Consider the following 288,358-nt stretch of genomic DNA (forward strand, 5'->3'; position numbering starts at 1 on the left):
TGCAGAACAAAGAAGAGGAATCTCCCCCAGAGAGGATTTTACTGGAACCAACTTCCAGTTGTAGGACTGATTAACTGTACACACCCCTGAGGTAGAGAGGGCAGCAACAGTGTGACCCCCAAGCAGGGAGCTGGGGCAAAAAGGATTTTTGTATATTAAAAGGAAGGGTCAGCTCATGGGGACAGAGACTCCGTTATGAGAAATAAGGAGAGACTGGTATAGTCTATGTCCTATTAAACTTGGAAGCCACTAGTTCCACTGCTCCATACAGATTTTTGGAAGCGTGTTTGCTGACTGCGTACTGTGCAGTGCGGTTGTACATACATTTAGTTGAGAACCACCATCAGAGGTTAGCGTTAAACAAATTTCATGAATGTTCATAAAGCTAAGGATTCACTATATCCCCATACCCCCCCATAAAAAAAAAAATCAAAACTCCACTTTGGGGACTGGAGTTCTCTGGTATATTTCAAATGAAGTTAAAATGAAGCAGTTTTTGCAAGCCTACTGGTCACGCCCACAAAAGCTACTACACATGACAGCCATTAGAATAGTCAGGGTCTGACAATTTGCTCTCAAGGACATGGCAGTAGATTCTACACAATTGGCATGCAAACGGAGAGGCACAAAAGGGTCTGCCCTATAAACGGTGACTAATGGGTTTCTTTTGAAACAGACTTCCAGCTACCTATTGTGCGCACAACTGAGTGGTGGATGCCTGCTGTTTGATTAGGTTCTTTGCCGTGTGTAATTCCTTTTATTGGATCAACTCGGGAATAACCAAAAGAAGTTGTAGTACATGAGGTTTTTTTTGAGGTCGCACACAGGTCCCTTCTTTAGTGCTGACAAGTGCATTTCATCTGTCTTGGAGCAGGATTACAGAACGTAGAGGGAGGTTTAATTAAAGATTGTGACTGCAGCTGCCCAGTGAGGCTTCACTGGAGCAGAAGAGATATACTGGGAGGACGCGAGGCCTCAGCCAAAGCTTGCCACCTTGCAAAATGCATCGCAATGCGATCCTTCCTAGACAGAGCAGAACTCCGGTCACTCTGACGGTCCTGGAGAAGGCCAGCTGCTTGGTAGGTTGTGACGGTGCCTTTTATTGCATCAGTATGAACTTTCAGCATCTTCTTTGGACAGGGCTCACCTGAAGACGGGACCTGGGAAAGCTCACGGACTGGCACGAAATTTAGAGCTGATTTTCAGAAAGAGAGCCCAGAAAGCACAGCAAGCAGCTTTCTGTCTCCCAGTCTTCTTGAAAACAATAAGCGCCACACTGGGGTCAAAATATTTTCCAAAAATGCTTAGCATTTCATTTAGGCTCCTAAGCCTTATACTTTTTAGATTGCCCACATTTAGATATAGAGATACTGTATGCTTTGATCACTTCGAGACTGGACTATTGCAACTCATTGTATAACAGAGTTGCCATTAAACATAGCAAGAAAACTGCAGCTAGTGAGAAAATGCAGCATCTAGGATTGTACAAGCACAAGGTACTGCCAACATTATCAGCCCAGTGTTAGAAGAAAGAACTGCACTGGCCCCTGGAATGGTACCATGCGCAGTTTCAAATCCTTAAGGGTCCAAGGAATTAATTCTAATTATTTGAAAGAGCGGTTGAAACCATAGGTTAAGAACATAAGAACATAAGAGCATAAGATATGCCATACTGGGTCAGACCAAGGGTCCATCAAGCCCAGTATCCTGTTTCCAACAGTGGCCAATCCAAATCATAGGTACCTGGCAAGAACCCGAACATTAGATAAATCTCAAGCTACTAGTGCTTATTAATTAATAGCAGTTTATGGATTTTCCCTCTAGGAACTTATCCAAATCTTTTTAAACCCAGTAACACTAATTGCGGAAACCACATCCTCTGGCAATGAATTCCAGAGCTTAACTATGCGCTGAGTGAAAAAGAATTTTCTTCAATTTGTTTTAAATGTGCTACTTGCTAACTTCATGGAATGTCTCCTAGTCCTTCTATTATCTGAGAGAGTAAATAACCGATTTTCATTAACTTGTTCAATTCTTTTCCTGATTTTGTAGATTTCTATCATATCCCCCCTCAGTTGTCTCTTCTCCAAACTGAACAGCCCTAACTTCCTTAGCCTTACCTCATAGGGGAGCCTTTCCATGCCTCTTATCATTTTGCTCGCCCTTCTCTGCACTTTCTCCAGTGTAATTATATCTTTTTTGAGATGCGGTGACCAATATTGCACATAGTATTCAAGATGTGCTCTCACCATGGAGCGATTCAGAGGCATAATGACATCCATCATCTAATGGTTCAACCGACTCCCTCGCAGGCTTTCTGCTTCAGATATATTTTAAAACCTTTTTATTGTGAGTTTTTGCCTCTATGGCCAACTTCTTTTCAAATTCTCTCTTAGCCTGTCTTATCAATGTTTTACATTTAACTTGCCAATGCTTATGCTTTATCCTATTTTCTTCCAATTTTTGAATGAAGATCTTTTTGCTAAACTAGCTCTTTCACTTCACTTTTTATCCATGCTGGCAATTGTTTGACCTTCCTTCCACATTTCTTAATGTGAGGAATACATCTGGCCTGTGCTTCTAGGATGGTATATTTTAACAATGTCCATGCCTGTTGCATACTCTTTACCTTTGTAGCTGTACCATTCAGTTATTTTTAACTATTTTTTCTCATTTTATCAAAGTTTCCCTTTTGAAAGTTTAGCACAAGAGCCTTGGATTTACTTACTCTCTCCCTTCCAATCATTAATTCAAATTTGATCACATTAAGATCACTTTTGCCAAGGGGCCCCACCACCGTTAACTTTCTCACCAATTCCTGCGCTCCACTAAGAATTAGATCTAAAATTGCTCCCTCTCTCATTGGTTCATGAACCAACTACTCCATAAAACTTTCCATCCAGGGTCTTTATCTCTCTAGCATGTCTTGATGTTTCACTTATCCAGTAAATATTGGTGTAATTCAAATGCAAATATAAAAAGTATCTCTTTGTGTGCGAACCCACGATTTGTATGAACATAAATCAGAAACGTGGTATCATGCTCTTTTTGTTTGTGAATGCTATACTTCTTTTTAAACTTTCTTCAATGCCGAGATAGAAAAATGGCGTCGGGTCTGAAATCATGAGGGACCCAAAATTCACTAATTTAGTCGCTCACAGCAGCATCCGATGAAGTGATACGAGGAACACCGGACTAAGAAAGTCAGTTAAGTCCCGTTCCTGAGTGATGCGAGGAGGACTGGGCTAAGAGATTCAGCCAAAACACATCCCTGAAGCAGCGGATCGTGAAACGCGCGCATCGGACCATTGACTCTGACATCAATTAAGGGAAGTAGTATCTTCTATATTTTAAGCAAAAATCAAAAAGTATATAAAAAAAAGTCTCGCTTTGAATATTGGACTTTCTGGACCTATGATTAAAGAGGACCCATCAAAGTGCAAAATACAAGTACTAACTTGAAAGCACAGTGGGTGGTATGACGGTCCCTAATTCATTACTAATTTATTTACATTAAGGTAATTGAAATCTCCCATTACTACATTACCAATCTGGTTAGCTTCCCTAATTTCTCTTAGCATTTCACTGTCCGTCTTACCATTTTGGCCAGGTGGACGGTAGTATACTCCTATCACTATACTCTTCCCCAACACACAAGGGATTTCTACCCATAAGAATTCAATTGTGCATTTAGTGTCATGCAGAATCTTTATCCTGTTGGACTTTATGCCATCCCGGACATAAAGCATCACCCACCCACCAAAATGCTCTTCTCTGTCACTGCGATATAATTTGTACCCTGGCATAGCACTGTCCCATTGGTTATCCTCTTTCCACCATGTCTCTGAGATGCTGATTAAGTCTTTGTCATCATTTACTGCTATACATTCTAATTCTCCCATCTTATGTTTTAGACTTCTGGCATTAGCATTCAAACATTTCAAAGTGTGTTTTTTGTTTGTCAGCTTTCCCCTTTGATTTAGTTTAAAAGCTGCTTTATCTCCTTTTTAAAGATTAGTACATCAACCTGGTTCCACCCTAGTTAAGGTGGAATCTATCCCTTCGGAAGAGACTCCCCCTTCCCCAAAAGGTTCCTCAGTTCCTTATAAAACTGAATCTGTCTTTTTTGCACCATCGTCTCATCCACGCATTGAGACTCTGGAGTTCTGCCTGCCTCTGGGGACCTGTGCATGCAACAGGGAACATTTCAGGGAATGTCACCCTGGAGGTTCTGATTTCAGATTTCTACCTAAGAGCCTAAATTTGGCTTCCAGAACCTCTCTCCCACATTTTCCTATATCATTGGTGCCCACATGTACCACGACAGCTGGCTCCTCCCCAGCACTGTCTAAAATCCTATCTAGATGAAGCGTAAGTTCCACGACCTTCGCACCAGGCAATCCTCATGCCCACCCAGCTGTCCACATTCCTAATAATCAAGTCACCAACTATGACGGCAGACCTAACCCTTCCCTCTTGCCAGTAGGCCTGGGCGATCCATCCTTGGTATGAGAGGACAATGTATCACCGAGAAAGCTCAGGATCATTTCCTGCTGCACCAGGTTGATGCTTTCCAATCATGAGAACTTCTTCCTCTAAGGAAGCACCAGGACTGCCAGTCTGAAGTTGGGACTTGGCTGCTATGTCCCTGAAGGTCTCATCTATATATCTCCCTGTCTGCCTCAGCTTCTCCAAGTCTGCCACTCTAGGCTCCAGAGATCAGACATGTGCTCTGAAGGACAGGAGCTCTTTGCATCAGATGCACACATACAACCTATTGCCGGCGGGTAAAAGATCATACATGTGACACTCGATGCAAAAGACTGGGAGGCCCCCATCTTGCTGCTGGACTGCTGCCTTCATCTTAAATTTGTTCAGTTCCTAGTTAAGTTTTATGTTGCTATGGGAGTAGAAATGTGTTTAATTAGGAACCTTTAAATGTATTTGTGTATTCACTATATATCTGGTAGTGACCTTCAAGGGAATGATTAAACTCTTGATAAGATGTGGGGAATTTCTAAATTTAAGTTAGAAGGCTGATTAATTAATTAATTCATTCATTTTTTGGGTGTGCAAGTTTCACCTGCCTATAAATTAAAGGATGATTAGGAGTGGGTGGGAAAGGGGTGCTCCTACTGGATTGTTCCAGCAAGACATCAATGATCCTGTGCAGATCCTTGCACACCTTTTCCTCGGGCAATTAAGTTTGCATGTATCCAGGCCAAAGCTTTCTCCTAGATTTTGCTGCTCAGCTCTAGCCTAACTCCTAGCTGTTTAATCTTTAGCATATAGATTTGAAGGAAACCTAACTTTTCCTGACATATTGAGCTTTTTTCATGAAAATTGCAATTGTAAATAATTATAAAAAGACTCCACCCCATCTTCTGCTTAGAGTTTAGTTTAGTTTAGTTTAAGCAGTTCTCTTGATGTACATCAAATCAAAGCACTTAGATGATATATCCAGTGAAAAGTTGCCGCTATTAGCAAGCCCTCACCAGGGCATCCTACCTTCAAAGAGTATCTAGTCTATCTCCAGACTTCTTGTCTCCAAGCTTTTATTTTAATGAAGACAAATCCTCAGAAACTGTTTTCACTGCAGCTGTTAACCGAGTCCTTGATGTGCTGTAGGGGCTGTGTGGACTTGACTGAGGGCATCCCAGCTGATCAACGTGAACACTCAGTCCATTCCACACAATCTGCCGCATCTCTGGCTTCCCGCCGTGAGACAGCGAGAGGAAGGAGAATATGAATTATTTTATGATAGGCCTGGAGGAACTGATCTGTACTTGCTTGGACTGCCGGCTGGCTCCATGGTTTTCAGGATCTTGCTAATCCAGTTCAGGTTTACCCCATTGCATGCCTGGACTTGCAGTGTTGCTTTTTTTTTTTTTTTTTTATAGGGACTGGAATAGATAACCCAGAAACATGAGTCCCTGTTGGGTCAACCTGTCCTGAAAATGCGGAACCAGTTAGCAACCCTAATACCTGCTAGAGAGTCCCCTGAAAAATCCTCTGATCTTCCTCCGGAGGATTTGCCCTGCGTCTCTTTAATGTAGCCCCCATATTTTTTTCTATGAAACCATGTCATGTAGTATAAAGTAAGATACGCTTACAATTTTTTTTTTACCTTTCCAAGTCACTAGAATACAGATTCTCTCTTGATCCTATCAGGGTTGAAGCCTTGACGACTGGCATTATGACTCATAAGTTTCAAATCTGTGCTCGTTCATAAAGATTACGCATGGGAAAAGTTCATTTGTTTAATTTTGTTTACCTTGTTTACTTTTATTTCTTGATTTTTGCTGTTGAGTTTTAAATTTTTTTTTGTTTTGTTACTCATGCACGTAAAGTGTGTTTTTACACAGATATGCGTTTACATACGGGCATAAAAAAGATTCTATGAGGCTAATATTATTATTATTTAACTTGAGTGACTGCTAATCAATACAATATTGTCCTAGCGGTTTACAATATCAAAAAAATTACATAGGGCAAAATCAAAATGGAAATCAACATACAGCAAACAGTATTAAATTCAGTATTCAGTAAGCTGATGAGCAGATTAGTTATCTGGCTAAAGTTAGCTGGATAACTCCTAGCGGATATTCAGCGGAATAAACATCTCACTGAATATACTCGCCTAAATTTATCTGGCTACATGCAGCCGAATAACTTTAAAGTCTAACTGTCTATGCTTAAATATAACTGATTAGGTTTTAAAGTTATCTGGGTATGAATACCTGGATAACTTGCCACGTCACTGGATATATTCAAAATACAGGGTGTTTCAAAATGATGGACCCAATTTCAAAGCAGTATATTTCAAAATTGGGTCTTTCTTTTTGAAACACCCTGTATATCCAGTTACGTGGCATGAACTCTAACAAAAAAAAACAAAAAATCACTGTAACACAGTGGGGTAGATTTTCAAAAGGTTACACGCGTAATATACACGCGTAACCCTTTAAACTCCTCCCCCCCCCCGCAGGCGCCGAGCCTATTTTGCATAGGCTCGGCAGCGCGCGCAAACCCAGGGACGCGCGTATGTCCCGGGGCTTTGAAAAAAGGGCGGGGTCGCGGGCAGGTCGCTGGTCCAGGGGCGGGACCGAGGCCTCCGGCACGGCGGCATAACTCCTTGAAATAAAGTGTGTGTGGGGGATTTAGGTAGGGCTGGGGGATGGATTAGATAGGGGAAGGGAGGGGAAGGTTGGGGGAGCGGAAGGAAAGCCATCGGGGGGGGGGGGGGGGGTCCGCTAGGGTTCGGCACGTGCAAGGTGCACAAGGGTTAACCTGGCGTGCAGCAGCAATTTACTACCCTTAACCAATTAGCTTTCATGATTTTGACGCAATTGCAACACTGCTCTCCAGCTTTGTGCCTAACTAAACTTTAAACAACAGAACTAGTGTATTCCTAGTAACCCTGGCACCCACAGTCTCCCTCAAGCTGTGGTCTAGAAGTCTTAGTGAGCTCGGCTTAGCTGAGCGGAATAAAAAAACAATTGAACGTCCCTCTCTTCTACCTATGCACAGAGGAATCGCTTCAGCAGTCTCTTAGCGTGTTTTTACAGAAATTGCACACTCTCACTCTCTCTCTCTCTCTTTGGATTACGCACTTACTTCAGGTCGCTGTTTTCTCGACCAGGTATTTAAATAATCTAAGGCTGAGTCACTTCTTATAACCCTCCTAGGATTCGACTACAGCTTTACACTCTGCCCTGTAGTACAGATATGATTTCATTATTTCTGTTTTTTTCCTCAGTACACTCATGGTTCTGAGTGTTAAACCCAGCACTAGTCTGTTCCAGTGTTTGATTTGTTTCCCTAATATCAGAGTAATGTTCTCACACTGGGTGGGAGATGCTGTTTTGCAATACTACACTATATATATCTTTTTTTTTTATCAGTACAGCTCTTACAGTGGAGTTCTGCTACTCATTTGCCTTACCAGCCACTGGATCAACAGTTTGGGAAAATTGATCCTTAAACCCAATATTAGCTTGCCAGACACCTTTTTTCACAGATTGCTGAGGCTTAAACTCCTCTCGCGGACTTTAATTTCTCCCGTTCCACTTGAGACTGGAGGAAGCCACTGCAGAAACGTCACTCTGGCAGAGCAGCCAGAGCTAAACTCGGAGGCCAACATTCGGATGCTGTTAGAAAGCCAAACAAATTAGGGAGAAAAAAAAAAACAGGACTGCAAAAGATTAATTTTTTTGGAGGTTCAAAAGAAGAAAAGCGGTTATTCTTTTGGATATAAAAGAGTTTCAGATAGGATTATTACTTGCAGGCCGAGAAACCCGACAGTACTCAATGCTGCTAGCAGCGCCGTTTACAAAGAGAGACAACAGGGCGCTGCAATTATCGCTTAGCTTGCAGTCAAATGAAGTCTCACTCAGACCATCACCTTGGAAGGGACTGGCACGTAGCCGGTGACCACAATTTCTTTTCTGTTCTGTTTTTCTCGTATTCATTGTTATGGGGCATGTTTTTTTGTTGTTTTTTTCTCTTTTGAGAGAATGGGCTGCAGTGGGGGGAGGGCAAATTAATGATTAAATTCAAGATTATAACAGTGAGGCAGAAAGTTGTAAATACATTCATACTGAAAGTCTGGCTTCTCAGCTATTGGCCCTGGAGAAAATCGGATGCTTGGCCACTTGTAGTTTCTTTACTGGAGTAATGCAAGAAGAGTTGTCCGAACATGCTGCTGCCTATGAATTTTGAAGAAGGTTTAAAGTTATCCGGCCTAAGGTAGCTTATAATGCTACCAGCATTGCTCTTAAGGCGACGCAGGATTCTGCTGGAGCGCTACACTTTTACTGGGGATGCGCTGGTCACTGCCGTGTATAGGGTGGCAACAGGAACAGGAGGGCTGGGCTTGGCTTTGGGGAGCTGTGGTGGTGGGGGGGGGGGAGGGGAAGAAGGGGGCATTCTTTATTGGTCACATCTGGAATCGCTGAAAGGAGGTCGCACTGGACGATCTCCTCAGGCCTTTCGGTCCATCACTGTTTCTAAAGATTTTGGAGGGCCAGGAGAGGTGGGAGGCATGAGCTTGATGGCCCCCATAAACATACAACTTGGTGGGGAAGGGCCCCTGGCTGGTACTTGTTTTGTTTTGTGTTTTTTTTGCTTAGACTGATGCTTAGTCGGATATATATTCTAAAGTTAGCCGGATAACTTATTTGGCTAACTGCAAATACTGCCCAGCTAATACTCATCCCCTCCCCAGAAAACTCAGAAAATATACCCTAAGTTGTCCAGCCAAATTTTATCTGGAGAAAATGTTTAAAAGTCACCATTTTTCTTAATAACTTAAATGTTAGCCAGACAAATCCACCAAAACACGTGCCCTCTCCCTAGCCGGACCCACCCTCTGGAACAGAATGCCCCCAAACCTGCGCTTATAATCTTGTCAAAAAAGATTCAGACAGAACCTCAAGACCTGGCTCTTTAAACAGGCTTTCACCTAATCCCTTCTCACTATCCCCCAATTACCACCCTCTCTCTCCTTGAACATACTATCATCACTCTACCCAGTATGAGCCAGCTTGTTCCCCCCTCACCCGTTCACTCTCCTATTACACCTGACCCTGTCCATATCACCTGCCACCATTCACTCACTTCTTCCATTATCTCATCCAGGTATTTCTCATCTCAGCTAACTTCCACTCCCCTGGCTTAAGTCCGATTTCCTATTACATTTGTTACTATTATGCCTTGCTACCCTCTTTTAGCTTAACTGCCTCAACATAATCACTGTAAAAGTTCTCCCTGCCATCTATTCCAAATATTCATGCTTATTTTGAATTATCGTTCTCTTTATAACCAGTTAAGCTATATAGCATGTTGTGTTACTTGTTCAACTTATCACGGTTTACCTTATTTACTTTCACTTTGTTATTTGTTCTCTGTAAAGCCTGTTGCAGTTTTAGTTATCTGTGAACCGAGATGATGTTCCCACCGTATCCCGGCATATAAAAACACTTAAATAAATAAAATAAAATAAATAAATAAATAAATAAACTAATAAATGCCTTTGAATATTGATCTCAGAAATTTTTAAACTACAGAAGTGCACTTCAGTATGTGCGCGCATGCTGCGTACTGATTAGAAAACAGAGAAAAGGAGCCAGGCTTGAATGTTTGCTTCTCATCTTGGAGTGAGAACGTCTATAAACTCTGGTGGTAATATTCTGTCACGGGACGGATTGCAAAGTTAGCGAGATAAATTTACCTCGCTAACTTTAGAGGGATATTCATTCAGTGGTGTAGTTGCATCATTGAATATACCCGGCTATCTTACAGATAGTCAGATAGATTTATCTGGCTAACTTTAAGGGTACTCTACGTCAGGGGTGGATCATGGCAATCAGCTGCCTGAGGTAAGGGATAGAAACTTAGAAATGATGGCAGGAATGACCAAATGATCCATCCAGTCTGCCCAGCTATTATCTACCGTGCTGTGCGGGTTATGCCAATGCTTATCAGTTGCCCAGACCGTAAAAGTCAGGGCCCCTTGTTGGTTGCTGTTTGAATCCAATTTCCCTTTACCCCTTGCCATGGAAGTAGAGAGCAATGATGGAGCTGCATCAAAAATATCAGGCTTATCAGTTAAGGGTAGTAAAAAAAGCCGCATTAGCAAGTTACCCCCATGCTTATTTGTTTCCCAAAAGGTCGGGGGCCTGGCTGGTTGTTGTCTGAATCCAATCTCCATTTTCCCCTGCCGCTGAGGCAGAAAGCATTGCAATGCTGCAATTGCATCAAAAGCATCAAGGCTTTTTGGTTAAGGGGAGTAACCACGCACCAGCAAGTTATTCCCATGCACTCTTTTCTTTATTTCCATCCTCTAGCCTTTAGATTCACAGTGTTCATCCCATGCCCCTTTGAATTCTTTCACTGTTTTCATCTTCATCACCTCCTCTGGAAGGGCATTCCAGGTATTTATCACCCTCTCCGTGAAGAAATATTTCCTGACGTTGGTTCTGAGTTGTTCTCCCAGGAGCTTCATTTCATGACCCCTAGTTCTACTGATTTCTTTCCAATGGAAAAGGTTTGATGATTGTGCATCATTAAAATCTTTCAGGTATCTGAAGGTCTGTATCATATCTCCCCTGCACCTCCTCTCTTCCAGGGAATACATATTCAGATCCTTCAGCCTCCCCTCATAAGTCTTTTGATGCAGACCCCACACAATTTTGGTCGCTCTTCTTTGGACTGCCTCCAACCCTACAGACCCCACCTACAAAAGCTACACGCCTCATCTCAACTAAAGACCGATCCTTTTCAACAGCAGGCCCAACTATCTGGAACGACATCCCAGCTGTCCTCAGAATGGAGCCCTGCCTACCAACATTCAAGAAAAAACTTAAGACCTGGCTTTTCCGCCAAGCCTTCTCAGATACCCATGACACACAATAGTCGACAGAACTTCCTTTAGGAGCAATGGATTTCCATTTTACCCCTAAGACCAGAATAAGAGCCTCCTGACTGCTCTGTTTATACTAATAATGTCTCCGCTATCTCTAGCCTTTCCTTCCTTCCAGCAGTCTATGCCTCCAAGTTTAATTTCCCTGTTAAATGTAACTTTGCTTTTTCATGTTCAACCTTTTGTTTTTGGTTACTGCTCTTGGTTCAGTTCCCCTATTCGATGTGAACCGACCTGATATGGTCTCTACCATGAAGGTCGGTATAGAAAAGTGTTAAATAAAATAAATTTATCCTTTTTGAGATACAGACACCAGTACTAGACACAGTAGTCCAGGTGAGGCCTCACCAAGGAGCTGTACAAGGGCATCATCACCACCACATTTTTCTTCCTGGTTATTCCTCGCTCTATGCAGCCCAGCATTCTTCTGACTTTAACTATCAACTTGTCACATTGCCACATTCAGATCACCAAACATTATCATCCCAATGTTCCTCTCCCAATCCATGCACATTAGATTAAAATCTCCAACAATCACCACTTCTCCCTTCTTTCCCACCTTTTAGGTGTCTTCTACCAGCTCTCTGTCTAGTTCTCCCATTTGAGTTGGAGGCCTGTAGACCAATCCAGTAAAAATGGATGCACCATCATCTTTTTTTTAGGACAGCCCATAATGCTTCTTCTCTACCCTACATTCCTTGCAGTTCAGTTGCTTGGATATTGTTTTTCACATAAAGTGCTACTCCTCCCCCTTTCTGTCCTTCCTTAACAGGTTATAGCCCGGGATGGCTGTTTCCTGATCATGAGAGTCCATGAACCATATCTTTGTAACTGCAACAATGTCCAAATTCACCTCCACCATTAGGGCCTGCAGACCTGGGATTTTATTGCCCAAACTACAAGCAAATTTGTGGTCATTTCTTTCCAATTTTTCTCCCTTGATTTGTTGAACTTGCTAGTCACCTTGAATTGATTGATTTTGTTATTTTCTTCTCCCACTTCCTGTATTGCTTGAGGTGACATGCCCCTCCCCCCTCACCAAGGTGCGATGAGGCCAAGATAGCTGGGGAAAGGGGGTCTCCTTTGGGCGTCTGACTAGATTGTTCTAAATCTCTACACAGAAACTACACATTAGCACAATACCTGCCTCAGTCACTCATGCAGAACACAGACAGACACTTATCAAGTATAGAATAAAGAGAGCATAAAATAGAAATAGAAATATGAGGACAAAAATTGAACTGGAACTTGGACAAAGCCAGACTGTGTGCAATGCAAACATCAAATACAATCAAGAAATATAAAACATCAACTATACTAATAAAAACAACGGGGTAGATATTCACAGCTGGCCGTGTAAGTAACATAGCCGGTTAGAACTAATGAATATTCAATGGCACGGCAAAGCCGCTGAATACATGCGTATATGTCCACGCTTCACCAGATGTCTACCCAGCTAAGTTTGGACCTGTTCTATGGGGCGTATAAACATAGATTTAAACTAATCTGGCTAACTCCAAATATTGGTAGTTAGCCTTATAAGTTATACGGCTAACTCGCTTCACCCCTGATCTGCCCAGTACATGCACTCTTTTTGTGTGTGTAACCTTTAGTCGTATAAGGGACTTATTCAGCTAAGCGGCAGCCGCTGATCAGAGAAATATATTCAGCGGCTGCGATTTAGCCACATAGCCCCTACTTATCTGGGTAAATAGCGCTGAACACGCTTTGAAAATCGGGCCCTATAAGTCAAATCAGCTGAAGCAACACCTAATAATTAAAAACATATACAAAGATGTTTAAAAAATTACCAATCACCAATCAAATATTTCAAAACTTCAGACATATCGCATCTAATAATTAAAATAATAAGGATTAAAAAAATCCCCCGCTCTCCATACCTGGGAACTTTAGATTTGTAGTCACCCTGAGAAGATAAGGAACATAAGGCCAAAGTACTGCTTTCAAATAAGTAGAGCTCTTTTCTTGTAATGCTTTAAAATTTAGCATTAATAATTTAAACTGGGCTTGCAAATTAATGAGCAAACAATGTAGTTCAGTCACCTTAGAAGACAACTCTTCCTGTTTCCCATAGCCTGCAATTAAGCTTTCCGCTGCAATTCTACCTCAATTGTAGGGCAAATAAATGGGTTTTAGGGAGTCCCACATAAACAATATTGCAATAATCCAGCGTGGGTAAAAGGGGACTTAAATCACTGTTCTAAAATCCTCTGCAGATAAAATATACTTAAGCCTTCTGACCAAACATAACTTATAAAACCCGATTTGATCACTGCTTTTATCCGACATTTAAAAGAAGGATAGGAATCAAAAACTACATCTACATTTTTAACTTCAGTTAACAGTGGAAAGGAATGTCCCTTAAATAATACGGTGCCATTTTTCAAAGGGTTAGGGTCCTAACTTTGGGAGTTAGGCTGCTAAATTGGCTCTTTTGAAAATGTACTAGGCCTGAGTCCCTACATTTAGGCATCCTCATTAGGAGCCTTGTGGTGTTCAAGTAGTGACTTGAACACCACAAGGCCTAGTACATTTTCAAAAGAGCCACTTGAACACCACAATTTGCCCCTTGAAAGTTTCTAGAGTTCTTCCCACTTTCGCTGCTGCTTTGCTTCTCTCTCGGTGCCTTGGGGTGTGGCTACCTCTATTTGATGCCTTGGGCTCTTCATACCACTTTTGGTGCCATGTTGTTGACACATGCTCTTCCCACTTCTGATGATGTCTTTCTGCAACTTTTATTAGAATTCATTAGAAAACCCCAATTTTTGGAGCTCAAAATAGGATTCGTTGCTTTCCCCGTTGACTTTAATGGGAAATGAATAAACTAATGGCATGAATAAATTAAGGGATTTTTTTTTGTTTGAAATGAAGAAAACAAATTTTGGGGGTATACAAAACAAATGAATGAACAGAAACAAGAACTTTCTCTGCACACCTCCCTACGAGACACCTTGTTCAGAGGAGGGTGTATAACACTGCGGACATAAGCAAACAGCAAACTGAGTAATTTATTGCCAGCTAGAAAAACAGCTCTTTGGGATATCCCATTGTAACAACCAAATAAAACACGCACAAGATATGTTTTTGTTCATAAGGTTGATGTTACCTATTAAGTGAAATTTCCCATCACTTGTTTAGACGACTAAATGTTAAAAGGACAAGCTGATGAATACAATTTAATGCAAGCAGATTACAATTACTGAACTTGATGCTGCTGGCATAAACCAACCAGAAGAAATCAAATTATCTAACTAGCCCTTCACTGTAGTTTGATAAAGGGCAGATATTTACCAGACCAGTTGGATAGGCAGTGTGCAATCATCATGCTTTCATGTCTACTAAGTTCAGCTTAAATCAGACAAGCATAGCCCACAGGAGACAATGTCTGTCTATTTATTTATTTATTTATTTATTTATTTAGACATTTTATAGACTGTCATTCCATATCAAGATCACAACGGTTTACAAAAGTAACATTTTACTTTTACAAATCCATACACAACCAACTTCCTCTAGACCTTCAGTTCCCTCTCAAACCATACACATCTACAAGACCCATCAGAGCGGCACACAAAGGAACCCTTCAAGTTCCCCCAAATAAATCCACCCGCCTAACCGCCACAAGAGAAAGAGCATTCTCCACAGCTGGCCCCAGCATCTGGAACAACCTGCCAACCGACCTAAGACTGGAGCCCTGCCTGATTACATTCAGAAAGAAACTCAAGACTTGGCTTTTCGTCCAAGCCTTCCCCAAAGCCTAACAGTGCAACAGTTTTGCTTTCACATAGCCCACCAGACTAAATGTCAGACCTAACCATTGTTCATTCATTCTTGTTCATTCTCCAGTTCTTTCTGTCCTTAATTTCCTGGCTACTCTAGCCCCCAAGTTTAATATCCCTGTTATTTGTACCTGCGCCTCGGCCTTCTTGTTATATGGTTTTGTTAAGTTAACCCCAAGTTTGATGTAAACCGGCCTGATATGAAGCTTGTCATGAAGTTCGGTATAGAAAAATGTTAAATAAATAAAATAAATAAATAACATTCATAAACAGAAATCAAATTATTGACGGTTTACAGAGGTAGTATTCATTAGGGATGTGAATCGTTTTTGAACGATTAAAATTATCGTCAGATAATTTTAAAATCATCCAAAATCGTTAGAGTGCACGATACAATACAAATGCCCCCGATTTATTGTCAGGGGCATTTGTATTGTATCGTTAAATAGGGCGAGAGAAAACCGGCACACCAAAAAAACCCTAAAACCCACCCCGAACCTTTAAAACAAATCCCCCACCCTCCCGAACCCCCCCAAAATGTTTTAAATTACCTGGGGTCCAGTGGGGGGTCCCGATGCGATCTCCCTCTCTCTCTGGCCACGGCTGCGTTGAGAAATGGCGCCGGTGGCCCTTTGCCCTTATCATGTGACAGGGCAAAGGTAGCGCCGGTGCCATTTTGGTTCCTGGCTCCTGACGTCACACGTGCAGGAGATCGCCCCCGGACCCCCGCTGGACCCCCAGGGACTTTTGGCCAGCTTGGGGGGGCCTCCTGACCCCCATAAGACTTGCCAAAAGTCCAGCGGGGGTCCGGGAGCGACCTCCTGCACGCGGGCCGTATTGCCAATCTTCAAAATGGCGCCGGCGCTACCTTTGCCCTCACTATGTCATACGGGCGACCAGAGCAGAGCACCAAAATCAGTGCCTGAAGCAGCTCTAGAGCGAAACACTGGCCACATTGTGCAAGCAGCAACTTTTAAGATATGGTCTGAAAACTGAAAAGAAACAAGAAATTATAGTTTGTGAAGGAGGAAACATAAAAGCCCCTCAGAACTCTGTAAAGGTCTCAGCCGTCTGGTCCTGGTTCACTTTAAGACAAGGAAGTGGTGAAGACCAGAAGTGTGAAAGATTTCAAAGGGGCGTGGGATAAACACTGTGGACCTATAAAGTCTAGAGGACGTGAATGAATGTGGAAAAAAAGATTTGCATTCACAAAAAAGCGGGGAGTAGCTTGCTTTTTACAGCAGTTACTACCCCAAAACAAATAAGCCTGATACTTCACTTTCAATGCATATCCAGCATAGCTCTCTGCTTCAACGGCAGGGGAGAAGGACTGATACTTCTCGCATATCCAGCATAGCTGTCTGCTTCAACGGCAGGGGAGAAAGTCTGATACTTCACGCATATCCAGCATAGCTCTCTGCTTCAACGGCAGGGGAGAAAGTCTGATACTTCACGCATATCCAGCATAGCTCTCTGCTTCAACGGCAGGGGAGAAAGTCTGATACTTCACGCATATCCAGCATAGCTCTCTGCTTCAACGGCAGGGGAGAAAGTCTGATACTTCACGCATATCCAGCATAGCTCTCTGCTTCAACGGCAGGGGAGAAAGTCTGATACTTCACGCATATCCAGCATAGCTCTCTGCTTCAACGGCAGGGGAGAAAGTCTGATACTTCACGCATATCCAGCATAACTCTCTGCTTCAACGGCAAGGGGAATGAAGAAAAGTGGATCTATATACAGACAACCAACAAGGACTGAATTACTTAGTCTGGATAAACAAATAAGCATGGGTGTAGCTTGCTTATTTCGGCGGTTACTACCCATAACTAATTAAGCTACATATTTCACTTAGATGCAGCTCCAACATGGCTCTCTACATTAATGGTGGGGGTGGAAGGGAAATAGAACCAAAAGGTTACTAAGAGCCAAGAGTAACAGATAAGTATGAGAAAAAAAAGTGCAAAACTTGCTGGGCAGACTGGATGGGCCGTTTGGTCTTCTTCTGCCGTCATTTCTATGTTTCTATGTAAGGCATTCTGTGCAGGATGGCTCCTCGAGCAGGAACATAGCATAGAATCAGTGGAAAGCAAAGGAGGCCTGGGAACTCTAGGAGAAGGCAGCTGCTTCAAATATAACTGCTATTAGAGAGGGGAAGGAGTCCTTGAGAACAGGAATGCTTAACGTTCTGAGGTTATGAATGCTTCTGTGAATATTGAGAAAAGTCTTGACCGCTCACGTGTTGTACCACCTGTGGTGGCAGCAGTGAGGCTCTCTCTGTGCTAAACAAGGTACAGCCAGAGACCCCAGGCCTTGGAACAGAAAGTACGTTTGTTGGATGTTTGGTTGCTCTAAAATCGTCGTACATAGCAGAAAGTTGTGAGCTATAAAGTAGCAGAGCAGTGCTCAAGCCTCCCGGGAAGGAAAAGAGAAAGAAAGAAGAGGAAGAACAATTCTTTTCCACTATTTGGGAACTTATGTGACTAAAGGGCACAGGCCAAAAGAGGCATGAAAGAAAAACAAACAAACATGCAGACTTGTAGAAGGGAAGCACAGTGAGAGAGAGGAAAAGAAATTTCCCCGGGCTTGGCTGCAGAGGCAGTTTAAAGTTGAATGGCTACAGGAGCAGTCTAAAACGTTTAAAGTGGTAACAGGTAAAGAGAAAAGCTCTGCCTGCATAGAAAGGGATTTAGAACCTCAGTAAGCAGTGGACAAGCAAAGAAGAAAAAGAGAGAGAGAGAAGGTGGATTTGTTGTGTGCATGTCTGAACAGGATGGTGCCCTTAGGAAACAAATATGCATGGCCTGAGCGCTTCCTTGGGGGAAAATTGGTGCCTGTGAATAAAGACAAGGCTGCCAAGAAAGCCTTGGTTGGGATCCATGAAGGACATAGAAGTAAGGTGCCAAAACTTTGTGGAGAGGCACCAGCGGCAGCTGGTGCCTCTCCACAAAGCAGAGGCACAGCCTGAGCCAGCCAGACCCTGAGAGAATGGCAGCATCAGTCACGGCTACTGACGCAGAGCCGAAGGGGGTGCTGCAGCGAGCGCTGCCACGAGAACAGCAATTATCGCAGTTATAGAAGTAACTCAACACTTCTGGGAACCAGAAGAGCCAGTGATGACCGAGGCTGACCCGGACGGACCATGCCAGCGAGGAGCCCGAGGATGGTGCGGCCCTCATTCTTATTTCCTCATTGGCGCGTTCCTCAGGGGCGTCCCCCTGTGATGATGTCACGTTGCCCGGATATTTAAGCCTACTGTTTATTGCTAGCCGTTGAGTTAGCAAGGGAATTCTTACGGATGGGCTTCGCTCTCCATACCCAGCTACTCTGCCTTCCAAATCCCATCGGACTCTTTCTGCTAACGGGATACCCGCTCCTCGGGGGCCTCTTTGTTTCTTTCAGGTCGCTATCAGGTAACCGGTACTCGCTCCTCAAGGGCCCATGTTCCCTGACTCGCTGCCTGCATCTATCTCCTCTTCTACTTGGAAGAATTCGCTACAGACACCATCTGTGAGTACAACTACCATCTACTCCTACTCCTCAGAGCCATCTCTCTGGAACCAGGTACTTGCTCCTCGAGGGCCTGCCTCCGTTCCAGTGCCAGTGCCATCTCCTACGTGGAGCCGCTGTGTGAGTACTTTGCCAACGAGTCTCTCTACCTCCAGGGATCTGGTACTCGCTCCTCGAGGGCCTGCCTCCGTTCCAGTGCCAGTGCCATCTCCTACGTGGAACCGCTGTGTGAGTACTTTGCCAACGAGTCTCTCTACCTCCAGGGATCTGGTACTCGCTCCTCGAGGGCCAGCTCTCCCTATCTCGGGGCTTCTCCATATTTGGGACTCTGTGAATGTTCTATTGTACTCACTTTCTCAGTTCTCTCCACTACAGCACTGCTACCGGAGAAACCACTGTTCCAGCTCCCTGGGGAATACTAGCCCCAGCCGTGCTACATCTTCCACTCACTACCGCCACCTCTGGTGGCTTCTCAAACTGTCTAAATAAAGAACTATCTGTGTTTGTGTGTCCGGAGCTGAGCCTGACCTGTGGCCCCTCACAGGACTTCCCTCCGTGGGCGTGGTCAGCTGCCACAGTGTCCAAGAGTCCACCCAAAACCTCACTAACTATAACAATGAGAGGTTTAGGTTTGCCAACTGGCTCCATTTTTTTCAGACACGTTAGTCCAGTCCTGGTTTTACTGCATTGCATTTATGGATGGGTTTGTCTGATTTCCCTGTTGAATTCTCTAAACAAAGCAGGACAAGTCCGTGCATACAGTGGGGTAAAACCAGGACTGGATCAGGATATCTTCAACAACACGAACCATTTGGCAACTTGACATGTTGCAAAGAATATCTTTAGCGAATCATGGCCCAGTAGTTGCCGTTTGTGGCTATCTTACTTGTGAGCAGCGTTATAACCGTGAAACCTTTAACATCATGGGGCCTATGCTCCGAAGCTGTGATGGCAACTTTCAAACCAGCGCACAGGCGCACTTTTGCGGGCATACGTCGGCCCGCGGCCATTTTATAACACACGTGCGCACACGCGTGCGTGTTATAAAATAGTCTGGCCGCATGCACATGTGCGCCACATTTTAAGTGGGCGCGCACATGTGCGAGCACATCCCACATCGGCCGCGTAAATTGGGGGATTTTAAAAGGGGCGCGTGCCCACGCCATTGCCAGTTTACCAGTTCCTCCACCACTTCTCCCAGTTGACAGAAAGGCCCTCCAACCCTCCTTTGGTTATCCCAGGCCCTTTAGCCCCCCTCAGAAATGGCTCAGTCCCTTTTATTTTTAACATACACATCATCCATAGCAGGGGACCTCGGCGCGTGCTGGGGTGCGTAAGTGTTTACACGCGCAGCTCCGGCTCGCACCCTGGGACGTCCGTGCTCCACCCTGACCACACCCTCACCCCTCCCCTAGTTGAGAACTTTGGAGACGCGCGCTCTGCGGGAGATACGCCTGTATTTGGGTGGCTTTTAAAATCCACTCGGCACGCTTGAGCTTGACTTATTCACGCACCCCTTAATTAATGCGTGCGCTGGGCTTTTAAAATTCACCTTTTAGTGTGCATATTAAGGCCATGCAGCATGCGGCAGAAATTATGTGCTGTGCACGCTAAAGCAGTCTGAAAAAGCATTAGAATGTACATGCATGTAATATGCACCACATATGTACATGCGTCATATGTGGTCTTGGGCAAGTCACTTCGCCCTCTGTTGAACCAGGTACAGTACAAACTTAGGGAGTCATTACCTAAGCTGCACTAGGGCTTTAATTATTCAGCAAATGCCTTAACGCACACATAACGTGCGGTATTTCAAATATTGTGCATTATTTACCCGCTAAAAAAAAAATATGCCACAATGCGGATATTAAAATAAGTAGATTTACATATAAAGGTATACAAAGGCATGTAAATATATGCAAATCAGCTCATCACTGACCCGAGATGCATAGAATGCACTGCGGTTTTACCGCCAGACCTCAAGGGACGGCAGTAAGTAGATCGGGATATTGGGGGGGGGGGGGGGGGGAAGCTTGGGGAGTGCATACTTTTTCTTGAAGAAGGGGAGGGGCTTGTGGACAGGAGAGGGACTACAACCCACTGGCAGTGGCTTATACCTTTTTTTTTTTTAACACTCTTGCTGCATAATCCTGTAGCAGGGGTAGGGTGGATGAGGAGTTCTCAATCAACCCCGCCACACTGAGTTTGTCGCTGCACCAGGGGAGGGAGCTCCAGGACTGAGCAGTGCTTTTAAAAGACTGTAGCTCCAGGGCGTGGGGGCTGCCATCGTGTGCTGTTTTAGAAGATCAGCTATGCTGCGGTATTTTTCCATGCAGTATTTTTCCTGCCAGGGAAAATACCATGGGATTCACAAACCTGTGATACTTGGTAGCACAGGTTAGTGAATCTCACCGGGGAAAATGCTGCGGCTTAGTAAATCATAAGTATTTTACAGGGTGGAGCTAGAAAAGGATGGAGAGACGGGTAACAAGTTTGACAAATGGAAGGTGATATCAATCATTTTTCTTCCGTTGTGTTCTGAACTCTAGTCCCCACACCTCTTAGTGGATCTGTCCTCCAGAAACTTATCTAAACCTTTTTAAAACTCAACTATCCTAGTAACTTTGATCACATCTTCTGGCAATAAATTCCAATGCTTAATTGTACATTGACTGAAAAATATACTTTCTTCAATATAGAAGCAGGGCTTAAAAAGGAAATGGAACTGTGGAATGGGGGTGGGAGGGAGGGGTGAGAACGCTCTCTTTTCCCCAAACACACACACACTCTCACATAGATACACACACACGTACACTCTCTCACACACACACACACACACACACTCGTACACTCTCTCACACACACACACTCTCTCTCACACACACACACACACACGTACACTCTCTCACATACACTCTCTCATACATGCATACATACACACACACATACACTCTCTCACACACACTCTCTCTCTCACACACACACACACACACAAGTACACGCTCTCATACACACTCTTCACACACTTCCTCATCCTAGTGATTCTCCATTTCCGGCCCCCACCAATGCTCAATCCGTAGCCATCTTTACCCACCAGTGCTCACTCCAATCTTTCTTGCAGGCTGCCTGGAGAGGAGGAGCTGCTCTGCCTCTCAAGTCTGAAAAAGAAATGGTGTAACTCAGTGCCAGGCTATTCCCCCACCAGCCCTATGTAGAATATAAGAACATAAGAAGTACCATGATAGGTCAGACCAAAGGTCCATCGATGCCTACCTCCTGCATCCAACAATGGCCAGTTCAGGTCACTAGGATATACCTCTGATTCTGCAGTGCAGATGGGGTGGGGGAAAGAAACCACATTATGTTGCTGCATAATTTACAACCTGTATAATCAAAAGACCTGAAGCTCTGCCCCCTACCTCCTAATTCAATCATCTGAAGAAAGCTTCGGGGTGCCTGCCTTCAGTCTCCTTGTGCTACCTGGCTCTCTCTCTGTTTCCTTGCCCAGTCCCTCACAAGCAGCCCACAGAGAACAGGAAGGGAAAGAGGTAAGGCTGAGGCTAAAACGGAAAGAGCAAAGGAGAGAAGAGACACCCTACTCCCTAATCCAGCCCCTTCTTTCCTGTTGTTCCCTCCTTCTCATGTCCTGACGAGAACAGGAGGGGAGGGGTAAGGTTAGAGGGGACAGAGAAAGCAGTCAGAATGTTTGATCCACCAAAAATCTCTTAAACCAAGCTTCTAAAAAACATCCAGGTCTTTGTAGCTGGTACATGATTAGCCACATACGCAAGTGAGAGAACTTTTGAATAAAGATGCCCCTTTAGAAGAATTCCATCACTCCGGCCAGGAAATATATGAAGCCCTCGACTTGTGAATTTTTTTTTAAAGGTGTGCTACTTACCCAGATATCTCTGAAGATATCCTGGTAAGAAGCTAGTTACCTGGCCACACAATGCCGCATTATTAGGGTTTGTGGGTATGTGGGCCCTGGGCTGAGGTGAGAGATGGTACCACCCACAGGTAGGAGCCCAGTGAGCCTCACCGTTGGGAGGCGAGGTCTCAGCTGCTGGGTGCGTAGAACAGCAGGTACTGGAGAGGGAGCAGAGAGAGCGCGAGCTGAAAGGATAGTAGGAGCTAGAAAGGATGGCCCCAGGGGTTGAAGCCATGGAGCATCAGTGCCAGGCACTGATGTCAGATACAGCTCGGAAGTCCTTGAGTCTCAATAGAGAAGTAGAGTGACACGGCCCATGGAGCGGGGAGTGTATCAGGAAAGTCACACAGACAAAGGGGTGCCATGGGTCTGTGAATACAAAGGAGGATTCCTCTGTAGAAATGGTACGGCAATGGTCTGCAGAGCGAGGAACACTGGTGAGGGTTCCTCAGTAGAGATGATAAGACAATGGTCCGCAGAGCGGGGTACACCGATGAGGGTTCTTCAGTAGAGATGATACGGCACTGGTCCGCAGAGCAGGGTACACCGATGAGGGTTCCTCAGTAGAGATGATAGGGTAATGGTCTGCAAGCGGAGTATTCACTGTAGACATAGTGGTGGTTTCAGAGGAAGCCCCGGGGAATGGGGCAGGCAGTGGTTCTAGGCGCAAGGCCCTCCAAAGAGCGGATAGCCAGAGATGAGGAAAGGGCCCCCGAGGAGTGGGTACTCGGGACGTCTTGCGCCGAGGAAGTAGGAGCTGGAACGGAAGGTCCGTAGTGAGAGAAGCGGATTCAGCAATGAGGGAACTCGTTGTCAAGTCGTAGGCAGACAGGGCCAACCGGCTTAAGTCCATGATGAATGACGTCATCCGGGAGGGATGCCCCCGAGGTTTCCGCCATGACGTGCATAAGACTGGCCCGAGAGTGCGTGCGCGTGCCTAAGGAAGTCCGAGGGCAAGATGGCGGTCAGCAGCGTCCACACCATCCAGGGAGGCCTGGGAACAGAGGCAGGCAGGCCGATGATAGCGGGTGGAGGCCGCAAGTCTACCCAACGAAGTCAGTACAGTGAGGCAAGAGGTGAGCAACAGCAGTCGCAGCCGTCTGCAACGACGGGCGTAATACGCATAACTTTAGGCCTGCTCTAAAGCGGGCCTAACATTATCCAGCTAACCTACCCGATATTCGACTAAGTTAACTCAACTCCTTCCTGGAATGCCGCTTTTTTATGTTGTTTCAAATGACTGCACATACCTAGAGATTAAGTGGGCTTTGTGGTGTTGCATCAGGACTGGGAAGCCTCACTTGCTCAGTCGGATAGTAGTTGGATATTTTTCCTTAAGGTGCTGTGTTTGTCCAGCCATCTGTCTAGAGGCAAAATAACTCTTCAAAAAGGGGAGAGAAAATCACCAATTTCGTATGCTGGAAATGTGAATATCTCATATGAAACCTGAAGAACCTGAAATATTGAGTCCGTACCTGCAGAGAGCAGAGCCTGCAAAACAATTCCCATTGCTTAACTATGGGAGACAGAGGCTACAGGGTTTTGAGGAGTGTGCCATTCCCCTTCCAGCAGCTTGACTTCAAGCAATTTTCTAATTTTCTTAGTTACCATATAGCATTCTGGTGTATTATAATGCAAGCAGGGAAGGCTATACACATGATCACGTAGATAAACACAGACACAGATCCATACAGCCGCACATGGACGCACAAAACATACTTAGCATTCACACCTGCAGGCTGGAGATCCTAAAGATCAACAATGGATGGTTTCGCTCTTCTCATCTCTCCCTCTAACACAGTTGATGGCTTTAGCTTAGGCGTTAACAAAGGTTTTATTCCAAAGTAGCCCTATCTTCTCTTTTCCTGCAGATTTTTCTTGTCTTTGAGGACAGGAGGAAGGCTTGAACACGTTGCCAACAATTGGAAAAGCCATACTGATGCACAGCGTATACTCCGGTCATGTAAGAACCTTATCGCTCAATTCTGCAGATCTGGGTTAGAAAGCATTTCCCAGAGCTCTGCCTCTGCCTGCTTTCTCTGCTTGTATAGGCTATTTATTTATTAGGGTTGTCAGCTTTGAGAAATTCCCGAGCCGAGTCAAAGACCATTTGGAGATACCGTGTTCAGCCTGTGGCACTCTTTTCTCCTTCGGTATAAAGGTTTGCAGGTCAGTTGTGAGGGACCCCCTTTTGAATTTCACAGAGCTAGGCCCTTGAGGAATAATAATGCTTGCGAAAGCGCTGTAGAAAAACTCCAAAGGAAGACAGATGCTTCATGAAAGATTGAAACAAGGAGGAGCAATTCAGAAGATAAAGGGGGCATCGATCAGAACAGGCTCGTAAAGACTGGAGTGTGGTGGGGCAGATTTTAATTTGGGGGGCCTTAAGCAGTACAGACAGATGGAGAGCTCTGTTTGCAAAAGCCAGCCAAAGAAATCCTCAGGGAAGTGGCCGAGCCGAGCCTTCCTTCTGGCCCATTGCATGCTTACGTTTTTGCTAAGGGCATGATTTCAAAGTTCAGGCAGGTCCATGAAAGCAAAAAAAACCCAAAAAAAACAAAACAAGTGTGTGCACACAGGTCGAGTCACCAAACTTCAAGCTACAATGTTTCTAATGGGAGGCACTACATTTTTTTTTAGCATAAAGGCTAAAATGACATTAAATGTTTGATCCACTAATGTAATGGGCCTGATATTAAAGAGCATTTACACGTTAAAAAATGGGGTTTTAGCCCAGAAGGCTTGCAATCTAAATTGGTACGGCCTGCAATCAGTAAACAAATTTTAAAAATGTTTTCATGTGCACACTAAAATTTCGTTATTCATGCCAGTGAAAAATAAATGATTGAACGTTAATAGCACATAATTGTGTTGGTTTTTCAGCACTGTGATGCAATTTAGCACGTGTGCAGTGCCACTTATCTATCAGCTCTCCCTTTTCTGGCCAAAGCCATTAAAAATGGAGGCTAACAGTTGAACTAGAGGCTGTCAATGCTGTGTGGTCAGAAACAAGAGCAACTGGACCCAGGCATGGAGGATAAGAATTATGTTACAGAGAAGGAGAATGAAAAGAGTCCGCTATCGAGTGCTTCTTATTCCTTCTGTTGTTTGCCTTTCTATTGTTTGGACATTTTGAGGGTCAGTTTGTTTATCTGTTGATCTCTGGCCATCTTGAGTGTTACATAGAAACATAGAAACATAGAAATGACGGCAGAAGAAGACCAACCGGTCCATCCAGTCTGCCCAGCAAGCTTCACACATTTGTTCTCATACTTAACTGTTTCTCTTGGCTCTTAGTAACCTTATGTTCTAATTCCCTTTTCACCCCCACCATTAATGTAGAGAGCAGTGCTGGAGCTGCTTCCAAGTGAAATATTAAGTTTGATTAGTTGGGTAAGCGGCAGCATAGCTCTCTGCCATGAAGCAGAGGGCAATGCTGGAAATGTGTGAAGTATCAGTTTTTCTTTTCCCCTGTCATTGAAGCAAGGAGTCATGCCGGACATGCACCGAAAGTGAAGAATGCCTTGAAAGTCACATTAACTATCATCAAATATTGAAAAGCCTAATAATTGGTAATACCTATAAGCCCATGAACCCATCCCTGTTTTTTTTTCTTTTTTTCTTTTCTTTTTTTAATTGGGAGATGGATGCCCTTCATCCTTCTACTCTGTGAAGGTGGACACCTACCACCGGCCACTGGCATCCCGCTCCGTTAATGCCTCTGTGGCTACTGCCGCTCCATGCAGTGTTTTACTACCTGCTCTTTATATGCGTCCTCTAGAACTGATGGATCCCATCCCTGGGTTTTTTTATTATTTATTTAATTGGGAGATGACAGCCCTCCATCCTTCCGCTCCGTGAAGGTGGACACCTACCACTGGCCACTGGCATCCCGCTCCGTGAATGCCTCTGTGGCTACTGCCGCTCTGTGCAGTATTTTACTACCTGCTCTTTATATGGACACCTACCACTGGCCACTGGCATCCCGCTCCGTGAATGCCTCTGTGGCTACTGCCGCTCCGTGCAGTATTTTACTACCTGCTCTTTATATGTGTCCTCTAGACCTGATGGATCCCATCCCTGTTTTGTTTTTTGTTTTTGTTTTTTATTTAATTGGGAGATGACAGCCCTACATCCTTCCGCTCCATGAAGGTGGACACCTACCACTGGCCACTGGCATCCCGCTCCGTGAATGCCTCTGTGGCTACTGCCGCTCCGTGCAGTATTTTACTACCTGCTCTTTATATGCGTCCTCTGGACCTGATGACGCATGCGGGATGCCAGTGGCCAGTGGTAGGTGTCCATATAAAGAGCAGGTAGTAAAATACTGCACAGAGCGGCAGTAGCCACAGAGGCATTCACGGAGCGGGATGCCAGTGGCCAGTGGTAGGTGTCCACCTTCACGGAGCGGAAGGATGGAGGGCTGTCATCTCTGTATTGGGATTTGACAGAGCTGTATTGGGATTTGACAGAGCTGTATTGGGATTTGACAGAAAAGAGTGAGAGTGCGTGAGAGCGGAGAGAATAGGAGCATAGCTGAGGAGGTGGGGGTGTCTGACGGGCTGCATGGGCGTTCTAGGAATAGGATTAATCAGAGTATGGTTAGGAGGCTGAGAAGAGTGGTAATGGTGTTATTAATCTGTTGCAAGGAATTAGCAATCTGATGTTATTTAGGAGAGTAGTGGGTGGATCCTTGGGCCGGTGGCAGATGACCACGCCCCTGGGGGGAAGATCCCGAGAGGACCACCGTCAGGCTCAGAGTATGGAGACAGACACACACTAGTTCTTTTATTAGACAGTATACTGAACCACCAGAGGTGGCAGTAGTGAGCTGGAACGCCCGGCTGGGCTGTAGTCCCTCAGAAGCTGGAACAGCGATCCCTGGAGGCTGAGCTGAAGAGAGACTGAGATATAGTGAGTAGGCAGGGTAAGCAGAGTTCATGTACCGAATCTGATGGTAACACTCACACAATGTCTCATAGAAGCCCAGGAGCTGGAAAGTATAGGCCCTCGAGGAGCGAGTCACTGATGTAGTTGGCAGCGAAGACTTCCAGGCAGAAGAGAGTACCGAGTAAGTCTGGGAATGAGGGCCCTCAAGGAGCGAGTACCGGTTCCAGACTGTCACCTGAAAAACAAGAGGAGAGAGCGATGCCCCTGAGGAGAGGGTACCCCTAGTAAGTCCGAGGAGGCAGAGTAGCTTAGGTAGAGTAACTCTTGCTAACTTGATGTGTTAGCAAATTCCAAGACCTTATATATCCGTCGTGGGTGACGTCATCTTTGGGGGACGCCCCCGAGATTCGCGCCATCGCCGGTACTTCAGTCGGGGCTGCGCCTCGCACGCCCCTAGGCCTCCAGAAACAATGGCGGTTTGTAGCGTCTAGCCAGTCCGGGGACGCCGGAGGACTTCGGCAGAACAACACCGCGGCAGCCAATATTCCCGCAGACGAAGAGGGAGGCGCCAAAGAGGTAAGGAGGGTGGAGAGAGATCATCGGGAACCGATGGACACAACAAAGGGAGATGAGTTGGGATGAGCATGACCGCACAAGTCATGATAACAAGGGAAGTGGAGTGGATTTTGTGCCAAAAAGGGAGGAGGCGGCAAGAGAGAGATGGAGGAAAAGAGCAACCAGGTCACTGAGGTAGAAGGCAGCGGGGGAAAGCAACGTTAAGGCCCAGTAGGCATAGGGAAGAGGAAAGTAGGAAGGGGGATAAGTGGATGAAATGAGCGCACTGGAAGAGGCAGCAGGGAAGTAGGGAAACTCAGCAGCACCAAACAGTAATGCAAGAGCAAAGGAAGGAGCTGGAAGAGGCAGGGCCCAAGTACCAGTGCAGATAAGACAAGGACACAATTGTGATTGCTCAAATACAGCAGAGAAGATAAAAAAATTGAACCTAGAATGTGTTCTGGACAATTACAGTATCCAGTTTAGTAAAGATTCAACCCAGGCTTTTCTGCGGAGAAGGACTACCTCTGGACAGCATAGCAGCAGACATCAGCAGCTTAGGAGGGGCACTCGAGACCGTTAGTAACAGAGTAACGTAGTAAATGATGGCAGAAAAAGACCCAAGTGGTCCATCCAATCTACCCAGCAAGCTTTATTTATTTATTCTTTTAGTTTATTTTTATTCTGTTAATGTAGTAACTGCCACTCCGTGCAGGCTATCCCCATGTCTTCTGACAAGAGTAGTTAGGCAAATTGAACACCAATACTAGGCCTGCAACTGCATGACCCACGAGAAGGCAACCAGGATACGATGCCACACCAGAGTAAGATGAGAGGAGGGCGGGCCTTGCCTTTACTGGCTGTCCAGGCAGAGGGAAGATTATATGTGCCGTCATGGGACTGGAAGCCATCATGCGGGTCCCTGGTTGTCTAAATGGTGCAGCAGAACTGCATAAGTACCTTCCAGTCCCAAAACCAAGGTCCAATGTGCAAGGCTGCTTCCCTCTCTGAATGAGGTGGTTAGCTATAGATGGACATTATGCTTACTGAAAAGTGTGGGGTGGACACATTACGTATGAGGGAGACAGATGGGATGAAGACCCTATCCCTGGGGGAAGGTTACCTTGGAAGGGGAGTGTGGCAAGTTTCATCTGAACAAGTGTCATAACACCTATGTGTACCTTCTACTTGTTTTAACAGGTGTCATAGGAGCCCATGGCACATAAGAACATAAGAAAATAAGAAGTTGCCATACTGGCTCAGAGCAAGGGTCCATCAAGCCCAGCATCCTGTTTCCAACAGTGGCCAATCCAGATTACAAGTACCTAGCAAGTACCCAAATACTAAGTAGATCCCATGCTACTGATGCCAGTAAGAGCAGTGGCCATTCCCTAAGTCAACTTGATTAATAGCAGTTAATGGACTTCTCCAAGAACTTATCCAATCCTTTTTTAAACCCAGCTACACTAACTGCACTAACCACAGCCTCTGGCAACAAATTCCATTGCTTAATTGTGTGTTGAGGGAAAAATAATTTTCTCCGATTAGTTTTAAATGTGCTACTTGCTAACTTCATGGAATGCCCCCTAGTCCTTCTTTTATCCAAAAGAGTAAATAACCGATTCACTTTTACCCGTTCTAGACCTCTCATGATTTTATAGACCTCTATCATATCCCCCCTCAGCCGTCTCTTCTCCAAGCTGAAAAGTCCTAACCTCTTTAGTCTTTCTTCATAGAGGAGCTGTTCCATCCCCTTTATCATTTTGGTTGCCTTCTCTGTACCTTCTCCATCGCAACTATATCTTTTTTGAGATGCGGAAACCAGAATTGTACACAATATTCAAGGTGCAATACAGAGGACCATGGAGTGATGCAGAGGCATTTTGACATTTTCCGTTTTATTCACTGTTCCCTTCCTAATAATTTCTAACATTCTGTTTGCTTTTTTGACTACCACAGCACACTGGGCCGACAATTTCAATATATTATCCACTATGATGCCAAGATCTTTTTCCTGGGTGGTAGCTCCTAATATGGAACCTAACATCGTGTAACTACAGCAAGGGTTATTTTTCCCTATATGCAACACCTTGCACTTGTCCACATTAAATTTCATCAGCCATTTGGATGCCCAATCTTCCAGTATTGCAAGGTCCTCCTGTAATGTATCACAATCCGCTTGTGATTTAACCACTCTGAATAATTTTGTGTCATCTGCAAATTTGTTTACCTCACTCTTCCTATTCCTTTCCAGATCAATTATAAATATATTGAGAAGCACCGGTCCAAGAACAGATCCCTGAGGCACTACACTGTACAGTTTCTTTCCTTTGACCCTGCCCTGAAACACCCAGGCCCACACCACGCCCCTTTTGGGTTCGAAGTGAGATATGCATGCATCGGGATTTTTTGCACGCATGTGGATGGCTTTTAAAATCAGGTGGACACGCACCTGTCACACATGCGGGCACATCTCCTGATTTTGCACACACATTTCTTTTAAAAATTCTCCTTTAAATCTCCAAGCAGCTGAAGAAACTTTTTAACACTCCAAGTAGGCACTCTCTGAAAGAGTGAATAGATGAACAGGCCTAGTTGTGCATCATTTTTGCTGGACATTTTGGGAAAGCTACCAGAATGAGGAGCCAGAGTTGACTTCTGTATCCTGCATCACCTAGAGCAAAGAAATAGCATAATCAAATCCTAGTGATCAGCCTTAGATAATGTGAGCTGGCATGCAGCTGATTTGACTGTTTACACTGCAGGCGTTGCAATTCTTCCTGTCCCCCTCAGCATGTTCAGTGGGTATCAGTGATATACTGTATAAGCCTCCTTGCCATGGCATGGCTGCTGCTAAGAAAATTCCCTTTGTTGTATTTTCTTGGTTGGCACATACGGGAGATGGTTCCACACTGGGAGGAAAGGATCTAGGCATTATCGTGGATAATACGTTGAAATTTTCTACTCAGTGTGCAGCTGTAGCCAAGAAAGCAAATAGAATGCTTGGGATTATTAGGAAAGGAATGGAGAACAAAAAGAGAATATCATAACGCCTCTGTATCGCTCCATGGCATGCCCGCATCATGGGTATTGTATGCAGTTCTGGTCACTGCATCTCAAAAAAGGCATAGCAGAATTATAAAAAGGTACAGAGAAGGGCGACTGAAATGATAAAAAGGATGGAACAATTCCCCTATGAGGAAAGGCTAAAGAGGTTAGGACTGTTCGGTTTGAAGAAGAGACGGCTGAAGGGGAAATATGAAGAAGTCTATAAAATAATGATTGGAGTGGAACGAGTAAACATGAACGAGTTGTCTATTTATTTATTTATTTATCATTTCTTATAACCCACTAAGTCAGACACAGTTTGGCCAAAGTGGCAAGGCAAAAATGCTTCAAAAACCACGAAGACTAGGGGGATATTCAATGAAGTTATTAGGAGAAAATATTTTTTACTCAACGCATAATTAAACTCTTCAATTTGTAGCCAGAGGATGTGGTGAAAGCTGTTAGTGTGGCTGGGTTGAAAAAAGATTTTGGCAAGTTCCTGGAGGAAAAGTCCATAAACCATTATTGAGATGGACTTGGGAAAATCCACTCCTTATCTCTGGGATAAGCAGCGTGGATTCTTTCTAGCCCTTGGGATCCTGCCAGGTACTTGTGACTTGGATTGGCCACAGTTGGAAACAGGCTGGACCTTTGGGCTGACCCAGTATGGCACATCTTATGTGCTTATGCAACATACGTGGGTTAAAGGAGTACTTACTCAGCAGCCAGACTCTGCGGTAGTGGCCTTCCTTTAACTGTTAGAAGAGGGTGGAGTGGTGCAAGAAAAAAAAGACTCATGCACCTAAATGCCACAATTTTCCGTCTGGTTGCTAAATCATTAGCCATCGCCTTAGCATGCACATGAAGGTTTCAGTGGGTATGAAGCTAGTTATGCATACATAGTAAAGCCAGTTTAGCATGCATGCCGTTAGCAGGCTTTTGTGAATTGTCCCCATTGTCAAGATTAATGCTCAGCTCTTAATCTTTCCTGTGGGGTAGGTGGGCTGGTTATGCAAATAAATGACTTTATTGTCCTCGTTTTAATTTTTGTTTTTGCTGAAAAGTATGTTTACCATGGATGCAATTCTATTCACTGCCTTGGCAGTTTTTTTTTTAAACCAGGAAAGTAATCAACAAATATAAATAAATAAAATGTATTAATTTAACAAATGGCCTGGGCATCAGTTAGATGCAAGTTTTACATTTTTGTACCAGTATGTTTTTCAGGCTTTTAAGCCGCATAATATAACTAATGTATGCACAGTACCCTGATGATATTTTCATACAATGGTTAATCAGTTGCAGCAGGTGAGTTATCTATAGCTCAATGTGTAGTTAGCTATTTTTATGGTGGTTACAGTATAATTAGAGACACAAAGTAACGGCTGCCTTGGGGTCTTTAAATTTGCATATTGGATAAAAGAGAAGCCAAGTCTCTGGCTTTTCCTTATCCTCCTCCTAATTATTGAACAAGGTTTTGTGAGAGCAGGATCCCATGTGAAAGAGGCAGTAATACTCTGTATCAATTAAGAATGTTGACATCATTAGTTTTTAAGTTTTACTCCACTGAACAGCTAAGAGTAGCCATCTTTGCCAGGGAGTTAAAAGTTAGCCCACCTTCACTGGATCCATTTTGGGTCTGCTGTTTTTGGAATGACATCACATAATGCCGTGTGCATCAACTGAATCCTGTTACTTATGTGATTTGCCCTTCTTTGTGATACTCTTCCAACCATGGCTGATACCCAGGGGGGTTAAAGGTAATTGCAGGAAAGTATCTCAGTGGCTTACCAATATAATGACTTTTAAGCAGGAAAATTTGTATCTGGTGTAAAGAGGTCACAAAATCTGCCACTTTATTTATTTGCAAAGCTTTATAGTCTGATTTATCACCGTAAAACTGTTATATGTGGCGTCACTGTCTCCACAGACACTGCGTTTCAGAACAGAGTACGAATGGTAGAGGAGAGTGCCCACTCCACAATGGGAGGTGTTGGGAGTTTGACAGAACTCCTGAGGCCTTGTGGTGCAAGGTTCTTTGGTGAGTCTTTGTGGTTAAGAGAGAGATGCTGGAGGGTGGTCTCTCCAAGGGGATAGGACTGCCAGTTTGTTTTCCTGTCCTAGGAGGGTGACTGAGGTCCAAGGTCGGGATTCTCAGGCCTCTAAGAGTAGGGAGGTTTCTGTTTAGGGGTCTAAGGGAGGAATCAGGATGAGACGGTAGAGAGGTTTAAAAGAGGGGTCAGAGGGATTTCTTCAGAGAGAAGAAAGGATTTCTGAATCTGTGCTGAGGAACCAGAGTCCTGAAAGAAAGAGAGAAGTTACTTTCATTGTCTATCTACTGAGGAGTGTCCAGAATCTTACTGGAAAGGAGAAATATGCATCCAAAGCAGCAGGTACCAGAGGAAACGCCCAGGGAAGGTGTGGCTAACCCAAAGTGCCTACCTGCCAGGGTGTGCAGCAGTACTATTGACTGAGACTGGTCTAATAGGCTTTTGGTTTTCTTTATTGAAGGTACACTAAGCCTTAGTGTGCATTTTTTATTTCCTGCCTCCAAGTTATACAGTAAAAGATTTTATTTTGAACCACAGCTTCAGTGTGGTGTGTTTTTCCTTTACTGGATGGTGTTGCAGAGTTGCTCCCAGAAGAAAAATTTAAAAGGCCTTGAAAGACTGTTTCATTTCCCACCTGTGAGGGAAGAACCTGGGAGCATGGGTACAGGAGTGGTCCATGACCTCCTGAATACAAGGAGAAGTCAGGTCAGGGACTATACAAAAAAAATGGTGGTGAATGCGGGGACTATGAGAGCTTTGGAACTTGTTGGAGTGTGATGTAGGATGTTTCAAACCTGGGGATGGTACTCTGAAGAAATCAGAGCTTTTCGTTGGAGATTTTAAGAGTTCAGGAGACTCAAGATGGCTTCTATTCTTTCCACACCAAACTGGAAGACTGCAAAATATTATTTCTGAAGAAATGCCCCTTAAGAAGGATGGTGATTGTGCTCAGGGTTCAGAGTATGCAGAACCGGAGATGAGAAGGGAGAGCGTGGGGACAGAGAATTCTGAGATCTAGACCGAATTCCATCATCCACCTTTCCATGTTTTCCACTGATACTTCCATTTGAGAAAAGCCTGATGATGCATTATAATCCTGGACGCCCATGCCCATATTGTTCTCAGTTCCAGAAAACCTGGACAGAACTGGAAGGTATGGAAACCATTGGCTGAGATGAGTGCTCCCATTGCCATTCCCTACAAGTGCCTGTTTCAGTGCCAATGAAGTGTGTCCATTGTCGAGAGCATCTGTACAAAGAGATACCACCCATTCAGAGATGGCTCCTCCTGTGTTGGTTACGTTGAGTGAAGATCTCTGAAACGTTGGAGGGGGTCTCGTCCAGAAAATACTCAGATGTGGAGGAATTTGAGATGGCTGTAAATCGAGATAGCTACTTTAGTGAAAGAGGTTTGGGGTTTGAGAGTAATATGAGGAAACTGAGGAGAGAAATTAGGAGAGGGGAGTTCTGCCTCAAAGCCAGCTTCTTTTTTTTTTTAATTTATATTTTATTAAGTTTCTTAAACATTTTACAATGAATAAAGAAAAGGAAAATTTTTGATTACAATCAAAGTGATACAACCATTCAGGCATATAACTCAAAAGAAAATAATCATGTGTAATCTTAAATATAGTCCACATTAATGGGAGGCCATAGCAAAACTAAAAATATGATGGCCAGGAATCGTAAATTCCAGGCAGCAGCAGGGGTGGTAGTTGAAAACTCCACTGGAAATACTGAGCGTATGAAAGATGTAAAGGAAGAAAGTGTGGTTAACCATTGTGCTGGGTTTTCAGAAAGTTTACAATTCAGTTAGATAAAACTGAATTTATGACCGGATGGGAGACAGGTATGCTCCAGTCCCCATTTGAATGGAAATGAAGGGGTATTGACTGAGACTCCACTTTTCTCCTCCTTTGCAAAGAAAGGAAGTTTTCCTCCCCTGGGTCTCATCCACCTATTAGATTTCTGAGGCATTGCCTGCTATGAATGCTATGGCCAATTACGTGCATCTGCTCAGATGGAACTCATGTTGGATCCTTTTAATATGGAGGTTCTCTACACTTTACTACTTCTCAACTTGATCCCAAGCCTTCTGAATTCATGAAAAGTCCAACTCTGGGATTAGCCAAACCCATCTCAGCTCCTGTGAACTTTTCTTTAATGGCTGGTTACTTCCTAAACAACTCAAAGTAGCTAGGGTTCATCTCCTACTAAAGAAGCAATCTTTAGACCCTCACTGTTTTAGCTAATTTTTGGCTGCTTTCTAACCTTGCTATGCTATCCAAAATTATTGAAAAAGTTGTTTTTGACCAATTCAATGATTTTGCCTCAAAAACTGATATTTTATATCCCTCCCAATCTGAATTTTGGGAGGGGTACAGCATTGAATCTGCTCTGCTGACCCTAATTAATGAGATTAGGGTTCAGGCAAGGATGTTCTCCTTGTCCTCTGAAACGAACTGGTACAAGGTGGCCATTTCTATTGCCAAACAGTTGCACATTTGAACCATTGTACAATGTGCACCGAATAGCGCTTTGCTTTGGAAAAAAAAAAAAAAGAGGTTCACTGTCTTTTTTTGTTGCTTTTATAATGCAGCTGGGTCCAGCACAGCGATGCGCTGGAGTAAATTGTTTCATTTAGAGATTTAGAGATTCTTATGTTCTTCATGACAACAAGGAGCATCTCACCACACGCAGCAGGGCTGGGCAAGGCCCCCTTGATAAGAAATTGGCAGTACATCGCCAGCTAGTCCAGCAGGACATAGAGTAATTTCTCTTTTTTATTCTAATTTTTTTTTTTAACCCTTCATCGAGGGCATGTTGCACGGGCAGTGCTCCTGGGTTCCTACAGAGTGAAAGTGAGCGATGTTCCAATGCCTTGCATATTTCTTCCTCAAGAATATATACGGTCACCTAAATAAGATACTTCTGGTTTCATCCAGCACTGTGAAGAGATACAGAATCCATGAGAATTGGATTACACAGAAATGCACTCCGATGAGAAACGGTGAACTTTTATTGGGTGTCTGGTAGTTATCGTTTCTATAAAGATGCTATTTAACCCCATCTACTTTTGAGAGTGGCTCAAAAACATTTCTTTATGTGTGTGTGTGTGTGTGTGTGTGTGTATGTATATCTATATGTAAATACATATTTAAATTTAAACTTACATTTTTGGGGGTGTATAGCTCTGAGGTCAGAGAGAAACAGGGACCCTCCCCCTCCGTCTGCCCCATTCTGTGCTTTGCTCCCTCTGTGTTTGGGGCTGTGGAGCATAGCCAGACCTGCATGCTACAGAAGCTCGAAACAGAATCGCTCTGACGGGCCAGAGCTCATTGTCAGTGAGATGACGTCAGCTTTAGAGAAAACAAGCCTTTAAATGTGAGCTGGAGAACTTATTCAAAATGTAGTTACATGTTTAGAATATCTGCTAGCCAATGAATCGACTCTGAACAAGCTTAGATCCGGCAGGGAGTGTGCAGCTCCCAGAGGTTTCTCTTTTTTTGGCTGAGAGATTCAAAGCCTGCCGCATGCTGGGAGATAGGCAGACCATCCCTAGACATTTTAAGTTGCTGTAAAAAGAGTGTTCTGGGAGCCTCGTGACGGGCTCCTTAAAGCACTGGCCGTGTCCAGCTGAGTGAAGGGGGAAGGTTCTGGAAATCTTGGAAAGTCGGACATGAGATGTGAAGAGAATTCATGTGCTCAGCAGAGAAAGGAGGCTGCGCGTTTTGATAAAAGCAGTAATAGGCTTCTAATTTCATAGACATGTCTATTTCGATATTAGTGTCTTCTTTATAGCAATAAGAAGTTCTAGAGATAAAGTGAATTTGCTTACCATAAATGCGTTTCTCCATACACAGCACTATGAATTAGCCATGACATGTGGGTGATGTTTTCTGACAGCTCCATACGGGCACATCTCTCTAACTCATTAAAAGCTTTTTACTGAGCGTGCGTGGGATTTCCCACATACGAGATGCCTCCTGAGACCCTCAAGTTCTTTGCAGAGCTTAGCTTTAGCTAAATAAGTCAACTCTCCAAGGTAATAAGCAATTGGCTAATTCATCCTTCAGTCTATGGAGATCCTTGCTCACAGGAACCAAACTCGCTTTCTCCATCAACAAGTGGGGCTGAATTAGCTATGACACAGGGGAAGTTGCAAGCTGAGGGTTACATAGCAGAGCCCTACCTTATAAAGCAACCCAGCTCTCCCTTGGAGTGAATAGGCTGCACAAAACTACTTGCCCAAAGCTACTGTTACTCATTGATAAATTGACCAGAGTAGTAGGACATGAAGGTGTGTACAGATGACCAAGTTGCAACTTTGCAGATGTTTTCAGTGGAAATGGCTCTTACGTGAACAACCATTGTAGCCATAGCTCTTACCTGATGATCCTTGACATAGAGGTAGATTCTCAAAGGGTTACGCGCATAACCCCAAAAAACCTGCTCCTGCGTGCGCCGAACCTATTTTGCATAGGTTTGGCGGCGTGCGCAAGCCCTGGGATGCGCGTATGTCTCGGGGCTTTGAAAAAGGGGCGGGGGCGTGGCGCCGGTCCAGGAGCGGGACCGAGGCCTCCGGCACAGCGGCTGTGCCGGGGGATGGCACGCCGACAGTCGGCCGGCACGTGCAAGATACGCCTGCCAGAGGCAGGAGTAAAAAGTCAGTCAAGGTAGGGGGGGATTTAGGTAGGGCTGGGGGGTGGGTTAGATAGGGGAAGGGAGGAGAAGGTGGGGGGAGCGGAAGAAAAGTTCCCTCCGAGGCCACTTCGATTTCTGAGTGGCCTCGGAGGGAACGGGGAAAGCCATTGGGGCTCCCCTAGGGCTAGGCGTGTGCAAGGTGCACAAGTGTGCCCCCTCTTGTGCATGCTGACCCAGGATTTTATAACATGCGTGCAGCAGCGCGCACATGTTATAAAATCGGATGTACATTTGTGCGCGCCAGGTAGCGCGCACAAATGTACCCCGCGCACGCTTCTTTAAAAATCTACCCCAAAGTCTATAATCTGAAGGCCAGCCAACACATAACAATGTGCAGTATAGTTTGCTATCCAGTTAGACAATGTACGTTTGGCAACTGCCACTCCCATTCTGTTGGGATCACAGGATAAAACAGATGTGGTTACGTTTTCCTCAGGTAATAGGCCAAGGCTCTCTTAAAGTCCAGTGAATGTTGGAGGGTGTTTTCTCCTTTGTGTGCTTTTAGCCTTATGAAAATTGTAGGCAAAACAATTGCCAGATTTAAGCAAAAAGCAGAAACTCAATTAGGCAGAAATCTAGGGTTAGTGTGGAGTACAATCCTTAAAGATGCACTTAAATAGTTATGTAACTTAGTGTAAAACACGTCCGCCGCTACAAGACGCCTACAAGGCGAGTAACTCTTCCACCATGAACGGTTATTGGCTCTTTCTCAGAAGAAATTTTCTAAAATGCTTTGAAAGCACTTCAACAAAAAGGCCTCTTAAAACAAGACACTTCCAACGTGAATCATGCAGTGAAAAAGAAAACTTCTCCAGCAATCCAAGCCCTAGAGCAGGGGTCTTCACTCATTTTTAAGCCAGGGTCGCTTTGGGTCCAGCAGAGGGGCTGGGGATGTGCCGATTAATTTTTCCACTCAGGATCACAGGCCACCAATTCTTGCGACTGGTGGGTGCCAATGAGATCATGCCCCGACAATTCTTTCTCAACGCCCTCTGCCTGGTGCCACCACTCTCTTTCTCTCTACCCTGTCTCCAATCTCTCTCAAACACCCCCACCCATCCTCAGCAGCCTCCCTTTCTCATCTCCCAGTCCACATGCCCCTGTCCTCCTAGATCCCATTTCCATCTTCACCTCTCCCCTCCCCATCCCTACTCTCCAGGTTTCCATTCACCCACTCAATCTCCCACTCTTCTCTACCCACCCATGGCCTCTCGCACCCCCCTCGTCATTTATTCCCTGGGCTTCTTTTATTTCCCCCCTCTCATCCCCAGGTTTCAGTTCTCCTCCACGCAATCCCTGAATCCACTCTGTCCCCTCTCCTAGACTTTTTCTCTCCACACCCCCCACCCCGACCTCCAAAGCTAGTCCACGCTATTCCCTCCCCTACTCAATCTCTCGGTTTATGTTTTATCCCCCTACTCAATTTCACAGTTCATACTGTACTCCAGGACCTTCACTCCCATGAGTACACCCAGAAAAACAGCAGCTTAGAAATCAGCTGAACTGCAGAGGAAGGACTGGTAACAGCAGCTTAAAAATGAGGCTGTGGTTGCAGACTGGAACTGAGGCTAGAGGGAGGGAATCAGCAGCAGAGTTTTAGGACTTCCCCGGGGTCGGTTCTGGATTAGCTTCTGACTCTGCAGCGGGCAGAGAAGGAAGAACTGGGACTGCTTGAATCAGAGGTGGTGGTGGTGGTGCTGCTGCTGCTGCTGCTTCTGCTCTACAGCCAAGACTCTGGAGTTGATGATGGTGGCCTTCAATTGGCAGCAGCCTACCATGTGACTGGCTTGACTGGCCTATCGAGGCATGCTTGAAGGCCCGACAGGCCAATCCACCTTTGCACCTGCTACTCTCAGGGTGTTTTTTTCTGGACCAATCTCCTACTGCCTCTTCCCCTCTTTACCACTACTACTAAATATATAATGCTACAGGATGTAGGGATACATAGAAGAGATCATCCCTGCTCCATGGAGCTTACAATTTCTCTTTTGTTTTGCCCCTGCTTCAAAACCCCCCCCCCCCCCACTCTGCCCTAAAGCTATCTCTGTGAACCAGCCAGCAATCTCCGTCTTCCCTCCCACCAGGCTGAATCTCAGTAGCCCTCTCCCCCTCCTCTCCCCAGCCGGGACCCTAGCATACTCCCCTTCCCCAAGGCTGGACTACAGCAACAGATGTGCACTGATTTTATTCATGTCATTTTCCTTTTGGGTTATTATCTGTTAAATTTTGTTTTTACAATGGTTCGGGAGGTATTTATTTCCGGTTTCCCTAATTTCGGAGTTAGTGTGCACTAACTGGACTTAGTGTGCACTAACTACATTTAGTGCACACTAACTGGATGTGAGCGCACATTAAATCCCGTTAGTGCGCATTAACTCCGAAATTAGGAAAACTAGTTAGTGCGCAATAAATGCCTATCTATTTGTTCAACAATTTTATTCTTTATGATAGTTTCTACCATTTTGCCTGGCAAAGATGTCAGACTCACTAGTTTCCTGAATCACCGCTTGATCTCTTTTTAAAAATTGGTGTTACAATGGCAACCCTCCAGTCTTCAGGTACCATAAAGTATTTTAATGATAGTTTACAAATTAGTAATAGCAAGTCTGCAAGTTCATTTTTTGGTTCTTTCAGCACTCTGGGAATTATAACATCTGGTCCAGGTGATTTGCTACTCTTTACGTCAATTCGGCCTATTACATCTTCCAGTTACACTGAGATTTGTTTCAGTTCTGTTGAATCATCACCGTTAAATATCACTTCTGTCATGGGTGTACAAAAAAATTACTATTTTTTTTTTTTTAATTAAATAGCAGAGGTTGTCTGCAAATGCTAATGTTAACAATGTTTATGTGGTTACATACCTGAAATTCTTTTGGATTGGAAATGGGGAGCATTCCTGGAAAGATACATTTTCATGCTAATTTTTGTAACAGATCTCCAGTTACTCTTTTATTGGAAATAGGTGTTAAATGTACTGTATGTAAACAACATTCCATGCAAAAGCACATTTTACTTATCTGTATCTCACGCCAGTTTCTCTTTCCTACCTGTGGGAAAATCTTTGGCTGTGTTTTCCATTTAATAAATCAGTTGAGTGGTGGGTTAATTTTTGTGACCCGGCATATTATGCAGTATGGTTATTGGTCATTGTTATTGTCTGACCCTTGTGGTGGTGCAAGTATAGGAGTGGTGACCAGCCATGGGCAGGCAGAGATGGGCTTGTCTGTCTGTCTGTCATAGAGTCTGCTCCTGCTTCCTATAAAGAAAGACAGTACAAAGCTTCCTTTTGTTGACAGGGTGGGACCTTGAATCTTTTTACTGAGTGGCTGGTGTGTGGAGAGAGAAAAATCTCTCCGGGCAGGGGTGTCAAGCTGATAGATAATAACTAATGACTAATTCTGGTTCTCAGGCGATAATGAATACCAATAGGTGATCAATTCCTAGTAGCCTGATAATAGCTACTGGCTCTAGCTGGAATCCACTAATGAGACGACGATATTGAAAGAACATGCCCTTTATCTCTTCTGAGTAAGGAGTGCATCTTTCTGCTGTGTTTTTGCTGTGGAACTGAGGGCTATCTGTAAATGAGTCATCTAAGTGGCAGGATGAGTGCAGGCTGCCAGCTGCATTCTCCTCCGTGGTAGGCTCGCAGCCGAGGAGAAAGCAGCCACTCACGGTGGGGTCTAATAGGAGAATATGTGATGAAAAAAAATCTCAGTGCCAGGTAGCGGAGAGCCTCAGACACAGGGCTTGAAACAGTCTGCAATGTATTTTATTTTATTTTATTTTTTACCTGGTAGCTGTTACTGTGGACTAGGGAACAGGGGGAAACAGAGAGAAAGAGAGAGAGAAAGAGAGAGATGAAGTGAGCAGGCAGGGTGGAGAGAGTGATGAAGAAAGAGAGAGGATCTGATGCCGATCGCAGACAGTCCGTCCCCGAACACAGATCATGTCACCACAAATTAGAAAAGAGAAATGCACAGACAAAGCCTGAAATGGAAACCCCCCCCCAAGCAGCCGGACTCTGCATGCGGTGAGAGAAAATCAGAAAGGCATTTCCTTCTGTGCTGGGTGACATGCAAAGAGATCAGAGATGCGACATTTCTCAAAAGTGACAGAAAATCAAGGCCTCTCCCCCCGAAGAAGGAGCAGGACAAAGTCTGCAAGATGCAGCCAGAGCAGCAAAATATAGGGGACCCTGGAAACGTCCTCTGACCGGAGACAAGACGGCCCAGCCCCATGAGTTGTCCTCTCTCCACTTTGTGATTTTCTGTTGCTGATAATATTATTCTCATTATACTTTCTTTAACCACTTTGGAGGTGATTTTATAAAACCGCCCGCACTGGTGCTAAACCAGAGGGGAATTATGATCCCCGGGCTCATAGGGAAAACCCGCATGGGGTTCTGCCAGGGAAACGATCCCACGCCCAGTTCATCCTAATTTCTGCGAGTAGGTTTTACGTGAAAAATGTACCTGCAAGTGCAAGCCCCTCTCCCAGGGATGCTTCTTCTCGCTGCGGGGACATTTGGGTGCGCCAGGGCATAACTTTTACGCTTGCCTAGAGAGGGACATTTTTAAATGGGCTATTTCTGCGGGCAAAGCACCCGTTTTACCCGTGGGTGTGGTTACCCTCCCTACGCATTGCCTCAGCAGCAGCCACGCCAATAAAATGTCCTGAATCTGATAGAAGGCAGGAGAACATGGGAGCAGGAGGGAGAGAAGCCCCACATAAGTTATTTCTCTGCAGCCACTAGCAAACGGAGCAAGGAGCAGCCCTACTGGTTAGAGCAGGGGGCTGAGAACCAGGGTTCAAATCCCACTTCCTCCCCTGACCGTTCCTTGTGACCTTGCACAATTGCCTTAGGTGCACACTCACGAGTTGATTTTAAAAGGAATTACACAACATAAAATTAGCTTATACACGTGTAAGTAACTTGTACTGGCGTAAATACTATTCAATAAACATGAAAAAGCAGGCAGGTATTTTCCGTCTCACATGCACGTTTACCTGTGTAAATAAGGGGGGTCTAGCGGCATTCTGGGGCTTAGCCACGAGGAACACGCGCAAGTTGCTGTTTTATAAGAGGTCCATATTCAGTCACTGTCCGGATTGCAGTTAGCGGATAAACTTATCCGGTTAACTTCGGAGGGACATTCAGTGGTGCAGCCACACTACTGAATATAAATGGCTATCTTAAAGTTAGCCGGATAAGTTTATCTGGCTTAGAGCTGCTGTGCTGCATGACCAGACTTAACCGGATATGTTATCCGGCTAAGCTAACTCCTTGTCAGGGTCTAAAAGACAGCGCAATAGCTGTGCTTTAAAGTGGTGTTTTAATGCAAAAAGACAAGAAGAGTAAGCAAAGCCTGGTGCTCCCTGACTGAGAGCTTGCAGGGGAAAGCAACCAAAAGTGAAGAAAAGGTGCAGTGTCCCTGACCCAGAAAGCTGATAGAAGAGACCCAATCCTGTTTGTTCTGCTTCAGTGCAGCCTGTTCAGAGCCAGCAAAGAAATCTTCAGGAGACGCAGCCCCAGCAGAGAACTCTTTCTGCTGGCTAACTCTTAAGACCAGCTGGATGAAAAGGGTATATATCTACCAGTAGCCAATGGAAGCCTGGCTGGGCATAGCCCAGCCCACAATAACTGGAAAGATATCAGCCCCTCAGCTTCCCCACAACCTCACAAGTAGGCTAGTTCTGTCCAGAAAACACCTCAAAGGTCAGCGGTTCAACCAACCTTACACTCCTCCCTGGAATGCCCCTAGGTTATCCCCCTATCTATTAACTGGATAATGAGATATCCATATAACGTTTAACTGGATAAGCGCCTCTGAATATGGACCTTTAAAGGACTTACGCAAATACATTAAGCAACTTATCTGTGCAACTTTTTAAACTCTTTATTTAGAAACCCAAAAACATCACAGCACTCTAACAAACAGATCAAGTAGTTCCATAGTTTACGTCACGTAGGCACATTTATGCACATGACGCTGCCTGATCATGTACGTGTAGAATTATAAAATTCCCAGTACCTCTTCCAGATTCTGTCACACAGAGTAATATCATCCTTCAACAGATAAGTCAGTTTTTCAATTAGTGTAATGTTATGGACCTGTCCACACCAGTGCTCAAGGGTGGGCGCTGATATCCATTTTGTTGCAATGGAAAACCTACCATGCCACGTGTATTACATGCTTAGCAAGTATCTTCTTACATTTACCCAAGACTTAGTCTCTCCCCACAAACCCAGCAGACACAGTTCCATTGTCATTTCCGCCATGCTGCCCAGTATCTGAGGCATAAATCTGCCCACTCTCATCCAGAAAGCTTGCGCATAAGGACATTCCCACTCTGCGTGTAAATATGTACCCGCCTGACCAACACCCCTTCCAGCACCGCGGAGACAAATTAGGAGAAAATCTGTGAAAGCAAAGAAGGTATCTATAGCATTGCAACAGGTTCCTCCTGCATAAATACCATCTCTACTGGTAGTGGGCCCACCCATCTCCATCCGCGCGCCCCCCCCCCCATGCGATATTATTATTTATTGAGCACTCTGAGCAACTTCTCATAATAAGAAACAGAGGGATCAGGGATTCTGTAATCATCTGGAAGATCAGCAAAAGACTTAATCTCTCCCTTATCATAAATTTGCCCTAAACGTCTCAGCCCTTCTTCCCACCAGTTCTTGGCCTCTGCGCCAAAAGAGGGTCAGGGTCAGATTTCGTCATAAGGAAAAAAGAGGAGCAGGCGACCCCTTCCTGAGAACCAAACCTCGACACATAGACCTCCATGTTCTGAGAGGACAGAAGATAAAGGGACACTCACGGTACGCCGTTGGCCCCCCCCCCCCCCCCCCCCCAAGGTCAGAAGATGCTGTAAGATGAGGGTGGCAAGATCCAGCCCCTCCCTCCACCAATTCCCTCTCCAGCGAGTATCAAGGAGTTGTGCTTATCCCTATGTATCCATTTAAATACTCCCGCCACACGCACAGCTCACAAATAAACCTGCAGATAACAACAAACAACGACAAACCTGCAGATAACGACAGACAACGACAAACCTTTTCCGTAGGAAAAAAATCAGCAGAACCAGGGGTCACGATTTGAAGCTCCAGGGAGGAAGATTCAGAACCAATGTTAGGAAGTATTTCTTCACGGAGAGGGTGGTGGATGCCTGGAATGCCCTTCCGGAGGATGTGGTGAAGACCAGAACTGTGAAGGACTTCAAAGGGGCGTGGGATAAACACTGTGGATCCATAAAGTCAAGAGGCCGCCAATGAAGAGTGGGTGACTCGCCAGAATGATGGCTACTGCCAGGAGACAATACCCTTATTCAATAAACGTACACATGCTTACTGTGACTCCAACATCGTTCTAGCTTCAACAGCAAGAGGAAATGTGGAATAAAGGATCTGCACTCACAAAGGGGGGAGTAGCTGGCTTGTTACGGCGGTTACTACCCCAAACCAAATAAGCCTGTTACTTCAATTTCTATGCATATACAGCATAGTTCTCTGCTTCAACGGCAGGGGAGAAGAAAAAACTGATACTTCACACATCCAGAAGAGCTCTCTGCTTCAACGGCAGGGGAGAATAAAAAAGGGTTCGCACTCACAAAGCGGGGAGTAGCTGGCTTGTTACGGCGGTTACTACCCCAAACCAAATGTGCCTGATACTTCACTTTCGATGCATATCCAGCATGGCTCTCTGCTTCAACAGCATGGGAGAAGAATAAACTGATACTTCAAGCATATCCAGCATAGCTCCCTGCTTCAACGGCAGGGGAGAAGAAAAACAACCAATAAGGGCTGTATTACATAGTCTGAGTAAAACAAATAAGCATGGGTGTAGCTTGCTTATTGCGGCGGTTACTACCCCTACTACCCCTAACTTATCAGCTAGATATTCACTTGGATGCAGCTCCATCACTGCTTTCTACATTAATGGTGGGGGTGGGAAATAGAACCAAGAGCTAAGAGAAACAGATAAGTATGAGAGAAAAAAGTGTGTGAAGCTTGCTGGGCAGACTGGATGGGCCATTTGGTCTTCTTCTGCCGTCATTTCTATGTTTCTATGCAGATCCGGGAAAGCCACATCTCCCACCTCCTTAGGTCTGTTTAAAGTCTGACTCTGTAGCCTCACCCTGGAATGTCAGTGGCACCATAAACATTTTAATAGCATGCTGTTGATATTCTCGAAGAAACTTCCCGGGAGGAAGCACGGTATGTGCTGGGACAAGTAGAACAGGCCAGCTAATACACTCATTTCAATAACATTAATTCTTCCTGCCCATGAAAGAAAAAGCCCAGTCCATTCCCTCAGCTCTTTTTGCAAGATATTGAAAATACAAGACACACAAATCCCCAAGTATGTGATATAACTATTAGCTCTCCTGAAGGATGAAAAGCATCACGGTATTCAGTGAGCATGCACGTATAGGGAGAAATTCAGACTTATGATAATCCAATACAGTCAGTAAGTAATTTTGGATCCAATGCTCTGGGGTTAGAGAGAAAAACAATATGTCATCAGCATATAGAGATCTTCCCTCTGTGCTAAACCCGCGTATATCGGGGTCCATTTGAACCTTTTGTGCCAAGACCTCTAACACCAGATCATAGAGAAGCAGTGAGAGTGGGCAGCCCTGCCTTGAGCCTTTCTGGCTAAGAAAAAAAAATCAGACATTTGTTAGAATTCTTGCTCTCGGATGACCATAGAGAGCCTTTAACCAGCTACAATACTGAGAGGGCAGACCGAAGTTATGAAAAACAGCAAACATGAGATCCAAGATGGTGCCTTAAGGAGAGGTTGCAGTAAAGTTGGCTCTGCTTCTTTTGAAAAATTTACCATGATTTATCATGCCTCATACTAAGAGGAAGGGGCGAATTCGACAGGAATCCTCCGTACCTGATGTGATGACTCCTTCTCAGCCTATGATAGTGGGCTTCTTTACTCCGATTTCAGCTTCAACTCCGGGAGAGAGATCCGCAGGGGTGCAGGGCGGGGGACATGCCGACTCACCCTAGGATATACAAACATCGTTGAGCCCCGGAGCGCCCGAGAAGCCTTCGCCTCTGACCCGCAGCAAAAACCTTGACCCGGGCCAGACTATCTCTCAGCAAGACGTGGACAGAGAAACGGCTACAGAGGCGGGAATGGGTTTGTTAGCAGCGTGTGCATTGGGGGACAGCACTGAGGTAGTGAGAAGATGGCAAGATCAGAAGGCCAGAATGGAGATACGGGCCGATTTGGAACCGAGTGCTGTCCTGTTAGACTTAACGGAGGATGAGGACTCGACCAACGAAATCGTTAAGGTTTCAGAGGTTTGTCGAGGGGATAAGGTAGGCACAAACCCCGTTCAAAGATTGGTTAAATTGAGTGAAATAACTTTGGAGACAGTATGGAGTGCCTTGATAATTTTAGAAAAATCAATTGCATTGTTAACACAGGCATTAGTTAATAATCAAGAGTCTATTAAAAAGATTGAACCTTGTGTAACTCAGCATGAAGCCAAAATTAAAGATCTGGACATTAAAATGACTGCATTTCAAGAAATCAAACAAATCTTGTGAAATCCAATATAATAATGTCCAGGAAGATAGAAAATATGGAGAACTTTCAAAGATATCTAAACCTAAGGGTTTTGAATTTTCCTCAAGTGAGATTGATCCCCTTGAGGGATCAATTTAAAAAGTATCTAATAGAGATCTTGCATGTACCTGCTGAAGCTATTTCCCCCAATTGCAAATATATTCTACATTTCAAATGTGAACCAGGCTAACCCACCCTTGAATGTTGGTGATAACCTAACAGCTTTTCTTGAAACATCATTGGAGGAACAAGTTGAGTCTCGTGGAACAGTCTCAGTTTCATTTGTTTTTTTCCACTGACAGAGATATGGTTTTAAAATTATTTCTGCGAAACAGGGAGAAAGTGTTCTATGGACAAAAGATTTGGATCTTTCCAGACATTACTAAAACAACACAAATTCGAAGGAAAAAGCTGCTGGAGACTAATGTGCACGGACTGGGAGAGGGACCTTGGGGTGATAGTGTCTGGTGATCTGAAGGTGTCGAAGCAATGTGACAAGGCGATAGCTTAAGCCAGAAGAATGCTGGGCTGCATAGAGAGAGGAATAAACAGTAAGAAAAAGGAGGTCCCTTGTACAGCTCCTTGGTGAGGCCTCATCTTGAGTACTGTGTTTAGTACTGGAGCCCATATCTCAAAAAGGATAAAGACAGGATGGAGGCGGTCCAATGAAGAGCAACCAAAATGGTGAGGGGTCAGCATCGGAAGACTTAGGAGGAGAAACTAAAGGATCTGAATATGCCTTCCCTGGAAGAAAGGAGGAGCAGGAGAAATACGATACAGCCTTTCAGGTACCTGAAAGTTTTTAATGATGAACAATTGTTAAACCTTTTCCATTGGAGAGAAATCAATAGAACTAGGAATCATTAAATGAAACTCCAGGGAGGACAACTGAGAACCAATGTCAGGAAATATTTCTTCACAGAGAGGGTGGTGGAGGCCTGGAATGCCCTTCAGAAGGAGGTGGTGAAGACGAATATAGTGAAAGAATTCAAAGGGGCATGGGATAAACCCTGTGGATCCCTAAAAGCTAGAGGATGGAAATGAAGAAAAGAGTGCATGGGGGTAACTTGCTGGTGCAGCGATTACTATCATAAACCAATAAACCTTGATACTGTTGATGCAACTCCAACATTGCTCTTTGCTTCAATGACAGGGGGAAAAGGGACATTGGATTCCTACAGCAACCAATGAGGACCCCAACTTTTATGGTCTGGAGAACAAATAAGCATGCGGTATTTTGCTGAGGTGGCTGTTACTACTCTTATCCAATAAGCTGGATATTTTTGATTCCACTCCAACATTGCTCTCTGCTTCAACAGCAAGAGGTACAGGAGAATTAGATTCAGACAGCAACCAATGTGGGCCTTGACTTTTACAGTCTATGAAAATGATAAGCATGGGGGTATTGTGCACGGCGTAGCAGATACTACCATAAGCTTGCAGGGCAGACTGCATGGAACATTTGGTCCTTTTCTGCCGTCATTTCTATGTTTCTATGAAGGGCCCCGCGCTGATTTTTCTTCCTCTTTCTTCCAGTAACCAGACAGACGATTTGGATTTAGGCTTAGGTAACGGCGGCGACTCTCTAGTGCCCTATAAGAGTTTTGGTGCTGGATTCAGTTGCCCACATTGCCAGGCCTGCACAGCGCTGTACAGGGCCACTGATAAGAGAGTCATTTCCAAAGGCACTTCCACAGATAAAGCAGGGTTTCACCCGCAGAGATGGCTCGCCTGCCCGATACGTGAGTACGTTCTGTATGTGTGTACATTTACCCTGACCGAGTGGAGACATTGTCGGAGGGCGGAGTTTGGGGAGACGTTTCAACTTGCATGCACACCTTTGCATTTTCTAAACTCTGCAAGCCCCATTTCCTCAGAAAAACTCGGTGTGCAAAGCTAGCAGGTGGAAATGTGTGTGAGGAGTTTTGATGGAGGGGATTGTCAGAATGAAAACTGGTGTGGTTTATGCGTATATTTGATAGAAACTTAATACGGGCTATTAGAAAATGATCCCCTTAATAGACAGTCCCTTCTCCTTGGAATTTAAAATCTAGTCAAGACAAACAGAGAAGACAAAAAAAAAAATCAGATAAGAAGCTGAATACAGCTGTAATGAATAAGTTATCTTAAGAATTAATTTATGAAAACAGCCTGCAGAGTGGTTGAGGTTTTTTTTAATTTTTAAACTTGAGACAGGTCTGCACCTGAAAAGCAGTTTCCAGTCTCCATCTATCGTCCACAGAAGAAGGGGTTAGGGATTATGAGAAAGGAAGCAGCAATACCATAAGCAACGTGCTGGGTAGACTGGACACACTGTTTGTTTTTTTTATCTGCCATCATTTACTAGTAGTTACTATAATTAGCGATTATAAAGCAAGACAGGATAATTGGAGAGTTCAGGGATTACATTAATTTGGTGAATCCTAAAAAAAAATTAAATGTGGTCAAAAAACAGTCTGTATAGGAAAAGCAGAGGCTGGGGTGGGTGGGTGGATGAGTGAGGGATAGGGTAGGATGGCAGCACCGCCTAATTTATATTAAGTTTTTAAAAGCTGCATCAAATGCTCTGCTCGCTGGGGAGGGCTCCGTATGAAAAGACCTGAAAACGAAATCTTAGGTCAAGAAGATATCAACAGCGGCAGTTTGAGAAATATTTTCCTTTCGTATTTGAAACCAGGAAGGTCAGTCCAGGTTGAGGCTCTGCAGCTTTCCGAGTCCTGGCATTCCTGCTCCTTGCAGCACACTTTGAGGCCCAAATCCTCCCAAAGCAGAGAGGATTAATTTTACATCATAGGCATCAGAGCGTTGCAAAGCATTAAATAAGCAGACAGAACACCTTCAGGCCAGCTCAGAGGTACCTCTCTGAGGCATGTTTCTGACCACCAGAGACACAAGTCAGGCAGCTTCTAGTAGGAGTTTGGAGATATTTTTTTCCCCCAGGTAAAGAATAACCTAATGTAGTGCTACTTGTGGCACTAGAAAATCCTAATCACAACTGTTAGTTTTAAACAAAACTCAGCTAATACGAACTGTGACAGACTTACAGGGCCATTCATCAAATCGCATTAGTTCCTTACTGCGGGCGTTATGTCCCTATTGCCCGTGATAGCATCATAATGCATGTGATAAATAGCGCATTGCGAGATGCGTATGCAAATTTTGAAAATTTAGTCAAAAGGCAGGAGTTTTGGGTGGAGTTTATGAAAATGAGGGGAATTTAATATTAATGTGTGCAATAGTATAATGCATGTCATTGCTGGAAATAACTACATCTTTTTGCCTGGTGTTATGCTGTGCCACATGCCTAAACCGGGATTTGTGATATTTATCGTAAATCCCATTTTGGGCAGGAGGGGGAAGAGAGAGTAGAGAAAGAGAGTCTCTGATGTGGCATGCATATTAGTCAACTATTTATACCGCTGTAGGAGGGTCAACTAGTAACTCAAGGTGAGGTTTTGGTGGTGATCTAAGGTTTGGAGGGCAGTTTTACATGCAGAGTACACATCAGTGAACATATAATATGATTTTCAGTGAGGAAAGGGACACAAAGATGAGATTTTTACAATGTACTCTCGTGCTAGCTTGATTGCGACTAGATAGAGTTAAACTGCCTCTCAAGAGGGCTTACAATCTAAGGCCTGGATTTATCAAAATGCACTAAATATTGCATGCAATAGGAAAAGGGGTGTGTTTCATGGTAATAGCCTGTCTATCACAAACTGTGCTATCTTAGCACTTCAAATAGGTATTACTGCAGACTGTGATAACTTTTTCACACTTTGCAGTAAGTACCACAATTATTCCATGTCATTCCATGCCACTTATCATTTTGGTTGCCCTTCTCTGTACCTTCTCCATCGCAATTATATCTTTTTTGAGATGTAGCGACCAGAATTGTACAGAGGCATTATGACATTTTCTGTTTTATTCACCATTCCCTTTCTAATAATTTCCAACATTCTGTTTGCTTTTTTGACTGCCGCAGCACACTGCACCGATGATTTCAATGTGTTATCCACTATGACGCCTAGATCTCTTTCTTGGGTGGTAGCTCCTAATATGGAACCTAACATTGTGTAATTATAGCATGGGTTATTTTTCCCTATATGCATCACATCGCACTTATCCACATTACATTTCATCTGCCATTTCGAAGCCCAATTTTCCAATCTCACAAGGTCTTCCTGCAATTTATCACAATCTGCTTGTGATTTAACTACTCTGAACAATTTTGTATCATCTGCAAATTTGATAACCTCACTCGTATTTCTTTCCAGATCATTTATAAATATATTGTAAAGTAAGGGTCCCAATACAGATCCCTGAGGCAATGGAGGGTAAAGTGACTTGCCCAAGGTCACAAGGTGTGACAAAGGGACTTGAACGCTGGTCTCTGGGTTCATAGCCCACTGCTCTAACCACTAGGCTGCTTCTAGTCCCTCCTCTGTCTCTTCTCTGTGTAGCTCTGCCAGCTGTTGGTGTACGGGGCCTTCCCTGTAGGTTGAGCCAATCTCACCATAGTAGCAAGGGTCTACCAATCTTATAGAAATGCATTTTTTATTTTTGATGCAAAAGACCATTTTAAAATGTGTACCATTATGATTATAGTATTTATCAGCAAATATAAGCCACTTCTCTACAGCGAATGTACCACTATCAGCTCCTGTTCCTTTTCTAGGCTACTGTTTACGGCAAGAGAACAGAATTCTTAAGTCAGAGTTTGGACTTCATATCATTTTGAAGCTAAAAACCCTGGCACCTTTGCAGAGTAGGAGCCAGGATTTAATTACCATGTAAAAATTATATGCATTAAGTCACCATTACGGTTTTGTGTTGCTGACATTGTGACCGCTTTATTTTTTACGAGCCTTCCCCCAAGTCTAAATCTGTTATTTGGACACATCGTAAAAGGTTTGCTGTGACAGGGGTATGCACTAATGGTGATCGTCTGGCTAATAGCTTGCATTAACGTAGAGCTACTTTGCCTACAAACAAACCAGCTAAATTGGCCAATTTATTTAGCAGTAGAGAAATACAGTTGGTGCAAATGACTCAGTAGAATATAAATGATGATATAGTAGTGTAGATACTTCCCAGGACTGAGCAATGACTGGAATCCACTGTCTGAACAAACACGGCATCACATTTCATCCAAATGGAACTACTGTTTCACAGACACAGAAAATCTGAAAGCAGATAAGGACGGTAAAGCCTATCCAGTTTTATTACTGGTGCAGTGCCATAGACTCCAGATGATCTCTGGCTTTCCCATATCTTCTTTGCAGCCAGGGATCTTCTGTGTTTATCTCAGTCTGTCTAGAAGCTGTTGAGATGCATTCAGGAGTGTCGCACATAAAGACATACAAAATGTTTCCAGGACGCATCTTGGCAAATTTGCTCATGTGTAACTATTTAACATGGACGTCAATGAGCTGATTTCCACATGAGAAGTGGAAAACGGCCAGCTTTGCAAGTTTCTCTGTGCTCCGATAGCTAATTTCTTTTTAAGAAAGCAAGAAAGGACGGTCTGCATGTGCAATTATGGTAGAATCTTGTTGCTTTTTTTTTGTATTTCCCATGTCATGCTGCTGAGGAGTGAGCTCTTGGACTGCTGTTAATTTGGTACAGCCTATTTTGTGCATGCATAAAACAGATCTTAACAGACGGCAGCTGAATCACCATGGCCAACGTCTTCCACTTAGCCAACCACTTTACCTTGGGTTGAGCCCGCAGGTTCTGGCAGCTGACAGGACTTACAGGCCGAGAGCTGAGGACAAGGCAGAGTTGAAGTCCGCTCCGTTGTCAGGGCAGACAGAGTAGATGCAAAGGGGGACAACACAGGGCAGACAAGAAAGAGAGGAACAAGGACCAAACAAACGGACGCAGAGGCAAAATCAGGAGAGAAGCAGAAATAACTGGAAACAGGCTGGAATAGGCAGGGAGACACAAAAATGCTGGCAACTATCCCTGCTGAAAATGAGTAGAAGACCTGTTGCAAAGGCATTGAGTGATAGTTCTGAACTTTCTTAATAAAAGGGAGAAAGTGATGTCATCAGTGCGTGTTCCAAACAACAAAGCCTATAAGAGGGGCTCAGGAACTGCAGGAATTTCTGGAGGCTATGCTGGAGGTGCTTCAGACTAGAGCTGAGGTGCATAACATCCTGTTTCACCACAAACCTTCCTGGTTCAGATCTGTGCAAAAAACATTGGTGGAAGTAGAGGTTTTTGATCAATTTCCTTGCAAAAGGAAAAATGTCTGGTGTTTGCAATGTTTCAGTTTTGCTGAAGCTGCATGACATCTTTAATTAGAGATGGTTCTAGGATTGCCACTTGACCACAGGCTGATCCAATCCTGAGTTTTATCCTAGTGCATGCTGGGAGTTATAGTTCTGTTTGTGCCCATTGATTTATTCCATAAGAAAATCAAAACTACAACTCCCTGCATGCAATGGGGCAAAACCCAGGACTGATTTTGCCCTATGGCATCTAGGGACATCTAGTCATGCATTTCCTATAGGACCAGAACTGGATCAGCTTGTTCAGTTGCCCTGAAGTGAAGTGGCAACCTTATGTTAGTCTGAATTGTCCATGGCTGCAGACTGTGTGAGGAAGTTGCTAAAATATTTACATTTGGTACCACAGGGCAGGCAGATGGGAAGCTTTACTGCTTCTTTCCTGAGAATATGATGGCACATGAAGACTACTAGGTCTGCCTAGTCTTCCCACTCTCCTTTGCTACTGCTAGGGTTGCCAGCTGGCTCCATTTTTTCCTCAACAGGCCTGATCCAGTCCTGGTGCTATCAAATTGCATCTATGCCCTTGTTTTTTTTATTTATATATATATATATATATGCAGCCTAGCCCAAAGGTCCTGGGAAGCACAGAGAAGAAACATTCAAAACCAATATTAAGACAAAGATTAAAAAAAAGAATAAAAGCAAGCCTGCCCCGTCTGTTAGGTAACAATAGATACAAATTCGAAGGCGTACGCTTTCACATACAAATAGCCCAAAACATAAATCAATTCACAAAGGCCAGCCTCCAGAAATAATACCAGTCTGAAGAAGAAGGTTTTAGCCATGCTTTCAATGGTCCTGTGTCAGTTAGTCAGCCGGAACTCTTGCGGTAACGAGTTCCCGAGAGTTGGGGCGGTGATAGAAAAAGCTTGCTCCCTTGTGTCAGCCATTCTGGCGTGGTGCCCTGATGGAAAGTCCAATAGACCTTTCTGAGAGGAATGTAGGACCTCCCAGGATTATGTATCCAGAGCAAGGCGTTAGTCCATGGCAGCGAATTTAGTGCCAGAAGTTCCTGTGTCAGCGCAACTATTTTGTATTTGATTCTCCACTGAACTAGTAGCCAGTGAAGGTAAGAGACGTAAGATCTAATTTGACAGCCGGATATTAATCAAGCAGCTGCAGTCTACAATAGTTGGAGTGTCTTGATGCTAGTAAGAAGCAAACCATGAAACACTGCATTGCAGTAATCTATGATCAGGAAAATCATGGCTTGTACAACTGTTTAAAAATCAGTAGGGTCCAGTATTAACTTAATGCAGCGTAATAGGCACAGTTTATAGAAGCCCACTTTAAGTAATGACTTAATCTGGTGGGTCAATGTTAATTTGGTGTCAATTTTTACCTCCAGTCTTCTAGAATGAGGGAGAATTTTAATCTCAGCATCTCCAATTTTTACAGTAGGTGATATCGCAATTGTCTCCCTAATGCGGATAGCAACAATTTCGGTTTTGGCCACATTTAAAGCTAGCTTGTTGTGAGTCAGCCAGCTTTTTTATAGAGGATATACACAAACACAACATTGCAGTGGTTTCATGCCATGACTTAGCGATAGGGATGTAGAACTGTAAATCATCATCTTACAGACAGAAGCCTTCACAGAGGCCACCTAATAGATTGCAAATGGAGGCCAGACAGATGTTAAATAGGAACGCTGATAGAACAGTCCCCTGTAGGATTGCCCCCCCTGTCTCAGGTCATCCCTGACAGGCTGCTCTAGTCCTGATGTTACCCCATCGCTTTTCTACAGAACCAGAACCAAGAACTGGATCAGCCCATCAGAGGCAAACTGGGTCAGATGGCAATCTTAGGTAAAACCAGGATTGGTTCAGTCTACTTGGCAAATAATGGTGCCAACTGGAAACTTTACCTATTGCTGGACTGCAGAACCTACAGGATCTACAGTTTTCCCATTGGTTTGTCAAATATTTTCTCTGTGGGGATGACGAATGGTCTTTGGGGCTGGAATTAACTTTCACACATATGAGTTCTGCGTATGCATCAGTGCAGATCACACATAATGCCTTCTTTTCATAAGTATACACCAATGCATTCTGTAGCTATGAGAAATATCTAAATGCATCTTTATATATATTTTAATGGAAAAGCACAATGCTATACTATCTGGAATCTTTCACAATCTAAAGGATGGTATAAACATGCTAAGTGGATGGTTTTTGCAGTTAAGGAATAGCAGAAAACACATAAAGGTACATCAAGATGTTATAATAGAACTTAAAGATGGTGCATAATGGATTTTTGCAAAACATTTTTGAAAACATTTTGTTAAACAGATGACTTTCGAGTCCTTGGCTCAGTGTGCAAAAAAGCAAACAGAATGTTAGGAATTATTAAGAAAGGGAATGGAGAATAAAACAACGAATGTCATAATGCCTCTGTATCGCTCCATGGTGAGACCACACCTTGAATACTGTGTACAATTCTGGTTGCCTCTTCTCAGACAGATAGAGCTGAACTGGAAAAGGTACAGAGAAATGTAACCAAAATGATAAAGGGGATGGAACAGCTCACCTATGAGGAAAGGCTGAAGAGGTTAGGGCTGTCCGGCTTGGAGAAGAGACAGCTGAGGGGGGATATGATAGAGACCTATAAAATCTTGAGGGGTGTAGAAAAGGTAAATGTGAATCGGTTGTTTATTTATTTATTTATTTATTTATTTAACAGCTTTTTTATACCGACATTAAAATACACATCATATCGGTTTACATATTAACAAAAAGGAGGAAATTACATTAAACCGGGGGGGGGGGGGGGGGGGGGGGAAACAGGATAACTGATAGAATAATAAGTAGAAAAAAGGGAGGAAGCGAACTTAATAGAAAGGAACCAGTAACTAGTGAAAAATTAAATATGGGAGGCAAGATTGCAAGTCTCCAGGAATGTTACAAAATTAGGTGACTGAGAGGGTAAACTCAGGTTGTTTACTCTTTCAAAAAATATAAGAAGAACTCAGGGACACTCCATGAAATTAGTGAGGGAACATTTAAAACAAATATGTATGCGGATCTTGTAAACTGTTGTGATCCATGTTTGGAATGACCGTATATAAAAGACCTAAATGAATAAATGAAATTGAAGAAAATACTTGTTCACGCAACACACAATTAAACTCTGGAATTTATTGCAGAAGATGTGGTAAAGGCCATTAGTGAGCTGAGTTTAAGAAAGATTTGAACAACTTCTTAGAGGAAAAGTCCATAAACCGCTATTAAACCAGATAGACTCGGGAAAGCCACTACTTATCACTTCGTGTAGCAGCAGGGGATCTAATTACTGTTTGAGATTGTCAGGTGCTTGTGACGTGGATTGGAAACAGGACACTGGGCTTGATGGACCCTCGGTCAGACCCAGTATGGCATGTTCTTATGTTCTTATGATTTTGTTTTGAGGTTTGATCTGACTGGTGGATACCTTCTTGACTAGTGTGTGTTTAATTTATTAAATGTCTTTTCTGGTTTCAAGTGCTGTGGTAGAGCATAAATTATTCTTACTAAAACAGTTTACAACAGCTACAACTAGGATATACACGGTATTGGGTATTACACGCATTGGCATTTTGCCAGTGCATACATTTGTAAACCCTCCCCTTTCTGGGCACTTCTCATTAGTGGAAGTCATCACTCATTACCAGACTGAGTCCTGATTTACACTTTTCAATCTCCGATGTCGGTAAGGTTTCTACTTTCAGGGCTCATGGCATTAAACTTGTAACTGCATCACAAAGGCTCTTCACACATTACTAGCGTTTCAAAAACAAGTCTTTACGCTAAAGTGTCGCTGATATGAACAATTTGGCATTTGCTATGCACAGGGCCAGATATTCGTACCTACAGGCGGGTGTACATTTGTGCATGCAACCCGGCGCGCACAAATCTACGCCCAATTTTATAACATGTGCGCACAGCTGCACGCATGTTATAAAATCCAGGGTCAGCACGTGCAAGGGGGTGCACACTTATGTGCACCTTGTGCGTGCTGAGACCAAGGGGAGCCCTGATGGCTTTTCCCGTTCCCTCCGAGGCCGCTCCAAAATCGGAGCGGCCTCGGAGGGAACTTTCCTTCCGCCCCCTTCACCTTTCCCTCCCTTCCCCTATCTAACCCGCCCCCCCCCCCCAGCCCTACCTAAATCTCCCCCACCTTTATTTTTTTTATTTACGCCTGCCTCTGGGCAGGCGTTGGTTGCGCACACCGGCCGAGTGCCGGCGTGTGATGCCCGGGTCCAGCGGCAGTGGAGAAGCCTCTGGCCTTGCCCATGTCCCGCTCCAGACCGCCCCACCCACGTCCTGCCCATTGTTTCAAGCCCCGGGACTTACACACGTCCCAGGGCTTGCGCGCGTCGCCGGGCCTATGCAAAATAGGCTCGGCGCGTTGGAGCGGGTTTTCGGGGTTACGTGCGTAATATGCGCGCGTAACCCCTTTAAAATCCGCCCCACAGGCGGCAAGTTCCATACCACCGTCATGACTGCAAAATTGGCGGGTCTTTGCATCAATTTCCAAAGTAGCACATGTGCTTTTACTTTGAACAATGCCCAAAGAAAAAGTGCTCCAAGAGATCTGCACCTGCTTTTTTCTACAAATACTTCTGACCACATCTACGGGTATCATTTTGAAAATTCCAAACGATGCACATGGTTTTCTCCTCTCCAACCTAACTCCTTCCCAGGAATGTCTCCACTTAAATGCAGGTAAAGGTCCATGCCCTATGGAGCTACGCACCTGCTTTTACCTGCATACTGAGGGGCAGATTTTCAAAGGGGTACACGCGTAAGATACGTGTGTACCCCCCGAAAACCTGCCCCAAGCTCCCCCTGCGCATGCCGAGCCTATGTTGCATAGGCTGCCGGCGCGCGCAAAGCCCCGGGATGCGCGTAAGTCCCAGGGATTTCCTGGGGTGTGTGTCGGGGGGCGTGTTGTGGCCGGCGCGTCATCCGGTGCGTGTCGGGGGCGTGCCGGTGGGGCGTGTCACAGCCGGCGCTCATTGGGGGGCGATCCGGGGGCATGGACGTGGCCTCCGGACCAGCCCCTGGACCGGACCATGGCGCGCCGGCAGCTGGCCCGGCGCGCACAAGTTACGCCTGCCTTGGGCAGGCATAACTTTCACGATAAAGGTAGTGGGGGGGAATTAGTTAGGGCCAGGTTAGGGGAAGGGAGGGGAAGGTGCGGGGGGGGGGGGGGGGGGGGTGGAAAGAAAGTTCCCTCCGAGGCCACTCTGATTTCGGAGCGGCCTCGGAGGGAGCTGGCAGCACGCGCAGGGCTCGGTGCACCCCCTTGTGTGCGCCGACCCTGGACTTTATAAGATACGCGCGGCTACGCGCGTATCTTATAAAATCCAGCGTACTTTTATTCGCGCGTGGTGCGTGAACAAAAGTACGTGCGCGCGCTGTTTTTGAAAATGTACCCCATTAGGTCTGACTAACAGGGTTTGTGAACTAAATAGCAAAGCAACAAAAGAGAAAAACCGTAAGAGGAAAACAAATACACACAGAAAAAAAGAATACATATCTTAAGGAATTCTAAATCAGAAGAGCCTAAAAAGATATTTAACACAAAGATTCAATTTCTTAAAAATATAAACTGCGAATAATACACAGTTAGATTAAAGTAAAGAAAAATACAAAGACAATATTTATCTGACAGCGGGGTAGATTTTAAAAGCACTGCGCGCGTAAATCCTTCTGGATTTACGCGCGCAGGGCACTTGCGCACCAGCGGCCTATTTTGCATAGGCCGCCGGCGCGTGTAAAGCCCTGGGATGCGCATAAGTCCCGGGGCTTCGTAAAATGGGAGGGAGGGGGCATGTCCGGGGGCGTGTCAGAAGACCGGGGGCGTGTCTGGGGGGCGTGCCCGGGGTCAGGGGCGGTCCGAGGTGGGTCTGGGGGCGTGGCAATGCTTCGTGGGTGGGCCAGGAGGGCGGTCCCGAGTCCCACGGCACTGCGGCCTGTGCCGGGGGATGACGAGGCGGCGCGCACAAGTTACGCCTGCTTCAAGCAGGCATAACTTGTACAGCAAAGGTAGGGGGGGATTTAGGTAGGGCTGGGGGGTGGGTTAGGGAGGGGAAGGGAGGGGAAGGTGGGGGGAAGCGGAAGGAAAGTTCCCTCCGAGGCCGCTTTGATTTCGGAGCGGCCTGGGAGGGAACGGAGGCAGGCTGCGTGGCTCGGCGTGCGCAGGCTGCCGATTTTGCACAGCCTTGCACGCGCCGACCCTGGATTTTAAAAGATACGTGCGGCTACGCACGTATCTTTTAAAATCCGGCGTACTTTTGTTCGCGCCGGTTGCATGAACAAAAGTACGCGCACGTATTTTTTAAAGATCTACCCCATAGCGTTTTTGGCTTAAAGTCCTATGTGAAAAAGAATATATTTCTTTGCTAAAAAAAAAAAGGTTTGAATGTTTTGAAGTTTCAAATTGTTGTCTAAGTATATAAAACACCTTTTTTGAGGGACTATTTAGAAAATATTTGTTGAAAGATCTTAAAAAACATGATAATCAAAATAAAAGAAAACCTAAATAATAACATGACACACAACATAAAGCTAACCAACAAGGACATATCATCATGGTCCACATTCGAACCAATCTCATCCAAAGAAACAGAGAACCTTCTAAAAACATTAAACCCAGCCCGCCATGAACTAGACAAAATCTCTACTCAAACACAAACCATCACAGCAATCATCAATAAATCCCTGGAAGAAGGAGAAATCCCAGACACACTAAAAATGGCCACCATCAAACCCATTATAAAAGAACCTGGACCCAACTGACCTAAACAACTACAGACCCATCTCTAACTTACCCCTCCTTGCAAAACTAACTGAAAAGATAGTGCTCAAACAACTAAACCTTGAACAAAACAACATCCTACAACAAACGCAACATGGTTTCCAAAAATGCCACAGCAAGGAAACCTTACTTATTATAACGCTATCAGATACAATTCTAAGAGGTTTTGATAACGGACAGCGTTTCATACTAATCCTACTAGACCTATCCGCAGCCTTTGACACAGTCAAACATAATAGCCTAATCAACCGACTAAAAGAAATAGGACTGACAGACATAACCCTAAAGTGGTTCACTTCATTCCTAAACAACGGATCATTCCAGGTAAACATCAATAATATCAAGTCAGAACCAATACCACTTGAAACAGGAGTACCTCAAGGTTCAGCATTATCTGTCACCCTGTTCAATATATACCTCCTCCCTTTATGCCAACTACTATCGAGTCTTGAAGTAACATACTTCATGTATGCCGACGACATACAGCTAATCATTCCTATATCAAACAACTTAGAAGAAACCCTTAAACTAGCAGCCACTTACCTCAAAAGCATAAAGACCCTCCTAAACCAAATGAGTCTATGCCTCAACATGGACAAGACCGAATATATTCTGCTTGAAAGAAAAAACTCCAAAGAAAACACCGACAACACCATGACGCTAGACGATATCATCATCAAACCAAGAGAAAACATCAAAGATTTAGGAATATGGATCGACCCTGAACTGAACTTCAAACATCAAATAGCTACAAAAATTAAAGAAGGCTTCTTCAAACTACTAATCCTTAAGCGCCTAAAACCACTGCTGAATCCACCAGATTTTAGAACCACTCTCCAATCACTGATCTTTTCAAGCCTCGACTACTGCAATGCCATTCTCCTTGGACTCCCTAAAACTACCACACATCCTCTCCAAATTCTTCAAAATGCCACCGCAAGAATTCTCACCAGACAAAAAAAATTCGATCACATCACACCAACTGTAAAAGAACTTCACTGGCTACCTATCGAAAAACGAATAGAATACAAAACACTAACGATACTACATAAATCAATGCACAACACTGAAATGACCACCCTAAAAAACATTCTTCAACAGCAAAAACCTCAACGAAACACTAGATCCACAAACAAAGCTCTATTTGCTATACTCCCAGTATCATCTGCCAAACTAACCACCACAAAACAAAGAGCTTTATCAATAGCTGGACCCTGCTATAGAACAAACTACCAAAAGACCTAAGGATGCAAATCAAGTAAAAATATTCAAAACAGCACTAAAAACATGGCTATTTTGACAAGCATACAAAGACGGCATAGGTTAAACAACACAGGCAAACAAATCTCAACAACACTTTCAAACTTACATAACCAAGCACTTCTCTCACATTATAACTCCTGCCCTTATCCAGATCTGAATATAATAAGTATAGAATATCACCCATTATACGCACTGTTATTAATATTATATTGAGATACAAAGTCAATTTATCACATATGGTTTACACTGTTATTTAATTATACACTATTATTTATTTATATTGTTCACATTGCTAATCACCCATTAATCACCCTACTCAGTTATATTGTTCACAATGTTATGATCATTATATTAGTATAAATGTTATCTTTATTTACTGTAAAAGTTGTTACAAATGTAAACCGGAGTGAAGGCTTGGACCAAACTTCAGTATAGAAAAACTCACAAATAAATAAATAAAAAATAAAAGTATATGCAGAGTCCTGCAGCAGATTTTTCAAAATTCTGTTGCAATTATGTGACATATTTGCATAATTTTGTATAATGATTCATAGTCTGACTATGCAAAAATTCAAGATTTTATTGAAAACATTCACATTTATAAACTATATATAAATACTAAACTCACCTGAGTAGATATACAAAGGTCAGCCAGTTATGTAACTTAGCCGGATAATGCGGATATAGCTTATCTGGCTAAGTTACAAAGATATTCAGCAGCACGGCTATGCCACTGAATATCCACGTGCAAGACTCTACTTAGCTGGATTAGTGTTATCCGTCTAAGCCCCAATATCGTTACTTAGCCGGATAAGTAATCTGGCTAAGTAGCACCACCTCAATCCTCCCATTGCCTGCCCCCAAGTTAGCCGGCTAGCCAGATAAGTGACTTATTCAGCTATCTAGCGGCCGCTGACCATAACCAGATATTCAGCTTTAGCTATCGCCTTGTCTCTGCATGTGGGAGTATGAGAGAATGAACTTTGCCGACAGAGCATATTAGCAAACATTACCCAGCATTACTTGGGTTATAGGGTCAAAAATAGCCTGTGTGTATATGCACCTGTGTCCATGTGCCTGTGAATGTGGGTACCTCTGCCTATATATATATGTGTGGGGGGGAGGGGACATGTGCCTGTGTGTGTGTGTGGGCATGTGCCTGTGTGTGTGTATTTGGGGAAGCCTATATGTGTGTCTCTTCCTGTATGTGTGTGTGTGTGTCGCATCCTGTATGTGTATGTGTGTGTGTGTGAGAATGTGTGTGTGTGTGTCTTTGCCTACGTCCATGTGTATGCACCTGTGTGTCTGTGTATATTTACAACAGTGCTTTGCAGATACAACATATTGCCTTTACACATTGCACCTTCTACTGTTCCAGGCACCCAGGTACTACCTGGTGTCCACAGACAGACATGACAGTGTGACTGACATGAACGACCTACACAAGATTTTTATATATAGAGACAAAAAATTTAAAAAAGGAACATGGGATAAAAATACTCTAAATAAAATTACATTTATTATGTAAATAAAAAAGAAGAAAGCAGGAAAAATAATTCTCAAAGTGTAATATATACCTCTCCGTTCAGCAGCAGGAAGTATAGAAGTAAAAGCAGGCAATTCTATATCTTCACCAGAAGATGGCAACAGCAATATGAATCCTGGGTCTGGACAGAGATCTGTTTCTCTGTTTAACCAGCTTGTGGCCTAGTGACAGTAAACATGTTGCTGGGTATACAAATTGGTTGTTAGCGACAGCCAATCAGAATGTAGCTCTGTCATGTGCGCTGAGACAGAATGGCCTTGAAGCAGCCCTGCAGACACTATCTAGCTTTGTTTAGGTAATTCAGTGACACATCAGAGATCTTAGAAGTTTGTTGAATATGCTGATGAGCTGTCAATTATGCGGCAACAACCTAATTATGCAGCTTTTCCCCATGGCTACAGGATTGCAGGAGCTCCAAGTATATGTTATATTGTTTACTGCCAACCAAATTCAATTTTTAAAAAATGTTTTTCTGATGCAATAAAATTGTTAAACCTATTATCCCAGAATCATTTATTGCAGAGGATTTCTGGACCAACATCCTCCCTACTAGAGATGTGAATCGTGTGATTGATCGTCTTAACGATCGATTTCGGCTGGGAGGGGGAGGGAATCGGATCGTCGCAGTTTGGGTTTTTTAAATATCGTGTAAATCGAAAACCGGCAACCTAAAACATCCCTAAAACCCACCCCGACCCATTAAAATAAATCCCCCACCCTCCCGAACCCCCCCCAAAATGCCTTAAATTACCTGGGGTCCAGTGGGGGGGGGGGGAGGGCGGGAAAACCGGCACACTAAAACAACCGTAAAACCCACCCCGACCCTTTAAAATAAATCCCCCACCCTCCCGAACCCCCCCAAAATGCCTTAAATTACCTGGGGTCCAGAGGAAGGGTCCCGGTGTGATCTTTTACTCTCGGACCTCCGTGCGTTGTAGAAATGGTGCCGGCGCTACCTTTGACCTGTCAACAGGTCAAAGGTAGCGCCGGCGCCATTTTGTTTTTTTGTCCCCCGACGGCAGGAGATTAGGAGATCGCTCCCGGACCCCCGCTGGACCCCCAGGGACTTTTGGCCAGCTTGGGGGGGCCTCCTGGCCCCCACAAGACTTGCCAAAAGTCCAGCGGGGGTCCGGAATGATCTCCTACCGCAAATCATTTTTCCGCACTTTTATTTTTATTCTTTTGCTAAATGCGCAGTTTATGAACTTAGGTATTTCACACTTGTCCACAAGTAAGTGTGCTTGCTCTTTAGCTTACTTTTAAAAGCAGAGTCCATGGCCTTTGCTCCCCCCCCCCCCCCATGGAAAGAAATCACGACCCCTTTTTTATAACCTGTAAGCCTGGTTTATAAAGAAGCAATACAGCCATCAATAAGGAAAAGCATTTCCATTAGGAACCCAGTGGACAGGAAAAAGACTGTGTGCTCAGCCTGCAGAAGGTCAAACGCCATACGACGTAATCCTATTATTTTAGCACAGAAAGTTCATTCCAGTCCAGCCTCCGGCTGAGTGCTTTCCAACAGAAATCTCTTTGTGATCTGACTGAGTGCTCGCGGGGGATAGGGAAAAACCGCACTGCCAAGCTGAACAAGCAAGCCGAGCGCCCGACCTCAGCCAGGGTTAGGCTCCTAAAGTCGGGAAGATTTTCAGCCAGACTTGGAGCCCCTAGGTTTTGGGCTGAAAACGTGTCTAACCCTAGGCACCTCAAATGCAGGCCTCGCTAATTTGTTGCCTCCCCCCTAGGCCTGCAAGTTAGGTGCCCTGGCGTTCAAGATCAGCCTTTCCGTGCCTCACTCACTTTTCCCTGACCTGACCCTGCGCGGTTTAGCCCTTAAGTTGGGCGCTAGATCTTTCGAATATATCTGCCCTTTTATGTTTAAGGTAGGAATTCCTTCCCAGGCAGTTGGTCAAGGATCCTGAACCGGCACGGCACAAATGACCCCTGTCAGAATTTCTACATTGTATAATTTTGGAAAATATTTGCATTTAAGTGCAGAAATTGAAGAAAAACAGATTTAAATTTGGGGGTAAACAAAATATAAAAGTCAAGAAAGACAAAAACAAGGAAGGAAGTGCAAACCGTGCTTTCTGCATTGGGTTTTCTCTAGCCCGTTTGAACTTTGACCCTCTCGAACATCACCTTGCCCTTATCAGATTAAGGTCAGGTTCAACAGGGCTGGCACCGGGTGCATGGCCCAGTTCCCTCCCTCAGGTCTGGAGCTGACCGAGTCAGCCCCCTGAAAACTCTTGTTCCTGTGAGTTGAAATGCTCAGGAAGTGCCATCAGCCTGCACGGCAGTTGGCCTGGCGCACTTTTGCAATGGTGCAGCTTTAGCACAAGGTGTTAATTTCCTGGCAACTTCAAGTAGAAAAAAAAAACTATCCATAGAAAAAAAAAAAAAGCACACGTTAAGTTAAAACTTGTGCAGGAAGTGCTGGGGAGATTTTTACCTGAAAGTGCTTAATGAAATTTTAAGAATTGGCCTTAAGAGTTTTTGTCCAAGCTTTTATTTGTGTTGGGTTTTTTTTCTATGTGTGCTTTTCCCTTTTAGAAGCTGCGGGAAATTCACACGCTGGAGCAGAGGACGCGCTGTCTCACGACCGTCCTCGAGTAATCCGAAACTTCAATTCAACTTTATAAACCATAGAGAGAGAATTTTTTTTTGTGTGCAAGCCAATTTGCATATTTACCTTAGCACAACTGTCCAGATTCCCTCTCACTAAAGATAACAAAAGTTCGCCTTATTAGCCAATTTGTATGCTTGTGGGCAACCCTCCAAACTCTCTGTAGAGCCATGCGCTAGTAAATGTAAGCTTGCAAGAGAGGAACTCAATTTGAAGGTGAGGATCTGTGATGACTGACTGATTGTCTTCATTATGGAAGAAAGATTTCTTTGTATGCTAGAAAGGCCGCATCCTAGGACTCTTTATCTTCCATTGGATCTGTGCAAGAGGGGAAAGGTTGGCTCAGTTACTGAGCTGGCTTTAGCACCGGGGGTACTCTGTATGGACACTCCCTGCCCTTGGTGGGTGAGGGTGGGTCCCTGGAGTGCCGCGGGTGGGGGGCGCGCTGCTCTCCACGTCCAGTCTCCGAGGGCGGGGGAAGAAGTGCGTTTCCCTGCAGGGTTGCGCACGATGGCCACCCTTTCCTCAAAGCCATCACCGGGCCCCTGAAGCGGCAGCCCTTCTGTGCAGTCACGCAGGTCGCACACCCCCTAAAGCTGGCCTTGCATAGTCAGATGGCGTTTGTGGCTTCCGCACAACTTGAACTAGAGTATTTGCCATTTAATTAAGGCCTGTCTGAAAACCGTACTCATTATCATACTTTCCATGCCACCTTAAAATTGTTGTGGCAACTAATGATTGGCCTGTATGTGCTTTCTCGCTGCTAAAATCCCTGTTTTCCCTTTCCTGTTTTGTTTTCCTCATGTACTTCGACTCAGTAATTGTTGTGCCTTTTGCTTTTTCATCTGTATAATTTGCTAGATTGCTTAATGGTGGCGGTGTCAGCTGTGCAGATTCTGCCTTTTGCAGCACGAGAAAGCGACATTGAATGCCTTAAGCTTCACTGTGCCTTCCGCTATCTCATTAAGCTTAGCAGCGCTTTTCTTTTTTTTTTATGTAACAAATGAGGCTAGAAACCCAGCAGGAAATGGTTTGGAGGGATCTTTGGCATCATTCTTTGTGCTGGGAGAAGACGACAACCCAAAGGACGTTTTTTTTAGCTTAGACATGCCAGCAGCAATCAGGAGCAATGATGAGCATGGCTTGGAGAAGAGGATATTTTCGTTCATTCACACCATATTTCCCTTTGTCTCTATGATTGCAATCTGCTGTACTGTGGCAGGAAATCAGTGGAGGGCTATTGTGGGGGCAGTGGTAGGTATCATCAGGGTCTGCACTGATGACATGAGACGATGAGTCACTCTTGGAATGAGCAGCCGCACAGGGGGCTCTGCTCGGTCCTAAGCATACACCAGGGGTCCGTCACACACTTGCACATGGTTACAAACAATGTGAATTATTCACGTTTCCGGTTGCTGGAGCAGCAAGACAGCTTAATTCACTGTGCTATAAGCTAAGCAGCAAGGCACAACAGGTTATGATGAAACCGTTTGTTTTAAGCACCGGGGCTGTGTTATCAGACTAGACACAAAGCTGAGCAGTGTCCTCCTGTGAAGAGGCCATGAACAAAAGGAGAACTGGGCTACTGAAGCAGCTGATTCTGCTTACATAGAGATGCTAGTGCAGCAATCCTCAACTTGGTCCTCAAGGGCCACTCTGACAGTTTGGTTAACAGAATATCCATGAGAAATGTTTGCTTACATTACCTCCATTGTACGCAAGTATATCTCATCTGCATTAAGCATTGTGGATAGTCAGGTAGTCCTCAAAGACCATGTTGAGATCCTCTGAGCTAGACTGATATAACTCCCAGACTGAGCTCCTGGATACGAGGCCATGGGGCACACTCACAGTTATGTCCTTCCCACATTACTCACTCTTTCCAGCCCCGATCCTGTGGGGGTGGGGTGGGGTGGGGTGAGGATAACCTCCTGGACCCTGGGCGTAATTGGCCTGTTGAATTGATGGGTGCCAATAACCAAACCGGAGGCAAATTGGTGATCTAACATAAGTTTACCTACCATGTGGCAGAAACATAAAATATGGCACTCTGTGCAAAACGTCTTCCAGTTGGTATCCACAGAAAACAGGTCAATCAATTAACCATGTAAATAAGTGAATCTATGGTTCTTAGGTTGCTCAAAGCAATTCTCTCTATCCCTTCCCTAGTCCAGGTTAGAATTGCGAAGCCCCCCTAGGTTTCTTTTACTAGTAAGAGTGTCCGTTTCAATTTACTCCCCATCAAGTACCTTTGATCTGTAGGTTGCTTGGTAAGTTCCCCACTTCTGTTCTATATTCCATGTTTTGTTGTACCACTGGGCGGGCGCAAGTTAAAAGCAACAACCAACTCTCCTTTCTTCCCTCAGGCACTTTCAGTGGATACTGGATAAGGATCCTCGCCTCCTTCTAATGATTCGGCCGGGTTGGCGCTAACCCTGGCTTTACTGAGAAAAAAAAAAGCAAAGCTCCCAAAGGAAGGGCTGGACAAATTTCCCTTCTAAAGAAAGTCCAAAATCGGGAACAATCTTCTTTCTTCCCCAAAAATGTCTTTCCTATTCTCCAAAGACTGGGGCCTAGGATTTTCTAGGGGAAACAGGACCCCCCCCCCCAAAAAAAAAGGTTCATCTCCCTCTGACTTTCAAAAATGAAATCCATAACTCCTCTTGGGGGTCTACGCGTGATTATAGAAACAAGAAGCAACCATTCAGCAGCCTCACATGGAGGTGCGGTGGGATAGATGGCCTATTCCTCTTTCATAGAAAGGGGATGACAGAAAAAGACTACACGGCCTATTCAGTCTTCCTGCCTACCCCTTAGTAGGAATCCCAGTGAAGACCTATATTGATATAAGGGAGGCAGATGGTTGGAGCATGCCACTAGGTGTGGGTGAATCGGTCACATCCTGTTGCAGCTGGACTCCCTATTCTCAGGGCTGTGCCCACTTTGGCAAACTGCCTTTAACCCAACCCACATTCAAATCTGAATTTCTGCACTGGCCTCGAGTTTGCTTGACTTGGAAATTGAAGGGAGCTGGCTTGGAGTTTCATTGTGAGTCAGCCTAAATTACTCCTAGACCCTCAGATGATTTAAATGATCCATAGACTCTCAGATTACTCTCAAATGGAACTCTCAGACTCTTATTGGTCCTTTTCTGCCTTCATTTCTATGTTTCTATATGTTTCTATGATATTCTACACAGACACTCATGTCAACAAGCGGATAGAGGGAATATTGATAGAAACTGCACCTGCTGGTGGGTGAACAGGAATTCTGAATATTGGTTTGCTTGGGAAAATGTGTATTTGAAGCTCATAAAAGAAATAGAGGGTTGAACTTATTCTGTGTGTCTATAAAATGTGTTAAGAAATATAGCTAGAGACCATAAGAGCATAAAAAATGCCTTCCTGGGTCAGACAAAGGTCCTCAAGCCCGGTATATCTTCAGGGTTGGGTGCCCATGAGGGAAGGATTAGTATTACTGTTGAAGATTATAATTTGAACATTAGGAATGTAGCCAGCTGGGTGGCTGATGGGTATGAGGATCACTTGGTCCCTGGCATGCCTGATGCGTAGGTAGCAGATCTCATACATCTCATAGATAGGATTTTAGAAAGGGCAGGGGAGGAGGTGTATTGTATATGGGGTAGCAACAACAAAGGAAGGTGCAGGAGGGAAGCTCCGGAAGTCAAATATAGGATTTTGGGTAGGACTTTAAAATCCAGAAACACTTGGGTTGCATTCTTAGAATTGCTCCCCATTTCAAGCAATAGACCCCCTAAAGCAGACCAAGCTCTGGAGTCTCAATGCATACATAAGACAATGCACAGAGAAGAGGACTTTACATTGGTTAGGACCTGGGAAATATTTTAGGAAATGGGGAGCCTATTCAGATGGTATGGGCTCTACATTGACCAGGGTGGAACCCAGTTGCTGGCGCTAACATTTAAAAATGAGATAGAGCAGCTTTTAAATTAATCCATGGGAGAAAGCTGACAGTCACGCAGAAGCACATGGTTCGGAGTAAGGTATCTTCTAAGGATACTGGCATAACAGGGAAGTTTGAATATCCTGATAGAGAGGTTATAGTAACGGTTAAAGTAGCCAAGGTGGAATTAAAGAACAGACAAACATGAAGGATTCCAAATTACCAGTATCAACTGCTAATATGCATGTTGTGAATGCAAATAAAAATGTAAAACATACGGTTTGGACAAGTTCCTGGAGGAAATGTCCACAAACAGTTATTAACCATTTAGACTTGGGGAAAGCCAATGCTTATCTCTGAGCATAAACAGCATGACATTTCTCTATTAATTGGGATCCTGCCAGGTACTTGTGACCTGGATTGGCCACTGTTGGAAACAGGATTATGGGCGTTGGTATAACCCAAAATGGCTGTTATTATGTTCTTATATTCTAAATTATCTGTATATGAATGACAGAAGTCTAAAAAATAAGATTGGAGAGTTAGAATGTATGGCGCTCGGTGAAGATATAGATATAATAGACATCCCAGAGACCTGGGGAAAGGAGGAATGGCACATTGTGACTCCAGGGTACAAATTATATTGAAATGACAAGGCGGATCAAATTGATGGAGCAGTGCCGTTATGGAGCTATTTACTAAACTGAGGCCCCAAGAATCACAGCTTAGTGAATCCTGCTGTGCGTTTCCTCATTTATTTATTTATTTATTTAACACTTTTTTTTTTTTTTTTATACCGACCTTCATAGTGATAACCATATTGGATCGGATCGCCATGGCCAACAGCTTTGTGTGCTCCTGGCTGTGGCACACACGATGTTGGCCCTCCCCATTCTTGGGCCAACATGTTTTAAAGAGGCTACATGAGAGATGGGCAAAGGAGCACCCGGGGGGGGCAGCTAGTGCCATTTTGAAAAAATGGCTCTAACAGGATAGGAGCAAGTAATAGCCATTCCTGCTTCCACTAGACCACCGCTTTGGGGGGAGGGGGAAAATCCAAAGGTTGGAAAGGGCAGGTTTGGCGGTGGGGGGACATTTGCTTTCAAGGGGGTGAGGCCTCCTAATTGGGGATGTAGCCTAAGGAGATGAGGAGGAGGGTTAGAAGGGAGTTTCCCCAATAATAATGGTAGTTTTTTAAACACAAAAGGGTAGATATTCTAAAGCCATTTAGATGGATAACTCACAAGCTATCCATCTAAAGGGGTTATACGGCATATTGAGCCTCTTATCCAGCTACATTTTTAGTCGGCTTTGTTGTTAGCTGGCTACAATTTAGCTGGATATAAAAGGGGCATTTTGGGGGTGATCCTGGGAAGAGTCTTGTTATCTGGCTAACTTAGCTGAATATCAGGTATATCCAGCTAAGTTAGCCACATAACTTGCAGTAGGTATGTCTTTCAATTTAAGGGATTTTAAATTATTTGGTGTCATTGAAAGTCTATGGTTTAAGGTTTTTAAATTGATAACTAGGTGACTTATCACGTCAAAAAAGCCAAAGATGTTTGTGCGCAATAAATCTAATGTCAGCTTCCAAATACAGTAACAGTTTATCAACGTAAAAAAAATATTGGCCAATTATTAATGATCTTGTCAAAGAAAAAGCTGCCAACTGCCAATGTCTGAGAGAAACATGGCTGCTTAATTCTGACTCCGTTTTGCTTAATCACATTGGTTCTCTTGATTGTGTTGTTTTGTTTCCCAGCCAAGGCCAAACAACTACAGTGATGGCCTGTTGATTGCTATGAAAAATAAATATCATCCTGCTTCATTTCTCTCCCTATGAAATCCTAGTAGAAACATCCATGCTGGCAAATTTCCATCTTGTTTACTGTTCGCCGGGTCTTCTTTTGCATAATATGTCTCAGCTCATTGAATGGTTATCTATTCTGAAAATAGTTTTAAAAACGTCCCACAGTTCTTGGAGGTTTCAATTTGCAAATTTGATCAAGAAACAATCCCGCACGCTGGAGATCTCTTACTCTCCACGATGAGTGGACTTGCTTGGGAAGACTATGTCCATGCTCCTATCCACAAACATGGACATAATTTAGACTTAATATTTCTCAACCCAAATTTCTTACCTTTGTCAGCTCCACTGTTAAATGTTAGGTAAGGATCAAACCATGGAATTTCACTAATTTCATGCATTTGCTATCTTGATTCACGAGCGATTTCTAATCCGCAACCCAGAGCAACCACTAAATGTGGAACAACAGACGCAGACAATTTCGAGGAAAAAAATTCTCTCCCATAGCTCAGAAATTTCTTTTCCTGACATGAATGCTGCTGTTAACTCCTGGAATTGAATTACCACAGATAGTAGCAGGAAATTACTTCAGAAAAAAACAATAGAACTACGACATAACAAAAATGCTTCCTGGTATACCAGCAATTTGGAAAAAAACAAAACAAAACAAAACCTGAGAAAAAGTGATTGCATGGCAAAAATATAAAGAGACAGCCTACAAAATTACTTGAGAATTTTAGAATTATACAAAAATCAGATAAGCAAAGAAAAAAAAAAAAAAAAGATGACTATATATCAAAAATACATGCTGCTTCTAATAATTCAATGGAATGATTTTTCACAGTTAAAAAATTGTCATCCACTTCCTTTACTATGTCAGATCGTAATGTTTTATCAAATGAACGATGTGACAAATTTGCTACAACACTCATTACTAAAATAGCAAACTTTCACTCAAATTTTACATCATTGAAATATGAGCCAGTAGTAGAAATTGTGTTGGCTCACCAGCCATGGAGCATTTTTTAAAACATTGATAAAACTACGATTATTCAAATAATTAAAAAAATGAATTCCTCTTCCTGTCCTTTTAATATGTGTCGCTCTTTATATCTTGTAGCTTTTGGGCCTTCTTGCTCCTTGTCTTGCTTTGTGGCCTCTGGGCTTTCTTGCTCCTAGTGCCTTGCCTTATGGCCATTTGCCTTCTTGCTCCTAGTCTTGTGGCTTATCTAGACCTTGCCTTGTGGCCTTTGGACCTGCTTTTTACCGTATCCTGCCTTACGGCCTATCCAGGTCTCTACCTTTTCCTAGGGACCTTTGGGCCTATTGCCTAATGGCCTACGGATCTCCAGCATTGTTGCCTTTAGGCTTTCATGTTCCCTGTACTGTGTTACCCTTATCTGCCTTGTTGGTCTTGTCTTTGGTCTTGTTGTTCCCTGCCAGTCTTGTCTGTTTCAGTATCCTGTCCACAGCTCCTGCCCTATTCTTGTCCAGTACCTTGCCTTACTTGTATCGTTCCCTGGCTGTGCTCACCTCCTTACCTTGTCTGTCTATTGCAGCCCCAGTCCTTGTTCTGCATCCATTCCAGTTTTCAGGTCAACCTTGCTCCAGTCTTGCCTTCCAGTCCAGCTGGTACCAGGCCTTACCTGCTCCATCCAGTACCAAGCCTTACCTTCTCCAGCCTATACCAAGCCTTACCTACCTCAGCCTGTACCAAGTCTTCTCTCCTCCAGCTCCTGTAAGAAGCCTTGCTTCATCCTATCTACCAAGTCTTGCCAGGTCTTGCCTGCATGTCATGCCCAAGCTTCCAGGCAGTGTTTTTGTCTAGCCTTGTTCTGTAGTATTGACTCACTATTATGTACTGCTGCTGCAGAGACCTACTGGCCCCCAATACTCAAGGGCTCAACCTGTGGTGGAGGGGGTTGGCTAGGCAGAAGACCAGCTGTAGTCCTGTTAGCATCCAACCTTGCAATTCTGCACTGCTCCTCTGGTGATGTACCTCCAATAGAGAGACCCTGACAGAATGATAAGGCCAGCTATCGCCCACTGGAGTGCATACAGGACCCTTAGCCCAGCTGGTGAGTCAGAATATAATCTTGATGCTCCTGTCTCTGATTTAATGCCTCATTTTGTCTGTATCGTCTGCCAAATTTTGAATCCCTCACACTACCTAGAGTGCAATGAATGCCATTTTCCCAATTTTAAAATTGGGGACTATTCAAGTATTGGGCTTTTAATCCTGCAGATACAACTGCCTGTAACAGGTATGCTATACCACAGTCCAATCCAGGTTGAGACTTCCACTTCCTGATAATACAATTTGACTGCAGATCCAAGCTTCTTGGAAGTGCAGTCAATGCCCAGCAAAAAATTCTCTAATATTTCCAGAATGTATGGGATGTGGCTCTCCTAACCCAACCTGGTAAAAATGTCAGAGGTTCCCTAGCTATATGCCTCCAGACAGAGCCTGTCTAATTTGTGGTGCAACTAATCCAGCTCCCATGAAGACCAGAGCACATTCAGGCAGCACAGTTAGGCAGAATCATTTAAATTGCACCACCAATATTATCAGTGCTTCCCCAGTTATTACAAGTTTGTTGCCTGTAGAAGCAAACTCTGTCCTGTTGCAACCATTTAAGGGAAAGCACAGCCCAGATTCTGAAAAAGCCATGACGTGCACTGGCTTCCTGAAAACCCCATCTTGCCTGCCTAAAAGGAGTTCTAAACCCTTATCTGCCATGGGAAACATTGCTCCCAGGAATTAAAGAGTGACATCATTTTGTTTTAAAATCATGGTCTCAGCCCACAGAGATTTTATCCTAGAAGCTGATGGTGTCTGCCTGCATGATGGCTGCTGAAGAATCTTCCAGCTCAGGAATGTTGAAAACCACAGACCTCCCGAAAATCACAGGTAACCCAGTTGAGTCTAATTAGTACACAGCAAAAACAAAAGCAATTTGTCAAGTCAAGTCTAATTCCTTACCCGAGAAAGTAAAACCTGTTTCTAAATCCAAACCAGAGAACCAAGGCCTAAATAATTCTGCTCTGTCTCTGTCAGCAGAAGTCCTAGCTCAAAAAAAGTTAATTAAGCCAGGAGGGGGTGGAGGGGAAACTGCTCTGTCATCAGCTGTAGCCACTTCACCTTTCATGAGGGCAGTTTTGAGACCTAGGAAACTGGGATGTACCTTTCTCAGGTCTGCCTTCTCTGGATTTTCTCTGTGTGACCCCAGTTCAGAGACCAGCAGTTACCTTGCCACACAGGCTCCAAATCAGATTTCTGCTTCCATTCCTACTGCAGTTCTCTCTCCTGAAAAGTTCAGTGTCCTTCGCCAATGAGTAAGCTGTGTAAAAACTGCACTAATGCCCTCTGCACAGCCTGCTTTGTCTCCCTAGCCTGAAAGAACAGCTCAGCCAGTTGAAGTCTTTTCGCTGTCAGCAGTGCCTCAAATCCAGGAGGAGTCCATTCCAGTTATTCCAGTCAGTTGCGGCCGGAGAAGCTTAAATCCAGTTACTCGGCCTCAAAGAAATCCTGTGTAAGTGGTTCAATATTCCAGTACAGCTGCACCTTTCAGGGACTTGAGTCCTGAGACCCTGCACCTAGAGGGAGTGACTGTACACCTGTTATGATTTCATCTGCTGCACAATCTCATTGTACCCTGATTTGGACTACTATGATGCCTTCCAATCTGTAGAGGCCTCCAGTGAGCTCTACCTAGAGCTATCCAAACCATCTCCTCAATGGCTTCCTGAATCAGCCTGTCTTGCAGCCTCCACTCCACCAGGAGTCCTCAGCGAGCTTAGCTTCCATTCTTGCCAAACTCCTCCTCACTGCATACACCATACCCAAACTCCAGCCCTATGTAACCCAGCCTTGCCACTTCACCCTTGCCTTATTATAGAGTCACCCTTGGCTTAATGCCTCTGTATCGCTCCATGGTGAGACCGCACCTTGAATACTGTGTACAATTCTGGTCGCCGCATCTCAAAAAAGATATAATTGCGATGGAGAAGGTACAGAGAAGGGCTACCAAAATGATAAGGGGAATGGAACAACTCCCCTATGAAGAAAGACTAAAGAGGTTAGGACTTTTCAGCTTGGAGAGGAGACGACTGAGGGGGGATATGATAGAGGTGTTTAAAATCATGAGAGGTCTAGAACGGGTAATTGTGAATCGGTTATTTACTCTTTCGGATAGTAGAAAGACTAGGGGGCACTCCATGAAGTTAGCATGGGGCACATTTAAAACTAATCGGAGAAAGTTCTTTTTTACTCAACGCACAATTAGACTCTGGAATTTGTTGCCAGAGGATGTGGTTAGTGCAGTTAGTGTAGCTGTGTTTAAAAAAGGATTGGATAAGTTCTTGGAGGAGAAGTCCATTACCTGTTATTAAGTTCACTTAGAGAATAGCCACTACTATCACCAGCAATGGTAACATGGAATAGACTTAGTTTTTGGGTACTTGCCAGGTTCTTATGGCCTGGATTGGCCACTGTTGGAGACAGGATGCTGGGCTTGATGGACCCTTGGTCTGACCCAGTATGGCATGTTCTTATGTTCTTATCATAGAGTCGCCCTGGCTGCTGTCTCTTTTACTCTATGCCTTATGGCCTTTGGGTCTTCTTGCTCCTTGCCTTGCCTTGTGGCCTCTGGCCCTTCTTGCTCCTAGTACCCTGTCTTGTGGCCTTTTGCTTTCTTGTTCCTAGTCTTGTGGTCTATTTAGGACTTGCCTTTGCAGTTTTGGCCAGGGTACCAACCGTGTGTTGGCACTCCTGGACATTGCTGTAGTGTTCAACAACTAGATCACAAATTGTTATTACTTTGTCTTATCCTGCCCCATGGCCTATCCAAGGCCTCTCCCTTTTCCTAGGAGCCTTCAGGCCTATTGCTTAGTGGCCAACAGGCCTCCAGCCTTGTTGTTTTCGGGCTTCTATGTTCTCTCTTCTGTATTACCCTTGACTGCCTTGTCTAAGTCCTGCCCTAGTCTGTCCTTGTCTGTTCTGCCTGTTCCCTGCCAGTCCTGTATGTTTCCACAGCTCCTGCCCTGTTCTTGTCTAGTACCCTGCATTGCTTGTATCGTTCCCTGGCTGCGCTCACCGCCTTTCCTTGTTTCTGTCTACTGCAGCCCCAGTCCTTGCTCTGTGCCCACTCCAGTATCCAGGTCAACCCTGCTCCTGCCTTGCCTTCCAGTACAGTCAATACCAGGCTTTACCTGCCTCAGCCTGTACCAAGTCTTGTCTCGTCCAGCTCCTGTAACAAGCCTTGCCAGGTCCTGCCTGCACATCACGTCCAAGCTTCCGGGCAGTGTTAGTGTCCAGCCTTGTTCTGTAGTACTGACTCACTATTACGTACTGCTGCCACAGGGACCTACTGGCCTCAGAACCGGCGGGGGAGGGGGCTGGCTAGGTAAAAGACAGGCCCTAATCCTGCCCAGGATCCAGCCTTGCAGTCCTGTATCGCTTCTCCGGCAACATACCTCCAGCAGAGAGACTCTGACACCACCACCCTATTAAAACTAGTCAGAGTAGATATTTCTACTCCACTTACAAACATAGTTAATCTGTCCCTATGAAGTGGGACCCTACCAGCTTTTTAAAAAAAAATCTGCTGTATGCCCAATCTTAAAGAAAAATACTGACCCAGCAATATTAACCAACTATCGACCCATATCTTCTTTTTTTTGTTCATTGCAAAATTAATTGAATCAGTTGCTCTTAAGCAACTGACTGAATTTCTAGATAACCGCTTCCTTATTAGCCAGTTTCAATTCGGTTTCCGAAACATCTTTAGCACTTAGACGTTATTTATATCTTCTTATGAGACTATTATTCGCGGTTTTGGCCCAGGGTACCAACTGTGTGTTGGCACTCCTGGACGTTGCTGCAGCGTTTAACACACTGGATCATAAATCGTTATTACTTCGTCTCCAATCCTTAGGAACAGAAAGCATTGTACTACAGTGGTTCACATCCGATTTATCCAAACGGTCATTTCAGGTTAAATTGGGTTAGTGCCACGCCCAGTCTGATTGGTATACACTGAGCTCTGGCACGCCGCAGGGATCTGCCCTCTCCGTGACACTGTTTAATATATACCTCACCCCCCCCCCCTCTGTAAATTACTATCTGGTCTCGCATTAATTTCAGAATTTATGCCAACGACATTTGATTCCCCCCCCCCCACATCAGTATTCCTGGTCCTTCACACTCAATTCTCTAAGCATATACTTAAATACAATACAGTCTTGACTCTCACATAATAAACTTCAGCTAAATATGGATAAAGCTAAAATCCTAATTCTCTCAACTAAAAAAAAAAATCCAGAAACTATTTTCCCTACAACATTTTCATTTAAAGGTCAAAACATGCCAATCAAGCAACAGACCCATAACCTAGGAGTCATCCTAGACAATACACTGTGCATGAAGTCACATATATCTAACAATGTGAAGAATTAATTCTACAAATTACATCTATTGCAGCAATTGCAGCTGTTACTATAACCCCAGGACTTCCGTACAGTACTTCAAGCACTGATACTAACAGGCATAGACTATTGCAATGCCCTACTAATGGGTCAGCCAGCAAACGCAATCAGAGTGATACAAATGGCCCAGAACTCGACAGTGCGCTTTTTAACAGGAACCAAAATGCATAAGCATATTATACCTGTACTGTCATCTCTACATTGGCTTCCCATACAATATAAAATAATTACAACTGAACATAAACTACTCCATAATGACCCAATTCCTTGGTTTAGTTCCATTCTACAGATTTATAGACCTAGCCGTGCACTAAGATTTGGAAGCACCTTCCCTTAAAGCAGTGCGCCTGGAAGTAACCAGAGAGAGAGCGCTTTTCCAATAGCAGCGCTCGAACTGTGGAATTCCCATCCTAAGCAGCTGTGATTAATCTCCTCTAAAAAGGCTCTAAAAAGGCATCTATTCAAGCAAACATTTGAGGGAGCATAAAAATATCAGAAGATGTCAACTGTAAATCAGACTACTGTATGAAAAGCGGGCACTATCAACTGCTGGTCCGCATCACTGGAACTCCCTCCCGCCAGATCTCCGCCAGGAACATTGCACTATCACGTTCAGAAAAAAATTAAAAACCTGGCTGTTCGCCCAAGCCTCAGGGTCACCCACACAGTCTTACCCCATGGATGCGTCCACTTCCGCAACGCAAAGGAACTGTTGTTGTTGTCCGAATAATTGCACTATTTTATAACTTGCTTAACTCATATACACTATGTAAATTTGTACATAATTCTTATACTGTAAGCACCCTCTCCTGCTTTTGCCCTTCTCTCCAGTTAGAATTTGTTTAAACTATCTTTCTCTAACAGCCTAGTTCTACATTCCCTGTTATAATGTAACTTTTGTTTTTGTTTGCTCTGTTAATTGGTTCCCCCTAGTTTTTTGTAAACCGGTACGATAGGACCTGATCTTGAGCATCGGTATATTAAAAGAATTTAAATAAATAAATACATATTTGCTTTGACGATGTTTGTTTTTTGGGTTTTTTTTTGTTATGGTGTTTTTAACTTCGCATCTTTGCTATGATCCGCCTTGAACTGAACAGATGTATGCAGGTAACAAGTCGCTTTTAAATAAAGAAATACTAAAGAAATCCCTTACTATCCCTAACCTGCTTTTTATTTTAACTCAAGACTCAAATAATAAGCTAAAGAAACCTCTTCCTATTCCTAGACTGCTTTCTGTTTTTAACTCAAAACCCAAACACGCACACTAAAAGAAATCACTTACCTGTCCCAGCTTCAAATCAAGGCACACAGTTTCACCTCAGCCCAAACTTTCATGTGCCTGTATTACTCAGCAAGTAGTACTCCCTGATCCTCTTAGCCACCAGCAAAATCTTCTGCTCTCAATAATCCCCCAGGATTGTCACATATATTTGACCCAGTCGAAAAATGGCATAAGTGGCCCCATGCAAATTTACAAATAGAAAAAGAAACAATAATACAAATATAAACAAAAGCTAATAAAGCTAGAGTACATGTGGCCTTCTTAAATTTGAGCTGTCTTGTAAAGATTAAGTCTGTGAGGTTTCCTGTGAAATTTTGCAGTCATTCAGAGAAAGTAATTGAAAGCTACCCCGCAGTGTCCTTAGTTACCAAGAAAGGGAAGCAATCCATTATCTCAGCGAGTACCTGACTTTGCCGACCAACTTTGTACTAATGCTGGAGCTGGATTAGTTTCAACAACACTGGAAATAAAAATTCCACATGAAGGGCTATAGGATGCAGCTTTCTGTGGAGCTGATTACGTCAGGAACACAATCCTCTGTAATTTCTCCAAAGCAGGCTGCCTGGAAATAGCAGGCAGCCTGCTGCAAGGAAGGCACTCAGAAACTATTAGTACCCGCAATAAAATAAACAAACAAGACAACATGCAGGACAATAAAGAAAGAAAGGATCCTTGATTCAGAAGTCTTCTCTTTTCTCCAAAGCAAAATCCAACTGAGTGTACTGGAAACCGTTCAGTAGTAATTAAAACTAGATACAGTCCAAAACTGATTACTCCGTACTAGTGGGGGTTGAGATTTTGTCACAGTCATACCATCCTGCAGAATCTGCACCATGTGATATTTCTTCACTGCTCCTTGTCTGGCAGTGATAAACCATTGCATATTTTCTCTCACACTGTTGCCCAGTATCAGGTCTCTAAATGTTTCATCAGGGTATCATGGATCAAGGGATGGTCCTGAGAATGTAGATAAGGTCTTGGTACATCCTTTTAAATACCTCCAGTCTAAGACATTCATCCCTGTTGGTCTCAGTGTATTTCATACAGCCCAGTGGGGCTTAAGGATACTTATACCCCCACTGCTGCTCAATGTAGTGGTGAAATTCTCATTACTCCTAAAACCAAGCAGGTAACTGGTATTGAATGTTTTCTCATCCAAGGTTCATACCAGAAATAAGTGCAGATTTCTGCAGGTAAATCCAGCAAAGTGAGATCATACCCTCCTGCCGCCAACCCTCTGGCTAAGTTGAAAGTATTTTCCTGCCTCCTAGATCCATGACTGGATGGGATTCCCTGACCCACCAGTGATCCTCCTATAGATGCGGAGCACCCTTGAGAGAAACCACTTAAGGATACATCTTCATCCTTGTCTACTTCTACCCAGAGATAATTGCCAATAGTCTTCCTCTGGGGCCATCCAGCAAAGGGGTTTATTTTTTGGGAAATAACTATCGGGCTATATGGCCTCACACTTCTGGTCATGAAGGTAGCATCTTTGGTGTCTTCTCCAACAGCTTCCCAGGCCTTCACTCTCTCAACCCAAAAGAGCTGAGTAGGGCTTTTCATCGTTAGCATAGAGTTGGTCCTTATGATGTCCTCATATGCCTCAACACCTTGCTTAGTATGATTGTTTGGAACCCAGCCTTTGTGGGATACTTAGAAATTTGATAAGATCTCCTGTATCCTAATTGGAAGCCCCTCCAGATATGGTCAGCTGTACCAGGGCAGGCTTGAACTAATCATCAGGAGCACTGACCAAGTACATGTCTTGGTCAGCTAGGCTTTGGGCCTATCTTAAGTGCTAGGTCTCTCAGATGTAGTGGCCTGCAACTTGCTGGGTCTGTCTTCTGGCTCACTTTACACTAGAGGAATCATGAGTTTCATCAACTCACTCTTGGCCACTTTTCCATCAGCAGTTGCCTCACAGATTCAACACCAGTTCAGGGTATCTGACTTCTTGGTAGGCAATCCAATGCCAGCATTGCTGGTAGGTGGCAACTGGGTAGGGGTTTCTGAAGTCCTTCAGATCACAATGAGGCTTTGACCAGTGTCTTAGAACTAACCGGTGGCCTACCACCAACTCTCACTGACAGGACACTTGCACTGGTCGAGTGGTGAAAGTGACTGGGTCATCAATACTTCTCAGACCTCAGGCTTGAAAATAGGTCCATGGTAGGAACAGCAGCACAGCTGCACTGGAGCAATTTCTTTACCTGGTAACAACGTAGACACTCATCCCATCCCATTGTTTCCAGCACAGCCTGGGTTTTGGTGGAACTTGGGTCAGTATGGCGGACCAGGGTGGTTTTGTTGCACCATCTCTTCATTTGATTTTTTGGGATAGATATGAAAGGCTATGACATTAAAAGGGTTGAGAGGTCAGGTAAACGACACAGAGGAAGGGGGGGGGGGGGGGTTGGCATATGGGAATTCATCACGTCTACCCAAAATGGATGTTTTAACCGGGCAGACCAGAAAGGTCACTTGGATCTTTATTTGCCATAATTTACTATGAGATTGATATTCAAAGGGTTTTGTCTGAGTAATTTTTAAGTTACATGGACAAGACAATTTGAATGTACTTATCCCCTCTAACCAGCTTAACTTTACCCGGCTAAGCCATTACCCAGGTAAAAGTTAGATGGATATAAAGTGGAAGGGTGAGGGGTGATCTGGGGATAGGGCTTAACCTTAGCCAAGTGGCTACCCAGCTACACGAACTCAGAAGTTCTGGATGGAAAATATTCTGGCCTACCCGTGTAACCTTTGGCTCCTGGCACTCCTAGTAATTGATATTCCAAAAAAAAAAAACCAGTTGTTGGATGTTCCCCTTCCTCCCCCTCCTTCCTGCCTGATCCCCATACAAAATGAAACAGTTGCACCCTGACCCCCAAAATCTATCCCCTCCACATCAATTGTTTAAAAAGAACCCAACCCCCACCACCTCCCCATTACCCTCCCTGCTTCACATGAATCTCCCAAGTGCCCCCACTTCCTTCCTGACCCTGAACTCCCACTCTCCAGACCTGTCCAGTACTTGCCACAGTCTTCTCAAAGCAGAGTGGGAGGAAAACGCAGGTTTAGCTCCTATCATTCATTGTCATGTGTTGCTCTAACAACTTGCTGTTGTAAATCTGTATTCGTTTCTGCAACATGAAAAATAACTCCTTCTGGATCCCAAACTTGGCGATCATCTTACATGCCTGGATTAGCTCTTTTTTGTGAGAGAGAGTTAACATTGGCTGATTAATAATGGGTGATGATACTGGGTGTGTGATAATGGGAGATGTTAATGAGATACAAATGATGTGATTGTTGTATGCACACTAACTTTTGCATGTTAATACAGACGTTCATGCAAAAAGCTAACATCTTCTTGAGGTGTAGTTAAGTTTCATTGCATTAACGGGTCTGCATTAAATTTTGTACATTTAACACATGGGATTCTTTTGCTGCACTAATAGGAAATTAAATATTTAGCATACGTTTTCATCTAATTAGCTTAAAAATGCAAGCTGGTGAACACATTAACAGTGCTGTAAACACCTGTGTTAGATAACGTAGGCGTCTAATGTGTGTTAATGCGTGCATCACCATTAATGCACTGTAGTTCCTTGCCTCCTAAATTGTCATACTTGTCCATTTTTCTTTTGAAAGTTTTTAATACAGTAGCCACGATTGCTTCCTCTGGCAAAATGTTCCATAATTTCACCGCTCTTTCTCTATATGCCACATTGCGCCGGATTATGCAACAATTTACCACAAACCCATTTGCATAAAACTCTCTCCAGTGGTACCATTGGATTCCAAACTCTTGCCCGCCAGAGAACAGTAATATTGAGTTAACACATTCTAAACTTTAGCTTACAAATTGGAATATTATATTAAAATGTTTCATTTCTTTCCATCTGGTGCTACTATAATGAGAACATGTCGTGCCTTGGAACATGAGTTGACATATTATTTTAGACAGGGGCTGAATACAGTGCTTAGTGAACATGAATAATCCAAAGCATTCCAAAGCCTCTTAAAACAGCCAAAGCTTCAGCCATGAATTTTAAACTATTTTACATTGAATGTAGCTGTGAAGAACAGAAAATACTCATCTTGTATAGGCCATGTTTCACATTCTATAATTCAGCTGGCGGTAGAAGGGATGCTGCATATTGGTTGAACCCCTTGGTACTGTAGCATAGTGGAGAATCCAATCCAGTGGCAATGATCTGGTCCAGAAACGTGTGTCAGTCTTTAGTAAACCCTAATGTGATTGGTGCTGCTGAGATAAGGAAGAAAGAAGGATAAAGCAGATCACTATTAGGTGCTAGCTATATGCCTGTTTAGTAAGTGATGTGCAACTGCTAAGTTATCTATTGACTGCTGGATCTCCGCTAAAATTTAATACAGATGACTCTTTACAGGGAGAGATACTGTAAGGGAAGGCACAGGAAGTAATACGATAGAGTGTGGGGGAGATGGAAGTGGAGGGAGGTCGCATAGTTAGTCAGTCTAGGGCCTACACCCCATGATCTCGGGGATTCCAGTGCAATGTTTTCCTAAGGGATGGATTCAGTAGAGCAAGAGGCATAGACAGAACTTTCAGTGCCTGATTTTGGAGGGTCCAAGAGGGGGATCCCCTCTTCCCCATGCTATGCCTAGGGAGGAGGGGATGCCCTTTGACAAAATCTTGCCTTGGGGTTGAACCTATGAAGTTGCCTCGCAGGCATTCCCTCTTCTGAATGTAGTCTCACTGAGAAGGAGGAGGGACCTGACTAAGGTTCCAAGCTCAGGCATCTGACCAAACCCCCCTCTAGCCCTCTAGATCTCCAGTTTTTCCTGCAGTGGACCTTATGTCAATGGCGTCTTGTACGGAAGCCTGGAACAGGCAAAGCCTGTGAGCACATGCTGTCATGGATCCCAGTCCATGCTGGCTAACTGTTGCTGAAATGCGGTCCATTGTGGGAGGGATTGTAGACTTGAAAGGGGAGGAGTTGGATTGGACGCAGGACGGTTGTGGGGAAGAAGGAAGATTTTGGTCTGCAGGTTGGAGAGAAGGAGGGGAGGCTCAGAGGTTCATGGGTTGGAAGAAGGCCTGCCAGCATGCTGCCAAAAATGCTCTTGCATGTCACGTGGTGGTATGTTGTGCACTGTGGATTACTGAGCCCTAAAATAAGCCATTAAAATTGACCGGGTTGGTTTAAAATAGAAATTGTTGGTTTAATGAAATCAATAGGTTAGGCAAAAACTATTTAAACATGAGCCCCCCCAATCTCCCTCCCATCCTGGTAACCCGATGGAGGAAAAAAAAAAAGAGCTCCATACACCCTCCCCCCACCCTGACCACCACTTGCCCCAGCAAAATCCAGAAGGCCCTCCTAGTTCAATCAGCAGGAGGAGACATGCACTTACCATCTCCCTGCTCCAAAACCAAATTTCTACTGCTGCCAGCAGGGGGTGATTGAGTACAGCTACTTGTTATGCATTTATTCACTTCACCTTCAAGAAAGGGACTAATCCTAGTCAGAATAGCAGCACACATTCACCTGCTGGCTAGGGGTGTGGGTATGTGTGTGTGGGAGGGAGGGAGGGAGGACTTCTGCACAGACTGGTGGTTAGGGTGGAGCTGGGGGCTATGGGCATCTTTTCTTCTATTGGGCTGCCAGGGTGGGAGGAAGACTGGGGTTCAAGGTGAGCACAAGACAGCCAGCTAAAACAACAAAACGAAAGTAAACGAAACCTCCTGAAACAAAACAACCTGTTTTTCCAGGTGTACCCTCAGCATCTTCATGTTGGTATAACTGAAGCAGAGACTTTGGAGTATATGGACGTCTTCTACCAAACCCAAACACTTAAGGATAATTTAAGAATTGCACACAAGCAGGGAAAAAGACTGCATAAGCTTTGCTAGTCAGTGTGTGTGTGTGCAAGGGTTGGAAAGTGCCTTTCCCAAGATGCTATATTTCTTGAACCTTTTAAGGCTAAGTTTAAGAATGGAGTGGAGGAGTAGCCTAGTGGTTGGAGCCGCAAGCTATAAACCAGCGTTCAAATCCCACTGCTGCTACCTGTGACCTTGGGCAAGTTTACCCTCTGTAGCCTCAGAGACCAAATTAGACTGTAAGCCCTGTGGGGATAGGAAAATGCCTAGGGTACCTGAATGAAATCCTCTTTGAAGGGCTGAAAAGTGGAATATTAAAAAGAAAAGTCTTGAAGCCCTTTTTTGCTAAAGGCTTTTTATATTGTGCCTTTTTTTTGGGCGAGGTACAGAAAAACCCCTATCTGTGTGTGCAGCACACCACTCTAATCCTTTCTCTTTGCAGCTTGAAGCTCTTTTTCATTTAGCTCTATTATTATTTCACTGTTTTTTTTTCCTTCCCATAGTCATGTTTTATCCTGTGCATTAGTCTCTGGCGCACTGCAAGAGAATGGAGAGTTTCCAGAATTTTTCTGGTTGACTCACGTTCACAGCTTAAAGATTTCTTTTCCCTTGGAAGAATTCACAAATAAAACACGGTATGCGTCAAAGCCTTTCCATGAGAAAGTCATCTTTGTTATCTTGTTTCCAATGGACGTGGAAGCAGGAGACAATGCTTCGGGGTCCTGTGCACTGGAGGGAAGGGGCGGTGGTCACTTTAAAGGAGCAGCATGCCTGGAATAAACTACGCTGCCTTGCTTACGTCTTTGGTAGAAAGGGCTTGTTCCTATATTGCACTGAGTTACGCGCACTAGGAGAATGCCCATGGTGGGGGGTGGGGGATGATGGCCCAGATTTCAGCTTAAGGCCGTGAGCTCAGATTCTGAGCCAGAGGACTGGGGCTCAAGCTGTTTCTAAGATCACACCAAGTGCAGATTTATATGAAACACGGCCATCTATCAGAAGCAGGCCATTTCTGTCACAGCATTTCTGTAATACTGCAAAAGTTAAGTTAGGCATGACAATCTTGTTTTCCTCTCATCCCTGATGTACGGTAATTGAGCTGTGGTTGAAAGTAAAGTGGTCTGATTACTGATGTATGCATTGACTCAATGGTGCTGAGTTCATCTCTGTTGTGCTCCTAGACTTTTGATTGGCAATAGGCATGAAGGGGACTACTGTGTGTATATGAACAATAGCAGTCATCACAAGCAGATCAGGACACGGGGCCCATAGATTGGGGGGGGGGGGGGGGAAGGACAGAGATAGCTAAAGGAGGTTCAGAAAAAGGCAAACACAATGGTCTGGAGTCTGCCCAAAAGACATATGAAATGAGTCTGAATGTCATAAGAACATAAGAAAATAAGAAGTTGCCATACTGGGTCAGTCCAAGGGTCCATCAAGCTCAACATCCTGTTTCCAACCGAGACCAATCCAGGCTACAAGTACCTGGCAAGTACCCAAACACTAAGAAGATCCCATGTTACTAATGTTGGTAATAAGCAGTGGCTATTCCCTAAGTCAACATAATATTAACATTTTAAGGACTTCTCCCCCAGAAACTTATCCAAACCTTTTTTAAACCCAGCTACACTGACTGCCTTAACCACATCCTCTGGCAATGAATTACAGAGCTTAATTATGCATTGAGTAAAAAATAATTTTCTCCAATTTATTTTAAATGTACTTCTTGCTAACTTCATGCAGGACTGGTCCTTGTATTATCCGAAAGGTAAATAACTGATTCACATTTACCCTTCCAAGTCCTTTCATGATTTTATAGACCTCGATCATATCCCCCCCCCAACCATCTCTTCTCCAAGCTGAATAACCCTAAGCTCTTCAGCCTTTCTTCCTAGGGAAGCTGTTCCATTCCCCTTATCATTTTGGTTGCCCTTCTCTGTACTTTCTCCATCGCAATTATATCTTTTTTGAGATGCAGCGACCAGAATTGCACACAATATTCAAGGTGCGGTCTCACCATGGAGCGATACAGAGGCATTATAACGTTCTCCATTTTATTTACTGTTACTTGTAAGGGCTCTGCCCAAAAGTTATTTGTTTTATGTAAACCGATACGATGTGCGAACGGCTATCGGTATAGAAGAGACTTTAAATAAATAAATAGTCTGTTACTTGTAAGGGCTCTGCCCAAAAGTTATTTGTTTTATGTAAACCGATACGATGTGCGAACGGCTATCGGTATAGAAGAGACTTTAAATAAATAAATAAATAACTAAATAAATTTGCCATTCCCTTCCTAATAATTCCTAACATTCCATTTCTTTTGACCTCCACAGGACACTGAGCTGACAATTTCAATGTATTATCCACTATGATGCCTAAATCTTTTTCCTGGATGGTAACTCCTAATATCAAACTTAGCATCATGTAACTACAGTATCGGTTATTTTTCCCTATGTGCATCATCTGCACTTGTCCACATGAAATTTCATCTGCCATTTGGATGTCCAATCTTCCAGTCTTGCAAGATCCTCCTGCAAATTATCACAATCCGCTTGTGATTTAACTACTCTGAATAATTTTGTCATCTAAAAATGTGATCTCCTCTCTCATCATATCCCTTTCCAGATCATTTATAAATATATTGAAAAACACCAGTCTAAGTATAGATCCCTGAGGCACTCCACTGTTTACCTTTTTCCAGTGTAAAAACAGATCATGTAATCCTACTCACTGTTTCTTGTCTTTTAACCAGTTTGTAATCCACAAAAGGATACCATCTCCTATCCCATGACTTTTTAGTTTCCTTAGAAGCCTCTCATGAGGGACTTTGTCGAACGCCTTCTGAAAATCCAAATACACCACATCTACCAGTTCACCTTTATCCACATGCTTATTCACCCCTTCAAAAAAATGAAGCAGATTTGTGAGGCAAGACTTCTCTTGGGTAAATCCATGCTGGAGCCGTGACCCATTAAGCCATGTCTATTTAAATGTTCTGTTATTGAGATCTTTAAAATAGTTTCCATGATTTTTCCTGGCACTGAAGTGAGGCTCATCGGTCTATAGTTCCCTGGATCTAAACATGTATACCCTAGATGAGAGAGGATTATGGTAAAGAGTCAGACTTTAAAATACCTGAAAGATATTAATAAGCACAGAAAGCTGTTGCGTTGGAGGTAGACCCTTGGCCCGAGGTGGTGTTGACACTACCTGCAGGGCAAGCCCTATGGGTCCCCACCGTCGGAAGGCAAAGCTGGTTGGGAGGCGGAGGCCGACTGGAGCTTCACCAATACCAGCCCTCATTCCCTGCAGGTTGAGCCCTTGGGTGCCGGGGCCGGCTGGTCTTAGGCGGGCCTCCGTCAGATGACTCCCAGTTGGAGAAGTGGTAGATAGCCAGGGACCTGAAGAGGTAACAGGAAGACCGCAGCAGGTCCGGACAAGATAGGGATCCAGAGATCCGAGCACCAAAGAGGGCCAGGAACAAGAACAGGTGACGCCCGGGTAGCAGTAGGCCGGAGCCTGAGGAGGCCAAGTCCAGGAAGATACCAGGAGACAAATGGAGGACAGGCTGGCATCAGAGCAGGCAGTGAGTAAGGCGAGGATCGGAGGTCAAGGAAGGGACCATGAACAAGTCAGGAACAGGAACCAGGAACAAAGTCAGGAACAGGAACGAGGAATGAAGTCAGGAACAAGCAATGAGCACACGACAAGCATGGAAACCTGTTGCCAAGGCAAGGAACTAGTGACGGGCCCTTCCTTAAATAGCAGGGCCCAGTGATGTCATCATCAGGGGCCGCAGGTTGGAGTCCCACCATGGCCCCTTGAAAAGATGGCAAGATGCGCACGCCTTGAGAGCAACAGGACACTGGATGGCAGCGTCTCCCTGCAGCACACATGGGAAGACCCGCCGGGAGCTGGGGAGGTCCACAGTGGAGCCAGAGATGGCCGAGGAGGCAATGGAGGCTCGAGAGCATAGGTAGCTGCCCACAGCCATGAGGGAAGATGGGCCAGGAGCGGGAGCTGGGTGCCGGAGGTGAGTAGGCCCGGTCGCTGGCCTGCTGCGGACGGGGCACGCAACAGAAGCAAGCCTTTCCCAGTGGAAAGGAGGCTGTAGAACTTGGGGTTATGGTATTGTGTTCCAAAGGGATAGGCTCTGGAACAATGTCAGGATATATTTTATGTGGTAGATGCCTGGAGTGCCTTCCAGGAGGAGGCGGCGGGGACAAAAACGGTAATGCAGATCAAAAAAGTATGGAATAAGTACAGAAGATCCCTAGCAGTAAGAGGATTGTAAAGAAATGCTGGGGTAATCTGCAGGGGATAACCTGCATCAAGTGGCAAAATATGTTGCTGGGCTGACTCAACTGGCCATTTTGGCCTTTATCTGTTGTCATTTACAATGCTACTAAGTATCTGAGATAGAAAGACCTCAGATATATTTCGTCAAACAGGAACATCACACTTATATTACCATGGTTAGTAATAAGATACAGATAGAGACAATAGTAAGTGAACCCTGCTGCAGTTTGTGTGCATACACTGATGAAATGCAGCCAGCAGGCCATTTTGATCTCATCACCCCCAGAACTATACAAGAACTGCGGTCACCTGCTGAGCAAATAATCTGCAAGCTGGACAATGGGAGAAAGCCCAATTCTTTAATGAGATCTGAGAAGTCAAGGTTTAAAAACCTGGAAAACGGATGCATTAGCTGGCTACAAATAGCTGGAAAAGTTATCAGGGATATCCGATGGGATAATCGTTCCAGTGAATATCCTTGAATAAAGATTTCCGGCTTTACCTCTGGATAAATCTGAAACCTAACTGACTATGTTTGAATATTGCTGGATAGCTTTCAAAGTTATCTGGTTGCATGTACCCAGATAATTTAATTGAACTGGTTGTATTCAAAGAATATAGCCAGTTTAGTGGTGAGCATGCTAAAAAAAAAAAAGGGTGAGTGGGCCCGCTGGCTTGATGCTTTATCTCCCAAGCTTCCCAAAGATTTAGCAAACGTTAATGGTGAATGAGGCTAATAAACCACCCCTCCCACCAACTCTCTTGGTTTGGTCAAAAAACGTACCTCTGTCCCCATCTCTTTTTCCTTACCCCCATCACCCCAACCCACTCGGCACCCTCTAAACCCTCGGTCCTGCTGGGATTGCGGTGCACTCATACGCCAAATGGGAGTTAGCTGGATAAATAGTTCAGCTACTTCAACTCTGCCTTAGATTACCTCTGAAATGCCTCCCAGTTGTCCACATACAGTTTATCTGGATGAATGGCGCCGATATTGAAACCTTGGGGGCAGATTTTAAAACTTATGTGCGGGCGTAGATTTGTTCGCGCAACCCGGTGCGAACAAATCTACGCCCGATTTTGTAACATGCGCGCGCTGCCGCACATGTGCACCCCCTTGCGCGCGCCGAGCCCGAGGGGAGCCCCGATGGCTTTCCCCGTTCCCTCCAAGGCCGCTCCGAAATCGGAGCGGCCTTGGAGGGAACTTTTTTTTTGGTCCCCCCCCACCTTCCCCTCCCTTCCCCTATCTAACCCACCCCCCAGCCCTACCTAAATCCCCCCTCCTACCTTATTTTATTTCTTATGCCTGCCCGAAGCAGGCGTATCTTGCACACGCTGGCCAGCTGCCAGCACGAAGCAGGCCTCGGGACCACCCCCGGACCCGCCCCCGGACTCGCCCCCGAACCGCCCCTTTTTCGAAGCCCCGGGACATAAGCGCGTCCCGGGGCTTGCGCACGCCGCCGAGCCTCTGCAAGATAGGCTCGGCATACGCAGGGGCAGCTTTTCGGGGGGTTACGCATGTAGCGTGTAACCCGTAACAAAGAGGCCTTTGAAAATTTGCCCCTTGGCATTTATATGGATACCTCAAAACGTATCCAGATAAATGCCTCTGATGAGATTAAACAGGAGCAACCTTGTCTGACGTGACACGAGGAAGAGTGATTGAAATGTGGGATCAAAGGAGAATCTGGATAGTTTGCCCTGTGACCTGAGGTGAAGGAGGAGAATCCATGGAACAGAAACAAGAACAGAAGGAAGACATTGGAAGGACTTAATTTAGCCAACTGACCCTGGTAATTGTATAAATGTCATACTTTGTTGCTGTTCCTTGCTTTCTAGATCTAGGTCTTGTGGGGTTTCCTAAGAAATATACACTGCAGTGGGTTTTATAATAAAGCTAATGGATTGGTAATGGTTCTGCTCTGTGGTCTTATATAGTGATATGTGTTGTAGTTACATTTGGTTACAATTCCTCAAAAAAACAAAGCAATCAAAATAAAAGTCATCAAAAAAATTAATAAAAACAGTTTTTAAAACATGAAACTCTATTAAAAAGAACAACAAAAACCTTCCATTCTCATCTACATCAAACTGCTCCTGAGATTCAAAGTCATTGTGGGCCACCGAGCTATATTAAGATCAAATTTTTTTTTCTCTGTTTGAAATGAAGAGGAATTAGTGCCAACCCCTTGGAATGTTTACTTTCCATAAAGAGACTGGAAGGAAAGTGCTTGTGATCTTGTAAGACTCCAAGAAGACATTGGAATTTCCATTAACGCAGCTCCTGTGGGAGAGAAACCGGATTGCTCGTGTCGGGAACGGGATTTATACGGATCTTATAGAGAAGGGTCTCTTATGGAGGTTTAATATTGGGCTTTGAGGACTTTTCAAACTCCAAAAGGACCTTGTTTTGGCAGCCAGTACAGCCACTGGGGCAGATTTTAAAAGGCTTACGTGTGTAAATCCAGGTGCATTTACATGCGTAGGGGGGGGGGGGTTACACACACCGGGCCTATTTTCAAAAGGCCCGGCGATGCGCGTAAAGCCCCTGGACGCGCGTAAGTCCCGGGGCTTGCAAAAAGGGGCGTGGAGTGGGCGGGGAAGTCCGGGCGGGACGGGGCGTGGCCAGAGGCCTCCACACGGCCGCTGTACCGGGGGATCGCGCTCCGGCAGTTGGCCGGTGTGCGCAAGTTATGCCTGCCTCTGGTGGGCGTAACTTGTGAGATAAAGGTACAGGGTTTTTTTTTTCGGACTGGGGAGCGGGACAGGTAGGGGAAGGGAGGGGAAAGTGTGTGTGTGTGGGGGGGGAACGGGGAAAGCCAGCTGGTCTCCCCGAGGGCTCGGCGCACGCAAGGTGCGCATGTTATAAAATCGGGTGTTATAAAATCGGGTAGCGCGCACAAATGTACGCCGCCCGCGTACCTTTTAAAATCTGCCCCATTGTTTTTAAGTTTTATATAGTATTTAATAACGTTATTGTACAGAATTTGATATTTAAAAAAGAACTGTTTTTATTTTTTTGGATGGCCATTATTTTGGCTTCGTTGGAAGTTTTGCATACATTTTCATCTCACACAGAGCAGTAGGAGCACGGACCAGAGAAAACGCCTGCTAGATCTCTTAAATGATGCAGATTTCTGTGGAAATCTGTAAGTCTGCATGGCGGTCCCGTTCGGGCCTAAGGGTTTTAGTCAGCCATAGCTTGTCCAGCTTGTTGGAATCTGCGGTATTTTGGTTGCCTCATCTGTGTCGTGAACCATAAAATCCTTGCGCCTGCAAAAAAACGGGTTTTCCCACTAATGCTATTGTGTATCAATTAAGCTGCTTAAAGTGATTTGCAATTTTTCTCAAGAAGGTGGCAAAACGTTTTGTAAAGAATTCTTTTTTTTTTTTGGCTTCCAGATATATTTTACTGTTCTAAAGTGATAAATTTGGGTTCCATATAAAAAAACGCTAAGATCTGGATAAAATACTGCCTGATATTTAAGGGCCGCTTACTGTTTAGGATCTAGTTTTCGGTCAACAGACATAAAAACATAGGAAGATGTTTGATATCTGTACCATTGTGGCTTTGGGTTTTCCTCTAGCACACTGAAATCCAGATTCTTTCCCTTTTCACGCAGGTTTCGGCGAATGGTCAACGCCTTAGCTACTATGGTGCTATGGAGAGGAGGCGGCTACTCTGACACCAGGTGCTTTCTTGGTCACTCCTGAAGGTTGGTCAGATGCCTGCTCCTTTCTCGGGGTCACTTTTGTGGCACTTCCATTGCAGACTTACCCATAGCTGCAAGATTCCAGACATCGCTTCCACAAGCTGGAGGTTGAGAGACCCTAATTCATCTTGTGGCAGCTCTCCAAGAGAACAGGAAGCCTTGCATTAAAGCAGTTTGGTGCCAGTTTTTATTATTATTTTTTTTTCCTATAAACAATCGCCTAAGGCATTTTTACTTATAAAGCAATCAACATGAAGTCGACACGAGTAGCTCCACGTTTTAATGGATTGACATCATTCGTAGCAGACTGCAGTATGTGTTTAAGCAGGTTTAGCTTCAGGGCTTCAGGCACTTAAACCGTGATCATTTTTACGTTAAGAGTCTAGGATGGATGAGAGGTTTTCCAAGTTCGCTTTGCTTCAGTCTGCTGAATCTTGCAGCACGGACCCCAGGGGTCTTAAAATCCTTCACTTTCCTGAAAGGGGGTTTTCCCCAGCTCTACGATTTCTCGAGTGACGAGGGAGGCAGTAAGATACAGGAAAAACCGCAAACCGCTGTTGATAATGGCCTTTGAGAGAGCACTCAGCATGAGCTCAGAAACAAGGGATATGCTTAGTCATTTGACGTTATCCATATCAAACCCCCTCCCCCATTGCTTAAAATATTATTTCTTTTGCAAGGAGCCAAGAAAACATGCCATTCATATTTACAGATGTAGCCAACCATACCCAGAATCTTAAGGCAGTTTGGAAGGATATTGTTAATGCTAAATATCAAAGAAAAAGACTTTTCAATGTTTCTATTTGATAGGGAGCAGGTACTAAGTAGATACAAGAGACAGCCTTCGGGATGCTGCCTGAATTCAGGCCTAATGGTGCCAAATTTGAATGACTCCGGCGACCCTGGTTGGGGGTGTTTTTTGTTTTTTTTAATTACAAATGCATATTTTTTGTAAACCGCTTCCATCTACCTTCCATCGTAGAGGCGGTAGGTAAAAGATTTTAAATAAATAAATCGAGGAGAGAGACCGCAATATTCTGCGGCGCTGCGGTTTTTGTTTTGCTCTGCGCCATTCATCATCAGTGTTACCAGTAAAGACTTTTTATTTCGGACACTTAACCAAGGGACTCCAGAGTGTTGTTGACTGCACCCACACGCGGGACCGCCGTCCTCCCCAGGGGAAACCGCACGCAGCGGGGAATGAGAAAGGAAGTCACCCCCCCCCCCCCGTCACGGCGGGGCCCTGGAAGTTTATCTCTCCCCCGTGTGAATGCAAAAGAGCTCGCCGGTGAGAGGTTCCAGCCCTGAAGAGCCATAAATAAGTTTGTGCACCCACCCGTGGACCTGCACACCAGGGTGCGGTTACATGCTATCGAAAATGTTTGTACACCGCTTTGGCCAGATTTGTCTACATTAGCAGCTTAAAAGAATCAGTAGTAAATAAATAAATAAATAAATAACTAGCAGCACCTGCAGCAGCAGCAGCAGATACCTGAAAGCACGGGAGCTGCCCCTGCTCTCTAACCTCCTCGTCCGCCCTCTACCCCAGGCCCAGCAGCAGCGCCTGAGGTGTGGAGGCGCTTCGGTGCCATGGAGGGACAGCATGTTGCCGAATGCCTTCACTGCCAGAAGGCCATCGGTAGGGGAATGATAGTGGGAGCCACCTTTCGAACAGTGCTAGGCAGTATATTTTGAAAAAAGCAACCCCATAATTGTTGGTTTCAGGGGAGGCTGGGGCTAGCCTGGGGACCTCATCCTCCATTCAAACCAGGAGCAGCAGCAGCAGCAGCAGGAAAGCTGCAGCAAAGGAGGGGGGGGGGAAAAGTCCGCCTCCTAAGCTGATCCCTAGGCTTCTTTCCCCCAATAAGATCAGAAACCAGCATCCCCCCCGTTCCCACGCAGCTGGAGGGGTGTTCCTGATAACCGTACCAGGGCAAACAGGAGGCAACGTCAACGTCAGTGTCACAGTGCGCCTGGGAAACGATTGCCCTGGATGACCAATCCCTGCAAGTAGTTGAAAACCTGCCATTTACGCGGGTGATCCACCTATTACCCCCAAATTACCAAGTGCCCTCTTGGAGAGCCTTTATTAAGTGCACGATCCCCCAACCTGTACACTCGGTGCCGTGCCCAGCTGCAGGCACTGCTGGCCAAGGAAGAGATAAGAGCATCCCTGGTTGCTGGGCACGAGCTGGCAAACACGTGCACATGTGTACCTGCATGCCTGTTTAAAAATTTTTGTCTATATGTATTTTAATTTTTGCATTATTATTTTTGCATATCACCCGCGTAAATGGCAGGTTTTCAACTACTTGCAGGCTGCCCCATGGGCCTCCTGTCATACCTTCAGCCCTGGCCCGGCCGCTGATGCTGCGATCTCCCACCGCTTCCCTGCATATCGGGATGCTGTCCTGAAACGCGGCAAGCAGCTGTCGGGATTTTTCGTGGCTGGACCCTGCTGACCCTTGCATGCTGTGCCATCTGCTAGGCATATGTGCATGCGCTTCGCTGCCAGACTTAAAGGGACCATAGCGGGAAAGCCTTCGCGGACTCTACAGATGAAGTCAGCAATGCTGCCTTATAAAAAGGCAAGTCTCCAGTAGCACGTCGCCTCGGCCACAGGTCTCCTTGTAGTGTGAGTTGTCACGATGTTCCTTGGTCTTCATTCCTGTCTTCATTTTCTGGTCCTCGTTCCCGTCTTCAGCTCTAGCACCTTTGTTCTTCAGTTCTTGTGGTCCTCATCTTGTCCATCAGTTCCCGTGGTCAGTCTTCAGTTCCTCATTTCTTCAGTGTGCCTTGCCTCTTGTTTTGTACCTCATCTTCCTGCCCTGCCTATCCATTCCGCTTTCCCTTAGATGGATACCCGGTATTGACCTCAGCTTGCCTCCTGGACCTCCTTTGACTATTGCCTGCCTCTGATCTCTGCTTGCCTCCTGAACTCTCCTGCTTGCCACCTGCCTCTGACCTCTACTTGCCTCCTAGACATCTCCGTATGCCGCCTGCCAGTGACCCGAGCCTGATTCTGACTTCGCTTGTTTGTCCCAGCCTCTTCTATGGATCTTCTGACCATCAGCAGAGGCCCCCACCTAAGACCTGCTGGTCCTGGCATCCAAAGGCTCAACCTGGAAGGGAACAAGGGCTGATATAGGCAAAGATCCAGCTAGGCCTCTGCCTCATCTGATTGTGCCAGCCGACGGTGGGGGACCTGCAGTGCTCCATCCTGCAGGTTGTGCCAACTCCACCTCAATCCAAGGGTCCATGCCTACAACAGCATTAAATCCACATCAAAACAAGTTTCCACTTTCTCTACTAACTGGGAGTATTTTTTGATAAATCGATTAATTGCGCTTTACATCCGTCTAGCCAAATTGTTATACAGGCATGGACCACGTTAGTTACAACATCCCTATCTAAAAAAGGACATTGTAGAATAAAGCAAATATGACAATATAATATTTTTATCAATTAAAAGCCCTGTTAATAGTCCCTGTTTTTGGACAGGGACTATTGGGCTGTTGGGGGGGGGGGGGGGGGGGGGAGGAAAATGTATCAGTCCTCTCCTCTCCAGGCCTACCTATCTAGGAACTTCAGTTTTAGCTATGTTTATTTTCTAAACGTTTATGTCTGCCAAGAGTCTTACAGCAGTAATGTAGGAGGGAAGAGATCCTTTCCTGAGGTGCCATAACTGGAAATCGTCAGCATAGGAGAAGCACTTAAATTGAAAGCTCTGTATTCATTTCCCTGCGGGCCAGACTAAATGTTGCATAAAACTGGGGAGACAGCAGAGCCTTGCAGTACGCCACAGATTATGGGCTGAGATCTGGCTACAAAATCCCCAATTTCACAGTTTGGAATCTTTCTACTGAAAATGAAGAAAACCATTTCAGTTCTGTGTCTGAGTTCTGCTCAATGGTAGTCTAGAACAGAAAGGTTTACAGTGTTAAACATGGATGGGAAATCATCAATAATATATTTATTTATTTATTTATTGGTTTTTATATACCGCCGCTCATCAAAGATATCACGTCGGTGCACATAGAACAAAAATACGCAGTTGCGTGTACATATAACAATATAATAATAGCTGAATTCCATAATACATTAAAACAGTAACATATGGTATCAAGAACAACTTATTTAGCTAATAATAGATGATAAAATAGAGTAAAAAATAACTGTGAATGCACAACTTTATCTAATATCAGAGCAAAACGGGGTGGGGAACAAAGTGGAACGGGAATGAAGGAGAAAGGGTTAGGAATGGAACAGTATATATACATAAATACAGTGGGCGAGATCAATGTTTATAAAAAGGTAACAAAAGTACTAGGAAAGAACAGAAGAGGGCTTAGCTAAATTAAAGTTGAGAGTAATAGTTTAGGGAAAAGATAGAAGGATTGATAGCTTAAGAAAGGGAGTAAAAAGAGTTAAGAAAGATCATGTGAGATAGTAGCATGTTAGGAACAAGAGAGTTAAGGGATGATGATCTGGGAGATGATATATCATCTCCCAGATCTGGATAGAGTGTCAGATAGAGTGTCAGATATCCGGGCAAATCTTCACAGACTGGAGACAGGTAACCTCGTTGATTCCAGCCTTTCTTCATGTAACTTAAACTCTATTGTTCCATTCAACCATAAACAACAGTAGCCTGCCTATCTTCTTCCAGCTGTGAACTCTTACATAAACATCAGTAGACTGCCTGCCTTCTCTAGCAGTGTACTTCTCCAATACCTTAATACAGAGATGGGTCCTGGAGACGCGGGGCCTCCTGATTCCAGCTGGGCTCAAACATTGATTCCGCTTCCAGCAAGGTCCCGCCCACAGAGCTCTTCCTGCAGGAATTAAGGTGGACCAGGGATCCAGCCTGGTCCCACACTGGTTAAGGATGGGCTTTAAGACCACGCCTTCACATAGAGCCACAAGGGACATTCCAATCACAGGCCCTGACCAGAAACCTGACTGATAAAGATCAACAAGGTCATAATGGGTTAGATTTCTAATAATTGATTCAGTACTGGCTTCACAATGATTTTACTACGAAAAGGAATATTTGAAACTGGTCTGTTGTTACTGAAGTCTAGAGAATCAAGGGGACATATAGTTGGCTTAAACAAAGCACTGCTTAAATCATCTACTAAACATATGCCAGCTCCTTCAATCAGCCAACTGGGACAGGAATCAGAAACGCATGTTGCTTTCTTAGTTCCTGCACACAACTGACTAGTCTAAAATCAGAAAACATATTCTCATCAGGAATCACGTTTTTAGACTGATTAGAGTAACAAAAGAAGTAATGACTTCTGATCCCTATTTTTCCAAAAGTTTCACACAAAGCTATTTTATCAGAAAAATACTTAGTTTCTCACAAAGATATTTTATCAGAAAAATACTTTGAAAGCACTCAACAGTGTTTTTGCAAAGCACTCATTCCAATAACTTGTTTGTTTAGATTTATAACACCTTTAGCAGTTTGGAAGAGCTGTCTTGGTCAATTTACAGCTATATTTACATCTTTTGATACATATTCTTTTATACCAGAGATACAGTAGAGACTGCTTTGTAGTACTCAACTCCTCTTGTTGGTGCCTTTCATTGATTCAAATGATAGAAATTCATCAGTCATATCTAATTTGCAGTTAATTCCTCTGTGTACGTAAAAAGCACCCCCCAAACCCACCCCAAGTTGACAGTGTCCCCTCTTACTGTGGTATATATATATATATATATATATATATATATAGCATATCACAATGGTTCTTGTGTTACAATGTTTATCTATGTGGTAACTATACAATTTGCTTAACCACACCCATTTTTTTAAAATTTCTGCTATATTTATAGCATTTTGATGAATCTAGGCCTCAATGCCTAGAGGTGTTGACAACTGTGCTTGTTGCCTTACTCCTTACTCTGAGAATGCCCACTATGTAATTATAAAGATGTGCAGCTGCTTTTTTGTCTTAAGAAATATGATAAAAACCCTCCAAAAAATAAACTATCATTAAACATTGCATCCTTGGACATGAGTCAGAAACGTAATCTCCCACAAAACTGAAGTATCGGTACCTAAATGATCTCATATAGAGAAAGGAATAAAAGATAACTGAGCAGATTATAGAGAATCGTGCTTCCTTTTCCGGTCATGAGCACCTGCTCATATGGCAACGAGTTATTTAATCTACACAGCTTGCTTGGAATACAGCAGATTTCTCCAGGTCCCTTCTCCAGATCATGAGCTCACAAATGTCAGCATCTTGTTTTTGTTGGTCTTTCAAACTGTCCGCATTGGGATGAAGACTGCGTGCACTTTTTACTAGTGGCTTTGCACCACTTCTCAAAGCGAAAGTTCATGCATTCGTTTGCTTTGAATCTTCCTGCAGGTACAAAGTACACCCAGACCCTCGCCCCTGCTGGAAAAGTCCATGCAAAGATTTGAAAATGCAGTCTGCAAGTGGACTTTTCCTCTCCCGACCTACATACGTGCACCGGAGCGTCTCCTCCCAATGACAGTAACTTTCAGACCAGCACGCGGGCGTACATGCGCGCACGTGCGGCGGTTCACACCCAGGTACGCGGTCAATTTATAACAAATGTGCATATGCGCGCATGTTATCAAATAGCCTGGCCGTGCGCACGTGTGCCAAATTTTAAGTTGGCACACGCATTTGTGCGCAAACCCCGCTTCTACCTCAAAAATCAGGGAATTTTAAAAGGGCCGCATGCCGACACCATTCCCATTTTGACCAGTCCGTCCCCAGTTCACCCAGTTAAGAGATAAGTCCTCCAACCCTGCCCCCCAATTTGATAGACTTCACTCCCCCCAGTTAGCTCCGACCTTTAAGATACCGCAGATCTGCCTTGTTATCTTTAAATTTTAACTCACACGGCTTCCATAGCAGAAGTAAAGTTACGTGGCGCTGGAGCTCGGCGTGCGCTGGGTTGCGTCATTTTTTACGCTCACATCTCAGGTTCATACCCCGAAATGCCCATACCCCACCCAGACCACTCCTATATCTTGCCCCTTTTTGAAAACTTTCAATATGTGCGCGCTGCGGGAGATATGCGCGGATCTCGGCGGCTTTTACAATCTGCTCGGCATACGTGAGCCTGACTTCTTCATGCATCCCCTAATGTTTTTAACGTATTTTGTTTATTGAATATCTTTAAGAATGTCGGGCTTTTAAAATTCAGCTCAGAGCTGTTAGAAGTAGAGCATGCAAACTTTCACCTTCATTTGGGGTGGGGGTAGGGAATCTTCAGACAGCTGATTAACGCCAGTAAAATGCTTTTTACCTGAGCAAATTGTTTTCAGACCTCACCTCCTTATCACAACCTACTAAAACTCCTAGTTTGAATTACAGAAACAAGCACGACTTTAGGACTGAGAGAGATATTCCTGAAGATACTGTCTAATCCAGGACTAAGAAGTAGATCACGGCGTGTGTACGAGAATTAGAAAGATTTTACAGAAGAAGATGTGAATGCTTTGCTGTTTGTTGCAAGGGATTTTGGATGGCAACAAGAGCAGGGAGCGTGGAGAAGCTCTCTGCAAACTGAAAAGGAGCTTGCAAAAGATAAAAAAAAAAAAAGGTCCAAATTAAACAACAGATCTTTTGCAAAGTGTGGAACCTTTGCAGACAACTGCTATGAACTCTCTCTATATTCTGTTCGCTCTTCCACCTGCTCTGTCACCTCCTGCAGGACCCAGCCAGAGACATGCCATGGAGAAGCTGACATCATTTTCTCCTTCCTGCCTTCCATCTGTTTTCCAGCTGATTCCTAGCAGGATCCAATCACACAGCAACATCTAGTCTGTGACTGGACTCTCTGTAAGCAAGGCTGAAGCAAGAAACTGTGTTGTAGAAGTTGAATACATTATCTGTTCCAACAAAGTATTTTAAAATGACAGGTATCATATTAGAAACACTCATAATGCATTAATGCTTTGTATTTTACTTTTTTTTGGAACACCTCCATTGCCTCTTTTGCTTTCAGAAAATAGGCAGCAGATAAAAGACTTCCCATGATTCAAAGATGCATGAATAAAGATGCGAAGTGTTCAGGGGCTACTCGTGCTTGTTCAGCCACCTTGAACTTTCGAACCATGAAACACATGAGGACAGCAAGTATATACAGAAAGACTGAAGTAGTTGACAAGATGTGCCCACAGACCGAAGCGAGGCTCTCACAATATAGAGGGATGTTTGTGCACTAGCTGAAGTATCATATAAATCAACAGATGAAGGCTCCTGAGAGGGAGATTCAGTTGGGCATAAATTAGAGATGCAATTTCCCTATTAAAATCCAGTGAAAGAATTTCTAGATGAGAGATGCTGGAAGGGTGTGAATGTTTTTGTCCACACACTAAAAAAAAAGTCTCACTCCTAATGATGATAGTTCTTGAAGTGGTACCCTCCTAATAAAAAGAGCTACCCGCCCAAAGAATAATGTGAGACCTTGATCATCAAGAGAAAATGTCACCTCCGGGGCCCTGGTAGTAAAAAGAGATGTCTTCTCGGAGACAGAGGTATAACTCACTCCTTTTTGTGGAATATTTCTCAACTGATTATGTTTTGTTCTTTCAAGCCTCTTTAGTGAAATGTGACATGTACATTCCTTTGTTGGCATTCATACTATATCTGTTGTGCCATCTGATGATGCCTACAAACTCCTCTCCCCAACTGGCCATAAAGTCTTCCTAGACTATATAAAGCAGGTGCCACATTTCAAAGTGCTCTCAGGTCTGCTATGCTGGTAGAAGGAGAAAAGAGTGACAGGGTTATTTATTTATAAAATGTATATTCTGCAGTCTCTCAACAATGCTATCCGATGAGGGTCATATAGCAACAAATTCATAACATTAAGAGAATGGGTTGAATAATTGTTATATTAGGGAAGGCCTTGTTTTCTATTGTAGAAGGGAACGCTAGGAGAGTGATCCCAACTTGAGGGGATAGTGTGCCCTTGGGCCTCGGCATGATTCCAGAAGAATCCAAGACAGCACTGAGGGTTGACGAGACGTGTCCAAGCATAGATGAAGACAAAGTCTGACCCTCTGCCGGACCTGCATGCTTCTGGAAAGCCAACAACATTATGTTGGTTAGTGAACAGTCCTCCGACCGTTCCCAGCCCTTTCGGACCTGGTGCTAGGTATCGGCAAGAAGCAGCAGGCCGGACTGAGGATGAGGGCAGATGGAGGCCTTGTGACACAGAAGACTCAAGACGTGGACAAGAAGACTCTGGATGTGGACGAGGAGCTTGGAAGACTCTAGACGAGATGAGGATCTTGGAAGATTCTCAACGAGACGAGGAGCTGGAAAGGTTCAGACATTGGTACTGACTCTTAGGGCACCCTACACAACCCACCGTCACAGGCGGACCCAATGGGCTGGTCACGGACCACCCTGTCCCATTGCATGCCCTACACAACTTGAAGAGGCTGGTCATGGACCACACGGAGAGCGGGACAAGCGCAGGAAGGAAATCCAGCTGAGACGAAACTCCAATGACAAAAACAGGAACCGATGAGACGGATTTACCCCAACAAGGTGTCATCTGGAGAACCAAAGGAGCTGGAGGGTCAAGAGGACTAGAAATGAATGAAGGAGGAGTGAAACCTCGTAACATCAGGAAGTGGAACATCAGGAAGCCTGGACTAGGAACCTCAGAACATGAAGACATGGAACATCAGGAAACCACAGGAAGCAACAAAGACTCAGGAAGCAAGATGAGACATGGAGCTCCAACGAAGAACGAAGACCTGATGGAGCGCTGGAAGACGAGACTTCCAGGAGCAGGAAACTCCAATGCAAGGCAACACAGGAGTGCAGGAGAAGCCCTCTTATAGGGCTGAACCAGGAAACCAGGTGGAGCTGACTTCCGATGGGGCCAGGTGGACCCCACCTACGCTGCCCCTTTACGAAGGGGAAGGAGACACGGGCCTGCCCCTTAGGAAGGCAGGAACAGGAAGTCCAGCACCGAGGACAGCGTCCATGCTTGCCGCTGTGTCGCTGGAGAGCAGAGGGGCCGCAGAGCAGGCCTCGACATCGGCAGTGTCTCCTGCCACTGCAAGAGGGATCGAAGGCAGCTCCGGCCGCCAGGAGAGACCGGGTACTGTGGCCTCCAGGCCGCGAAGATGAAGAGACGTTGGTGGCAGCCCCAGCCACGATGAAACACGGCGACAGGGCCCGCTGTGCAGGAGAGGCATCCTGAAATCCACGGCTCCTGCGCGGTGAAGAAGACAAGTTGACTGCAGCTCCTGCCGCGAAGAATGTTGGTGGCTCCATGCTGCGACGGGAAGGGCAGCACAGGCGGTGAGAGGCCTGCTCGTGGGGAATAGCTCCGTGGGCAGGAATCATAACATAATTTGTAGACCATTGGTTTCCAAATCATTCTTCAGGGACCCCCAACCAATTTTTGGATATTCACAATGATATACTTACATATACAATTGAGGCGATTCATGCAGCTATCTCATTCATATATCATTGTAGTTATCCTGAAACAATGATCAGTTAGGATACATTTTGAATAGGTTTGTTAACTTGAGGACAGGTTGGGGAACCACTGTTGTAGGACCACGATAAATGACCCAATGGGCTGTGTGATCTATCATTTGTTTTGCTGATCTTGACCAGATTATCTTGGTACCTTTCATTGGTCCAATGTGAAGATTATAAAAAAGATTGTAATACCCATGCCCATTCATTACTATCCTAGAATTATATACTGTAATTCAAGTCAATAATTGTGATCAGTGGAACCAGTCATGATCCAATGGATAACAACCCATGATCTACAAATCAATCAATCATTTATATAAAGTCTATAAATCTAATATCATGTTGACCAAGAATATTTACGAACATGAATAAGAATATATATCTGCTTTGGTTTTGACCTAGATTATGAATGCTGTCTCAGAATGTGATTGTTAAAAAAAATTATGAACGATGATTTTGTAAACTGTAGTGATCTTGTTCTGGAATGACAGTATATAAAAATGCCTAAATACATAAAAAAATAAATAAATAAAAGGGTTACAATCATTGTCCACATAAGAGTGAAAGTAAACTAGAACATTAAAAGATTTGTTTTTATACTGCTCGTTTTCATTAAAACTTGTGTTACCTCTAGAGATGCACAAATCATTTTGAAATTTTAAGTTAAATTTCAGTCTGGTTGAAGGTAGAAGGAATATTCAGATTTTTCCTAAATCTACTGGGGAAATTTATTAAGCAAATCCAGAAAAAATATCCAAGCAGATTTGATAAAATATGATGGAGATTCAACAGTATTCAGAAATCTCCATCAGATCTTCCCACCACAGATTTCTGGGAAATGGTGAATACACAAAATCTGATGTGGATTTACTAATTTATGGGAATCCACATATAACCCTACAAGCAAATTTATTGAAATAACTTAGCAAATTACAGAATTTGTGTGTTGAATTGTTTTAAAGGTTGCAGCTCTTTTCTTGCCTCCATACTGTATGTTATAAAGAAAGATGCTGTTCCATTATGATAGACTTTCGTTGGACTGCCTATATTTCTTTATATCCTTCAAGTTTAGTTTAATTTAATTTATTGATTTGATTAATCACTTTTCACTATACTATCAAAGTGGTGAACAACTAAAATAAAACAAACATAAACTCACTTCAATACATCTAGATGTATGGTCCCAAGAACTGGACCCAATTCTCCAGATCAGGTCTTACCAATGACTTTAAGAGAGGCATTATCACCTTTTTTTTTGTCATATTAGTTCAGAGGTGGCCAATTCCAGTCTTCAAGAGTCACACGCAGGTCTGGTTTTCAGGAAATCCACAATGAATATGCATGAGATAGATTTACATACAATGAAGGCAGTGCAGGCAAATCAATCTCATGCATATTCATTGTGGAGATTCTGAAAAACAGACCTGTTTGTGACCCTTGAAAACCAGAGTTGGCCACCCCTGTACTAGTTAGATCTCTTTCTGTATACTCTTGTAGCTTCCACCAGCTGAGATGATCATCATCTCACAGCGATCTGAGGCAAGAATGTTGACGAGCTATCGGCACCTGAGCTGGAGGGGGCCTGTGGAGGCTGGGGATCTGAGCAACCATTGCTTTCTTCACTGCTCGAGGGCTCCAGAGGAGACAGTTTACCTGCTTGTTTGGCTTCCTCTTCTCTGGCTGAGGATTGGGGAGAGTTGGTAGCAATGTCAATGGAGGTGGTACCAGTTGGTGTTTTAAGGTCTGGTAACCGAGAACTCCTGGTGAGTCTTTTTGCCTACCATCTAAGGCAGTGGTTGTCACGCTACATGCCATATGGGGCTTGTTAATGGGCTCTGGTAGTTCCCTGAAAGCTTGTAATATGAAGATAGACCTATTGATTTACAAATTGGAATGTAGGGGGACTAGTTATGATTCCTCGATTGCTGAAATTAAACCAAGATGTCAAACATGGAGTCTGCTATTAATGAAAGATTTGCAGACTTTCAATCTTCCTGTGGTTAAGAATCAGAATATTGTGTCTTGCAGATTTTAATATCTTGAAAATTACATAAGACATTTGAATCTTCGATTTCTAAACTTCCCCAAAGGGATGGGAGAGATGCCTTATTATACTTTGAGGAAATATTTTCCAGAGAGCCTTCATTTTGATTCTGAGAAGGTTTCCTCTATAAACAGAGTTCATTTTCCTCCAGTAATTAACAGATTGAATACTCAGCAATCTCAGCCAGTTCATTCACCAAATGTTATCCATAACCTGACAGATTTTCTTGAAAATTAAGGTGCTGAGATTATTGAGCATTCTACGTTGCTTGTCTCATTTGTTTCTGAGCAGGATGTAAGTGAAGTGATGAAAAGATACTGCAGGAATATTTCCTCTTTATTTCATGGGCAGATGATTCATATTTTTTGTGATTTTGCTCAGTCTACGCAAGACAGAAGAAAAGATTTTCTTGCTCTTGGGTCTGTACGGTCCCGCACAAGAGACTGCTGAATAAAATGAGAAGCTTAGGAGCGAGTGCCGAGGTGGTGGCCTGGATTGCAAACTGTTTGACGGACAGAAGACAATGTGTGATGGTAAATGGAACTCTCTCTGAAGAGAGAGTGGTTTTAAGCGGTGTACCGCAAGGATCGGTGTTGGGACTGGTCCTGTTCAATATCTTTGTGAGTGACATTGCGGATGGGATAGAAGGTAAGGTTTGTCTTTTTGCGGATGACACTAAGATCTGCAACAGAGTGAACACGCCAGAAGAAGTGGAGAGAATGAGACGGGATTTAAGGAAGCTGGAAGAATGGTCGAAGATATGGCAGTTGAGATTCAATGCCAAGAAGTGCAGAGTCATGCATATGGGGAGTGGAAATCCAAATGAACTGTATTCGATGGGGGGAGAAAGGCTGATGTGCACAGAGCAGGAGAGAGACCTTGGGGTGATAGTGTCTAATGATCTGAAGTCTGCGAAACAATGTGACAAGACGATAGCTAAAGCCAGAAGAATGCTGGGCTGCATAGAGAGAGGAATATCGAGTAAGAAAAGGGAAGTGATTATCCCCTTGTACAGGTCCTTGGTGAGGCCTCACCTGGAGTACTGTGTTCAGTTCTGGAGACCGTATCTCCAAAGAGACAGAGACAAGATGGAGGCAGTCCAGAGAAGGGTGACCAAAAAGGTGGAGGGTCTTCATCGAATGACTTATGAGGAGAGACTGAAGAATCTAAATATGTACACCCTGGAGGAAAGGAGGAGCAGAGGTGATATGATACAGACTTTCAGAGACTTGAAAGGTTTTAATGATCCAAAGACGACAAACCTTTTCCGTCGGAAAAAAATCAGCAGAATCAGGGGTCATGATTTGAAGCTCCAGGGAGGAAGACTCAGAACCAAAGTCAGGAAGTATTTCTTCATGGAGAGGGTGGTGGATTCCTGGAATGCCCTTCCAGAGGAAGTGGTGAAGACCAGAACTGTGAAGGACTTCATAGGGGCGTGGGATAAACACTGTGGATCCATAAAGTCTAGAGGACGTGAATGAAGAGTGCGTGGCTCGTGGGAAAGACGGCTACTACCTGGAGATAATACCCTTATTCAATAAACATACACATGGTTACTGCGACTCCAACATTGCTCTAAGCTTCAACGGCAAGAGGAAATGTGGAAAAAAGGATTTGCATTCACAAAAAAGCGGGGAATAGCTTGCTTGTTACGGCGGCTACTACCCCAAACCAAATAAGCCTGATACTTCACTTTCAATGCATATCCAGCATAGTTCTTTGCTTCAACGGCATGGGAGAAAGACTGATACCTCACTTTCAATGCATATCCAGCATAGCTCTCTGCTTCAACGGCAGGGGTGAAAGTCTGATACTTCACTTTCAATGCATATTGCGGCAGTTGCTACCCTAACTAATTGGGCTAGATATTTCACTTAGATGCAGTTCCAACACTGCTCTCTCATTAATGGTGGGGATGGAAGGGAAACAGAACCAAAAGGTTACCAAGAGCCAAGAGTAACATAAGTATGAGGAAAAAAAAAGTGCAAAACTTGCTGGGCAGACTGGATGGACCATTTGGTCTTCTTCTGCCGTCATTTCTATGTTTCTATAAACCTGTTTCTATAAGGTGCTCTTTGGTGCTTAAATACTCCTGCAAATGTGCCATCAGATACCATGATTGCTTTGTCTTCTCTTTCCCAGAGCAGCTTACGTTCTTCTTAAATTCCAGGAGTGCTTTAACATCTTCTTCTGGAACCCAGCAGGCCTAGTATATTGATCCATAGTGTAGTATCACTGCTTGAATCTCATGTTAAGCTGGTTTTCTTTCTATAGAGTTCCTTTTTGCAGCCTATCTTTTCTGCCCTTCCACCCCATGTTGTATCTGTTACTTTTGGGGATGAATGATTATGATATGCTTTTGTTTAAATTATGGAATTTTTTTCCTTTCTATGTGACATTGTATAGCCATCTATCTATTTTCCGTATGCAAGGCTTATTACTTTGTATATATTAAAATTTAATAAATCTAAAGTAAATAATAAAAAAAAAAGATCAAAGATTTTAACTCAGCCTTTAGCCCAAGCAGGGCCCTCTGTCATAAAGTCAAAGATATGAATCTATTTGAAATATATTTGCTACTAGCATATACAACTCAGAAAGATAAAAGTTGAAGCCAGCAGTTTGATCAAAACATTTGGCTTCCTTTCGGCACATCAACATGCTTTTTTGACAGCAGCAGCACACTATTCTGAGAAAAAGCAAGATCCACTGGGGGCAGCATTATTTGCAAAGAAAACAAGATCATTGGTTTGGGTATCCAGCAACTGCAAATCACTCCACTCATTATTTAGCAAGAGTAGAAGAGTTGGCTTAGATTGGGAACATCTCACAAGAGACAGGCAGAGAAGCGAGACAAGTTCAGTCTTTAACAGCTTGCTTGCGTAGAGCATGCATTGCAATCTTTTTTTTTTGTTTTCTTTGCTGCAGAGACTGGGGGCAGGGGGTTGGAAGGAAAGAAAGGAGAAGCGGCAGATGTGAGCAGCATTAGTAAGAGTAATTTGAAAGCAGAGTTAGTGGAAATGCCTTCCAATGAGACGATCCCAACAGATCAACAAACTATGTTGCTAGATTAAATGCCAAGATTGCAATATAGTAACTGAACTGGTATCTAGGGGGGAGATGGTTGCGGAAAGTGCATTATAATTCTATTGGGGTATTAAAGGCTTTATAGCTAAGGCCAACTTCAATTCTTATCGATCCCTGCCTCAATAAAGGCCAATAGATTGAACAAGAACACAGCAAAGTCAGCTGTTGGGTTTTTATCAGGAAAGGAGTGGAGGAAGGGGAAAGGAAAGGAGGAAGTATAGTTTTAAAACACACTCTCGCCAACTGTTTTATTCAGTAAAGTAACTGAAAAACACAACTGCTTGTGTTTAGTTAAAGAGTTGTGTGGACATTGTGCCTGCTCAGTGTTTTGTAGCATAAATAAGAGAGTTCTCTTCTTTTTGGAAATACTGCCCGTTCTTTAATAGGAGAGGGCAGCATTCAGAGAAGAGAGAAACTGGAAAAGCCTATTTATTGTCTTAATATCTGTACTGCTTAGAAATTAATGAGAAGAAAAGATGCTATTAGTCGAAGACCACACCGTGACTCATAAAAGAACATTTCGACAGGGTGTGATCCCTTTGTATATACAGAGGCGAGAACACAATGATAGCTCTGTAATTACCGTGATTTCTGAAGAGCGAAAAACAGTTAAGTGGGAGGCACAAGGCAATAAAAATATAGTAGTGCGACAATTCCAGAGCCTTTCCTAGATGATGCTTTTCTTACACTTTTCTCCGGTCCGGGCCCAGTATTAAAACACCTACAGCTGTGCCCAAGACCACTGGCATTCCTGGCATCAAATATTATCCATGGAAAATGTCCTCATTTATCTTGCTGCACCAGGACGTGACTCTCTTTATCAAAGCATCAGAAACCGACAGCTTTGCTGTGCTTGTACAAACAAGAAAATATGTCACTGTTTTGTAGTACGTGATGTGTGGTTGTCGAAGTAACATCTCGCATTACCCTATGCAACGGGTGTCCTTACCATTTGTTTTCTCCTTGCCGGTGGGTTCAGATCTTTAAATCTGTTCTACGTAGTCCATTCTTTTTCACACGTGCTGGCGGATTCTCACTCATTCCTCCTGTTTTGTTTTTTTTTGGAACGCTGTGTCGGCAGCTCTGTAATGCTTCGCAGATGATGAACACCAGGGGTGGTTCTATCATGAGGCAGGGTGAGGCGGTGGCCTCAGGCAGCAAACGTTTGAAGCGTGAAAAAGTGGCCCTTGCTGCAGCCACCTCACCTTGCCTTAAGGCCAAATCCAGCAGCACAGCTAGCTGACCAAACGGGGCTTCCCTCCCCCCCTTGTGGGCAAAAGAAAAACTCCCTGGTGGGCTGGCGGCCCAGTTTCAATCCACGGCAGTGCAGTTTCAATGACGCTGCCTCCGCGGCACGTGTTTAGCGATGACTCCTCTTCCCAGCGCATCGTGATGTGGCACTACCCCGGCGGATCTTTAGTGACGTGATTCCCCTCCCCAGTGACACATCTTTACTGATATGGCCCCCTACCCGATGGTGCATCTTTACTGATGCACCCCCCCACCTGGCAGTGAATCTTTACCGATGTGGCCCCTCCCTGGCAAATCTTTACTGACCTGGCCCCCTCCCCTGCGGTGCTTCTTAAGTGAGGTGGCCTCTATCCCCAGCAGTGCATTTTCAGTGAGGCTGCCCTAGCGACAAAAGAAGAAACGTGAACGGGGAAGCTACCAAAAAGGTTCATAAGAGAGCAGGAGATCTTGAATGTGTGTATGTGTAAGAGAGAGAGAAAGAGCATGTGTGTGTGTGTGTGTGAGATAGAGAGCCTATGTGCTTGTAAAAGAAAGAGAGCCACTGAGTGTGAGAGAGTGCCTGTGTGTATGAAGGAGAAATAGTCACTGAGTGAGAGAAGGATGTCTGTGAGTATTTGTGTATAAAGGAGAAAGAGTGTGAGAGAATGTCTTTGTGTATGTGGGAGAGAATGCCACTCAGGATGAGAGAGTGTGCTTGTGTGTATGTGTGTGTGAGAGAGAGATAGCCATTGAGTTTGAGAGTACCTGTGTATATATATGCGTGGGAGAGAGAGCCACTGAATATGAAAGAGTTTCTGTGTGTATGTGAGAGAGAGCCACTGAGCACACACGCAAGCGAGAGAGAGAAAGAGTGTGTGTGTGTGTGTGTGTGTATGCATACGAGGGAGAGAACCACTGAGTATAAGGAAGATGGAGCCACTGAATGTTATAGAGTGTCTGTGTATGAGGGACAGAGAGTCACAGTGTGAAAGAGAAACACTGAGCAGGAGGAGATAGTGCTTGTGTGTGTGTGAAGGAAGAGAGCCACTGAGCATGAGAGAGAGTCCTGTGTATGTGTGTGCATGAAGGAGAGAGAGCCACTGAGTGTGAGAAAGTACCTGTATGTATGTTTGTGTGTGGGGGGGGGGGGGGGGGGGGGGAGAAGAGAGAGCCACTGAGTGTGTGAGGGACTGTGCATGAGAATGAACATGTGTGTTAGTGTGTGGTGAAAGAGAATGAACATGTGTGTTAGTGTGTGTGTGTGAGAGCGAGAATGAATATGTGTTAGAGTGTGTGTATGAGAAAGAAAGGAAAAAGTTTGTGCACCCTCCTCCTCCTCCACTAATTCAAGACAAGGGTATCTGGAAATCAAAGGTTCTTCAAGTATGAAGAGTGGAGGATTTTTTTTATCCCTATTAGTTTTAAATAATTGGATGTTTATTTGATGTGTCTTTTGAAATATTTATTGGTGTTTGATAAACGTTTTAATTTTTTTGTATGCCTTTTTAATTACTGAATATTTTTCTATTCTACAGCTGATTTGACATATTTATTCTTTTTATTGGTGTGGTTGATGTTTTATAGTTCTTTATTGTATTTGATGCTTCACAAAGAATAGTGATGTTAATTTTTTCACATTTTGCACTGTTCCACTATTGCACTGGCGCGGTTTCCAGTTCAGGTTTTGTCTGCCTGTTTCTATTTGTATTTTATAGTCAGTTTATTCTGTTTAGCAAGGGTCTATCTGTGTTCTGCATGTGTGACTGAGGTGAGGTGTTCTGCTAGCTGGTATTTGTGCGCACATGTGCGCCCGGGCGTCGGTTTGAGATTTACCGTCTCTGTGTAAAAATGAAATTCTCCTAAAGGGACATCATTCCATCCAGGAATTATATGACAATCGTCGTCGGTGTAATTTTATAACGAGATCTTTGAGGGATCTGCTTGCTCTGTTCACACCAAACTCAACCCCTACGCTCCTGTTCCCTGTCCGAAAAGTAAGGGAATGGATTAGAGAACAAAATGGCTAAGCTCCTGTCTGCTCTAACCTTAGCTTCACCTTTCTTCTTCTGTTCCCTCCATGCCGCCTGGGAGGGGCAGGAGCATGAAGCAGACAGAGTGAGGTCAATTTTCAAAGTCATTTAGATGGATAACTCACCATTACATCAAGATCTGCTCAATCCTAATGAATACTATCTTACATCCTGTAGCCCATAACTTATCCAGCTAAAATCTAGCCATACAAAAAAGCTGTCTGGAGTTGAGTGGCCGGATAACTTCCTTGCTTAGACTGGCTTCCTGCCTTCTCTCTGGTGCCTCCTTGCCTTCTTATCCAAGGCTGCAGGGATCCTCCCTGGCCCAGAATCCTTTGCTGGACCCGGCCAGATAGCTGTGGCTAGTCCATTAAGGTGTTCTGAGAGAGTTTTTTTTATATACTCCCTCACATATACATTTATAAAACATTGTATCCATGAGTACATGCTACTTTATGCACATATATGATAGCTTTACATGCAAAATGCCTTTGAAAATTCACTCCATAGTATTAAAGCAAAAAAACAAACATGAGACATAATGAACATTAAACAGCATAATGCCAACAATCATACATTATAGCAGATCACATCGTCCCAATCACCTTGCCCTAAAGAATATTACATTCAAAAACGCCACTAACAAGAATGTTTTTTCCTGAGTTCTTAAAACATTTGGAAACAAATATTATTATTATTATTATGATTTATTCAATTTATATTTGTTGGGTGAGAATAGTTGGCTGCCTTATTCACTGCCATTCATCTAAGTGATATCATTCCTAAGGCCTGGAAGGGAACAAAAGTTGCAGCCTTGCTGAACTATCAGAAGAACAACTCTTTGGCCTCAGACTTATTTCATGCTTATCAATGATGTTTTAATTGTTGGAGCATGTATTGATGGTATGCACCTCACCTATAGTTTAGAAACATCTACTGAAATAGGTTCTCTCTCTTATAAACTTATAGGCCTCATTTTCCAAGGAGTTACTGTGTGTGATAATTCTGCAAACTGCACTTAACATGATTTGTGAATTTTCAATTTCATATTCAGGGGGCAGAGCAAATGTACTGTTAGCACAGCTCCTAACACAGCTGATAACTACACCTCTTTCATTACATTGTGTGCTACAGGTTTATTGTGGTTCAGAGAGAGAGAGAACCTTGCCATAGTGCCTCCTCCCTAGACAGGTATTTGTATCCCTATGGGAGGCCCACCTAGTAACTCGAGGTGAGGGTTAAGTATTAGTGTAGGGGGTTAGGGGCCACTTTCACATTCAAAGTGAGACGTACGAACAGAACAGTGGTCTCTTGTGAAGATTTGATGACCTTCGGAGTGAGGAAACTCACTCCAGGATGAGATTTGTGCAATGTTCTCTCCACCTAGCTTGTTGTTACCCAGGTAGAGAGTCCATCAAGCTAGGTGGAGAGAACATTGCACTAATCTCATCTTGGAGTGAGTTTCCTCACTCCGAAGGCCAGCAAATCTTCACAAGAGACCACTGTTCTGTTCGAACGTCTCACGTTGAATGTGAAAGTGGCCCCTAACCCCCTACACTAATACTTAACCCTCTCTCTCTCTCTCTCTCTCTTCCCCCCTGGATACCTGGGGCTTTTGAACATAGGACTCTGCATATCCTAGTGAATCGTGCTCTTCACACCATAACAGGGATATTGAAATGCACCTCAGCAGGGCTGTTACTTACCCGAGTTAACATCACGGCTGCACATCTTCCCCAAGGCAACACAACATTAAAATAGTTCAGGATAATCCAAGAGCACCCTGAACTTCCATTATATCAAGATCTGCTCAATCCTGTATCCCAATTTGAGAGCATGCAAAAACAACTGCAGGCAAGCAGCACTGTGGAATTCTGCACGTGTTCCCAATAAAGACCTCATGGAGGAGACTACAAGACCTCTGTATGCTTTCAACCTTCAAAGACAAATTTGGTGTGCCATTAATCGCTCTAGAGTCTTGGCTGAATGTTGTGCACATCTGCACAAATGGAACTTCAAAGACAGCTCAATGCATTATTATGGTCACCAAATTGGACAGTGGATCACATCACTTACAACTGCATCTATGTTCATTTGTAGGCAGACTAGACTCTATAACTTGTGCTACTACTAAAGCTATCCATTGGCTTACAGATTTGAGATATTCTAGAAGAAAAGTGCTCACAGGTTTCAAACTTGGAAATTTAAAAATCATGGGATAGGAGGCAGTGTCCTATTGTGGCTCGGTAACTAGTTAAAAGGCAGGAAACGGAGGGTAGGAATAAATGGAGAAAGGTGATTAGTAGAGCACCACTGGGATCAGTACTGAGGCCTGTGCTATTTAACATATTCATAAATGATCCGGAAAAGAGACTGATGAATGAGGTGATCCAATTTGCAGATGGCTTCGAGTGATTTTTAATCAGTGAAGCCCTATATAAATCTTATTAAATAAACAGTAAAATAAAGTTTTTAAACAGCAGTGGATTGTGAGGAATTGCAGAAGGACCTTGTGAGACTAGGATTATGGACATCTGAATGGCAGATGAAACTTAATGTGGAAAAGTGCAAGGTGATGCACATAGGGAAAAATAATCCCGACTACAGGTACACGATACTGGGCTCGGCATTGGGACTCACCACCCAGGAAAAGGATTTTGGAGTCCTTGTGGATAATGCATTGAAGTCCTCAGCTCAGTGTGCGGCGGATGTGATGAAAGCACACAGAATGGAGAATACAATGGAAAATATTATATTGCCTGTAACGATGCCTGATGCTACTGCACTCTGAGTATTGTGAGGACTTCTGTTCAGCCCATCTAAAAAAAAAAAGGCATAGCAAAAGTAGAAATGGTGCAGAAGAGGGCAACCAAAATGATGAAAAGCTCTACAGGTTAGGCCTCTTCAGCTTGGAAAGGAGACGGCTAAGAGAGGACATGATGGAAGGTTATAAAATTATGGCTACTTACCCTTTCCAATAATACTAAAACAAGGGGACAATCCAAGAAACCAAGCATTAACCAATATAAAACCAGTCATGGAAATCAGTGCAGACTCAAGCTGTGGAATATGGATAAGGTGACTAGAATAGCAACATTTAAAAGAGATTTGGGCAAGTTCCTGGAGGAAATGTCCATAACAAATTGTTAGCCAGGCGATTGCTAGCCCTGGGAGTGAATAACAAGAAACAGACTTTCTATTTTGAGTTCTTCTGGGTTCTTGTGACCCAGACTAGCCAGTGTCAGAAACAGAATACTGGGCTCGATGGACCTTGGCCTGACCCAGCTTGGCGTTTGTTTCGATCTTATGCTTTCTGTGGACTCTCATTGCCATGACATGGGGGACGCACATGCATAAGGCCAGTACCTATGGGGGATAATTTTGTAACCTAACGCTTAAAGGTTCACCAAAGTCCAGTTTGAACACTGGGCCACCAAATCTATCTCCACACCTGCTAAAATGTGCTGCACTTTTACTAGCTGCACTTTTGGAAATCCACTCAGTCCAGACAAACCTTATGCCAGTCCCATTTGTACATACCGGGCAGGCGCCAAATTTGTAAAAAGCCATTTCTGCGTGTAAAACTCAGTTTTGCCTTCAGAAGTCCCTTTGAAAACTATTCTCAAAATATCCTATGCCTAAAACGAAAAAGGTCTGGAAGTCCGTGCCAGGGCTGCTGCTGCTGGTAGCTGTGCTTGCAGTTTCATTGCTAATTATTGGGTCTCAGCTGATTATCACGGATTCGCCACAGACTTCCACAGTTTTTAAGCAGATAGCATTGCACTAATTTGCTGTAATGGACTTAAAAAAAACCACAAAGGAAAAAAAAATCATGCCTAATATTTCCTTAAGAAAACAAACAATGTAAGGTCGACCATACAGTGTTTGCAAAGTGCTCTGAATCTGTATGGCTACATCTGAACAGAGCCCTTACAGCCATCAGCAACAGGATAAACTGTACACAGTCTGTGATTTAGGAAACCTCTTAATTAGCAAACACTGTAGGAACTGTGTGGCGTGATAATTTTAATCTTTTACTGGCCAAGGTATGTTGAATTTCCAAATTGCATATGTCTTTGCTACCTTTCCACACCAGTTAATATTCATTAACATTACTCATCAAATGGGCTAGTAATTAGTAGCAGTGGTGACTATTCAAAGGCAGTGGCCGGCTTCCAACTCAATGTCAGACAATCGTCGTTCACGCGAAACTTGGAAAAAGATTAGTCTGTTTTGCTGAAAAAAAAAAAGCATTTTCCACCCAGATCGGTGCCTGTTAAATTTGGCTTCAGAACTCAGGAGCTGGAAAGGTTCTGGTACACAGTAGCAGATGAGAAGGACGTGCCATATGTTTTCAAGCATTCATTATGTTGGGGGGGGGGGGTTGGGGCCTTTCAGAATTTTGCAATCGTGATTCACGGAGGAATAAGATGGCAGGAAATGCAAACGTTATCAAAGAAAGTGAGAAGTTGCGAAAGCCAAAAAAAGAAGAAAAAAAAAAAACAACAAACTCAAGGCAGGAGCTTTTATGCAGCTGACAAACCAGATGTGAGAGAGTTAGGCTCTTGAGACCCATCTGCCTGATAGCAAGGAGCAGTCAGTAAGATCACAGCATGTTCCCAAATTCTAATGTTTGTGTAGCCTTTTAAGACACAGCTTCTGGTTTTTGTTTTTAATGTTCTCATAATTCAGCCACTAGTTTTCCTTCATGCGTCATGCAGTATGTTCGACTTGTGCTATGTAAATTTTGCAAGCCCACAGTGGTCACCCTTGAAAGCACTGGGACCTGCTGCTGATAGTTTTAGCAGAAGAAGGGCAAGATAGATCTCATGGTTGATCTTCTCTCTTGAGTGAAAATGGCCTGATACTTTGATCTAATCCGGATGCTGTCAGACAGCATGCAACTCTTGTCACAAGGTTACCTCTAAAAGGTTGCTCGGGGGACATACTTATTTGCAAAATAAGATTGAAATTTTAGAGAACAGTGTCCGCCATTGCACTATAAGGATTTTGAACTTTCCGAAAAAGAAACTAACGACACCAATTGAAATGCTGAGAAAGTATTTTGTAGAAGCTGTACAAATTAAAGAAGAGATGATACCACCTATCTCTAAGGCATATTATGTGACAGTTAGAACCTCGCCTGTACCATCGGTGAATGTAAGATCAGACGTATCTCCCATAATAGACCTGTCGCATTTATCCTCATTTTCAGAAACATCAATTGAAGAAGAAGACGACATTAAAACCTCCACACTGATTGTGTCGTGAGCCCTGGATTCAGATAGAGAATTTATCCTTAAAATGTTTTTCAGAAGAAAAGATGTATTGTTTCTTGGGAAAAGAATCCGTATATTTCCGGATGTTGCAAAAATAGCGCAGGCTGAAAGAAAACGTTTCCTTTTGATGCGCCCAGCAGTGATCGGGTTGGGCGCCTCTTTCTGGCTAAATTTCCCTTGCAAACGCGTTGTTAAGCATGCTGGAGTAAAATATGTTTTCTTTGATCCCTTACAATTAAATTCTTTTTTTAAATAGTAAAGTTAAAGCTGATCCCTCCCAAGCTAGAACTAGCTCCGAATAAGCTGCACCGACTTAGTATTGGAATTGTATAACTAGTGTGTATACCCATTTGTTTTGAAATATATTGTAACTTATTTTTCCTCACGTAATTGCATTGGATTCCCCCACCATTTGTGGTCTGACACGATGGAGCAGAGACAAATTGTTAGTTTTCTGACATTTTCTTTGACTGCAATTTCCTGATATACTATACTGTAAACCTCTGTACATCATTTCTTGTCAAGTATTACTGGTTAACTGCATATCAAAATTATAAAGAAATAGTTAAAAAAATATATATATATAAACCGATGTGATATCTCAGATCGAATGTCGGTATATAAAATAAATAAATATATATATATATATATATATTTGTGTTGCTTGCAGGCCCATGAGTACCTTGTGCCTATGAGCCTGAAAATAGGATTAATGAAACTCCCTGTGGAGTTTCCCTTTGAAAATTTCAAAGCTGGCTAGACCACACATACTTTATGTACCCTGGGGACTTTGCACCGGCTTTGACACCGGTGCAAAGTCAGGGCTGTAAAACACGTGCAGGGGATTTACAAATAAAGGGGTAGATTTTCAAAGGGTTACATGCGTAATACACGCGCGTAACCCCCCAAAACCTACCCCTGCACGCGCCGAGCCTATTTTGCATAGGCTCGGCGGCGCGCGCAAGCCCCGGGACGCGTGTATGTCCCGGGGCTTTGAAAAAGAGTGGTCCGGGGGCGGGGCCGTGGACGGTCTGGGGTGGGCCAGTGGTCCGGGGAGGTCCAGGGGTGGGTTTGTGGGCATAGTGCTGATCCGGGGGCGGTCTGGGGCGGTCTGAAGTCCTCCGGCACAGTGGCCATGCCGGAGGTTCGCGCACTGACAGCTGGCTGGCGCGCGCAAGATACCCCTGCAAGAGGCAGGCGTAAAACATAAAATAAGGTAGGGGGGGATGGATTTAGGTAGGGCTGGGGGGCTGGGTTAGATAGGGGAAGGGAGGAGAAGGTGGGGGGGACCAAAAGAAAAGTTCCCTCCAAGGCCTCTCCGATTTTGGAGCGGCCTAGGAGGGAATGGGGAAAGCCATCGGGGCTCCCCTAGGATTCAGCGCACGCGAGATGCACAAGTGTGCACCCCCTTGTGTGTGCCGACTCCGGATTTTAAAACGTGTGCGGCAGTGTGCGCATGTTATAAAATCGGGTGTACATTTGTGCTCGCCAGGTAGCGCACACAAATGTAGCCCGCACGCGCTCCTCTAAAAATCTGCCCCAAAGTGCCCATCCATTGCAGAACAGAGGGGGGCGGCAATATTTAGCATTGATTTTACCCATGGAACCACTTGGTTACCGGAGCAAAATCATTTAAAAATTGTCCTGTTTAGGGCAATTGGGGTTTGGGGGTGGTGGTGCAGAGGCGATGTTTGATGACTTAAGGGAACTGGTACAGAATTATGGAATCTGTCACCTCTCAGTCACCAAGTTGATTCCAGAAGGTAGAAAGTCTTTATCATCTGCAAACCGGTCAATGGCCTACAGAGATAATAGAAATTTCTTCAAAATAGGGCCCCTGTTTACAAAGAGACTGCTGATGATCAAAAACAGTCAAGCTCCCTAAACCTTCATCAAACTTGGGGGCCTAAATTTTCTGCTGAAATTGAGCTAAATCTAAAATGCAGCCTCTTAAATTTAGGTCGGCCGGTGATCTGACGAGATTTGGTTAGTTGGCTAGTGCTGAAAATCAGTGCTAAGCACCTTAACTTGTTTTCCCTGCCCTAACTCCAGTAACTACCTACTTTTTAGGAGCCTAAACGTAGGAGCCAAGGAGATGGGGTGGCCAACTCGGGTCCTCAAGAGCCACAAACAAGCCATGTTTTAAAGATGTCCACAATGAACATGCATGAGAAAGATTTGCGCAAATGGAGGCAATGCGTGCAAATCCACCTCATGCATATTCATTGTGGACATCCTGAAACCCTGGCCTGTTTTTGGTTCTCAAGGCCCGGAGTTGGCTACCCCGGGCCTAGTGAACCTAGTACTCTAAATTTAGGGATTCAGCACCAAATTAGGAGCCTAAGTATTTTTCAAAATTAGGAGCCTAAGGGGTGGATTTTCTAAGTTCGCAGAACTTAGAAAATATGGTGGTAACAGGGGGCAGGGGGGCAAAATGTGTGGGGGGGGGGGGGGCGCGGTCCTGCGCTAGCCAGCAGCGATCGCACAGCCGCAGAAAAAGGCAGTGAAAAGGCTCCTTACCTTTTCACTGTCTGCACCATCTTCACGGAGTCGGCCCTGGTGACGCTCCGACTCCTCCTCTTCCAGGGCCGACTCCGCCCCAATGTCCCCTTCGCAGGCGTGTGCTACGATTTCTAGCTAGAAATACTTAGGGCCTTAGAAAATAAGGCCCTAAGTATTTTTCCCATAGACAAATGTTATTCTTGCAGATGGGGTTAAATGGGGGAAAAATATATATTTATTTTTTATTGCATTTACATTTGCATCTAATTAATTTCTACCACCATCTTGAGGCAATTTACAGCAGAAATCATTTAAATCATATAAACATTCATATTAACGTAACATAATCAACTACAAACATTTAGTTATTTATTTATACTGCCTATCATCAATCTAGGTGGTTTACAAATTTTACATATATAAAATTTTAAAATAAATAAAATATTGTATTTATTTATTTATTCTGGTTTTATTTATTTAAAAGTTTTTATATACTGCTAATAGGGCAGGAGTCTGGCCATCTAGGCGATTTACAAATGCAACATACATAATAAAATAACAATACAAACAATTATTGATTAATATACATTGTAGATAAAAATATAGGTAAGTGCTAAAAAATAAATCAAACCAAATACTTTAAAATAACAGGTAATATAATATAATTGCATAAATTGGGCGAGTAGCTGATCTTACAGGCAGTAGTAAAAAGATGAGTTTTTAGTGACTTTTTGAATTCTTTGGTGTTTGCAGTCAAGCAAATTTCTTCAGGGAGGGAGTTCCAAAGAGCTGGGCCAACGACTGAGAATGCTTGTTTGTGTGTTAAATCCAGTCTTGCTGTTTTTATAGATGGTACTTCAAGGATACATTTGTCCATTGAGTGAAGATGGCGAGACGGTTTGTAGATCCTTAACAATGTGCAAAGCCATATTGAAGTTGGGTTGTATAATAAATTATGAATTATTGTAAGTATTTTGTATGTGATTCTATATTATATTGGGAGCCAGTGAAGGTTTTGTAGAGTAGGTATGATATGATCCCTACAATAATAATACAAAATAGTATAAAATATACAACATGAATAAGCGACTCTTGACCTTCCCTTCTAAGTCCCCTTGCTGCTTAACTCTTCAGCTCTGTCTCTTTACCTTTAGATAGCATTATAAGCCTCCTTTAAAAAAGCCAGGTTTTTAGCATTTACCTAAATAGCTTATGCTTTCTCATTAACCGTAACTCCTCCGGCATCGAATTCCAGAGTACTGGTCCTGCCACTGTAATCACTTGTTCACGCACCATGTTCAAGCTAGCTCCTTTCACTGAGGCGGTTACTAAAAAACCTTTATTCACAGACCATAATTCGCTTTGTGGCACATACCACTGTAATCTGGATCTCAACCATCCATTTTCCAGATTATAGAGTACCTTATGTATTATTATTAACACTTTAAAATGGATTATACAAGATACTGGCAACCAATGAAGGTCCTTAAGTACAGGCATGATACGTTCATACCTCCCCTCTCCACACAATACTCTGGCCATGGAATTTTCTAACAACTGTACTGATTTGATCATGTTTTTTGGTAATCCTAGAAGAAGTGAGTTACAATAGTGAATTTTATTTAGTACCATCAGTTGCATAACTAACCAAAAATCAGGCAGTAATGACTTTTCTGTGGCACACCTGAGCAAGTCGAAGTGTAACACCCCCTTGACCGCGGGAGCCCCCCCAGAGCAGACTCCTTCAGTCCTCACGTTCTTGGCGCCTGATGCCTCCATCTGGGGGAGAAGGTGTTGTTGGGTGGGATTTCCCTCCCTTCACCCCAGGAAATACAAATGGGACTGAGATCAAGGCTGACAGTATGTACAGATATATACAGGTTTATTAGACTATACATGGGACTGTGAGCGAGGCTGGCAGTATGTACAGATATATACAGGTTTATTAGACTCTACATGGGACTGTGAGCGAGGCTGGCAGTATGTACAGATATATACAGGTTTATTAGACTATACATGGGACTGTGAGCGAGGCTGGCAGTACGTACAGATATATACAGGTTTATTAGACTCTACATGGGACTGTGAGCGAGGCTGGCAGTATGTACACATATATACAGGTTTATTAGACTATACATGGGACTGAGATCAAGGCTGACAGTATGTACAGATATATACAGGTTTATTAGACTCTACATGGGACTGTGAGCGAGGCTGGCAGTATGTACACATATATACAGGTTTATTAGACTATACATGGGACTGAGATCAAGGCTGACAGTATGTACAGATATATACAGGTTTATTAGACTCTACATGGGACTGTGAGCGAGGCTGGCAGTATGTACAGATATATACAGGTTTATTAGACTCTACATGGGACTGTGAGCGAGGCTGGCAGTATGTACAGATATATACAGGTTTATTAGACTATACATGGGACTGTGAGCGAGGCTGGCAGTATGTACACATATATACAGGTTTATTAGACTATACATGGGACTGTGAGCGAGGCTGGCAGTATGTACACATATATACAGGTTTATTAGACTCTACATGGGACTGTGAGCGAGGCTGGCAGTATGTACAGATATATACAGGTTTATTAGACTCTACATGGGACTGTGAGCGAGGCTGGCAGTATGTACAGATATATACAGGTTTATTAGACTATACATGGGACTGTGAGCGAGGCTGGCAGTATGTACACATATATACAGGTTTATTAGACTATACATGGGACTGTGAGCGAGGCTGGCAGTATGTACACATATATACAGGTTTATTAGACTATACATGGGACTGTGAGCGAGGCTGGCAGTATGTACACATATATACAGGTTTATTAGTCTATACATGGGACTGTGAGCGAGGCTGGCAGTATGTACACATATATACAGGTTTATTAGACTATACATGGGACTGTGAGCGAGGCTGGCAGTATGTACACATATATACAGGTTTATTAGACTATACATGGGACTGTGAGCGAGGCTGGCAGTATGTACACATATATACAGGTTTATTAGACTATACATGGGACTGTGAGCGAGGCTGGCAGTATGTACACATATATACAGGTTTATTAGTCTATACATGGGACTGTGAGCGAGGCTGGCAGTATGTACACATATATACAGGTTTATTAGACTATACATGGGACTGTGAGCGAGGCTGGCAGTATGTACACATATATACAGGTTTATTAGACTATACATGGGACTGTGAGCGAGGCTGGCAGTATGTACACATATATACAGGTTTATTAGACTATACATGGGTCTGTGAGCGAGGCTGGCAGTATGTACACATATATACAGGTTTATTAGACTATACATGGGACTGTGAGCGAGGCTGGCAGTATGTACAGATATATACAGGTTTATTAGACTCTACATGGGACTGTGAGCGAGGCTGGCAGTATGTACACATATATACAGGTTTATTAGTCTATACAAGCCTATACATTTCTACATGACTACGTACATTGCTAATAGGATGACAAGCAGCACTCTTATCTACTCGTGGTTAATAGTCTCAGTCTACACAACTATATACCTTTATACAAGGTAGCAAGAACATGTCATATTTGGTAATTTGAGGTTGTTGGTCCCCACAATATACCACCATACAGAACAGAAGGGACCTCTTGAGTTCCCACTTAATCATGCAATGTGAGAAACTGAGTTTATTTTTCCTTGCTATTGGATGTTATTTCCTGTTGTTTAATGTACTAAGCTTCAGTGTGCTGCTGTGGATCTTGTTATCCTGTCATCAGTGAGCAGTAAAGATTTTATTTTTGAGCAACATCTTTGGTGCACAGCGTGGTGTTTTTTTTTACTTTGACTGGATTAGTGTGCAGAAGAGCCCCAGAAGGGAGAGAACCTAAAGGCCTTTAAAAAATTGAATCTCCGCTCCCAGTTCATGAAGGATCTAGGAGTCAATGTGGATACTGGTGTGGTCCATGACCCCTCCCAGTGAACCCCTATGCCTGTGTCCAGATTAAGGCTGAGGCTACATATTCTTCCTCTTGCATCTTTGTCATCTTGACTACCTTTCATCTCAGCTTGTTCAGCTGTTCTTCTCTGTCCTCCTCTTTCTGAGATCCCTTGTACCCTTTGAATGCTAATGTTTTATTCTACTTTTTCAGACACTCCCTTTGGAAACCGTACCGGTCTCTTTTTCCTCTTACTTTTATGTAATTTCCTAGCATAAAGCTCTGCAGTCCTTACTGAAGTTCCATTTACTTTAATTGACGTTTCTTCTACACAAAGATCCATAATTAGAGGTGGGTTAGAGGGCAGTCTCTCAGGTGCAAATCACCTTGGGCACAGAAAAATGACTGAAATGCAAGTGGATGAAACACTAGGAAGAGTACCTCTTTGCTCCTCACATCTAGGCTGAAGTGAGTTAGGGGATATCGGAGAAAAGGCCTGAGGAGCACAGTGGAAAGGTAGAGGGAGAGAGGAGGAGGGACAGGGCTGGCGTAGCCCACCGAGTAAGCCGTGCATTTGCACAGGGCAGCGGCCTGGAGGGGGCAGCGGCCTAGGTTGAGACCGAGTGAGCTGCTGGCTCGGCGCACGACGGTTCCCAATCCACCACGCGGTGAAGGAAAGGAGGTTCCCAAGCCGCCGTGCGTCAAAGAAGAGGAGGAGTCACCAGGCCGCGCAGCAAAGAGGCAAAGTTGCAGGGCCATGTTTGTGAGTGTGTGTATGTGTGTTTGAACATGTATATGTGAGAGAGAGGGATCTTGTGTGTGTATGTGTATGTAAGAGGGAACGTGTATGTGAACATGTGTATGTAAGAGGGATCATGTGTGAGCATATGTGTGAGTGAGAATTTGTGTGAGAGAGAGGAAGCATGTGCATGTGAGCATGTGTATGTAAGAAGGAGTGAGCATGTGCGTGCATGAGGGAAAGAGCATATGTATGAATGTGTATGAGAGAGGAGAAAGTTTATGCATCCTTCTCTCACATATCCACAACAATCTGAGTCACTGGAAATCAAACGTTTCCAGGAATGGTGAGTGTGAATTATTTTATCCTTATTAGTTTTAACTTTTGGATGCTATTTGTGTCTGCTGTTTTGAAATATTTTATTGGTATTTGAGTAATTTAAAACAAATTTTTATGAGTTTTTAATTAATGGCTCTTCTGTTCACCAGCTGTTTTGAAATATTCTTTTTTTTAGTATGTTTATACTATTATGATTAATGTATTTATTATATTTGTTGATTTTATTGTTTAATGTCTGAGGATTCATGGTGATTTCTGTTTTTCCATTGTTGCAGTGCAGAGAGACTGACTTGTTGTGGTTTTCCTATTCAGTTTTTGCCTGCATGTTTCTATTAATACATTATGGTTTCTTTATTCTGTATTTGGTGAGGGTCTGCCTGTATTCTGCATGTGTGACCGAGGAGAGGTATTCTGCTAGCGTGTAGGAATCTATAACAGCTTGGTTTCTTCTGTTTTCTTAATAGGAGGTGTATTGGTGTTTTAGGGCCTGGTGCAATATTTGCAGTGTTGCCTTTTCATAGGTAGGGTTGTAACATTTTTAAGTACTGACAGAGCTAGTTTGGTGTGGGAGATTTATATTTTAAATGTAATTTACCCATGGGTTTCTGAGGGTCAAGCCCACACCTAACACGCATTACAATAACCCTAATGCCAAATGGGTTCCAAGTGTCTTTTTTTGTAGGGTTTTCTGGTTGGCACCAAAGAAGTGCATGCAAATCCTTGTTGTGATTTTTTTTTTACCTCAGAACACTGTACTTTGAATATTCTTTTTCATGTTGAATCTATTGTAAATGCTTAATTTTTAATTGTGTATGTGGCGAGAGCAGGAGGTGGGGGTGCAAGGGTATAAGATTTGCCGGGGACTTCTAATACTCTCGCACCAGCAATGGATCCCAGGGCAGGGGGTGAAGACCCGGAGGGTAGAGGGGGGACAGTGTTTAAAGTTTAGGTCGCTGGAAGGAATTGGAGTTTTTTTTTGGCAGGACTGAGACAGAGAGTGAATGAAGTGTGTGTGGGGGAGGAGGGAGGTGGCGTCAGAATAATTGTTTGCACAGGGCAGCTAAAAAGCTAGCACCGGCCCTGAGAAGGGATCAGGGTGGGAGCAGAAGAATGCAAAAAAACAAACCACTTGTTTGCCCAGGCAGTAAAATGCCTGGTTATCCTACTGCCAGCTCCTTCTTAAGGTATGGGCCCATTTTAACAAACCCAAAAGGGAAAAGTCTACAGAGACAAAGCAATCACAGAAAAAAAAAAGCAGGCCAGCAGGAGACAATGGTAGTGGAAAATGGAACCACACTAAGAAAATAAATAAAAAAACAATAAACTATCATATAAGGGTAAATTCAACAAGCTTTGGCCTAGATTCATCATTCCGCTGTAAACAGAGCGGAATGATGAGCTGCGGTGAAAAAAAGGGGCCGGGGTATGAAAGTGCGCTGCCGGCCGCAACGTGGCGGCGTGGGCCCGGCTGTGCCGCACACTATCTCCCCCGTAGCGCTGTTTCCCGCGCTACTACCGGAGATAATGGTTAAGGCTAATGAGGCGGCGGCACCGCCTCATTAGCCTTAACCCCGCCCAAACTCCTCCCTAACTCCACCCCTTCCCCTAATTTAAATTTTACCGCTGCAATGCGATAACGGCCCATCGCATTTTAAAGAATGACCCTGTTCAAATGTTGTCGACAAAATCCGGCAGTGAAAAATATACAAAATCAAAATGTCAGTAAACATTAAAAACCAAACACGGCTGTGTTGCATCATGTCTCCCTGTATCGGGGGGGGTATAATCACGCAAGTTTGGTAAACAACGAAATATGACAAAGAACTGAAAGACAAAACACCAAGAATGTCTAAGCAGGACTTCCGTCCCTTACGGAACAGGCTTTGCGAATGTCCTGATCCTGTGCAGGTTTATTCAGGTCCACCATTCAGCGCTGCATCTGTATCAGCGGGTCAGCGGGCCTGCGACCAGTTAGGATTGTGGTACGGAGGTGAAAAATTCAGAAGGTGCCGCTTTGCATGGCCAGCAGCCCTCCAGGAGCGGTGGGTTGGAGTGCGGTGACTTGGCGCTCGCATCGGACACGGAGCCTCCCTTCACAGCACCTTACTCTGAGCGCCACTGGGGTCTATAACGGCATCTGTTTGTACCGTCTCTTAGGATGTAATCATCACTGCCCACTAAAGTGCTTTTACACTATTTATTGTACTGAGATTTTTTTTTTTTGCTATGTATTTTATAAAGTTGTTTGCTGTGTGCCATCTGGACCAGAGCCTTGCCGGAAAACCTTTTCTGGAACTGGTGGTTAGCCATTGGTGGCCGGGTCGTAGGACTTAGGTTGGCACTAGGTGGGCCTTCCTCAGCAGGGGCAGAGGACTCTGTCATTAGGTTCCCATGAGCATGTATTTAAGGGTACCAATTTTAAGCCTCAGCATCCAGGCAGAGAAACCGGCATCCCTTTCCACACTAAATAATGAATATTTCAGCCCTGCGACTGCTATAGTCCTGTGGAGATGAGAGGGGAATCCCTCCTCCCTTACCCTGAAACAAAATTAAAGGCTCTGCCACTCAGGACATGGCAAACTGTACTAAAGACGCGATGGCACAATGCTGAGTCATTGGAAGTGTGGGAAACAGGGAGCCTGACAGTGCAAGAAATGCTAGAGTTGATCTAAAGAGGCAGAAGGTCAGCAGAGACGAGAAGAGCTGGACTTTTTCAATTTGAGTTGTAACAGAAGTAAGCCTGACCTTGAATCCTTGTACGTAAATGTGAAAACATAAGGGCTCTTTACTGCTATGTGATTCTTGTATTGTGGAAAATCTTGTTTTTGTCTCAAACTTCCAGTATGCATCCGTCCAAGCTTTGTAAACAGGGGCAGGGAGAATTGCACACTTTTCTGTAATAATGTAAAATCCAGTAGGAAAGAGGAGCAGAGACATTATGCATGCCAGTTGTTTGAGGAAGGGGTAAGAGATACATATAAGTAACTATGCATGTTCCATACAAGGTAAAATAAATTGTTGCGTGTCTCAAATATAGGCTATAATCCTTTCAATGGGGAATATTATTTGCCCTTATCATGTGATGGGCTAAAAGTATATATTTGGCCAACCAGTGCCATTTTTTAAGATGGCAGTGCTAGGCCTAGTGGTCTAGGCGATTCTCCAGGCTCCACTGGCAACCAGCAACTTTAAGAAAATACTGAGGTGGGGGCTGAGGGGGAATGGAGAGCGACTTTTTCTACTCAAAGGGGGCAGGGTTTTGAAATGAGTAATGGGGTTGGGCAGGGACTTTAATCTTTGTGCTCAAGATTGTGAGCCCTTGTGCTGTGATGAGACCGACACAACCCTGGGGCTGGCCGTAGTCCATGATACTGGTGGGCGAGCACATCCAAGCATGGGCTGGCTGATCAAGAAACTTTCTTGACTTGGAACAGGAAAACTCTTGGCTTGGAAAAGGAACACTTGGACGTCCAACATGCTCCAGGAACTGAGAACTAGCAACCCATGCTGGTCTCTGAGGTAGCCCTCTAGCCCTTTTGGACTGTCGCTTGGAAGTGATTTGAGCATGAGAACAGATGGAGGCAGAGGACTTGAAGGTGACTCCGGAGACGTGGACAGAATGCTGGAGATTTGGATGTAACACTCAAGACTTGGACATGACAGAGGCTGAAGCATGGCTTAGAAACTGAAGCATGGCTTAAAAATGGATACAAGGCTTGAGACAGGAACATGGCTCGAAGGAGCAAGATGAGGGCTTGGAACACACAGATGGCTGGAACAAGAACTCTGGAGACCAGGGACAGGACTCTGCAACTGAGAACTCAGGAACTCAGGAACTTGGAACTCAGGAACTTGGGCTAGGAACTCAGACTCAGGAACTCAGGCTAGGAACTCAGAAGAGACTCTGAAGACTTGAACCAGCGTGAAGACTTGGACAGGACTCTGAATACTTGTACTGAAGACATGGATGCAGGAACAAAGTCTTGGACTAAAGACTTGGATACAGGAATGAAGACTTGGATGCAGGAACCAGGACACCAGGAATGGAAGACTACACAAAACAGAAGACCTTGAAGGACAGGTAACCACAGGACATCCTTGCGAAGGCCGGGAGAAACAGTGGAATGGGCCTTTTAAAGGCCTGAAACAATGATTTCATCAAGAGGGGCTGTAGGGCTTTTGCCACCACGTTCCCTTTAAATTCCAGACAGAAATGCGCAAACGCCTAGGGTGGCAGTGCACCTCGTCAGAGAATGTCAGTAGCATTTCAAGCCACGCAGGAAGCAAGAGCAGCATTGGGTGAGCGAAAGGTCACACAGGAAGCAGGCAGTGTCAGTGGTGACTCTCCCACTGCGGGGCACGGGAGCAAGGCTGAGGCAGTGTCAGCAGCACAGGCAGAGTTAGAAGGTAAGGGAGCTGCTTGCGGGCCTCTCCTGAGAGCAGGGATCGTAACATTGCCCCCTTCTTAAGCCTCCTTTATTCCGCTTTTACCAACAGGTTGAGTCGAGGCTCCAAACAGAGAAACCTGAGATGCTTGATTACAGTACTAAAGTGAGGAACTGTACTAAACAAGTGGAACTAAGTCATAGCTGCAGGCTTGGATGAAGACAATGCTGCAGGTTTGTAGAAGACATGGCTTGAAACACACTGAAAGCTAGAACCAAGGCTGAAGACCTTGAACAAAATCTAGGGGCAAGCACCTCCTGTGGGTCGTAGGCAAAAAAAAAAATATCAGAAAGAAACAGGAATCAAAGCACAGAAGGCCTGTCGTGAGGATACATTCACTGAGCTCATGGCCTTCACAATCTGTTGTGAGCATGGTTGGCGCTCAAGAGTGTGAGCCCCTCTGCCGCGATGCGACCGACACAACCCTGGGGCTGGCCATGGTCCACACTACTGGCAGGCGAATGCATCCAGGCACGGTCTAGCTGAAACAAGAAACTCTCTTGACTTGGAACAGGAAGACTCATGGCTTGGAAAATGAACACTTGGACTTCCAACACACTACAGGAACTGAGAACCAGCAACCCATGCTAATCTCTGGTGTAGCCCTCCGGCCACTCTGAAGACTCTTTCACACAGCCGCTTGGAGGTGGTTTGAGCATGAGAACAGACGAAGACAGAGGACTCAAAGGTGACTCTGGAGAAGTGGACAAGGTGCTGGAAACTTGGCCGTAACACTGAAGAATTGGACATGACAGAGGCTGAAGCATGGCTTAGAAACTGAAGCATGATTTGAAACTGAAACATGGCTTGAAAACGAACATAAGGTTGAGAGAGGAACATGGCTCGAAAGAACAAGATGAGGGCTCAGGACTTGAAACAGGTGGATGGCTGGTACAAGAACTCCAGGGAGCAGGGATACGACTCAGGAACTCAGACTCAGGAACTCAGAAGAGACTCTGAAGACTTAAATCAGTGGCGAAAACTTGGACAGAACTCTGAAGACTTGGACTGAAGATTTGGGCACAGGAACAAAGACTTGGACTGAAGACTTGGATACAGGACGAAGACTTGGATGCAGGAACCAGGAGACCAGGAACAGAAGACTACACGAAGCAGGATGCCTTGATGGACAGGTAACCACAGGAAATCCTTGCAAAGATCTGGAGCAACGGAGGGAATTGCCTTTTAAAGGCCCGAAGCAATGACATCATTAGGAGGGGCCTCGTGGCTTTTCCCTATGCGGTCCATTTAAATTCCAGACAGAGGCGTGCACACGTGCCTAGGGAGGCACATGTGCACGCCTCAGGATGTCAGCAGTGTTTCAGGCTGTGCAGGAAGCAGAAGTGACATAGTGGGTGAGAGGTCACACCGGAAGCAGGCCGCGTCGGTGGCAACTCTCCTGCCATGCGGCGTGGTGGCAAGGCTGATGTAGCGTTGGTGGCACAGGCAGAGTTGGGAGGTGAGTGAGCCGCTCACAGGACAGGCCCTTGAGTGGGGATCACAACGGTTTTCACCTCTTTTTTTTTTTTTTTGTTCACCCACCTTTTCTCTGCAAACAGACTCTTAGCTGCTTTGCTTCCATGATGTCCTCCTGTGTTGGAATCACCACTGGGCCTTTCCATAACACCAGCTCTGTGGGTGTGGTGGGCAATTCAGCATGCCCAATGTTGAGAAGGTCTGGCCTCTGTCTTTCTTTCTTCCTCCGATCTTCTCTTTCTAAACTCTGATCTCCATTCCCACCTCCTGGCACCACCACCACCACCACATCTGCCATCCTTGAGCGCAGCTGACAAGGGGATGAGCACCCACAGAGCTGGCACATCTGGGTTCATTAACACCAGCCAATAGCACTCGGTAATGTTATCATCGCTTCTAACATACTCCACGACTCACAAAACATTCAATAGTGCAGCAGGAAAGACCATCATAACACCCATGCGGAGAAGTTTTACATTTTACTTCCGTATACCGTCATTGGGTCATAAATAATCATTGGTCCCCAAATCCCAGTTCAATTCATTTTGTAGTTCAATTTTTTTTTAGATTTTGTATGTATTTAAAAATGTGGGAAAATTACTGCCCTTAAACATAATGCAGTTACGGCTATAGTTTTTTACAGAGGGAACTTCCAGAGGAACAGAACCGAGGAAGACTGTGTCAGATGCTTGCACTGCACATTTCTTGCCGAGCTTTCGCTTCGTTGTTCAATGTTTTGTTATTTAAATATATTTCATGCTGTACGTCCTGGCTATCATCGCAACAGTAGGGTTGGGCACCTTTTAGTTAAAATTTGAATGCAAGCCCAACACTTTCTTTACACTTGGTAGTTAATGGGAGCTGTGTGGCTTTGGCCGTGCTCCAGCCTGGACATACACTCCTCAAGCTGGAGGCCAATAAAGGTCATCTATTGTCTATGTGCATGCCTTTGTTTATTCACAACATTTATGTCATGAGTTTTATTAGGGAGCTGTATTCTTACTTTAGTCACTGGCATTTTTATGACAATGCTGTATACATAATCATATGTAATTAGAAAGTACAGTGTGGGCTACATTGTCAAAGGTGTAGAAAGTGGATGGGCCATCTCAAGCTTGAGTATTCACATGCAAAAGGATCAACGTGATTCCTGCTGAATTTCAAAACACCCAAGTGTCTACATGCAGCCAGGAATGGGCAGCTTAGAGGCATAACCTTAAAGGTGAATTTAAAAAGCCTGGCATGCACCAAAACCGGGAGATACGTACATAAGACGGGATGGCGCAAGCCTAGCGGATTTTAAAACCCGCCTGGATACGCGTGTATTTGTCACTACGCGCATAAGGGAAACATTAAAAAAATGGGGCAGGGCATGGGCATGGTCTGGGAGGGGCGTGGGCATGGTCTGGGCGGGGCATGAGCATTCCTGTAATTTAACTCGAATTAAGCGCATAAATACTTATGCAGAGAGGTGCACGTCGGGGTCCCCGACTACGTAACTTCACCTCTGCTATGGATGACTTGCAAGTTATAAAATAAAGATAAATAGACAGACTGGTGGGGTCATAAGGGTTGGATCTAACAGGGGAGAATGGAGGCTATTAAACTAGGTGTTTGGAAGTCCTATTCCTTACCTGGGCAAACTGGGAATGAACTGGTAAAACTGATAATGGTGTCGGCGCGCGTGTGTTTTAAAATTCCACTTACGTGGTAGAGGTGGCATTTGCCCGAATAGGTGTGTGTCCACTTAAATTTGTGCGCACATGTGCATGCGGTCAGTCTATCTTAGAACATATATGCCCACATGTTATAAAATGGCCGCATCTCCGGGCGAAGGCTGATGAACACGCAGACACATGTGCGCCCACGTGCCAGTTTAAAAGTTTCCATCCCTGAGTGGACAGGCTGAGCTAGTTTCCAGTATGGTTTACATCTAAATGTGCTGTAAACGACTGGACCCAGTGTTATTTGTGATAATTGTGGATGGATCCTTGGGTCGGTGGCCGATGACCACGCCCACAGGGGGGGGCCACCGGTCATGCTCAGAGTTGGGAGACAGACGCACACTAGATCTTTTATTAAACTGTATAGTGAACCACCAGAGGTGGCAGTAGTGAGCTGGAAGTGCCCGGCTGGGCTGTAGTCCCTCAGGTAATGGAACCGCGATCCTGGATAACTGAGCTGTAGAGAAACTGAATATAGTGAGTAGGCAGGGTATGCAGAGTACAGGAACAGAACCTTGATGATAACACTCACACAACAGTCTCTTAGAAGCAGCCCAGGGGCTGGAATGAAGTAGGCCCTCGAGGAGCGAGTACCTGGTTCCAGGGAAAGCTCTGAGAGAGAGATGGTAACTCACTGGTGTTGTAGGCAGTGGTGACTTCTTGGCAGAAGTAGTATTCGGTAGCAGGTCCGGGAACGTGGGCCCTCGAGGAGTGAGCACCAGTTCCAGACTGCGACCTGAAAAGCAAGAGAGAGAGCGAGGCCCCCGAGGAGCGGGTACCCCTGGTAAAGTCCGAGGAGGCAGAGTAGCAAGGTATGCGGAGAGCGAATCCCATCCGCAGCGATACCTGGAGGAATCCCCCTTGCTAACTCGAATATCTAGCAAAAATGAAGACCTAAAGTATCCGGTGAGGATGGCGTCATCTCAGGGGGACACCCCTGAGGTTCGCACCACAGCTGGTACTTGAGTCGGGGTCGTGCCGAGCGCGCTCCCTTAGGCTTCAGGAGAACATGGCGGAAGGCAGCGTCTAGCCGGTCCGGGGACGCCGGAGGAGGTCGGCAAGATGACGCTGCGGCAGCCAAACTTCCATCAACCAAAGAGGGAGTCGCAAAAGAGGTAAGGTGGGCGGAGTGGAGACGTCGGGCAGCGACGGTCGCAACACCCAGTATGTCAGCTGCTACTTAGGGGCATGATTTAGGCATCTAATCTGATATTCCAATGACATTTTGATGTGATCAGTGCTGATTCAAACGTTTTCCCATGATCCGGGTGCTGAATCTTTGGCACATAAACAATCCCAGTAAGGCAGACAGCTATTTATCTCTGAAACTGTAATATTAGAAGTAAGAACTAAAACATTGTTTCCACCAGGCACAAAATGAAAGAAACCTTTAGCACATCTGGTCCACTGCAGCTAATGTTTCAGCTTTTTTTCCCCACAGAGCTATTAATGAAAACCTTCCCTCCATCTTATGGCCTGGAGTCAATGTGATAAATGAATTGAAAAAAATCTGGAGCAGGTGCAGAGGTTTTGCATTATGAATGAAATCTTGCATGTTTTTAGTTGGTTGACGGAGTGAGCTTGAATGATTTACCTTAACGACATTGCATTCATTCTTACTCACCTTGAGCCCATGCTTGTAGAGTGAGCAAGAAATGAAATGAAGGGCTCGGACAGGAAATAACGAAGTCCTAACCATGTTGACATTATTTCCAGCTGCTGCAGGTGTTTCGGAGTAATTCTTTTCATGCATTACGGCACATGGTAAACCTATCGTACAACTCTCCTCCACCCCTAAAGAAAAAACTGAGGGCGGCACGAGGCTATGGGAAGAGAGGTGAAATGGTCCGGAGCAATTAGTCACAAAGAAAGAAACGCCTGCAGTACCTGAACGTAATCCGCCTTGAAGTGCCGAAAAGCGTTAATATAAAAAGAATAAATAAATAAATAAATGAGAGCTAGTCAGCAGAAACATTAGACAACTAGAAAGCATCTTATTTCAGGTTTACTTTCCAATGTTTTATGCCCATGTATCATTTGGCACATTGTACAGATTTTAATGCGTTTTTAATGGCCAGGGCCCGTGGGTAATGTTTAATCCCGGTGGATTTTCTATCCCTTCAGCGAAGCAGAAATATTAGTCAGGAATCTGATTGTATTTCTCGTGATGTTCATTTGATTTTAACGCCAGTCCAGTTGTTAGAGTGATTGTTCCTGAGGATTTTACCCTGATGAAAAGCCGTGTATTGCGATTTTGCTTTCCGTTCCGGCCCATGGCTCTGATTTGATACGTCTAGCGATGCATCTCAATATGGCGCTCCCGGTTATTTTTTTCTTCCAACGGCAGGGGGAATCTTCTCAAAATCAAACCACTGTCAAACCGGAACCGATGAGTTGCCGTCGGCTTCAGCTAAGAGAGAATGGGAGCACGGTGGTAAAATTTGGTGCCTATCAAATAAGGGTGAAGTCAAGCAAGCCAGCCCCAGATTTGGAAGTGAGACCAGAGGAGCTCTGAATATTGGGAGAGTTTAGATTCGCATCTTTACATAGAGATTGTTTTCTGCTCAGGATCCTGCGTGAGCAGAGCATGCATCCTCATTCACTGGTCTGCAGGACTTAGACAAACTTAACGGCAGAAATCTTTTCAGCCTCTGGAGGACAAATATTAGAAAGCAAACCACCGACCCCAGATAGAAACTGTTGTTAAAGAAGATAATTGGGAGACATATGGCGAAAAAAAAGAAAAGATGTATTATGGACTAAAAAGAAAATACATATTTGGAGCACCCTGGAGAAGCCATCAAAGCTCCCTTATTTTTCAAAGTTTCCCATGCAGCAACCACTTTTAAAGGACCAGTTCCACTTTTGCTGCCATCATGTTCCTCCCCTTTAAAAAAAAAAAAAAAAAAAGGTTTGTCTGCAGGCATACACGGTGCACATTACCACACTGACATATCATTTCTCTTATTCTACTCGGAGCCTAGTTTTGATTGCATTTTTCAGTTTTATATACCTTCCCGCCTCCCACCCCTATTCAGCCCCATTGCAGACACTCACACGGGCTCCACCCGCTTTCTACATGCATGCAAGCTGTTTGACATATACACAGCTCACGTCTGCTCAGATAGCATGCGTGTATGGGATGATGGATCTGCAGGACCGTGAAGAAATTAAGAGGCAGATAAATAGCGGCATCCTGAACTGCTTTACTGGCAAACAGGCATCATTCATATTGATTATTTATAGTTATAGCTAGAACTAAATGCCATCTAAAGACCCACCTTTTTGAAACCACTTTTAAACCTTATGCCTGATTGTCTCCTTTTAGTCTTGTAAACATAGAAACATAGAAATGACGGCAGAAGAAGACCAAACGGCCCATCCAGTCTGCCCAGCAAGATACGCAGTTTATCCATTTTTTTTTTTATTTTCCCCCCCCCCTTTTTTTCTCCCCCTCCTCCGTCACTATTGGCTTCCAGCATCCTCCGGCCCCAATTCCCTTCCACCCCTCCACCAATGCAGAGAGCAGTGCCGTATCCGCATCCTAATGAACATCCAGCTCAATCAGGGGTAGCAACTGCCGCAATAAACGGCCACACCCCTGCCCCATACTCTTACCCACCTCTGTTTTGCTTGTTTGTTTTTTGTTTTTTTGTTTTTTGTTTTTTTGGAGATGGCAGCCCTCCAACCTTCCGCTCCGTGAAGGTGGAACACAAACCACTGGCATCCCGCTCCGTGAATGCCTCTGTGGCTACTGCCGCTCCGTGCAGTATTTTGCTGCCTGAAGGTGGAACAACTACTCGCCACTGGCATCCCGCTCCGTGAATGCCTCTGTGGCTACTGCCACTCCCTGCAGTGTTTTACCACCTCCTCTATATTTATGCCCACTAGACTTGATGGATCCACAGTGTTTATCCCACGCCCCTTTGAAGTCTTTCACAGTTTTAGACTTCACCACTTCCTCTGGAAGTAAACTAACTTCGGAAGTAAACTAACTCTCTTTTCTTTTGAACCATTGTCTTGCTTTATGAAATACCCCTAGTCTCTTGTCCTGTATGTTTGTCTTATTAGACTGTAAGCTCTATCGAGCAGGGACTGTCTTTTCGTATGTTTGTACAGCTCTGCGTACGTCATGTGACACTAGAGAAATGCTCAGTGGGAGTAGTAACTAATATATACAGATATTTCTTAGTCACACAAGCTAATGCACACACATATATAACTCACAATCTTCTTTTATACTACACTCAGAACATCAAGTGGCGTTCAGGATTCCTGTGTCCTGTCATGCCAGTATATTAAGGCAGAGCCTCTTGCATGAGTACTCGTGGTTGTGATCCTGCAAAGTAGATGTGGAAGTCATGTAGCATTGTAAGGGAAATGTAAAGAGAATATTGTAAGTGATGTTGTGTTCTTATTGTTCTGAATTTCTAAGTAAAAACTACAGCTATCTGCTGTAGGAACAGCAGATAGCTGTTCCTACAGCTATCTGCTGGATCTAAAGAGCATTACATGGTATCCAGCTTCACATCAGCACAGCTACTGAGTGAGTGCACACTCGACCTCCCAGAACCCTGCCTTTGCTGCATGAACTCCTGCCAAAGTGTACAGTGTATATATAAGACCCCTTTTGTCTGACAGCAACATGAGATATTAAGTCTTGCATGAGATTCCTTGTTATTTTCTTATAAATATGAAAGTGGGTGGGTTGTTTTTTTTTCGCACAATAAATGAAAGCGAGGCAGGAAGCAGGGAGGACAAGGGTAGAATTCCAAAGTGCCAAGCAAATGTATTCACCAAGAGTTCATATCGTGCTATGTGGTATCTTTCTCCCACATAGAAATAATTTAGGTACCATAACGAAGATGAATTCAGTACAGTTTAATGCCATTTGTAATAATCATTACTTTAACTCACATTTGTTCTATCTGTATGAATAAATTCGGTTTATAAATTATATATTTTATTTATTTATGTATTGATAAGCATTTGCTATTCATTCATTTCCTAATGGGAGGCCAAGGAAGACTACGTAAAGTATTAGGCATTGATGAATAGTACATAAGTAATGGACACATACAGATATGACACACAAATATGAGGTAGATTGCAAATAAATAGATAAGAAGTGTGGTAAGTTCAAGATGGTGGCATGACCTAGACACATTGTGGCTGTGTGTTCCCTTCAGTTTACCTTTTGGTGGATTACTTCCAACATGACTCCTAAAAGGAACAGGAAAGTTTGCGTCTTTCCCTCTGAGACTCCTTGCTCTTCTACACAGCATCCTCCTATTACCTTTTTTGTGTTGAGGAACCCTGCAGTTGCAGGGGAGTCTGGAGACACCATTGCAATTTCAGGTGAGGAAGCACTTGGATCACCAGGTGAAACGTCGCTGAGGCCCCTCAATCTCCGACCTCCACCAACGGAGCGACATGCTGACCTGAGTAGACTTCAATGGTGCCAGGAGATGAAGGCCTGGACTCCCTCGCACACTGGATGGAGTCCAGGCCTTGTTGGCATCTAGCAGAACTACAGGAGCCTTGGATGAGTTGGAGCACGATCAGCGACGAGGACTGCAACCTTCCCCTGCTGAGGCATCAAGTAAGGTTGGTTTGGCCTCTGCTGCCTACATTCTGGATTTGTCTCAGAACGTAACAACTTTGACTTCCTTCTCCTCTGTTACCGGGATTCCTAAGCTCACGGTAGGGACACTTGACTCTCTTTGGGATTTATTGTCCCATTATGGAAAGTTAATAACATAGTGTTTGCCAACATTTCTCTGCTGTCACAAAAGCTCCAAGGGAATTTTCAAATACATGGGGAACAACTTACTGAACATAGTAATAGAAAATGAGATGCAAGATCTTCACTCTCTTAACTCTACTATGATACAAGATGGGGAATCTCTCTCAAGATGTGTAGAATATTTGGAGAATTGGGAGAGGCACCTAAATTTTCGTTTGCTTAACTTTCCTAGGGTGGTTGGGTGGTGAGCCTCTACATTTGACACTTGGAAAAAACCTTATTGAAATTTTGCATATGTTAGAGGAGAATATTCCTGCTTTTAAAAAAAGTCTATTTACTTCCTTCTAATCAGTGACCATTTCAGAATTCTCCTGTTTCCTTTGAAATGTCTAATTTGACGAATTTCCTTGAAAGCTCTCATCTGGAAGATTCTGAACGTTTAACTCTCTTGGCTTCCTTTATTTCAGAAATAGATTTAAGTAATGTTACGAAGACGTATTTTCGCAATTTGAATGCAAATTTTCTAGGACAGCCGGTGAGAATAGCCACTTAGGAAAGGCGGAAAGGTTTCCTGATTATGATATCTGAGTTTTTGGCAATAGGTGCTTCTTTTCTGTTAAGGTATCCCTGCAAATGTATGATTAAGTGCAATCGAGATTTCTAAAGGTTTTTTTGCCCCAGAGGGTTAACGCTTATTTTTTGATTCTAGGAATGTGAACTCCAAATCAAGCCTGATAGACATATAAATAATTTACTGCAGGAAATAACCATGCATTGGTTGTTTTTCTTTTTTTTTGTCTCTCTAACTTCTTATTGTCTCACTTTTACTCATATGCTTCCCCCGGATTACTTTTGGTTAGGTGCTGAGGGGAAAATTGTACTTTTATTTCTATGGATTTGAAAGGTTATGTTCTCCTTCAATGTACCCCTTAGTTTGTTTGTTACAAAGTTTATTATTTAGTCTGGCTTAGTAAAGTCCTAAATAAATAAATGATAAATAAATAGATAGATCAGAAGTAGGCACATTAGGTGGGAAAGGAAGCAGGTGCATTGGAGAGAAAGATTTATAGTTAAGAAATACGTGAAACATCTCTTTAGGCAGAGGAAGCCCGGAAGCGGCTGAACCCTGAGGGATCCGTGGTCAGGGAGACTTCCAGTGGTGACAAAGATTGTCAGCTGATTTGAAAATTCTCCGGTGCCGGGATAATAAAATAGGCTTTGATAGAAGAATTGACCTTGTTTTCATTTCCTATCCTTGCCATAGCACCTGGCATCCCCCATATACTCTACAGAACGTCTCCTTATCAGCGAAACCAGCTTCTTTGCGACTGCTTCTGGTATTTGCTCTCGTTTATTTAGATTTAGCTCATGCTTGACCATTGCTGGCTGAGGGTGAGTTACAGTCAGATGCAGTAGGTATTTGCCTGTCCCCAGAGAGCTTAAAATCTAAGGAGGTCATGTACACAGCATTTTTATTCCCCCCATGGACACAGAATGGGAGAAAAGCTGTAGTAAATGAGGCTCTGCGTTTGTACCTGAGGCCATAGAGGGTGAAGAGGCTTGCCCAAGGCTCACAAGGAGCGTCAGTACGATTTGAACCTTGGCTTCCCTGGCTCTCAGCCTGCTGCTCCAACCGATAGGCCACTCTTCCTCCATGTTCTCTGCAATGCATAGAGGGCCTTATTCAGCAGGGACTTTTCCCCATGCTGGGCTCTATGTAAGAGAAGTCATTAGAAGCGGTAATCTTTAGCGGGTCTTAGAGGGCCAACGTTGGCAAGTACTCAGCACATGCAGATTTTAGCCTGAATTTTCAAAGTGCATTGGTGCACCTAAGTCTGAAGATGAAGGGTGCATACTTTTGAAAATCGAAAAGCATGCCCATAAATACTGTCCCCGGCCCAACTCCGCCCCCTGGAATGCCTCTTCACGGTGCACGTAAAAGTTCGCACGGAATCGCTTCTGCACGCATAAAAATCACCTTTTCTGCCCGTAAATGCTTCTGAAAATCAGGCCCTTAGTGAGCAAGGCTCATACAGTGTTAGTGTTTCCCCAACAAAATCCCCTCTCTGATCTAATTAATCATCACAGAATTCATGCCGCATCCTTGGGAAAACCTGATGCATGCCCATGAAGATATTCCTTCAACAGCTATACAGGGTCCGAAAGTGGAATTAACTCTAGTGTGAATCAATAGCAAAGTTAAATCACCAGTGGCTGGGGAAGCATGACAATTAACGCTGGTTAGATGTACTCAGGGTATCAGGGGGCTCGGAGACGAATTGCAGGTGCAAATGGTACTTGATCAGTCACAAAATGCATTTGCCTGTGCAGTAAAGCTGATCAACACGTTGTCAGGCGCTCCTGTACTTTGAAAAACAGCTACAACAATATTTTTGCTCTGTTATAGCTCATGTTCCTGTTTATCTGGGCTTTGGTTACACATTAATGAATTGAGAAGGCAAAAAAAAAAAAAAAAAAAGGAGTAGAAGCCCCTTCAAATGGTGAAATGTCAATGGCTGAATGCACTCAAGCCAAAGTCACACTTTCCTTTGACAACTGAATCTTTTTCCTCAAAGAACAATTAAGGGTCAACAAAAAAGGTTTAAGCAAGGCTTTTTTTTTTTATTGGGCTAAATACATCTGTGACTAGCATTCAAGAGCTGCCCTCTCTTCATCTAGGCAATAAAGAAACAGCACAGTTACAATGGGTTTAAATAGCTCTGAGTCATCGAGGTCTTCGGCTCCCTGCATTTGCCAAGACTGGGTAGAAGTTCACACATTCTTAATAGTAGCCACTGGCTCATCAAGCTAGCTCTAATTAAACATTATTCCTCTTTGTACTCGATTTTTATGAATTTGGCACATGAACAGACAGTGTTACTATACTGAGAACTACATTAATTTTGTTAAAAGAACTGGTAACCTTGGCAGAATTCACATCCTGTTCCTTTTTTTTGGGGGGTGCATTCTGCAAACCTTGATTTAAAAAACAGATTTTTTTTTTCTTTCTTAAAGTCACGTGAAAAGTGTTTTTTGGTTTTTTTTGCACCACCTTTAAAACCATTTGCTGTATCTCCTGTCTAGAAAACAAACAAACAAAACATAACAAAAACAAAACAAAACCAAGCTTAACATCTCTACTGTCTCTGATAGAGGGAGCTCACTCCATATTACGTCAGGTTACCAGTTTCCTTGCTTGCTTATTCTCTTTTCCTGAAACGTAGTGCTGGCTGGACAGTAAGGAGACCAACAGCTGCCTATTTACTAGTTTGAATGTAAAATGAACTGTAATGTGGGAATGCAACTGCATTAAAAAAAAAGAAAGCCATGTGTTCCTTGAGTCATACATTATAGGCAGTAATTGGCTCTAATTGGAGTGATGCGAATATTCTTCTGGCTGTTGAGATGCATGAAGGCTTCACAAGAGTGCACAGTATCCTGTTCCAACAGAATACATTTTAAAAACGTTGCAGGAGAGAAAGCTGTCACACCATGGCAAACGAATGGGAAACCCATAGTTCCAGTTCTTCGCAGGAAGTGCTGGCTTAGCACTCTATATACCATTAGCCATCTGGGCCACCCTGTTTATTCCATTACAGGTCATTAACTGCGGCACACTGTTTATAACAAGAGAACCGTGATTTTTAACAAGTCCTCTGAGATGGCAGAGAGGGGTTATCTAGCTAATGCATATTTATCTGCAATTTTAATGCAGTTGGGTCTGAAACAGAAGACCAGATTTACTGTGAATGCTGCATTTCTTTCGGCATGTCTGAAAATGCATTAAAAAGCTTTGCTCAAGCATTTGGCATGGGTTTTGTTTTTTTTTAAAGAGACATAACTGCAGAAACGCCTGTTAAGCTCGCTGCGAGTATTAGAGTTACGTTAAACCTTTAAAGGACGCCTTTTTCATGTCTGCTATTTAACTGGTTATGGAGGTCACAAGACACCCCCTGTGTGCTCTTTCCTAGAGGTCCGCAGAGCCCCCAAGAATGGAAGGATAGTGGCACCCGCCAGAGGAAGAGGCAATAAACATCTTAAACTGCAGCGTTCGGTTCGTCGAGGTCTTGAGGCCCAGGTCTTGCTGCTTCCTGGTGATTGCCACATTCCTATTCTTCTTCGTTTATTTCCTTCAAAACCTGTCCTGGGGGGGTGCCACAGCCCAGCCGGGTTTTCAGGATATCCACCATGAATATGCATGAGATACATTTGCATATGCTGAGTCCCCGTGGTATGCAAATGTATCTCCTGCATATTCATGGTGGGTATCCTGAAAACCCGACTGGGCTGTGGGGTCCCCAGGACAGGTTTGGGAAGCCCCTGCTGTAGTCCAATAGCAGTTTTTATATGTAACCTGGGATAGATCCCTCAGACTGCACTCGGAGGGGGCACATGGGAAGAGAGAGGGACCCATTCTGCCACTCATTTTCTCTCAGTTTTTCCATGGAGATCGTCTCATGTGAGTTCCAGGGCTCCCTGTGGGGGAAGGCTTAACCTCAAGACCCTTTCGCATTAGTCCCAGTTTCGCTGTAAACAGCACTGACAATGATCACAGCCTTTGGCATCCAAAAAGCACACTGAGAAGCAATGTGGGTTCCAATTTTTATTTTATTTTTTTTTTTACTGATAGTTGCTTAGATTACAGAAAAATATTTGCAGCACTCAATACAGCGTTTAAATAAAGTCAGTAAATAATAGGACGGCAGAAAGATTAATAAACTTGTGACCTCACTTTGCTAGCAAAGTCTTTTACTTTACTGGAAGCCAATTCCTTTGAAATCCATATCCTTTTCTACAATTATTCAGCTTTTGAAACTTCTCCTTCAAACTTCCAATTTTATCCCAGCTTCTCCCCACTGTGGACTGGTTAGAATAAAGGCCCAGTGAATTATTAGAATGCAAGTCTCAATTCCAAAGTCTTCTTAAACAGTTTAGCTCTCCTTGTGAAGTACCAGGTGGGCACTCTCCTCTCAAGTGTAGCACGTCTGAGTCAGCAGCAGACACAGTCCTTGAATACTCTCAGCGCCTTCCCTCTAGGAAGGGACAGGACTCCACTTCTTGGATAAAAACTTTCACTCTTCAGGCTCTTTCTAGATGAAAGATAGCTCTTCCCCAAGGGCACTCACTTCCTGGTAGAAAAAAACCCCCCAATGGTCTTTGATTCCAAAAATAGAGAAAATAAAAAGGAAATGGTGGAAAAAAACTTCCTTGCCTGCAAAATGAGGAGATAGTTACTGACAGAAAAAAAAAAATCAACTGAAGGTGGAAACCTCTCTGCATCGGGCCATATCCTGGAGGAGGAGTAACATGCTGCCAGAGTTTTCCCTGCCTTTTGATCTAACCTTACTCAGGGACGTCTCAATGCAATGTGAAGGGTCAAACTTGGGTCAAAAAAGTAAAATCAGCTTCAAATAACTCAGTCTGTTTGGCTGGCTTGAAAGAGAAAAATCCAAATAGCTTCTCTATTTATTAAGTTGCAATAATTAATAGACAGAAGGCAGAGAACACCTGCCTCCAGGAAATCCAACTAAAATTCCACGCTCACTCAGCGCACAGTAAAGCTCTGGAATCTGTTGCCAGAGGATGTGGTTAGTGCAGTTAGTGGAGCTGGGTTTAAAAAAGGTTTGGATAAATTCCTAGAGAAGTCCATTAACTGCTATTAATCAAGCTGACTTAGGGAATAGCCACTGGCACTGCTATTACTGGCGTTAGTAGCATGGGATCTACTTAATGTTTGGGTACTTGCCAAGTACTTGTAACCTGGATTGACCATTGTTGGAAAGAGGATGCTGGGCTTGATGGACTCTCGGTCTGACCCGATATGGCAACTTCTTATGTTCTTATGGTGCCCGGTGGTGATAAACAGCTAGAACATGCCATCTGCACCCTCCCGTATGGGGGAAGTAAAATCCAAACCTCTCTTATTTACTGAATAGCTCTGAACTTTCCCAAATAGTTAGCTCACTCCTTCTGGTAAGGAAACCAGAGGTACCTTAAATATAAGACTTTTTTTCATAGCCCTTCAGGGGGCAATTTTTAAAATACCTGCAGAAATTTCAACCTCATTTTCAAAGGGAAACTCTCCATGGAGTTTCCTTTTCAAATTCAAACTTACAAATTCCGTGGCTGCTTTTGGATCAGTGGACTTTACACCTGCTATTTGTGTGAGTCAGGCCCACAGAGAAAAGAACATGCAGAAATTTGAAAATCAAGGGGGGATTTTCAGAAAGTTTTCCATGTACAAAAGATGTTTACCCATGGAAAAAATACCCTCTGAAAATACCACCCTCCCCTTTGTATGTTGGGAAAGGGGATGGCACCAGGGGCAGGGTTAGGGTAGGTCCCCAAAGTATGCGCAGGGATTTTTCCATTTTGAAATTCCCAGGCCCATTTTACCCCATTTGCTTTTCAAAGCTCATGGGGTAAAGAATCCCCCATGGCACCAGCCTGCTTCTGGATTTTCAAAGGGAAACTGAGGGGAGGGGAGGAGTGGAGGGAATTTCCTTTTGAAAATGAGCTTGAAGGCTCTCAGGTAGAAAGTACCACAGGCCTGAAAGGCCCAGGGGGGACACTGAAAATCGCCCTCCAAATCTCTGATCTCCGCACATACCTCCTGACCTCCCCTGATCCTGGAGAGTGTCCCTCTTCCCCATGGGCGTTTCGCAGCCCGCACCCTTTCACCAGCAGCGAGACTGGGCAATTTTCAGAGGGGTAAACGTGAATTTATTTACCCCCATGAAACCGTTTGAAACTTGGACCCCCTATTTTTTTTCCGCCTCTGGCATATGAACCACACAGGCTTCATCGAGCTCCCCTGGCTAAATCCTGGGAGTCATTCCCGTGAGTCAAAAAGGAGGAGGGAAATGAGAATGGGAGAATGGGAGAGAAAGGAGTGTGGGAGGCGTGCCGTCAGCAAGCTCAAGATCCTAAACTATTTAAAAATAATTGCCAGAATGACACCACTCTGGAGTGCTATTTGCATCCCTTGAATGAGGTTCTGCAGCTGCGGAAGCTGCTGCTTTTCACACTTGGATAACCTTCACTAATCCAAGGGTCTTATCATGTGTCAGGCACCTACACAGAAACTGCTGCTTGCATTTAAATACAAGGAAATTCCTCGAGAAATCCGTGGACACCTCAGTAGGAATCTGTGTCGAGAAATAATCCGTCTAAAATGAGCTCCCATTGTTTTCCTCCTAACCCCCCAAGTTATTTTCATTCTTAGACGGTTTCTGGAAAACAGGAAAAAAAAAAAAAAAAAGATTGGCGCTTTACCAAATATCCCACGAAGGGAAGGTATGGCGCAATTCGGAAATATTTTCAAAAACACTTTTATTACCTTCCAAAATTCTCATGTGAAGCAATTCACAAATAAATTCAGGAAGAAATACGTCTACAAACATATATACATCTATCGGCTTCCTAAAACAATCACGCCAGCAAAACATTATGAAAGGTAACCACTACATGGGGCCCAGCAGAACACCGTACAAGCACTCCTCACGCATACAATCATACATTCACCAGAAAACATACCCTAATGACCTCACAGGTGATCCCTCCCTTCGTTAAATCCAAAAAACCCACAGCCCAAATCATTTATACAAACCCACCCCCCCCCCCCTAAATTTAAGGTACATTATCTTTGTTAAAAATTTCGAAAATCGAAACATCTTTAACACGGTGTACTGGATACGATTTTGCATTACTTGTTCCACTTCTCAGGTGATTTATATAATTCCTGTAATTGTATATATGTGGGTAAAACCATACGAGCTATTAAAATAAGGATTGCTGAGCAGTGCCGCCCTATTTGCTGCAATCGTATAGAGGCACCGCTAACTTCTCACTGGATAAGTCAGGGACATTCAGTTAATGATTTAAGGTTTTTAATATTGTAATTGGTGACTTTTCAATACGGGGGTGATGAAGAGTAGGCGAGGACAAGGCAAGGAACAAGACGAGGAACAAGGAATAGGGCAAGGAACAAGACACGGAAGTAACAGGCACTGGGACACAAGGGACATCAGGAGACCTGCTGCTGAGGCATCGAGGCAGTGTCCGGGGGCCGACTTATGTAGGCAGGAGCCTGTGACATCATCAAGGAGTGCCACGGGGACTTTCTCAGCATGTGGGGCATGCACGTACCTTAGGAAGTCCTAGGGAGCGGCAGCATGGTGGCGGGTGGTGTTCCTGCCGCGCGAGTGTCGGGCTCAGTCTGTGGCACTGGGTAAGTGTGGTGGCTTGTGGTACTGTCCCGAGAGCCACTAAATCTTAACAACATGTTATCGTAGCAATTTTCAAAAGTCATTTACCTGCATTAAGTGTTCATAAAGGGGGTAAAACTTGTCACAATTTTCAAAAGCCTACTTCTACAGGTAAAGCCCAGTTTTAAGAGCATGCATACTTTTGAAAATCAGGTCCTAATTTAGCATGAAAGTCACAAATAACTCATTCTCCTTGGATCTGAATGGTCTATCTTGGTTATGGAGTCACTAATGAATTCACAGATATTGCATGAACCAATTGGACCATATTCTAGACGTGGTACTTTGTGGTACTTTCCAAACATGTTTGCTTGCAGAAAAACTGGAAAGAACCTCCATAAACAATTGGAAAAAAAAAAAAAAAAAAGACATAACATTACATCTTAATTGCCAGAGGGTGAAAGTATTGCTATTTGCTGATTGCATTGTTTAAATATGAAAAGTGCAAAAATGTATAGCATTTTTTAACATTCCAAACTTCCAGCAATATTAATAAGATTTATATAGGGTGAATGATGTACTTAAACATATATTAAGGATTCAAGGAATGAGTGGTTTGGTTCCTTGTCCACTTCAAAATCCTTCTAAATCAAATTGCCTTGGCAATCCCTTGTAGTTTGAGATTGATTGCATTTCATGCTTGCCCTATCTGTGGGGCTGAAGATGGCTGAAGAGGCCAATTCAGGAGTAATAAGACTTTGTTGCAGTTCGGGCCTGCGTGTACAGGTGAGATGATTGGCCCTGGGGCTGCCGACCCAGCCTGAGGTGCACCGTTCCTGCTGCTCTTGCTTTGCCATCTCCTGCTGCCGTTGTGGGGTTTCAGAGCGCAAGAATGCCTGCAAGCAGACTCGTCTTCCATCTTGCACAGTAGTCCCCCTACGTGCTGCTCCAAAGTTGCGCTCCTTCGTGCTAGCCTTGGGGATTTGTAATCTCTGTCCCCATTCCTGAGCGTACACTTTGACTGAGCTGGGAGAGAAAAGCTCCCTGCCTACGGAGGCAGGTGCCCACACAGCCACTGTGCTGGTCTCTCTCTCTCTCTCTCTCTCTCCTTTTGCAACCTGATCCCAGATTTGCTTCTGAAGATGCATTTTTGTCATCTGTGTCATGGGACATGGAATTTAGATGTTTCCAGATATTTTTCAGCCCGCCCCGGGAGAGACGAAACAATTTCTTATAGTATGCTGAGAAGCTTTGACCGCAGTTGCACAATATTTTCACAGATTTTTCCCCCAGCATTGTCTCATTAAAACTCAGAGAAAAATAAAAGGAGTGGGAAAAAAAAGCTGCATAAACTGCTTGGGTGTTGTTTGCTTGGTGTGCAAAAGGAAAAGGCTTTGGTTTAGTCTGCCTTGTTCAATAATAAGGAAGTTTAAACTTTAGAAATTCAAGGCCCATCGCCTATGAGAACTCTCACTTGAAATCCATTCTGAGGAGTAAATCTGCAGGAATTCCTGGGTTAACGTCCCCTATGAGCTTCCCCTCTGGGATCTTAGATGGAGGAAGTGGGGGGTTGATGAAGTCACAATAGCACTAGGGTTATATTTCTTTTGTTAGCTTTTTGCTTTTTCTTGTTTTCTTTTTTTATTCCTCCTCCCCTTAAGTGGGCTGAAAGTCAGTAGCTTTATACTTTTTTTTTCATTTTATTAATATTGCTCTTTGTCTGAGTGTTAATGCAGGAAGGTTTTTTTTTTCCCCCTTTTGAATCGATAGTTCTATTATTTAATTCTATTTTTTGGTTTCATATTGGGAGCGGGGAGAAGCTATTCCACGCATAGTATGCACATGCATTATTCTGAAACTACAATTAACAAAAACATTCAAAACAAAACAAAACAAATGCAAAAGCAATGCAGAGCTGTCTGGGTAATAGAAAAACAATTTTTTTCTTTTAATGAGCTCAGCAACATTTTGGTTGCATTACGGAATCCTCGTTGGGGTTACAGCAGGGTTTCCCAGCAGAACTACGCGCGTCGCGCTTCTCATTAGGTCAAAGTCTGCCAAAATGCATGCGATGATGCTAACGACATCGGTCCAGCTCCTATCAGAATGCACGAGGAATTGTAATCACAACAAAAAAAAAAAAAGAAAAAAAAAACCCCCCGAAAAGAAAAAACAGAAGACAATATAATGAGAAAGAAAGACCGCAAAGAGAATTTCCTGATCAGTAGATGTGGAGAGGAACAGTTGCTATGGTAATCCCGGTCTGAAAATGACGTCCGCTTTTCGGATATGGCAGCCTTCTCACGCTAAACATCACCGGTCATTTTAGAACTAGAAGTGAACAGTGGTGGGGGGGGAGAACCAAAGCAAACATCATGTTATTGCAAGAGAGGAGGCCTGGGCTGCCTGTCTATATACAATAGGGATGGGCACGTCAACATTTCCTACTTCCTTTCGTGACATTTTCGAAACAGAACGAAAGAAAAACCAACAGAATTTCATTGGTTTTATATTTGTTTTGTATTGGGAAAAAAAAGTTTTAAACCCCCCCCCCCCCTGAATCCAACCCAAAGCTTCCCCAAGGCTGCCCTAGGCTGATCTGAGGCTTTCCCGAGCCCTATGCGAGACTTCCCTGGGGTATCCCCGGGATCTTTCTTGGGCCAGTGACCCAGGATCCCCTTTACCCAAAAGGTACTGGAGGGTAGGAACTCCCCCGAGCCCCCACTTACCCCTTCTGTAGAGGTTCACATCCTGCCCCTAGCTTTTCTGCTTTCAGATGGTGCTGGTCACTGAGCTCGGAGCCACAATAACTTGAAAATGGCATCAGTCTTAGGACCAGCCGGTGCCGTTTTCTTGTACAGCCATAGGTTTGTCAGGCCGCACACTGACATAGCGCTGGCCAACCCTCTAAATGCACCACTTTAATGTCACTAAAGGCGCCGGTCTCAGGGGCCGACCACTGCCATTTCAAAGCAGGTAACACAGGGGCAGGAGATGAGTGGACATCCCTCCTATCCCTCACGATGGGATAAGTGGTGCTTCCCAGCCTCCAGCACCTTTGTAGGTCCGAGGCCCCACAAAAAGTCTTGGTTCGGGCCCGGAGAGGCCTCATGGAAGGCTTGGGTCGGCCCGGGGAAGCCCCTGTCACCTTTTTTTTGAGGGGGAGAGTGAGAGCCCGGGGAAGCCCTGCTCCATTTCTTTAAATCTTTTATTTTGTTCCGGCAAAGGACAGAAATCAAATAAAGGTTAAACAAAACAATACCCTGGGGAAACCCTCAGCCAAAAATGAAAACAAAACTGAAATGAAATTTTGGAGGTTGCAGACCCCCTTTTAATATAAAACATACCATTGTCCCATTTGGTATTGTATTCAGTCTTTATTGGGGCAATTTTCCTAAAGCTGCTGAGGGGCCATTGGAGGCGAAGATACCTGGCTATTTTTAGGATAATTTTCAACAAGGCTTGGTTGTGGCTGAAAATTAGCCAAATATTATCTTAACGACTGCCCATTGGCAGCTTACCCTCCTCCAAGATCCAAACCACCTAAATCCTTATGTTAGGTGGGAAAGATCCTTCCACTTCTTTCCCGCCCAATCATCACTGAAACAAGGGCCATGAATCTTCCTCCCTTCCACCTAATCCTACCTGAAACAAGACCCCGTGATCCCCGTCCCACCCTTTTGCCACTGAAACAAGCCCACCTGATCCTGCTCCCTCTCCCGATCAGCATGGGAAGGTGACACCCCCCCCCCCCCCCCACACTTCCTGAAGTGGCCCCCCCTTCCCTGGAACCCCCTCTCCCACCCACTACCCATGCAGAATCTGTACTTCCGATTCCGGAGAAACATAGAAACATAGAAACATAGAAACATAGAAACATAGAAACATAGAAATGACGGCAGAAGAAGACCGAATGGCCCATCCAGTCTGCCCAGCAAGCCTCACACATTTTTTCTCTCATTCTTATCTGTTACTCTTAGCTCCTTGTTCTATTCCCCTTCCACCCCCACCATTAATGTAGAGAGCAGTGATGGAGCTGCATGCAAGTGAAATATCTAGCTTGATTAGTTAGGGGTAGTAGGGGCAGTAACCGCCGCGATAAGCAAGCTACACCCATGCTTATTTGTTTTACCTAGACTATGTTATACAGCTCTTGTTGGTTTTTTTTTTTTTTTTTTCTTCTCCCCTGCTGTAGAAGCAGAGAGCCATGCTGGATATGCATTGAAAGTGAAGTATCAGGCACATTTGGTTGGGGTAGTAACCGCCGTAACAAGCCAGCTACTCCTCGCTTTGTGATTGCGAATCCTTTTTTTTCTTCACCCCTGTCGTTGAAGCTATGCAGGATATGCGTGAAGCATCAGGTTTTTTTTTTTTTTTCCCCCTGCCCTTGAAGCAGAGAGCTATGCTGGAAATGCGTGATGTATCAGTCTTTCTCCCATGCCGATGCAGGAGAGAACCATGCTGGATATGCATGGAAAGTGAAGTATCAGGCACATTTGGTTTGGGGTAGTAACTGCCGTAACAAGCCAGCTACTCCCCGCGTTTTGAGTGCGAACCCTTTTTCTTCTCCTTTGCCGTTGTAGCAGAGAGCTCTGCTGGATGTGTGAAGTATCAGTTATTCTTCTCCCCTGTCATTGAAGCAGAGAGCTATGCTGTATATGCATTGAAAGTGAAGTATCAGGCATATTTGGTTTGGGGTAGTAACCGCCGTAACAAGCCAGCTACTCCCCTCTTTATGAGTGCAAATCCTTTTTTCCATTACCTCTTGCTGTTGAAGCTTAGAGCGATGTAGGAGTCACAGTAAGCATGTGTATGTTTATTTAGTAAGGGTATTGTGTCAATAGCCATCATTCTGGCGAGTCACCCACTCTTCATTGGTGGCCTCTTGACTTTATGGATCCGCAGTGTTTATCCCACGCCCCTTTGAAGTCTTTCACAGTTCTGGTCTTCACCACTTCCTCCGGAAGGGCATTCCAGGCATCCACCACCCTCTCCGTGAAGAAATACTTCCTGACATTGGTTCTGAATCTTCCTCCCTGGAGCCTCAAATCGTGACCCCTGGTTCTGCTGATTATTTTCCTACGGAAGAGGTTTGTCGTTGTTTTTGGATCATTAAAACCTTTCAAGTATCTGAAAGTCTGTATCATATCACCTCTGCTCCTCCTCTCCTCCAGGGTGTACATATTTAGATTCTTCAATCTCTCCTCGTACGTCATCCTATGAAGATCCTCCACCTTCCTGGTCGCCCTTCTCTGTACCGCTTCCATCTTGTCTTTGTCTTTTTGTAGATACGGTCTCCAGAACTGAACACAGTACTCCAGGTGAGGCCTCACCAAGGACCTGTACAAGGGAATAATCACTTCCCTTTTCTTACTTGATATTCCTCTCTCTATGCAGCCCAGCATTCTTCTGGCTTTTGCTATCGCCTTGTCGCATTGTTTCGCTGTCTTCACATCATTAGACACTATCACCCCAAGGTCCCTCTCCTGCTCCGTGCTCATCAGCCTTTCCCCCCCCATCGAGTACAGTTCATTCGGATTTCCACTCCCCATATGCATGACTTTGCACTTCTTGGCATTGAATCTCAGCTGCCATATCTTCGACCACTCTTCCAGTTTCCTTAGATCCCGTCTCATTCTCTCCACTCCTTCTGGCGTGTCCACTCTGTTGCAGATCTTAGTGTCATCCGCAAAAAGACAAACCTTACCTTCTATCCCGTCCGCAATGTCGCTCACAAAGATATTGAACAGGACCGGTCCCAACACCGATCCTTGCGGCACACCACTTAAAACCGCTCCCTCTTCAGAGAAGGCTCCATTTACCATCACACATTGTTTTCTGTCCGTCAACCAATTTGCAATCCAGGTCACCACATCGGCACTCACTCCCAAGCTTCTCGTTTTATTCACCAGTCTCCTGTGCGGAACCGTATCAAAAGCTTTGCTGAAATCCAAGTAGATGACATCTAGTGCTCTTCCTTGATCCAATTCCTTGGTTACCCAGTCAAAAAAGTCAATCAAATTTGTCTGACAGGATCTTCCCCTGGTGAATCCATGCTGCCTCTGGTCCATCAATTCTCCAGACTGTAGATAGTTGACTATTCTCTCTTTCAGCAGTGACTCCATTACTTTTCCCACCACCGAAGTGAGGCTAACCGGTCTGTAGTTGCCTGCCTCTTCCCTGTTCCCACTCTTGTGAAGCGGGACCACCACCGCTCTTCTCCAATCACTCAGCACCACTCCCGTTTCTAGGGATCTATTGAACAGGTCACACAGCGGACCCGCCAGAACATCTCTGAGCTCCCTCAATATCCTTGGATGAATCCCATCAGGCCCCCTCTTCTCGGACGTGCGAGTGCTTCTGCCAGCACCACGGTTTACTCCTGATCGGTGCTGCCCAATGATTGGGGGATGAAATTAGTACGCATGCTACGCCGTTAGTGTGTAGCGTGCTATTTTTTTTTTTTGCGCACACTAAATGGCCTCAGGTCAGTACTGAAAAGGCCATGAAGCGAGTAAACGACTGACTCTTTTAGCAGGTTACGTTTAGGTAATTTTTTTTTTTTACTGAACCTAGCCAGTTATTGGGGTCTGACTCATCCAGGCATTTTCCCATAGAAAGAGAATGGGAGAAATGCTTTGGTGACTCAGGCCCTAAGTTTTCAGCTGAAAATTCTCCTGAATCTAGCTGTCAAAATTTGGCCAGATGTAGCGCAACTGGCTAAATGTAGCCAATTAGTGTTGAAAATCATGCACTGATTGGCAAAATCCTCTAAAAAAAACCCCCGCAAAACAACCCCTCCCCCCCCAAGGACCCTTCCTCCCTGCACCCAGTCTCAAAATTAACCCCTCCCATGACTGCCAAGCCCTTTCCCTCCCTCTCTCACCACCCTTGATTATAAAGTGAAGTGGCCTTTGTATTAAAGGAGCAGCCTTTGTATTAATAAGCTCCTTCAGCGTCGGTCCTACAAACCAAATATCATTCTCAATGTAATTTAGTTGAGCATTTTGTTGAAATCTATGACCAGTGGACCATTTGCGTATTTTTTTCGGCCAATAAATATGAATCCAGCAGCACCACAGGCTTTCTTTTTTTTTTTGGTTACCGTCTTCATCCTCTGTCTGTGCAGGAATCTTTAAAACCGGCAAGGGATCCACCCATCCTCCTGGATTAGGCAAAGTGGTGGCCCCCAGTGGGCAGGGTGGTCGGAAAACCCCTTTCCAAAGATGGCCAAAATCCTGTCCATGCACAGAGCGAGAATCCTCTCTCTCCCCAGGGGGGCGGGGGGGAAGACTCCTGATGGGTGTCCTCTTGCTCACAGCCAGCGGATCTTCAGGGTCTTTATTCTTGCTCTTTTCCCGTGCGGATCCCGGCGGGGTGGGATCCGATGTCCAAACAGCAGCTCGGGCTGTTTCTTCACTCCAGGCAAGAAGGAGGGCAAAAAAAAATCTCTTCCTGCTGGGCAATTCACCAAAAAAAATACTAGCACCGGAGTTGTTCTTACAGCGGGTCACCACTTCAGAGGGCAGGTCTTCACCATCCCCGGGCCTCCCACACTCAGGGTTCCCCGCTCCCTGGTGTCCCGCACGGCTCCCACCGCGTAAAAGTCCAAAAAATCCAAAATGCTCCCAGGACTGCCACTCTGGACCTTGGGACAGGAGTACAGCAGTGGCGCCCCTGGACCCTTCCAGAAAGATCCCAGGCCGGATGGAGCCCAGGCCCCCCCAGGTAGGCACAAATCTACAACCCGCCTCCAGAGTTGCAGATGATACTGCCCCCCCAGAGCTCTAAGCGGAGTGGGGCGTCCATTCCAGCACCTTCAAAGGGAGGGGCTGCTCGTGAATGGACCCTCCCCTAATTACCCTTCCCTAACTGCACTTAACCGGTACAAGGAGTTACCTTAGGCCTAAATAGTAACAGAACCGCAGGGTCCGTCGCACATAGGATTAGAAAATGGAATGTTTCCATCAAGTTTATTTATTTAAAATCTTTTCTATACCGTCGCTAGGTTATCTACCATCGCAACGGTTTACATGTAGGCACATATTTAATGTAGGTAAAAGTGTACATAGTACATTCTAACAGGTGCCATCAAAGGTTCGGTTACAATATATCATTAGACAAAATCATTTTTAGAGAAGTGGGTCATGATCGAGTGTACTGAAGGTACTTTTACGGGTCATGCATAGTGTTATCAATATGCTAGTTGTGATGTGGGGTTCATAGACTACTCTACTGTATTGTCCTAAGTACTGTGTGTCAGTGCTTATTAGGGATGTGAATCGTTTTTGAACGATTAAAATTATCGTCAGATAATTTTAAAATCGTCCAAAATCGTTAGAGTGCACGATACAATACAAATGCCCCCGATTTATCGTCAGGGGCATTTGTATTGTATCGTTAAATAGGGCGCGGGAAAACCGGCACACCAAAAAAGCCCTAAAACCCACCCCGAACCTTTAAAACAAATCCCCCACCCTCCCGAACCCCCCCAAAATGTTTTAAATTACCTGGGGTCCAGTGGGGGGGTCCTGGCGCGATCTCCAGCTCTCTGGCCACGGCTGCGTTAAGAGCAATGGCGCCGGTGGCCCTTTGCCCTTATCATGTGACAGGGCAAAGGTAGCGCCGGCGCCATTTTGAAGATTGGCAATACGGCCCGCGCGCAGGAGGTCGCCCCCAGACCCCCGCTGGACTTTTGGCAAGTCTTGTGGGGGTCAGGAGACCCCCCCAAGCTGGCCAAAAGTCCCTGGGGGTCCAGCGGGGGTCCAGGGGTGATCTCCTGCACACGTGACGTCGGGAGTCAGGAACCAAAATGGCGCCGGCACTACCTTTGCCCTGTCACATGATAAGGGCAAAGGGCCACCGGTGCCATTGCTCTTAACGCAGTCGTGGCCAGAGAGAGGGAGATCGTGCCGGGACCCCCCCACTGGACCCCAGGTAATTTAAAACATTTTGGGGGGGGGGGGTTCGGGAGGGTGGGGGATTTGTTTTAAAGGTTCGGGGTGGGTTTTAGGGTTTTTTTGGTGTGCCGGTTTTCCCGCCCTCCCCCGATTTACGATTTTTAACGATTTTTAAAAAAATAAAAACACGACGATAAGATTTACCTCCCCCCCCCAGCCAAAATCGATCGTTAAGACGATCGATCACACGATTCACACCCCTAGTGCTTATCTGCTTATTCCTGAATAATTTCTATTCTCCTGTCGCCTTGTTAAATGCCTGTTTAAAAAGCCATGTTTTTAAACTTTTCTAAAGTTCATCAGAGAAGAAATTCAGTCGGCATTATCTGACGTCAGTAGCCTGCTGGAGCTGACAGCTGAGCTGATGATTAAGTCCCTGGCTGTAGCAGGCCTGTGACCTCAGCCCGGTGCTCTCACCTGTAGCTCAGGATATCAAACTGCAGTTGCAAGCAGTTATTTGGCAGTAGAGCTCATTGCCGTGGACATGGTGACTATCGCTTGGATAAACTAGTGTCATTTCTTCTGGAGTGGCAGCATTGTGTCCATATAGAAAAGGGCGGGCGTGTGTTATTTCACAAGTCTTATTCCATATGCCTGTGGCCTCTGCTCGCTCGCTAGCAACACACGTCAGGTTTCCTCTCCTCTGAGCGCATATTGGATGAGAGTAGACCGTTGTGGGTTTGGGCTGTGGCAAGGGGGCGGTGAACACCACCCCCAGGAGTGGCACAGGAGGGCAAGGCTGGAGCTAAGCGTGGGTGGGGCGGCGAGGCTGGAACAGGAATAGGCGCAGGCTGCGCTGGAGCTCAGGGGACAAAGTGAAGCTGGAAAAGTGCTCTGGAGCAAGGTTCTGGCCGGACTGGAGCTCAAACACTGGAGCTGGGTGCGGGTAAGAGTGGAACTGAATGCAGGTGGAAGTGCACTGGGACAACTGGATCAGACTGGAGCCGGGGGTGGGAAAGAGCTGCGAGCTGTTTCAAAAATTAAGTAAATGGAAAAAGGCCCTCTCGTGAACTAGAGCGTGATCCCTCACAGCGGCGCAGACATCTCTGGCTTTATAGTATTTTCACCTCGACAGAGGAAATGCCAAGGATGCTTGAAAACCCAGCTGGATAGTTTTGGGTTTGCTTCTCTTTCTGAAGAGTTCTTTTGCTGGCGGCTTGGAGGGAGTTCTTGCATTTTAGAGTCCAGTGCAGTGGTGGTACTTTTGCTTCCTTGGTAATAGGCAATTTTCTTTTGAAGGGGCAGCGGCAGCTCATCCTTGGTTCAGGCAGCAGGCGTCATGGTGCTCGTCAATTCTAGCTTCATTAGGACATTTCTCTCTGACCCTGGCGACCTGGTTATGGCCGTTCCACGCATGTTGACTCGTTCGGCTCTGCATTCTCCCCCCCCCCCCCCCCCCCGGAGGAAAGGCAACGTGCAGACCTTGGATATTTTGGTTGCTGTTGCTTTTTGCTGCATCGGGAACCGCTTTGGGCAATCTCTGGGCAAGACGCCTAAGCAAGTAGATAAATAAATAAACACAGCCGGGTGGCAGCAGTCAAATGTTGCAATGCGCCCTTGGTAGATCCGTTCTGTAGGTCAGCTAATAATGCATAAAACCAGCATTTGAAAACCGGGTGAAAGTAGGCGTGCTGCATCACAGTGCACGTTATTTTTACCCCTGGAGAAAAATGGGCAGGTCAAGTCGGGAGGGAAAATACCAGTGGGAAGTTACGCTTCCAAAATAAGCTTTATCAGGTCGTGACCTATAACCTCCCTGGGCAGTGTTTCAAAGTTGTTCTTATAAACACAACCGGGCAGCTCTGCTGCGGCAGATAGAGGCCCATGCCCGTCCGCACGTTAGCAGTGCCATGATCTCTAGAGCATCTATAAACTGGGCTGGTTTGGAGAAAGATGAACATGGTTTTTTCTTTGGGGATTTGCCTGGGAAGAGCCTACGCCTGCTGTGTTGGTCTGCAGTGATTTTTTTTTTTTTTAATTTTCATGGATTTTTTAAAAATTATCATGGATTTTTAGTTTATAACAGCAGTGCTCCAAGCCCACTTTGGAGATCACAACCAACCAACATTTACAGCCCGAGCATTCAGAGGGATGACTTAGAGATCAGCCAAACTTTCCCGAAGGGCGAGCAACCAACAGGCTTAAAGGGAGAGTGGGCGGGGCCTCCACCAGCATCCATTCCTTCTAAAAGGATAGGCTTAGCCCATAAAATTGCTAACAGCCCCAGTTCCCTTATGCTCTCTGTGCTTGTAGCGTGCATGGGTGTGATAGGAGCTCAGCATGCCTGTAGCCGAAACGTGCCACAGACCTCCAGCCGGTGCAGAGGGCCAATTTGTCCTTCTCCACCCAATCAGCAAACTATGGAGGGCAACGGCCTTTTATTGCAATGCCTCTGCAGTAAGCAAAGCGAGAGCATTAAGAATTCATTAGCATTTTACTATTTCCTGGAGCTGCTGTGCGTAAACAAGCCTTTCAGAAATAGAATTTGCTTTCCCTGCCGGCCTTGCGCGCGGTCGGGCTGCCGCTTGCTGTTCGGCAGAGCTCGGGAGGGACACTTCCAGCTGCTGGGGATGTACAGATAAGTTGCAGCAGGGGCTGGGAAACCGAGGGGGGGGAGATGTGTAAGGCCCCCCCCCCCACCCCTGTTTCCCAGCAACGGGGGCTGCTGCTGCAGGAGAAGGATAACGAAAGCCTTCTTTAGAAGCTGTGCTATCCGCGTGCACGTTCTCAGGAAGCTCATTGCACGTGGGGCCCTGATTAACATAAGAAGATAAGAAATTGCCCTGCTGGGTCAGACCAAGGGTCCATCAAGCCCAGCATCCTGTTTCCAACAGAGGCCAATCCAGGCCATAAGAACCTGGCAGTTATCCACACACTAAGAAGATCCCATGCTACTGATGCAATTAATAGCAGTGGCTATTCCCTAAGTAAACTTGATTAATAGCAGTTAATGGACTTCTCCACCAAGAACTTATCCAAACCTTTTTTGAACCCAGCTACACTAACTGCACTAACCACATCCTCTGGCAACAAATTCCAGAGCTTTATTGTGTGCTGAGTGAAAAAGAATTTTCTCCGATTAGTCTTAAATGTGCTACTTGCTAACTTCATGGAATGCCCCCTAGTCCTATTATTCGAAAGTGTAAATAACCGAGTCACATCTACTTGTTCAAGACCTCTCATGATCTTAAAGACCTCTATCATATCCCCCCTCAGCCGTCTCTTCTCCAAGCTGAACAGCCCTAACCTCTTCAGCCTTTCCTCATAGGGGAGCTGTTCCATCCCCTTTATCATTTTGGTCGCCCTTCTCTGTACCTTCTCCATCGCAATTATATCTTTTTTGAGATGCGGCGACCAGAATTGTACACAATATTCAAGGTGCGGTCTCACCATGGAGCGATACAGAGGCATTATGACATTTTCCGTTCTATTAACCATTCCCTTCCTAATAATTCCTAACATTCTGTTTGCTTTTTTTGCTTCAGATTGAAGGAGTTACTGCAGGGCAGCAAAGGTCATTCTTCATTTTGTCGTAGGTTTGGGGGAGGGGGGGGGGGTTATGGAAAGGAGTTTCTGCAGCCCTGGAAGGGCTCACAAGTTCTGTCCACTGGGCTGGCAGAGTACAGAGAGTCCTACTGCAAAGTGTGACTTCAAGCAAAGAAGTGGGAATCTTTCCCCCTGATCTAGAAGACGCCGCGGGACGGCGTTTTATTTACGATATCGGCTGAGCATGCGTCGTGGCTCCCGGCGATGCGAGGTCGTGTCTCCTGCATGCCAAATAAAATGGCCAGCCATAGAAGAGCAAAAATAGGGAACAGGGCCCGGGAAGGACCTCGCCCACCCGACCGCGAGCTTTGCGTGTTCAGCTAATGAACAGCTTCCTAAGGGGAGGGCCTTGCCCAGGGCAGGGCCGAGAATTAAACGACGCAGACGACGCAAATGAAATTTCACCGGGCCTTGTGTCGTTTCTCAATGGAAATGACACAGAGCGAAACGAAAAATTTGCTGGCGTTTTCCCCTGCCCTATTAAAATATCAGCGCACTCCTCCTGCACAGTTCCCACGCTTTCCTAGGGGAGGAAAAACTGAATTTTTAAATTTTTTTTTTCCGCCCATAGAAGGCTGCATGTTGTTTGCAAGGGAAAAGTGTGTGGCCGGTGTCCTACACAGTATACGCTGTCACTTCATGGAAAGGGCAGCGCTGAATTGAAAGACGGGGAATAATGACTGTGAAGATAGGAAAAAAACTGGTGTTTACAAAAACGCTTGGCCTCGTGCTGGCCTTCTATGCCCGCAGCTCTTCCTGCCCTGCAGCTCGCTAAGGCATTGGTAGTTTGCTGTCTGACCTTAATAAGTGCTTCTGCTCCTGTGTATTTGAATACAGAGGTTTTCCCCACTGAATTCCAGGAAGCTGGGATTAATTAAGGGTTTCAGACAGTATGCAAATAAGGAGTTGTGGAGACTGAAGTGTGGGCAGCGGACATTGTTGGCTTCTTGCTTTTAATTCATGCTGACTTTATGACCCAAACATGATCCATGCAATTTCCTTGTTTTTTTCCCTACAGGGGTTCAACAGCCTCCGAGCGATCTTGCGTGTCCAAAAAGGGAGAATCGTGCTAATAATGCATTCTGTAGCTTGTAACCAGGCGCTGCCCACAAGCTTCATTATCTGCTTATTATTGCTCAATTTGCCACTGCTCCCACGCAAAGCCTCTGCTCCAGCTCTGAATATTGTGAGGTCAATTTTCAAAAACCCAGAAAAAGGAGAACTTACCCAGCTAAAGGTGGCGGGATGAACTTAACAGGGATATTCGGCAGGATAAACGTCCCACTGAATATCCTTGAATAAAGCTATCCAGATGCATGTGTCCAGATAATTTTAAGCTCAACTGGCTATATTCAAAGGAATATAACTGGTTAAGGGACTGTGTAGCTTAAAAAAAACAAAAAAGCAGCCTAGTGTGCCTGGCGACCCGATTCACCGACCACCATTCCAGTGCCAGCCCAAGCTCAACCAAGCTCCTTCAAATTTTGATGTAAAACTCAAGGGATTTGGAGCCAATTGTTTCCCCTCCCCGGGGCCCCCTATGTTGGCTAAGAAAAACCTTACCTCTGGCCCCTCCCCCTCCCAATCCCAAACCCCTTTATTATCACTGCCGGGATTGTGCTGCCCTCGTTCCGCTCCCGGAGAATTCCAGCCGTGCTCTGACAGCAGCCCTGGTAAGCTTGGCACTTCCTGAATTTCTGCTGGAAGCCGCCAGGAGGAGCCAGACCTGGATTCAGGCACAGGCGACGTAGGCAGCCGCCTCTGGTGTCAAATTTTCGCAGGCACCGGAGCGCAGCTCCAGCTGCCAAGCCTTCACCCTGGCTTGCTGCTGCCGTGCAGCCCCTTACAGTTCTGCGTGGCACCAATCCTATAGCAATGAGCAAATAATAATCATAGGCGATAGGCCAAGCGTCCAAGATGAGAGGGGGAGGGGCATCAAAACTTCGACAATGCCCATAAAGTTCAAGAAAACAAAGTTTTATTGTACGTAGGCAAGCAACAGAGTTCAACATAGCCAGCGTCAAGCCAAATCGTTTCATATCAATTAAGTCAGTGGTCCCCCCCCCCCCCTGACACGGGTCGCGTTTCGAAAAGGGTACGTCAGGAGGGAGCCCACGAGTGACATTTAAAAGATGAAAAATATTGTAGTCTAAGCACTGAATCCACCATAACAGCAAAGGAAGGTTTTTAAACGGGGCAATTACTTGATTTGGGACAACTTTTCAAGCCCTGTCAGCATCCATTTGCCCGTTCCAAATCTCGATTTGCACGATCTTGCACAAGATATTTTTGAAAAGTTGTCCCGAATGGACTATGAACTCCTCCCCTCTCCTCCTCCCCCGGCCAGGACAGCCTCCACAGTTCTGAATGGCCTGGGGAGCAGAAGGATTTGAGCAGGGAACTCGGATTCCTCTGCATGGCAGTGCACGTGACGGCCACCGAGTCACTGGGCCAGCCTGGAACTCCTCTTTTTAATGCACATTGCACTTAATTCATAAGAATATAAGATCATAAGAAATTGCCATGCTGAGTCAGACCAAGGGTCCATCAAGCCCAGCATCCTGCTTCCAACAGAGGCCAAACCAGGCCACAAGAACCTGTGCACTTTCAGGGATCGAAGTGCGCTAATGTGGATTCAGCCAATTTGCACCCGGTTGTTGTGTCTTCTACACACGTAGATCTCAACTAAAGTCTGGAAATTTACCCCATGGTGGCTTCATGCTTGCCCTGAGCACTTCTTGTAGCCACAGAATACAAGCAGGCGTCCAAGGAAGATCATCAGACAGTTCTCTGCTTCCTTTACCTTTACTTACGCTAAAATCAAACAGATGCACTCACTCATAATTTCTTGCACTAGCAAAACTAAAATAAGCACACAAAGGGCCTCAATAGATGCATTGCCTGGCCTACCACCGGAGCACTATTTTTTTATGATCCCATTTGAAATCAGAGCCTTAAGCCTTACGACGGACAACAGGGCAAAGTGAAGCTTACCACACGCCTACAAATTAGGCTGCAAAATCGCGCAGTGATAATTTCATTATTTGGATTTATTGGCTACCTTTTTGGAAACAAAATTCATAACGCCAGTAGTGACAGCAACGGCCGGGTGCTACAGAGAGTCCCAAGGGCCAGTAAAACCGCACCTTGTGACAGGCCAGATTGACGGTTTAGCCACAATGAAGACGACATACAAGAAGCTCAGAAATCACGCTTTGAGCACATTTCTGAAAAAGTGCATCTGTCGTGCAAGGATTTCATTTCAGGAACTGCCCAAAAAGTCAGGGGAAAGCGATATGCACGTAGGAACCTCTGCTAAAAGTGCAAACTTTAAAACCCAGGTAAAAGTCCCACCATATATTATTTTTCCACAGATTTTTCCTGTGAATTGCTTTTCTCCTATCCCGAAATTGCTGGCAAGAACGTCCCTTGGGCAAAATGTGCACTAGCTCAAAACCGTAGAAAAATAAAAGCTGATTTATGGGCTTTAGGCACTTGTTTTGCCCCAAAACTTGTTTTGGCAACCGACAGGAATATGAAATGACTCACTGTCACTGGCATATCCATTTTATGATTCCAGGCATCAGCCACAAAACGTGATCCCTCAGCATCTTCTGGCAGGATGACAAAAAAAGAGGCTTTGGAAGCTGGAAAAATTCCGAGAGAAAAGCAGGCGTGCCAGATTGAGTAGAAAGCATTTCATGTGCTGATAAAAGAGCTGTTACGATCGTGAATTCTCACTGAGAAAGGAGGCCCGTTGCTTAAGAAAAGGGGACAGAAAACGTCACATTTTCAGCTTTACTTTAGAACAGTGGCATTCACTTCCGGTTAGGGTTACCAACTGGCTCCAGACTTTCAGGACAGGTTGCGCCAGTCCTGGTTTTACCCCATTGCATGCTGGGATTTATTCTGATTTCCCTAAGAAAAGCAAGACCACAAAGTACCTGCATGCAGGGGAGAAAAAACCAGGACTGGATCCAACCTGTCCTGAAAGTCTGGAGCCAGTTGGCAACCCTACTTCTGGTCCTTGCGGGCCAGAAAAAGGTTGGGTTTCCAGGATATCCCTAATGAATATTCATGAGATACTTTTGCATGCGATTTATTTATTTATTTATTTATTTATTTTTTATTTTTATATACCGATGTTCCTGTATAATATACATATCACACCGGTTTACAAGGAAATAAAACTGTCGCCTCGGGGGCAGCTTACATTGGAACAAATAACAATAAAGAACTTAAGAATAAGGAACTTACATAGAACTTACTGAGAACAACAAGGCCTAATTAATCTGAAATCTAGCACTATTAAGAAACGTATGTACAGAAGGAGAAGGGGATCGGGGTCTATAATGTCATCGTATTCCTCGGATCTTAATTCTCCGGGAATGCTTGGGCATTGAGGTAGGGCACATGCAAATCTTGATTGAGGTAGGGCACATGCAAATCTGCTTTATGCCCATTCATTAGGTATATCCTGAAAACTCAAGCAATTGGTTGCCCTCAAGGTCTGTCAGTGAATACCCCTGCTCAAGAATGTTTGGAAATAAAGCTTTAAATAAGGTGTTACCTTTTTATTGGACTACCTTAATACATTTCTTATTGGCTTTCAGGAGTTATTATTCCCTTCTTCAGGTCAGAATAGAATGAGCAAATCATGACATAACCAGAAAATATAAAAGCCATTCTAGGGGGATTTGCTGGGTGATCAGAAGGTGACAGGTAGAGATGTGAATCGTGTCCTCGATCGTCTTAACGATCGATTTCGGCTGGGAGGGGGAAGGAATCGTATTGTTGCCGTTTGGGTGTGTAAACTATCGTGAAAAATCGTTAAAATCGTGAGCCGGCACACTAAACCCCCCTAAAACCCACCCCGACCCTTTAAATTAAATCCCCCACCCTCCCGAACCCCCCCCAAATGCTTTAAATTACCTGGGGATCCGGCGGTGGTCCAGAACGGCGGCGGTCCGGAACGGTCCCCTCAATAGAATCGTGTTGTCTTCAGCCGGCACCATTTTTCAAAATGGCCGCCGCAAAATGGCGGCGGCCATAGACAAAAACGATTCGACGGAGGAGGTCGTTCTGGACCCCCGCTGGACTTTTGGCAAGTCTTGTGGGGGTCAGGAGGCCCCCCCAAGCTGGCCAAAAGTTTCCTGGGAGTCCAGCGGGGTTCCGGGAGCGATTTCTTGCCGCAAATCGTTTTCGTACGGAAAATGGCGCCGGCAGGAGATCGACTGCAGGAGGTCGTTCAGCGGGGGTTTTTTTTGTTTTTTTTTAATTCATTTTTCAATACTTACACCAGAGTAAATATCATACAGTGTGTAGAACCAATAAACAATTTCCAACAAATAAACCATTTATACAGAGTTATTAAAGCTATCTACTGTTCCAAGTAATCCTTGGGGGAATCTTATATAGGCGGCAATACAAGAAACAATATAATAAGCATTAAGGTTCGTCGCATGAGTGTAGCAAAAAATCATTATTAAACTCTGATTTTACACAACAGGTGTTTACGGGTTTGCAGGCTCTAGAAATTTCTGCAATTGAGTTGGTTCTATAAAAACATACTTTGCATCCTGATGTTTAATGATACATTTACTTGGGTACCTCAGGCTAAAACTAGCACCCCTCGCAATTACTCCTGGCCTTAAGGACAGAAACTTCTTTCGCCTTTCTTGTGTTATGCGAGAAATATCTGGAAATATCCAGATCTTATTTCCATAGTATAACTCTGAGCGATTACGCATAAATCTCTTCATAATCATATCTCTATCAGTAGGAAAAGTACACGATAGAAATAATGTCATCCTATTCTTAACTTCAGAATCCATGGACAATTCTAGTATTTGAGTCAAATTAAGTTCCTTTTCTTGATTCTCTTGATTTACTTGATTCTCTTGCACTTGGTCCAGATTTTCTTTACGGCTTCCCCCTTTTTCTGGTAGATAGTAAATTCTGGAAATTACTGGGAGTCCTTCCAATGGTATTTTCAATATTTTTAGCATATAATCTTTGAACATTTCATACGCTGATATCTCCCTGATAAAGGGAAAGTTCAGTATACGTAGATTCAAGAACTTTGTCTGGTTTTCGATATTTTCCATTTTTTTCAAGTTGATATTTTCAACCCTTAAAATCTCAGTCTGAACAGTCTCCACCTTTTCTACACGATTTTCCAACTGATGCATCTTGGTTATTTGAATATCAATTTCTTTCTCTATATTTTGAAACTTTTTATTTGATTCCATTGTTATCACTGTTAAATTCAATATAGCATTTTCCAGGCCTTTCATAATTTGCCACAAGGAGTCCATCGTTATAACCTTTGGCTTCTCCGTTGGTATAAACTTTTCCAGCATTAACTTCTGGGCCTGCTTCTCCCCTCCTGCTGCGTTCCCTTTCACCACCTCCTCTAAAGATTTTATTTCCATTTCCACGCTGCTCTTGGGTAAGTCACTCATTTTTTCAATGTTCAAATCGATTTCAGTCCCAGAAAGTGAAGAATATAATCTTTGAGGACTTACCCCAGTTGCCGCAGCGTCGGGTGGTAGAGGATATGGGGGGGTAATCGGAGCGCCGGGACTGAGCGTGATCTCGTTGGCCAGCAGTGCCGAAATCCGCCCTAAGTCAGCTTCTGCAGCGGCCCCCTCCACCGGCATTTCTCTTGCTACCGCGGTGGCGAAGAACGTCTCAATCCTTGTCTGGCCATTCTCAGCAACCGGCGATGATGTGGCGGTAATCTCTCTGAGTTTAGCCTTTCGTTTAGAGTGCGGCATGGTTAAAGAAATTTCTTTCCAAGAAATCAGGAGAGAGCGACTTCACCTTCCGCATCAGATGGCGGCCATCTTAGATTCCCCCAGGCAGTATAATTTTAAGGCTCATAATGTGACGAGAAACCCAGGTCTTTGCGGAGCCCTTTCTTGCTAGTTCTGAAATGTCAGATTCGTTCCTGGATAGTTTTAATGTTTTTGTTTAATTATCCTGCTCATAAGGTCATTGATGCCGCGGTCTGGTTTCAAAAGGTGCTCCCTCACGGAGATGTCGCTTTGGTCATCCCTGTAGTGTTTGACTTTGTGTCTGTGGGAGTTCATGCTTGCATTTAACATTTGGCCTGTCTCACCGAAGCGGCGTGTTTCTTCCCATTATCTGCATTGCATAATATGTACTACATTTCAGGAGGAGGAGAATGCGTAGGACATTGGGAGGGATGTATCCTCTAGCTGAGGATGCTCTTGATATTCTACTTTTTTTTCCCCCTAGCAGTTTCCTCCTGCTTCTTTGAGCTTTCAGCTCAGTCGGGGCTTGCGATCTGGCACCATCAGCCTTCATTCACAAGTATCTGGGGATTTGTCTTCCTTAATATCCCCACCCAACTCACCCAGCCGGGTCATTGCAGTTACAGTCCTCGGCTGTGGGCGGTGCGCCAGGTCTCCTCTTGTAATCCTTCAATCACAAGCATTAAATCTGGACACTTGGTGTCACCACTGCACAATGACTGAGATGCCCTATCCGCCACCCCCAGGGGCCTGGAGTGCTGCCTCCAAGGCATCTTCAGCCACAGCAGACCTGGGAAATGAAACCAGATGGCTCAGCAAGGCAATGCCACTGGGCTGACTCCATGTATGATGCTCTTGTCCACCAAACCACTTCCTTCTAGAGACGTGCTTCGGGTAAAAATTTCGTGTCGGGCTTTGTTTCAGGGCCCCCCCCCACGGGAATTTCGTTTTTCCCGTGGTTTGGGTTTGTTTTTTTTCAGAGGCTCTGATTTTCGGGTTAGTGCGCGCTATTGGGAGTTAGCGCGCACTAACTCCCGTTAACGCTCACCAACTCAAAAATTAATTTTTGGCCGAAATTTTGGAAAAAAATTCAATCGTTTTTCGGTTCTCCCGAACCATTCCGAATTAGGAAATTTCGTTGACGTTGCCTAATTCGGGAAAAATGATTGCACATCGATATTTCCTTCATACCCACCAGACAGTTGTTTACAATGTCATAGCGCATACTGATACCGCAGTTAAACACTGGGTAGACTTTTAATAACCTCCCTCAGTTGGAGGAAAGACGTCTTTGCCTAGCCTTGCACCATCATTGCCTTTACCCACCCCATTTTTTTTTATCAGGGTGTTCGTTTAGCAGATAATCTGTTGGGGGCCTGGAGGCTTGCTGCTATCATCACTGCTGTAAGGCTGTTTGGGGAGTGAGTTGATTTGGTTTGATCAGTCAGGCACCTCGAGGAACGTGCATGCAAATAAGGGAGGGACTGGTATCAAAGTTGCATGCTTTTAGCTGGTCGATTGTTGGGGAATACAGATATGGTTTCCAATGCAAAGTTTCTTTGCACCTGGGAATAATAAAGTTTGCAAGTTTCTGTTTTCTTCAGGATTTCCTGCACCTGTGTGCCAGAGGGGGATTGCGCCACTGCGATTTTTAGATTTCTGGAGCGCCTGTATTTATTCTATTTTCTTCTTGGCTGGCCAAGTTCTTTGCACCCTGTTCACAAGGCATCATCCGGGTAGGCGCCACAGCACCACAATCCAAGTCCAGGGCCTGTCAGCTCTCAGACTGTCTCCCTGACGCTATGCCATCTACTCTAGGGGTTTCACAGCCTATACCTGGGGAATGGGGGGTGCCCCCTCATAGCTGGACAATTTGTACAACCATTACGGCTACACTCGTAATCTTACATTAGTAGAGTAATTCAAATTCCCAAATTTAGAAATAATGTCCAAGGCTTGAAGGATGATGCACAAAAACAAAACAAAACCCTCAGAGAGTCATTATTGGACAGCACTGCCCAGAAAATGCAACAAAATGAGAAAGAAAGTGACACAGAATCAGTGCTAAATCCAGCCTCTGCTCTTCTGAACTCTGATTCTGAGCTGAAAGGGAAGAAACGCCTCGAAGAATTGGTTCAATCATTACAATCAAATGCTAGTTTTCCCTCTGATGGAAGCCTTGCTAAGTGGCAGGCAAAATACCAGAAGGGTGGGAAGATCCCTTGTCGTCAGCCGTGAGAAGTCTGCCCTCCTTAGGCCATGATTGCTTCCCTGCCTCTACAGAAACTCCGCTGTCAGAACCGCTTTCAGTGCTGCTAGGTTCGCAGTTATTGCCTGACGGCAGAGGCTCTGGTAGAACTAACGGAAGGTCGAGATATTTCAGCCAGAATGTTTCTCCTGTAGTGTCTAGCAGTAGTAGTGTCAGAGGTATAAACATTCCCTTTTCTAAAGAGGCATCCTCTTTTTGGCTGTTGTGTCCGTCGGTGCCCGACGCCCTCTCTCCGCCCTCCTTACCTCTCTGGCGCCTCCCTCTCCGTCCGCGGGAAGACTGGCTGCCGCGGCGTTCTCCTGCCTCTTGTCCTCGGGCGTTCCCGGACCGGCTCGACGCTGCAACCCGCCATGTTTCCTGGAGGCCTAGGGGCGCGCGCACGGTGCGGCCCCGATTGAAGTACCGGCATTGGTGCGAACCTCGGGGGCATCCCCCGAAGATGACGTCACCCGCGACGGATATTTAAGGTCTCAGAATTTGCTAACACATTGAGTTAGCAAAGGGTTTCGCTACCTAAGCAACTCTGCCTCCTCGGACTTACCAGAGGTACCCGCTCCTCGGGGGCCTCGCTCTCTCTCTCTCAGATCGATACTGAAAGTGCGGCTGGAGATTCCCCGTCTGTAACTCGCTGTGGGCGCACAATTCGGACGCGTAAAGCGATCCTGCGATACAGTCTCCAGTTTCACGCGTCCTTAGCGCTTCTTGAAACCGACGCGTAACCCTTTCCGCACCCGGCATGTATATGATATGTAAATGAACGAATTAGCTATTTAATGAAGGAATTAGCTATTCCCTCCGATACTGTAACGCGCGCTCCGATTATCTCCTTTGTAACCCGCTATTTTGCCGCATCCTTAACCTGTTAGTTTACCGCCTACCCTCTACCTGGCGTTAGTGTGGTTAGTGTGGTGTTCGAACAGCTACGTCCCCTTACCCCTGCGTTAGAGGCAGGGGTAAGGGTAGGCGGCAAACTTTCCCCCAGCCCTCGCTCTCCTGCCCTGGCCACGTCCATGGGTGCTGGTCTCCGGGGGTGCTGGTCTCCCCTCCTCCCGAAGCAAAAAAAAAAAAAAGCGAAAAAAAAGTTGCAAGAGAGATAGGGGAGAAAGGACGGGCAGTGTAAAGCGACTTACGTTTTGCAACCCCCCTCCGGACATCGGCAAGGACGACCCCCTCTCCTGCCTCCAGCTGCCCGCGAAGATAGACGCCTGCACGGGCGAAAGCGGCCCCTGTTCGTGCAATTGGGCCGCTCAAGGCGTGACGTCACGACGTTTGACGTCACGCCCGCCCGTCCCTTTTTGGTACTTAATAGCGACGGTCGCCCGTATGACATAGTGAGGGCAAAAGTAGCGCCGGCGCCATTTTGAAGATTGGCAATACAGCGCGAGTGCAGGAGGTCGCTCCCAGACCCCCGCTGGACTTTTGGCAAGTCTTGTGGGGGTCAGGAGGCGCCCCCCAAGCTGGCCAAAAGTCCCTGGGGGTCCAGCGGGGGTCCGGGGGCGATCTCCTGCATGCGTGACGTCGGGAGCCAGGAACCAAAATGGCGCCGGCGCTACCTTTGCCCTGTCACATGATAAGGGCAAAGGGCCACCGGCGCCATTTCTCTTAACGCAGTCGTGGCCAGAGAGAGGGAGATTGCGCCGGGACCCCCCCCACTGGACCCCAGGTAATTTAAAACATTTTGGGGGGGTTCGGGGTGGGTTTTAGGGTTTTTTTGATGTGCCGGTTTTCCCGCCCTCCCCCGATTTACGATTTTTAACGATTTTTAAAAAAAACAACCCACGACGATCAGATTTCCCTCCCCCCCAGCCAAAATCGATCGTTAAGACGATCGATCACACGATTCACACCTCTATGTATGTGTGTGTGAGGGAGCAATGAGACAGATGCAAGCTCTAGGGATAATGGGTCTAAGCACCAGAAGCAAAAACGTTGTGAGGCAGTTCCCAATCTGCCTCACAGCAGCAGTGGAGGGCCAGCGCTGCTGGGACAGGCCTTGGTGTAAGCAGGTGTGTGTGTATCTTTGTGTGGGTGTCTGAGCATGTGTGTGAAAGAGAGCATGTGTATGTGTGAGAGGGAGCACTGAGACATGCGAGCTGTAGGAATAAGGCCTAAAATAGTAAGTTTTTTTTTGAGGAGTAAATTCTTCAGTTTATATTAGGAAAAGTTAAGGTATTGAAGCATAGGGTGTTCTCTTCGTGTGTATGTCTGAACATGTGTGTGTGTTTGAGCGAGTGTGTGTGTGTCTGAGCATGTATATGTGTGTATGAACATGCAAAATAGGCTCGGCGCGCGCAGGAGCAGGTTTTTGGGGTTACGTGCGTAAGTTACGAGCGTAACCCTTTGAAAATCTGCCCCCATCTGCATAGATAAAATGAGTTAGTCCTAGACCTGCTAAAAGCTTGCACAATGGAAGCCTATAAATATTACAAACAGTTGAGGATAATGAAGATCCTTGGGGGACACCTTGTACTAAATTAATTTGTTCTGATTCTTTGTCATTTATTTTGACCTTGTATGATCTGTTTGCCAAATATGATTCAAACCACCGAATTGTGATATCTGTTAAACCTATATCCCTTAATCTGTCAAGCAATGTGTTATGGTTAACTGTGTCGAACGCTGCAGATATATCAAGCATTACTAATAGTTAGGTTTGACCATTGTCTAAGCCTCTCAGGACAGTGTCCAAGAGGGAGACCAGCAGAGTTTCTGGGCTAAAGAATTTTCGAAATCCAAATTGAGAAGGATGGAGAATATTGTGAGTTTCTAAATGCTCTGTAAGCTGTTTGTTGACAACTTTTTCCAAAATTTTGGAAAGAAATGGCAAGTTGGAAATGGGCCTAAAATTAGAGGGGTCTGATGAGTTTGCTTGAGGTTTTTTCACAATTGGTTTAACTATGGCACATTTTAAAATATCAGGAACACTACTTTGGTTTAGGGAGAGATTAATAATGTCAGCTAAGGGTTTTGCAATTAAATTAGGTATCATCTTTCGCGATTTGATGGGTGTGGCATCTAAGGGGTGACTGGCGGGGGTTCATTTCTTTTTTTTTAGAAGGATCTCGATTTCAGTTGAGGAGCTATTATCAAACGTGCACCATGCAATCTCTAAATTTGTTGGTAAAGTTATCTTGGAGGTGTATGCAAATATTTTTTAAAAGATTGAGGGGCGGATTTTCAGACTCCGCGAATAGGCCTACTTTTGTTTGCGCTCCAGGCGCAAACAAAAGTACGCTGGATTTTAGTAGATACGCGCGGAGCCGCGCGTATCTGCTAAAAACCTGGATCGGCGCACGCAAGGCTATCGATTTTGTATAGCCGGCGCGCGCCGAGCCGCGCAGCCTATCCCCATTCCCTCCAAGGCCGCTCCGAAATCGGAGCGGCCTTGGAGGGAATCCTCTAACGCCCTTCCCTCACCTTCCCCTCCCTTCCTCTACCTAACCCACCCGCCCGGCCCTGTCTACACCCCCCCTTACCTTTCTCCGGGGATTTACGCCTCCCGGAGGGAGAAGTAAATCCCCGCGCGCAAGCGGGCCTCCTGCGCGCCGGGCCGCGACCTGGGGGCGGGTACGGAGGGTGCGGCCACGCCCCCGGACCGCCCCGGGCCGTAGCCACGCCCCCGGACCCGCCCCCAAAACGCTGCCGACACGCCCCCGAAACGCCGCGACGACCGGGCCCGCCCCCGACACGCCCCCCTCGGAGAACCCCGGGACTTACGCGAGTCCCGGGGCTCTGCGCGCGCCGGTAGGCCTATGTAAAATAGGCTCACCGGCGCGCAGGGCCCTGCTCGCCTAAATCCGCCCGGTTTTGGGCGGATTTAGGCGAGCAGGGCTCTGAAAATCCGCCCCTTAATGTTTTATCTCTAAAGAAATTTGCAATCTCATTGCACTTACTTTCAGTATTTACATGCGGTATTGTGTTCGGGGAAGGATTGGTTAATTCCGCTAATTAGGAAAATAAGGTCCTTTGAGGCAAGCCAGGATATAATACGCTGCTGTCATTGAACCCGGAGATAAGTTATGTTTGCTTAACAACTGCCAATGCCCAATTCTCCATCAATGGAGCAAGCCTCTAGATCATACACAAGTGAAAGAAGGCACCCTTTGCCATAGCCGAGGTTTGAGTTCCACTGCTGAGGTCTCATCAGTCAGCACCCCCTATGTACTCATATGGAAAACATAGATGTTTGTTTCTTTTGCATTATTTTACTTTTGTGTTGGTTTTCTTTCATGCAATATTGTTTTTATCTAATTTTCATTTACTGTGTTTTAGTTGGTTGTACACCTCTTTGGTCTTTGGACCTGAAGGCAGTATATAAAAAAGTTTTATGTCATTAACAAATAAATACATTTATTTATTTATTTATTTATTTATTTAACAGTTTTTTATACCGACCTTCATAGTAAATAACCATATCGGATCGGTTTACAGTTTAACAAAGGGAAAAACTAGAGTAAACAAATTCAAGTAAACGAAAGATAACAATAGGTAGGAATAAGTCAAAGTTACAAATCAACAGGGGGAGAGAACTTGGAAGCTTACTACAAGCTGGAAAGAAGAAAGGCCGGTAATAAAAGTATTGTTACCATAGAGTGTACGAATTATAAAACTTAGAAAACTGTGCTTTACCCTGAAAGTCTCAGAGTCCATTTTTTTTTTTTTGTTTTCGAGAAATTCGAGTGCCAGACCGGGTAGGAGTGAAAGGCCAAATAGTAATTGTCTGGTGGTTCAGGGAAGGCTTGGTGAAAGAGCCAGGTTTTAAGTCTTTTTCTGAAAGTTAAAAGGCAAGGCTCCTTAAATAAATATAAGATAGAAAAATATCATCCGGCTTTATGCTCAAATTAGGAGTACACATTTGGGCTTTAAGGACCAAAGCAGCTTCTGATTTCTGAGGATTCAATTTAAATTTATTAATACTTAACCCGCCACTGACTATCTTTAAACAGGCATTCATAGCCGTGTGCATCTTACTCAAGCAAGACCCAGACAGAAACAACTGGATGTCATCAGCATAAATATGTAAATGATTTCCAAAATTCCTAATAATTCTACACAATAGGGCAAAATAAATATTAAATAGGATAGCTGATAGAACAGACCTCTGGGGAGCTCCATACTGGAGAAAAGTAGAACTGATAACCCACAGGGAGATGGAGTTGATATCTTAGAAGGGGTTGCATAGTTGATTTAATGTCAGAATTGCAGAGGGAAGAGTTATTGGTGAGATTCCACTTGTTTGTTGTTCCATACAATATTTATTTTTATCAAATTCCATGCACACATAACACTAAAACTCTATGGCGTAGATATTCAAAAGCCATTTAGATTGAAAACTCACAAGTTATCCATCTAAGTGGATTATACTGCATATTGAGCCTCGTATCCAGCTAAATTAAAGCTGGATATGTTGTTACCCGGCTATAATTTAACTGGATATAAAAGGGGCATTTTGGGGGCATTCTGGGGAGGGGTCCCGTTATGCGGCTAACTTAGCCGAATATCGAGTATATCCGGCCAGGATAGCTGCATAACTTTAGACCTGCTCAGAAGCAGACATCAGGGTCCCCTCTGGTGCTCACCACCTGATTCCCCAGGGTTGCTATTGCGGGGACAGCTTGTGGGTGGGCTGCCATCTGGTCACACAGGACCTGGGTCTGTCTGTGCCTTTCTGAGGCGCACTAGCTGTGCCTGTATCTGGTGCAGGTGGACACCATGGCTCCTTTCCAGCTGCTCGTGCATTAAGTCCTCAGTTGGTGCCGGTGCTGCTGACGGAGCTGGTGCTGGTGCAGTGCTGGTCATGGGTGGAGTGGAGGGCAGAGGCTCTAGGCGTGGCATGAGGGGGCTGGTGGGCAGCTGTGACTCCCTATGTGTTGCCTTATGCTGGCCATGTGGTGTGCTGGAATGAGGTTGTGCTGGATCAATGGTACGCCATTGCAGGCTGGGCTCCTCCATGAAGCCAGAAAGATTTAGGCTCACATTCAGAGGGCTGGTTGAGCTAAGGCCTTGCAAGATGTGGCCATGTTGAGGAGCCTGTGCTGCTGCTGCTGATCCTCCTCCTTCTCCCCACTGAACTGTGTCTCAGCGTCCATGAACAAAGGGGCACAGAGAAAGGCTGCTGCATGGCTGGTCCCTGGCTCTTCGCTGCTGGTCCCTGGTGCTGGGCGGCTGGGACGAGCAGAGTCACAGGCGAGAGCTGTGGAAACAAAGAAGAGCACGTAAGTACCAACATGGACGTAAGTACACACATGGACCATTTGGCATGAGCTGCACACTTTGCATATCAATAAATGTGAGCATCTTATGCCAAATGACGTGCACAGCTGTAGCAGCCTTGCTATTTACAGGTGAGGTGAACTTACCGGCTCTGGCTTGCATGGTGTCTAGCCACTCAGCCATGACCTTGAACACATCTGGTCCCAGCTGTTGGACTAGACGCTCCTACATGCGCATCAGCATTATTGGACATTGGGCTCCTCCATCGGTCTGCTGGATGTGCCTGTTGCGTTTTGCCATCTTGGTCTTTAACTGTGCCTTTGTATTCCACCGCTACACCTAGAGATTGCCTGGGTAATGGTGGCTGCCTTCGAGGTCTTGTCTGCATGGTTCCCAACCAGCATGGCATAATGTTCCAGGACCCCAGCAATTATCATGCCATTCTCCTCCAGGCTGAACTTCAAGATCCTGAGATGGACACGCCCTGATGCCGGACTGCCTGATGGAGGTGCCACTTCTGCTCTCACTCCCACTCCTCTCGCCCTTCCCTTCCTGCCCCCATGCACCTGCCCTACCAACTCCCATTCCCTCTGCCCTCTCTGTCTATCCATTATCTGTCGTCTTCCTCCCGCTGGACTTAACTGCCTAACCCCATCCCCCTCTTGCCTCCTCCTATCCCTAGGCCCCTCCCTATCTCTGTCCCTACTCCTCCTCCTTCCCCTAGCACTCCTCCTCTCCTCACACCTCTCCTCTCCTCTTTCCCTCTGCTTCTCACACTCCATCCTCTCAACGTAATACCGCCACACCTCAACACTCCTCCGCCTCCTCACCACCATCACGCCTCATCTCTCTTCCTCCTTCTCATCACCGTGCCTCACCACTCCTCCTCCCCTTCACCACCATGCCTCACCACTCCTCCTCTACCTCAGCACCACTCCTCCTCCTGACACAAACACAGAAAGACAAACAGGACAAACTGACAAAAACTTTCACTCCAACGAAGAGGACAAAAGACCAAGGTACAGGGAAACAGTTGACAGCAGAACACAAGACACTGCACTCAGAAATCACTAGCTAAACTCCTACTCCAACTACTGTCCAACAACTTACCTCCTCTCCTCTCTCTGCAATGCCTGACACACCCTCAAAGAGGCAGCTGCAGGAAGCTGGTATATATAAACAAAAAAAATAACGCGCGCTGCAGAAAATGATGTGTGACATGCTGACGCAGAACACTGCGTGCTGAACCAAAAGCAGGATGCGCTGATGCAGTGCGTGACGCGATAATTACTTCTGCGATGTGATACACAGGAAATCATCCTAACCATGCCCATTTGTTTTTATTGCGGTTGCTATTTCTGCTATATATATATATATATATAGCATTTTGATGAATCTAGGCCCAAGTTAGGTGGCTAGCAGTGAAAATAAGCACTAGCTTCCTAACTTTCTCCCTCCCCCAATCTAACCCTGTCCCTAGGCCCATTCAGAATTCAGCCAACCAAAGTGTGCCTTGTGAAATTTAGGACCTAAATTTAGCCAGCGAGCCTGGTCAACTTTCAAAGCTAGGTCTTTACCTAGTCAGCCAGATCCCTTTGAAAACTGAATTGACTTATCCAGCTAAGTGGTGGTGGCTGAATATCTGGCTGCGTTTAGCAGCTGCCACATATCTGAATCAGTACTTATCTGGCTAAGTGAAGGGCAGGAAAGGGGCATTTCAGGGCAGAGCTACTTATCCACTTAACATAATTGGGTAAGCAGTGATATTCAAACTTATCTGGCTATGTTAACCAGATAAGTTAGACCTGCACAATAGCAGCTCTAAAGTTAGCCGGATAAGACTTATCCGGCTAACTAAGAACATAAGAACATAAGAACATAAGGAATCAGTAATTAGCATGATATACTCGTGCCACTTAATATATACCGGGTAAGTTAGCCGGATAAGTCTTATCCGGCTAATTCAACTAGCTGGATATGTTTTAAGTATCAATCATACTGTCTGTGAGCTTTTGAGACAATGTAGGACCTGTTTTTAGATGTGAATGTCTCTGATCTGACATCTGAAAAAGGGGCCTGTGCAGTTTTGAAAGCTTTTGCACAATATTTCTAGATGCATGTATTTTTTATTTTACAGGTATTTTTAGGCAGTCTGGCTTCTTCTGTTTTCCTAATAGGAGGTGTATTGGTGTTTAGGGCCTGATGTAATATTTGCCGTGTTGCCTATTCATTGGGAGGGTTGATACTGTTCGAGTGCTGGCAGATAGTGCTGTTTTGGTAATTACTTATTAATGGCTTTCTGAATGCCAGGCCCACTCAGTACATGTTACAACACACCTAATGCCATATGGGTTGCCAAGAGTCTTTTGCGTCATGGGGAGTGGGGGGTTGAGGGGGTGAGACTGCTAGAGACCTGGAAGAGGGGGTGTGGGAGGGGAGAGGATGGGACAGGATTGGAGAGGGTGCTGAGGGGGCGAGACTGAATCCCCTGCTAGAAATGCCACCGCACGCCATTGCTGTTTTGTGACCTCGATGCGTGGGGTTGTGTGTGTGGGGGGGGGGGGGGGGGGGGGGGGGGGGGTGACAGCACCAACAGTGCCTAGGGGTGGAAAGTCCTAAAGCCGTCACTGATTCTTCTTATTACAGTGTGCTCTTTTTACATAGTTTTCTTTGGCAGCCTTTTCTGGTTGCTTTACTTCATCAGAGAGGAGCCATGTATGTATGTACTGAAAACCTAATATACCGAGCTGGATTCCGAAGTGGTTTTCCTGGTGTCTGTATACAAAAAGTCTTTTGTCTGGTGTGGACAACATCATTCCTGGTTGTCAAGGATGTCTTAAATGGAATGTTTTGCCTGTGGAGTTGTCTTGCATTATGTAATATGGTTATTGTGGTGTAGAGTGACAGACTGACACTGCGTGGGTAGGGTTTTAATAATGCGCACCTCGCAGGAGAAACAGATACCCTGTATTTTGCAAATGATTATTGATAGAGCCCTGAAAATGGCTCTGCAAACGCCTTGGTATTTTTGCTGTGCCGTAGACCGGAGGAAGGTTGCTGCTCTGGCAGGAGGCTATTGGAGCAGGTCCAGGCTGCCGTAAGGACCTGACACAATAGGGATGCAGGAAAACGTTTCAGATTTCCAGGAGTACTGTAAAATTGGAGAGACCTTTGCTTCGCGGACGGTAGGGCAGCTGCAAGATTAATTAATGCAGCAAGTTGTGCAAAATGAAACTTACAATTTCCCAAGATTTGTTTCAAGAGCAGTTGAAAGAAAGAATTAAAGTTCCAGCGAAAACAAAAAATATACTGTACAAGGAAACAGAGTAAAGAGCAAATAAGAAAATGCATCTTCCTCCTCGTCAGCATTGTTTATTTTATATCACGCCTTTCCAGTCGGAGAGATCAAGGCAGGTTATGATGAAGATGGTTTCCTCGTGGCACTTTCTATAGAGCCCACCATAAAAAGGGAGGTCCAGTACACCATTTCCAGAAACAGGAAATTAAAAATGAAAATGAAAAAAGTAGTTAATTCAAACTCCCAAAAGGTAAAAACATACAAAGCTGTAGCTACCGGTTTTAATAACACAACTACGAATTACCCTACAACTATGTATCTATCACCAGCACAGTTAATCAGGCATTTACAAGGGGTACTAAAGAAAAAGTCTGTTCCACCAGTGGAGAATTACAAGAAATTGCTTTCTCTTATTCTGAGCTGCCCGTCACGCCATCAGGAAATATCCAAATCACGTGACCTGAGAAAAATTCCCCTGCAAGGTGAAAGACTTGCCACAGGATTCAGTCATTGTCTGGCTCAAGCACAAACGCGGCCGGTAAAATGTGCCTTGAAGACTCTTCCTCTCGTGGCCTCTCTAGAGTCTGTCCGTAGACAACTTTGTCCACCACATTTTTTTTTCCCCAGGCAGGTAGTAAACTTTTGTGGTAGGAAGAATTGCTCCAGAAGGCATATTTTCAAAACATCAGGGAAGTATTCCTTTAACATCTCTCCAGGTAATATTATGACTGCTTTTGGGAAATGTAAAGAAAACCAAAAAACCCCAAAAAACTAAGGTTTAATCACTTTGCATGGTTTTATTATTTCCTCCAGTTTGGCATGAGTGACCAAAGAATCAGCGAACATTAACAAATTAGTGGCTTGCAGAGCACTGACCTGTTGATCTACCATCTTAAATGTTTCCGAATGCTTTTTAAGAGTCATTTGTTGGGCTTGCACTTTGTATTACAGATCCAATGAAAAGCAATCATATTTTTAACACTGTTAGTGTTAATGGGATTTCTCCAATATAGTGATAGCCACGATCCACAGCGCTTCTAGGATGATCACCTCACATCTCTCTAGTACACGTCTCTAGTCAGTGAAAAATTAGACAGTTTGCTACTGAGAGACAATAAGTTTTCCAGTCAAAGAGCTGGAATTGACTACAGTCAATCCTATCCCTATGGTCGTCCACCGATTTGATTCACTAGCCTGAGTTGCTATTGAATCCAAAGTCTGTCCAATAATTAAACTCCGCAGACTGCAGTCTATCATCTGGAACCTGGAGCCTTATTTTGCCTAATGTAGCACTCATGTATATATAGATAGATAAGGATTGATAGATATATAACTAAGTATTTTTCTTTTCTTTTCAGTTAATGTCAATATAAAGAAACTGGACGGAATGCATCTATGTACCAAGTTCTATTCAAGCTTTCCATCAAATATGTATAATAAAAAAACCACTCTTGTACAGTAAAATTGTCTGTTGTGTATGCTCAAGAAATGATTCTTTGTGTTATTTTGTATCTTTCTAGGTTTCCAGATCGATCAAGGATGGCGCGTTCCAGGTAAGTATAAAACATATGCCTCTTATTTTCTTTCTTTATCTGTTTGTTGTGTCAGTTGTGTTTGTATCTGTTTTCTATTTTGTTTACTTTCCTATCAGTCTCTCTTTTCTGCCTCTTTGCTTTCATCTGCTGTAGCTGATAGGGTTAGTACCAACTAGTGTCTGTGTATGCACACAGTTATCTCTCTTTTCAGTGGCAATCTCTCCTCCTTCTTTCTTCTTTCCTGATTCTTCGCCCTACTACCTACCTATCTCTTAAACAACTCAAAAAGAGAGTCTGCCTCCCTGCACTGACGAAACTTCCGCAGCCTGGTGTGTCTGTGTTCCCTCAGTGTATACACTGACGACTTAGTGTTTACTGTGTCAGGCTAGTTAAAATAAGTGATAATTAACATGACCCTACCTGAGGGGCAGAACTGTGCTATATTCATTCAAAGACCAGCATCCTTCACTCTCAGCACTTTAACGCCATATTTTCTTACTTTGTCACTTTTTGTAACAAATAAGGTAGAATGGTCAGGATTAATAGTTACTTCTCATTACTTTTCAGTATTATTCTCAAATAAGTCACGGGAGCACAGTAGAAGGTTAATAACATTATACTATCAGTTGTCTTGTTCCCTGACAAACACTTTCTCTCTGACAAACACTTTCGGTCTTCCCACTAACTTAATTAAGCTGCCAAAAAGTCTCCACGTTGCAGCCTTTGTATTAACAACATTAACTTCCCTAACCTGACTTTACCTTTTCTGGATATAGTGGGGTAGATTTTCAAATAGCGCGAATTGGCCTACTTTTGCTGGCGCATCAGGCGCAAGCAAAAGTAAGCTGGATTTTAGCAGATATGCGCGGAGCCGCGCGTATCTGCTAAAAACCTGGATCGGCGCGCGCAAGGCTATTGATTTTGTATAGCCGGTGCGCGCCGAGCCGCGCAGCCTACCCCCGTTCCCTCCGAGGCCGCTCCGAAATCGGAGCGGCCTCGGAGGGAACTTCCTTTTGCCCTCCCCTCACCTCACCTTCCCCTCCCTTCCCCTACCTAACCCACCCACCCGGCCCTGTCTAAGCCCCCCCCTTACCTTTGTCGGGGGATTTACGCCTCCCGGAGGGAGGCGTAAATCCCCGCGCGCCAGCGGGCCTCTTGCGCGCCGGGATGCGACCTGGGGGCGGGTACGGAGGGTGCAGCCACGCCCCCGGACCGCCCCGGGCCGTAGCCACGCCCCCGTACCCGCCCCCAAAACGCTGCCGACATGCCCCGAAAACGCCGCTGTGCTCGGTCCCGCCCCCCGACACGCCCCCTTCCGAAAACCCCAGGACTTACGCGAGTCCCGGGGCTCTGCGCGCGCCGGTAGGCCTATGTAAAATAGGCTCACCGGCACGCAGGGCCCTGCTCGCCTAAATCCGCCCGGATTTGGGCGGATTTAGGCGAGCAGGGCTCTGAAAATCCGCCCCAGTGTATCTTATCACACAATCACACAGCGCATTCCCTTAATTTATGTGTGTTCACAGTACGTTCCCCCTATTTAAAGTGTTTTGTCACTTTTGAGGCCTCCGAACAGAGCCCTTTGACAGCGCTTCTGTTCCCATCAAGTTAGGCCTCTCAACTGCTGAAATTCTAAACTGTCCTTTCCTTTTCTGGCTTCCCTAGATATATCCAGCATGATGTCATCAGGCTCTATTTTCTTTTATTTAGGCTAGGTGTGCCTTTAACATTTGTTGGTTAGCCTGTCCAAGACTTTGAGCCACTTAAAATAGAATTTTTAGAATTTTTCCATTATTTTGTTTTGGTTCAGGAGTATCTGAAATTTTATTATGGATCTGTGCTTTTCCCCGTTCTAGTGTTGTTATGCTGTTAGGAATGAGGACCCTTGGGCCGGCTGAGACAGATGGTGTTGCACTGTGGGGAGCCCACGGTGGACGTCGCAGCTGGGAGGCGGCGCTGAAGAGGTTGTGCTGAGAAGGCTTCACCACTGGAAGGCCAAGGTCCCCCCAGGAGGAGCCCGTAGGGATCCGGGCCTCTTGGACTTAGGTGCGATCCTCTGCGACCGAGGACCAGAAGAGAAGCCTGAAGAAGTTGTCCAGCGAAGCGGCTGAGCCCAGGAGGTCTGAAGAAACTTCACCCTTGTAAGCCCGCGGGCTGAAGCTGAAGCTGAAGTCTGAAGCTGAAGACGATCAGGGATCCAGATGCAGCAACTAGAAACTCTAATAGAGTAAACCTCGTTGCAAGGCAAGGTTTAGGCCAAGCTGACATTATCCGATGGCTGTGTTCCCTCTTCCCGCGCTGGCCCCTTTAAAAGTTTGAGCCCCCGCGTGCGTGCGCGCCTAGGGGGTGGGGCCAAGCGCTTCGGGCCGGCGGCATCTCCCTCACGAAGGGAGAGCCGCGGCAGGAGGCAGTGGGGCCTAGACGGCCGAAGGAGGCTTCCAGCGGCCCAGGCTGGCCATGAGGTAAGAGGAGGTCCTGGGGCACGACGTGGGACCGTAACAGTACCCCTCCCCCTATGCCCCCTTCCCGGGGGCTTGGGTTTAGCTGGATGATCCACATGGAACTGGTGGAGGAGGGCTTTGTACAGGATGTTGGAGGCTGGCTCCCAGAAATTCTCCTCCGGACCATAACCCTCCCAAGAGAGGAGGTTCTCCCAATGTCTGAGGTGGAATCGCACGTCTAGTACCTCTTTGACTTGATAGACCATATCCTCATGTGCCTCAGGTGTGGCCGGTGCAGGGGTCTTCCTATGGAAGATGGACAGAACCAGTGGCTTTAGCAGGGACACGTGGAAGATGTGGTGTACCCTGAGCATAGGCAGGAGGCGGAGGTGGTAGGAAACTGCCCCCACTCGTTCCATGATAGAGAACGGACCAATGTACCTTGGGGCCAGGTGCATAGAGGGAAGCCGCAAGCTAAGGTGTTTTGTGCTTAGCCACACCTTATTCCCTGGGAAAAATGACGGGGCTGGACGTCGTAGGCGATCTGCATACTTCTTCGCGATAACCGTAGTGCATCGAAGTTTCTCCCGGGTGGATCTTCAGAGAGGATGTAATTGTTGGGCCGTGAGTTGGAGATGGTACTACCAACGGCAAGGGAGGTCGAAGCCGTTTCCCATATACCATATATAAGGGAGAATTTATGGTGGCAGAGTGTTTGTGGTGGCTGTACGAGAACTCCGCCCATGGGAGCAGGGCCACCCAATCATTCTGCAAATCTCCCACAAGAACCGGAGGAAGATCTTCAATGTCTGGTTCGTGAGTTTCACTTGGCCGTAAGCTTGAGGGTGGAAGGCGGTCGTGAACTCTAGCTGGACCCCAAACTGTTTACAAAGCATCCTGCAATATTTCGCCGTGAATTGAGAGCCCCGATCTGAGGCAATGTGTCGGGGGAGTCCATGAAGGCAAAAGATATGGTGGGTAAACAGGTTCACAAGTTCAAGTGCTGTGGGCAACTTAGTGAGGGGAACAAAGTGAGCCATCTTGGAGAACCTGTCAATCGTAACCCAGATCACCGTCTTTCCTTCTGAAGAGAGCATATCGACAATGAAGTCCGTGGATAAGTGGGTCCATGGCTCGGTGGGGATAGGCAGTGGCTGAAGAAGCCCCCAGGGGCGGCTGGTAGGAATCTTCTGTTGAGCACAGGTCGGGCAGGAGCTGACATAGAGCCGGACGTCCTTCTTAAACTGGGGCCACCAGTAGAACTCGGAAAGTAATTCCTGGGTTCTAGCTACCCCTGGGTGACCTGCTCAGGGAGTCATGGAACCAAGATAGTACCTTCTTCCAGAGGCGAACTGGTACTACCGTCTTCCCCATAGGAAGCACGTCGGATGCCGCGAGGAGCACTTTGGCTGGGTCGAGTATGTATTGTGGCGGATTAGGGGTGTCCTCCGTCTCTGCCGTACTGGAAAGGGCATCCGCCCGGATGTTTTTGGCTGCTGGCCTGTAGCGGAGGAGGAAGTCAAAGCGGCTAAAAAAGAGGGACCACCGAGCCTGTCAGGGGGGTTGAGATGCTGGGCGTGGCATAGACATTCTAGGTTCTTGTGATCTTGTGATCTTGTGATCCGTATAAACGATCACTGGGTGCTGGGCTCGCTCCAACCACTGGTGCCATTCCTTGGAGGCCATTTTGATGGCCAGAAGTTCCTTGTCTCCTATGCCATCATTTTTTTCTGCAGGAGAGAATTTCCGGGAAAAGTAGTGTAATAATAGTGAATTGCATATATCCTGCACACGTGTCACTAGCACTATGAAGCACTATGATAACTAAACTTACCAGAGAATCAGCCAGCACAGATGACATCATTCCTGGGAAAACGGAAGTTAACTTGGTCTTATTCTCTGCTACTGATAACAAGAGGCTCCTGCCCATAGTAAGAGCACGCACACATGCTGAAATGTATTGATTGGCTAGTAAAGGTAAGGGGTGGTGATTATGCAGATATCTGGCATCGGCGGACCCAAACCCTTATAATGCTGAGCACGCACGCTAGAGCACTGAGCAGATTCTGAATTATACACCGTTTGCTTTGTATTCACTTCTACCCCTGGGGGAAACCACGCTTTTCCCCCATCAATAAAACTTCTACTTTTATAACTCTTTTGGAGCTGGTATTCATTGAGTTAATATTTATTATTTATTTATTTAAGGGTTTCTTATATACCGAGGCACGTTTGCAAAACATCACCTCGGTTCACAGTGTAACATAACCTAGCAACAAGCTTTACAATAATAATAATAATAATAATAATAAAATAAATAACTAGCAACAAGCTTTACAATAGAACATTAACAGGTAGCGGTTAAGAGGGTAGGGGATGATAGTACGAGAAATATATACAAATGTACATGTAAGTTTTTTAACAATAATGTTATATTAGGTAATCAGGAAGATTAGAAAGGGTGAAGTAAAAGATGGAGGGTGAGGAAGAGGAGAGTTAATAGTTAATAGTTAATAGTAAGAGGTTACCACCATTAACAGTAGGAACACGGCAGGGATCTGCCGTTGCTGGGTATTTGACTCAGGACGGCTCCGACCACCATGTCGGAGGCATCAGCTTCTACAATGAACTGACATTGGGGGTCCGGGTGATGGAGACTTGTATCCTGAAGGAAGGCTGTCTTCAGCTCTTGGAATGCTTGTAGCGCCGCTGCAGGCCAGTTTCTAGCATCGGCCCCCTTCTTCGTGAGGGCTGTAAGCGGAGCCACCATCCTGGAGTAGTGGGGTATAAATTGTCGGTAGAAATTGGCGAAGCCAAGGAAGCGTTGAAGCGCCTTGACCCCCACAGGTTGAGGCCAATCCTTGATGGCTGTCACTTTCTCAGTGTCCATATGGAAACCCGTGGAGGAGAGGGCTGAAGCCGGAGTCCAGGAATGAGCCAAGGTCAGAAGCCGGGGGTCAGATGCCGAAGATAAAGCCAGGGACGGAAGCTGAAGCTGGAGTCAGTGGATGAAGCAGGGTCTGAAGCCAGAAGTCTGAAGCTGAAGAAGATCAGGGATCCAGATGCAGCAACTAGAAACTCTAACAGAGTGAACCTCGTTGCGGGGTTTAAATACCCTGCAGCGTCTGACGTCATCTGAGGGCTGTCTTCCCTCTTTCCGTGCTGGTCCCTTTATAAGTTCGAGCCCCCGCGCATGTGCGCGCCTAGGGGGCGTGGCCAAGCGCGTCGGGTTGGCGGCATCTCCCTCGCGAAGGGAGAGCCACGGCAGGAGCCAGGTCGGGCCTAAACGGCCGAAGGAGGCTTCCAGCGGCCCGGGCTGGCCGCGAGGTAAGAGGAGGTCCTGGGGCATGGCCCGGGACCGTAACATATGCTGACCTGTTCACTCATTGTTAGCAAAGCCGTAACCATGTATCCCCTGAATAAGGCTTCAGAATTTCCCTGGTTTTTATAGCGTTTCTATTTTTTTTCTGGGATGTTTTGGCCAGTCCACTAGGTTTAGGGGTGGTCAGACACTACCATTAATATCAAAATATTAATTTTGTTTTTGTTACAGACATTTAAACATTTTTCTCATTAATAAATGAATTGACCTGCTCTAATATAATTTATGCAAGTTTCTTTGTTTTAAAACCACTTCACAGCGGCTAGTAGACATTCATTATGCTCATTTAAATTTTTTAATTTCTTTTTTTAAAATATCACCTGTATTGAGGTCTCCAGGGTCTCTCCTGATGCTCATTGCTAAAATTCCCTGATTTCTCGGGGATTTCTAAAGGTTTTAATCCCAATTAGACACTTCTCCCAAAACGGGGCTGGCTACAATTTTTAAAATGCCTCTGGAAGTCAGGAAGTGGGGTTGGTCAGGTGGCCAGGGTCTTTTTACCTGGCCACCACCTTTATTTTCCCTAAATTTTATTTAATGTCCTCTATTTTTATGACAATTGAGGGCCCCCCTGGATCGCAGGTGTCCTGCTGACATCATCACTGACATCAGCAAGCTGGCCCGGCCACTCTTACTGCAGCGTCAGGGCTTCCCCAAGGCCATTGTTTTTATTTAAAATTAGTATTGGCAGCAGTAGGTAGGGGGATTGGCTACTCCACCTGACTGCAGCGTCTCGGCAGAGTCGCCGGTGGCAGCAAGCTCATCGGGCCGGTCAGGATGTCAGTGCATCGGAGCAGCAGCGGTCTCAGGGATTGGACAGGCCATAGCTTCACTTCAGGCCAGCAGCTAGGGCACAAGTAACGGAGTCAGTGCTGGCACCAGGGCAGGAGGAGGACATCACCAGCAGCGATGGTCAAGGCCAGCGTGTCCATTAGGTGAAACTAGGCAGTCACCCAGGGCACTAACCAGTAGGGGGCGGCAAAGAGCAGTCATGTGGGGCCACAAGTGGAGCCCATCTCGATCACGGCCGAGAGGAGTGGAGATACGGCTGGCCACAAGCAGAGCTGTTCCCGTTCGGGGCTGAGAGGAGACTCGGCAACCACGAGTGGCACTCGTTCTGCTAGCGGCTGAGAGAAGCAAACTCAGCGGGCCACGAGCAGTACCTCTGTGTGTGTTATGAGATAGAGAGAGGGACCCTATGTGAGGGAGAGTGCATGTGTGCGTGTGTGAGAAAGTGAACCTGTGTAAGGGTGTGTGTGCCAGAGAGAGAGGGAACCTCTGTGAAGGGTGTGAGAGTGTGTGTGTACAAGAGACAGAGAGTTTCTGGATGAGGGGATGTGAGAGAGAGAGAGAGCTTTTAGGAGGGAATGTGCTCATATGTGAGTGAGAAAGAGAGAAGAAGCTTGTATGAGGGTGTGTGTGTGTGTGTGTGGGGGGGGGGGGGCGGTGAGAGGGATTGTGTGTGTAGGAGAGAGTGATGGTTTTAGTGAGAGGGAGGGAGTCTGTGGAAGGGTACGTGTGTGAATGAGACAAGGAACCTAAGTGTGTGTGTGAGAGAAGGGGCCTGTCTGAGTGAATAAGGGCATGTGAGGGAGAGAGGGTGTGAGAGCAAGAGAGCATATGTGTGTGTGTGTGTGTGTGTGTGTCTATTAGAGTGTGCATGTGTAGGAGAGCCAGTGTGAATTTGTGTGTGAGAGAGAACAAAAATGTATAATTATATGTGTATATGAGAGAAAGGAGAAAGTTTGTGCATATCAACCCCCGCTCTGCTAGGTCTAATGCTCTAATGCCTAGCTTTTCCATAATCTCAGTGATTTCTTCCACTTTGTTCTCTTATCTTTGAAATATTTATTGCTGCAGTCCATGTAACCCGTTTCCTATTTCATTATCCTTTTCCATTTCCGTTTGGTTCATTATAATCTATCCATTTATACTCCTGTGGTTATGTTCAGCAATTTAAATCCACCTCCAGCTTGCTAGGGCTGCCATATCTTCACCGCAGCCTTGTTAGTTAATAATATTTCCAGGATGAACTGGGGTGGCCTTCATGGCCAACACCAGGCCCGGAGGAACCACTAGGCGAGCTAGGCCTGTGCTTAGGGCACTGAGACTTAGGGGGAGCCACGGCAGGCGGCAGAATTTTGAAAGGGCAAAAAGTACCCTTTCAAAATTTTGCCAGCCCCCAACTCACCCTGCCTCCCCACCAGTGCCACCCTCCTGATGCCCCCCTGGTGGTCTAGTGGAGGGTCCTGGAGCAATCTACTGCTCCCGGGGCCTCGGCTGCCACTAACCAAAATGGCGCCGGTGACCTTTAGCCCCTACCATGTGACAGGGACCAACCAATGGCACCGGTAGCCCCTGTCACATGATATGGGCTGAAGGCTACCGGCTCCAGGGGTGGATTGGCCTATCGGGGGATCGGGCTTCCCCTGGTGGGCCGGTCTAGCTGATCACGTGGCCAAAGTCTCCGCTGCACCAATCTTCTTTCTGTTAGTGTGTGTGTTTCTGTGTGGGAGTATGTGGTGTGTATGTGATGTGAGAAAGGAATGGTGCTTCTGCGTGTGTGTATGTGATGTGTATGTGAGAAAAGAATCTGCCGGTTTAAAAAAATGAAATGTGATAATACATATACCTCAACTTTTGTGCTGGTAGTGCAACTTTTGAAAAGTTGGATGAAAAATGAAATTATTGAATTTTAAGCATCCCTCTTCTGGAAAATAAAATTTAACTTAAAGTGGGTAGAGACAAATACTAAAGCAAAAAAAAAAAAAATTAAATTATTTAAAATGTTCATCTCAGCAAAATCACAAATTTAAGATACTGATGCCAGGTGGGGTTTTTTTTACACATAATTTAAGCATGAAGACTAGAATAGTTCCAATCTGAAACGGTTTTGCTTTTTTTTTTTTTTTTTTTTAAAGCTTTTAGAAAATGTATATTTTTAAATGACTAAGACTAGAATCTTCCCATTTAAAAGGGAAGCTGACTAAGGATGTCTTTCTGTTCCATATCTCCCACATGAATAATCATACAACTGATAGTTTGAAGAAAGACACTTGCTTTATTGCCTGAAAGTGTAAAACAAGAGAAGCTGTACGGTGTGGGTGGCTGTCCCTTGGGAGGACAGAACCTGAAGGAAGGGTGTCATTTCACCTTCTAACAGGAATGTGGTTTTCTTATTTAAGGGTTGGAAGCATCACTTTCACTTTTAGTAAAAGTGAAAAATCATGCAAGTCTGAATGCAAGGTGCTTCTGTGAGAGTGTAATGTGTATGTGAGACAGGGAGGGTGCTTCTGTATGTGTGTGGTGTATATGAGTCAGGGAGAGTGCTTGTGTATGTCAATGTGTATGTGCGAGAGAGAAGGAGCATGTTTTTGGCTGGCTTGTGGCTGTGAGAGAGGGCATGTGTGTGATTGAGCCTGTTTGTAAGTGAGATAGAACATGTGTGTAAGTGAAATAGAGAGAGCTTGTGTATGACTGAAAGCCTGTGTGTAAGTGAGAGCGAGAGCATTGTGTGATTAAGAGACTGGCCAGAGAGGTGATGTGTGTATGTGTGAGAGAGACTGATCAGGGAGATGACTAGTATGTGTGTACTTGTGTGTGTGTGAGAGGGAGAAGAGACTGGTTGTGGTCCCTAAGGAAGAGGACTGTGAGGACAGCTTCAGCAGCTACTGCTGCTTCTGGTATGGCCTGCAAGGGAAAGGAGTAGGAGAACCGCTGGAGAGGATAAGTAAAGGTGGCTTTTTAAGTTCATTTTTCTTGATTGACTACCATTTTAATTATTGGGTAGTATGTGATATGTCTGCTGTTTGAAATATTTTATTGGTGTTTGGTAAAGCTTTCAAAATTTGCATGAGCCTTTAATTATTGGATATTCTATTCATCAGCTGTTTTGAAATTATTTTATTTGTATGATTTTATAATTATGATTAATGATTTATATATCTTGATTTTATTGGTTTGTTTCACGAAGAATGGTGAAATTTTTGTTTTTCCATTGTTACACTGTATAGAGTCTGGCATGATGCTTTTTACAGTTCAGTTTTTGTCTGCACATTTCTATTTATACTTTATGTGGCTTTATTCTGTATTTGGTGAGGGTTTGTGTTCTTCATGCAAAGACTGAGATGAAGCATTCTTTTAGCATGTGGTTTCTCTGTAGGGATCTGTAGTAGCTTGGCCTGTTCTGTTTTCCTGATAGGAGGTGTATTGATATTTTAGATTCTGGTGTAATATTTGTGGTATTCTTTTTCATAGGTGGGGTTGTTATTCTTTGAGTGTTGGCAGATACGTGTTGATACGGGAGGACCATGCCGAAATATATCACAATATGCATGATGCCATATGAATTCCAAGATGCAAAGTTTTCTTGTTTTCATCACAACAGTACATGAAATTATCACAATAACCTGTATATTAATTTTATCTCAGAATGTCATTTTTCATGTAAAATATGTTATAAATGCATAATTTAAAATTGTGTATGGGAAGGGGGCGCCAGACTGTAAGGTTTGCCTAGGGTGCCTAATGCCCTTGCACCGGCCCTGGCTAACACAATGACCTTGTGGCGCAACGCAAATCAATAAGTCTCCCAATTTGAGCAATCCCCCCTCTTGTCCTGTTTCCACCTTTCATGTAAGAGGTTGGATTTATGGTAAAGCCTTGCAAGCTGAAACACCTAAATAACCAATAACGTCCCTCTCCCCATGCTTATTTCCCTAACTCTGTACTTCCCACTATGGAGTTCCCTGTGAGAATTAATTGTGTTCTTTCTGTTAAATGCCTCTACTGTGTATGACTGTGACACTTCAATAACTCCTATATACCATTCTCTGTATACATATAGGCCTCACTATTCAAAGCTGAACAGCTATGTAAATTAGCCAGATAACAGCTATCCGGCTAACTTACAAGGGATATTCAGCAGCATGGATGTGCTACTGAATATCTCCATAGAAATCACCACTTAGCTGGTGATTTCTATGGAGATAACTCGTATCCGGCTAAGTTTAGACTTGCTGTTAGGAACATAAAAACACAAGATATACCATGCTGGATCAGATCAAGGGTTCATCAAGCCCTGTATCCAGTTTCCAACAGTGGCCAGTCCAAGTCACAAGTACCTGGCAAGTAACCAGACATTAAATAGATCCCAAGCTAGTAATGCTGGCAACAAGCGGCAGTCAAAAAAGCAAACAGAATGTTAGGAATTATTAGAAAGGGAATGGTGAATAAAACAGAAAATGTCATAATGCCTCTGTATCGCTCCATGGTGAGACTGCACCTTGAATACTGAATATCTCAAAAAAGATATAATTGCGATGGAGAAGGTACAGAAAAGGGCGACCAAAATGATAAGGGGAATGGAACAACTCCCCTATGAGGAAAGACTAAAGAGGTTAGGACTTTTCAGCTTGGAGTAGAGACGGCTGAGGGGGGGACATGATAGAGGTGTTTAAAATCATGAGAGGTCTAGAATGGGAAGATGTGAATCAGTTATTTACGCTTTCGGATAATAGAAAGACTAGGGGGCACGCCATGAAGTTAGCATGTGGCACATTTAAAACTAATCAGAGAAAGTTCTTTTTCACTCAACGCACAAACTCTGGAATTTGTTGCCAGAGGATGTGGTTAGTGCAGTTAGTATAGCTGTGTTTAAAAAAGGATTGGATAAGTTCTTGGAGGAGAAGTCCATTACCTGCTATTAATTAAGTTGACTTAGAAATCAGCCACTGCTATTACTAGCAACGGTAACATGGAATAGACTTAGTTTTTGGGTACTTACCAGGTTCTTATGGCCTGAATTGGCCACTGTTGGAAACAGGATGCTGAGCTTGATGGACCCTTGGTCTGACCCAGTATGGCATGTTCTTATGTTCTTAAGTTATATGCTTCTCCTCCAGGAACTTATCCAAACCTTTTTGAAACCCAGCTACACTAACTGTCTTAACCACATCTTCTGGCAATGAATTCCAGAGTTTAACGGCACTGAGCAAAAAAGAATTGCTTCCAATTTGTTTTAAATGTGCTAGTTGCTACCCTCATGGAGTGCAATATATTCCTTGTATTATCTGAAAGAGTAAATAACCAATTCACATTTACCCCTTCAAGTCATTTCATGATTTTGTAGAGCTCTATCATATCCCACCTCAGCCAAGCTGAACAGCCCTAACTTCTTTAGCCTTTCCTCATAGGAGAGCCGTTCCATGCCCTTTATCATTTCGATCACCCTTCTCTATACTTTCTCCAGTGCAATTTTATCTTTTTTGAGATGTGGAAACCAGAATTGCACACAGTATTCAAGGTTCGATTTCACCATAGAACGATTCAGAAGCATTAAGACATCCACCTTCTTATTCACCATTCCCTTCCTAATAATTCCTAACATTCTGTTTGCTTTCTTGACCGCTACAGCATACCAAGCTGAACACCCCAATGCACTATCCACCATGACACCAAGATCTCCTTCTTGGGTGGCAATTCCCAACATGGAACCTAACATTGTGTAACTATAGCATGGGTTATTTTTCCCTATATGCATCACCTTGCACTTGTTCAATTTATATTTCATCTGCCATTTAGATGCCCAATCTTCCAGTCTTGCAAGGTCCTCCTGCAATTTATCACAATCCGCTTGTGATTTAACTACTCTGAATAATTTTGTGTCATCTGCAAATATGATCACCTCCCTTGTTGTACCCCTTTCCAGATCATTTATAAATGTATTAGAAAGCACCGGTCCTAGTACTCCCTGAGGCACTCCACTGTTTAACTTTTTCTACTATGAAAACAGACCATTTAATCTTACTCTCTGTCTTTTAATTATTTTGCAATCCATAAAAGGGCATGTCTTCCTATCCCATGACTTTTTAGTTTTCTTAGAAGCCTCTAAGAGCAAATCTAACTTACTGTCATGACTGCACAGGCCGGAGTCAGGCGGGAGTCTGTGGGGGGCTCAGAAGCAGACAGGACAGACATAGATCTTCTGCCTGACCAGCCACCTTCCCCTTGGGTTGAACTCTCCGGTGCTAGTAGCTGGCAGGTCTTGGGGGGTGGGGGGGGTCAGAGACAAGACACCCATGGAACTGGCAGGCAGCAAGAAGCAAGGGATGGGAAGGTGCTCTGTCCACACTGTACACAAAACAGGGGTAATTGGAAACAAGATATGGACTGACAAATAAGCAGAACACAGGGTTGGTCTTGAGACCAAACAAGGAAATAGACAAAGCATGGAACAACAACAGATAGCACAAGGGAAATACATGGACAAGAGGGCCACTGGGAGGACTAACAGAGGACAGAAGCAAAGCTAGGAAAACAGAGGCAAGAAAGACCACCGGAAGGCCTAAACAGAGCAAAGAACCAGGCAAGGCAAAGAAGAACAAAGAATCCCTGAGCAGGGACACCAGCCAAGGAATACAAGGTCAAGGGGCCACGTGCAGAGAAGAGACTCCACGCTGAGGAAGGGACTAACCTGTGAGGGAGAGTTTTATAGGCCTGGCCCTGCTGCATCACGGAGCCTTCAAGGCGGAAGCTAGAGTGGGTCCGAGCGTGACCCAATGAGGATCCCTGCTGGCAGCGGGGCCGCCTAGCACAGTCAGTATCATTATATTTATCCGTCTACCATAGGCGGATAAGTATGAATATTGGCACTTATCCTTTGCTCACCCATTACATATCCAGCTTTCAAGTTAGCTGGATAAGTACTTATCCATCTTAAGTGGCTTCCAGTGAAGGTAGCCAGATATTCAGAAACTGCCACCTGGCCAGATAAGTCGCTATTTACCTGGCTAAGTAGCGCTGAATATCAGTTTCGTAAAGTAATTTTTTTTCATCATAATTTCATTCTCTATTTTTCCTATAATTGGGCACTTTCCCCATGGATTTCCATGGAATTGATGTGCACAAATATTTCTGAAGCTATTCAAATGCTGATTAAGAGGTGGGCATATATTTTGGCTTTGTGCCCTTCCTTTCTGCTTACATTATGATTCAATCACGAATGTTGTGTTTCCTCTGCCCAATTCCAGATGTTGTTGATATCACAAATGCAAATTAGCCTACCCCAAAAGGGATAATAATGGGTCATGAATACAACAAAACTATTAATGTATTATGCTAGCCAAGAATAGGGACCAGTCTAAAAAGCTGCATAAGATTATTATGGAATATTAGATTCACATTAAATTAAATAAGGAAATTATTATTGTTCTAACATAGGCAGGACCTCTGAGCTACGTTTGTTAACAAAAGGATCAATTTTTTCAAAAGGGCTAGACTGCCTAATCTAGCCAGATGTCGGCCGGCAAAATTATGAACATTTTCAGCTGAACCAAGCACCAAGTGTTGAACATCAGTGCTAAGCACCCCTTCCTAAACCAGCACCAGGAGCGGGCCCATTTTTTGACAAGTGCAAGGTGTTGCATATAGGGAAAAATAACTCTTGCTGTAGTTACACGATGTTAGGTTCCATATTAGGAGCTACCACCCAGGAAAAAGATCTCGGCATCATAGTGGATAATACTTTAAAATCGTCGGCTCAGTGTGCTGCAGCAGTCAAAAAAGCAAACAGAATGTTAGGAATTATTAGGAAGGGAATGGTTAATAAAATGGAAAATGTCATAATGCCTCTGTATCTCTCCATGGTGAGACCGCACCTTGAATACTGTGTACAATTCTGGTCGCCGCATCTCAACAAAGATATAGTTGTGATGGTGACGGTACAGAGAAGGGCTACCAAAATGATAAAGGGGATGGAGCAGCTGCCCTATGAAGAAAGGCTAAAGAGGTTAGGACTGTTCAGCTTGGAGAAGAGATGGCTGAGGGGGGATATGATAGAGGTCTTTAAGATCATGAGAGGTCTTAAACAAGTAGACGTGAAGCGGTTTTTTACACTTTCAGATAATAGAAAGACTAGGGGGCATTCTATGAAGTTAGCAAGTAGCACATTTAAGATTAATCGGAGAAAATTCTTTTTCACTCAACGCACAATTAAGCTCTGGAATTTGTTGCCAGAGGATGTGGTTAGTGCAGTTAGTGTAGCTGGGTTCAAAAAAGGTTTGGATAAGTTCTTGGAGAAGTCCATTAATGGCTATTAATCAATTATACTTAGGGAATAGCCACTGCTATTAACTGCATCAGTAGCATGGGATCTTCTTAGTGTTTGGGTAATTGCCAGGTTCTTGTGGCCTGGTTTTTGGCCTCTGTTGGAAACAGGATGCTGGGCTTGATGGACCCTTGGTCTGACCCAGCATGGCAATTTCTTATGTTCTTATGAATGATTGAATTTAGCTGCTGAGGGAGGAAATGTTCCCCCTCTCTCCAGGATCTAGCCCCCTAAATCCCCCAGTTAGATGGCGAGATGCCACTGAAATGTGACTCACCACATGACATGCTTCTTTTTCTTCAGCCAGGTCAGTGAATAATTTTCTGCCTGATATTTTTCTGGGGCCTGAATTTGGGTGTTGATGTGTCTGCAAAACTAAAAGCTCGACACATTTGAAAAAAAAAATCAGGACTAGAAAAAAAGAATGTGAATGAGGAAATTAAACATCTTCGGCGTGAAGGATTTCATTCTCTCTATAGTTATGGAACATGCAAAACATGATTTCCCTATGGAAAAGCATCTGAAAACTGGAAAATTAAAGCTAGTTTATTCAAGGAATTAAGTGACTGCATTTTGCATGAAAACAGACAGCTAGACTGAGCGGCTCTAATTTACACCGAAATCAGGATAGGAATCAGGCAAATTAAAGGCAAATTTCACCGAGCAAGTTCACAAGCCAACAGGGAGAGCTTCATTAGAGGCAATCGAGAGCTAAACAGGGCAGACTACATAAAAAAAAAATAGCATATTATGAAAGGATTGCAGAAGAAAAGGAATTTGAATGCAATGAACACTGAAAGGGAAGTCTGAAAAGGGCAGAGCTGGCCTTTCAACTCTTATTAGGCTGAAGATAAAAGGGAATTGAGTTTTAACTAAAATACAACCTTTCACCTCTCTCATGCACAGTCTAACACACTCGCACATTTGCCCCAAACTAACACCCACACGGCAACTCACACATGCTCACATGTCTGCTCACACTCATATCACCTGCTCACTCACACTCTCTCAGACACACATACCTGCTCAAACTCACATGCCTTCTCACACATACCCTCATATACCCACTCACATTCTCTCAAACATACTCAGGCCCACTCAGACTCGCATGCACACTCACACACATTCATGCCTCCTCCTACTCTCCCACACACACTCACTCATTCTTTCTCTCCTGCTCTGAATCCACCAGCAGCAGCATTCAACTTTGGCCCGTTCAGCAGATAGGACCCTTCCTTGTTCTTCAGCTGTGTGGGCCAATGCTGTCTCCACACCTTCTTTTCACCACTTGGGCTGATGAGCCTCTTCTTTTCTTACCCTCCTGTATGGTCAATGCTCCTTCTCCTTTCTGCCTGCGTGGGCTCAGATGAGTCCCTCTTCTGGAACCTGTGCATGCACTTGCTACTCTGCAGGATTTGGAGCCCCGGCAATTCCTTCAGAATTCCATATTCTCCAGGCAAAGCCAGAGTTCCAGGAATGAAGCCATGCCCGCATAATAAACCTTATGGACTTGTATCTAATTCCTACCTGTACAGCCTGTGCATATGTAACCCCTAGGCTGAGGTCCTCACTGAGGAGACCATGGGCTTACCCTCAATTCCAAGGGCTTAAGATATTCAAACATCCTTTACAGTTCTTAAGTCCCTCTCTGGGTTCCAAGATTTCCTCTCAGATAGGTGGAAGTGGATTATCTCCAATGCCCTGAGCATCATTAAGATAGTCTTTCAATACAGCTGTTAGGACTGCTGGCCGCGACGGTCTGCGTCCAGGGCCGGGTGTCATGGCCGCCGGCAGCAACAGGCCGCGACCAGGGTCGGGCCGGCGGTCGCGGCAACGCTAACCTTACCCGAGGGGTCGGGCGGTCCCGAGACGCCTGCTGTGGCAGACAGCCTCTCCTGTGCTGTTTTCACGGCCACGATTGCTGCTAGCCCGGCCGCATGGTTCCCTCGGCTGGGCTGACTCCTCCCCCTCTGCCTATACTAAGAGCCGCGTGTGCGGCTGAAGAGGAAATTTAAAGGAGCCATGACAGGAAATTGTCATGGCTTCTCCTGAGACTCCTCCCTCGACTTCCTGCATTTAAGGCAAGGTTCCTTGCTGAGTTTGGCTCAGAGCTTCTGGTTCCTGGTTCTTCGTCCCGCTCTGCTTCCCTGCTCCATGGATTGACTCTTGGCTTCTGACCTCTGGACTGGCATTCGTGTTTTCCCTGGCTTGTTCCTGGTACAGCTTCGGACCCTTCTCCTGACTTCTCCTGGACTGGCTTCGGACCCTTCTCCTGTTTTGACCTTGGCCTGGACTTCGACCCTTCTCGTGTACCGAACCCTCGGACTGGCTTTGGACTACTCTGTGACTCCATCCTCAAGACTACTATGACCTGCTGGAGGCGCCAGCCGTCTGGAACCCACAACCCGCAGGAGGCGCCTGCATCCAGACCTTTCTTCAGTTTTCAAGGGAGTCTCCTACGTCCCAGCGGCCAGGTCCCTACGGGCTTCTCCTGGGGGGATCTCGAGCTTCCAGGGTGAAGTCTTTGTTCTTCAGCTACAGCATTCGGCCTCGCCCTTCGGTAGAGACCTAAGGGAATATTTCCTTTTAGGTAGCGCTGACTCTACCTCGGAACAGGGGTCGACCTTCCGATTCATAACAACAGCAGCAATAATAATCATGCTGGAAACTGATTGCAGTTTCCAACTTAACTTTATTGACAATCCATGGTGGAATACTGAAAATGACTATTTACAAATCCTCGTGCAAGGCCATCCATTTACATTTTTGGCTCTTAATAAATCTGTGAATTTGTAACATTTCAAGCATCTTTTCTTTTACTTTCCTAAAGGTAACCCAAAATGAAGAAAGGCGGGTGGATAGAACTTCTTGCTCAAAACAAAAGGGTTAAAAACTGGACTTGTTAACATGGGTAAAAGGCACCTTTTTAGTACATAACCCAAGTTTCTTTCCAAGATACTAAAAGGTTCTTTTCTCGAAACAACACAAAAGCTAGGACCATGCATGAAAGCATGCTGCCTCTTAAAAGGGCAACTCAGAATCCATACCTATAAAATGGTGCCTTGGGTTTTTATAGGCAAGGATTCCACCATTAAATTCTATCACATGGGGCAGCTAAAACCCAACTAAACCTGACTCTTTTCTCTTACCTACTTAGTTAATTGGCATGCTCCTTTAGTAGAAGTAGAGCTCTCTACACATATAACACCTCAACCCTTTAACCTACCTCTGTCGCTACTGTAATCCAATTTATAGCAGGCCCTCTAACTGTATTCTAATCTTCTTTGAAATAGTTGACCAGTCACGAAAGCTGGAAGAGAAATGCAAACATTACATTTTATGTTAAAACGTTTTACATTAGCTATTAGGATTTCCTGAATCATTGGTCTTTACAGGAAACGTTGTTTCTAGCTAGTGATGCAATCTGATCGATGTGAAAATAGCCAATCAGATTCATTTATGTACAGTTATTTCTACAGTGTGCGTGTGTCTCTTGTACAATTATTGAAAACATAGAATAATCAGAGCTATTCATTACTTCTCATCAATATCCAGAGTCGGTGTTAGAGCGGAGCGCGCTGGACGATTGTCCCACAGCACCATGAACTGCGGACACCCTGGGCACCTCCAGCATCGCTCATCCCACGGTGGCAAAAGGGAAGCCTGGCGGAGCCGCAGAAGTCCCCATCCCAACGTGGCCGAAGAGAGGTCCGGCAGAGAGACACCACATCCCACTCCAGCCTCAGATCCAGCAGGGCCGCAGCGGTCCCCATCCCCCCATCCCAATGTGGCCAAAGAGAGGTCCGGCAGGGAGACACCGCGTCCCACTCCAGCCTCAGATCCAGCAGGGCCGCAGCGGTCCCCATCCCCCATCCCAACGTAGCCGGAGAGAGAGGTCCGGCAGGGAGACACCGCCTCCCACTCCAGCCTCAGACCCAGCAGGGCCGCAGCGGTCCCCATCCCCCCATCCCAATGTGGCCAAAGAGAGGTCCGGCAGGGAGACACCGCGTCCCACTCCAGCCTCAGCCGAAGAAAGACCCAGCAAGGCTGCAGCGGTTCCTATCCCGCTGCAGCTGAAGAGAGGCTCGGTGGGGGGAGGGAGGAGGGGGTTATCATTTGGGAGGGGGTTGCAGTCTTTGCCCAGGGCGCCATTTGACCTAGAACCTGCCTTGTCAACATCAATTCCCTTTTCCCTTGGAAAACCACAGAACACATTTTGGGAAATACTTGCTTTTCCCTTGGTGCTTGTGTCTGATCGAAAATCTATCCAGATCTTTCAGAATAATTTGACCTGCCCTTCCCTTTTTATAAATCCAGTTTCAAAGTTTTCTTGATGACCAGTCATCTTATTTGCCTTAAACATTTTTTCAAGTTTGACCAATTGCCACTTTCTCTGTCCCCATAGAGATCAATAGAACTCCAGCAACCTATGCAGATGAATTTTATATTCCTCAAGTATCTCTCATATATATCATATATATCACTACAAAAAAATCTGGCAATACGAGAGTCATACAAAGGGCTCAAAAACAGGCAAAAAACAATTCCAGAGGAATAGAAGAAAAGAGCACTAATGTAAATACTAATGTATTCAAGCGGAAGCTCAAGACCTGGCTCTTTGCCAAAGCTTACACCTAATTTCCCCTTCGTTTCTCCATTGTTTCTCCATTGTCACCCTCCACTGCCCCTCTCTCTCTTCCCCTCTTTCCCCTCTCCTTCCTCTTTCTCCTCCTACCTCTTTCTCCCCCCTCCTTCACTCTCCCCTCTCCTCTCTCCATTCCCCCCTTCTCTCCTCCCAGCTTGCCTAAAATTCATATCTCATAGTGACTTCATTTATTGTACATATGTATATAATTGCAAATCTTGTTTATAATTCAATGCAAATTTTTCCCATGTTATCTCACACCCTCTTTAATCCCTTGTTAACTTGTTTTATTTGTTCAATGTAAAGCGCCCTGCCTGGCGTCTGTTTGCGTTACACTGTGAACCGATGTGATATCCTGGATGAACGTCGGTATATAAAAATTTTAAATAAACAAACAAACAAACAAATAAATAAATAAATAAACTAGTATGGTATTAACTAAAAACAAATTTTTATTTATGTCAAACATAACATAACAAATTGTTTATGTTTTGAAACAATTAAAATAAATGAGCGACACAAAGTACATCATACGTATATCCATGCCTGCCTTTACAAATCTTGTTTGATGAATAACAGCACATCAATCCCTCGAATACATTTTCAAAACAATACACCCAAAGCCCTATCACATTGCTATAAGTGACTGTAAGGGACAGGACACAAAAATATGCGAGACCAAATATCTAATGTATTATAATACACACACATTTTTTATTTATAAACTGGATTTGGAACCGAAACAGTGTGGTGCTCCTCCTGGGTACGGTGTCAAAGCCCCGACAAGGCCCTTGTTTTGCTGATACCGGCTTCCTCAGGGGGAACCCCTGACACAAAGAACACCAGGAAATCTGTCAAAAAATAAAAAGATATGAAAAAAAAATGAATTCAAAGGAAATGACCGTGTATGAAAAATATGTAAGAAAATGCCAATGAAGTGTCACTCAAAACATTTTTTTTATCAAGCTACAAATTGTATAAAGAATTGATGATAACATATCTTTTGTAGGCTTCTCACATTGAAAAAAGGGGGAGCCAGAAATATAAACGAACTCCAAACATCGATTAGCTTGTCGAGAAGTTAAAACTGGAAAAATCAAGAAACGTATTATAACAAAAGTCACTCATAACAGAATTAAAAACACTTTCAAAAAGCCTAAAAAGGTGACGTTAATGGATAACGTCACAAAATGTGATCACAAGCAGCGGCTCCCGACCAGGGATGCACATTAAACCGCAGCAGAAGACCCAAACAGAAATAAGCACAAAAACCCCACTTATATACACAAAATAAAAATGAACGAAAATTCAATCCTGAGGGTGAAATTGGAAAGTCCCACGATGCAGAATTGTAAATATCATAAAGTGAAGACAAACCGCGCCTAAAAACAGAGTGTTATGACCGTCAGCCGCGGATGGCACTGGCCGACCCAATTCACTTCTTGCCAGGCCTGGCCCTCTACTCCAGGGGAACTCGCGGCTCTGGCCAGCCATTGTTGCCGCACTGTTCCTGGTCCTCTCTGCTCTGCAGAGCGGCTGGGATGACGCCGGCCCACGCTCTGACTCCGGGCCCTTCTAAGCACGTGTGCCATCTTTGTTCTATTTAAAGGACCATTGGCGGGAATCTCTGGGCCGTCCCCTACTGATGACATCATCACCTTGGAATATTTAAGCACCTCCCTTGGCCTATGCAAATTGACTTGGCACTGAGTTCCTTTGCCTCACTGCTGCTTGTTCCTGTCTCTCCGGACCTGTGGTTCCTGCCTTGGATCTCTACCTGCTGAACTGGACTCTGGCTCGGGTACCCACTCCTTGGGGGCCTGCTTGTGCTCCCTTCGGGAGACCTGGTGTCCCGGCTTCATCGCTCCTCAGGTTGGCCCCTGCGCTCCTCACGAGAGATCCTGCCGACTCTCTTCTCCGCTCCTCGGGGTTGCCTCAGCACTGCCTCTAGAGATTCCACCTCTACGCTTCCCCGCTCCTCGGGGCAGACTTCGCCTTGCTACACCGGAGACTTTGACTCTACGTTACCCCGCTCAACGGGGCAGCCTACACATCATTTCGTCTGAGACTTTGACTATTCGCTACCCCGCTCCTTGGGGCGACCTCCACGTCATTTCGTCTGATACTTTGACCATACTTCCCCGCTTCTCGGGGCAGTCTCCACGTCATTACACCAGTGACCTTACTCTACGCTCCCGGCTCCTTGGGGCAGCCTACGTCACTACACCGGAGACTTTACTCTGCACTTCCCCACTCCTTGGGGCAGCCCTACATCATCATCAGAGACTCTTTTGCTGTGCTGTCCCGCCCCTCGGGACAGCCTCCGCATTCCTGTTGCGACCGTCTGTCTTCGACGGCTTTTCCCCGCCTACCTCTCACTACTTGTGGCTCTTCCTGCTCACCTTGGACTAATGGCCACCGCGGCATCTGTCTGCTGTCCTCTCCGGCGTCCCCGGACCGGCTTTGGTGCTGCCTCACGCCATGCTCCTCCAAGGTACCTAGGGTGCGTGCGCGCATGCCACCCTCATCTTTATTCTCACGTTGGCGCGAACCTCAGGGGCCTCCTGATATGACGTCACAACTCTTGGATATTTAAGCCTACTGTGTTTGCTAGCTCACCGAGTTAGCAAGGAATTCCTACGGATGGGATTCGCTCTGCATACCTAAGCTGCTCTGCCACTCCAGCGCTTCTGGAACTCTTACACCCCTCGGGGTTACTACAGGGTACCTGCTCCTCGGGGGCCTCTTCTACTTCTTACAGGTACTATCAGGAAACCGGTACTCGCTCCTCGAGGGCCCATGTTCCCTGAATCGCTGCCTGCATCACCAAACCTCCTACTTGGAAGACTTCACCTACAGCTTTCCATCAGTGAGTACAGATACCATCTATTCCACAGTACTGTTTCGCTGGAATCAGGTACTCGCTCCTCGAGGGCCTGCCCTCTGTTCCAGTGCCAGACCTCTTGTCTAGTGGAATCTCTGTTACTGCTATGTGAGTACATTACAGCTGAGTCTCTCTGCTCTAAGGGATCAGGTACTCGCTCCTCGAGGGCCTACTCTCCCTGTCTCGGAGCTTCTTCTATTTCTAACTGGGATTCTGTAGGCTTCTCATTGTGTACTCATAACTCTCAGTCTCTTTCCACTACAGCAGAGCCTTGCAGAGGATTCGCTGTTCCAGCGTACTGTGGGAGACCTGCCCAGCCGGGCTCTACATCCACTACTCACTACTGCCACCTCTGGTGGTTTCCAAAACTGTTTAATAAAAGATTCAAATCTGTGTTTGTGTGGCCAGAGTCTAGCCTGACACCGTGGTCCCTCACAGGACTGCCCCCCGTGGGCATGGTCAGCTGCCACAGTGTCCAAGGATCCACCCAAACACCATTAACCATAACAATTCCTCCTTTAGAGATCCTGTCTCTGTGCTCCCCGCTCCTCGGGGCCTGCCCAGCGCACCTCTGCCTTGGAGCTTCCTTCTCCGGTACATCGTACCTTTAACCCTGCCTATAGTACTGTGACTCCTTCGGACTGTGCCTCTCTGTCCTGCTACTCGGGGTGCCTCACAGTATATCTCAGTGCAGGTACCTGCGATCACGTGGCAGTGACACAGGACATCCTGACTCTGCTAGTCGTGTCCCTGCTGCAGCTGACCTCACCTCCCGATGGTGAGGACTTGTGGGTCCAATCCCCTTAGATAGCATCAACCTCCACCTCGGGCAAGGGTCGACGAAACCCACGAATCCTAACACAGAAATACCGGAACCACCCTCTATATTTCCACTTGGAACACAAAATCAGGCCGGATTCGCCTACTTGGCTTTAAACATGAAGGCCCAAAGACCGCTATGAAAAAAGACCAAATGTACTGTTTGCAAAGTCGGTATCTTAATAACAGGAGGAGAGGGGATGGATTAGGGAGCAGACTGGCTTTTCTATGCTCCTTTCTGTGTGCTCATCCTTCACCCCTCTCCTCCATTTCCCTGCACAGAACAGGAGGGGAGGGGCTGGAATAGGGGGAAGAGCAGTTTTACTTTGCTCTGTTCTTTCCAGTCTCACCCCTCCCCTCCTGTTCTCTGCACTGGGAGGGGAGGGGCTGGAGGAGGAAGCAGAAGGCTGCTCTCTGCTGAGTGAGATTCAGCACAGCTGAAAGGCAGCAGCAAGTCTTCAGCTGGACTGCAGCCACCCCAGATTTTTGCTACCCAAGGCACAGGCCTAGTCTGCCTATTGACAAAGCAAGGCTGGGTTACTTTCAGGGAAATTAAGAGTCAATTTTTTTCCCAAATTCTTTTGAAAGTTAGGGAGATAATACTTCTGAATTATGAGAGATTATAAATGGGAGCTCTGATTTACATATCTTAAACTTAATTTAAATTTTTATGTCACCATTAGTTAGAGATCCTCCAGACCTATAAAATGAGATATGGCTTGTGAACACAGTTGAAAGGAAAGACTAAGTCGCAAGTATTTTTATAATTTTATCCATAGCCTTTCCTGGTTTCTGCCGTGCTCCTGCTAGTGTGTGACATCATCCCAGGTCCTATGGTGGGGTAGCTGTCTGCTACTTTGCCTGCTCAATTGAGTTTATTAAACTTTTCTTCCTATATTTAGCACCCTGCGGCACTCTCTTTCTTTTCTTATAGGTTGAACTCCCCTTTTAAAGAATCCCTCTCCCCTGCCCCATCAGGCACCACCTTAAGCTCCATTTCCCTTCTTTTCAGGGCCCTTATCCCATCTTTCACACTTCCTGGTTTTGCCAGGATACATTTAGTTTTATTCTCTGTTTGCCCCTTACTCTTGTTTTATTTCCTTTTCTTCTCCTAACGCTTCTGCATACAGTCCCGACCCTCGCTCTTCCCCTGACTAGCAGCTGTCGCTCTCTCCAAGCCTCACTGACTCAATAGCGGCAGCTGAATCCAGCCCCTTGCTATCGGTGAACTTCCACATAGATCCTCCTCCTCGCTGCCTGAATGGGTCCAGATGATTTTCTCTTCTAGGGCCTGGACAGGAACTTGCTTCTCGGCTGCACTAGAGCTTTCCTTGTACTGGCCCAGAGATCCTGCAATTCCTTCAAAATTCAGGAGTCTCCAGTAGGAATGTGAATCGTGTGATCGATCGTCTTAACGATCGATTTTGGCTGAGGGGGGGGGGGGGGGGGGAATCTGATCGTCTTAGTTTTTTAGGTTAAAAAATCATTTTATTGGGGGAGGGGGGAGGGCGGGAAAACCGGCACACCAAAACAACCCTAAAACCCACCCCGACCCTTTAAAATAAATCCTCCACCCTCCCGAACCCCCCAAAATGTTTTAAATTACCTGGGGTCCAGTGGGGGGGGGGGGGGGGGTGTGTGGTCCTGGCGCGATCTCCTGCTCTCTGGCCACGGCTGTGTTAAGAGAAATGGCGCCGGTGGCACTTTGCCCTTATCATGTGACAGGGCAAAGGTAGCGCCGGCGCCATTTTGGTTCCTGACTCCTGACGTCACGCGTGCAGGAGATCGCCCCCGGACCCCCGCTGGACCCCCAGGGACTTTTGGCCAGCTTGGGGGAGGGTCTCCTGACCCCCACAAGACTTGCCAAAAGTCCAGCGGGGGTCTGGGAGCGACCTCCTGCACGCGGGCTGTATTGCCAATCTTCAAAATGGCGCCGGTGCTACCTTTGCCCTCACTATGTCATACGGGCGACGGTCGCCCGTATGACATAGTGAGGGCAAAGGTAGTGCCGGCGACATTGGCAATACGGGGCCGTATAGCCAATCTTCAAAATGAAGATTGGCTATACGGCCCGCGTGCAGGAGGTCGCTCCCGGACCCCTGCTGTACTTTTGGCAAGTTTTGGGGGGGGTCAGGAGACCCCCCCAAGCTGGCCAAAAGTCCCTGGGGGTCCAGGGCGATCTCCTGCATGCGTGACGTCGGGAGTCAGGACCCAAAATGGCGCCGGCCCTACCTTTGCCCTGTCACATGATAAGGGCAAAGGGCCACCGGCGCCATTTCTCAACGCAGCAGTGGCCAGAGAGCTGGAGATCGCGTCGGGAACCCCCCCCCACTGGACCCCAGGTAATTTAAAACATTTTGGGGGGGTTCTGGAGGGTGGGGTATTTGTTTTAAAGGCTCGGGGTGGGTTTTAGGGTTTTTTTGGTGTGCCGGTTTTCCTGTGCCCTATTTAACGATACAATACAAATGCCCCTGACGATAAATCGAGGGCATTTGTATTGTATCGTGCACTCTAACGATTTTGGACGATTTTAAAATTATCTGACGATAATTTTAATCGTTCAAAAACGATTCACATCCCTACTAGTTATTAGGAAAGGAATGGAGAATAAAACAGAGAATGTCATAATGCCTCTATATCTCTCCATGGTGCGACCATATCTTGAGTACTGTGTGCATTTCTGGTCACTGCATCTCAAAAAAGATAGCAGAATAAGAAAAGGTACAGAGAAGGGCAACTAAAATGATAAAGGGGATGAAACAATTCCCCTCTAAGGAAAGACTAAAGAGGTTAGGGCTTTTCAGTCTGGAGAAGAGACGGCTGAGGGGGGACATGACAGAGGTCTATGAAATAATGAAAAGAATGGCACGAGTAAACACAAATCGGTTGTTTACTCTTTAAAAAGTACAAAGACTAGGAGACATGCAATGAAGTTACTAAGTCAGGGCTTCCCATAGACAGTCGAGTTTTCAGGATATCCACAATGAATATGCATGAGATAAATTTGCATATGCTGTCTCGGTGAGATAGAGGTTCACAGGACAGGTTTGGGAAGCCCTGTATTAAGTAGTACATTTAAAACGAATAGGAGAAAATATTTTTTTACTCTATACCTAATTGAGCTCTGGAATTCAATGCCAGAGGATGTGATGAAAGCTGTTAGTGAAGCTGCATTTAATAAAGGTTTCGACAAGTTTCTGGAGGAAAAGTCCATAAACCATTATTAAGGTGGACTTGGGGAAATCCCTTGCTAATCCTTGAGATTAGGAGCATGGAATCCATCTACCCCTTGGGATCCTGCCAGGTACTTGTGACCTGGCTGGGCCACTGTTGGAAACAGTAACTGGGCTTGATGACCTTTGCTCTGACCCAGTACGGGAAACCTTATGTTATTGCGTTTCTATTATTTTCCTTCCCTGACCTAAACACATTTCTGGGATCACCTTTTCGCTGACCAGCTTACAGTTATGTGGGCTATGGAAGACTCTACAAAACTGGGGTAGATTTTCAAAGCAGCGCATGGGTGTACATGTGTGCGTGCGCTACCCGGCGCGCGCACACATGTACGCCTGATTTTATAACTTGCGCGCAGGTGCGCACAAGTTATAAAATCAGGGGTCAGCATGCGCAAGGGGGTGCACAATTGTGCACCTTGGAGTAGATTTACAAACAGCGCGAATTGGCGTACTTTTGCTGGCGCATCAGGCGCAAGCAAAAGTACGCGGGATTTTAGTAGATATGCGCGTAGCCGCGCGTATCCGCTAAAATCCTGGATCGGCGCGCGCAAGGCTATCAATTCCGTATAGCCGGCGCGCACCGAGCCGCGCAGCCTACCCCCATTCCCTCTGAGGAACTTTCTTTTGCCCTCCCCTCACCTTCCCCTCCCTTCCCCTACCTAACCCACCCGCCCGGCCCTGTCTAAACCCCCCCCTTACCTTTGTCGGGGGATTTACGCCTCCCGGAGGGAGACGTAAATCCCCGCGCGCCAGCGGGCCGCTAGCGCGCCGGGACGCGACCTGGGGGCGGGTCCGGAGGGCGCGGCCACGCCCCTGGACCCGCCCCCAAAACGCTGCCGACACGCCCCCGTCGGAGAACCCCGGGACTTACGCGAGTCCCAGGGTCTGCACGCGCCAGTGAGCCTATGTAACATAGGCTCACCGGCGCCCTACGCCCTACGCCCGGTGCGCGTAGGGCTTTTAAAATCCGGCCCACTATGAGCAGAGAGAGAGGAAAGAAATTTTTAGCTAAGCCATTCTTACTCAGATAAATTGCTATTTACTCGGGCCAATGGCTTTTGAGAATCATCCTCAGAATGGAAGTAGTTAATCAAAGTAAAACAAAACAAAACAAAACAAAAATACTTCTCAACTCACTTCTAATATAAATAAAATATATTGTAGCTCATTAGAGTTGTATAGAGATTTAAATCCTTTTCTCTGACCCCCTTGGATTAATAGAAAGTAAAGTCCTAGCTACCAGTAAAGCTGAAAATAATAATAAAAAGTTAAATCCTTTTGTTCTCAATATGTGCTAGCCACGCCATTTCAGTGGCTGAGCAGAGATGCAAATCCTGAGCAGCGCACATTTCAGAAAGGCGGTCCTGAATCTCTGTGGTGTTCTCGGAGTTCATCGGGGTGCTGCATTCCTTTACACATCAATCGCTGAAACAGAGCACGCTCTTTGCCATCCATCGCCCTGCACGATGCTTTTCCTCATCTGCTGCTCCTAAGCCGCTCTTCTAACTGGCTTACCTAGGGAATCGAGCTCGAGGCCCTCAGGTTCCGAACCAAAGACCATCATTAATGAATCGACTTCTGTAGAACCAGCTGAGCTCTCTCTCCGACAGCCTGCTCACGTCTGTGCTCTCTCGTTCACCCCATCACACATCAAAACCAAAGCACGAAACACTGGTCTGTTTGTTTATAGCATGCACGTTAATTCTCAACCTAAAATAATTTGGTGTGCGTCACTTACTTGGGAAGCCATATAACACAAGTATAATTCTCACCTACGCTGTAATTCTACATACAGTATCTTCAGAAAAACCCTAACTATTCACATTAGTAAATCAACAATAGAAATACCTAAATTTTATATATATATAAAATTAGGAATGTATTTCTAAGTCTGATTGTGGTACAGTAACTGAATTAGCTTATTACAATATTTCTCTTTATAAGAAGAATGCACTACTACTAATAGTAGTGTAACTAGTTATAGATATACTTGATCAGACTGAAATCGGAATGCACAGGAATTGATCTTTAGTGGCTTAGAAAAATAATTTTGCTCTAGGCTAAGAATGTGACACCTCCTTTGAATATAGACCATTGACTTAATAACAAGCTAATTTGTTGACTAAGAAAATCCAATTAAATTGAATTGAATGCCTTCTTTCCAGCTGGGTCCTAGAGGGCACAGGGAGCTAAATCCACAATGGGTCTAGCCTGGAACTAAGGGACATAGAAATGCCTTGCCGGATCAGACACAGCATCCTGTCTCTGACGGTGGCCAGGCTGGGTCAGAAGTACCCAACAGATCCTATGAAGTAGGTAGGACCCATTTTCTGTTACTGACTCGCTGGGATAGCCATAGTTTTCCTTAGTCTACATGACTGATAATATTTCATGGACTTTTCCTCCAGGAATTTGTCCAAACCTCCCGCTATGTTAGTCGCCTTGACATTGTCCTCATGCAACAGATTCCGCAGTTTGATTATACACTTAATAAAAAATACTTTCTATGATTTGTTTTAAATCTGCGGGTTGCTAGTTTCATGGAGTATCCCTTTTAGTATAATTTGAACAGGTAAATAACTGTCCTTCATTTCCTGTTCTACCCCACTCATGATTTTATAAACTTCTTTAAGTCCCCTCTCAGCTGTCTCTTTTTCAAGCAAGATCTAATCTGTGTAGCCTCTCAACACGAGGGAGCCATTCCATTCTCTATCACTTTTGTTGTCCTCCTTTGCACCTTTTCTAGTTCTGCTATGTCTTTTTTTGTGATGGGGAAACCAGAACTGCACACAATACTCGAGGTGCGGTCGCACCATCGATCGACAGAGACAATACGATATTTTCTGTTTTACTCTCCATTTCTTTTCGGATCATTCCTGACACTCTTCTGAATCCATATCCATGTTGAGCAGCTAAGACTCTAATGGTGGAAGTGGACCTGAACATCGTTGGTGTTACAAAAACATGGTTCACAGAGTCACATGACTGGGATTCAGCCATCCGGGGCTGAAACTTATTAAGGAAGGACAGAGAGGATAGGAAAAGAGAAAGAGTAGCGCTTTATGTCAGAAACAATATCCAAGCAATTGAAATGCAAGGGATGTGGGGTAGGGAAGAAACATTATGGGCTGTCCTATTGGTGTGGTCTATAGGCCTCCAATTTAGACAGAAGAACTGGGCAGAGATCTGATGGAAGACATAAAAAAGATGGGGAAAAAGGGAGAAGTGTTGCTCATTGTAGATTTTAATCTGCCAGATGTAGACTGGAGAATCCCTTCTGCGGAATCTACGAGAAGTAGAGAGATAGTGAATGCCCTGCAAGGGACTCTGCTCAAACAAATGATAATGGAACCCACGAGGGAGGATGTGATACTTTACCTGGTGCTCACAAATGGGGATAATGTCTCCAATGTATAGACAGGTACCCACCTGAGTACAAGTGATCATCAGTCAATATGGTTTGATATTTCAAATAAGATGCCTAGCAGTCACACGAAGACCCAAGTTTTGAATTTCAAAAATACAAACTTTGACAAAATGGGTATGTACCTGGAGAAAGAACCAGAAGACTTGGAGAAAATGGGTGAGGTGGAACAACAGCTAAATTAAAAGGAGCTATTACAAAGGTATCTATATGTTAGAAAATTAAACAAAAGTACAAGGAAAAAGAAACCAATTTGGTTCTCAAAGGAGGTGGTTGCAAAAATAAAGGCCAAAAGATCATTGTTCAGGAAGTATAAATAAATAAATAAATAAATAAATAATCCCAAAAATAGGGTTGTGGTCCCGCTTTATAAAAGTGGTAGCAGAGAGGAAGCTGGAAACTACAGGCCAGTTAGCCTCACCTTGGTGGGAGGGGAAAATTAATGTGGACACTGCTGAAAGAAAGCATACTGAATTATTTACAATCCAGTAAGTGCTGGACCCAAGGCAATATGGATTCAACAGAGGAAGGTCCTATCAGACAAATCTGATTTTTTTTTTTTGATTGGGTAACTAGAGAATTGGATTGAGGAAGAGCGCTCAATGTCATCTACTTGGATTTTAGCAAGCTTTTAATAGGAGGCTTGTGAACAAAATGAGAAGCTTGGGAGTGAACGCCAAGGTGGTGGCATGGATTACAAACTGGTTGACTGATAGGAGACAGCTTCTAATGGTAGATGGATCGTAGTCTGAAGAGAGAGCCATGTTAAGTGGGGTGTCACAGGAATCGGTACTGGGACCTGTTCTGTTCAGTATCTTTGAGAGGGACATTGCAGAAGGGATAGAAGGTAAATTTGTCTATATGCAGATTATACCAAGATCTGCAACAGAGTGGACACATCTGAAGGAGTAGAGAGAATGAAAAGTGATTTACGAAAGCTTGAAGAATAGTCGAAGATTTGGCAGCTGGGATTCAATGCCAAGAAGTGCAGTCATGCATCTGGAATGAGGTATACAAAACAGCTGTATATGATGGGGGAGGGGGAAATGCTGATATGCATGGACAAGGAGCAGGATCTTGGGGTGATAATATCTGGTGATCTGAAGATGGCAGAAGCAATGTGACAAGACGATAGCTAAAGCCAGAAGAATGCTGGGCTGCATAGAGGAATAACCAGTAAGAAAAAGGAAATTGTGATACCCTTGTATAGGTGCTCAATGAGGCCTCACCTGGAGCACTGTGTTCAGTTCTGGAGCCCTTATCTCAAAAGGGATAAAGACAGGATGGAGGCAATCCCGAGAAGGGCTACCAAAATGGTGTGAAGTCAATATCAGAAAACCTATGAAGAGAGACTGAAGGACATGAATATGTATACCTTGTAAGAGAGGAGGCGCAGTGGTGATATGATACAGACCTTCAGATATCTGAAAGGTTTAAATGATATACAAACATCATTAAATTTCCCATTGGAAAAAAATTAGTAGAACTAGGGCTCATGAAATAAAACTACTGGGAGGACACCTCAGAACCATCATCAGAAAATACTTCTTCATGGAGAGGATGGTGGATGCCTGGGATGCCCTTCTGGGGAAGGTGGTGAAAACCAAAACAGTGAAGGAATTCAAAGGGGCATGGGATAAACACTGTGGATCCCTAAAGGCTAGAGGACAGAAATGAAGAAAAGTGCATGGGGTAACTTGTTGGTGCAGTGGTTACTACCCTTAACCAATAAGCCTTGATACTGTTGATGCAAATCCAACATTGCTCTCTGCTTCTACGGCAGTGGGAACAGGAGAATTGGATTCGTACAGCAACCTACAAGGGTCCCAATTTTTATGCTCTGGGGAAGCAAATAACAGCCACATCAGCAAGTTACCCCTGTGCTTACTACCCTTAACCAATGAGCCCAATATTTTGATGCAACTCCAACATTGCTCTCTGCTTCAATGGCAAGAGATAACAGGGAATTGGACTCGGACAGCAACCAACAAGGTTCCTGACTTTTACGGTCTGGGAAACTGATAAGCATGGGGGTGACCTTTACGGCACAGCAGATGCTGCCACAGGCTTGCTGGACAGACTGGATGGACCATTTGGTCCTTTTCTGCCATCATTTCTATGTTGCTATGTTTAAGTCTAGTGAATCTAGGCAGCTTGATTTAGCTGCTTGAATTGTGGATGTTCCGTGAGGCGGGATATGGTCAGAGGAGCAACTCTTGAGTGTCATTTTTGAGCGCAGGCAAGCTTAGCTTAAAACTAGCCTGCTAAATTGTTTAGCCAGCTAGCAGGGATGTGCAACCAAAAACAATGTGGTTTCAGTTGTTTCTCATGTTGTTTCTTTTCTAATGCACACTAAATTCCACTTACTGCGCACTATTTTGATTTAGTACCACAGGGAGGATAACGTTCAAGCAATTGTATGCAGATTTTAAATCTGGAAAGGGAGCTTCATAAAACATTTTAAATAAATGTATTTTACAATATGCACATATGATATGTGCATGTTTTATAAAATACGTATAATTCTACCATATATGTGTGCATACATAGGCTTATGCGCAAATACATTCAATGCATTCAAATCACGGATATTAATGGATTGAATGTGCATATGTTACGCAGCTATTTTAAATATATACGTTCACATATTTTACACATGAAAATAAACTAAGACTTATTTGTTTAAGCCTTGATTTTAATGCATAACTCATCCCATTTTAAAACATGTGTGTGTAAATTAAATTAGTCAGTTTACTAATTAGTCCAGCAGTTTGCCCAGTCCTTCTCCAGGTCAAGACCAGCCTGAACTCCTTCCAGTCCACCCAGATCTCTCACCCTATCAGTACAACACAATAAATACATTTAATATCACTTACACCAGACAATTAGCAGGTGTAAAATTCCACGAGTCAATTGGAAAATGTATACATGTCTTTTTAAAATACCAGCTCATGCATGTATCTATAAGCCCTGCCCTGGAATGCTCAGAGACCACCCCTTTTGTACATGCGTATATATATATATATATATATATATATATATATATATATACGCACATATTTTTGACTAAAAATATAAAATATGTAAGTAGATGCTATCTATGCACATAAATGCTATATTTTATGTGCACAACATTTTGAAAATTCACCTTAATAAATTAGTGTGCACTAATCAAAATGAAAAGGAAAAAAAATAATGAATGCACATCTCCCCCAGCTAGATATAAGGAGATTCTCAGCTGCAACTCACCTGGCTATCTTGGCCGCTCAGCGACTCTTTTGATCTTGTGTCCATAGTGAGCAACTAGGGCCAACTTGCTGGGGAACAGAACCAGCAATGTTTATTTTTAATTTCTCCAGGAAACACTTGGGAATCCCAGACTACACGAAACTTGCAATCTGTTGATGGTGGATCAATCTCTGCCCCATTGCTACTGTCTGTCTGCATGTGAGAATGTCAGATGCCAAGCAGTGCCTCATCATTTACAGCTCCTGTCCACTTGTGGTAGAGGAAAGGCAAGCCAGGTACAGTAAACACTGAAAATGTATCCTTTGTCAAAGTGTCCTGATACTGGGATGCTCATGCCAGCCAGACTATTGCACAAAACCCAGTAGGGAGTGGGACTCATAAAAAGAAAATAGAAAATATTTAATAGGAAAAAAACCCAGACAAATCAGAACACAAACTGCATAGAAAAAAAAAATCATGCATAAGCCACAGTTTGAGCAACTGCAAAACAAGAGTCAAAATGAAGCCTAAAAATATAACCATGAAAAGACCAAATCAGGTCAAGCTCAAATGCCCCCCACCTAGCATGCTGGTCCTACAGCTGATTATAGGTTGCAAAACTGAAAGCATCCCCAGTCTGTGGGTAGGACCCTTTAAATCATGCAGTAAAGGAGTTTAATGCATAGTTACACGATGCTGCTGGACCTATCAACCTTTTTCCACCTGTTACTTAGGGGTAGATTTTTTTAAAACGCGCGATCGCGTACTTTTCTTCGCACAGCAGGCGCAAACAAAAGTACGCAGGATTTTATAAGATACGCGCATAGCCACGCGTATCTTATAAAATCCTGGATCGGCGCGTGCAAGGCTGCCGATTTTGGGCAGCCTGCGCGCGCCGAGCTGCACAGCCTGCCTCTGTTCCCTCCGAGGCCGCTCCGAAATCGGAGCGGCCTCGGAGGGAACTTTCTTTCGCTCTCCCCTCACCTTTCCCTCCCTTCCCCTACCTAACCCACCCCCCCAGCCCTATCTAAACCCCCCCTTACCTTTGTCCCTAGATTTACGCCTGCGAGAAGCAGATGTAAATCTACGCACGCCAGCGGACTGCTGGCGTGCCATCATCCGAACCGGGGGCTGGTCCAGAGGCCTCGACTACGCCCCCGGGCCGGCGCCACACCCCCGGTCCCCGCCCCCGAAACGCCCCGACATGCCCCCTTCAAAAAACCCCGGGACTTACGCGCGTCCCGGGGCTCTGCGCTTGCTGGCGGCCTATGGAAAATAGGCGCGTTGGCGCGCGAGGGCCCTGCTCGCGTAAATCCGGGTGGATTTACGCGAGCAGGGCTTTTAAAATCCGCCCGTTAATGAATAATCAATTGAAGGACTAAATGATTTAAAGGCATTTTTATCTGTTTTACACTATTTCATTGCATCATTTGGATACCCAGCACCAGATGTGAAAACCCGCTGCTTGCTTACTGGAATTTTCCTTTCCCTATCCGTTGAAAGATGCCCTTTCTGTAATGAACGCGTCGCGCGCAGGGCTGGGCCACGCGCGTAACCTCCGTGTTTTTTTTTTTTTACGTGCGCGCGGGGCTCTTAAAATCTGGGCGTAACTGAATATTGGGCCCGGTGTGCCCCAAGAATACCCCGTAGGAAGGTCCCCTTGCGGGGGGGATCCAGAAGGTTTCCGGGCAGTGAGTGAAATAGATCTGTAAGGTTTTCTCTCAGAGAGAGAGAGAGGGAGAATTTCGAAGGATGCTTGCAGTTTCAGAAAAGAGAATTTGGCCTGAGGAGGGATAGAACCAACTCACTCCCTGTCAGGAAGCTCAAGGAGAGAGGTAACACCAGTCCAGAAGTAAGAGGGGATCAGGGTGCTGTAAATTCCCAGGAACGGTTGAGGAGCAGGGCTCTGAGATGAGAATTCCCAGGGGAGGACAGGCATATTCGAAGAAAGGGCTTCCCAGACCTGTCCTGGGGATTTCCACAGCCAGTCGGGTTTCCGGAGAGCCACAGTGAATATGGATGAGGTAAATCTCCATACATCGGAGGCTCGGTATATGCAAATTTATCTCATGCCTATTTACTGCAGATATCCTGGAAACGCAGCTGGCTGTGGGGTTCCCCAGGACAGGATGAAGGAAGCCATTTCCTAAGATAAACCACCAGCAATCTGAGCAAACCTTTCAGAGGTCGCAGAACGTGTCCCCAATATCAGTATTACAGGGTGGCACGATAAATGCCCAGGAACTTATTTACCAGATTGTAGAAAAATCCTTCTGCTATTACGCAAGGAAGAGGCTTCTTCTATCAATTGTGTAAGACGTGTGCAAGTTCTGCCATTTGAAGGGACGTATAAAAACAAAGGTGCACCACATATCCTGTTATGACTCAAAGTCAGATTTAGGAAACTTTACTGGCATGACAATTTGGATCTGTGATGCAAAGTAATGCATAAAAGGGGGCACTGCATTTTCCCATAGACACATAATTGGAGGCAACCTTTAGTTATTTGACCCCAAAAGACAGAACAAAAAAGAAAAATATGCAATGCTAACAGTAAAATAAACTTTCAAAATGCAAAAAGGGCAATAACAAGGGACCATCTGGTGAAGGTCGGAGCTGTCTCTGGGAAGATTACGTTTCTGGCCTGGTAGCAGGATTCAACAACAATGTAGCCTCTGTTTCTCCAGGGAGTTATACAGACTTTTTCTTGCTCATTGTTTTGTCAGAGGTGTTTGATGTTCTCTGTCAGTTTTGAGAAATGTACCTCACTTACGTCTTTGTATTTTACATGGCGCAGGAGGAAATGTATTTCTGTTTCTCTTTCTCTAGTGTTGCACTGCACACAAAGTCTGGTTTCTTGAGCTTTTCAGTTCAGTCTTGGTCTGCACATTTCTAAACTGTGCTCACTTAGAGGTCAATTTTAAAAGCCCTATGCGCACATCTCTCGGGCCGCCACGTTGCGCGCAGATTTTATAAAGCGCCCGAGGACGCGTGTATCTCCGGGCACGCATACAAATCCAAAAGTTCAAAAAATGGGCGGGGCAGGGCATAGGTGTGTAGGGGAAGACCAAGCGATGCGCGCATAAATAAGATCTGAATTTAAATCGTCTGAATTTAAAATCTTTCATCAACCAAACTACTAAGGACTGCTTTTATAAACTACAGGTACTGAAAAGAATCAAACCACTCCTTCACTTTCAAGATTTCACTGAAGTAAGCAGACCTGACCAACCACAGAAGTTGCCAAGTCAAGGAATGACTGTGGAGAGCTTCCTTATATACTTCCCTGTGCCTGAACCGTCAGGCACAGGTGAAGTCAATTTAAAGGATGAGGCCCCTTTAAATTCAGTGAGGAGGCGCGGCCTCACACCTATGGCGGCCATCTTGGATCCTGGCCGCAGAGGAAGGGCAGCCCAATGCCTTTCCCTGCCGGCAGCCACCACGGAGGCCCGTGCCAGTGTAAGGGCAGGATGGGCCTGACTTCCCCGGCTTCTTCGAAGCTGCCGCGGCAGCCCCGCCACCGCGGGTGAGGTAGGGGGTCGCGGCCGTGGCCGTCCGCGGCCATGGGACACAACAGAAGGACTCGTTTGTGAGGCCTGCGGCCCTGCACACTTACAAACAAAGCCTACCTGGGAACTTCTGAGATCTGCTCACCCTGAGATAGATTATCAGGGAAGAGGGAGGGAGGTTGTATCTCTCTCTCTCCTCCTCCACCTCTCCTCCTCCTCCACCTCTCCTCCATAGAGATACTTTCTTCTTAATTTCTATTCTCTATCAGATAATAAACCTTTGGTGGCTCTGACTTGATTTGCTGATTCAGCACCTTTTTTCGTATTCTCTGTCCTCATCGCTATTCCTTTCTATGTTTTCTGTCTCTAGGGTGTTCTCCTTCCTTTTTTTTTTCTGTTTCAGTTCTCTCTCTTCCTTCCTTCTCTATCTTTTTCCTTTGGCAGTGGATGCTTTAATATTGTCTCTTCCTTCTTTTTCTCGCCCTTTCTCCTGCTTATTTCCTTCTCTCTCATCTTCCTATGCCTCCTACCTGCTCTGCTTTCACTGTTCTTCCTTCTCCTCTCTCCTGCACGCCCTCCTCCATTCCTCCCCCAACCCTGAGTCCTCTCCTCCATCTCCTATCGCTGGTCCTCGCTCTCATCCCTTTCTCTTCCCCCTCGTTATTCCTCACCTTTTCTCCCCTACCCCTTACTGTCATCTTCCCCTAAATCAACAATCTCGTCTCCTTGTTATTGCCATCTTCCTCTCACATCATGCTCTCCCATTCTCTCTTCCCCTCCAGCGATTGCTCTCCTCTTTCCTTCTCTCCCCCACCTCTTGCTCTCTCCTGTGGCTGTCCCTTCTCACTCCCCCCCCCCATTTCTATTCCTCTCCTTGCTTGCGCCTCTCTTCCCATCCGTGCTCCCCTAACCCCCCTCTCTCACGCCCACAAACAGCTCTCTCTTCTCACTGCCCCTTCCAGCTCTCTCCTCTCATTGCTTCCTCACATTTTTGCTCTGACCTCCCCCACCACCCAGTCTGTTTTTCACTCCTCCGCTTAGTTTAATCTCTCACTCACATATGCACACTTTCTTTTATTTTCTCCTCTCTCTCTCTCTCTCTCTTCTTTAGTGGGATCCATGCAGGAATGGAGAGGACCACAGATGCGTCCCTACCTCTTGCTGCTGATTGGTTCTGGCTATCTCAATAAACCAATCAGAAGTGGGAGGTGGAGAATTAGGTCCGAGGTAGGAGAATTACTCCTACCTCGGACTCCGTCCTAGCGCCTGTCATCTATTCAGCACAGACAGAGGAAAGAGGCAGCTTGGCTTACAGGGAGGTGATTTCTAAGATCTGGAAATCCTGGGTGCTCTCACAGAGATCTGAATAAAGAGCTCTAAACCTAATCGCTCTGGTCAAAGTCAGAGAGTTCCCATATATGATCATCACCCTGGATTCCTTCCCCTACCTCGGGTCCTCCATTTCCTGTCATCCCTGGTCCTCACTTTCACACCTTTCTCTTCCTCACCCACATTTTCTCCCCCTTACTCTTTATCGTTCTCTAATTCAGCTCTCTTTTGTTATTGCCCTTTTCCTCACACATATTGCTCTCCTGGTCTCTCTTCTGCCCACACTTTTGTTCTCGCCTTTCCTTCTAGCGCTCTCCTCTGGCTGTCCCTTCTGCCTACCCCCTCCCCACATTCCTGTCCCTCTCTGCTTGCCTCTCTCACCATCCTTCTCTCCCCACTCACTCTCTCACACACACACTCTTATACACTTGCTGTTTCCTCTCACTGCCTCCTCACATTCATTTTTGCTCTCTCTCCTCTCACTGACCTCTCCCCCCCCCCCACACACACACTCAGTTTTTCTCTTTCCCCTCTCCCTTCGTCTCTCACTCACTGACATGTGCACACCTTCTCTCCTTTAGCGGGATCCATGCTTTCCACCTCTTGCTGCCGATTGGTTTATTGTGGTAGCCAGAACCAATCAGAGGCGGTAGGGTGGGGTGGAGAATTAGCAGCAAAGCTTCCTCATGCCTTGGACTCCTTCCTGGTGCCTGTCGTATATTCAGCACAGATGGAGCAAAAGAGGCTGCTTGGTGACTTTTAGGGCGCGGAGATCCCGCGGGCTCTCCTGGAGACCCAGAGAAAGGGCTCTAAATCCGGAGCCTCCGGGTGAAATACATACAGTTCCCAGGCATGGTAAAAAATTTAGCGATGACCTCAACAGCACACCTTGAAAAGTGACTCCGAAAGCTGTGAATTGCCATCAGTGCAGCAATAGCTATATTGATGTACTGTCAAGGCAATATTTTTTCCAGAGTGAACAGATGCACTAGTCCCAGCATGTATTTGGATGGGATTCAACAGTAAATACTTCTGGTTAGATTGCTAGTCCTATTGATTCTGTTGCAAAGCTATCATTATTGGGGGAGGGGGGGGGGGATGTTTCCAAAGCGCTTCATATCAATATTAAGTCTTGCAAAATCACAACATTGGGGTATGGTTACAATCAGTTCTGCTTTCTTAAAACTTTCATATATCCTTAACTTGCAAGCAGTCATCAACATAATAGACTTCTTCTTCCCTGTGTAATTTCTTTCTCACTGCATTGCTGATTCGAGTATATCACATTCCAGTCTGTTTCTAAAATGGCTTAGCGAGGCACAAATGCTACTTTTCTACATTAGCAAGCAAGATTTCCAGGTGGGACCAGCCAACCTAATGTGGTTTTTTTTTCCTCAGCTTATTAGAAGAGTTCCATATTTACGACGGCATGCAAGGAAGAAATTGAAAGGCAGTCCAACATTTGCATATCCTGCCTAGTGATTCCTCTAACACATTCTGATGCAGTGCATAAGATTTCATAGTGTGCAGACTGAATGAGCCTTTATCAGTTTACTTTTTCGTCAGGTGATAGCCCGAATACTTCCTTTCCCCTGACTGCTAATTTGCATAACTTGCGAACCTTGCAGCTGCACCCAAAAACGTATTAAACCGAGTCAGCAGAAATAATCTAGGAAGCGATCAGATCATTACTGCTGGAAGATGAATCTCTCTCAAACAGGGCAGAAAAAAAAGATTAAAGCAATTTAAAGCAAACCTTATTCTCTATCACCTTGTAAATCTTCCCTCTCGCTGTGAAGTTGTCACACAAATTAATTTTCAGATTTTGAAAGGGTTTTATTTCATCTCACTGATAAAAATGGATGATGGGCCAGTTCTTTCTTTCTCACTCTCTCTCTCTCTTTTTTTTCCCCAAAACACAGAAGAATGGGAGCCTATCATAGTATTCTGTGTTTGTTTAATATGTTCGTTTGCCACAGGGAGAATGCATTAGAAGAATAATAGATACTTCACCTGGACCTTTATTGACTGACCATTTCAATTCAGCCTTATGGGATAACAGGGCAAAGCAAAGGCTGTGCACACATCCAAATGCACAGATCTCAACATCCTGCTAAAGGCTTTTCTCTAGATTTGATTTTGAATTTATTAAAATTTATCGTCTGCACTGGTCATAATAAGCTCAAGGCGGAGTTCATATCCGAACATACATAAAACAAAAGATGGAGCCAGGCCTGGCTTTGAGTATAGGCAACTGCCTGAGGCACATGATTTTTTAAGGTGCCAAAAACTCAGGCTGAAGAGGAACCTTCCCCCACTTATTACTGTAGGGCCATGTGCTGATATCACTTCCAAGAGGCATCATCATGAGACTCTGCTGCAACACCTCCTCCCCCGTTTTCCAATTCTCTGGGCGCTGAACACTCAAGCACCCACTTTCTTAAAGAGCCCCCAGGCGCCCCTCCCCGGGGGTGCCATGCAATATTTAAATTAGGAGGGTCATGTTAGCAAGGAGAACCCGATCGATGTCGGACGCCCGCCAGTTGGGAAAACCGTCGTCCGTTTTCCTAAATGCTGCACAGCGCGGGCTTTCAGGAAAAGGTCGCTTGTCAGTTGAGCGTCCGTTTCCTGCACCTGACTGCCGGCAGTTTTGTTTTTTTTTTAAACTTTTTTTTTTTGTGAATTTAGTTTCGTTTTTCCTCCTACATAATATCACAATGATATTAAGTAGGAGGCAGTACAGAAAAACAGTTTTTTTTCTGCTTTTCTATACTAGTTTAAGGAGCGCTCAGCAATTAATGCCTTCTCCATGCAGGTGTTAATTGCTGATCACAAAAATGTGCATCCTGGATGCACATTTTTTGTCTTGAATCGGAGTGAATAGCTAATAGGCTCATTCGCATGCATTTGCATGTGATGAGAGCTCTTGATTTCACTCCGCAGTTGGACGCGGGTTGTAGAGATGCTAATCCCCTTATTGCATAAGGGGATTAGTCAGCGCCTCTGCATCCCGGGTCCAACTGCGGGTTAGCAGTGTGCTCGGCTGAGGGCACTGTATTACATCAGCCTCTCTGAGTGTAAACTCCCTGGTCTCTGAGTTCTCAGGGGGAGGCTCCGCCCTCATCCTCCGGTCCTGCCAATGAGTGCCAAAATCATAAATACGGCCCTGGAGTGAGCATTATGGAGCTGGCATGGGAGCTGAGGCTCTGAGTTTGGTGCCATTCTTCAGCTGGGACCCTCAGGACGGGAGTGACTGGGGAGAGCTTCTGCCCCATTCCACCTCACACATGTCTGGGAGGGGAGTGGAAATTATGGAGAAGACCCAAGGTGTGTATGTATGTGTAGGGAGGAGGGGGGGGGAGGTGAATTGTGCTATTTTGGCACCAGTGAGGACGCGGGCTGAGTTTTGGAGGTGACCATTTCTTTTTGTTTTTTTTCCTTTTCCTTTTATATTTAATGTTTATTTCAATTCAGCAAACAAAAGAAACAGAAATGAGCATTAAACTGAAACATAAATAAAAAAGAAAACACCTGAAATGAAAAACAAAATAAAGCAAACCCAAATGAAACTTTTTTCTGCATGCCCTAAAATTAATCGAAGAAATAGTAGAAATATACAAAATAAAATATTCAGTTGTTTAAATGGTGTTTACTGTTTTCCTTAAATAGCAGGATAAATTAGCCAAGAGATGTCCACCGTCCTCCTTGGACAGCAGACTATCTTTAAACTCGCTCTGAAACAGACTGAAGAGACTCTGAGACAAGTGTGATCATTCAGATTAACTGAACCAAAACCTGATGAACCTAGAAGATGTAGTAAGCCAGATTGACAAACTGAAGAGTAGCAAATCGCCTAGACCAGATGAGATAAACCCCAGGGGTTCTTGTAACCAACCTATCATTAAAATCATCCATTGTACCTGAAGAAGACTGGAGGGTGGCCAATGTAACCCTGATATTTAAAAAAGCCTCCAGGGGCGATCCGGGTAACTATAGACCAGTGAGCCTGACTTCAGTGCCTGGAAAAATAGTGGAAACTATTCTAAAGAACAAATTCACAGAGCATATAGAAAGACATGATTTAATGGGACACAGTCAGCATGGATTTACTCAAGGGAAGTCTTGCCTAACAAATCTGCTACACTTTTTTGAAGGGGTGAATAAATCTGTGGATAAAGGTGAACCAGTAGATTTAGTGTGTTTGAATTTTCAGAAGGCGTTTGACAAAGTCCCCAATGAAAGACTCCTAAGAAAATTAAAAAGTCATGGGATAAGATGTAATGTCCTTTTGGGGATTGCAAATTGGCTAAAAGATCAGAAATGAAGAGTAAGATTAAACTGGCAGTGGATAAAGGCAAATAGTGGAGTACTTCAGGGATCTATACTTGGATCGGTGTTTTTTTAACAAATTTATAAATGATCTGAAAAGGGGAACAATGAGTGTCATCAGATTTGCAGATGACATAAAATTATTTAGAATTGTGATAAATTGCAGGAGGACCTTGCGAGACAGGAAAATTGGGCGTCCAAATGGCAGATGAAATTTAATGTGGACAAGTGCAAAGCAATGCACATAGGGAAAAATAATCCACGTTGTAGTTACACCATGTTAGGTTCCATATTAGGAGCTACCACCCAGGAAAAAGATCTGGGCGTCATAATGGAGAATACATTGAAATCATCAGCTCAGTGTGCTGCACAAGTCAAAAAATCAAATAGAATGTTAGGAATTACTAGGAAAGGAATGAAGAGGTTAGGGCTGTTCAGCTTGGAGAAGAGACGACTGAGGGGGGGGATATGATAGAGGTGTTTAAATCATAAGAGGTCTTGAACGAGTAGATGTGACTCGGTTATTTACTCTTTCAGATAATAGAAGGCCCAAGGGGCACCTATGAATTAGTAAGTAGCACTTTTAAAACAAATCAGAGAAAATTATTTTTCACTCAATGCACAATTATCTGCTGGAATTCATTGCCAGAGGATGTAGTTAAGCAATTAGCTTATCTGGGTTTAAAAAAGGATGCACATTTTTTCTCATGCATATTCCTTGTGGATATCTCAAAAACCTGACTGGATGGGGGGAGGGTTCCCCCAGGAGAGCTGCTCTAGGGCTTCAGTATTGGCGGTATATAAATACCAAATCTGTCACCACATGCTTTAGAACGAAGTCCATTGACCATTTTAGTAGCCTCCCTCTTGACCGACTCCATCCTGTTTCTATCCTTCTGAAGGTGCGGTCACCAGAACTGTACACAGTATTCCCAGTGAGGTCTCACCAGTGAACCATACAGGGGCAAGATCACCTCCCTTTTTCTGCTGACCATTCCTCTCCCTATGCAGCCCAAACATCTTTCTGGCTTTTATCGTCACTTTATCCACCTGTTTGGCCACCTTAAGATCATCAGATGCAATTACCCCAGATCCCGCTCTTTCTTTGTGCTTAGAAAAATTTCATCTCCAATACTGTGCCTTTCCCTTGGGTTTTTGCAGCCTTAATGCATAACTTTATCTTTATTCTTTACCATATCATTCCCTCCCTTACCTCTACCTCCCCTTTCGCATATATTCTCCCCCCCTTTCCCTCTCTCCTCACCCCTCCCCCCAACATTGTAAATAAGTTCACATATGTAATATGTAATTTTAAACCCATATCTTTCCAATTAAGTTATCCATGCTTGCTTTCTCTTTTCTCTCGTACTTCGCTTTTTACCTTGTTCTTTTTATCCAATTATTATCCAATTTCTCCCAGTTAAACCCCCTTGTTCAATGTAATTTCCTTTCTCAGTTAATTGTGAACCGACATGATGTGTCCTACGAATGCCGGTATATAAAAAATGTTAAATAATAATAATAATAATAACTCTGAATTTTTTCATATTAAATCTTAGCTGCCAGACTCTACACCAGGGATGGCGAACTCCAGTCCTTGAGAGCCTCAAACAGGCCAGGTTTTCAGGATATCCACAATGCATATGCATGAGCTAGATCTGCATGCTCTGCCTCCAATGTATGCAAAACTATCTCATGCATATTCATTGTGGTTATCCTGAAAACCTGGCCTGTTTGTGGCCCTCGAGGAGCGGAGTTTGCCACCCCCGCTCTACACCATTCCCCAAGCTAGTACTCTTCATGTTTTTCACAGACTGTCTACCCTGTTGCGGATTTTGGTCTCGTCAGCCAAACGACAAACCCTTCCCGACTATCCTCCCGTAATATCGCTTATGAAAATGTTGAAAAGAACCATTCCAAGGACCGATCCCTGCAGCACACCATGGATCACGCTCCCTTTCTCGGCGTGAAGAACTTTATTTACCACTGACCTTTGTCACCTCCAGCGCAGCTATAGTTTCTAACCCAGTCCCTTTAGGGCTCATGCCAAGAGTGCTCAATGAAGCCAATATTCAGTACGTTGTACGGTGCAGAAGTTAGCCGGATAACTTGTCCCAGATATTCAGCAGGAGAAACGTTCCACTGAATATACTTGGCCCAAGTTATCCGGCCAACTTTAGCAGGATAGTAAAAAAAAACAAACCTAACTGGCTATGTTTGAATATGGCTGGTTACGTTTTGCAGTTATCTGGTCTTCTGTGGCCGAACAAGTAGCTACTTAACCAGATATTTTCAAATATCTAATATCTAAATGGCGCTGCAAAGATGATAAACAAAAAAAGAAATTAAAGTGCCTGTGGGCGAGCATCTGCCCAGACCACTACAGTAGCACTGCCTCCTCTTATCTCTCGTGCTCCGCATTAATTATCCTTGTAACTTTTGCTCAGTTGGGAAAACTGCCAGTGAGCCAGGGCAGCAGAGCAAAAACCAGTCTTAACATTCTTGTTGTCAGCCCATTTTTCTTTTCTTGTTACTAAGTTCCAGTTCAGATAAAATATGACTTTTCCTTTTTTTTTTTTGCCTTATGAGTATTTATGCAAAAGGTTTTTAGCTGCCACGAACGACCTGATTCATCCCAAATCATTTTGGTTTCTGGAGGATTAATATCGGAAAAACCTGAAGAACAATTATTATAAAACATGATATGGCCAGGAAAAGAAAGTAGCCTTGGCCTGATTAAAAGATAATAGACGCTTTCTTTATGGCCATCGCTCAGCCCACAAACGTGCCCAAGAGCACTTTTTTTGCCCAAATATGTATGCAACTTTTATTTGCTTCCAGTTGCCTTCAGGCATAAATATAAGTTTGGCAAGGAGTGGAAAATCAGCAACACACACACACAAGTAAAGAAAAGGAAGATGATTGTGTGGTAAGCAAATTCTGAGATCTCTCTTCCAGAAAGTTCACAAACAAAAATATTTCCTTAGTTTCAAAGAACATAAGAATTGCCATGCTGGGTCAAACCAAGGGACCATCAAGCCCAGCAACCTGTTCCCAACAGAGGCCAAACCAGGCCATAAGAACCTGGCAAGTACCCAAACACCAAGAAGATCCCATGCTACTGATGCAATTAATAGCAGTGGCTATTCTCGAAATAAACTTGACTATTAGCAGTTAATGGACTTCTCCTTAAAGAACTTATCCAAACCTTTTTTGAACCCAGCTACACTAACTGCACTAACCACATCCTCTGGCAACAAATTCCAGAGCTTTATTGTGCATTGAGTGAAAAAGAAATTTCTCCGATTAGTCTTAAATGTGCTACTTGCTAACTTCATGGAATGCCCCCTAGTCCTTCTATTATTCGAAAGTGTAAATAACCGAGTCACATCTACTCGTTCAAGACCTCTCATGATCTTAAAGACCTCTATCATATCCTCCCTCAGCTGTCTCTTCTCCAAGCTAAACAGCCCTAACCTCTTCAGCCTTTCCTCATAGGGGAGCTATAGGTCATCTACAGGACTTACTCGCCTTCCTATAAATGGTCGCCTTCCCTTAAATGTAAGCTTACCATGGGCTCCACCTGAGGCTACTGTAAATCCTGATCATGGTATTGCACATAAGACGTGCCTTGCTGAGTCCGACCAATGTCCGTCGAGCCCAGCATTCTGTCTCCGCCACTGTTCAGTCTGGCTCACAAGTACCTGTCAGATCCCCAATAGCTGAGTGATTCTGACACATTTAATCGGAAAGTAAGGCGAAGCTGCCACATTTTTGAGGATACAGGTGAGAGCCATGACTGTGTCTGTAGCTGATCTTAGTATTTATTTTATTTAGATTTATATTCTGCTTTTCAGCACATCAAAGCAGATTACATTCAGGTACTGGAGGCATTTCCCTATCCCAGGGGGCTTACAATCTAACTAGCAGATGCATCAAGCCATGATAGGGAACTAATGAACATTGAACAGCGTATATCACATGAAATATCTGATATTTTGCATAGCCCTGCTCATTAATAGGTAATCTGATGTTAATAAGTTAATGCAGATGAGTTAGGCACTGATTTACTAAGGTTTTTCTCCCATTCTTTATCTATGGGAAAACTGCTTAGCGAATTGGGTCCTTAGAAAGTTGTCAGTCACGATAAGTTAGCAACACCTTTTGAGGAAATTTTATCTAATGAGAGAGCCTTGGTACCCTGAGTCTCCCATGTTAGATTTAAAGGGCCATGCAAAATTTTTAAAAAGCCCCATCAAAAAGAAAAAAGTATGCCATGGTCAAAGCTGACCCCCCTGCTCACCCCAGAGCTGCCATTTGAGGCAGCTCTGCCATGACAAGTTGAAAAATTAGAAAAGAGTTGATTAACATAAGAACATAAGAAATGCCTTCTGGGTCAGACCAAGGGTCCATCAGGCCCAGGTATCCTGTTTCCAACAATGGCCAATCCAAGTAACAAGTATCTGGCAAGTACCTAAACATTAGATAAATCTCAAGCTACTATTTCTTATTAATTACTATCATAGCAGTTTTTAGAAAAAAACTGAAAGGTGCAGCTGCAAAGGTTAAGTGTTCAACAGGCATGGACATTGTTTAAAAATACAATCCTAGAGGCGCAGTCCAGATGTATTCCACGCATTAAGAAAGGTGGAAGGAAGGCAAAACGATTACCGTCAAGGTTAAAAGGTGAGGTGAAAGAGTCTATTTTAGCCAAAAAAAATCCTTCAAAAATTGGAAGAAGGATCCATCTGAAGAAAATAGGATAAAACATAAGCATTGTCAAGTTAAGTGTAAAACATTAATAAGACAGGTGAAGAGAGAATTTGAAATGAAGTTGGCTATAGAGGCAAAAACTCATAATAAAAACTTTAAAAAATATATCCGAAGCAAGAAACCTGTGAGGGCGTCGGTTGGACCATTAAATAACCAAGGGGTTAAAGGGGCTCTTAGGGAAGATAAGGCCATTGCAGAAAGACTAAATGAATTCTTTGCTTCCGTGTTTACTAATGAGGATGTTGGGGAGATACCAATTACGGAGATGGTTTTCAGGGGTGATGAGTCAGACAAACTGAACGAAATCACTGTGAACCTGGAAGATGTAGTAGGCCAGATTGACAAACTAAAGAGTAGCAAATCACCTGGACCAGATGGTATGCATCCTAGAATACTGAAGGAACTAAAAAATGAAATTTCTGATCTATTAGTTAAAATTTGTAACCTATCATTAAAATCATCCATTGTACCTGAAGACTGGAGGGTAGCCAAAGTAACTCCAATATTTAAAAAAGGCTCCAGGGGCGATCCAGGTAACTATAGACCAGTGAGCCTGATTTCAGTGCCGGGAAAAATAGTGGAAACTATTTTCAAGATCCAAATCGTAGAGAATATAGAAAGACATGGTTTAATGGAACAGAGTCAACATGGATTTACCCAAGGCAAATCTTGCATCACAAATCTGCTTCATTTTTTTGAAGAGGTTAATAAACATGTGGATAAAGGTGAACCGGTAGATGTAATGTATTTGGATTTTCAGAAGGCATTTGACAAAGTCCCTCATGAGAGACTTCTAAGAAAACTAAAAAGTCATGGGATAGGAGGCTTTCGTGGATTACAAACTGGTTAAAAGACAGGAAACAGAGAGTAGGAGTAAATGATCAATTTTCTCAGTGGAAAAGGGTAAACAGTGGATTGCCTCAGGGATCTGTACTTGGATCGATGCTTTTCAATATATATATAAATGATCTGGAAAGGAATACGACGAGTGAGGTTATCAAATTTGCGGATGATACAAAATTATTCAGAGCAGTTAAATCACAATCGGATTGTGATACATTTCAGGAGAACCTTGCAAGACTGGAAGATTGGGCATCCAAATGGCAGATGAAATTTAATGTGGACAAGTGCAAGGTGATGCATATAGGGAAAAATAACCCTTGCTGTAGTTACACGATGTCAGGTTCCATATTAGGAGCTACCACCCAGGAAAAAGATCTAGGATTCATAGTGGATAATACTTTAAAATCGTCAAATCAGTGTGCTGCAGCAGTCAAAAAAGCAAACAGAGTGTTAGGAATTATTCGGAAGGGAATGGTTAATAAAAAGGAAAATGTCATAATGCCTCTATATCGCTCCATGTAGAGACCGTACCTTGAATTCTGTGTACAATTCTGGTCGCCGCATCTCAAAAAAGATATAATTGTGATGGAGAAGGTACAGAGAAGGGCAACCAAAATGATAAAGGGGATGGAACAGCTCCCCTATGAGGAAAGGCTGAAGAGATTGGGGCTGTTCAGCTTGGAGAAGAGACTGCTGAGGGGGGATATGATAGAGGTCTTTAAGATCATGAGAGGTCTTGAATGAGTAGATGTGAATCGGTTATTTAAACTTTCGAATAATAGAAGGACTAGGGGGCATTCCATGAAGTTAGCAAGTAGCACATTTAAGACTAATCGGAGAAAATTATTTTTCAGTCAACGCACAGAAAAGCTCTGGAATTTGTTGCCAGAGGATGTGGTTAGTGCAGTTAGTGTAGCTGGATTCAAAAAAAGTTTGGATAAGTTCTTGGAGAAGTCCATTACCTGCTATTAATCAAGTTTACTTAGGGAATAGCCACTGCTATTAATTGCATCAGTAGCATGAGATCTTCTTAGTGTTTGGGTAATTGCCAGGTTCTTGTGGCCTGGTTTGGCCTCTGTTGGAAACAGGATGCTGGGCTTGATGGATCCTTGGTCTGACCCAGCATGGCAATTTCTTATTTATTTATTTGTCTTTATATACCGACATTCAACACAAGATAGGACATCGGTTTACAGGGAACAGGTGAGGTTTTTTACGTTGTAACAAGGTAGTAGTTAAATGGAAAAAACACAGCAAGGGGAAAGTAGCATAACACTGAATGATGAACTTTAAGAGTAGGCTCACTTAATAAGATGAACATTTCTGTGTAAAAATAACTTAATATTCTATATTAAATACGGTTTCTGTATAATATAACTTGACATGAATTTTAGGAACTTTAGAATTTATAAACATTTCTATGTAATATTTATTTAGCATGTAGGGAAGATCTATGACCACTCTCACTTCCCTTAGGGCCCGATAACGCCTGAATTGTACAGTCCATATGTCATGAAAGACACTCCAGTAGATACATTAGTTCATGATACACCCATTAACATTGTTCGCTGTTACATGTTGTGATCCTGCCCGCGAGGAGCGTGGGCAGGCTCTTACCTTCTCACAGTCAGTCGGGCTGCTGACGCTGCTGCATCTTTCCCTGAATCAGCTGGGGCCGTCCCCAAAGTTGTTGCCATGCGGTCGGCTCCTCTGCTCCTGTTTCTGCCTTCCCCGACGTGCTGCTGCGATCCCGGGACCTTCAGCCCGGGTCCTCGACCAGTAGGGAGCCGTCCCTGCCAGTGCCTGCAGCTCTCTACTGTGCCTGCAGCCTGCTACAGCTCTCTACTCTGCCTGCAGTCTTACCTCTCCTCCTGGGGCTGTCTTCACGGCATGGAGCCGTTCCTGCAGTCAGCCCTTCTCCTGCTTCAGTCCTTGCAGCTCTCTGTTCTCTCTGCCGGTGCCTGCAGCCAGCCTTACCTCTCTCTGCTTTTTCCTGCTTCAGTCCTTGCAGCTGGGAGCTGCTCCACTGACCTGCCTTCACCCAGCTCCAGCCCAGGGCTGCTCTACTGCTTCCCTGGCCTTCCACGTGGCTGAGGATGCCACCAGCTTCCAGCTCTTCGCTCCAGCTCCCTAGGGCGCGGGCGTGCGCCTCTCTGCTCCTCTTCAAGGGCCAGCCAGGTGTGGCCCCCTGCTGACCCCTCCCTGGGCGTTGTCCACCTCAGCTCTACTAAAGGGCTCAGCTTTCAGTCTGTCTTTGCCTTCGCAAGGAGTTGGTCACTCCTGAGATCCTCGTTCCAGGAGCTGCCTTGTGTTCCAGCCTTCTGCAAGGTCCTGTGTTTCTTGTTAGCTGTTGGAGCTCCTCGTCCAGTCCTGATGTCTGCCTGCTGTTCCAGTCCCAAGGTCTGTCTCTTGATCCAATACCTGTGTTCCAGTCCTGATGTTACCTACTGTTCCAGTTCCATGTTGCAGCCCTGAGGTGTGACTCCTGTTCCAGTATCCGTGTTCCAGTCCTGATGTTACCTGCTGTTCCAGATGTCCTTGTTCCAGCCCTGAGGTCTGTCTTAACCCTTGTTCCTGATCCTGATGCTTTAACCTGCCTTGTGCTGCCAGGAGTGCAGCGTATCCTGCCTTGAGCTGCCAGGAGTGCAGCAATCCTGCTTCCTCTTTCCTGTGCTCTCCCGCTCTCTGCGTGGTCCGCGACCAGCCTTCCAGGGCTGAGTAGGGCGCGCATGAGGCAGGGTGGTCCGCGACTCAGTCCCGCGGGTGGTCTGAGTAGGGCGCCCTGAGGGACGGTGCCCATGTCTTCCTTCAGCCCTCGTTCCTGATTCCACCTCTGTGCATCCAGTCCTGAGTCCACGTCTGTGCCTGAGTCCATGTCTATGTATCCTGCACCTCGTTCCCGAGTCCACGTCTTTGCCTGAGTCCACGTTTAAGGATCCTGCACGTCTATGCCTGAGTCCACGTCTATGCCTGAGTCCATGTCGTTCCTGAGTCTCGTCTGAATCCATGTTCCAGTCTTCGCTGCCCTGGCCTCCATCCGGCCTGCCGCTTCGTGCCGTACCCTGTGGCAGGTCCGAAAGGGCTGGGAACGGTCGGAGGACTGTTCACAAGACCAACATTGCGTTGTTGGGTCTTCCGAAGCGTGCAGGTCTGGAGGTCCAGTCATCACTCCAGCTTGCCTCCGTCCAGCCCATGCTCGGGCATGCCACGCCTCCCGCGGCACCTCTCCAGACCCCTCTGGCGTCGAGCCGCGGCCCAAGGGCACACACATCTCCCAGGAGTGGGATCGCTCTCCTAGCACTCCACAACAGTTACATGCAACTGTCAGTTGTATTTTTTCATTTTGTTACGTCTATTTATCTTGTTTACGTATATTAACGCTGTTCGATTCATTCATTTAAGATTATTTAATATTTACGTTCTATTGATCTGACACCCTGTTTAATGTAACGCCTTAACCGCGACTGTTTTGTTATAATGGAAACCGATCTGATTTGATATTTGTATCAAGAATGTCGGGATATAAAAATTCTAAATAAATAAATAAATAAATGTGTATTGATAGCTTCGTGGGTATGAATATGACTCGTTGGATGATCTCCAGTGGGGTTCAGGAAGGTATGGGTGATAGGAGTTGACATCTGGTTGTGCTCAAGGTGTTGTAAAGGCTTTTTGAAAGAGCCATGTTTTTAGTTTCTTTTTGAAAGTTTGTGACATGGGTTCGATTCTTAGGTCTATGGGGAGGTTCTTATGGATTATCCTTGAGGAACTTATCCAAACCTTTTTTAAACGCAGTTAACTAACTGCTGTAACCACATCCTCTGGCAATGAATTCCAGAGCTCAACTATGCGCTGAGAGAAAAAGAACTTTCTTCTACTTGTTTTAAATGAGCTACTTGCTAACTTCATGGAGTGCCCCCTGGTCCTTTTATTATCTGAGAGAATAAATGACCAATTTACATTAACTTGTTCAAGTCCTTTCATGATTTTGTAGACTTCTATCACATCCCCTTCAGCCGTCTCTTCTCCAAGCTGAACAGCCCTAACCTCTTTAGCCTTTTCTCATGGGGCAGCCATTCCATGCCCCTTATCATTTTGGTCGCCCTTCTCTGTACCTTCTCCAGTGCAGCTCTATCCCTTTTGAGATGCGGCGACCAGAACTGCACACAGTATTCAAGGTGTGGATTCACCATGGAGCGATAGGCATTATGCCTCTCTCACCAACTCCCAACCTCATCAAAATTAAATAAAGCATATCCCCACACCCTTGAGCCCTCCCCCTACACTCCCATGATAAATACATTTGTTGGGGTATAGGGTCCCCAGAAACCTCCCCTCCCCCCATGTCTTAGAAAACATTGTTGGGTTCTAATGTAGAACCCCGCCCCCCCAATCACCCCACTCCCATGAACTCCCCTCCTGCACCCCTAACCTCAAAATTGCAAATAGACTCCGGCGTTGGGGCCCGGGGCATCCCCAAGCCGTAGGCCCGGTTGGCAGCATTTTTCAATATGGCACCGCCCTGACCTTGCCCCTGTCACAGCAGCACTGTCTTCTCCCTTCCCCCTTGAGGAGGAGGCCCCCACACTAATGCACTTGCCCTCAGCCCTGCATCCCTCCCAGGGCCCAGCGTTTTGTTATTTGTTCTCTGGACAGGCGATCGCACCATCCTGTCTGCCTCATCGTGCGTCTCCCGCACAATACCACGATCACTTTGGAGCACCAGGACCGCGCTACGTACATCACAGAGCTGCTTAATTATTTTGCCACACCGTATCCCATAATACACATCACGGAGCTGTCAACAGGGAAGTCTTACCGACATTATTTTCCACTGGGATTCCCATGTAGACAGGAAAAAGTCAGGTCACCATGTCTGTGAGAGAAATAAATAATGTTCACCAGCTTGCCTTTAAAAATGACAGTGTACGAACCCTTTGAGATCACAGTGCGGTTCATTTCAGCTTTTCCCTGCTAGAAGCAGCTGTGGGGTTCACGGTGGTCTGCTCTCAGTAAAACCCTGCTGTTACTACAGCTGTTTTCTTCCTTTCCTTACTTAACTAAATCAACACAGGAAACACTTCCCCATGGACCTGACTGCCCTTTACCTCTGATTTGATACGGTTTAGTGTTCATGAACTATTTAATCCCCGAACTGCATGGGGGTTTTGGAAAACAGATATTTTCCGACCTAAAAAATATTAAAACAAACTGACCAGGCAAACTCATCTTGAGATATGTAAATTGTATCTAAACTTACCTTTCCATTCACAAAGATGTGCCCGGTTATTATTATTATTCTTTTTTGAATGCACTTTTGGGCGACGGTTACTAAGCTGGAGATGGTATTACTTTGGATACGTTTTGTTGCTCCTCTGGTACTTTTTGAGTATTTGAGCCTTGTCCTGTATGAGGGTAAACCCACACCACATCACCTTGTGCTATCCAATGTCGCTACCCAGGAATGAGCTGGGTCCTTGCTTTTGGGGGCCTGTGCAATCTGCATTTTTCCCCCTAGACACAAAATGGAAGAAAATCTTTACTCCAAAGCCCCTTTTATTCCATGTAGGTTGTATGTGCTTTGAGGCTGGGTCTGGGCATTCTTGCTTGGAATTTGGCACTGTGAAGAGCGTAAGTTACACAAACGTCTCTGCTAGGATGTCCAGAGTTTTGAGTTGCTTCCTAATAGTTCATCACGCCTGGTTCTTCCCTTTCAAACTGCTTTTGAACGAGTCGCAGGGGTGGGTTTGAACGTAATTCGGTGACACGAGATGCTCATGGTGTTTCTGGACAGGCACCAAATCTAGATGTTCCACCTCATTTTTCATCTCTTCGCTTGTGAGATGGATTGCTTTAGAAAATGCCAACTGTATTGGAATATATTGATTTCAAGGTGGTTGTTTATGAAATTTGTGTCTGTAGCCAAGACAACATCCAGGTGAACTGCAGATTAGGGATATCTCGAGGGCATAATAACTGCATGCCTTGAGCCTTTATGAAAGTCTGTGGTTTTGTCTGCTCTTATCGCCTATGATTGATTATCGATGCTCTTTAGCTTCTGCTTCTTCTATGATTTATTTTGACAACCCCTGATTGTGTCTACAGTTAAAATGGCTTTTCGGATTTCTTTACTCACCTGCTTAGTTGACCCCCTCTTTGTGCAGTGAGCGGAATGGGTTAACAATAAGGTTGCCGGCTCTTCCAGGTCACCCCCAGAGATGTTGATCCAAGCCTGATTTTTGCTGCATTGCATGCAGGGATTTCTAGTTCTGACTTCCCTAAGAGAAGTGAGAGCTGCGTCTCCATGCGCGCAACGGGACGCAACCAGGACTGGATCAGTGTCATCCTGTTGACCTCAGAGATGTTAACGTGAGATAGGAGTTGCTGGAGCGTTTATGCATGGTAGAGAAGGCACTCATCCTGGCAGATTAACAACAAAGGCAACTTCCAGAAGACACAACAATGGGGCCGATACAGTAAAAGTCGCGGGAGAGCGGGCAAATGCCCGCTCTCCCAGCATGCGCACAGGCCACTCTCCTGTGCACACAATTCTGTATTTAAATGAGGGCCCACGGCAAAAAGAGGAGCTAGGGACACTAACGCGTCCCTAGCGCCTCTTATTGGACAGGAGCGGCAGCTGTCAGCGGGTTTGACAGCGAACGCTCAATTTTGCCGGCGTCGGTTCTCAAACCTGCTGACAGCCACGGGTTCGGAAACTGGACGCCGGCAAAATTGAGCGTCCGGTTTTCAACCCACGAGCCGCGGGCCCATTTCAAATTTTTTTTTTTTTACTCTTCGGGGCCTCAGACTTAATATCGCCATGATATTAAGTTGGAGGGTGCACAGAAAAGCAGTTTTTACTGCTTTTCTGTGCACTTTCCCGGTGCCCAGAGAAATTAGCGCCTACCTTTGGGTAGGCGCTAATTTCTTAAAGTAAAATGTGCGGCTTGGCTGCACATTTTACTTTCTGAATCGCGAGGGAATAACTAATAGGACCATCAACATGCATTTGCATGTTGATGGTCCTATTAGGTTCGGGGGGGGGGGGGTTGGACGCGCGTTTTCGACCCGCTATTACCCCTTACTGAATAAGGGGTAAAGCTAGCGCGTCGAAAACGTGCGTCCAATCGCGGGTTAACAGTGCGCTCCGCTGGAGCGCACTGTACTGTATCAGCCTGATAGTTTGGGCGAGATTCAACACCTCCCGGGACCAAGGAAACTTTCCAGTGAAAAGGTATTTCTAATGCTAGGGGAGGAAAAATGTTTGTATCGTGCATTTGAAAAATGCAATCAAGAAGCTCTGAGCATACCGGAGGTGTCAAGTAGCTTTGAAAATGATCTCCCTCCCTCCCAGCCCTGCAAGGGTGAGACACATGAGCAGAGAACAAGAGTTCCTAAGCCTTGGAGGAAGAATATTCCAGAGGCACGGGCCTAGGAAAGAGAAGGCTCAAAATCAAGAGGAAACTAGTGAAAGAGCAGCAAAAGGTGGGTGCAAGACTGAGACCCCAGGGGGCAGTGTTGAGAGCAGTGAGAAATTAGGGAGGACAGGGAGGCGCCTGGATCTGGAACTCAAGGATCAAATTATCAAAAAGATTTCAGGGCAGTGTCTTAAAATAGACGCCAAATAAATCTCAAATTACAGCGAATGCAACTCTGCAGACATGAACTGAAAGGGTTGTTCCTAAATGGGAACGGAAGGAATAACGTTCCCTCTTGATTGTCTAAGAATTTATAGATTTTAAGTGTATAAGCATGATAGGCTTACTCCAACAAACATCTTAATTAAAAGAGACATTTGGACCAAGAACAGAAGGATGTTAGATCAAATTCTGTTGCGATCCCGGTCGCAGATCCCGCGACCGGGTTCTTACCTCCGCTGAAGACCCAGACATCCAGCTGGCCTCCCCGACTCTGATACAGGCCTGCACAGGCCTTTCCCCGCTGCGGCGTCTCCACGAGAGAGACGCCGTTATGTCCTCCAGCCTGGCCCCGCCCATTGGATACGTGCGCGCGCGAGGAGGCAGCTCTTAAAGCTGCAGGCGCAGGAAACCTCGGCCGGCCCCTGGAGTGACATCAGACGCCGGCAGGGTATTTAAATCCTGGCCCTGCTCCAGAGGATTGCCTTGCAACGAGGTTCACTCCGGTGTGAGTATCTAGTTGCTGTTCCGTTCATGCTCCAGCCTTGATCCAGCTTCCCTTCCTGCTCCAGCCTTGATCCCGCTTCCATTCCTGTTCCAGCCTTGATCCTGATCCCATTCCAGTTCCAGCCTCGGTTCCTGACCCATTGGCCTGTCTTCCTGGTACTGATCTGGTTTGTCTTCTGGTCATTCTCTGTCTGTCTCCAGCCCTGATCCTCAGACTGTTCCATCGACCTGCACCTTCTTCTATGTGACATCTGGACTCATCCCCGGGAGACTTCGCATAAGTCCCAGCGGCTCAGGTTCTCACGGGCTCCTTCCGGGGGAACCTCGGATTTCTGAGGGTGAAGCCAACCACTGGTCTCCCAGCATCCTCCCCTTCCGGCCACTCTTCTACTGTGGAGATCCTCCGCTGACTGGCCCAAGGGTCCACAATTCCTAATAGTTTGCAAGGCCATGGACCCTGCGGACATTTCTGGACTACAGGCCATTCCTGGAATGGTACAGCATCTTCAACAACAACAGTGTTGTGTTTGTACCTGTTCTCGCCCTCGCTCCACCCTCTCTAACTTTGTGGCGACTCCCTTCGGGTCTGATGGACGGATGCTGCCACGGCTTCTCCTCGCCGTACTTCCTGGAATCCCCGGGCTGGCCTGACACTGCGGATCTGCCATGTTCCCGATGACATAAGGGCACACGTGCGCATGTTCCAGAGATATACCGGCAAGGGCACGAACCTCAGGGGCATCCCCCCGTAGTGACGTCATCCGCTTCCAACTTAAAAGGTCTTTGTTTGCTACTACGAATCGAGTTAGCAAGGGGAAATCTTTCTCTGCTGCTCTGCCTCCACAAACTTACCAAGGGGTACCCGCTCCTCGGGGGCCCCGCTCTCTCTTCTTGATTTCAGACTGCTAAGATGGGATCCGGTACTCACTCCTCGAGGGCCTACGTCCCTGAATGCTCAGAAGACTCCTTAATGCCTGGAAGCGATCGCAGACGTGAACACTGTGAGTTCTATTACAGATAGGAATCGGTAATCGTTCCACGAGATCCTATGTTCCTAATCTCTGAAGACTCCCTTCTGTCTAAGACGTTATCGCAGGTATGGAGATTGTGAATTGTCATTGCAGATAGGAACCGGTACTTGCTCAACGAGGGCCCATGTTCCTAAAACCCTTCACAGACTCTCTTCTATCTCAGAATTTATCGTATACCTATATCTGGTACATTACTATTTCATATTGCAGTTAGGAATCAGTACTTGCTCCATGAGGGCCCATGTTCCTAGAACCCTTCACAGACTCTCTTCTATCTCAGAAGCTATCACATACCTATATCTTGTGAAGTACTATTACAGATTGCAGATAGGAACCGGCACTCGCTCCACGAGGGCCTATGTTCCTAAAACCTTCCAAAGACTCTCTTCTATTACAGAAGCCACTTCATACACAGATATTGTGAGGTCTTATTTCAGACTGCATATAGGAACCAGTACTTGCCTACGGCTCCTGTTCCTGAATATTTATTTATTTATTTATAATTTTTATATACCGATGTTCCTGTATAGAATACATATCGCACCGGTTTACAGAGAACTGAACTGTTGCCTCAGGGGCGGATACATTGAAACAAGGTTGAAATTAAACTTACAGAGAACAAGTGGAATACAATTCAAAAACATGATTAGTTAAAATAAAGTACAAATCAAAACATATTTACAATGGGATTGGTGGACCAGCGACTGTAAGGCTCGATTCATCAGCTCTTAGCTCTCAGGGAACACTTGGCTAAATAGCCAAGTCTTTAGCTTCTTTTTGAATACTAAGAGGTAGGGTTCTTGTCGGAGGTCCGGAGGGAGCGAGTTCTAAAGTGAGGGACCAGCTGTGGAACATGCGCGTTTCCTAAGTGAGGTTTTGGCCGGCTGGGTGTGTAGCATATCCTTGTACGCTCTTCTTATGGGTCTCTTGGTGATGTGCTGCTGAAGTTGGAAGGTTAGGTTGAGGGGGGAGATGTTGTGTAAGGCCTTATGGATCATCATGAGGGCTTTGAAGAGTATCCTGAATTTAATTGGCAGCCAGTGAAGGTTCTGGAGGATAGGGGTGATGTGTTCCCTTTTGTTAGTGTTTGTGAGGATCCTGGCCGTTGCGTTCTGGATCATCTGAAGAGGTTTGATTGTGCTGGCTGGTAGGCCCAGAAGGAGTGAATTGCAGTAGTCCAGTTTCGGGAGGATGATAGATTGTAGTACCAGGTGGAAACCTCGGAAGTGCAGAAGTGGTTTTAATTTTTTTAATACTTGCAATTTAAAGAAGCATTCCTTGGTGGTGTTGTTTACGAATTTGCTTAGGTTGAGTTGGTTGTCTAGTAGCACACCAAGGTCTCTTACATGCGTTGTGTGGTTGATAGATGTGAAGGAGAGTTGGGAAGCGATTGGGGGGTTAAGCGGAATGCAGTTGTCTGGGGCTATTAGAAGGATTTCGGGTTTGTTGGTGTTAAGGACGAGGTTGAGGCTAGTGAGTAGGTTGTTGATTGCAGTAAGGCAGCTATTTCAATGAGACCATGTTTTGTGGAGAGATTCAGCTATGGGAATGAGGATCTGTATGTCATCCGCGTATAAGAAGTGAGTAAGCTTGAGGTTGGTTAGTAGATGGCAGAGTGGAAGGAGGTAGATATTGAATAGTGTGGGTGACAGGGATGATCCTTGGGGTACTCCCAGATTTGATCTGATTGGGTGTGACACTTTGTTGTTGATCCTGACCTTGTAGAACCTGTTTTCAAGGAATGATTTGAACCAATTGAACGCCGATCCTGTGATGCTATCTGCTAGACACTGTAGAAGGGAGGTGTGGTTCACGGTGTCAAACGCTGCGGAGAGGTCCAGAAGTGCAAGTAGGAATGGTTGACCTTTTTCCAGGTTAAGGAGGATGGTATCCGAGAGTGAGGCTAGTAGTGATTCGGTGTTCAGGGCCTTTCGGAATCCGAATTGATTTGGGGTGAGGATGTCATTTTCTTCTAAGTATTCGGATAGTTGTCTGTTTACTATCTTCTCCATGAGTTTGGCGATCATTGGAAGGTTAGCTATGGGGCGGTAGTTGGCTGGGTCTGAGGGTGGCAGGTTGGGGTTTTTTAGGAGAGGCTTGAGCATTGCAAGCTTGAGTTGGTCTGGGACAAGTCCTTGAGACAGTGAGCAGTTTATGTTGTCTGCTACTGGTTTGGCGATGATGTTTGGGATGGAGAAAGGCAGGTTGGACGGTATGTGATCTAAAGGATGAGACGAAGGTTTCAGCTTCTTCAGGATGTTTTCTATTTCTAATGCGGATGTCAGCTCGAAGGTGGCAAGGGTAGCTGGGTTTGAATTTTGTTGCTGGAGGGTTGAGTGCACGAGTTGGGGATCAGTGGGGGATAAGAAAATAGGATGAGGAGAGGGCCCCTTGAGGGGTGCGACGAGGGTGGCTATTTTTCTCTTGAAGTAGTCCGCCAGTTCAATGGCTTTGTTGGTAGCTTGGTCGTCTGGGTTGAGGGGAGTAGCTGGTTTTGTGAGGGCTGAAACAAAGGAAAACAATGCTCTGGAGTTGAAGATAAAGTGGTGGATCTTTTTAGAGAAGAATTCTTTCTTGGTCCTGTGGATGACATTTCTGTAGACGTTTAGGCAGGTTTTGTAGGCCGAGAGTGTTGTTGTGGAAGGGTTTTTACGCCACCTGTGTTCTTTACATCTGAGCTCCTGTTTGAGCGACTTCAGCTCGGGGGTGAACCAGGGTTTCCTGTTGTCCTTATCCGGACGGCGTGTTTTCGTGGTCATGGGGCACACTTGATCTGCGACTTTGTTGGTGATGTTGATCCAAGAAGTAGTGGCAGTGTTGACGTCTGAGAGGTCAAGGTGAACTAGATTCTTGGAGAGATGTGAGCTGAGGAGTTCTCCGGAGCAGGATTTCCTGACGAATACTGAGGTTAAATGGGTTGCTTGGGGAGGGTGCTCCTTGATCTCTAGAACTGTGGAGATGAATATACTGAAGACTCTCTGTTGCATTGAAGCCGTTACAAGATATCTACAATTGTGAGTGTATCATCTACTACTGGTTATGTATCCAGCATGTCTACTCACTATCTATAGTCTCTCTCTACAGCTCAGCAACCCAGAGATCACAGTTCCAGTATCTGAGGGACTTCAGCCCTGCCTGGCACATCAACTCACTACTGCCACCTCTGGTGGTTCTACTTCCTGTCTAATAAATAACTATCTGTGTTTGTCTCCATACTCCAGCCTAGCCAGTGGTCCCTCTCGGGATATCCTCCTGGGGGCATTGTCATCTGCCATTGGCCCAAGGATTCACCAATTTCCATTCAGTGTTTATTCCTTACACTACTAGAGCAGTATCATACAGACTGCCACTCTGTGGGAGCTAACCCACAACAAGATCATTAACGCCATCTACGGAGTACATCACTCTGCTGACTACTTCCTTCTGGGGAAGCAGATCCATATCAGACTGCTAACTCCGCCTACCTGGCGGGGTGATCTACATCAGATTGCCAGCTCCTCCCCTCTGGGGGAGCTGATCAATAACAGATTACTAACTCTGTCCCCCTTGGTGGGGTGAGCGCTAACAGATTGCTAAACTCCTCCTCCTGCAGGAGCCACAGCATAACAGATTGCTAACTCCGTCCCTCTTGGCGGGGTGAGCAATAACAAACAGCACTGCCTGGATGTCCTGGCAGCTACAGTGGAACGATTAACCAATCGCCTGGATGCCCAAGAGGCGCCACCGACACACCCAGTGGGAATTCTTGAAAATGACACATCATACAAAAACATTAAGGGGCCACTTTCCCAAGAGGTCCATATTCAGTCACTGACTGGCTAACTTTGCAGGTAAATGCAATAGTGCAGCCATACTATTGAATATAGTCGGCTATCTTAAAGTTAACTGGCTAACTTTAGAGAGAACATAGTACAAAATTTCATCTTTGTGAGACTTTCCTCACTCCAAATGACGTCAAATCTTCACCTAGGTATACTGTGCTGTTCATACGTCTTACTCTACATGAGAAACTGGCACCTAAACCACCACCAACACCTCAACTTATTAGATGGCCCTCCTATAAAGATCTCTGTCTCTCTCTCGCTCTTTCCACAAGATGCAAAAATAGGGATTATTGCAGGGTGCAATAAGTTTACCATGATACTACTGATGCAAAACAGTAATTCTAAAATTTCCCTAAACATACCCCTTTTTCTTAATGCAGAGATTAATAATGCATTTTGATGAATCTAGGGGTTAGCTAGCTATGCTATCTAGCTAACTCTGGTTATCGGAGTTAGCCAGATTACTTAACTAGCTAACGTTAACGCTGCCCGGGGACCGCCCACACGCTGACGACATCCTCCAGGACTGTGCCTTCTCCATAGCAGGTCCTGCTCTGTGGAATAACCTGCCATCTAAGCTCCGCCAAGAATCATGCCCAAAAAAATTTAGACAAAACCTCAAGACATGGCTATTCAAACAAGCTTTCACCTGAGATTCCTCAGCCTCGTTCCCCCATTCTCACAAATCAACTTACCACCCTTCCCCCCCCCCCCCACTGCTTCCCTCTGCAGCTTCACTGCTACCCCTCCCACTTCACCTCACCCTCCTCGTCTCCTACCCAATATAGACCCCAATTTCCTGTCCTTGCATATTTATTTGCGCACCCCCCCTACTATATGGCCGGTAACTCTCCTATCTCACCATAATTGATCCACTTTGTATGTGTGCTATAGTTGCCAATGTACATAAGCTTCTTCCTTTGTAAATTAATTTTAAGGCCCTGCTCCTGCCTTTTGCAAATTACTACGCAGGTCATCCTCTTGCCAATTATATTTCATGCTCCCTGTATAAGCCTCCCACCTCCCCCTTTTAGCTTTAAGTTCCTTTCCCTCAATTATTTTACATTTGCAAGTTGCTCGTTTATTGTACTTGTTTATTGTTCTCTTTTATTGTATCGTTTATTGTGAAGCCTGTTGCTGCATTCTGTTTTTTGTTAACCGATGAGATGTTCACAACAACTGTCGGTATATAAAAAGATGTAAATAAATAAATAAATACAGCCCTCCTAAGTTATCTGGCTAAATGTAAGGTGGATAATAGGACAGCTTGCTAAAATATAGTCAGCTAAGAGCCCAAATATTAATTTAGCTGGACAACTTCTGAGTTATCTATCTAAATCTATCAACGGCAGGGGGAATAGCAAGGGGGAGTAGCAAGTAGCACATTTAAGACTAATCGGAGCAAGTAGCACATTTAAGACTAATCGGAGAAAATTCTTTTTCACTCAATGCACAATAAAGCTCTGGAATTTGTTTCCAGAGGATGTGGTTAGTGCAGTTAGTGTAGCTGGGTTCAAAAAAGGTTTGGATAAGTTCTTGGAGGAGAAGTCCATTAACGGCTATTAATCAAGTTTACTTAGGGAATAGCCACTGCTATTAATTGCATCAGTAGCATGGGATCTTCTTAGTGTTTGGGTAATTGCCAGGTTCATGTGGCCTGGTTTTGGCCTCTGTTGGAAACAGGATGCTGGGCTTGATGGACCCTTGGTCTGACCCAGCATGGCAATTTCTTATGTTCTTAATGAAGAAAAGTTGATCTGTATACAGACAACAACCAACAAGGACTGAATTACATAGTCTGGGTAAACAAGCATGGGTGTAGCTTGCTTATTGCGGCGGTTACTACACCTAACTAATTAAGCTAGATATTTCACTTAGATGCAGTTCCAACACTGCTCTCTGCATTAATGGTGGGGGTGGAAGGGAAATAGAACCAAAAGGTTACTAAGAGCCAAGAGTAACAGATAAGTATTAGAGATGTGAATCGTGTGATCAATCGTCTTAACGATCGATTTCGGCTGGGGGGGGGGAGGGAATCTTATCGTCGCGGTTTTGTTTTTTAAAATATCGTGTAAATCGTAAATCGGGGGAGGGCGGGAAAACCGGCACACTAAAACATCCCTAAAACCCACCCCGACCCTTTAAAATAAATCCCCCACCCTCCCGAACCCCCCCAAAATGCCTTAAATTACCTGGGGTCCAGAGGGAGGGTCCCGGTGTGATCTTTTACTCTCGGACCTCCGGTGCATTGTAGAAATGGCGCCGGCGCTACCTTTGCCCTGTCATATGACAGCAGGGCAAAAGTAGCGCCGGCGCCATTTTGTTTTTTTGTCCCCCGACATCAGGAGTGTAGGAGATCGCTCCCGGACCCCCGCTGGACCCCCAGGGACTTTTGGCCAGCTTGGGGGGGCCTCTTGACCCCCACAAGACTTGCCAAAAGTCCAGCGGGGGTGAGGAACGACCTCCTAAATTCGAATCGTTTTGCCGTACAGCAAAATGGCGCTGACCATGCCGTATGGTCGGCGCCATTTTGCTGTACGGCAAAACGATTTGAGTTTAGGAGGTCGTTCCCGGACCCCCGCTGGACTTTTGGCAAGTCTTGTGGGGGTCAGGAGGCCCCCCCAAGCTGGCCAAAAGTCCCTGGGGGTCCAGCGGGGGTCCGGGAGCGATCTCCTGGACGCGTGATGTCGGGAGCTAGGAATCAACATGGCGCCGGCGCTACCTTTGCCCTGTCACATGATAAGGGCAAAGGGCCACCGGCGCCATTTCTCTTCACAGCAGCCGTGGGCAGAGAGCGGGACATCGCGCCGGGATCATCACGTCAGGACCCCAGGTCATTTAAAACATTTTGGGGGGGTTCGGGAGGGTGGGGGTTTGTTTTAAAGGTTCGGGGTGGGTGTTAGGGTTTTTTTTGGTGTGCCGGTTTTCCCACCCCCTATTTAACGATACAATACAAATGCCCCTGACGATAAATCGTGGGCATTTGTATTGTATCGTGCACTCTAACGATTTTGGACGATTTTAAAATTATCTGACGATAATTTTAATCGTTCAAAAACGATTCACATCCCTAATAAGTATGAGAGAAAAAAAAGTGCGAAGCTTGCTGGGCAGACTGGATGGGCCGTTTGGTCTTCTTCTGCCGTCATTTCTATATTTCTATAAATGATTCTGAATATAGACCTCAAAGAATTTAGGCTCCTAAGATTAGGAGCCTAACTTTTGGAGTTACAGCCCCAAATTAGCCCTTTTGAAATGTTACTAGGACTGAGTCCCTAACTTTAGGGGCCTAAAAAAATGGGTGGCTACAAGGGCAGAGTCAGGGAGGGGAGCAAAGCATTGATTTTCAGCACTAGCCACATGACCATCCTAAATTTAGGTGAATTTTCAGTTGAAAACATGGCTCCTAACAAAGGCTCATTTTTATTTATTTTTTTAAATATCAGCCCCTTATAAAATCATAGGAAAGTACCAGATGTGCAAAATAGATATTATAATAAATGAAATAAGAGTGGAAAAATGCTGAATGAATTACTTGCTGAAGAGGGAATTTGATATATCCCAGGACTGGGGAAGAAAGATAATAAAAATATTGAAATTACCTATAATGCAGTAGGTATAAAAGCCCCGTTTCTTGTGTAAATCGGGAATGATGCAAAAGAGAGAACACTTATTCCTTTGAATGCTGTCAGCATGAAATGAAACGGAAGATGAAGTGAGGAATGAAAGGCAAGTGCAGGGTATTAACAGGGAAGAAAAAAAAAATCCCTCAAGGATAAGAACAAAGAATCTAAGCTGCAAGAATCTTAAAATGCAAAGTAATAACCAGACTGAAACGAATGGAAAGGAGAAGAAAGAGAGGGTTGAGAGCTCTAAAAGGGGAAAAAAAGAAGAAAGATTCTCAGGACAGATGCAGTAAGTGCAGGGTGAGGCAGTAAGATTGCCCCCCTGAAACCTTCCTGCCACAGCCACCTCACCCTTCAATGCAGGCAAACTCCAGTGGCAGGAATGGCCGCATGGAGCCGCGACATGCCAGCAAAGTATAGCTCCCGACGCCTGCGGCGGTGCAGGATTTGTGACGTGCTGGCAGGGTTTCCACTCCTCACCAGCAAAAGAAAGGTCCCACGGCAGTGCCAGTGCAGGTGAAAGAGCGCAGCATGGCGGAGCCCAGAGTCCCGGCGATCGACATGGGGTGTGTGTGTGTGTGTGTATGAGAGGGTGGTGGTGTGTGTGTGTATAAGAGGGTGGTGGTGTGTGTGTATATGAGAGGGTGGTGGGGATGGTATGTGTGTGTATGAGAGGGTGGTGGTGTGTGTGAGTATGAGAGGGTGGTGGTGTGTGTGTATATGAGAGGGTGGTGGGGATGGTATGTGTGTGTATGAGAGGGTGGTGGGGTGTGTGTGTATGAGAGGGTGGTGGGGATGGTATGTGTGTGTATGAGAGGGTGGTGGTGTGTGTGTGTATGAGAGGCTTTTTGTATGTGTATGTGTGTGTGAGTACCTGTACATATGTGTGTGAGAGAGGTTACAGTTTGTGCACCCTCCTCCATTCTCAGGAGGACTGGAAATCTAAAGTTCCCAGATATGGAAAGTGGGAGATTATTATTTTTTTTTTAATCCTTGTTAGTTTCAGTTATTGGATGTGAGATGTATTTACTGTTTTGAAATATTTTATAAGTGCTTGGTAATATTTTAAACATTTTTATACGTGTTTTTAATTGGCTGAATTTATCAGCAGATTTGACATTTTTATTGATATGTTTAATGTTTTATATTTCTGGACTGTTTGCGCATCGCTTACATAGTTTGGCTTCTTGGGATTTCCAGTTCAGTTTTTGTCTGCACGTTTCAATTTATATTTTATGATCTCTTTATTCTGTATTTGGTGAAAGTCTAACTGTATTCTGAAAGCTTGTGTGATTGAGGCCTTAGGTATTCTGCTAGCGTGTAGTTTCTGTGCAGGGATTTACAACAACCTGGCTTTAATCTGTTTTCCTAATAGGAGGGTTATAGGTGTTTAGGGCCTGATGTAATATTTGCAGTATAGTTTTTCCATAGGTTGAGTGCTGGCAGTTATGATATGGAAGGCTTCCTATACTGGAATTGTAGTTCAGTTTATTCCTGGCTTTCTGTGGGCCAAGTACACGCCCAGTGCACTTTACCATAGGCCTAATACCATATGGGATCCAGTAAACTGCCTTGATTACTATGAGAAAGCTAGTTTAGTAAGTCTATTAAACTATTATTATTGAAAGTGTGTTTTTTTGCAGTGCATGCCTATATAATATATATGTTAGTGATATTTTTACTTCAGAAGATTGCATATGGAAAATAGACACTCGAAGTACAATCTACCTTTTTCAGTTGGGGAAGTTAATACATTTTAAAATGGAAAATAATGCATAAGTTTTAATTATGTGGGGAGGGAAGGGAAAGGGGAATGAAAGGCTGGAAGGTTTATCTAGGGAATTTAATACCCTTGTATCAGCCCTAAGAGAGAGTGTGTCACACACACACAGACTCCCACCATTCACCAACCTCTCACACACCCAGGGGGCAGATCCTGGAGAAGGGTGGGAGGCAGGCAATAGGGAATGGAGAGTTCATTCCAGACCCAAAGGCCACCCCACCCCATTAAACATTTTTCTGGCACCCCCTAGTGCCGATTCTGAAGACTGAGAACGAGAAAACAACAGGCCCAAAAACTGAGAGGTTAGAGCAGTGAGCTGCAGACAAGGGAAGCCAGGGTTCAAATCCTGTTGCCATTCCTTGTGACCTTGGGTAGGTCACTTCACCCTCCATGGCCTTCCCCCTGCCCTGGCCCTCGGTGACTGGGGGGGGAGAGAGAGGAAGGGAATTCATCCTTTGCCTCAGGCAGCAGATTTCTTTGAGCTGCCCCTGAGTTAAGTGCAAACCACTGAATGCCCCTGGGCTCAAGGGGTGCCAGGAATGTATACAGAGAATTCTCATTCTGGCAGGAAATTGGAGCTGTTTCCCCTCTAGTAAATGTTCTCCTGACCTTTATGATTCTGATTAGAGCAACCACTAGCACAGGAGCATTAAAGTCATAGCACTTACCGATCTGTAATGTGCAACTTCGGCTGATGAGTCAGAAAGTGATTTCGGTTCTTTACAAGACCCCAACCTGCCTAGCGGTGCCCAAACAATCAAGGACGTGCAAGCACTCCTATCTCAGCCGCCTCCTATATAGTGATTCCCTTCTTTTCACGTCTTCCTTACCCAGTTCTCGTAGACATAGAATCTTGTCCTCAACAAAGCCTTATTTTAAACGTGTTGCTTCCAGTCTTTATTTCAGTTCACTTAATCTGTTTATCCATTTAACACTTTGTATGATGGTTTTTAAAATCTTTTTTTTTTTTTTTTTCATTTTCGGCTCTTCCATATCAGTTTCTTGAACACCATGCATTCAGGCTTTTCTTTGTTGTTTCCTTGCAGCCTCATGAATTGTCGGCTTCACCCCGTAATACGGAGTCCCCCAGGCGCCCCTCTGCCGCGGGTCCCGTTGCCGTAACATGCATTGGACTTCTTGATGTTCTGGCTGACACAGGTTGCGGATCTGTGTGTGGCATTTGGCCTATTCTTTCTGTGATATTTTGAACTCTCATATGAAAATATAAAAAAAACTTACCTGATAATTTTCTTTCCTTTATTTCTGCAACACTAATCCATACCGACTGGGGTTTGTCTGTCTCTCAGCTGATGGACGCAGAGTTTTTTGTTTTTTTTTGTTTTGTTTTTTTTAATGACACCACTACTACTTGTCCTTAGACTATGTGCCAACCCAAATAAGGCAATAATCCTCTGACAAAACATATTACTGTAATCTTTTTTTCCTGAGGGTCCATAGAAGAATGTACTTTCTCGGGCTAATTTGTTTGCCACTTCCCTAATGTTCAGGTCTCGAGGAATGGGTTCTTTTCTATTGGGGGGGGCAGGAAGGCCCAGGCAGTGGGATGAAATCCCTCTGCGGGGGGGTGCTACCCTGCACTCTAAATGTGATGGTGCTGCCGGAGCAGGCAGGGCACAGCTTGGGTGTTCAAATTAAATGTATTGTGATTCTGTTATGGAGTCTCAGTTTAATGGACCCTTGGGCCGACCTGCAGGAGACTGGGAAAGGTGGTCAAAGTCTCTACTATACGGCAGGCCAGGAGGCAGATGTTCAGGCAGGACGTAGAGGTGCTCTTCACCCTGGAAGCTGGTACCCCCCCGGGAGGAGCCCGTAGGAGCCCAGCCGCTGGGACTTAGGCGGGTTGTTGATCAGGACTGGGAACTGGAACCAGACTAGAACAGTAGGTTAGTACTGTAACAGGAAACGGGTTCTGGAACCAGACAGGAAGTATAGCAGGACTCAGGTACTGGAACCAGGCAGGAACTGTAGCAGGACTCAGGTACTGGAACCAGGCAGGAACTGTGGCAGGACTCAGGTACTGTAGCAGGCAAGCAGGAACCAAGCAGGTAATGTAGCAGGCAAGCAGGAACTGTAGCAGAGCTTGCCTTTGCAACAAGGTTCCTCGTGTCCTTTTTTTCTCCAGGTGACTTCCAGTTCCTGAATTCTTCTGTTTCACATTGCCGACTTCTCCAGACCTGACATCCGCCTGTCTGACTACGCTGTCTTCTCCAAACCTGACCTCCGCCTGCCTGACCACGCTGACCTCTCCAGACCTGACCTCCGCCTGTCCGACTATGCCGTCTTCTCCAAGCCTGACATCCGCCTGCCTGACTATGCTGACATCTCCAGACCTGACCTTCGCCTGTCTGACTACTCCGTCATCTCTCCAGGAGACCTCCAGAGGCTCACCTAAGTCCAGGCAATCCGGGTACCCAAGGGCTCAACTTGCGGAAACCCCGGACTGTTATTGGCGAAGCTCCAGATTGTCTCTGTCTCCTCGTGAATTCCGCCTCCTGGTAGCAGACTCTCTCTGGGTCTGACCAGAGGGCCGTACCAACTCTGCGCCAGGCCAAGGGTCCACCTTCAGTGCAACAGGAAGTAGTTACTGAATATGAGTTGAACTTGAGTACGGTAACTTTTAAACAGCCTCGCTGGCGCACGTACACGCATATGCAGCTCGCACAAATGGACACAGCCATTTCATAACATATGTGCGTATATGTGCGCATGGTATAATAGGTTGTATGTGCATATAATTTTATATAGTCATGTGCATGTGTCCACAAATGTTGCCTCTACTGAGTAAGTGGGGGAATTTTAGTAGATATGTGTGCTGGCACAATTACCATTTTCCCTAGTTCATTTCCAGTTTGCCCAGTAAAAGATAGGACTTTCTAACCCCTCCTGGTTAAATAGCCTACTTTTCACCGTTAGCCCCAAACTTTAAAACCCCACTGACTAGCCTAGTTTTTATTTGTTTCATGACTTGCACACCCATCCATAACAGAAGGAAAATTATGCGGTAGGGGATCCTGGCACGCGTTTGTGTGCGTAAATACTTACATGCTGGTTTCATGATTAGTCTCGTTCCAAACTCCTGACTTTAAATTCTTTATTTGTTTATTTATGATACTGCCATGGCATTGTCACATAGAGGTCTTACCATCTTTCCTTGCAGAACTGGCTGGAAATGAAGAAAAACCAAAATGAATTGCTCTGGTCTCTAACCTGTTGATTGAACATGAGGCCTCTGTTTGTGACCATAGACCCTGGACATAATGATTTTGACAGTACACTCTGCAACTTGTGTCTGCTATAACTACAGTTTAGGATGGTGGTTTTAGAAGTATTCTTTTTGTCACATTTGTCTTGGTTGACACCCAAGGCTCTAAATCTATGGTTGCAGCTATTGTCCCTAAAAGTTGGAGATAGTCCCATGCCCTTGGGGTCTTCAAATTGATGAAATTCTTCACTTGGAAGATAATCTTTTCTATCTTCTTGTTGGTTAGATACACCTTTCCTTCTATGGTTTTGAAATGTGATCCTAAAAATTATATAGATTAGGACAGTTGATGAATGCTTTTTGTGCAATTGACTATCCAACCTAGTTTCTCTAAAACTTCCAACACCCGAGCTGTTACTTTGATTTATTCCTGAAGAATCTTCACTCTGATTAACCAGTCATCTAGATATAGATGAACCACGAGTCCTTCCTTTTTTAGGTAGGCTGCTACTATCACCATAACTTTGATGGAGGTTCTTGAGGAGGTTGCCAATCCGAAAGAAAGTGCTCTGAATTAATAATGTTTTTCTGATATGCAGAAGTGAAGATATTTCTGATGATCTTGCCTTATTAGACATATTTCCATATCCCTTTTAATGTCTAGGGATCCTAGGAATTCCTCTTTTCAGACTGATAATATAAATGAAAGAAAAGTTTCCATTTGAAAATGTGGTGTGTTTAAACTCTTGTTCATCCCTTTTAAATCCAGAAAAGGTTGGTAGGTGCCGAATTTCTTTAAGATGACAAAATAAGTTGAACTACTGTGACTTTTTTTTAGACAGGTACTGGTTAAATGACACGAAGCTGTAGTAATTTGTTCAGCACTTCTTGTACCTCAGTCTTTTTTGTGATAGTCAAACAAGGTGACACCATGAATTTTTCTTTTACTGGACGAGCTAGTTCTAAGGCATAGCCGTTTTGAATAATGACCAAGATCCACTGGTCTATAGTTTATGGATCCACTCTTCAAAATAGTTTTGAAGTTATCTTCTTATAGGTGGAATCGAAGAATGGATCTGTAATCCATCATTGTTGATTTACTGCTGAGTTGAAAGCCTTGTTGAATCTGGCCTTATTTTCCTAGCTTCCCAAAAGGACCGCATTTTATCCCTTGGTTTGAAAGGCTGAGAAATCAATTGTTTGCAGGGGCAGTATCTTCCATAGCTTCAAAATAGGCTGCATGATCTAAAGGATGCTATGCTTCTGTCTTCCAGGAGTCGGGAATCCCCGACTTCACTAAGCTCTTTAACTCCTCTCCAAATAACATCCGGGCTTTGAAAGGTAACTTACAGAGGCAAACTTTTGACTTAGAATCAGCTGCCCACTGTCTCAGCCATAAATGTCACCTAGCCCCTAATACTAAATATCTTGAAGAATGCCTTGTGAGTGTATGATCCATCTCATTTTGAAAGCTGTTGAATCCAGCACAGGAGGGTTCTTGAAACATATCTTAAACAGATTGCTCCTGAATAGTTGAGCTATTTGTTGAAAAAATATGCTTCACGATTAGCACAACCTTTTTATCTTGTAGACCTTTTAGGGAAGCCCATCCTTCTTGGTCATCCTTCTGGTCATGGCCAAGACCAATGCATTTACTCTTAGAATGTGAAATAAGCATTCCTGAACATCTGATGGGAGTGGGTATAATCTGGAAAAATGTTTTATACACAGGGATAGTAACTTTGATAATGGTAAGCGAGTGCATATGTACGCAGGTATGCCGGCTCGTGCCAAAGGACATGGACATTTTATAACAATGCACGCATGGTATAAAAAAGGCTGTACATGCGTACATGTGCGCACAATTTTATATGGACGTGCAAATGCTGCCTCTACCACGTAAGTGGGGGCATTTTATAAGGGATGTGTGCTGCTGCCATAGGGAGCTTTCCCAGTTCATTCCCAGTTAAGGGATAGGACTTCCCAAAACCTCTAGTTTAATAGTCTCCTTTTCCCTGTAAGCACTGATCCTTAAAACCCCACTGACTAGCCTAGATTCTTTTATTTTATTACTTTGCGGCGGTTACTACCCCTAACTAATTAAGCTAGATATTTCACTTAGAGGCAGTTCCAACACTGCTCTCTACATTAATGGTGGGGGTGGAAGGGAAATAGAACCAAAAGGTTACTAAGAGCCAAGAGTAACAGATAAGTATGAGAAAAAAAAAAAGTGCAAAACTTGCTGGGCAGACTGGATGGGCCGTTTGGTCTTCTTCTGCCGTCATTTCTATGTTACTTACATGCCACCCATATTAGTAATAAAGTTACGCGACAAGAGACTATGGCGCGCACTTGTTAAAGTCCCGGAATCCCCATGCCCTGCCCAGACCCCTCCACTTTTTGGACTTTTTCACTTGTGCGCATACCAGAAGACACGCCCGTACATGGGCAGCTTTTAAAATCCGCTCGGTGCATGCCAGCTGGACTAACTGGCGTATCTCTCCGATTTGACACAAGCTGGGCTTTTAAAATTCACCCCTAAGCCTGATTCTGGAGTCTCCCATTCAGACGTTATATTCTCAATTTCTAAACGGAAGGGAAAAGAATAGGATGGCTTACGCACGCCCTTTATAACTGGGTCCCATTCTGGAGCCACTTCTGACATTTTCTGAAAGTCTTAGTGCTGTATTAACCTGTAAAATTAATGCAGTAATTTTGTCTCTAGGGAGCAGGTGAATTATTGATTTCTCTCCTTCATCTGAGAACATTTCCTCTTCCTCAAAGAAAGGCATTATCACTTTTTCTTTTTCTTAATTCCACGCAGTCCTTTATAGCTGGGTCTAAAGGATGAAAAGGGTCTTCAAATTCAGACCTGAGCCTTGCTTTCTTTGAATGCTTAGTTAATTGGTAAGGAAAAAAATCAGACTGCACATATGTATTTCCTAAAAAGGCCTTCTTCTGTATCTCTGTGCTTCTTCCATGCACAAAAAGCTTGATGAATAATGTTAAAAAAAAACAATCAGACGAATAACAACTTGTGATGGCATAATTTAAGTCATATGGGTGTTGGTTTCTGGGTACTTGGACCGGGAAGTTCAAAGGTTGGGCCTGTTTTTTTCATTTAAGCAAGTCTGCGTTGCAGCCAGGTCAGTACGAGCGGATTTTTTGAAAAAGATGGCCGCTTCCACAAATCTCACAACTGTGAATCTTAGCTGACTATGCGGCTTAAAAAATAAAAGAGTGACTTGATTTTAAACTCAAAGCTCCTCTCTTCAGCTGCCAGCGGGATGGGGGTCCGCTGGCGGCCACCGCGTCCTTCTCCTCTCTTTGGCCACCAGCGGGATGAGGTCCCCCGGTAGCCACGGCATCGGACCTCTCTCTTCCGCCGTCGCGGGACAGGCTCCGCGGCGGCCTGCTGAGCCCATGGGGCGGGCAGCAGCAGCAGGAGTCGCGTTTATCCAAACGTCATCTCCCGCTGCCGCGAGGCTGGTCTCAGGGTGAGCGCTGCGAGACTGTCCCCCGCGGCAGCGGGAGATGACGTTTGGATAAACGCGACTCCCGCTGCCCATGGGAGGGGGAGGCGTAGTTAGCTATGATGCAGTTGATCGGATCGAGCAGGGTTTTGGTTTATCCCTGTCCGAACCGATGTATACATTTGGGGTGGCACTCGAAGTAACGCCTATGGGCTTGGGGATTCACTGAATCCCTTGAGGGTCCTGACCGCACGCCATTGATATTCTGGTATCTTACCTTGCTGGTACACTGGCTTTGAATAACTATTACTGCTCTCTCTCTCTCTCTCTGCTTAAACTATACTTTCTACAGACCAAGAAATTGTTAAGCAGTAATTAAAGAAAGTTCTCAGACACATTTTTCTTTCTGAAACAGGCTAGCTTTACAGTGCCATCTGGCTCAACTGTAAGCTTTGCTGTAAGGAAAGGGAGCATAAAATTAAAGGGATCTCATTTTCACTGGCCCAAAATTAGGAGCATGGACTGGGAGCTTCAGCTGCTTTTTCTTTGAAATGTATTTAAAATTTAAAATATGAGCCACAGCTTTAAGAAATTCTGCTACCCGCTCAGCATGTATTCCCATCAGCTGGAGGCAGAGAATACTGACCTTATTTGGTTCCACACATAGTATAAGTATTAGGGGTAGTGATGTCATTAATTTAAAAAAACCCCGCTGCCTCCATCAGCTGAGAGAGGGACAAATAATAATCGTTCTGCACTGGTATAGCAGAAAGGCAAGGAATTTTTTTTTTTTCATATATTGTTTCATTACATTTTGTGGTCTCCATGAGGGGATGGGGAGGAGAATTTTCAATTTCTCCCAGTGGGAGTGGAAGCTCATTTTCGAAAGGAAAGGCCTTGCAGATCCCCCTTTGGGCTTGTGGCCAGTGTAGGCAATGCTGGTAAGCTTGTAGCTTTGTGACCTTCTGCCTGCAGGGAAGCAGGGGTGCAAACAGAGCACACCCTGATGAAAATTACCTGCAGAGATTTGAAATCTCCGCATGTATGGTACTTTCGCTCGCCCTACCTAACTCCATCCTTTTTTTTTTTTTTTCATACAGGTATAGACAGCCTAAAAGATCTCTACTTGGGGGAATGGTCCGGCTATATGAAGGGTGAAAGAGTATCAGTGAGGGACGTGCCCCGTCCATGTCTCACCCCCTTTTTTTTTTTTACCCCCTTATTTTTTCTTGCGCGCGCGCACATACGTGCACATAATTCATAGCTTGCAAAATCTGTGTTGCTCAGGCACGGCATATATGGGCATTTTTGGCACGAGCAACGCCTTTAAAATCGACTCTTCTAGTTGGAAGCTACATCAGCTTCCGGGGCGATTATAAGTGCTGTTGACAATGGACTTTTAATGATTGATTGAGATGGAAGCAATGCACAGGGCCTAGAAGAGTAATTTTCCACCCGCCAGGACACTCAGAGAAAATTATCGCCAGTAAAAGACTTTTCACATCTAAGACTATGCTTGAGGTGTGGCCCCTGGGGCCCTATCGTGGGATTCTAGTCCAGGGGTTACACGGGTTTCAATGTGCGTGCTGCTTTACATTATGTCTGCTTTTACCCACATACGAAGCGCAGGTGGAGGAGCGTCAGTTTTCGAAATGCGTTTGTACGTGGGTAAACGTAAAAAAAACCTTTAATAATTTTGCCCGAAAGATTTTCTCCCAGTTTGTGCCTATGGAAAACCGTGCTCGGTACATCGGGCCTGATCTTTTTGTTCTATTTGCCTGTGTAATCTGAGGCCAGTTTTCAGCCTCCCCACAGAGCTTGCAGGCACGCCCGCCACGTTTTCCTTCCCTGCTGGGGCGTGCAGGGGCCAGCTAAATGTGCAGGTGGAAACTCCCCATCGGGAATAAACTCCCCACATGTGCCTTACCGGTCCTGCCCTTTCCCACTTATCTCTAAGGGGAAAAGTGCAGTACGTGTACTTTTCCCCATGGAGGGGTTAATTTTCAAAAGGGGTTGTTTCTATGAGTAAATACCGATTCACCCACGGTGAATCCCTTTAAAAATTTCCCCATAATTGCACCTGCTTTATGTAACAGCATGCATTTTGTTTGACAATATTTGCTGATTACGTTATTTATTTATTTATTTATTTATTTAACATTTTTATATACCGACGTTCTGGTAACAATGTTACCAATCACTTCGGTTTACATAGAACTTAGAAATGACTTAACACGAATGTCTTACAGAGAACAGGGAAACTATGGAACTTGGACAACATTGAATTGAATAAATAATAACTTATACAATATACAATATATACAATTTTAACTAGCAGAATTCCTATAAATTAGGTTAATCATGTAACAAGTGGTTGAAGATTGGCAGGAGGGAAATTCAGATTAATTCAAGGATTATTAAGCAATGTGGAATAAAGAGATCATTAACCAGGCAGGAAAAGTGATACAAAAGATCAGTTCAGGTGTAGGCTTGTGTGTTATTTCTGCAGCAGCTTCAGTATTACAATTTTTACGTATATAGTTTTGATCTCACTGATCGGTGGCATTTAGGATAGTATTTTATTCTCATGTTTAGCTTCTGAGGAGCAGCAGCTTCTTTTACTACACACCTGAGGCCAACCTAGTAGCCCAATAATGACGTCTAAGATTGGGTAGAGCTATTCCACCTGACAACCTGGACATCTGTACTCTTGAGTTTAATGTGAGGGAGTTTGTAGTTCAGTATGAAGCTAGATGTGCAACTGGAGAAGTCAGAGAAGAGTTTAGCTAGAGCATTACATGATAAATGCTGGAAGAGAAATAACAAAACATGAATAAGAGCATTCATTTTTCGTGTGTGCGTGTATCATCCTTTAACAAAGTCTCTGTCGTCCTGGGAGTCCCCTGGTGAGTCTCTGGCGTAGAACTTTGCACGACTTGATCTTCTCTGCTTGCTCACTGGCCACTCCAGTTCAAGCCCAGGCTGCCCGAAAATGCCTGTAGCCTCCATTTTGTCCTCAGAAACACAATCTACACAGGCCAATATTTATTTATGCTTGGTTTCTAAAGTATTTCGAAGGCTCCCTGCTAGTGTATATCTCCCTTTTCTTCCCCCAGTATTGAGCACCTTCCTAAGTAGCTGAGTCCCTCGAGCCTTCTTCCCAAACCTGCCCAAAAAAATTTAAACAATACCTGAAAATTTGCCTATTCAAACAAGTATACTCTGATCATGATAGCTCCCCCGCTGACGCCTTCTCCCATCCCTGACCTACATGCCTTCCTTGTAAAAAGTTATATTTTACTTTTTTCTATATTTTGATGCATTTATCTTTGTAATACGTTCAACTGTATTTCTGTATTTACACATGTTCTTCGTTTCATTGTAAAGCGCCTGTTGCGATTTCTGTTTAATGTGAACCGATGAGATGTTCCCAACGTTCATCGGTATATAAAAACCTCTAAATAAATAAATGCCAGTATAATCGCCTGAAATTATAATTGGGGGAAATCTTTACCTCATTCACTCCAGAATCCCAACATACCAAGGAATCTTTCTATCTCTGTCTTGTATTAACAGAATTTCATCCTCTTCTTTTCTACTCTTGGGATGGAGGGGGCTTATGGCCCATTTCAAGTTTCCCTCTTGTCTGTCTGATTAGGGTGGTGAGCACATCCCATCACAACCCCCTATAACCTTTGAATGATTCATTCAATTTCATTCAGATTCCTGCCTGTCAGGAAGAAGGGGTTTGAGGACCCCATCTGGATAGCGGCAAAGCAGGATTCTGCATGGAACATGGGCCTACTGGCCCCCAGAACCCAGGTTGAGCATTGGATTCTGGGGGCCAGTAGGTCTCTGAGGCAGCAGTACATTATGGTTGTGGGTCTGTACATGCTGGAACCAGCCTAGACAGGGAAGACTGGACATGCAAGGCTGAAGACAAGGCTTGGATGAGGCAGGCAAGGCTCAGCAGGATGGACAAGGCAAAACTGGATACTGGGCAGGACCTGGAACTAGACAAGACAAAGGGTGAAACAGGGCAAGGAATGGATTCTGGTGCAGACAGGATTAGGCAGGATACTTGAAACAGACAGGATAAGGAGGACACGACAAGACTAACCAAAGACAGGACCAGAAAAGGCAGACTAGGGCAGGGTTTAGACAAGGCAGACATGGATAACAAGGAACAGAGAACATATAATCCCAAATGCAATGAGGCAGGATACAGACAGAGTAGGCCCAAAGGCCTCGAGGCAAGATATAAGGCAGAAATCAGGCAGAGTAAGCCCGAAGACCTCAAGGCAGCTACAAGAGAGAATAGGCCAGGAGGCCTCAAGGCAGGAAGCCAGGCAGGATAGGCCCAAGGGCCTCAAGGCAGGATACAAGCTAGAAGGCCTGAAGACCACAAGACAGGAAGGCCCGAAAGCCACAAGGCAGGAAAGCCCATAGGCTACAAGACAGGAAGGTCCGAAACCAACAAAACAAGACAAGGAATGAGGGGCAGATCACGGGGCCAGAAGTGACACCATGAGAGGCCAGGAAGCTTTTGGCAAGGCAGAGTTGCATAGGACTAAAATGAGTGTGGCAAGGGAGGATCTTGGCAAGGCTAGTGGTGAGGCTTACTGAGGGGTTCTGTGGTGGGGGAGGCATCATTGCAGAAGTCAATAAGTTGGATAAGGTTGTATAGCAGATGAAATCCTAACACTGCCACAGATAGTAGAGCAACCTGTGACCTCAGGGTCATATTTATCATGCGACACTTAGAAGCCATTTATTTTTCTTTCATATAGGGAAAAAGGTCAATTCAGCTCAGCTGAAATCTAAGGGAAGGTCAGAGCACATTGTGATGTCATCAGTCATTAGGAAAGCTGCCCTGCCATTGGTTTGTGCCTATGGTCAAAGCAGGAAATGAAGTATCATCAAATGTTCACATGTCTCATTTACAAACTTCTTCTGCCAGCTCTAGACAAGGGTATGTCAAACTATTCTGACAAATATTCTATTCATTTATTGAAAACATTTGTAGACTGCTAATTCAAAAATCTTAGCAGATAATAAACACACATAATAAAATCGATAAAATATAATCAACAAAATATCTAAAAGTACAGAACATAAATAAATTAAACATTACAAAAAATTACAAAAGTAGATACCAAACTATAGGTAAAGTAGCATAGAAACCCACAATAAATTTGCCATGAAATAATTCTTTATTTTAATTACTGCCAAGACGCCTTACAGAACGCTTAAATTGTAAGTAATAAAAATGTTTAAAAGTGTAAATTTATTTATTTTATTTATTTATTTTATTTATTTAAAGACTTTTATATACCGGTATTAGTGGGGACATCATACTGGTTTACATTTGAACAGCAGATAGAAATTACATGTTAACAGGGAGTAGTTACAACTGGGAGGGGGAGTCACACAAGAGCAGAGTAGACAAGTAACTTAATAACTAGTGAACAGGGAGTCCGTGGTAGCAAGGAACAACGGGAGTCCTTAATATAAGGAAAGGATAGGATTGCTTATGTGAGAGTTCAAAGGTGCCATCATTACGGAGGGGTGAGGGACAATGAGAGGTGTGTTGGATCTATGTAAGGGCATGATGAGGATGAGGGTGGGAGGGGGGAGGTTACATTCTTGGGATACCTTTAATTAAGATAACGATCAAGGCAATGCCGCTGGGAGGACTTAGATTCAGAAAAACGATTGAATTTTGAATAAGGCTATGTTGCTGCTGAATGTCCATGGCAGAGCAAAAGGTTTGGTTTCATTAAATATTCTCACAGAGGGAAATGTAGGCCAGATAAAGGGATTCTTCTGCAGCCTGTGGGGATAGCCCCCCTCTTGTCTCTCCTGGTCTCTGGGGGAGGGGGCAGCACTACTGAAGTATACCCCTTATCTCCCTTAAATGCCATAGGAAAAGCCCAGGAAAGGACACCTGTTTGTCTCAGAATCAGACTCATCTATTTTCGGACATTTCAGATTTATCACTTGGAACAAAAATAATATCTTCTGCTAGGCAAGAAACTTTTAATAAATCCTTAGCATAGAATACACGCCTGATAATTTACTTAGCAGATATGAATAAATAAGAAGAACACATCACATTGGCTGCAGCTTGCTCCTACTTTAAAACACTCCTAACTTGCTAGCCCATAGACAATAAGCCAGGAATTAATCCCTTCTCGCCACTTTGAGGATCCCTGGTCTCTGAGCTGCGAGGGAAGTGACAGTACCGAACGCAGCCCCCCATCTCTGAAGCAGCAGTGGGACTCGCCCCTACAGGAGGGCAGGGAACTTGCCTAGTTCCTTGGGAAGGCCCCAGCAAGTGTGACTCTGGTTACAATAGCAGGGCTGGAGACACTGGATCTGGTCGGGAGGGGGGGGGGGGGGGGGCAAGGAGCAGTGTCTCCGACGTCTTCTCCGGAGCCCTTTTCTCCCCCGGGGATTTTAAAAGCCAGTGTATGCATATTCAGCGGCTTAATGCATACTAATATAGTGACATGGGTCCAATTCTGATTGGATCCTTCTTCACGTTTTCTTCTTGACCCCCTGCCCCCCTCCCCAGCTTGACCATCAGAGAGCTGACAAGGTCTGGTGACAGGGCTGACCTGTTTGAGAAGGCCCCCCCTTTTCGTGATTGGAGGGTCCCGTCTTCAGGCAGAACTGAGCTATGCTGACATGTTTGGGTCTGTAATGTCTTTCTGAGCCCCCTTTTGTACTCGCTGCTGTGTATGCTAAGGCAAGACTCCTGTCCTTATCAGCAGCCCGTGTAAATAGTGCCTGCTTGGCAGTCAGATAATTCCATCACAAACACAGCTAGTTAGAAATTCAGCATGTCTGTGTCTCTCTGAAATACAGTCCACCTCTCCACTGAAGTCAGAGAATCTATTTTGCTGCATGTACAGTAGTAACTTGGGGGTTTTATTCCTACAGAAATGTTATGATTTTTTTTTTTTTTTTGTATTCTTGAAGTGAAATCCCACTCTCTGTGTTTCGATGCCTAAGCAGCACGACCCAGTGGCTTATTCGTGGGACTGAATAGAGATGGGGATAAGGCTACCAACACGTGGATGATACATGCCATTAGGCTAGAAAATGAGGAGGAGAAGCAGATTCCAGGAGTATTGCAAACTGAAAAGGCCAGGGCAGACAGATTAAGTTGTGTGTTGGCTTGGGATGCTATTGGCTTAGAAAGAGAAAACTTTCAAAACTGGCCATGGAACATCATTTGCTCCAGTGAGGGTGTGGAGATTGAAGCTGATATTTTGTAAACTGTGTGGCGTGTTTTTAAATTACGTGTTGATATTTTACGTGTGCAATAATTGTAGTAATTCGCACATCATAACCGAGATTTAAATGCACACAATCAGCGGGAATTAAATGCCGAGGCAGGAATTTTATAAAGCATGTACATGCTCTGCCTCTGAAAATACTTGCGTGCGCACACAGTCGCTAGTTGGCCAGCATCCACACCAGTTCATCCAGACCTCCCACCCAAGAACTGCAGATAAAAGACAAGTCCGAACTCAACTGCGCAAGTCAATTAGCAGGCACAAAAGCATATGACAAGTTTGGTAACGTATGCGCGAATACTGCTTACTTTGGATCCCTGCGCTGGAATGCACCTAAACCTCTTTTTTTTTTTTCCCCCTGTTCACGTGTACGTAAGTGCAAATATGCGTGCACTCTCGAGATTATTAAAGATAGCATATGAGTGCGTACATGCCACTTATGCGCATCTATGCTATACTCGCAACCCATGGGTGACTGTTTGAAAATTACCTCCATAGTGTCCATAGAATAAATAAAAAGCCACAACAATTCCAATTATCACTTAACTTTGGGTTATCATTTTCCCTATTTTGTGGTTGCATAGAATATTACAAAGCGGATCATTTTATAACGGTGCCCAGTTCGGGTAAAGTCCGCAGACTTTGCTCTGAATTTTCAAAGTAAACGCACGTGCTTATGTTTGGGTTGAAAGTTCACGGGTGTAACTGGCCCTGCACAGGCACAGGATAACTTTTGTACGAAGTCACACCTTCTCTTCGCTGGGCACAACTTGTGCAGATAAACTCTACGTGAATACAGTTTTAAAATCGAAACGTAGGCGCGTAAGTTCCAACTCCACCCCAATTCTATGCCCCCCCCCCTGTAATGCCTCTCCCCCGTTTTTGTAAAAGTACTTCTGTGCACTGAGCCCTGAGCTATTGAAGAGCAGCCATTTATGCACAAAAAAAAGGGGGGCTTTGAAAATTCACCCCCTAGAGCTCTTCAGTTACATCTCTTTAGCAAGGCAAAGTATTCATTTTCTTTATCCTTATATGCACTGCTGCTTTCTATCTGCAGCCCATAATAAATAATACTACAAGCTTGCATGCTGTTTAGAACCCGATAACAGATCCCCATCTATCTGCTGGCCATACTTGGAAACGCTATTATTACATCTCAAGGACTTGTTCTTGGTGCATATCATCTTCATAAATAACAGTTTTTCAGCCGTTTCTTGTTTGTCAGTTTGCTGGGCTTCTGTTCCAACAATGAGATTTTTTTTCTATGCAATGCCCTTCATTTAGCATCAAGACTTATTTAAAACTGGTGACATTATTTCTCCGTTGAAAACCCTATTTCACATCTCCATAGGGGTAGATGGTAAACAGGCTTGGAAGAGTGTGACTGAAAGTCTGCTGGAAATGATTAATGTTAGTGCCTTCCGATCATACTCGTATGTGCATGTGCTGGTGGCGATGTGCTCGCTGCTGACATACTAATCAGGAAGCATTGTTTCCATCTCCCAAATGATTGCAAAACCCCCCCCACTATATGCCCTTAATAAAGTCAAACTAAAACTGATGATCTAGTGCAGGGGTGGGCAAGTCCGGTCCTCGAGGGCTGCAAACCAGTCGGGTTTTCAGGATACCCCTAATGAATATGTATGAAATAGATTTGCATACAACTGAGGCAGTGTGTATGCAGGTCTCTCTCATTCATATTCATTAAGGGGTAGATTTTCAAACATGGCGCGTTGGCGTACTTTTGTTGGCGCTCCAGGCGCAAACAAAAGTACGCGGGATTTTAGTAGCTACGCGCGTAGCTGCTAAAATCCTGGATCGGCGCGCGCAAGGCTACCAATTTCATATAGCCGGTGCGCGCCGAGCCGCGCAGCCTACCTCCATTCCCTCCAAGGCCGCTCCAAAATCGGAGCAGCCTCGGAGGGAATTCGCTATCGCCCTCCCCTCACCTTCCCCTCCCTTCCTCTACCTAACCCCCCCCTACCTTTGTTGGGGGATTTACGCCTCCCGGAGGGAGAAGTAAATCCCCGCGCGCCAGCAGGCCGCTGGCGCGCCTAGACACAACCCGGGGGTGGTTCCGGAGGGCGCGGCCATGCCCCCGGACTGCCCTGGGCCGAAACCACGCCCCCGGGCCCGCCCCCAAAACGCTGCGTCCCGCCCCGAAAATGGCGCGCCGCTCGGCCCCGCCCCCGACACGCCCCCCTCGGAAAACCCCGGGACTTAAGCGAGTCCCGGGGCTCTGCGCGCGCCGGTAGGCCTATTGAACATAGGCGCACCGGCGCGCAGGGCCCTGCTCGCGTAAATCCGGGCGGATTTACGCGAGCAGGGCTCTTAAAATCCGCCCCTAAGGATATCCTGAAAACCCGACTGGTTTGCAGCCCTCGAGGACCGGAATTGCCCACCCCTGATCTAGTGAATGATTCATACTGGGATTCCACAGTGGCGCAGTGGTTAGAGCAGTGCACTGAGTTACAGAAAAATCAGTCCCCCCAATCCCACATCCCCCACCAATATTCTTTGTCAAATCACTTTTAGCTCCATTAGGGATGTGCATTCTTTTGAAATGAAAAGGCTTGATTTTCAAAGAATTGACATGCTAAAACTGGGTTTTAAATGTTGTAAATGCACTTTACCCATGTAAGTGGGTTTTGAAAATGTCTACAATATATCTCATTGAATTGGATTAAATGCAGTAATCACGGAGAAGTAGCTTTTGAAACTGCTATGATAGTATGTTACATTTTGGGATAGACACAACGGAAGATCTAGGAAAACCGTCTATGGGGCCGGATGAAGTATATTCCAGGATAGAATGGGAAATCAGAGTTGTCCTGATGGGTCCACTGAATGACCTGGAAACGGGATTGGTGCCACGGGATTGGAGAAGAGCACTTATAATCCTGCTTCATAAGAGTGGGAAGAGAGAGGAGGCTGGAAACTACAGGCCGGTCAGCCTCACCTCAGTGGTGGGAAAATTAATGGACACTCTGCTGAAAGAACAAATAATGAAGTATCTAAAATCCATTAAGCTGCTGGATCCAAAGCAGCGTGGATTCGCCAGGGGGAATGTTCTGTTAGATAAACCTGATTGATTTTTTTGATTGGGTGGCTAGAGAATTGGATCGAGGAAGAGCGCTCGATGTGATCTACTTGGATTTCAGCAAAGCTTTTGATACAGTCCTGCATAGGAGGCTTATGAATAAAATGAGAGTGAGCGCCAAAGTGGTGTGCACTAAATCCCAAAAACAACAACAACAAAAAAAAAAAAAAACGAAACCCCCCCCCCCAAAAAACAAAACATCTTTGATTAATGAAAAAAAAAATAAAGATGAAAAAATAATTAGTGTGTACATCCCTAGTTTCCATTGACTCAGATATCTACTTAGGTTATAAGCTGTTTGGGACAGGGACTTAGCCTGGATTCTACTAATGCTGTAAGCCTCCTTGAGCAGTATTTGGAAAGGGAAGATAAAAAATGATTATATGCCACTTCTTGTGTACTTTTGCATGCATTTTTCAGCTTTCACATACCGTGATATTATATCTGCTACCCACAAAAGATTCATATAAAGGACTGAGTTCAGATTTATCTTCCTGAAAGCTTATGATTTCAGCTTTGAATACAGATGTAAATGTGCTTAAATACCAGTTTCTTTAATATGCATACATCTACCTGATGCAGTTATGAATGTGCTGCCAAAACCAATGCTTTCTATTTAGGTTGCTTTTGTGTGGTGACATTTTAGCTTCTTTTGTACAATGCACACATCTAACCCCAAAAAGATGGGGGTAGAGGATGATAGTGGTAGAATTTAATTTGTATTACTGGCATGGTGATTTGAAACTGTCCTCGGGAATTTTCTTTGGGTTACATGTCGTTCTGTCTGTTATATTTATAAAGTGTGTTCATTGTTCCCGTGTTAGACTGTGCTGTGCATTGATAGGACAGAAAAGAGTGGGAGCCAAAATACAGAAACACTTAGGTGCTACATACATGATGCCAACTTAGTTTGTCACAGAGCACTGCTGCTTTGCACTGCATGTTCATATGGCTTTAGTAGAAATTTGATTACGCAGAGAAGACAGATATACAATTATAGAACGATAAGATTGAAAGGGATCTTAAGAGGTTACCAAATTCATCCACTTGCCTGTAGGTAGGATCCATTGTACCCCAACAATCCCAAATAGCTCTGAAAAACCTCCAATCAAGGCTAGCAGAACACATTTTTGGTTGGGGGCGGGGACAAATAAATCAGCTAAGCTCCGCCTCTCAGCTCCCACTGTGAATTTCATACTTTACATTTACAGTTAGTCATTCTTACATACGTTCTTCACCTAAATTATGAGTGTAATTATGTATTCACATGGGATATTTCCAATACAAAGGATGATGCTTGAAAACCACACATAGTGATAAAGGAGAAGCCCACAAAAACTATATTAGTAATAGAACTGTCAGTATTAAGTAGCTATTCTGTTAAGGATGCGCATTCATTTGAAACAAATGGGTAAAGCATAATGAATTAGACCCTATTTGTTTCATTCATGAGTCCACAAAATGAGTGGAGAGGTCCCATAAATGAAACAAATATTTGTACCATTTGTTTATGTTTCCCATTCATTTCTATGGTCCATTGAAGTCTACGGCTGTGCACTGTCCAAATAAACAGGTCAAGTAACTACAGCAACCAGCCCTTCCCTATTGAGCTCACCAACTTGTGAGAGCTAAGACAGGGCACATTGGCAAGGAAATAACACACAAGACAAATCACAGTGAAGCATTATTCTAAATTAGCCTATCACTATCTGGATCAACCACTATCTGGATCAACCACTCCCAGCATAAAGTTTGAGCATGTCCAAAAGCAGTCTGTATTTCCTTTCTAGTTTAGGGTCAGAGAAACACATTTGCTTAGATGTTTCCTCAGAGTTTAAAAAAGCTTTTTGTATATTTGGTCCTGTTATAGGGTTGTTTTTGATCCTCTCTGTGATGCACTGGTCTCACTCACTGTGCCAGAGAAAGACAGAGGCAGTATACTACTGCTGATTTTGATTTTTCTCTTCACTGCGGGAGGGTCAGGGTGGAAGACATTGTGGAGAGTTGCAGCAGTGCTAGTGAGTTTTTTGTCTCTGTCTCTTTGGACAGTGGTTAGCACTGAAGTGAGCAGTGCATGCTCAAACTGACGAGAAGAGCCTTACCAAGGTGCCAGTCTTTATGGTTGATCTTTAACAATTTTTTTAATGTGTAAAGTCTGTCAGGACTAGTGCATGGTAATGCATGCAGCACAATACACATACAGGGTAGATTTTTAAATGTACGCGTGTGCATATTATAAAATCGGGGGTTGGTGCGCGCAAAGGGGTGCACAATTGTGCACCTTGCTTGTGCTGAGCCTGCTCTGAGCCACTCTGCCTTCCCCATTCCCTACTCCCCACCCCACCTTCCCTCCCCTTCCCCTACCTCCCCCACGCTTTCCCCCTACCTTTTTCATCTTCTTTTTTTGTTACAAAACTTATTTCAGCCCTGGGGGCCATGTGAAGGCCTCTGGCCATGCCCCCGCCCCCAGACCGCCCCTTTTTGCAAGCCCCGGGACCTACACGCATCCTGGGGCTTTACGCGCGATGCCGGGCCTTTTGAAAATAGGCCCGGCACGCGTATGGCCGGTTACGCACGTAAATCCTCCGAAAATCCAGCCCACGCCATATTATGTGTCTATGTGTGTGCGACAGATAGCTCTCCATACAGTGAATGGCACTGTGAGAGGGATACAGTTACAGCAGCAAGAAATACATTAATTTATAATATCCAAACCCCCAGTAGGCAGTACACTAAGTTCAACAAATTCCATCATGTCAGGAAAAGGAAGAGGAGGAAATGTGGACAGCCTTGGCAGGGGCAACAATAAAAAAGGCAGTTCCTCCCTTACAATGAAGAAAGGCTTTTTCAAGTCCAGAATGGTAGGAGAGAAATGCAGCTCCAGGCAGAAAAAACTGAAATTTTTAGTCTACTAATTTTTAGTAGACTTCAGACGCATCTCAAATATTGAAGCTGCTTTAATTATAATTGAGAATTCTCATATTGTTGGATGAATACACAATATCTGCGCAATCCAATAAACAGGGTAAACCTGTAAGCCCAGCGATGGTATCTATGTGAGTCAAGTCTTTGATGGATTCCAATGGATCGAGCACACCTATGAACATGCCGATTTAGATTCCATTCAGCCCCTGAAGCAGCCCTTTGATGGGTGAAACTCAGGCCTAGAGTCGGGCAATCAATAAAGATTTTCTGAAGGACTTTCGGTTATTTCTTTTTTTATTCCTACCTGGCCCTGGCCATGCCCCACCCCACCCCTAACTCCACCTACTCCCCTCCCACCCCATAGAAGTGAATGGAGTGGCCCCTCCCATGCTCCACCCCAAACCAAACCCCCTATGATGTCACTTGTATGACAACACTGGAAGTCCAACACTCACCACACCCCCAAAAATACGCCCCCTGGAACATCATCAGAAAAGGCCCTGTCACCTTTTTTTGATGACAGAATTAATGGACTCTGGATGTTTTTGATGATCTCACCAAAAGTACAACCCAATCCCACCCCAAACCCAAAACTGCACCCCCTAGAAGGTCATCAGAAATGTCCCTGTCACTTTTGATGATGACAGAGCCGGAAACAGGTTTTTCTAACCCCTCTGTTTTAAAAGTTACTAAATGTGATGTAGCAGAAAGGTCTCTCTCTCATTCTATGCACTGTGATAGGGAGAATTTCCCTCTTCTCTTTGCCCTCACTATAGATGTGCCCCAATGGCTCTGCCTGGCAGACATTCAGTGTGAAATTTGAGCAGATCTTTTGCACTATACAAAAAGAATGATTAATAGCAGGGTGTGTGTGTGTGGGGGGGCTAGAAAGTCAGATAAGCAAAAAGTAAATAAAACAAGCCTTGAGTTTTTTAAAATACATATCATTGTGTTTTACAAAAACGTATACAGCAACTATACAATTGAGAAAATATAGGCTGGGTTGCTTTGCTAATTGCAAGCCATGTAGTTCATACAGACATGCGTGACATGTACTACTGGATGTAGAAATAAACACGTGATAACTAACATGTGATCGCGGTCATGTGCGAACACAATTCCAGAAAGAAAAACAGTAACTGGGCACCAATATATATATATATATATATTTGAACTATTGACTGTGTCACATGTGTTTTAAGGATCTATGGAAACTTTTACCTTTAACACAGTTAAAAACAATGAGAGCTATATAAATTTGACCGTCATCTCTGCTCTAATGACTCTATTCACCAGCTACACTCTTTCTGCCTTAACCTCTACTTTCGGCCTTTTGACCTTCAACTCTGCTCTGCCGCTTCTACTCACCAGCATGGCTGCTTCCATAACATATAAATCTGAACCTTCCTCTATTCAGCAGCATAGACACTGTCTTGATCTGGTCCTTTAACTGCTGTCTTTGAGTTCTCCATCTCAGTTATTTCCTTTTCAGGCAATCATCTGATAACTTTCACACTTAAATACCCTTCCCCACAGCCTCGTCCAATCATCGCCACCCTGCTCATGTTGCGCCCGTTGGTCGCAGACGGCTGCGTCCTCTCTGTCTCACCGCTTTTCTTCCTCTTTCCTCTCCTCTGGGCAAGATGGCTGCCATCGCCTCTCCTCGCCGACCTCTCCAGCGTCCCCAGACGCTCATAGCTGGGTAACGGAGGCTGACCTTGTGCAAGCAGCCATTCCTTTACCAAGCTGTGAGCGTTTTCTGAAAGACAGGAAAAAAAGGTTTAATTTGTGAAAAAAGTATAAAAAAAGAAATTCAGTGATAAAGTATTTGATTTTAACTTGTATTCAAACTGTTGATTTATCTTAATGATACCAGATGCAATACAGCTTAGTTTTTCTAAGTGATTGTAGTTAAATTTAATTGTATAGATATATTTCTTGGGCTATTTTAAATTTAGAGATTCAGAACTACAAATGAGTCATAGATTCATTCATTCCTGTTAAGTTTTTTTTATTTCAAATACTAACATATATTTTGGATTTTGATACCCAAAACATAGAATTCCCAATCTGCTTATCTGACTTTCTAGCCCCCGCACACTCTGCTATTAATCATTCTTTTGGTATAATACAAAAGATCTGCTCAGATTTCACACTGAATGTCTGCCAGGCAGGGCCATTGGGGCATATCTATAGTGAGGGGAGAAGGGAAGAGGGAAATTCTCCCTATCACAGAGTACAGAATGAGAGAGACTCTTCTGCTGCGTCACAGTAACTTTTAAAACAGAGGGGTCAGAAAAACCTTTTTCCGGCTCTGTCATCATTAAAAGTGACAGGGACATTTTTTATGACATTCTAGGGGGTGTATTTTTGAGGGTGTGGTGAGGGGGCCACTCCATTCACTTCTATGGGGTGGGAGGGGTGTGGGCGGAGTCAGGGATGGGGTGGGACATGGCCAGGGCGGGGTGTGGTTTGTGGCAGGAGGGGTGTGGTTTGGGGGCGGGGCATGGGCTTGGCTACATCCATTCATTTCTATGGGAGAGGGGAGGGGAGTGGGCAGAGAGTGGGCAGGGATTAGACCAGAAGTGAACGCTGATTGGCTGCTGTCATTCTTATCTCACCTGTCGATCAGTTTGATTGACAGTGTACCTATAGACTACTTGCATCCACTAGCGATGGCATCAGGAGAGGATGGCAGTTCTAGTTTGGGGACCCTTTCTTCCACTCCAAGTAAAAGCCAGAGGAAAGGAGCTGAAAAGGGCAAGATTTTTTTCCCCCAAGCTGATCCCACAGCCCCTTCCAGCAGTTAGGTGGGAGGCCAGCAGCCCTCTGCCATGCCTCTGAAGTGGTAACTGACGATGGAAGAAATAGGATGGTGTTCCTTAGCACTATCCTGGGGCAAGAGGAAGGCAGCATCAAATGTAATAATAAGGAGAATTGGGGAAATGATTGCCCTTGATGACCTTCCCCTTCAGGTAGTGGAGAGTGTAGATTTAAGCGTTTCCTGCATGTGATACCCCCAATTACAAAGTCTCCTCCAGGACTACATTTAGTAGCAAGGTCATCTCCAGCCTGTACAAGCAGTGGCACAGTCACATCCAGGTGCAGCTTGCTTAGGCAGAGGGGAATAGTGTGCATTTCACCAGCGATATGTGAACCGGTATGAATGCTGTGCGCTCTTAGCTTTCTCTAGCAGCACACTTGTGGGACCTGGCTGAGGCAGGGGCAGGCAGCAACTCTACTGCAGACGGAGCATCAAGGTGCAGGTGGGCTGGGCCGCACACCCCAGCTGTTTCACTTTACCACTTACTGTATGAGAAAGGTGGCTAATCTCCAGCAAACCTTGCTTTGATGATGAGGCTGATATGGTTTCCTCTTTATGGCGCGCTACTATACTTTGCTGTGCATCCATTGAGGTAGCTGAGATGGGCAGCAAGCAGATATCCTCCTTTGCTCTCTTGACTCCTGCCCCTTCTGGGTTCTTCATGGACTTAAATCCAGGTTTTGACTGGTTTTATTAATTTCACCTTAACTAAGGGCGTTATACCAGATGATCTCAAATGGTTAACAGTTGTCCCGGTATTGAAAAAAAGGGTCCCTTTACTTCTTAAAGAGACCTCCAGTTACAGGCCTATATCAATTTACCGACAATGGAAAAGATTTTGGAAAAGGTGACTTTAATATTTTGTACCCTAATCAATGTGGATTTCAAAGTCATCAAAGCACGAAAACTCTCTTGGTATCTGTTATGGATTTTGGGCTGCATCAATTAGTTGGGGAGGGAGCAGTAATTACGGAATGGTTTAGACATCTCTGCCATGTTTGATATAGTGCGCAGATTATCTGCGCTTGGGGCAGGGGACGGCACAGTCAAGGGGCTCACCTCCTAAGAATCCACTCAGGATAGATCCAATTAGCAACAGGTCAGAGTGGGGAGGTTCATTCCACAGGGCTCTGCCTTGTCCTCTGCTCTTTTCTACGTTTACCAACAACCTTTGTGCTCCATTTAAGCCTCCTTTCCTATTCATTTCAAAATATATTATGACGAAATCCAGTTATATTTTCTTGTGGGTGATTGTTTGTCATCGACAGGTGACACTATTTACAACTGCCTGCAGGCAGCGAGTTTCCTGTCCTTGAATGAGGGTAAGTCTGAGGCTTTATGAGTGAGGCAGCCTCGAATTCCCGAAACCTAAATTCATTTGCAGTTTGAAGGGACCAGATGCCTGTTTCTTGGTACTGTCATGGATTTGGGTTTGTTTGTTTTTTTTCTAATTGACTCTAATTGTCTCTGAAGTCCCAGGTAAATATTGTTTTAAAATGTGCATTATTTAAACTTAGAGTAATCAGACTTTTGAAGTCCAGAGGGAGTGCTGATAGCGGAGCAATCATCTGCTGGTGCTAAGTCTGGACTTGCTGGGAAGAAACGCTTAAATATTGAGACAACATTTTTTAAAAATACTAATTCTTGGAGGATTAAACTATTATGGGCTGTTGTTATTGCCTGTTAGCTTTAAGGTTAGTATTTGTTTGGCAGTGTTAGAATTGTGTGCTATTTTTCAAGGGTAATATTTGTTTGTCCACCTGGCCAGGATGAGGAAACAGACTGTAAAATGCTAACAGAGATTAAACTGGCTAATAAAATGGGCAACACAATAAAAATAATGGGAGACTTCAATTTCCTAAGTATTGATTGGGTAAATATCATTTCAGGACATGCAAGGGAGGTAAGGTTCCTAGATTCCATCAATGACCCCTTCATGCAGCAGTTGGTCATGGAACCAACACGAGGAGGAATTACATTCGATCTAGTTCTCAGTGGAATGCAGGTTCCGGTACAAGAGAGAAAGTTGTAAATCTGCTTGGCAATAGTGATCATAACGTAATTTATTTATTTATTTATTTATTTATTTAAGTTCTTTTAATATACCGATGCTCAAGACCAAGTCTTATTGTACCGGTTTACAGTGGAACAAGGGGAAACCATTAAACAACTGTATAGAAGATAAAGTTACATTAAACAGGGAGCAAAAAACTTGGGCTTTGGAAGACAGGAAAGAAAACAAAATATTATAACTGGATTTATTTATTTAAATAAATGGATAGTACTGAAAGTAGTTATCAACAAGAACAATTAAGCAGCCAGACTAATAAATGTTAACAAACGGTTAAAGAATTCGGCTGGTGATTTATCATAGGCAATTATTAGGAAAAAAAATTTTTTTTCCTGTGAAAGGGAGGAACAGGGGAGGTAAGTGGTTGACATAATGACTGGAAGTCAAATACTATTGCAGTAGCATTTAACTCTAAAAAAAAGGAGACTATGATAAAATGTGGAAATGTATTCGAAAACTAGATGGAATCACTGTGAAAATGGAGGATGTAATAACTCATATTGACAGACTAAAGGACAACAAATCACAGGGACTGGATGGTATTTACCCCCGCGTTCTTACGGAACTCAAAAATGGAAATTACGGTGATTTGCAACATTATCATTTAAAACAGCTGTGATACCAGAAGACTGGAGGTTGGCCAATGTGATGCCAACTTTTTTAAAGGGCTTTGGGGCGATCCAGGAAACCATGGACTGGTGAACCTGACATCAGTGCTTGGCAAAATGGTCAAAGCTATTCTTAAAAAAAAACAAAAAACAAGTATTGATCACATAAATGGTTTAATGGTGGAGAGTCAACATGGGTTTTGCAAAGGGAAGTCTTGCCTTACCAATCTTCTAGATTTGTTTGAGGGTGAAAATAAATATGTAGACAAAAGTCAGCTGGTTGATATAGTGTATTTGGATTTTCAGAAGCTATTTGATGAAGATTCTCATGAGAGACTCCTCAGGAAATTGGAAGATCATGAGATCAGAGGCAGTATTCTATTGTGGATTGGTAACGGGATAAAAGTCAGGAAGCAGAGGATAGCTCTGAATGGTCAGTTTTCTGAAAGGAGAAAGGTTGTTAGTGGAATGCCCAATGGTTTGTATGGGGACCTGTGCTATTTAGCATATTCATAAATGATCTGGAGAAAGGAATGACGAGGGAGGTGAATAAATACGCAGATGACACAAAACTGTTTCAAGTCATTAAAATGGCAGTGGATTGTGTAGAACTGCAGAAGGACCTTGTGAGACTAGGAGCCTGGGCTTATAAATGGCAGATGCAATTTAATGTGGGCAAGTGCAAAGTAATGATCACAGGGAAAAATAATCCCAACTACAGGTACACAATGCTGGGTTCCGTGTTAGGAGTCACCACACAGGAAGTGTTTGTGAGCAATACCTTGAAATCTTCGGCTCAGTGTGCGGCAGAGATAAAAAAAAATGCAATTAGAATGTTAGGGATTATTTGTAAAGGAATATAGAGAACAAAACAGAGAATATCATAATGCCTTTGTATAGATCCATGGTACAATCGCACCTTGAGTATTGTGTGCAGTTCTGGCTAATTCATCTCAAAAAAGACATAGTAAAGTTACAGAGAAGGGCAAAACAATGATAAAGAGGATAGAAAAGCTCCCTATGGAGAAAGGCTAAACAGATTAGGGCTCTGTAGCTTGGAAAAGAGGCAACTGAGATGGAATATGATTCAAATTAATAAAATCACGGGGTGGAACGGATAAATAGGGAACAGTTATTTACCCTTTCTAAACAACACTAGGACTAGCGACTGACAGATTTAAAACAAATCGCATGAAGTACTTTTTAATCAGTGCACATTCCAAATGTCACGGGGCAGGCAGGCTGGGCTGAGATTTCCCCCAGACTCGGGGGCAGAACAAGAAGAAGAATGTGTGGGGCTCAGTGGCTCCAAAATCACCCCCCCCACCCCCATCCCATTCTCCCTACCCAATACCTCTCAACCCTTCTCTCTTTTACCGGTGCCCAGCAGCTTCCCCCTCCTCTACCTTTGCTCCCCAACCCTCTCTCTCTCACCTCGCCTGCCACCACTAGAGGACCAGGAGTGGGGAGAAGAGAAGAGGAAGACAGGGGTGGGGGAAGGGGGGGGGGAGGGGAGGCAGGGATGGGGAGGGAAAAGAGAAGAAGGAGGGTGGATGAAGAGAAAGGGAGGGTCTGGGATGAAGGAGATGTTAGGATTGAGGGAGAGGAGGGAGGTGTTCCTACCCTTACTCTGGTACTGGTTCCTCTCTCTCTGTCTCTCTCACACACTCACTCCACACACACAGTCAGCGACCAACTTTCAAACTTGCCCCTCCTATCAGTCATTCCTCCCGTCCAATGAGCCCAACTCCATCTAATTATTTTCTCCCCATCAGCAAGCTGGCCTGGCTCCTCCCAGGCTGCAGGCTAGCTCCCCTAGTCAGCCACCCTAGCAAGCCAGTCCCCCAGTAAGCCAGCCATCCTCCGGCCTTGACCCCCCCCCCGCTAGCCTACAGTCTTTAGCCTCAGACTCCTGTCTTCCCCATCCCAGCAGGTCATTCCCTGGCTCCGCATTTTTTCCTGCCCTGTCCTGAAGTGCTGCCGGTTGAGTTTGAGCCATGTTGGGTGTCTGTCTGTAGTATTCTCACCCTGGTCTTGCAGGACTGAGGCTGCAGATCAGCAGGAGAATATAGGCACCTGCGCAGCTCAGACTCGCAGAGAGCTATGCGGTGCTGGCAGCAGCAGAAGCACTTCCGGGAAGGTTGGTCGGGGCAGGGTCCAGGTTGCCCACCATGTTCTGATGCTTAGGTCTCCAGTGCTAAAGGTCCCAGTATTTATTTATTTACGTTTTGTTTTTTTTTATATGGCGAGGCAGCTTGTTCCACTAGTACGATTAGTGAACAGTAAGCTGGGTTGGCTCAGTGGCTTCGTGGCAGTGCTGTCACGTAGGAGATCTCAGTTCACCTCCCGAGCCTGGCTCTGGGGGTGCAGAGAAAGCAAAGCAATGCAGTGCGGAAATACTTCCTCTGATGGGGGTCAGGGAAATGCAGCCTCTAGGAAGAATGAACTGCTTCCAGTGCATGCAGAAATTCAAGACCCCCTGACAGAAGCTGGGGGTGAGAATTTTGCAGGCGCTGCTTTCACAACCAATGCCAGGTATCGCCGACTTTGACATCATTTGTAGCACCAATTCATTTATTATAAAGACCTATTATATGAATTTAAAATGAGGTACTCTGAAGTGCTATGAAAAATGATCTATCTCTCTAGCATATACTACTGGTTATCTTTTTTTTTTTATGAGCTATTACAGCAATAATGTGATCAATAATATATCATTTTCTGTAAATGTAATATTTTATGGCCTCGGTGAAAATGCAAGATCTCTTTCTACAAATAACCCATGGCTTTTATTACAAGACATTTACAGAGGCTATAGATGTTTGACAAACAGCATGTTAGCCTTAAATAACAAAAGCATCTGTGCTATCTGCTTTCTGTCAGCCTTTTTTTTTTTTCCTTGCGAGACAGACATTTTCGCAGGACAGTGAGCATATCTGTCTGTCAGCAGTGGGCGCACAGACTGAAGGGACCAGGGTCTGCTCCAATTTGGACCTCCCGAGCATCTTCTTTCCTTTAAAGAACTTGACTGCCCATGGAGGTGCTGCCTCTTTAAGAGATGCAAGTAAAGCAGGCCAGCTCTCAATAATTCTATAATTTCCTTCCCTTAAACAATCGTCAAAGCCACAAGCTTGTGAATTCCGCTTCTGCTGGAACCCGATGCTCCAGTGCTGAGTGAATGTATCGAGTGCTGCGCATCTATGTTTTCTGTAAGCAGCGGAAAGTGATGATGTTCCCAGCTCAGACTGAGAAATGAGGCATTTTTAGGGGATAAGAAATAAGCTATTTGTTTGCTATCATAACCCATCTCACTTTTCCACTGTCTAACTCTGCTTGTTTTCTTGAGCTGGATTGACTTCTCTGTCTCATTAAGTTGAGCATAGAATCTCAGAAGATCCCATTCCGAATAAACGTTCTCCATTCTTTGTCATTAACAGGAAATGCTATGTCATAATGCCTCTATATCGCTCCATGGTGAGACCGCACCTTGAATACTGTGTACAATTCTGGTCGCTACATCTCAAAAAAGATATAGTTGTGATGGAGAAGATAGAGAAGGGCGACCAAAATGATAAAAGGGATGGAATGGATCCCCAATGAGGAAAGGTTAAAGAGGTTAGGGCTGTTCAGCTTGGAGAAGAGACGGCTGAGGGGGGGATATGATAGAGGTCTTTAAGATCATGAGAGGTCTTGAATGAGTAGATGTGAATCGGTTATTTACACTTTCAGATAATAGAAGGACTAGGGGGCACTCCATGAAGTTAGCAAGTAGCACATTTAAGACTAATTGGAGAAAATTCTTTTTCACTCAAAGCACAATAAAGCTCTGGGATTTGTTGCCAGAGGATGTGGTTAGTGCAGTTAGTGTAGCTGGGTTCAAAAAAGGTTTGGAAAGTTCTTGGAGGAGAAGTCCATTAACGGCTATTAATCAAGTTTACTTAGCTAATAGCCACTGCTATTAATTGCATCAGTAGCATGGGATCTTCTTGGTGTTTGGGTACTTGCCAGGTTCTTATGGCCTGGATTGGCCACTGTTGGAAACAGGATGCTGGGCTTGATGGACCCTTGGTCTGACCCAGTATGGCAATTTCTTATGTTCTTGTGTTCAGAATATGCCTTGATATGGGATGTCTTTGGATTCGGGAGCATAGGGTCCCATCTGGGCATCTGGATTTTTACATAGTCTTGGATGAACAGCAAAACACTGCACGGAGCGGCAATAGCCACAGAGGCATTCACGGGGCGGGATGCCAGTGGCCAGTGGTTGGTGTTCCACCTTCACAGAGCGGAAGGATGGAGGGCTGCCATCTCCAAAAAAACCCCCAAAAAACAGGGGTGGGTAAGAGTATGGGGCAGGGGTGTGGCCTGCTTATTGCAGCGGTTGCTGCCCCTAATTGAGCTGGATGTTCACTTGGATGCAGATCCGGCACTGCTCTCTACATTGGTGGTGGGGTGGAGGGGAATTAGGGCTGGAGGGTACTGGAAGCCAATAGTAACAGGTGGGAGAGAGTAAAAGATTAAAAAAAAAAAAAAAAAAAAAGGATAAAGTGCGTAGCTTGCTGGGCAGACTGGATGGGCCGTTCGGTCTTCTTCTGCTGTCATTTCTATGTTTCTATGATTCTTCCAGTGGACCATAGGTCAACTATGCAAAGGCTGAGCAGTGAGCAGCCCTCTCTGGGAATTGGATAGCCCAGTGTTTCCCCAACTAGTGTGCCATGGTGGGCTTTCAGACCTGATCCAGGGTGCCACAGAAAAGTCACCAGCCACTGCCTGATGCTCAGGTACGGATCAACACCTGGGCCCTGCTCTCAGCACCTCGCAGCAACAATATTTATTTATTTATTTATTTATTTATTTAACAGTTTTTTTATACCGACCTTCATAGTAGATAACCATATCAGATCGGTTTACATTTTAACAAGGGAAAAACTGAGGTAACAATTCTGGTAAACAATAGATAACAAAGGAAAAGGAATAAGTCAAAGTTACAATCAACAGGGAATGGAAACTTGGAAGCTTAAAACGAGCTGGAAGGAAGATAAAGGCAGGTAGAATAAATATAACGTGATACGAATAATTTAACGGGTTAGAGCTTATGCTTTAACCTAGCAATGCCAGTGTTCAGTGTCCATTGTTCAGGAGGAAGTGTGTCAAAGGTCTTGTATGAAGTGAGGCTCAAACTATTGATTATCAGGTGGATCTGGGAAGGCTTGGTGAAAGAGCCACGTCTTTAGTCTTTTTCTGAAAGTTAAGAGGCAGGGTTCCAATCTGAGATTTGCTGGGATGTTATTCCAGATAGATGGGCCTGCTATTGAAAAAGCTCTGTCTTTGGTCGTAGAGAGGCGTGTGGCTTTAGTAGGGGGAAATTTCAGAGTGCCTTTGTGAATATCTCTCGTTGGTCTGTTAGAGGAGTGGAGTTTGAGAGGGATTTCTAGGTCGAGTTGGAGTTGTTGATGGATGGTTTTGTATATTAGGGTAATAGATTTGTAAATGTATTACCCTAATAATAAATAGCTCTTTAATGTGCAGGAGCTCATTACTGAGAACATGTTTGCCTCCTCTTCCTAGTCACAGCACGAGAGTTAATGGGCAGCAAGCAGGGTTTCTCCCTTGCCCTGCATACGGAGGGAGCTGGAATCTGGGAGTGAGAGGCTTGTTGAAGGCATGGAAGTGACGTCAAGAGAGAGCGAGAGTGAGGTCATCCGTCTGTGGTGAGGAGCTGTGGGTAGGCAAGGATCAGGAGTGTCTTCAGAGTGCGAGCTCGGGCAGGTGGGTGAGGTGCCTATCTTCAAAGACAGTTGGAAAAGGAGAGAGAGGGAAGCAGAGAGCAGCAGGAGGAGAGACAATGGGGCCCCCTAAGATGAGACTCCTCTATGCACAACAAAGGGGGTCAAACTGCAGCTGAAGCCCGAGGAAGTGCTTACTGAAAAAATGTACTGGATGGCCCACAAGTGCAACTTCCGACTTCATCCTCCAGGACACGAGGAGCCATGGAGATGGTGGGAGAAATTTATGACAAACAACCGAGGAACAAAAGCAGCAGCAGTTATCTGTGTGCTCTACATATGTATACATGTCTGTCTTTCTCTCTCTATATTTCTCTCTCTATATATTCTGATTATTAATCTTTGTTCTATGTACACCATATCTATGGTAATTCACAATCTGGTTATATGTAAACCGAAGCGATATGTACCAGTACATGATCTTCGGTATATAAAAGTCTTTAAATAAATAAAGAAATAAATACATAAATAAATATGTATGTATTTTATTTAAGTCTTTATTTACAAATTTATAGTCCGGTTATGTTAAATACTAAGCGGATTTATTTGTGTGACTGTATTTATAGAGAGACAGATAACCACATCTGCTTAAAGCTTGTGATATGGGGGAGTCACCAGAGCCTTCTGCTGTGACACAGACATGACAATTAATTTCAAAAGTCACTGGAAAGCTGCTCCATTGTATGACTCTGCCCCTCTCTATCTCAGTTGTAAAATTTAGAAGAGAGATTGATGACGTCTTGCGTGCTCCTTAGCAATTCTTTGGCCATGTACCGGTAAGACCTCTTTGTGTCCTGTACTGCCTGCTCCATGGAGGCCACTCAACATTTTTTTTTTTTTTTTTGCTAGTGCGAGTGTGCCTTGGGCTTGAATACGATGGAAGCACTAGGACATCCCTTCCCTTACAGGGTGCTCAGGCCATGAGCCCCTTCTCTATCCTGCCGAGACAGGTCATAAAGCTCACACTAAGGCAACAAATGTGGTTCTGAGGAGATCTGATGTATTTACAGTCCAGACACGGAAACGTTTCTACCCGTCCGCCTCCCCAAGCACGTCCCGGCAATCGGCATGCTTCATCACGTGTCACAGCAGTAAAAATTCACAACTCGAAAGGCACAGGTGGAAGGTTTACTTGAAGTCCAGGGCCTTCAGATAAAACATCTGTATCCGGGTTCTGTGGCATTATCCCAGGGTGGAACTAAAAGGCGTGGGAACTAGTGGGACCTTCTGGTTTAAGAGATTCCCGAATTTCTCTCCCCACATCAATAGTTAAGGAGATTGCTCACAGTTCAGACTGGACCTAGAGGTTGTTCCTGGGATAAGGAGGTAAGTCTGCTTGGTTGTGCTGCATTTTCTCTCCTGGGGGCATGGCAAGGCCAAAGCCAGAAGACTGAAGAGACTCAGCTAAGCTCTATGACGGAAAAGGGGTCCTCCTGATAAACTGCTGTGTTTGCCTTGGCTTTCTGCAAACACACAGGATCTGCCCAGGCCTGGATTTAGGCATAGGGAGATAGATATTTAAAGCCTAAATGGCTAAGAAACTTAGCCGGATATGTCATCTGGCAAAGTTATGTGGATATTCACCAGCAAGTCTATGCCGCTGAATATCTGCATAGAAGTAACTATTTGGTCGGATAAGTTGTATCCATCTAAGTTTAGACAGACAAATTATCCAGCTAAGTCTAAATATCGATACTTAACTGGATAGGATATCTGGCTAAGTATTACTTACTGCCCTGATCTGCCCACTGCCCACTCACAAAGTTCTCCGGCTAAGAGATAGCCAGATATTCAGTGACTGCTAGATAACCAGATAAGGCCTACTTATCTGGCTATCTACCAGCTGAATATTGGGCCCCCAGGAAATAATAGCAACTGCCTTCTGTTCCAAATTCTTATAGGTACTGGAGCATTACTGCTGCTGTTATGCTGGCATCTGGGCCTGCCACTGTGGTGCTGTCCACACAGCATCAACCAGAGAAACTCAGCACAGGGCCTCCTGCAGCCGTCGTACGCTGACAGGCCCTGCACAGATTTTCATGGTACCAAGAAGCCTGAGCGGGAGCAGGAGACAGAATGCTGCAGGCCTGTAAGCGTGTAACGGCTGCAGGAAACCCCACACTGAATTCTTCTGGTTGCTGCTGTGGGGGTCCGTGCTAGGATTTAGAGATGAAGAGGGGGGGGGGGGGGGGGGGGGAGATGCCCTGACAGGGGAGGATTTGAGATGGTGAAATGGAGATGCGACCTCCCCCCCCCTGCCTCCGCCTTTTGTCTATGGGCACATGCAACTTAAATTTGGCCCTAGATCTGCCAGGATCTGCAGAAATACCGGCACTTGCCTAGCTGGGTCTGCCTGGCAGGCTACACGAGGGACATGGGAGTCCTCCCTACTAATGGCGGTTATTTAGATCATATTGGGATGTTAGAATCAAAACAAACACCTGGTTCTCTCTGGCAGGCTGTAAGGTCTGTAACTCGCTAGAAGTCTTAGCACAAATGCAAGTGCTCCCATAGCCAGATCTGTCTGGCAGGCTATGCAGGGCCGGGGACTTAGGAAACCAGATTTTGCTGGCTTGGGGGTTAGACATGGGAAGGGAGGAATGCTGGAGGGAACTCAGTTGGGATCTGGGATTATATTCTATGCGAGATAATGGAGGAAAACAAAAGTGCGTTCTGGATAAAGGGAAATGTTGCAGGTGGTCTCACTCTGTGGCTGGCAACTGGAATGTATCCTTAGCAATGCGGACAGAATAACTGGGCTGACTGGATGGGCCTGATGGTCTTTGCTGTCATTTTCTATGTAACTGTGATGCCAGATCTATTAAGATTTCTTAGGTCAGTACTAGGGGCAAGGGCTCTACCAATAATAGGCTAACGTATCGAGAAAACATACCCATATGTAAATTTGAAATAAGACCAGAGAATAAAGAAGCCCAGTGGAGCAGCAGGTCACACTGTGACCCTTGCTATGGGAATTATTCCGATTAGGACACCTTCTGGCTTTTCCTATTAGCATCGAGCCAAAAGCCCAGCTACTAGCTGAATTGGTCCTGGAGAAAACTGGAGTCTTTATCAGTTGCGATGATACCTGTTGAAGGTCCAACAAGAAACATGCGCTGGTGCATCAACTTGGAAACCTCTCAGACCTCTTTTTCAGGCCTTATACAAATTCTTTTGCTTATAAATAAGTTCATTGCAGTTGTTATACCCTTGTGCCTCTTTTCCTTTCTCTGTTTGGCATTGTGTTCTGGACATATATATTTTTTTTTATTAGGTGTGCAATTAGAAAAGTTTTAATGGAGAAATTCATTAGCATCGTCTATTGTAAGTGGACCCCATCAAGAAAGAGAACATATGCTAAGCAGATAGCCAGGTTTCTTCATATGCTGATAATTGGAAGAATTGCTTCCTAAACTAATGATAGGTAATTACTTCAACTAAACGCATCCTCTCTAATTTCTTTCTCCACGCTGTTCAGCCCCAAGTAGTAATATGCTATTGCTTGAAAGAGCAAGAGATTGTTATTAGGCATTCAAAGAGAAATAATTGTGTGGCCCTATTTGATTCCTGATTTGTAAAGAAGAGCTGTTGAATGTGTCTGAAAGTTGAGCATCACTACGAGTCCCAGAACTGGCAAGAAAATGCATTCCACTGGCCTCAGTTTACCATAAGCAGAGGCTGCATATGGTCCAAATGAGGCACCCTTTTATTTGGGTTTGTAGGAGAGCCAAGTGTCATTATAAGAACATAAGAAAATGCCATACTGGGTCAGACCAAGGGTCCATCAAGCCCAGCATCCTGTTTCCAACAGTGGCTAATCCAGGCCATAAGAACCTGGCAAGTACCCAAAAACTAAGTCTATTCCATGTTACCATTGCTAATGGCAGTGGCTATTCTCTAAGCGAACTTAATAGTAGGTAATGGACTTCTCCTCGGAAACACATGAGAAATCTCGAGCAACCCTTGTTACCCAGTTGGCATAACTAATGGCAAACTCATTTGCATAAAAAAAATTAGCCTTGTGGGAACAAATGTGGCAAATCTGCAAAAATTGACCCACAGGAAGAATGTTTCCGAGACCCAATGAATGAAAACTTGAAAAGTGTAACCGAGTGTTTTTCTCTGCTGGCTTGCGATACAGTGATGTACCAAGTCCGCTGCCTTCTTTGAAAATCCAGATGTCCAAAAATGGAATCTTTTGCTCATTACATTCCACAACAAATTGTAAACTTTGATCTCGTACATTGAGCCACGCAAAAAAAAATCTAATGTACGAGATTAAAATTCACAATTTTTTATGGAATGTAATGAACAAGATTCCATTTTTGGACATTTGGATTTTTAAAAAAAGATAGCAGAATTGGTACATCACGTATCGCAAGCCAGCAGAGAAAAACACTGTTACATTTTTCAAGTTTTCATCCGCTGTGTCTCGGAAACAATCTTCCTGTGGGTCAAACTCGTGGGCATGCCATTTGTATAGTGACAGAAAGAGATTTTGACAGCACTTGATTCACTCTAATTAAATTTCAACTGATGCGATTTGAGCATACAGGGGAGAAACAGTGATTAAGCAGGCACTGGATTTATTTTTCCCTTTTGAAAACAAAGGCATGCTAAGACTTATTTAACAACATGTCTCCCATCCTGTGAGAGGCTGGGAGCTCATGGTGAGGCAGTGAGTTGAGCCTGGCAGGCATTCGGATCAGATGGGGCAACGAGGAGAGTTGGAGGCAGGGCAATAAGATGATGTTGGCAGGTTCTGACTTGTTCTGTTTTCCTAATAGGAGGTGTATTGGTGTTTTAGGGCTTAGTGTAATATTTGCACAGTTGTTTTTTCATAGGCAGGGTTGTTTGTTTATTAATCTGGTCTATTTATTTATTTAATACTATTTATATCCCGCCTAATTGTGAAACAATCATACTAGGTGGTATTTATTACTGTTACTGTTTGAGTACTAGCAGTTAGTACTATTTTGCTATGGGAGGTTTACTATATTTTTCAATGATTGAAGCTTAAGAATTAATTAGATCAACATATCCTTCTTTATTAAACAATTGCTTGCAGATAAATCTTTCGGTCCCCCCGACACGGACTGCGTTTCACCACAAGGGCTGCGTCGGGAGGGACAAAGCCCAAAATTGTAACGGTGAACGCTGTAACCTGGGTGTGTAAAGAAGGTAATGGAGCCCTGCAGAGAATTTCAATTCAGAAGCTTGGGTTTCAAAAAGTTTTATCGGCAACTCCTTCCAGGAGGGTTTCTGAAGGGAGGAGTCGCCATACTGATTGTGACACTTGGTAGAGCTGACGCCTCTCCTCCCTTCAGAAACCCTCCCGGAAGGAGTTGCCGATAAAACCTTTTGAAACCCAAGCTTCTGAATTGAAATTCTCTGCAGGGCTCCATTACCTTCTTTACACAACACCCAGGTTACAGCGTTCACCGTTACAATTTTGGGCTTTGTCCCTCCCGACGCAGCCCTTCTGACGAAACGCGGTCCGTGTCGGGGGGGGGGGGGGACCGAAAGATTTATCTGCAAGCAATTGTTTAATAAAGAAGGATATGTTGATCTAATTAATTCTTAAGCTTCAATCATTGAAAAATCTAAGACAAAGTTCCATGAACTCACATAGCGCTATACCACTCTTTATGGTTTACAATAGGCCTAATACCTTATGGGTTCCAAGTGGCCTTTTTGCAGGATTTTCAGCTTGTCACCACTACTACTACTTAACATTTCTATAGTGCTACATGACATACGCAGCACTATACAAACACACAAAAAAAGACAGTGCCTGCTCAATAGAGCTTACAACCTAATAAGACAGACTTACAGGACAAGAAATTTGGTACATTTCATAGATAGTATATACATGTTTTTGTAAATATTTTACCTCAGAAGGCTTGGAATGTCCTTTTTCATGTAAAATCTGTTATTATAAATGCATGGGGTGAATTTTCAAAACATTTAGGGGCGGATTTTAAAACGAGCGCGAATAGCCTACTTTTGTTTGCGCTCCAGGCGCAAACAAAAGTACGCTGGATTTTAGTAGATACGCGCGGAGCCGCGTGTATCTGCTAAAAACCTGGATCGGCGCGCGCAAGGCTATGGATTTTGTATAGCCGGCGCGCGCCGAGCCGCGCAGCCTACCCCCATTCCCTCCGAGGCCGCTCCGAAATCGGAGCGGCCTCGGAGGGAACTTTCCTTTGCCCTCCCCTCACCTTCCCCTCCCTTCTCCTACCTAACCCACCCGCCCGGCCCTGTCTAAACCCCCCCCTTACCTTTGTCGGGGGATTTACGCCTCCCGGAGGGAGGCGTAAATCCCCGCGCGCCAGCAGGCCTCCTGCGCACCGGGACGTGACCTGGGGGCGGGTACGGAGGGCGCAGCCACGTCCCCGGACCGCCCCGGGCCCTAGCCACGCCCCCGTACCCGTCCCCAAAACGCTGCCGACACGCCCCCGAAACGTCGTGACGACCGGGCCCGCCCCCCGACATGCCCCCGACACGCCCCCCTCGGAGAACCCCGGGACTTACGCGAGTCCTGGGGCTCTGCGCGCGCCGGGAGGCCTATGTAAAATAGGCTTCCCGGCGCGCAGGGCCCTGCTCGCGTAAATCCGCCCGGTTTTGGGCAGATTTACGCGAGCAGGGCTCTGAAAATCCGCCCCTTAAGGTGTAAAAAATTGCCTATATGCACGGAAGTAGCTTGAACCTGTATACATGCTATTTTATAAACATCAAAACTATTGATAATTGAAGCCTTAGTTTTAAGCTATTTAGATTACAGCAATGCCACATATGTTGGAATGCCAGCTAATTTGTTAAAAGTTCTTCAGCTAGTCCAAAATGCTGCGGGCAGAGTAATATTTGATCTTCCCTGGGGGGGTTTCCTGTAAGCCGTATTTGCAAACTTTGCATTCTTACCCATATCATACAGGGTACAATTCGAGACGTTTACTATTATTTATTAAGTACTTAATATGGATTCTCATGGAATGGCTGGTCAAATTGTTAAATTTATGCCGTCCTGTCTTTTGCATCCTGCTTCCCAGGAGTTGTTAGCTATTCCATCACTACAAGATTATCGGCTTAGTGGAACTAGACTAAGGGCATTTTCAATTACAGCACCAACAATGTGGAGCATGCTGCCTTTACGGCTGCATCAAGAGCTGGATTATTTGAAATCTAGAAAGTTACTGAAGGCTGAACTGTTTAGAAGGGCATATTTTGGGGAAGAGTTTTAAAGGTATAGAAGGTGTGGAAACTGCATTGAGTTTTTGTTTGTGTGTTTTATTGTTTATTTAATTGCTTAAAATTGTGATTCTCAATTTGTAATCCACGTTGAACTAATTGGATTTCACGGAATAAAAGATGTTTTAAATAAATAAATTAAAAAAAATGTGTATTTTTGATCTTGGGCACATGATATTTATGCATGAAAAAAGGGGCGTTTTGGGATGAGACCAAGAGAGGTACATATGGAAGTAGTGTTCCTTGGTTTGCACAGGATTTCATAGCCGAGAAAAGAACGCACTTGGCAAAAGTGCAAGGCGCCAAACTCTAGAGAAGAATTTCAGGTGGTGTCCATATCTTATAAAAAAAAAAAAAGCCTTCCTTTTACAATCTTCATTTAATCATCCGCAAGACCTTTTTAGAACAGTTGACAGTTTGTTACATCCAAAGAAAAAGAATTTTGATATTCCGATTGACTGTGAGCAATTTGCGAATTACTGCTCAGAAAAGGCCATTCAAACACAGACTGGCACCTCCAATGCACTAGTAAAGAACACTGAAATGCATTCTCAAGTACATTTTCAAAGAGCTACGCGCATACATTTCGGGGTTTATGCATGTGGCTGCTCCTTGCGCGTGCCGCGCGCATTTTACAACGGGCCGTGCCACGCGCGTAAACTCCGGTGTCCCGGGAAGCGCGCTCTGGCAGCCAGCCGGCACACAGAGTCTACTGCTGCCGCTTCGGAGCAGCAATGTAAAAAACAACAAATATTTCTATAGCTAGGAAAGGGTTAGGGGTCTGGGAGGAGAAGGGAAAGGGTAGGAAAGTTAGGTAGGGGTGTAGGGAAGTTCCCTCCCAGTCCGCTCCTTAATTGGAGCAGGCAGGGAGGGAAATAGGGAAGCCCTACTCGCGTTGCCGAGTAGGGCATTCCACCCCCCCCCCCCCCCGCGCGTGGAGGACGCCGCCCGCCCGCACATGTGCACGCGGATGCTAAAGTCCACCGCACACGTGCGGGTGGATATCATATTTTATAATGCGTGCGTGTTAGTTATAAAATAGCCACTTCCGCGTGCACACGGCGCATCCATGTCTGTTCTGGGTGTTCTGCAATTCACAAACTCAATTTCTGGAAATCGGCACCAAAATTGTGTATTCTTCACTAACTGAAGGTTGAGTTCCCTTTCTCTTTAAAGAAAGCATTAGTGACTCCTGTTAAGAAGAAGGGGAAACGTATCTGATGATCTAGTTTCCAGTTATAGACCAATATCAAATTTGACAACATTGGCTAAGGTTAATTATTAGAGAAAATTGACCTGTCACAATTAACAGATTTTGTTAATGATAATCATGTTTTGCACCCGAATAAGTGTGAATTCCGTGCATGTCACAGCACGAAAACTGTACTCTTATTTCTGTCAGACTTCATCTTATTGCATTTAGAGAAGGGTACCTCCGTGATTTTGATTTCCCTAGATGTCCCGTCAGCTTTTCATAGTGCAAACCATGCTATTCTTTTCAATAGATTAAGATCCCTTGGACTTGGCATTGATATTCTCAAGTGGTTTATCATTTCAAGTTAAATCGTAAATAATAGATCAGCTTGGAAGTCCAATACCAGTCCCACCAGGCTCCCCCTTGTCCTCCCTGTTATTTAATCTATACTTCCTCTATGCAGGTTACCATCAGCTTTTGGGATAGAATTTGAAATATACGCTGATGATACTCAGCTGCTTTTCACAGTCTCTTCCAGCTTAGCCGTTACCATTGCGTTTCTATTAAATTGCTTGGAAGCCACCATTAGTTAGTTAAAGGAAAATTACCTGAAATTGAATTTCACGAAAAACAGAAGTATTGTGGATAAGCAATTCTCCTTGTCCTCAGTTGCTCATTCTCAATGTGAATGGGGTCCCACTTACGTTTATTAACACTATCCGAGATTTAGATGTCATAATTGATTCTTCTTTGCCCTTCAAGTCACAGCTTGCAGCAATGATCTAAAAAGCTGCATTTTTAAAGTTTAGAATGGTTCGCTCATTAAAACACATACTGCCCAATAAGGACTTCAGTAGTTAAAGTGTTTATTCCATCTACCTTTGATTATCGCAATTTTTTATTTGTTGACCTAGCAAAATATTGATTACAAGAGTTGCAGATATTACAGAATGCTGCTTCCCCCCACCCATTAGATTACAAAATGTACGGCTGAGGGGGGATATGCTAGAGGTGTTTAAAATCATGAGAGGTCTAGAACGGGTAGATGTGAATCGGTTATTTACTCTTTCGGATAATAGAAAGACTAGGGGCCACTCCATGAAGTTAGCATGGGGCACATTTAAAACTAATCTGAGAAAGTTCTTTTTTACTCAACGTACAATTAAACTCTGGAATTTGGTGCCAGAGGATGTGGTTCGTGCAGTTAGTATAGCTGTGTTTAAAAAAGGATTGGATAAGTTCTTGGAGAAGAAGTCCATTACCTGCTATTAATTAAGTTGACTTAGAAAATAGCCACTGCTATTTACTAGCAACGGTAACATGGAATAGACTTAGTTTTTGGGTACTTGCCAGATTCTTATGGCCTGGATTGGTCACTGTTTGAAACAGGATGCTGGGCTTGATGGACCCTTGGTCTGACCCAGTATGGCATGTTCTTATGTTCTTATCATATCAGGCCTGTGCTGTAAAGGTTGCATGTGATGCCCATGGGCCGGCGGGTTCAATTTATGATGATGGCAACGATCTTTAAAGCGCTTCATGAAGATAAATCTTCCTACCTCGTTTAACCAAATATGTGCCAGCTCGCATTTTATGATCTCTAGACAAATCTCTTTCGGTAGGGCCTTCGTAGAAAAGGATTCATCCTCATCTTTCTGTTCGTTGTCGAGCATTTTCGGTAGTAGCGCCGGCTCTCTGGAATGAATTACCTGTAGAACTTCATTTCCTGTTTAGAAAAAAAAATTGAAAACCAATTTCTTTCAAGTGACATATTCCTGATTTTATAACCATTTCATGTATATTAAAATAATATTACTGACTGCCTTACTGTTTCTAACTGAATTGTTTTAAACCTTTGCACAACTTTGCCAGTAATTTTTATATGAATTTGTTTTATATTTTGCTTGTTTTGCCCCAATGTGCCTGTCACTTGCAAACTGCTTTGCATAGTTGCACTAATATATTATTATTTATTTATTTACGGATATTTTTTTTATATACCGGGGCACGTAAGTAACATCACCTCGGTTTACATTCAAACATTAATTCAGCATAGTGCTTTACAATATAACATATAATATAGTGCAACGCTGTCCTCCTCTCCCAGATTTTTATGAGAGGTCAGAATAAAGTCCCAATAATTTATCAGAACAGGAGTCCCACTTCTCATACCTTCCTGAAGTTTTCTTAATCACTTTAGCGCTCTCTCTCTCTCTCTTCCTGGAAGCACCTGTGGGCACTTTCCCACAAACAAAAATCCCATTTCAGTCCCCAGCAATTCTGTTTCAAAAATTCCCCTCCAATTCTTTTCTTCCAATGCAAAAGGCAAAGATTTAGTTCTCACAGATGTTCCTCCAGGTTCTTTCAGCGTGAAAGATGCCTCTTTCCAAAAGAATGGATTCTGAGTCTGGGGTACCAAGGTTACTCAGCTCCAGGTGGGAACAAATATCAACAGGGGAAAATCAAAATAGAGACAGGAAACTTCCATACCTCAAACTTAGCAATCGCTTAAACGAGACACTTAAAAATTGTTGAAACTCTTCTGCATCGGGTCACCCGACAGCTTTATCCTCTAGAGGAGAGAGAGAAGTCTGCCAGACTCCTCCCTAACACTTGATCTAAACTTACACAGGGACACCCCCAGACCTCTGTGCAGGGGCACCAAGGCTCTCACAGGGAAAACGTCTTCAAAAATTGGTTTACAAAAGCAAAATAACACCAAACTGGGTCAAACTAGAAGGCAGACTCTTCAGGGGGAAAAAAAAAAACAACCCCCAACTCCTCTCCTTCAATAAGTTAGAAAATAAAAGACCAGAGTCAGAGGGCTCCTGTTTGCAGGAAAATCCAACTAAATATCCAGGCAGATTGATGGTGCTTGAGGATGATAAACAGCTAGAACGCACCATCTGCGGATCCCACATGGGGGAGTA

This window comes from Rhinatrema bivittatum, chromosome 7 (genome assembly GCF_901001135.1).
Source record: "Rhinatrema bivittatum chromosome 7, aRhiBiv1.1, whole genome shotgun sequence".
NCBI classification, from domain to species: Eukaryota; Metazoa; Chordata; class Amphibia; order Gymnophiona; family Rhinatrematidae; genus Rhinatrema; species Rhinatrema bivittatum.